General features: G+C 39.0%; 6 protein-coding genes across 7 annotated transcripts in view; 4 read left to right on the top strand and 2 right to left on the bottom strand.

Annotated features, from left to right (window-relative positions):
• Positions 1–3006: 3006 nt before the first annotated feature.
• spns3 (spinster homolog 3 (Drosophila)) lies at positions 3007–14370 on the bottom strand. Its single transcript, XM_046838452.1, has 14 exons — positions 14223–14370; positions 13033–13248; positions 12317–12571; positions 12161–12226; positions 10340–10476; positions 10043–10194; positions 9148–9214; positions 8854–8996; positions 7984–8136; positions 7567–7756; positions 6353–6418; positions 6173–6271; positions 5903–6074; positions 3007–3512 (listed from the first exon to the last, which is right to left on the bottom strand). The coding sequence occupies exons 3-14, from the start codon at positions 12546–12548 to the stop codon at positions 3469–3471; spliced, it is 1521 nt and encodes a 506-aa protein (XP_046694408.1). The 5' UTR covers positions 12549–12571; positions 13033–13248; positions 14223–14370; the 3' UTR covers positions 3007–3468.
• Positions 14371–21256: 6886 nt separating this feature from the next.
• ube2g1a (ubiquitin-conjugating enzyme E2G 1a (UBC7 homolog, yeast)) lies at positions 21257–33705 on the top strand. Its single transcript, XM_046839753.1, has 6 exons — positions 21257–21551; positions 25496–25598; positions 25989–26086; positions 28594–28772; positions 28926–29050; positions 32058–33705. The coding sequence occupies exons 1-5, from the start codon at positions 21506–21508 to the stop codon at positions 29010–29012; spliced, it is 513 nt and encodes a 170-aa protein (XP_046695709.1). The 5' UTR covers positions 21257–21505; the 3' UTR covers positions 29013–29050; positions 32058–33705.
• Positions 33706–38634: 4929 nt separating this feature from the next.
• ankfy1 (ankyrin repeat and FYVE domain containing 1) lies at positions 38635–58517 on the top strand. 2 transcript variants are annotated; one of them, XM_046839141.1, is made up of 25 exons: positions 38635–38724; positions 43554–43761; positions 44033–44151; positions 44478–44613; positions 45507–45630; positions 46418–46567; positions 47239–47404; positions 47598–47802; positions 48071–48139; positions 48225–48424; positions 48516–48613; positions 48860–49070; positions 49158–49256; positions 49374–49527; positions 50432–50600; positions 51818–51936; positions 52098–52254; positions 52394–52594; positions 53171–53347; positions 54085–54232; positions 54840–54930; positions 55010–55134; positions 55795–55941; positions 56067–56157; positions 56255–58517. In XM_046839141.1, exons 1-25 carry the CDS (start codon positions 38703–38705, stop codon positions 56385–56387), a joined length of 3519 nt encoding a protein of 1172 aa, XP_046695097.1. In that variant the 5' UTR covers positions 38635–38702; the 3' UTR covers positions 56388–58517. The 2 variants fall into 2 exon arrangements, with proteins under 2 accessions (XP_046695097.1, XP_046695098.1); XM_046839142.1 differs by lacking the exon at positions 38635–38724 and adding an exon at positions 41859–41928.
• Positions 58518–60007: 1490 nt separating this feature from the next.
• On the bottom strand, positions 60008–64316 carry LOC124379077 (neuferricin). Its single transcript, XM_046839143.1, has 4 exons — positions 63928–64316; positions 63355–63495; positions 62354–62540; positions 60008–60380 (listed from the first exon to the last, which is right to left on the bottom strand). Exons 1-4 carry the CDS (start codon positions 64172–64174, stop codon positions 60203–60205), a joined length of 753 nt encoding a protein of 250 aa, XP_046695099.1. The 5' UTR covers positions 64175–64316; the 3' UTR covers positions 60008–60202.
• Positions 64317–68428: 4112 nt separating this feature from the next.
• On the top strand, positions 68429–134512 carry zzef1 (zinc finger, ZZ-type with EF hand domain 1). Its single transcript, XM_046838942.1, is given in 54 exon segments — positions 68429–69035; positions 76373–76517; positions 78340–78534; positions 79706–79889; positions 82095–82294; positions 83125–83335; positions 83780–83896; positions 84359–84537; positions 84712–84810; positions 85574–85665; positions 85968–86113; positions 87903–88017; positions 89653–89883; positions 90076–90167; positions 90392–90606; positions 91351–91484; positions 91564–91634; positions 91800–91864; positions 91867–91913; positions 93753–93912; positions 94202–94323; positions 94882–95001; positions 95144–95313; positions 95674–95755; positions 96867–97068; positions 97232–97374; positions 97935–98178; positions 99105–99184; positions 99259–99349; positions 99651–100140; positions 100655–100819; positions 101463–101582; positions 102731–102892; positions 103076–103205; positions 103841–103979; positions 106677–106842; positions 107729–107973; positions 108265–108528; positions 108859–109025; positions 109775–110055; positions 110865–111026; positions 111685–111827; positions 112763–112944; positions 114426–114731; positions 116274–116374; positions 116501–116636; positions 117458–117817; positions 118197–118340; positions 119014–119182; positions 120130–120228; positions 121403–121568; positions 127856–128006; positions 129943–130014; positions 132512–134512. Coding segments are annotated over 54 exon segments (9018 nt in total). The 5' UTR covers positions 68429–68570; the 3' UTR covers positions 132593–134512.
• Positions 134513–176203: 41691 nt separating this feature from the next.
• The window catches only part of atp2a3 (ATPase sarcoplasmic/endoplasmic reticulum Ca2+ transporting 3), a 77731-nt gene continuing 34582 nt past the window's right edge, over positions 176204–219352 (top strand). Inside the window, exons 1-8 of the mRNA XM_046838696.1 lie at positions 176204–176712; positions 198164–198181; positions 200054–200136; positions 207932–208036; positions 209766–209904; positions 217154–217234; positions 217418–217503; positions 218362–218826. Coding sequence (XP_046694652.1) covers positions 176595–176712; positions 198164–198181; positions 200054–200136; positions 207932–208036; positions 209766–209904; positions 217154–217234; positions 217418–217503; positions 218362–218826 — 1095 coding nt within the window. The 5' untranslated portion in view covers positions 176204–176594. The remainder of the gene's footprint in view (positions 176713–198163; positions 198182–200053; positions 200137–207931; positions 208037–209765; positions 209905–217153; positions 217235–217417; positions 217504–218361; positions 218827–219352) is intronic.

Genomic DNA, 219352 nt, shown 5'->3' with positions numbered 1-219352 from the left:
GTTGGAGGAAGCCAGAGAACGAATGATATGGAGCAGCAAGAGCATTTTTGTCCCAAAGTTATATATTTATATTTATATTTTTTTATCTTAAATGTGTTCTTTTCCAATGATATGTTTGTCATTGCCTTGTATGTGCCAAATCTTAACTCAATAGTTTGCTTTCAGAACCAAGAAATATACTATATTATTTCTGTCCACGTTTGTGTTTTTACTTAGAAATACATCGCTGTAATGGTTTTGTAAAAAGTGCAAATGGTCAGACAGTTATAATGAGATTGATTATAATATAACAACGAAATATATTTGTGTGTTTCTCAAGTTCGACCAGGTTCAAGCAAAAGTGTTTTTGTACCCAGTGTTGTCTCCTACTCCATGAAGCTCATTCATCATCCATATACAGCATACTCTTATATGGGCTGTGCATGCACCATCTTCCTGCCTAGAACTTTAGTGATTGTTTACTGAAGACAGTTTGAATGTGTTTCTTGTAAGGTTGGTGTTTATTATAGACCACAGGACAGTCATGGCAGGGTTCTTTACAACATTGTTATCAACGTCACATACAGTATCTCATGAAAGTAAGTACACCCCTCACACTTCTGAAACTATTTTTATATAACTTTTCAAGGGACAAGACTATAGAAATGAAACTTGTGTGTGTGTGTGTGTGTGTGTGTGTGTGTGTGTGTGTGTGTGTGTGTGTGTGTGTTAGGGATGCCACAATTCTCAATATAATATTGAACCGTTCGGTACGACATCCACGGTTCAATACCGCTTGTGAATTGCGTTTTTTTCGGTTTTACATTTAAATAATTTATGTGCTTTTTATTTCTCTCCGAATTGACTTTGTGTGTGCCTGTAAGTCTACGAGCTGAGATGAGGAAACTCCTCCCCACGAGTAAATGTTTAATCACTATGCTCTAAAGTTAGAGGGCGCTGAACCATCATTCCACACTTTAACATTGTGAGCGGTGGTGAAGTGAGGCTACAGTACGAGGAGGCGCCGGCGTCTTTTAAATCTGTGGTGTGGAGACATTTTGGTTTTGCTGTTGAGTATAATGCCGAGGAAGAAAAAACGGTAAACAAAAAAATGACTGTCTGCAAGCATTGTTTTACACGTGTAGCCTACTCAAACGGAAACACTTCCAATATGATTGCACATCTGCGGCGCCATCACCCAGCAATATCAATGTCTGAAGGCAGGATAGCAGAGCAGGTAATAAAGTCCTCCAAAAAACAACAGTCCCTCGCTGAATCCTTCCAGCATACATACCCAACTGGTTCCGAGAGACACATAAAAATAACAAAGGCAGTGGGGGTGTTCATTGCCAAAGATTTGCTGCCGTTTTCGGTGATTGGAGATGCAGGATTTTGTGATCTTATAAAAACACTCGATCCGCGTTACAGACTACCGTCTCGCACTTTTTTCAGCACCGAGATAATTCCCGACCTCTATGAAAAGACATGCAACAGTATTGTGTACGAATTGGCTCAAGCACAGAGCCTTGCTCTGACCACAGATGGTTGGACCTCGCGGGCAACCGTGAGTTACCTCACTGTAATTGTTCACTACATGTCGGATTGGGAAATGAACAGCGCTGTACTCCAAACCCGTCCCCTGTATGAAAGTCATACAAGCGCTCATTTGGCAGAAGAGTTGACAAACGCAGTGAATACATGGAAGTTGAGGAGGCCAAATATGTTTAGGAATTTGTGTGTTCCCCAGTTTGTACATGGGCTACCAGCAGCTGTGAGATGTCAGTGTTAATTTTAAAATAAAAAATGTTTATATTATACAAAACACTAGGAACCAGTGGACTTTTCTTTGCTTTTAAGTAAAATAAAGGAGTATTGCAATAAATCGTATTTATTTGGTTAAGAAGAAACAAACAAAAACGATTTATTGCAATATATATATATATATATATATATATATATATATATATATATATATATATATATATATATACACACTAGGGATGCAACAATACAGTATGAACCACTAAATGTTCAACATGGCACCTCAAGGCAAAGACTATCTGAGGATTTGAGAATTTGTATTGTTGCTCTCCAGGCTATCAGAAGATTAGTAACACCCTCAAACTGAGTTACAGTACAGTGGCCAACAGTCATTCAGAGGTTTTCCAAGACGAGTTCCAATCGGCCTCACAAGGGTCGATCAAAAAAGTTGAGTCTTCGTGCTGTGTGTCAGATGCAGAAGCTGCTTCAAAAAACAGACGCATGAGTTTTGCAGAGTTGCTTTAGAGGTTGCAGAAGTGGAAGGTCCGCTTGTCAGTACTCAGACCATACGCCACACAATGCAACAAGTCTGGTTTGCATGGCTGCCATCCCAGAAGGAAGCCTCTTCTGAAACTGGCTCACAAGAAAGCCCACAAACAGTTTTCTAAAGACAACCTGTCTAAGAGCATGAATTACTGGAACCATGTCCTGTTATCTGATGAGACTAAGATAAACTTGTTTGGCTCAGATGGTGTCCAGCATGTGTGGTGACGCCCTGGTGAGGAGTACCATGAATATTGTGTCTTGCCAACAGTCAAGCATGGTGGTGGTATCATGGTCTGTGGCTGCATGAGTGCTGCTGGAACTGGGGAGCTGCGGTTCATTAAGGGAAACTTGGATTCCAACATGTACTTTGACATTCTGAAGCAGAACATGATGCCTTTTCCTTTAGAAACTGGGCCGAACGTCAGTTTTCCAACATGAAAATGACCCCAAACACACCTCCAAGATGACAACTGCTTTGCTGAGGGTGAAGGTAAAAGTGATGGAGTGGCCAAGTAGGTCTCCAGACCTGAATCCTATTGAGCACCTGTGTGTCCTCAAGCAGAAGGTGAAGAAGCACTATGTGTCTAACATCCAGCAGCTCTGTGATGTCATTATGGGGGAGTGGAAGAGGATCCCAGCAACAACCTGTGCAGCTCTGGTGAATTCCATGCCCAGGAGGATTAAGGCAGTGCTACACAACAATGGTGCCCACACAAAATATTGACACTTTGGACACAGTTTTGACATGTTCACTTAGGTTGTACTTGCTTTTGTTGCCAGTTATTTAGACAATAATGGCTGTATGTTGTTATTTTTAGAGGACAGTAAATCTATACTCCTATAAAAGCTGACATTGATTACTCTAAAATATATCCAAGTTTCATTTCTATAGTATTGTCGTAGTATACAATTACTATACTATAATATAATATAGTATTGTATGGAGATAGAAAGTAGAAAGCCATTTGTCATAGCTGTATTGTACAAAACTGCACAACTGTACATTAAAAAAGAAAATAATAAAATAGTATTAAAAGCATTTAAAAAGTAAATCACTGCAGTATTTACAGAGCAAGTCCTATGAACTTCAGTCGTTTACCTTTGTCTTCGGCAGTGTGTGTGTGTGTGTGTGTGTGTGTGTGTGTGTGTGTGTGTGTGTGTGTGTGTGTGTGCGCTCTTAGGTCAGGCTGAGTCTGTGAAGAGTTCAGCTTTGGCTGAAGTTTCTCCTGGAAGACACGCACATGCAGAGAATAAGCATAACTGTCTCTATACGGAGGTTAATAATAAATACGTTGTGTTCATAGTAAAATTTAAAGTTCAAGTAATACAATATTGCCTCATGGTTCTCACAGTGATATCGAAATGGGCAGATAAAAAAAACCTTTAAACAACTGAATACATCAACATCTGCTGGTATTTGGTTAATCAAATACAATGTTAAAATGGCTTTTTTTTATTTTAGACTTTATCTGTCTTTTATATGATAATCATTATGTTTCAATGTAGGTTTCTGTAAAGAATTTTAGAAGTCAATCAATGTCACCAAACTGTAAAAGCATTGGGTTTTGGCATATCACATCAGAGATTAAAAGAGGACATACTCAGAAAACTTGCCAAAAAACCTCGCTAGCTAGCTAACTTGCCTAATATTTTGGATGAAATGTAGAGTTTAGATTGTCACAGTATTATGACCTGTTTTGTGCAAAATAATTACTTAGAATGTCATGCTTGACTCAAGATTCAGATACAGAATTCTTGACAAAAGCAGGCTATCTTATTAGCAGTAACCTAGCTAGCTAAATGTTAGCAGTCCAAGGAGAATAGCATATTCATGTAAATGTATTTAAAAATTCTCTTAAGGTAGAGATATATTATTTATTAATAGTAGCAGTAGTGGAATATGTGTGTGTGTGTGTGTGTGTGTGTGTGTGTGTGTGTGTGTGTGTGTGTGTGGGTAAAAACTTTTCTATAATAATAATAATTGTATTTTAAAACAGGAAATTGCAGGAAGTTGCATGAAATTGTTAAAAATTAGCACACCTCCCATGCTGGCCTGATTATAAAAGGGCCTCCAGAAAGAGAAAGAGATGGAAAAAAACGAGAGCAGGGTAATTTCTATAGAGAGATGGTTGGAACCAATGCACTCTTTCAGTGATTCCAGACCAACATTTCTTGGCGCTCTATTTCTGTCCCTTCGTTCATCTTTCAAGCACATCTCTTAATATAATTAAACTGTTAGAGCACACCTAGCTGATTGCTTTTCGCAGCTGAAACAATGAGATGAGGGAGGCATGATGTGCTCTAAACATTATTAAAAATATAGTGCTATAAATAATTTTTGTGTCTTCTGACATGGTGTATAGAACAACATGTCCTTGGTTGTGATTGCACATTAAGTAGACAGCCAGACTGTCTGAAAGCACAATTAAGCTGCTTTCTTCAAGATGTTGATGTGCAGAATGTGAGTCTTTAATACTCAAACTGCATGTTCTCTTCTTGAATGCATGTGTGTCTGTTGTCTTGTCATGGACTGGTTTCTCTTTCAACATGTATCTTTTCGTTCTCATTCATTGTGATGCTGACAGAATAAAGTAGAATTAATTAAACTGCAATAAATAGGAAAAGAAAGGTGGATTCTATTCATAGCTGCTCTAGCATAAGTGCTCCCAAAAACTTGTTTTACCTAGGATCCACATTTGGGAATTTAACTGTTGTATAAGAAAAAGAATAGTTGCAAATTTGAATTTGCAAATATTTAAAAGTTTATCAAATCCATGATGGTGTTTATAGGACTGTGGTGAGACCTGCGATGTTGTATGGATTAGAGACAGTGGCATTGAGTAAAAGACAGGAGGTGGAGCTGGAGGTAGCAGAGCTGAAGATGTTGAGGTTTTCGTTGGGAGTGACGACGATGGACAGGATTCAAAATGAGTTTATTAGAGGGACAGCCCATGTAGGATGTTTTGGTGACAAGGTGAGGGAGGCGAGATTGAGATGGTTTGGACATGTGCAGAGGAGGGACATGAGTTATATTGGTAGAAGAATGCTGAGGATGGAGCCACCAGGAAGGAGGAAAAGAGGAAGGCCAAGGAGGAGGTTTATGGATGTGGTGAGGAAAGACATGCAGGTAGTTGGTGTGAAAGAGGCAGATGTAGAGGATGGGGGGTATGGAGACGGATGATCGGCTGTGGCGACCCCTAATGGGAGCAGCCGAAAGAAGAAGAAGAAGAAGAATCCATGATGGTAAGAGTATCTCCCTCTGACAGTATTCTTCTTCATGGTTCATTTCTTACTAACTATTTTACAGTAAGTGAACCTTTAATGCTTTTTGTGGTGTTGTTTGTTGTTGTTTTTTGCATGGAATATTTATAGTTTGTTTATTGTGTATTGGTATTGTTATGTATGTGTTTATTTATTATAAGAATGAATGAAGTCTAGTCAGTGTTTAATTCTCTGTCTAGCTCAATCTAAAATAACTAATAATTTAAGCAATCAAGAGTTTTCTGTTGGATTCTGCAAGAACATATATAGATGTCATTCATTCTGTGATGGAAATACAACTAGTACCCTAAGCAAAAAGAAAAAACATACAAGTTGTCAAACCATCTGGTGTTACCTTTTGTCAGCATCTCTGCAGCTTTCCTGTCCTCTTTGATATAACGGGCAGTTAAAAGGAAGAAAACGCCTCCCAGAACGCAGATGAAAGGGCAGACGAGGATGCTGTACTCCAGACTTTGGAACCTCCAGTCCAAAGAGTCAGGTTTAAGTTTTCTCAGAGAATCTGAGATCTGCCATGCAAAGATTTAGATATTGGTATACATTTTTATATGTGTGCATGTCTCCTGTTTGGTCCTTTACATATGCAGTATGTACAGTATGTACTTACTCTGCCAATGAGGAATGGACTTCCAGCATCGCCAAGTGCGTGGCATGTTAAAATTTGTAAAGCTTCAGCTGTTGCTCTTCGGGTTGGTATAACAACATACTAAAATATAATGACAAAGACAACCTTTAATCAAGTTTTATACATCTCCACAATTTCTATCTATCATGCAGCAACTCCTACCAGTAGGATGTCAGCTAGAATGGCCCAGTTCAGTGAAAGTAGGATTTCTCCAATACCAATAAAAGTCTGAAAGAGAAAATGTAAAAGGGCTTAGAAAAGACTGTGATTTTAAGGAAAAGTCTAAAGTGCTTCAAAGAAAAATTTGATGTGCAAAATTTGATGTGCATACAAATAATAGTATTAGCCTCAGACGCTATTTATTTGTTCGCTTTTCTGGCCACAAGGTTTGGAATTTTGATAATCACAATTTGCCTTTTTGCATTATATGCAAGATTCAAACACAAAATGAAAGTTTTGAACATTGTTATAACACAAGCATTCAAAGTTCTGGCTTTCTATCGCTTTCTCAAGTCTGTCTTGCAAGATAGGTGCTTGGGCCCCTGTAGCCATTTGTAGGCTACCTAATAAAAAATGTATGACTTTATTGATATTAAAAAAAAAAATGGTCAATTAACATATCAGCATCTGGAGCAGAATCATTTAAATAAAATGTAAAAAATAAATCTGCTTAAATATAATATTATCATTATATGAAAACAATGCCATTTGTTTAAAAGTGTGCAACCTTGTAACTGTTAGTAGTATGATGTCAAACTAGTGATTTATGATTTTTGCTTTAGTTATTTTTTTATGCAAGTCTTTTTGTTGCTTTTAGCTAACCAGCTAGCAAAAAAACTACCTAGCCTTCAGTCGTAGTGTTATCATAAAATCTCTGATTTCATTTTGAAACAGGATAATTCTACATTTTACATTTACATTCATGGCTTTTTGCATAACATAATACATAATATACACAATACGTAAATACATAATTTTGTATGACCAATTAAATTAAAAAGAAATTATAAAAATGTAAATATTGTGTGGTTCAAGTAAATTTTTTGTGATATATACACTACAGTACAATGAAATTCTGTCATCCCATATCCGGCTTTAGAGCACATGGTAAACCATGATACAGTGTACCTGGAGCAGATGGGGTTATGGGCCCTTCTTGATGGCCAAACAATGACATTAATGTGGTTTTTATTCCTGATCTTTACAACTCAACAAACCCATTGTCATCAGTGTTTGTATATGCATGAACATAATAACATATTGGTGATACGTCTTATTAATAGCCTTCCAAGCTCTAGATCCTGTCATCATCTGAATTAGGAAATCTGCAATGTTTAAGATAAGCAGAAAAGATCATCAAGTTCATAGTTACATACATATGTTGCAGGAATGCTGGTGGATGCCAGGACCATGGCAATGAACAAGCAGGGAGAAGAACTGAGCATTCCTACAGCACAGATGAGCGGGTCAGCATTGGCCACTCTGTCTTTCAGCTTTTTGGATATTAAGGAGCCTATTAAAACGCCCCCAAAACCCGTCACCACCGTGATTCCCCCGAAGATGAAACTGTGCAAGCAGAAGAACAACAGAATAGAGGAATAAATCCGACTGACCTTTGATCTAAAACACAATTTAATCTAATATTTACTAATATAAATGTTGAAGTCAATTCAAACTAATTAAATTAATAAGCCTAAAAGTCTGACTCAAAAAATGTATGCTAGCATTGCATTTTCACTGCATTCAAAGAAACTGCAATGAAGATTAAAGTATTGAAATAAACGTATGTGTACCTGTCTGAAGGGTCACATGGTTCTGTAGCACACTCATTACTGATGCCTTGAATGACTCGAGCACGAGACATGAAGGTAGGTGTCCAGAAAGCCAAAGCACCCGTGACAAAAGCCATGGCAGTCACACCCAGAGTGGACCACACAAAACTCCGGCTAGAAAAAAAAAACCACAACAGCTGCACTTTCTTAACTGGTGAAATACCGTAATTTTCGGACTATAAAGCGCCTCCGCTGAATTTTTCAAAGATTTTTATTTTGAACATAAATAAGCCGCACCTGTCTATAAGCCGTGTCTACACTAATGTACTTTACACAGGCTTTAACGAAAGACACGGTGTAACAGGTGAAATATGTTGCGCTTCCTTTAGGAGCATAGCGGTATTTTGGGAATAGCATGCCACTGCATTTTTCCAGTATTACTGCCTGTGTTCAAGACGAGGAATATGTCCTTTTTATTTTCTGATGCTCATTTCTAAGTTTCTTTGACTAACCTATAAGTACCTACAAGAAAGTCATTGTTCACTGTCTTCCTCCTTCCTTTCACAACTATTTCTCTTGGGAGTTTATATTTTGGCATCGTCGTGCTTTAAAAAAAAGTTTTTTCTCCCGATGACGTGCAGCTCAGAACACAGGTGAGGTGCGTTTTTTCGTTTCCGTTTGGAAATTTCATTGGTCTAATGTTATGTCGCTTAGTTTTTTGGCTTGAAGTTTGTGAAACCGGGAAAAACCCAGGAAAAATTCATAAATTAGACGCTTCGTTGTTTAAGCCGCGGTTTAAAGCGTAGGAAAAAAGTAGCGGCTTATAGTCCGAAAAATATGGTAACTGCTTTTTATCCTATTGATCGTTTCATTTGTTTTAGTTTTACACACTTCTTGTATAGATACTTGACGTCCTCAAGGTAAGACGTGTGCTCTATGCACATTTCTCCATTGGTTTCGGACGCTCCACGTGGAGGGTTGGGGGTCAGAAACAGAAGTAGGAGCACCCCTGGTACCCCCAGAATCGGGTTCAACTGGAATAAAACACACAGAACATCCTATGCCTTAGACTTAGAAAGTTTTTTACAAAGCTTTAGGACGATTAAAGAAATCAGAGGACTGCATAACAACCAATGTTGGTACTTCACTAAAAATTCTAGAAAGAAAATTCCAAAAGCGTCTTACCATGAGGGCCCAACGCCAGTCTCCTGTAGCAGTAGCAATCGTGGCTCCTAGAATGTACCCAAGACCACTTTGAATTTTGAATGGAAGGAGAGATTACTTTAGGATGTTTAATAAATTTGGTTTTGACTTAATTTTACTGCTTGAAACCAGTATGGCTGTACATGTTTTAGCCTTTTGGTCCAAAAATGTATGATTGTTAAATACGATTTTCATAAGTTAAGTAAGTAAGTGTAAGTAATTTTTTTGGAACAGCTCTAACAGGACTTTGAAAGGAGTCTCCAGTGTCAGCGCTTTGTAACTGTGAAAGGTAAAGGTGTCAATTGTAATTTTTTCTTTTACATTACAATTTAATGCATTTTTGCTGCTATAACATAAGCTATAAAGTGAACTGACTTGTTTCATAGACATTCCTCATCGTAAATGTAACTTTTAATTCAAAACATATTACAACATCGCTTTGTATTTAATTTATACAATGGTTACAGACAAATTGGTGTGACATAAGGGGAGTAAAACACTTCTGGATGTGACATATAATGCAATATAGATATATCAATAATCAATTGCTATCCCACCTGGTACATAACATAACTAGTGTAGTTTACACTTTCTAAAATATGTGGGGTTACATTTTTAAGGGTTCTATCATAACTTGATTTAACATTTTCTCCTCAGGAGTGTATTGTGGGAACAGATACAGAACTGTGTGTTTTTAAAATCCCAATTTCATTTCAAAGTCATTTCCCATTGTTGAATAGTTTTTTCATAAAAAATAAAAAAAGAGTTTATTTGTGTTCTCCCATGAGAGGGCTTGCATTAGGAATCTGGGCTAAAACTGTCACCTTAACATCACTTATGTAAATCAGATATTTTATTATGCATATAAAACACCTACCTTCCTACAGGGATGAAAATATAAAAGAAGGAAATCATGAGGGTTCTTTTGGGGCCAGTGAACAGGTCTCCGATAATGGTCGGAGCTATGGTGCAGTAACTGGCCTCACCAATGCCAACCAAGGCTCGCATTAGGACCAGCACCCAGAAGTACTACAGGAAATAAGGCATAGAATGCTTTGAAGAGAAGAAAGTCTATAACACCATGATAAATGAATCATTTGTGGTGTAAGAAATCGAGCAGCATGTGGCAACACTTAAGTAAAGAACGAGACCTTAACCGGGAGCACAGCTGTACCTCTGCCGTGATGAAAGAGCTGCCAAGTGTTATAGCAATCCATGTGATCATCCCACCCACCATGATCATCTTCCTGTTATAGCGGTCTCCAAGGTACCCAAAGAGAGGAGCCAGCAGCATGAAACTGCAGATAAAAACTGTAAACAGATAAGTGTTTTGCGTAAGAATACCATGAATTTCATGTAATTTGATCCACATATCTTGTGACTACCACCTTCAGTGGAATCACTTGCAAATCACTTTCACTTACAATTGAATCTGTATTTCATTTTTGTATCTGGTGGCTCATGTAGATGATGACATGGTATGTAATGGAGAACATATCAAAGCACTAAACATATATAGCATGTATACTGTGTTATAGAGTGATAACATACAAATAAAATACTGGTAAGAAAGTGTATAACATGTGTAGTGTTTGGATATTAAAATGTCTTAATAACAGACTTATTAAATGTTATTAATGAATATGAATGATATTGAAGTTATATATAAATACTGATACATTTTTTGGTGCCATGATGCACATTTGGGAACCCACAGAAATTTCATCCACCATCTGGAAAATTGGTTATTTATTCATTTCTTTACAAAGTATACTACATGGACAAGCGTTTATAGACCAACTATAAGTACATGCTTTGTGATTTGTAATCTATCATGTTCCAAAGACATGCGATACAATTGTGTCCCTGCAACTGTGTAGTAACAGTTTGGGAAAGAACCCCATATGACTGTAAAAGTTATTTATGAGCTCAAAACTGAACATTGTCATGCTGAATACAGCAGGTTTGGATCTCTTATTTCGAGTGAAGTGAAAATGTACAATCTAACATTGTGGTAAATGTTTGCAGAAGGACCACATACAGCTGGAAAAGTCAAGTCAAGTTTATTTCTATAGCGTTTTTCACAACAGACATAGTCTCAAAGCTGCTTTACAGAATTTACCAGTTAAGGTGAACGATGTGTATTTACTCCCTTAGACCCATTTGGGTGATATCAAGAGTGTGATTATAGTCTTTGAACAATACAGAACATTGAAGAGTGAGAAATAACATGAGCACTGAAATGTAAAATTAAAAGTAATTTCTAGTCTTATACAGTCATTTGAGATTATGGAACCAGGAGCTACTGAGCAACTTATAAAATAGCTCAACTTTGGTGATAATCATAGATCCAACAACAGCTTCTCCATGCCAGACTCTTTAAACACTCAAAGAGATCCAATGTCCAAACTCCACAAACCTCCAGTTCACTGTTATTCGTGTCGAATCAAAGCTACTTGCTTGCGTCCAAGGGAGGAGCACAGGTTCAGAAAGACTCTTCTTGTGTCAACAGAGGTACTCTATAATTAACCCAAACATCAAGAACACCTATTCAGGAGCTTCAGCTTTGTATATTGCTACAGGCCGAGACGCGCTATACAATGAATTTGCCAGGAGGAGTTCCTACTACTACTACAGGGTGCAATAATGACTTATCAGTGGATGGTGTAACTAGAATTCCAGGTGTCCCAATACTTTTGTGCATTGCAGTTAAATATCAGTTCATATCAGAATTGCAGATGCTATGCATTCTTGTTCTACATCAAACCTAGCTATATCATATTGATGTTAGAGTGCATTTGAAGACTGTGCATTGGGTGTGTGTGGGTGTGTACTTTACAGGAACTGGTCTAGTAGTGAAAGATCTAAAATACCAAACAGATAGCAGTCAAAAGAACAAACTTTACACCATCCTCTTAACATGGTTTTCTTTTAAAGGCCTAGAAAAACTGTTGAAAATAGAGGTTTTGTTTGATTGGAGATGTGAAGCTGATACCTGTCTGTAATAGTCCAGCTGTGCTGTCAGTGATGTCAAAGTATTTCTGGAGGCTAGACAGAACTCCTGAAGTCCAAAACAGTATGTGTGTTAGATATAAAGAACAACAGTTTAGAAGTTTTTTCTAACTCTCCGTAAGACTTAGGCTAAATTTACCTGCGATCGTGTAGCGGTCCATGTAGTTGAGCAGGTTTACATAGCACAGCACAGCCACGGCAATGTAAGATCTGCGGCTAGAGGGTGTGATGTCGTTTCTAATAGTGGTCAGTGGTTGGTTCTCTTCCGGCTCTCTGAATATGGATCCATAGCGGCGGGTGGCATTCATGGATGAACTTAAACGTGTATTTCTTCTAGGCACAAATGGGCTTTCATGGGTCTCTTCTTCCATGTTGAAGAACAGTTCTCACACGTCTGCAGGAGGAGAGACGTTCAAAAAATGTGATCGACATTATTTAAGGGGAATTCTTGTATCTGAGCACTAATAGGGCTAAAAGAGTCATGCCTTGCCCATTCTTTGCTGCTGACAAACCTACTGCAGTGTTTAACCTTTGCGGGATTGGAAAATATTCATCTATAAAAAGTGTTTTATCCCAGGAGCACTGAAAGTGAGGTGAGAATACACCCTGGATGTGATGCCGGTCTTTTTCAGAGCACCATGCACATACATGTGTCAAGTCAAGTACGGCTTTATTGTACTTTTAGCCATTAACAGGACAGTACACAGTGAAATTAAAGAACTTTGCCTCAAAACAACACAAATTAAGGCAAAAACATAACTATCTAGAACACTTCATAAAGTGCATGGAAGAAACTTCTAGTGCAAACTACACAAGACAGTGAGACTAAAAACACACTGAAATTGCCATACTCACCAGTACAGTAGAGGTGTAATATGCAAATGAATGCAATGCAAATGAATTTGTCCATACAGTTATAAATCCTCTATATGTATGCACTGTTTTTATCAGCAATTTGTGTAAATAGTATCAATGAAGCACATTTTGGATCCAAAGCAGCCACAGCAAGCTTTAGCCACACCGCCATCTTGGGCCAATAATACCTACAGGTATTTTAGAGTCCTGCCAATCCTGGAATGTAAAAAAGAGTAACCTGAGCTGGCAAACTTACATTTATTTAACCCCTCAAATTAAAAAAAAAAAAAATCAACACTCAAAATATATCACATTTATCCCCCTGAATATAGTTGTAATAATGCAAGACTTTATATGTATCTAAAAAAGGGTTCTAGAAAATGTGTTTCTTTTTCCTTGTATCTCAATCCTACAATGATGAACATTTCTTTTGTCAACGTCTGATTTGCTAGAATTCAACCAGAGCCAGAGCACATGGATTTTTTTCTAACCCACCGCACACTATGACCTATTTCTAGACATTTAACTAATTTCGACATTAAAATTGATTACTAGGAGTCACAGTCAATAAAAATTACTTTTCGAGTGTGTAAGAGTGTGTGTGCTATTTTGACACAATACACTGGCATAGGGGTTTGGTAACAAAAAAACAAATGTCTTCATCATTTACTGTATCTAAGTAAGTCTGGTTCAGTGGAACAAATTAAAGAAGAAAAATAATAAAAGTCAAGTCATAAAATTCATAATTTTGTTTTGGGGTCAATTGCTCAAGAGGTTTGGGAATACCTGGGTGCATTTTATAATCTAATAGTATGTTATGTGACCTATGTGTTATTGAAACCATTTTTTGAAACTGCTGAATATCCGAACATGCTCCTGTTTCTGAGTACTACAGAAACCACAAACAATGCATCAACTGTGTGTGTGCCTTCACACCACACCACAGCACATCGCACAACACAACACAACACAATGTCATTGTCTTACTACACCTCGACACAGACCACCGCCTGTGTTTCAGTATTTTGAGATACTGAAAGCAAGACTTGTCGGCTCAAGACTGCACAATAATTAGCATTACCAGTATATCATATGACCTGCACAAGAGATCAGTCAACCCTACATTACAGAGAATTGCATCTTATACAGTTATTTAACATTTCTTCATAAATGTATATAAACACACTGACCTGATAACAGTCCTGGCATCTTCTATATTTCAGCATGTATCTTTTTTTATTCTTTTAAACGTCTCTGCAAGCTGTTAAGATGCCTCAATGTTTTGTGTGATAAGTTCAATAAACTACCTGATTATAAAGTTCCCCCATGTCTCCTCCTTCTGGTCACATGCTTGAAAACAGTTCCTACTTGTGACTCAACATGCACTCGAAGCCAATTGCATTTTTTTTTGGTTTCTTCCACTTGGTATTCTTAGCCAATACACACTTAGACTTGCCAGACAGCTTTTATCTTGAATAAAGATTCTTATAAAGCATTGTAAAACTTAACTCACTCAGCAATGTAAGGCAATAAGAGACATGCTAAACTGGCTTTCAGTGTACTTTTCATTGTTTTGTTCACTTCCCCTGAGCTTTCCACAGTGCTGGCTAGAGAAATCGATATTTAAAGCAGACCGAGCCAGGAGTTTAAAGATTAATCAAGAGAAAACAAGGCTCACCTCAAGCTTTTAAGCTTTACACATTTCAATGTAATATTTTTTTTATGAGTTATTACCTAACAACAAACTATACAAATGCTTTATGTTCACTATAATGTTGGTGGGAAATCTGGCTTGAAGCAAAACAGAAGTTGCCTTATCGTGGAACAGGGATGTGGTCACTTTTCAAAAAAGAAATGCCAGTGTTTTGCAATATATAGATAGTGGTTCTCTAAGTGTAGATGCACAGAATCCTAAGTAACTGCAGTATTTTTTCTACGGTATCTCATGAAAGTGAGTACACCTCTCACATTTCAGCTATACTATTTTAATATATCTTTTAAAGGGACAATACTGTAGAAATGAAAATTGGATATATTTTAAAGTAGTCAACATGCAGCTAGTGTAGCAGTACACATTTACTGTCCTCTGAAAATAACTCAACATACAGCCATTATTGTATGTCACAATAGCTGGTAACAAAAATAAGTACACCTCAAATCATAACAGCTGTATGCTGTGTAAGCATTCAAAGCCACATGTCCTATTCATCATGTTCATGTTTTTGTCTGCTTAACAGGATCATACACATTTTTGTGTCTTGTATTAGAGCAGTTTAAATGTGAGGTGCTTTGAGTTCAATTCCCTCATACTGACCACTAGATGTTCAACATGGCAAGTCATGGCAAAGACTCTCTGAGGATTTGAGAATTAGAATTGTTGCTCTACACAAAAATGACTGAGTCTATCAGATGATCAGTAACACCCTGAAACTGAGTTACAGTACAGTGGCCAGGGTCATACAGAGGTTTTTCAAGACGGGTTCCACTTGGCACAGGCCTCACAAGGGTCAATCAAAGAAGTTGAGTCCTTGTGCTGTGCGTCAGATGCAGAAGCTGCTTCAAAAAACAGACGCATGAGTTCTGCAGCATTGCTTTAGAGGTTGCGGATACTAAAGGTCCGCTTGCCAGTACTCAGACCATATGCCTTACAATGCAACAAGTCCGGTTTGCATGGCTGTTGTTCTAAATGGAGGCCTCTTCTGAAGCTGACTCACAAGGAAGCAAGCAAACATTTTGCTGAAGACAACCTGTCCAAGATCATGAATTACTGGAACCATGTCCTGTGGTCTGAGTAGACTGAGATAAACTCAGATGGTGTCCAGCATGTATGGTGACGCCCTGGTGAGAAGTACCAAGAAAATTGTGTCTTGCTTACAGTCAAACATGGTGGTGGTGGTATCATCATGGTCTGGGGCTGCATGAGTGCTGCTGGTACTGGGGAGCTGCGGTTCATTGAGGGAAACATGGATTTTAACATGTACTGTGACATTCTGAAGAAGAACATAATGCCTTTTCCTTCAGAAACTGAGCCGAATGGCAGTTTTCCAAAATAATAACGACCCCAAACACACCACAAAGATGACAACTGCCTTGCTGAGGAAGCTAAAGGTGAAGGTGATGGAGTAGCCAAATATGTCTCCAGACCTGAACCCTATTGAGCACCTGTGGGGCATCCTCAAGCAGAAGGAGGAGAAGCGCCATGTGTCTAATGTCCAGTAGCTCCGTGATGTCATTAAGGAGGAGGAGGAGAGGATCCCAGCAACAACCTGTGCAGCTCTGGTGAATTCCATGCCCAGGAGGATTAAAGCAATGCTGGATAACAATGGTGCTCACACAGAATAAACACGTTGGACGCAGTTTTGACATGTTCACTTAGGGTGTACTTGCTTATGTTGCTAGTTATTTATACAATAATGGCTGTATGTTGAGTTCTTTTTAGAGGACAGTAAATCTGTACTGCTATACAAGCTGCACGTTGACTACTCTAAAATATACAGTATCCAAGTTTCATTTCTATAGTATTGTTCCTTCAGAGCATATGCTAAAATGGTTGCTGAAATGTGAGGGGTGTACTCACTTTTCGGAGATTCTGTATCTATCTATGTTGAAGAAGCTGGGTTTTGTATTGTATTTAAAAAATGTACAATTCATATAATTAAACAAACGTTCATGATATTGATGATAATAGTACAGTAAATGATTTTGAGATATATGGCAATTTGAAAAATTAATTAGGTGAAGATTGGTAAAAATTGTTTGCTGAGAGATGATACAGATGCTGACCCCTTATTGACATTTCGTCCCACCACTTACATTGCATTTGGAAAGTATTCAGACCCCCTTTCTCTTTATGTTGCAGCCTGATGTTAAAATCGGTAAAAATGTATACTTTTGATCATAAATCTACACTCGGTACCCCGTAATGACAAAGTGAAAACAGAATTTTAGAAATGTTGGTAATTATTTTAAATAAAAAATTCTGAAATATTACATAATTATTCAGACCCTTTACTCAGTACTTAGTTGAAGCACCTTTGGCAGCAATTACAGCATCGATTTTTTTTTTTAGTATGCTGCAACAAGCTTACTTTTTAATTACAAATCCTCTCAAGCTGGGTCAGGTTGGATGGGAACCGTCAGTGTACAGACACTTTCAGGTCTCTCCAGAGATGTTTAATAAGGTTCAACTCAGCCACTCTAGGACATTTACAGAGTTGTCCCAAAGCCACTCTTGTGTTGTCTTGACTGTATGCTTAGGGTTGTTGTCATGTAGAAAGGTGAACCTTCCGCCCAGTGCTGATAAATAGGTTTCTATTATCTATTATGTATTTTATTATCTCTGGACTTTGCTCCGTTCAGCTTTCCCTCAACCCTGACCAGTTTCCAAGTCCCTGGTGCAGGAAAAAACACCTATGCTGCATGATGCTGCCACCACCATGTTTTACGTTTGGAATGGTTTTATGCAAGTGGTGAGCAGTGCCTGAAATTCTCCAGACATAACGTTTAGAACTGAGGCCATCAGTTTAATCTTTAGAGCAGAGAATCCTGTTCCACACAGTCTAAAAGTCTTTCAGATGCCTGTTGGCAAACTCCGAACGGTTTTCCAATCTGTTCCAAATCTGTCAAAGTAATTGGACACCAACTTGCGAGCAGAAAATTTGCAGCTAAATGGAAATCTTGACCATCAAGAGCAATTCCTGGGATCACTGGGTGTAAAGGAGAAATGTGCACTGAACGCAATTGTGATGTTCATCTTAGGACACCATGCAGACATGTTTACACCAAATGGGAGTTTAGAATAGCCAAGCGACCTCCATGTCCAGAGAACCAGAAGGCTCAGGGAGAAGATCAGGGAGAAACTAAACAATCAATAGCTCAAGCTCAGAATTGTATCTTGGTTCTGTGTGGACACTGTTTAATTTTCAAGCTTATGGTATGTAAAATATGACAGAGGATGAGATCTGTGAACAATGCCCTTATATGTTTGCAACTCTGCAGACACAGAAGTTTGTAAAAAATAATGTTTAATGTGCATTTTTATCTTGACATCATTGTTGTCTTCACACATATTGTTCCATCATGTACTTTCTGTTCATTGTTCTATCTATCTATCTATCTATCTATCTATCTATCTATCTATCTATCTATCTATCTATCTATCTATCTATCTATCTATCTATCTAAATTCAACGAACATCAATTCAAATTAAAAGCAGAACTTTTTTTTTTTTTTTTTACTGTTGTGCCTGTTTCAGGAGCAGGAGGTTTGAATTGAAAAGTCTCCACCTAGTGGTGAAGCATATTAACATTCTAATAAATCTCTTTATATCGCTACATGTCCAAATGTCTCTTTCTCACACACACACACACACACATATATATATACATATATATGTGTGTATGTGTGTATATATATATACACACATACATAAATATACAGACACAGTGGTGCGAAAGTGTTTTCCCCCTTCCTGATTTCTTATTTTTTTTGCATGTTTGTTGCAATTTAAAATTTCAGATCATCAAACTAATTTCAATATTAGTAAAAGATAACACAAATTAACACAACATGCAGTTTTTAAATGAAGTTTATTATTGAGGGAAATCAATAACTACAAAACTACATGGCCCTGTGTGAAAATGTGTTTGCCCCTAAACCTAATAACTGGTTGGAACACCCTTAGCAGCAATAACAATTGCAACCAAGCGTTTGCGATAACTTGCAATGAGTCTGTTACAGCGCTGTGGAGGAACTTTGGTCCACTCATCTATGCAGAATTGTTGTAATTCAACTGCATTGGAGGGTTTTCGAGCATGAACCGCCTTTTTAAGGTCATGCCACAGCATCTCAATAGGATTCAGGTCAGGACTTTGACTAGGACACTCCAAAGTCCAAAATTTGTTGTTCTTCAGCCATTCAGAGGTGGACTTGCTGGTGTGTTTTGGATCATTGTCCTGCTGAAGAACCCAAGTTTGCTTCAGCTTGAGGTCACGAACAAATAGCCAGATATTCTTCTTCAGGATTTTTTGGTAAACAGCAGAATTCATGGTTCCATTTATCACAGAAAGTCTTGCAGGTCCTGAAGCAGCAAGACAGCCCCAGACCATCACACTACCACCACCATATTTTACTGTTGGTATGATTTTCTTTTTCTGAAATGTGATGTTGCTTTTACACCAGACGTAATGGGACAAACACCTTCCAAAAAGTTCAACTTTTGTCTTGTCAGTCCACTGAGTATTTTCCCAAAAGTCTTGGGGATAAACAAGATGTTTTCTGGCGAAACTGAGACAAACTTTTATGTTCTTTTTGCTCAGTAGCGTTTTTTGTCTTGGAACTCTGCCATGCAGACCGTTTTTGCGCAGTCTCTTTCTTATGGTGGAGTCATGAACCCTGACCTTAACTGAGGCAAGTGAGGCCTGCAATTCTTTGGATGTCGTTGTGGGGTCTTTTGTGAGCTCTTGGATGAGTCGTCGCTGTGCTCTTGGGGTAATTTTGGTCGGCCCGCCACTCCTGGGAAGGTTCTCCACTGTTCCATGTTTTTGCCATATGTACATAATGGCTCTCACTGTGGTTCGCTGCAGTCCCAAAGCTTTAGAAATGACTTTCTAACATTTTCCAGACTGATAGATCTCAATTACTTCTCATTTGTTTTTGAATTTCTTTGGATCTCGGCATGATGTCTAGCTTTTGAGTATCTTTTGGTCTACTTCACTTTGTCAGGCAGGTCCTATTTAAGAGATTTCTGAATTGTGAACAAGCGTGGCAGTAATTAAAATTAAACAGTAATTTGTTTTTCTTTTTAGAAAAATGTTGGGTTTTTTGCTAAAATTGCATTAAAGAATATTGGTGAAAACGTAACCCATTTAGTGCATTTAATAGCCATATTACCTCAAAATACAAATACAGTTGTGTACAAATATTCCCTCCGCTGTGGCCACGTAGAGTAAATTATAGGAAAATATTTGTTTAATGAAACTCGTATTTACTTTTATTCACGTGTTTAATTATTACATTTTGCACAATATCGTGATGTGGTTTTCTTGCCTCTGGAAAAGCTGCTTGAAATTTTCCTCCCACTATATTTGTGTATTTATCGCCAGCTTCAAAAACGTGCTCTACTACCTGCTCTACATGGCCACGGGGGAGAGACTTTTTGACCGCAGTGTATATAAATAAACATAAAAATTGAAATAAAAATCTTTCTCCCCTCGCCCCTCTCTATTTTCTTTCCGTTACGCCTTTTTTTTCATTCCAGAGAGCATAGCAAATGAATTTCGATTCATTTTTGTAATCAATTTAGATAGATAGATACAGTTTGCAAGCTCTAGCTAGTCCGCTCTCTGAACATCCAATCAAAGGACATAAACATGCAAACGTTATGTTTGCATGTAATGGAGAAATGGAGAGTGTGTTAAAGAAGTGAAGAAAAGAGTGCAGGCAGGGTGGAGTGGATGTAGAAGAGTAATAGCGAAAGTGATATGTGATAGAAGAGTATCTGTAAGAGTGAAAGGGAAAGTTTATAGGACTGTGGTGAGACCTGCGATGTTGTATGGATTAGAGACAGTGGCATTGAGTAAAAGCTGGAGCTGGAGGTAGCAGAACTGATGCTAAAGATGGTGAGGTTTTCGTTGGAAGTGACGGATGGACAGCATTAGAAGTGAGTTTATTAGAGGGACAGCGTATGTAGGACGTTTTGGAGACAAGGTGAGGGAGGCGAGATTGTGATGGTTTGGACATGTGGAGAGGAGGGACATGGGGTATATCAGTAGAAGAATGCTGAGGATGGAGCCACCATGACGGAGGAAAAGAGGAAGACCAAGGAGGCGGTTTATTGATGTGGTGAAGGAAGACATGCAGGTAGTTGGTTTTAAAAAAGCAGATGTAGCGGACAGGGTGGTATGTAGACGGATGATCCGCTGTGGCGACCCCTAATGGGAGAAGCCAAAAGCAGAAGATTGTACAGTATCGTATTGCATTGCATTGTATTGGGGCCCCAAACTCTTAATCCAATTGGCTAACAGCCTTCAAGCCACGTGTACATTACGTCACAGGAGCCCAGGCAGACACTGTGAGGTCCGGCAACACGTGATCTAAGAGCTGAAATCTGATTGGTTAGAAACTCCAACGTAAACAGACGCTGCGGGAAACAGCGCAAGCAAAAAAAAAGAAAAAGCTATGAAATGAAGAGAACAGACAATTGGAAATAATTGAATACATACTTATATGCGGAAAATGTATTAAAACGTTGGTCAGTGATTCTGATTCAGCAGAGAAGGCTTTGCTCTCCTCTCGTGGCTTGATTTGGTACTGCGCATGCGCGCACCGGGTGTAGAATGTTGAGCAGAGCGGAGCGGAGTTGAGGAAAGAGAGAGAGAGGGAGACGCACACAGTGACGGAATAAATTCTCCAGCCCCGCGCCTCTGTCTATTTAGTTGAGGTTGGACTCACGTCGTAGTCGGAGCTATAACGATGACGGAGCCGCAGTCTGCTCTGCTACTCAGGAGACAGCTGGCAGGTAAAATATTTCCCCAGCGACATGCTGGCGAGTAAAAGGAACGCGGCTAAGCTAAGCTCCTAGCCGTGAGCGTGTTAGCCGACCTAACTCATCGACTTGATTTCCGCTCGTGCTCCAGTTCTTTGTTTTGCTAGTCGTTTCGGGTTATGATTAACAGTCGATATCAAAGTACGAGGTGCTGCTTTGGGTCTCATGAGACACGTTGATTCTGTTTATTTCGACGTTTACAGCGCTCTCGGTGTTTTCGCGATATTTTCTGGCCTGTTCAACCTGCCGGTAGCGTTGCTCCATGCTAACTAGCATGCTAGCGTGACTGCTTCGGGTATTGACGTCTATGAAGCCACGTCTCGCTAGCAGCCTTTCCCCCCTTTTCTCCATTCCTTCTTAGATTTATTTTTTCTTGTCACTGAAACACGAGTTTTAGGTTTATCGCACGGTAACGGAACGTAGTGCTTGTTCTCATCGGTGAAACACATGCATACGGCTACTGCAAACCAAGTAATCATATCCCTTTGTTTTTCCCCTCAGCTAGCAAGCTAAAGCTAGAAGGCTCGCTTAGCAGACGTGTAGCCAAAGAGGGTCACATAGCACTACTGGCAACCCGATCACACCCCGGGCCTGTTAAAGCGTGATAAAGATGCGGATCCGGTGTTTTGTGGACATTTAGAGTCGTGTGAAGGTGTGATGTGTTTGTGCTCTGCTCTATTTTTGCAACGCAAACTGGGATCAGGACTTTCTCCCAGTGTGATGCATGACTGACAGCTCCCTGCTATGGTTTTTGGAGCCCCCCCCCACCATGGTGTGCACATCAGTGTGATCATAATGGCATAATTTCGATGCTACACTGATCTCTGGCTGAGTGTCACTGTGGGGGGGATAAGCAGCACTTGTCGTTTTCATGCTCGCAACCAGTTGGGGATATATTGTTTTGTATTCCTTTTAAGTGTGAATTCTCAAAAGTTGTCATAGCAGGTGCCCTTTTTGTCTTTAGTTTCTTGTAATCTACATCAAGCATGCTTGTGATGATGTTAATGACTCAGGATTTACTACAGAGATTACTATAGAGAAAAAATGGTGCTGAGACTACATAATCAAAAGAACCTAAAAAAAAAGTCAAGAATACAGTTGACTCGGATTTGTACTAAATCGTTTATGTGCCCAACAGTAGACCAAATTAAAACCGACAGTTTACACAAACCAGATTCACACAACTGTTTTTACTCTTGCAGTGATTTGGCTTGACAGTGTTGAGTGTTGAGCAATGTTTGCTATGAAACACCATACACCCCCCCCCTTTAGAATCAGCAAAGAACTCCCCTTCCAAACACACACGCCAGCAGCGAGAACATGTATTTCGTGCCAAATGTTCACAGCTGAGCGTAAGCACCTCCAAGTCTGTTCTGGCACCCTGCCAAAGATCCTCCCCCAGTCCATGGACTGTAAAGAGATCCTCAGGACCATATCTGTCTCGTCCTCTTTCCAACCGGAGCAAATTGACGGATTGAAATCAATCGTGTTATGACTGCTTTCTCTAGCACCGGCGTAGTGAACTCGCTGAACCCTGCTTATGCCTCGGGCGCACAGAAACGAAAGGCTTGTGCACACCATATTATTTTAGCTCTAATTTTGACGTTCTGTGAGTACTCGCAGCATGCCCATGTGACGATGGTGTTTGTTGCCAAGGCTTTGATGGCTTGTGTAGCATGAAACCCTCTGCAAGTGGTTTCAGGTGCAACGATGCGAAACGGCTAATGAGAGTCGACCAGAAATTGGTCTTCTGTAATGCGCAGCAGATCTCGGAATCCATCAGTTTATCGTCAGTTGATTTGTGTGGGAGGATGAGGGCAAAATGCAAGCAAAGAAATATTGCTTTTTAAAGGAACAGCAAAAAAAGAAAAGCTTGATTTCTGCCAGCATGGAGTATAAACTTTGCCCTACAGACAAAACAGAATGAAGTTGAGACTGTAGATGGTGTTTCTCATAAACTGATAGTTATAAAAACTGCATGTACTTGTATTGATTTATTTGATTTTGTTGATCTTGAGAACACCATGTTTGTCATTTCACTTGATAGACATCGCAGTTATGAGTTCATCTGTACTTTCCAGTACTTTTGTCCCAAGCCTAATGTACAAAAAAACAACCCAACCAACAACAAAAAGTGTATTCTTTAGTAGAATGCCAAATATATTGGTAAAGAATAAATTTATATTTTTGTGAATGTTTAATTGAAATTTGATTGATTTTTAATTTTAAATATTGGAAAAAAAATACTGTAAAATGTTGCATATTGTCTGTTTTGCTTGGCCTGCACACAATCGCTTGCACTGTAGCACGTAAGTGATGGGAATGCATCATACTGAGAAATGTTTTGGAAATTAAGTTTTACCAGCATGATGCTGAGTTTGGTATTGTTTTGCTTTCTGAAATTTTGTAGTTTTCAAGTCAGATTTAGCTTGTTACATGCCATGTGTAATACTCTTACTAAGACAATCACTGGCAAGTCGGCTAAAGGTCAGTGAGCTTTTATTTCCAGGTTCTTTCCTGGACATAAAGCTTGATTTATATCTATCTTTTTATTCTTGGGATAGTAAAACAAAATCCAGTTCTGACCAGACAACTTATTTGAACTTATTTAAAGGTTGCCTTTTTTTGTGTTTGTGTGTAATCGTGTTTCTTCTAGACTCTTCTGCTTTGTGTAATCAGGTCAGAATGCATGTATGATTCATTTGCTTATAAAAGCCGACACCACAGGCAGACAGTTATTTCATCAACATGCTCTGTGTTCCCTCAGTCCTCTGTGATTGTTTTGCTGCACTTCGTAAGCACATCACATGCAGAAGGCTGTGCCAGGCCGGTCCTCATAACTCACACGGACAATCAGGCACCACATGTACTCCTAGATTTACACCCCATAACTGCAGCCCTGTGCTGTTTAAACCAGAGCATGGACACAAACAGGAACCTGAGCTTCTTTCGTACAGATCTGAAATCAGGTCTGCAGTTTCTATTTGTGGCTATGTTTAGGATTTGGGGGGGGGTCCATTTTCCTTTCTATATTCCATATTATATAGAAACAGTATATATGTATTTGTATATATTAATTCTGATATCTGTTGTACTTTTGATGTGCCACATAGTGTAAAATAGCAAGTTTTAAAATAGCAAATCCAGACTATATATTGTCCTTTAAATCTATTTTAAGAAAAGGCAATTAAAGTATACAGTTTGGCAAACTGCTCTAGGGTTGAAGAAGCCCTTCCTTGTTAGCATAAATGAACGTTACATTTATAAATAACTAAAATGAATCGCAGCTGCTTTTTTTTTTTGACTATCTGTTCTAAAGAAGAAGAAAAAGAAAATCACTTTGTAATGCAGCTTTAGGCAAAAATAGACGTGGGTTTTTTTTTTTTTTTTTTTGGCTTGTTTGTTTTTCCCCTTGTCAGCAAAACAATGTCATTCTCTGCAGTTGCTAGCCCATCATGCAGGATAAAGCTATAGACATGCTAGGAATTAAGTGGAGGTAGCAGTGTATTGGTTATAATGACTGATTAAAAAGCAAGAGTTTAATTCATTCCTTGCACTAGAGTAATGAAGCTGATCTTTGAAAAAATAAGAGGCTGTAATTTTTTTTTACTTTTTATCAGCAGTATCAGTAATTTTATTTTTTTTTCATCTGTGACTCTTTATCTACTGAATTTGTAATGATGGCACTGGATATGAGAGTAGACGAAGGCTGTTTTGTCTTTCGTGAAACCAATTATAACGTTTATACTGGATTAGTCATCAAAAGTATTTATTTATTTTTGGCCAAAGTCACACTTCTTGTTTAGTTAGTAACAGCATTTGCAGTCTAAAAATAAACAGTGACATTGCTAACTCAATTTCACCTTTAAACTGCAGTACATTACTCAATCATTAATAACTATCTTTTTTTTTTTCAGAATTGAATAAGAATCCAGTGGAAGGATTCTCTGCCGGTCTGATAGATGATAATGACCTCTACAGATGGGAAGTTCTAATAATCGGTCCACCGGATACACTCTAGTAAGTACAGTCCCTCTCCTGGGTTTGCTTCTCCTGACCTAACTGGAGCATAGAGTAGTAGTGAGTTTATGGGATCAGACAGAATCTAATATTGAGTAACTTTTGACATTCGAATTTCACTTGGTATAAACATGATTCCTCTAAGTGCATACTCTGGTATAATGCAGTTATTGAGCATAAAAACTCACACACAATCTAACTTAAAGTGTGCATTGAACATTATAGAAATGATTGACCGTTTCAGGCTAGTTTCTTATCTGTTAGACCCCACCAGTGGATATTAGAAGAGATCTGTGTCTAAAAGGGCATAACGTAGATTGTGATGCGTGTGATAATCGTCTCTTGTTCTGCATTTTTTGCACTCTGTTAACACACATTTTGTTTCTACAGTGAAGGTGGAGTGTTCAAAGCACATCTCACATTTCCCAAAGACTATCCTCTCAGACCTCCTAAAATGAAGTTCATCACAGAAATTTGGCATCCAAACGGTAAGAAAAGTTTCATTAACTTAAAATGAAAAGTTGCTGATTATCTACAGTGCCTGTAAAACACCTAGAATTTTATCATTTTATAGCAGGGGTCTCCAAAAAAGGTTTCTGTGAGGACCACATAATTTTTCCTTTCTTTTATAGAGGTCTGGTTGGTCTGTGACAAAAAAAATTACATGGGCTAAATTGACTACCAGTATTTTTGTGGAGATTTTATGATTTGAAATGTTTATTATGCCTCCTAATGCTAGATTAGTTTTTGTTATTCACTGTACACATTACATTTCAACTACTTTTAAAGAGCTATATAGCCTATCAAAAAGCATTATTACTGTTATAGACATTTTCATATGCATTGCCATAGAAATCAAAACCTTTGTATTTACTTTGGGTTGAATGTACCATTAAGTTGGTTGGTGGATGAATCTGACAAATTATAAGGCTACGTTAGTAATGACGAAGGGAAATTTTAGTTTGAACTCAACACTTCTCAAATACAGATATCATATAAAATTTCAAAGAAGGCCGTTCCAAATGTGTTGGCAGGTCGTAGTTTGGGAAGTCCTGCTTTAGAGAGGAGCATTCATGTTCTTTATGTTTACATGCAACAAACTAGATTATTTAATGGTGATATTTACTTTGACCAAACAGATATATAAATGTATAGATAGTTCAACAGTATTTAGGTGCAGTGACTGGGCAAGCTATTCTATGATCAAAAAAACGCTAGCCAACTGTTTGCTCTCTAGATAATGCGTACAGAGCTTTACCTATGCTTTTTTGGGTATTTGTCTTGTTGTATGAAGAAGTTGGTGTCAATTAGCAACAGTCCAGATGGAATCGGATTGTTTTGATGTATTGAATTGTAGCCATGTTGCTTCCATACTTCTGGGTGAAAGGAAAAGTCTCAATCCTCCCTGCTCCAAAGCAACCCCAAACAATTAAGCTTCCACCTCCATGTTTGACTGCAGATGTGAGGCAGTCTACTAACATCTTGTCTCCTGTTCTCCGTTTCACATAAGTGTTGTATGTATGGCATGTATTGTTTTATGTAATGTGCAGATCACATTCTCCTGCTAAAACAATGTATAAAATCTGATCAAGTGGTCCTTGGTGATTGATTCATAATACTAAATGCTTTGGCTTTCAGATCATTTGAGATAGATATTAATACCAGGTGTGAACAGGGCCGTGGCATCCAGTGCAGGGCACTAATATTGGAACTTTTGTTAAATATATGCAAAGAAGGCTGTGGGAAAATATTCTTTATGGTTTAGAGGGACCAGGAATATCTCCAAGAATGTTTTATTACCAGCTGGTTAAATGCAGAAGTTATTTGTGTATTGCAGTCTCAAATTATCAATCTACAATCCCATGTCACCTACATCACCACTAATTGTTTGGAAGGGTTTCACTGGGAAATAAAGCCTCTCAAAAAAGCACCTTCATTTGACACTACTAGAACTTATCAGATTCTGTGGGTAGGTGAAATGAAGATTATAATACTGATTTGATTATAAACACACAAGCAGTAATTTAGCCATATAATATTTTGTTAAGATACATGACCATTTACTCAAATCCAATCTCAGCACATATTAAAATAAACACCTGAATGCCTCTCCCAGTAAGCTTATTCTGGGCTATGGCTGGATCTTTTAGTAGGACAAAGACAGGGACTTAGGATTCAAAACATACATCAAAGCAAACACAAAATGGACATCCATGTCCTTCCATGGCCGTTCCAGTCTACTGAACCACATAGAAAACCTGTGGGGTGAACTGAAGAGGAGAGTGCACCTTTTTTTTTTTTTTTTTTTTATATAAAATAGTTGTTTAAAATTGTTGTATAACCATGAGAACGGAGTATGCTGGTGAATTATTTATTTTTTTATCTAAACAATAAATACAATTTTCACACCCTTCACTCATACACTATATTGCCAAATGTTTCTTTATAAGATTTGTATGTGCTTTTTGAGCACCCCTTTCCACATTCAGTCCCAATTTGCTCATATAATTCCCTCTACTCTTCTGGGAGGATGTTCCACTAGATTTTGGAGTGTGCTTGAGGATGCAGTGTTCCAATTCACACCAAAGGTGTTCAGTAGGGTTGAGATCAGAGCTCTCTAGCAGGCTCCTCAAGATCTTTCTCTCCAAACCATGTAAACCATATCTTCATGGAGCTCACTTTGTGCACAGGGACATTGCCATGCTGGAACAGGTTTGGGTTTCCAAGTTAAAATGAACATCCTATACAGTTGTGTGCTTCCAGCTTTGTGGTAACAGTTTGGAGAAGAACCACGTATGGCAGGAAAAGTCAGGTGTCCCAATACTCCTTTTGTCCATATAGTGTATTTAGCAAGGGTGCCAATTTTAGTGGATGGCAGTATAGCTAGCAATATATTTTAATTATACAGGAAAGCAGGTTGTAAATGTGATCTTTTTTTTCCGTGCCAGGGTTCACGCTTACTAATTTCCTGTTCTTGGTCTTCTTGGTTCTCTAGTTGACAAGAACGGTGACGTTTGTATTTCTATTTTGCACGAGCCGGGGGAGGACAAGTACGGTTATGAAAAGCCAGAAGAGCGTTGGCTACCCATTCACACAGTGGAGACTATCATGATAAGCGTCATCTCCATGCTTGCCGATCCTAACGGAGACTCGCCCGCCAACGTGGATGCAGCAGTAAGTCTGGTTTAAAGAACTCCTGTTTTAATAGTGTTCCTTTTTCTAAAGTCTGATTGCAGTGAACTGGTGGTTAGAATCACTTAGATTGCATTGAAGAAAATCGATCCATTTTGCAACTTGACTAAAGAGAACTGTTTTTGACAATTTCAGAAAGAGTGGAGGGAAGATCGGCATGGAGAGTTTAAGAGGAAAGTTGCCCGTTGTGTACGGAAGAGCCAAGAGACAGCTTTTGACTGATCCTCATTCAGCAGCTTGTAGCGTCACTATTTTTCAGGGTAAGTGTTGGACTTTACCCATTTGCTTTTATTGCCAAGATTCTGTGACTTGTTTATTTTTGTGTATCCAGCTAGTCTTGCTAAGCCCTGCATTCACCACAGAGGAAGATTCCCAGAGCGTATTGCAGCAAGAAAAAGATTCTTGCCTTTAATCTGGTTCCATGTAACTTTAGTCTAAAGCCAGATGAACAAAACCTGATGAATGGGTTCGGGTTATTTAGAAGTAATTATTTACATCATTTGTTTGTATGTGGCATTGGCAGTAAGCTTTTGCGTCACTGGTAACCTGTTTGAACAGGTTCAGGGGTGCACATTTGGGATCCAGTTCACAAGAAAAGAGTGTGTTTAGTTTTTTGTTTTTTTTTAAATAGGTAACAACGTTTAATGTCACCCAATAATGCTAAATGCACCCACGGTATTCTAATACAACTGCATAGTCTTGCATTTGTTTTCATTTCATTCATTTGTTTGGATTTTAAGTTTTCATTATTGTTTGATTTCCCACATGTTTCCTTTGGCTAATATTTAAGTCTTATATAACCTGGGAATAACAAAACTCCACTCTTCCAGCAAATTTAGGTTAAACATATTTACTATATATGCTCACCAAAATGGGGATACTTAATAGAACTGTAGGACTCCAGCAGTTTCATTCTTCTTATTCTTCTTTCGGCTTCTCCCATTAGGGGTCGCCAAAGCAGATCATTAGTCTTCATACCCCTCTGTCCTCTACATCTGTCTTTTAAACCAACTACCTGCATGTCTTCCTACACCACATCCATAAACCTCCTCCTTGGTCTTCCTCTTTTCCTCCTTCCTGGTGGCTCCATCCTCAGCATTCTTCTACCAATATACCCAATGTCCCTCCTCTGCACATGTCCAAACCATCTCAATCACGTTTTCCTCACCGTGTCTCCAAAACGTCCTACATGCGCTGTCTCTCTAATAAACTCATTTATAATCCTGTACATCCTCATCACTCCCAACAAAAACCTCAAGTCCTATAAACCTTCCCTTTCACCATCGCAGATACCATTCTATTTACAATTCACTCCTGCCACTCTTCTCCACCCTGCCTGCACTCTTTTCTTCACTTCTCTAACACACTCGCCATTACTTTGCTCTGTTGACCCCAAGTACCTGAACTTCTCCACCTCTTCTCCCTGCAACCGCACAACTCGACTGCTCTCCCTCTCATTTACACACATGTATTCTGTCTTACTCCTACTGACTTTCATTCCTCTTCTCTTCAACGTGTACCTCCACCTCTTTAGGCTCTTCTCAACCTGCTCCCTACTCTCACCACAAATCACAATATCATCCGCAAACTTCATAGTCCATGGAGACTCCTGTCTGACCTTGTCTGTCAACCTGTCCATCACCACTGCAAACAGGAATGGGCTCAGATCCTTGATGCAGTCCAACCTCCACCTTGAACCAGTCTGTCGTTCCTACTGCACACTTCACTGCTGTCACACTGTCCTCATACATGTCCTGCACCACCCTCACGTACTTCTGACACATCTGACTTCCTCATACAATACCACAACAGCTCTCTTAGCACCCTTTCGTACGCTTTCTCTAAATCCACAAACACACAATGCAACTCCTTCTGACCTTCTCTATACTTCTCCATCAACATTCTCCAAGCAAATAATGCATCTGTGATGCTCTTCCTCAGCATGAAACCATACTGTTGCTCACAGATGGTCACCTCTTCTCTCAGCCTGGCTTCCACTACTCTTTCCAATAACTTCATGTTGTGACTGATCAACTTAATTCCCCTGTAGGTACTGCAGGTCTGCACATCTCCCTTATTCTTAAAAACCAGTACCAGCACACTCCTTCTCCATTCCTCAGGCATCATCTCACCTTCCCAAATCCTGTTAAAAACTCCACTGCCATCTCACCTAAACATTTTCATGCTTCTACCTTTGTCATTTGGTCCAACCGACTTTCCACTCTTCATCCTCTTAATAGCTGCTCTCACTTCCTGCTTCACCTTCTCCACACCATCCAACCTTCTCTCTCTCTCTCATTTTGCTTGTTCATCAGCTGCTCAAAAAACTCCCTCCATCTTCTCAACACACTCTCCTCACTAATCAACACATTTCCATCTCCATCCTTTATGGCTCTAACTTACTCCCTTTCCACTTGGTCTGAACACACAACATATCTACCATTCTCCTCTCCATCATATCAGCTACCTCTCTCCCTTCACTAGTCATAGTACCAACATTTAAGGTGCCAACCCGCCGTCCTTGCCGTCTACAAAGACTGCAAAGAATGGAGAAGTGTAGGGGAGTGGAGGTTCGGGTTGAAGTCATTTTTTCTTTATAATATGATTTTTAATGAATCTAAAAAAACAGAAGACTTTTTTTTTCTTTTCTTTTTTTTTTTTTTTTCTTTTTACTACACAATTTAAAGCACTAACTAGGAAATCTTGTTGGGTAAGAGGTGTGTAATAGCAAACTCACTGCAAATAAATGCAGAGATTTCGTGACTAATCCTTTCATGAAACGTTGCTGTTCTAATGCGAGTGGTCTCCTTCCAGCATGATTGTCCCCATCTACAGTCTCAGGGGCTCGCAGAATGTTTTGACGAGAATACAAATGATATAAATCTGATTCTATTGCCTTATCAATGCTCAGACCTCAACATTATTCAGTACTGTTGTGCTGTAAGGCTTTCATCAAAACAGAGGAAATGTATTTTGTGAAGTGTTCTTTTGATACCTCTGGCTCATTACAATACTTATGTCCTTTTTTTTTTTTTTTTTTTTTTTTTTTTTTTTTGACTTTTATTTGCTTACTGTGCAACAGAAACATAATCTGTTTTCCTCTCTCTAGCAATGCATTTGTTCCCCCCAAAATAGTTTTTGTCATTTAGATGTTTTTGATCGTGTTGAAATGATTGGTGTGGCAAGTTTTTTTACTATGCACTGTTTGCATTCTAATAATGTGCAGATAGCGCTGACGTAAAATTTTTATATTTCTGTCTCGACCAGGTATCCAGTCGAGAAACAACATGGCACTGTTTTCCTGCACTCTACCACCCTATTGCCGGATTCTTCTTGATTGAGTGTTGGCAGAAGCAAGCTGGCATCATAAGGCTGCAATAGAACAATAACGGCTCGTACACATACGGACGGAACGTGCCAAGCAAATGCCAACATCCACAAAATAAAAGAGAAAAGCATAACATAAGATGATTACACATTTCTACGCAAGTTTATGAACTGATACAACATTCAGGAAAGAAATTGTAAAGACCTGTAAATAGCACAGACATAAAAAAATTCCGGATAATATATAAGACTCCTCGTATCCATCCAGCAAAATATTTAGTACCAAATAATTAGCGCTTTCTGTAGGTAGAATATGAGTCATGTAAAGAAAAAAAAACCCTTAAACAGAATGGTTAATCATCCCTTTCCTGCTCCTCCTCCAGCTTTTCATGTAGTGTTCCAGTTCTTTTACAGGTCATATCGAGGGAGATGTGTAGCGATGGCAAGGGCCTTTTTTGCACCTCTTGATTTTCATTAAGCAATGAGACTCATATAAAGAAACCAACAAGCCGGAAAGGGGTGTGTTCTTTATCGGCATGTAGTATTCGAGGGAGGGATTGATGGGCGGGAAGGGTCGATGGCGCTACTGAGGTTCAGCATGTCGTATCATGGGCTGGACACTCGAGCTAAATTAATTGATGTAAAGCATGGGAAATGTTTGTTTCTAAAACAATCAATAAGCATTTGGATTGGTTTTAACTTTAGGGGTGGGATGGGGGCTGTGTCCCTGCTTTGGCTGTAGAGAAGTTCTATTAAACTGTCCTGCAGTTGTGCTTGGCTCTGCGGTGAGTTTTCAGAGGTGGGACAGCTGACGAGGAAACCCATCAGATGTGATAACCTGCATGTTTAAGCTCAAAGGTTTTAATTTTTTTTTTTTTCCTTCTTTTTTTTTTTTCTTTCTTTCAAAAGTGCCTCCAATTTACAGTTGCTTGGCTTGTTGCACCTCCTACATTGGATTTGGATCTGGAGCCAAAAACGTAAGATGTCCTGACATCTCTCTGTGCTCTTTCAGGCTCGTGTCGATGTGATTTTTTTTATTTTATTTTTTTCCCCTTTTTTTTCTTTTTTAATCCTTTGTACCAGCAGTCATGGATTACTAAAGATAATTTGGTGTAGCAATAACGGCCCCTTTTGACAACTGTGTGTGTGTGTGTGTGTGTGTATTGTTCTATTTCCCAGATGTGTGAAGTTTCAATATCCGCTAAAATTTAGAACCTGGTAAACCTTAATGCATTTGCCCAACTTTTGACAGAATTCTTTTACAGGGCTTTGTTTTTCCTTTGTGTTGTCTTTGCTAGGATTCGGTAAGCATGCTTTAACTGTAGGTTTTTCCCAAGCAGTTTCTTGGATTGTGTCCAGAAGGGGTGTGTATGTATGCGTGATTGCGTGAGTGTATTTGAATGTTACAGAGTCAGAACCGCTACTCCCCACAATCCTTTATTCTCCGTTTAATTTTATTCTGGCGCCGACAGACTACTGCAGTTCTTTTGCCTAATGTACAAAGACAAAATACTGATGTATATTTTTCATGTTATGGAAGTTGTCTCCTTCTAGTGAATTCTTCTAAAATATAATTTTTTTTCCAATACCTGTGGTCTTCCTGTGTCTTTCTATCAAATTGTGGTAAATATTACCGTAAAATGAGTGGGTGGGATAGGGATTGTGGAGAAATGGTTCAAAATTGTAGTATTCTGTGAATCAAAAATATGTTTAATATTGATATTAATTCTTGAATTAAAGTCAAATCACTTCATAAAAGAAGCGAGCAAATGATGCACATTATGACCAGATCATATTCTTTCCTAAGTTGTGCAAACATGACCACGATGTCCATATGTTGCAAACATTTCAAAGTTGGTTCCTGCTTTAATAACCTCTAATCTCCTGTAAGAAGGCAATTCGGTATGAGGGACTATGCAGATTGTGCTCATTTTACCACAAGATATTTACGTTGGATGGTGAACCTGGAGTGCATTTGGCATTACAGTTTTACTAAAGGTGTTTCACTGTGGCTGATGTATAGGACAATCTTGGTAAAGTGTGTATTTATGGAGTTTGCATTGTACACAGGGGTATTGTCAAGCTGGAACAGGATGGGGGCCTCAGTTTCCACCAAGGTGAGAGGCATACAAGAACTACTGTGTGCTAACATTATTGGAACAGTTTGGGGAAGTACCTTGTGATGGTCAGGTGTTAACATGCACTATACATCAGATAGACACCAAAAAAAATTCTTATTTTCTTTCTGAACATCCCATTCCATGTTTTTTTCTCCATTTGCTTTTATAAAAACCTCAGGTCTTCTACCAGATTTTGGAGTTTGTTGGGAGGTTTGTGCTCATTCAGCCATAAGTGTGTTGATAAAGTCAGGTACTAATGTAAGATGAGGAGGCCTGGGGTTCAGTCAGCGTTCCAATTTTTCTCAAAGGTGTTCACTGGAGTTGAGCTTTATGGCAGGCCATTAAAGATCTTAAACGCCAATCCATGTACACCATATCTCCACGAAGCTGGCTTTGTGCACAGGGGAATTGTCAAGCTGGAACAGGTTTGGGTCTTCGTTCATAGGAATGGGAACTGTAACGCTACCTCATCCAAAAGGCAATTTGATTCTGTATACAATTGTGTACCTTCAACCTTGTGGTAGGAATTTATTAATGAACCCCATATGGCTAGAAAAGTAAGTACTTTTGTTTAAAAAGTTTCATTACCAATTGGTGGGATGGGATTTTATCTAATATACCACTTTGCTATGCATTATGGGCCCTTGTGGATACCAGAATCACACTTTCAGAACCGTGTCTTCAGAGCTTGCATTCTAGTTATACATTATTCCTTAATGTAATGAAGTGACATATTTGGCCCTTGGACGTTTCCGGTTAGCTAACATGGCCATTTAAAACATTTTCAGGAGACGGCTTATACACTGTGATAGTGACTATTTTTTTGCGATATAAAACATAAATTGGTGGTAATGCTCTCTTACACCAGAAACTAACTTACTGTCAGAAAATTAAAGTGTTGAGGTTTCTGAAACAAAAGGCAACGTGGATACTGACTAGGGACTCGATGACACCCACTTTTATCTAAAACCAACAATACAATTTACGGAAGTCCCATGCATTATCTTTTTTTTTCTTGTTTGTGTGTTATCGCTACTTATTTTTCTGTGTATTCAGCATAAGAGCCCGTTCTAGAGGCAACATCATGGATAATAACCATAAACATTTGTGGTAGCGGGCGTGTATGGTTATTATCCATGATGCTGCGATGATGCCTCTAGAACAAGGGTGTCAATCTCAGGCCCGCGGGCCAAATCTGGCTTGGTTGTTGGTTGTTCCAGATTCAATGTTTGTGCGAAACTAAAATTTGTTTCCATATGAAAAGGTTCAACATTACATATATGGAGAGACGGAAAACATGCACAATTGCAGTAAATTTTTCAATAAATATTGAGTTTGGCCTGCGACTTCGTCCCAGTTTTTTTAATTTTGGCCCACCGTGAATTAGAGTTTGACACCCCCTGCTCTAGAAAGTGTTCTTAAGCCAAATACACAGAAAAATTAAGATCAGGAGAAAATTAAGTCGTGATAATGAGAAAATGACTTGTCGAGCTCATGAGAGAACGGGAGATAAAAAAAAGTAAGTCATGACCTTTTCTGACTTCTTTATGTATTAGAATTTAATATGAATTGGTTAAGAAAAAAGGATGCGTTAGCCACAGGAGTGATTCTAGGTTTTTTTTAATGGGGTGGCACAAGAACCAGTAAAAGGGGGCCCATGGGAAAAGGCATATGCCCCAACACAAGTGGGACGACATACAAATGGCACTGCACTAATGCCTGAACAATGCATCTCTCCTTTTATAAATAAAAACCATTGAACAGACGATAATTGTTCTGAACTGCACTGTACTGCATCTACCAGTCTTTGAATGTATTGCTGCTGTGCCTGACTTTGACCCCTTTCTATTTTTTCCCACAAAAATCTGTCTTAAAAATAAACAAACCTCTAACATAATCACCAATATCACACAAATAGAATATTAAATAGCCATATTTTCATCTGATTAAAGACAAAATCGTTTAAATGTGAAGTTGTTTTTAGACATTGCGATCGAAAATAAAAATATAGAAGACTACCACGCAAAAGCGTCCGTTTGTTCAATACAAGCAGGTATTTAATATTCTACATCTTAAAATTCCAAATGTCAGAACGCTAACTATTAAAAGCCATTTTAGCGTTTACCACTTTACTGCAGACTATTTGGGAAAAGTACACACATCATTTACCTAAGTAGAAATACAGATACTTAAGATGTTTTAAAAGACTGGTAAAAGATGGAGTACTGACTACACTTTTTTTACTCAAGTTAAAGTGAAGTATGTGCCTTAAATGAATACTCAGGTTTATAATACTTTACTCAACATGTGCATGGACAAATATGGATGCTTTATGCAAATGTATGTTTATTATTAGTGAACCAAACTCAACATAGAGCATGAAGACAAAATATTCTTGTAAATGTTTTAAATTAATTACGGTGTTTTAATTGCCTAAATCATCAGGACACCAAACAGAACCTTTGCTATGTTTCCACAGGGACGGGTAATGAGGTGATACCGGAAAAACATTACAATAAGAGAATTTGTTTTCGATGTAAATTAATTTAAATAAAAGAAGACATTTCGAGCTCTCTATTCTTGTGTTATGTCTGTGAGGTAAATATTTACTGAGATTTAGGTTGTTTTATTTGTGTCTGTGGAGAGATGAACAAGATGACGGAGAGCGCACCCTGTATGTTTCTTTATTTTACAAAAGCACAGCATTTTGATGTTATGAATGTATACACACAAAATAAAAGTAGAAGCTTTACAGATTCGAATGATTTATTGCTCTTATCTAATAAACTTGTTTCTAATCCTCAACATCTACAGCTCTGCTACCTTCAGCTCCACCTCCTGTCTTTTACTCAATGCCACTGTCTCTAAACCATACAACAACGCAGGTCTCACTACAGTCCTATAAACTTTTCCTATGACTCTCGCAGATACCCTTCTATCACAAATCACTCCTGTCACTCTTCTCCACCCACTCCACCCTGCCTGCACTCTCCATTTCTTCGTACTGTCATCCGCAAACATCATAGTCCATGGAGACTCCTGTCTGACCTCGTCCGTCAACCTATCCATCACCACTGCAAACAGGAAAGGGCTCAGATCCGATCCTTGATGCAGTCCAACCTCCACCTTGAACCAGTCTGTCGTTCCTACTGCACACTTCACTGCTGTCACATTGTCCTCATACATGTCCTGCACCACCCTCACATACTTCTCTGACACACCTGACTTCCTCATACAATACCACAACTCCTCTCTCGGCACCCTGTCGTATGCTTTCTCTAAATCCATAAACACACAACGCATGTTCTTCTGTCCTTCTCTATACTTCTCCATCAACATTCTCCAAGCAAATAATGCGTCTGTGGTGCTCTTCCACGGCATGAAGCCATACTGTTGCTCACAGATGGTCACCTCTTCTCTCAGCCTGGCTTCCACTACTCTTTCCCATAACTTCATGGTGTGAAGGATCAACTTAATTCCCCTGTAGGTACTGCAGGTCTGCACATCTCCCTTATTCTTAAAAACCAGTACCAGCACACTCCTCCATTCCTCAGGCATTCCTGCTGTTAAACAATCTGGTTAAAAACTCCACTGCCATCTCTCCTAAACATCTTCTACTGGTATGTCAGCTGGTCCAACCGACTTTCCACTCTTCATCCTCTTATCGCTATGAAAAGAAAAATAGATTAAAACTAAAGTAACAAGTCTGTTTTGAAAAGCTGAAAAGTAGAAAGTACAGATATTTGTGTAAAAATGTAATGAGAGAAAGTAAAAAGTTGCCCGAATTATATATAATAATAATATATAATAAATAGACGGATGATCCGCGGTGGCGACCCCAAATGGGAGAATGAAGAAGAAGAAGGAAATAGAATTATGTAGTTCATCTCACGAGTTCTATGCTCCAAATTGTTCGCCCCATTGTCACGTGACTCCCATATACGCTGTGCAGGTGATTAAAGGTACGAAATGAACTAAATGTTTTCGTTTATTATGATGAACGAGATTTAAAAACAAGTCACTAAAATAATACGATCTTCACTATACTAACGAGGATCACAACAACATGGTTACACAAAAACGAATAAAATAATTAAGTATACAATAAGTTACAATGGAACACAATTCATTTTGTAACGCGCGAGCTTCACTGTTCTTACCCCACGCGCGCGCGCTCGTGGGTTCTTGGCTTTGTTCTGCCGATAGGTTTCTCACCACTGGAAGATCAACACATTATTTATTGAACATTTGGAGGTGAAACTCATACATTATACATTAAAAAAGTGCTTCTTGGAATGGGCACTAATAACCTCCACGGTTACCATAGCAACGAACCAAACAGTGAAAGTTCTGACCAGCGGTTGACTTGCTCCAACCCTCACCAATCACAAGAGGAACTAGACTAGAAGTCTATACGGATTCTCTCGGATAGACTATTTATTCGGTCTCAACCAGATCATTTTACATGATTGGACACGGTACTTCAGGTAAACATTTAATGTTGTGAGCGAAACGTTGTCTTAATGTCACAATCTTTTATAACTATTTTTTTTATAGCTAGACTTAAAAAATACGTGTTCTTATTTTCTTGTTATCACGACTTTCTCGCGATCTAAACATAAAAATGGTTTCCTCGTGATTAGTACTTATGTGCACCTTGTGTTCGGCATAAGCTCATGTTCTTACAGGCAGCATCATGGATAACGTGAACGCGCCGGTGCGGGTGCGTGGAGAAAATAAAGTCGTAATAACAGGAAAACTATATATATATATATATATATATATATATATATATATATATATATATATATATATATATATATATATATATATAATTTTTTTTATTTTTTTTTATATCGACATCACAATTATACGGTGGCCGAGAAGTGCAAAACACTAACAAATTCGAAAGCAAAATAACGTGCAAAAACAAATGAACAAATGTAAAAAACAAATTAAGAAATTCGGAACAAATAAACAAATCCAAAGACAAAATAAATCCACAAACACATTAACAAATCCGAAAACACAAGGACAATTTAGACAAACCGGAAAAGGAGGGTATAGTTTGGGAATGGAACACTTACCGATCATTGGACGAGACACCTGTCATTCAAGATATACAGAATATACATATACATTTCGGATTATTTCATTTGTTTTCGGATTTGTTCATTTTGTTTTTTTGCATTTGTTCATTTGTTTTCGGATTTGTTCATTTTGTTTTTTTGCATTTGTTATTTTGTTTTCGGATTTGTTAATTTGTTTTTGCATTTGTTCATTTTGTTTTTGCATTTGTTATTTTGTTTTCGGATTTGTTAATTTGTTTTTGGATTTGTTATGTTTTTGGATTGTTAATTAGTTTTTGCATTTGTTATTTTCCTTTCAGATTTGTTAATTTGTTTTGGTTGTTTATTTCGTTTTTGCATTTGTTATTTTGTTTTTGGCTTTGTTCATTTTGTTTTTTGCATTTGTTATTTTGCTTTCGGATTGTTAATTTGTTTTCGGATTTGTTTATTTCGTTTTTTGCATTTGCTATTTTGTTTTTGGCTTTATTCATTTGTTTTTGGATTTGTTATTTTGTTTTCGGATTGGTTAATTTGTTTTGGATTTGTTATTTTGTTTTGGATTGTTAATTTGTTTTCGGATTTGTTCATTTTGTTTTTTTGCATTTGTTATTTTGTTTTCGGATTGGTTAATTTGTTTTCGGATTTGTTCATTTTGTTTTTTTGCATTTGTTATTTTGTTTTCGGATTTGTTATTTTGTTTTCGGATTTGTTATTGTGTTTTGCACTTCTCGGCCACCGTACAATTAGGTCCTGATGAAAAGAAAACAATTCATTGCCTTGGCCCTCTCGGTCCCCACACCCAATTAAACAAAAAGATAGTATATGACATCTCTTAGACTTGGAAGAATTACTGATGATTTAAAAGCTGCTTTAATAAAAAGAGAAAGTTAAGTTAAATGGTATGCCAGTTATGTAAAAAGGAAGAAAATGATAGTAACTGAAATAATATATTTCCTGTTAGATATTGTAATATTTGCTCCATGACCATTTGTTACATAAATATAACTATGAAATAAATAATACACGAAAGAACACTTCCTACTTGCTTCCGCGCTACCTTAATATTAAAACCACTGAAAATTAAGATAAAATCAATAAGAAACCCTAGTTGGTTGAAGTAACTTCCTGTTGAACATGTGATTTGTGGAATATTTCAAATATTTTATATTGGTGATGGGGTAAGAAGGTTGAGTAAATGTTATGGGGAAATAAAATGTACATTTTTCTTACCCTGTAACTGATGAATTATGAGAAGGTGTTCAAGCATGAGTGGCTATGTGGATACACATATTAATGCATAAATAAGATTTGAAGTATCTGTATTAAAATCATTATATATATATATATATATATATATATATATATATATATATATATATATATATATATATATATATATATAACTGTAAATATAACTATAACTGTAAATATTGTGCTTATCTATGTTATCCAAGTGCTTATTTTTTATAAATTAGTAATTATTATATTATATATTATATATTATAATATTATATATTATTATAGTATCCATTATTGAAGACATGGATTGTAAAAGTAGCAATGGAAGAATTCAAGTGTCCTGTCCAGAGGCCTGTGATCAGTCCCCAATGAACTAGAACACTGCAATTAGTATAAATGCTCTTGTGACTGAATGACCACAAATTCCACCTGCAACACTGAAGAAATAGTGAAAAACCTTGCCATAAATTGGTTTTATATAATAAAAGCAAAAAAAGGACACCATTTTGGAAAAGTATTTTCCAAAATCACATATAGGTGTGTTTGACAATCACAGGACCATCACATTATTATTATTATATTATAACAAATGGCATAACAGTATTTATATTATATTTAATCCTGGGCACTTTAAATGGATAGGTTTGAACTTCAATCAGTGTAAATTGTATAAACATAGCCTTAGATCCAACTGTAGATTTTATGAAATGGACACATCAGCACTTTTTTCTTCTCTTCATCATGGTGTCCCGAATATTCGAATTTACCATCATTTACATTAAATCTGTATTTTATACATTTTAGAGACAGCTTTGTTAGGGATTTGGATTTAGGGTACTTGATTTTTTGTATTTTTTATATATATTAAAAAAAAAACATTCATACCTCTGTCCATTTCAAATGCTAGACAAATATGTACATTTATTAAAGATGTGACACATTTTTGCACATCTCTTTATTAATAGATATAAAATTAACGTGATTATAATATCAAACATATGACATTTTATAAACAAATAATAGTCTGCTTTCAAGCCAGAGTGAAGAACAATGTTAAATAGCCCCAGTGTAATAAATATGATCTATTAAATCTATATTAGATTAAAAAAATAATAATACAAATAAAATTGATCAGTGTACCAACATTAGTCTGTATTTTTTTATTTATATATTTGGCATATTTTTGTATTGATATCTGGTAATGATCATAGCTGCAAAATTTACTTGACCTGATATAAATTTACAACAAAAAAATAATATCCCTCCTAAACCCCCAACCCCTCCCCCTCCCGAGTGTCTCAGTCCTCTCGCGATACTCAGCCTGCGGTTTCGCGTCTTCTCGCGAGATCGCACCAGCTAGTCGCGGATCCAACATGGCGGAAGGTATGAAAATGAATTCTTACCTATTTCCCCCGTCAATTTTTTCACATTTTAAACATAACATTTCATTTTGCCGCGACTTAACTCGCCAGTGAATACGTGAATATATTTACACCGTGGTTTTGTGATAAAGAAAACGTTTGCATGGACTAGCACAATATTGCGTGTGGGGTTTTTTTGGTCCGTGAGTGAGCTGGTGGTGGGTTGGGCGGTGGTTGTAGTCTAAATTAAACGAGAAAATACAAAATGAAGCATTTGACATGGACATTTTGGGGCAACCTGCTGTATACGGTTTGTGTTAAAGTCTTTTCTGTGGCAGTATGAGCCTGTCAGATGACGGGAGTGGCCTTGTAGCTGACCCCTAGCTGAAATAGTGGGATATCAACAATTGTCATTAGGTCGCGGCACCTAACGGGGAACCGTTTGGTGACTGGGGCTGAACCCCAAATGGCTCACTGTTGCTTATTTAGTGCACCACATAGGGAGTGATCACCTGCGCTTTATACTAAATCTTACGCTCCTTAGTGCGTCTTTACGCGTCTTAGTTGTGGGGGAGACACTACTGTCATTTTGCCTCGTGTGATCACGTGATGGGTGTCCTAACACTTCTGTCTTATCTGTTAGACCAGAGACTTGCGACAGTTTTCTTTGTCAGACCGAAACTTTTGGCACCCAGACTGCATTTTACAGTTTCATAGTTGTGTCCCCTGTGTTTTTAAAGCTTTTATACTGCTTTATTGTGCAGAAACAGAGCACCTGACTCTTTTGGGAAGAAAGAGAAATGTCTTGGATAAATCACCTGGATTAAGTCTCATTATAAAGATCAGAAAGATTACTGGGAGAATTCGTCGGCTGTAATTAGTCAAAGCTGTGCTGTTTAGTATGCAGCATTTCTGTAAGATCCATGTCGGTTTTACTTGAGCGTTTATTGTTCCCCCTGGGAAGACACAGTCATGTGGTTTGGAGTAACTCGTGCACCAATCACCACGAGCGCACTCAATCCACCAGCCAGTGCAAAGTGTCTCCTGTGCCTTTCTTGGAAATGACAAGCTCTTATACGGCGGGATGGTAAAGAGGAAGGAAGCTCGGCCTGCAGAATTTCTGCTAAGCTGTCAGATTCCAAAGTCGCCTCTGGAGAAGTGAGGGCATTGAGGGTGTGGGTGTTTCATCATGATTTCTAGAGGGGTAGGAATTCGGGCTGATCTCAGCTGTCTATGGTGAAGCTGTGAGATTTTTTCCTAAATCTGTATTGTCATAATGATAGTTGGGAAATAGTAAAAGTTACATTCAAAGTTTCCATTAAATTCAGTTGCAGTTAGTCCCTCTAGGAAAGGTTGTGTGCATGATCAGGAAGCCGCTTCCAGTTTGCTGCCTCAGCATGTTTGTCTCCTTTCAGTTTTATTTTAAATTATGAAACTCTGGTCATAACGATTTCCTCGTTCTGTTGTAGGCATTTCTTTCGGCTTTCTGGGTACTTTTCTACGCTTGTGTGTGTCTATGCATGCGTATGTTCCTATGAAACTCTGTCTCTTTGTCTCTGGGTGTCGCTGCATTTGTACACCTCGTTACTGCTTTTGGCTCACCCACTGCCCTGCTTTTCTTCAATCCTCTCTCCCCTCATTGTGCAGAGGAGGTGCAGAAACTGCAGAAGCACCTGTCCCTGCTGCGGCAGGAGTACGTCAAAATGCAGCAGAAGCTGGTGGAGACGGAGAGGAGGTGCTCCCTGCTGGCGGCGCAAGCCTCCGGTCACGGCCTCACTTGCTCACAGCTCAGTGACTCGTTCATCAGCCGCCTGCTGGCCATCGTCGCTGAGCTCTATCAACAAGACCATTACAGGTGCATACAGAGAGCTGTAGATGTTAACATACAATGGTTAAATGTAAAGAGACTATATTTGGATGTGGCTATAAGTCCATGTGTCTGTTAAATGCTTTGTTTGTGATAGTAAACTAGTCTCTGGTTATTTTAGAACATATGTCAGTTTATATTATATTCATATTCTGTGCTGCTTCTGCATTAATTTAGCTTTAAAACCCTCCAAACTTCATGATGTTTGACTGCTCATCTGGAGCTTTGTGTGAGTGTGAACTGTGGTGTCATGTTGCAGTGATCTGAAGGTGAAGATCGGACAGGAGCAGCTGAGCGCCCATAAGTTTGTCCTGGCAGCACGCAGTGATGCCTGGAGTCTGGCCAACATGGGCTCCACGTCTGAGCTTGACCTATCAGGTGAGAATCATTGAGGTTTTATGATTTTCCTCAGCATGCAGTACACCATGAAACTACACATTTATCAAAACTCTTAGTTTTTGTGGGTGGGGCCAGAGCAGGTTAGACTCCACCCAGTGTATGTTTTGTTCCGAGGCACTGGGTACTCGACTAATTATCCAGATTCAAACCGGTCATCATCTGTCAATGGAAAGTTTATAAACATCTTTCAAGAACCAGAAAGTTTCAAATCTGACCCGGAAAGCCGAAAGTCCGTTTGCTGCCTAGCATTGTTTCTGCTGCAGGATCTTTTTTCTCCTTTTTCAATAAATGTCTCTCGTCTTCAGATGCCAAGCCAGAGGTTGCCATGGCGATGCTGCGCTGGACTTACACAGATGAGCTGGAGCTGAGCGAAGATGACACTTTCCTCATTGACCTGATGAAGCTGGCCAACCGCTTTCAACTGTACCTTCTACGAGAGAGGTGGGCACACAGAGTGCATTTTTTCAGACGCGTTTATAAATGAGACCTCAGAGCAGTCCAGAGTTTAGCGGTCCGTGATATTGGGCTGTGGGGAAACACAGTGCCTCGATGCTTTTTCGTATCTGAATTGCTCGAGTTACTTCGTTTCAAAACAGCTGTAGCAGTGATGATAATATTAAAGGTGTAGTAATTAACAATGGTAAAATAAAATTAAAAATAAATAGGTTTTAGAAAAAAAACTGTGATTGGCTGAGGTTGCTATATACATGTCATGGCTTATTATTTTATTTTTCATCTTATTTTTCTTTCTGTGTGGAATCCATTCATTATATATAATGTATGTATTCTACACAGAAAAAGTAATTGAAAAAATTACTTAAAAAAAAAAATGCTAAGGAAAATGTATTTTCATTGTTATTGCAGTTCAGATCACAGGAAGTAGTGGAATGTATGTAAAGGAAGTGGTCACTGAGTGGGAAAGATATAGGACAATCAGATCATGAGTTCAAATCTCACCATATATAAAGAGTGAAGCTCCTTTAATGACTAATACTATAAAAGTGACCAGAAGGAGAGACCTATAAGTAATAGCTTCCCTCGTGCATAGTTACTGTTAAAATGAGGAAAATACAAAAACATTTCTAGAAACATACATATATATTTTTTGTATAACAAATAGCTTTTTTTTATATCTGACACGGTCTTTGAGTTGACATCTGTTTTAGTCTCATTGTTGAAAAAAAAGTACTTCTGCCTCCATTAACATATGTACTTCTCTACTGAAAAAAACAAAAGCAGATGCCAAAAATCAGCTTTACCACATCATGCTGGCATATAAATTCTGTGTATTGTTTAACATTATTCTAATGGTTTATTGCGCTTCAATTTTATAGATGTGAGAAAGGAGTGATGTCATCAGTAAACGTGAGGAACTGCATTCGTTTTTACCAGACGGCCGAGGAGTTGGACGCTGCAACGCTGATGAACTACTGCGGTGAAATCATCGCTAGCCATTGGGTGAGTCAGATGGCCATGAGTCATTAACACCAAGTCTCCAGCTTCAGATCATCATTAACGCAGTGTAGGGGTCAAGCAATGTGTCCAGCAGTGCTTTTCAAGCTCATATGTCTATATTCTCTCTGAGCCTGAACATATCACAGGATTCTTCCCAGAACACGTATTGAAACGATCTGTTTCTAAAAAATAAAAAAGGAATTGCAAAATAATGTACCTTAAACAAAGGAAAAACTTTTCCCCCTCTGCAGGATCATTGATTTTGCCATTCAGTAAGGCTGCCCTGCTTCTCTGTTGTCTTTGTGAGTCAGTGGCTGATGGTAATTTCTGTTCCCACAGCAGCATGAAGCAAATTTAGATGAAGAACTGTCCTTGGTATTCAGGGCATCATTTATGCTTCCTTAAATTCTCCCAAATCCCTATGGAGCATGCTTACTGATCCTCAAGGTGATTTTCATGAATAGGTCACAGAGGCAGACAGTAATTATATGCTCATGTTGGAGCTGCAGATTCAGTCTCTTTCTCTGCACTTATTTCCACCTACTTGTGTGTGTGTGTGTGTGTGTGTGTGTGTGTGTGTGTGTGTGTGTGTGTGTGTGTAATTACATACAAGGCTAAGCCAGGGTATCACTGGGCTGTTTATTTACTACACTATGCCATGTTTTAGTTCATCTTGTGTAGAAACAGATTTACGTTCCCTTATGAATATTGTACATCCAAGTGTATTATCCTTCCCACCATGTCCTTCCTGTCTCAAATAGAACAGGCATAACTCTGTGCTTTGTTGCAGGATGATCTGAGGAAAGAGGACTTCAGTACTATGAGCGCTCCACTGCTGTATAAGATGATCAAATCCAAGACCGAGTTTCCTCTTCACAAAGCCATTAAAGTAGAAAGAGAGGACGTGATGTTCCTGTATCTTATCGAGATGGATGCTCAGGTGGGTCAACCATAAACCTGCAAAAAAATGTTATTGTTGAAAAACGAATTAGATTGGTACACTCCAACTACTCAAATATGTTCCATCTCACACACACACACACACACACACACACACACACACACACACACACACCCATTCCCCCCTTCAAAACAAATTAATTTCCAAATAATGTATCAGAAATGAATTATAAGAAATTAAATTAAATTTTTTATTTTTTGTAGATTAAATACAATTACAAATACAATTTCACACACAACTACTGACAATACAAAAGAAAGATTTAATTTATATAGAAATATCAGAAAAATAAAAAGATAAGATCGGAGTTGTATATGATATAAAATACAGATGTGTGTGCAGTATGTGCAATACTTGTAATATTATAATAATAATAATAGTAATAATAATATTAATGTGTAATAAGTATAATATAATCCAATAATACTTGTAATGTAATAAATTACAATAATACTTGCAATACAATACTTAATCATTTAATAAATTAATAAATACTTAAAAAATGTTTATTTACTTAGATATAACAGTCTAGACATGTTGCAGTGTAAAATGTATAGTGTTTACATTTCAATTATTTCCGTTTTTGTGCTTTTGTGGACTGTTGTTCAATCAGAGTGAATTCTGGGATTTATTTTATTTTTCCCTCTCAGCTGCCAGGAAAGCTGAATGAGCTGGACAATAACGGAGATCTGGCTCTGGACCTGGCCTTATCCCGAAAACTGGAGAGCATTGCCACCACCTTGGTCAACAACAAAGCAGACGTGGACATGGTCGATCAGAGCGGCTGGAGTCTCCTGCACAAGGCCATCCAGAGAGGTGTGTGGCACCGTTGCCTTAAAACGTGATTCGTTTTACTTTCTGATAGTAAAGGCAAGAACAAAAACATATGTCAACCCCTCCAAGAATGCTTTTTTTTGTTGTTGTTATTTTTTGTCATTTTTCATTCCACTGTGCATTTAATTGATTATAAACTACATGTAAATATTTGTCTGCCTGTGTGTGGCTTCAGGAGATGAGTTCGCTTCTACCTTCCTGATCCGCCACTCAGCCCAGGTGAACGCTGCTACAGTGGGGGCAGTGGAGACGCCGCTGCACCTCGTCTGCTCCTTCAGCCCAAAGAAACACAGTGCTGATGTAATGAGCGGTATGGCTCGCATTGCAGAGGCACTGCTCAAAACCGGCGCCAACCCCAACATGCAAAACAGCAGAGGACGGTGGGTAACGTCGTATAGATCAGAACTAAGTCTCTTTTTTGTTTTGTTTGATGCAGCCCTGTGTTCTTCGGTTTTGGTGACAGAAGCTCCCCAGTTGCACATTTAAAATAGATTAATAAAATCATAAAAAGAGAATAAAAAAGTTATTACACATTTTTTATAAAGGAAAATAAATCAAGAGTATTATTGCACAGAAAAATAAATAAATAAAAAGTAGTGGTATTGCACATATTTAAAGTGGTCTTTATTTTTATGTACATTTTTTTAGAACACCTTTACATGAAGCAGTGCTGTCAGGAAATGATCATGTATTCAACCAGCTCCTTCAGTGCAAACAGTAAGCAAAACATTTCTTCAAGTAAAAATGAATATGTTAAACTTTTATTTTAAAATAATATTTTAATGTCTTTATTAATGTTAAGACTGGACTTGAATCTGAAAGACCATGAAGGGAATACTGCTCTGTGGCTGGCCCTGCAGTACATTACAGTAGCATCTGATCCTTCGATCAACCCCTTCGATGATGAAGCTCCTGTAGTTAACGGCACCTCATTTGATGAGAACAGTTTTGCGGCTCAACTGATACAAAGAGGAAGTGATCCCAATTCTCCGGACGCCTCTGGTAAGGACTTGTATACTTCATTCACGGCCATGCATTCTTAAAACATCAGTACTTTTGATCTTAAACTTAAATTTATTTATTTTTATTTTAGGAAATTGTCTCATTCAGAGAGCAGCCCTTGCAGGAAGTGAGGCAGCTGCCATCTTTCTGGCTACCCATGAATCAAAGGTCAATCATACCAATAAATGGGTGAGTGTTTCTGAATAAAGAATAAACAATAAACAATTTTGGCCATGACTGTATGTGGATTTCTTGGCGAAAAAAAAAAAGATGTGCCATTCCGATTTACATTGGATTGATATATTCTCAGTTTAAATGACCTGTTATTTCTTTGTTGCTTTCTTCTGTTGAGTGGTGTGCAAAGGTTTTTTTGTCTCTTGTAAATTGGAACAAATGCCCCCTTGTTAACTCTCGTGCCCTCTGTTCTCTCCGTAGGGAGAAACCCCCCTGCACACTGCATGCCGCTGCGGATTAGCAGCTCTGACGGCTGAGCTTCTGCAGCAGGGGGCCAATCCCAATCTACAAACCCACACTGCCTTCCCTGACGCAGGGGACCGGAGCCATGGCGTGTCTTTACAGAGCCCTCTGCATATGGCTATCAGTCACAACCATCCCGACGTGGTGTCTGTCATACTAGAGCAGAAAGGTACTATTGGTCCTTGGTTCTGTTGTTGATTATAGGGAATGCATTATTATAGGAATAGTTGTTTCATTTTTCTTTTCTGTATCGCAGCCAATGCTCTCCATGCCACCAACAACCTACAGATCATCCCAGACTTTAGCCTTAAGGATTCCTTGGACCAGACTGTGCTTGGACTTGCTCTCTGGACAGGTGCTACTTAATGATATTACTTTTTTTTTAATCTATGGATTAGTAACAAATGACCGTGATTATCTAGGTATAATATATTAATAATGATCGTTGTTATTAATTTTTTATATTTTCCAGGAATGCACAACGTTGCTGCTCAGCTCCTGGGCTCAGGGGCAGCTATTAATGACACTATGTCAGATGGCCAGACTCTTCTCCACATGGCCATTAAGAAACAGGATAGCAGGAGTGCTCTTTTCTTGCTAGAGCACCAGGCAGACATCAATGTAAGGTATGTTACTTCAAGGAACCGAAAGGGATATTTGTATTATCTAAAAGATTCATTCCTCTGGATTTATCCTTAAGGCTTTTTATTTTCAGATTATTATAATACCATGTAAATAAATATTAATATATTACAGAAATCTGGTCTTCAGGTGTAAACCAGTGTTCAAATTAGAATTATTTCGGAATTTTGCCAGTTAACAACTAAAAATGCGTACATTAGGTTTATTGTGTGAAATGTGTCTGCCACTTGAACTCCCAGAAGCATTTTTGTGGGCTCTTATCTGAGGTGCTTCTTGGTCTTCCCTACCTGTAACAGTCCTCGTGAGTTTCATCACAGCGTTTAATAGCATAATTTCTGCCGTAATATGGATCTGTACAACAGTTGTAGTAGTCAAGTCAAGTTTATTTCTTGAGGGCTTTTCAATGTATTTGAGACAATGGACATTGTCTCAAATACAGCTTTACAGAATTTAAGAATTAAGGTAAATTATGTGAATCTATCCCTGATGAGCAGCCTGGGGCAAGGAAAACCTCCCTTAGATGTTATGAGGAAGAAACCTTGAGAGGAACCAAACTCAAAAGAGAAACCCATTCACATTTATTTGATATCAAGAGTATGTTTATAAATCTTTCTAGTAGCACTAATAGGGCTATTGGCTTTGTAGTCACCATTTTCTCTACACAAGACAACAGCAGCAAGCACTTTTAGGAAGGCAAGAAATGTCACAAATGAACTTATGACAAGTCACAACTGTAAATTGAAAACCATTCCAGGTGACCAACTCAGGACTCTGATGAGAGAATGTCAGGAGTTTTCCAAGCTGTCATCAAAGCTAAATGTAGCTACTTTAGACATCTGTAACAGATAACTATTAATCTCCATCTTTTACTGTTCTCTCAACCCCCAGGACACAGGAGGGTCAGACAGCCCTGCAGCTGGCCATCAGTAACCAGCTCCCCCTGGTTGTGGACGCTATCTGTACTCGTGGAGCAGACATGTCGGTGGTGGATGAGAAGGGAAATCCTCCACTGTGGCTTGCCTTAGAGAATGGCCTTGAAGACATTGCATCAACATTGGTAAGGGGACCAGGAAATTGGTTGGGGTTTTCTATTGCAAAGGTTTCTCCATGTTTTGTCTTTTTGTGTCAGGTTGATTTGTGCTAAATGAAATATTTTTAAAGTCAAATATCGTACTTTTTACTCGACTACATTTTGCTAAGTCAATCACTCTGAAAGGGTAGAGCACGCGCTCCATTTTAAACTTGAGAGAGGTGGGGGTTGGGTGACGTCACATCAGTAAGGAAGAGCCGAGTCCGAATTAAAATTATGGATGCCAAAAAAAAGGTCTTATCCCGCAGGAGCCCAATTCAGAAAAAAAAGAGGAAAGGAGTAGGGGGGAAAATGTGCAAAAGATAAAGGTGTGTATGCAGCTCTTTCACTCATCTCATTATGAGGATAGTATAAGCTGAAGCATTTAATGAAATAGGCTAATAACTGTGTATCACTTACATAATGCTTTTACGCATAGAGCAGCAATATTTCTTTTAGCTGCATAACATTATAATTTATTGTATGTAGTTTATCATAATGTGTGTAGGGACCAACAAAACAATTACAGCCTGAGTAGTCTAGTTGGATTGTAGTTGAACAGCACTTATTGATTTGGTTACCTTTAATTGAGGTGATAATTTAAAAGGCTAATTTAAAATACATATAAGTATATAGATGTATCTTATGGCTACAATTAACCAAGGAGTTGTTTGGTTCTTGATTTTGATAAATTGTGCACACTGATGTGCAACATCTGCATTTGGGGTGATATTTATACATGAAAGGAAATTTTGGACTGCTCCTAGAATATGTTCTTACTCATCCAGTGATAGTACCTAAAGCAGAGAGGAGCTTTTTAGAGCTGAAACTAATCAACGGGGGAGACTTTGGGTCATGACGTATTTCACCCAAGGCGGCATTTAAACGAGAACCGCCATTGCTGCTCGGTGGTATCTGCTTATCAAGAACATGATTGTGTTCTTGATTATGCAAAGAGTCATGTGACAAAAATGATGACATTATAGCCATAATAAATTATAGTGCTTTGGATACTTAAGTACAAAGTTAAAGGCAAATATGTTTGGACTTTTACTCAAATGAAAGTTTAAAGGGAGCAGTTTTAAAGGGAGTAAATCTCAACTTTTACTCAAGCACATGCTCTGTGTACTTTGTCCACCACTGATTTTGTTAATTGAATTGACGTGAATCTGTTAAATATTTTGAGTTTTTTTGACTTCTGACAGGTTAGGCATGGCTGTGACTCGACATGCTGGAGTACGGGACACGCAGGGTGCCAACAAACATTGCTGCATAGAGCCATTGATGAGAACAACGAGGTCTCCGCATGCTTCCTTATACGCAGGTTTGCACAGATGCACTATATGGTGGTGTTCAGGATTTTCAATTGCAGTGTGCACCAGCTTTAGTATAAAATAGGCAACCCTTTCTTCAGATATAAAATAAAATAATTCCATGAATTCTATGTAAACTAAACCTACTCAACACTGACTATCCGTTTCTCAGTGGCTGTGATGTGAACAGTCCTCGGAGGCCTGGTCCTAACGGAGAGGGAGAAGAAGAGGCACGGGATGGTCAAACTCCTCTGCACCTGGCGTCCTCCTGGGGCCTTGAAGAAGTGGTGCAGTGCCTTCTGGAGTTCGGAGCTAATGTCAATGCACAGGTACTAAAACAGTGCACGTGTTTCTAACATTCTTATATAAACGTGTCAAAAACACTTTCCTGTGGTGTGTTTTCTTAGAAATGTATGTATTAAGATATTGGTGGCACATACCCTATTGTACACCCGCTCTGCTGTGTAGGATTCTGAGGGCCGGGCACCAATCCATGTGGCTATCAGTAACCAGCACAGCGTGATCATCCAGCTTCTCATTTCACACCCAGACATCCGTCTAAACCTGAGAGACCGGCAGAGCATGACTCCATTTGCCTGTGCCATGACCCACAAGAACAACAAAGCAGCAGAAGCCATCCTCAAAAGAGAGGCTGGAGCAGCCGAGCAGGTGGGATAGGCAAGAGGAAGGCAGATTGTGGATTGGATACATGTCTACTGGCGTCACACGTTTCTTATTTGTTGTTAGTGGAGAGTTAAAATTGCTATATCTGTGTAGAAAATATCTATTTACATTTCTATATGTATCTAATATCTATCCATTTTTTATGCAATGTTGATTTTTTTATTTATTTTTTTCAATGTTGAGGAATAAAATATAACAGTATATGCTGGTTTAGAAAAATAATCAATGACTGGATCATTTTTTCACTCTCAAGTTAATTATTGTCCAATACCAGCAAGCCCCTGAGATGTTTTATTTCTCTCCATACCCCAGCAGTTTATCAGCATTGACAAGAATGACTTTATAATTTGTATTTTTTATAATATTTTAATGTTGTGGAACCTCCACAAACCTTCGATTTGAAATGTACTTTAACCTTTATCAGAACTGCACTTATATAAACTTATGTAATGGTATAGTTTTCATATGAGCAATTTGGTTTATTCATTTGATTCTGATATCCAAAGTAAATTTTATTTCTCAAGTCTTTGGGTTTTGGGTTTCACACTTTTTTCTTTGCAGGTCGACAACAAGGGACGCAACTTCCTTCACATAGCTGTGCAGAACTCTGACATCGAGAGTGTTCTTTTCCTAATCAGCGTGCAGGCAAACGTTAACTCCAGAGTACAAGATGCAGCCAAACTCACACCACTGCATCTCGCTGTGCAAGCCGGATCTGAGATCATCGTGCGCAACTTGGTAAGTGCTACATGGCTACAGGTGTCAGTTTTCATATTTATTTATAACACAATGTGGTTTTAGGGGTTGCGTGTCATTAATCACTCGCTTGGTACGTAAAGGTGCATTGTGACTATGCATTGTAATTCCAAAACTTCCTGGCAATCAGCTTTCTTTAAATAATGTATCTAAAACAAATTCACTGCATGAACACCAGAGGTCGCAATTTGCACATGATTGACAGCCCCAGATCTAATTATATTTAATTTGGTTACAACAGCATGCTATAGTTAGCTTTCAGTAGTTTTATGCTGCGATCTACAGGAAAGCGTTCGCCGACCTCGGGCACTTCAGTCGACTTTGGGGTTCTATTCCAGTTCAAATGCCTCAGGCGCTTCTCAAAAGCTCATTATCTTTGTCTCTGATTTTCCTTACGTTAGAAACTGTTTATTTTATGGAATTTAGAGAGAATGTATGCATTTTTCTTTGAAGAATTTTTTGGAGACAAAAATGCACACTGTATTGCATTGCTTATCATTCAGAAATATTTTGAAATCAAATTTTCTGCATTCGAGTTTTGTTCAGAATATTCTGAGAATCAAATTGAATTGAATCGATTATATAGTTACCCCCCCGTGACATGCTTTCTATAGTCCAGATTTTGTACCCGTTTGCATGTGTTTGTGTCTTTGTGCAACTGTGATAATTGTGGTTTTATGATCGCTGTGTAATTCACGACTTTGCGTGTTTATTTTTAGCTGCTGGCGGGTGCTAAAGTGAACGAGTTGACTAAACATCGTCAAACGGCTCTACATTTGGCAGCGCAACAAGATCTGGCCACTATTTGCTCTGTGCTGCTCGAAAACGGCGTGGATTTCCCGGCTGTTGATGAGAACGGAAACAATGGTGAATATCTGTACTAATAAAACCTCATCAAATAATGTAGAATCATAGACGTGCACTATATGGACAAAAGTATTGGGACACCTGTTTACCAACCATGTGGGTTTTTTCCCCAAAACTGTTAACACAGAATTTAAGGCTTTTAATTATATAGGATGTCTTTATATGCGGTAAAAAAAAAAAATTGCCTTCGTTTCAGCTAGGAGGGGCAAACCTGTATGCATGACAATGCTTCTGTGCACAAATCTATCTTCATAAAGATATGGTTTATATGGACTGGAGTAAAAGATCTTGAGTGGATGCTTGAGAATTCTGACTTCTACCCTTTTGCATACCTTTGAATAATTAAAGGCTGCACCCCAGACCTCCTCACCCTAAATCAGTACATGACTTTAATAATGTCCTTGTGGCTGAATGAGGATTAATCTCCCCAAACATGCACCAAAATCTAGTGAAACACCTTCCCAGAAGAGTGGAGATTATCATAGAAGCAAATAGGGACTAAATGTGGGAGTGAATGTTCAAAAAGCACACAAACTTTAGTCCATATTGTGTAGATCCATTTAAGATTTGTTATTACTGTTAAAATCTTAACTTGTTTTTGTCTCAGCTCTGCACCTAGCTGTGATGCAGGGTCGCCTGAATAACGTCCGGGCTCTTCTCACCGAGTCAAACATCGACGCAGAAGCCTACAATCACAGGTACGCTTAGCATGAAAATGCACATTAACTGCCCTAAGGAATGCTTTTCATTTTGTTGATTTATGCTTCTCACCTCCAGGGGGCAGTCTCCAATGCATGTTCTTGGACACTACGGGAAAGAAAATGCAGCAGCCATCTTTGAGCTGTTCTTGGAATGCATGCCAGAGTATCCTCTGGATAAACCGGATAGTGAAGGGAATACTGGTTGGTGGTCTTGCATTTTCCTCACAAGTTTTGTGCAATATATTGATTTAATTGTTAATTATATATGTTTTTTAGTGCCTCAATCAGGGTGCATTGCAATTTCCTCAATTACCAGACATTATTTGTACATTAAAAAGATTTGAATAAGCAGCGTAGAATTAACTGTACTACTACTAGTTTTTTAATGGTTACTTCTGACATTAAAGAAATGCAGTGAGGAGAATCAGGGACAAGGACTTTACTAGAGACAGGGTTTATTTTATTCACATGCTTTTAAAACATCTTCCACAACTAGAACATTTGAAAAAGATTTTCCGATATTAAAGTGTCTAGTTTCAGAGAGCCTTTTCCCTGACAGTAAAAGATTTTTTGGGTGTAGTCGCCCATTTGCGTCATGATTCGGTGTTTTGTGCTTTTCTGCTCATCGTGGTTGTAACGAGTGATTGAGATTCCATAGCCTACAAGTCAATTTACACAGCCGGTTTATTCTCCTCCGAACGCTCTCATTGAGAAATTTCTGCCTGCATTGGGGAAACAATAGTGTTCGATCATAGCGCATGATAAACGCACAAAAATGCATAATAATGAGTTTCATATGTTTCTTCTGAAGGCATGATTTGAGATGATTATTCATTTCTTTTTTTATTTACTTCTCTTTAGTTCTGCTGTTGGCCTATATGAAAGGAAACGCTAATCTTTGTCGTGCCATTGTGAGAGCTGGAGCTCGTCTGGGTGTCAACAACAATCAGAGCATAAACATCTTCAACTACCAAGTGGCCACTAAGCAGCTGCTCTTCCGCCTTTTAGGTACAAAATCGACAAGTTTAGCATTTGGTGGATAACTATAGCTCTGTCTATTCATCTAAAATCGACCATCATGCTTCAGATCATTTTTAAAAATCTTTTTCTTTTGAATGCTATTTTTTCCCAAGATATGCTGTCCAAAGAGCCCCCATGGTGCGACGGCTCCAACTGTTACGAATGTACTGCCAAGTTTGGAGTCACTACAAGAAAACATCACTGGTATGTATTTGGAATGCACGAATCCAATTATCAAACTCGTATCTCTCGGAAGCTACATCTGTCCCTCTAAACCGATTCTTTCCTCTCGTCCCACTAGCCGTCACTGTGGCCGCTTGCTCTGCCACAAGTGCTCTATCAAGGAGATCCCCATCATCAAATTCGACCTGAACAAGCCAGTCCGCGTGTGCGATATCTGCTTCGACGTGCTCACTTTGGGTGGAGTTTCCTAACACACCGGGTGTAACACACACACACACACACACACACACACACACACTAAATTCGACCGTGCTTTAAAAAAAAAAAAAGGTAGGGAGGAGATAGAATGGACTAACTGTATAGACCACAACTTTTTACTACTATTACAGACATTTCTGAACAAAACAACTGTGTATGTATGTTCTAATACCAACATCTGTCAAGAAAAACGATGAAAGTAGTGCAGGAGTACTTGATTCTTGATGACCCTGTATTCAGTGAGGGGGGAAAAAAAGGAAAAAATCACCCTGAATGTACATAATATTTATAATCAATATTCCATCTTCAAAGGTGTAGAGGGTTTATTTTACGAGCGGCTTTTTTGGGGTAAATTTGGTGGACTCATGTCACGTGGTTGATCAGAAGGTTGAGGGTTTAAGCTGCCACTCTCAGGGGCCCTCGAGCAAGGCCCTTAACCCTCTGTGCTCCAGGGGGCGCTGTATCATGGCTGACCCTGCACTCTGACCCCATCACTGGGAAATGTGAATAATTGATTTCACTCTGCTGTATTGTACATGTGACAAGTGTTAAAACACCTTGCTTAGTTTTCTTTACCTTTAATTTGGTTTCTGTTTTTTTGTTAACCTAAAGAGAGTGATGGATCAGCGCTTTAGTCTGTCCAGCTCATTCACCTTCTCATCTATATACTTTGCTCCAACAGCTTTTTCATTCCTTTCATTTTTCTCACCACTCTAGAGAGAGACAGAGCAGATTCGACTCCTCACAGAAATTATGAAAAAACAGCACCACAATCTCTACATTTATTACATATCTACCCATGACGAGCAAATTAACTGTATTTCAGGGTGACATTTTCCTTTAACGGCATGGGCCAGGTCTGTCAAGTATGGAGAAGTTTGGACTTGTGCAGGGTATGGGGTCTGGACGAATGGAGTTAAGAAGCTCCGAAGTAATAAAACGCTATTGAAGTAGACCTAGTAGGTGTTGTAGGTGCCAGGCCCGGAGACAGAACCTGCTAATGTGGGACGGTGCAGAGGAAATTACTACAGATGTATAAAAATGAACGACAAATTTACATCTGTCATCTCAGTGTAAAACCGCACATAATACGTAGATTATTTCACTAGCGATCATGGAACAGGTAGGAATGAAGGATTATCCGTATAATCCGGATAATTAGCCATTCCTCTCAAAGCCTTAATTACGCTGGCCTGAGCGATGCTTTTTGTTTAGTCTTAAACAAAAGGCAATTTATAAACCTTTACTATTTTCTTGCACCTATCAAAACTATAGAGGGGAATTATCACCCTAAGAGCCTCAGAACACAAGGTTTAACTCGAAGTCAAGCACATTTCAGTATACGATTTTTACTTTGTCTTCTGTTATTCAACCTTAGTTGTGATCATTAATCAGTGAGCAATTTGCATATTAAATCGATTTTTTTTTTATTCTTCCATTAGCACTTTTTTTTTTCGTGAAACATTCACAGCTGAACAATGTCATTTTCTGAACCTGAACAAAAAGCAAAAAAAAAAAAAACGTTACTACTACCAAGTAAACAGAGGATTTAGGTGCAGAAGTCATGATGTTGCCGACTATGCATATATGCACGTTTATCATTTTAGCACTGTCTTAATCATTCTGATCACCGACGCATCCATTCCAGTTAATCTAGAACATATTTCTGAATTGTTGTTTTTTTGAAAAATGATTCTTCTTCTGAATCAGCTTTGTCTGATGTCACGTTAAGTTGAACGTATTATGTTTTTAAACTCTTCTGAAATTTTGAAAGGCTGCACTTTATCATACTTGATTTTGTTTTTGTTTCCTGATCGTGCAAAATCGAGAATGTTGCATTCAAGCTTGAAGAGTTCGCAGTCTATTCTAGGTTTTGTTCACTTGTACAGCTAATTGTATACTATTTTTGACCACTACAACTGTTTTGTACTTAAACGCAGGTTGTGCTTTTTTTTTTTTTTTGTTGCCTCTGTCCGATCTCTTATGCACACTATATTGTATCTGTATGCTCGGATATCTAGCCTGTCACTTCCTCTAGTATCCTTTTCAGAAAAAAATAAAGGGAGGACAAATTTACATTGAGGTCATCCAATGATTAAAAAGAAAAAAAAAATTTAATGAAAGTGAGTTGCATTGACTTTTCTCACTTGTTTACAAAGCGAAAGAGGGTCTTACTGCTTTTTATATAAACGTAGCCGATCGACTGATCACTAACTATCAGCGGAATATTAAAATAAACCAAATAAACAATGTCAACATTTGGTCATGTTTTAAAATCCTTCTCATATCCTTTGTAGCTTTCATATGGAACTAGATGATATCGGACATGTTGTTAATCCCTTGTAGTGGCTGATTATCAGAAGGGGTTATACAAAAGTATCAAAACGTTTCGAGACCAGCACAAGGCCGCACGCACAGTCACAGGAAGCACCGATCCTTTGGTGCGCCAAAAGACATCATCCTGTGTACACCAGCAGCTGTAAAAATCCTATTCTTACCACATGCATTACCACGTCTGCTATTCTGACTACGTGAGCGCACTGTCACCAAGGTCTCCACACGCTTGTTTCACTCGCCAGATTTGGCTCCTGCGGACTTCGCCCTCTTCCCGGACATGAAGCTCCAGATCAAAGGGCGCCGTTTTTTCGACACCATTGCGAGGATCCAGAGCGAATGGCAAAAGGCGCTTGACACGCTTCGAAAAGAAGACTTCCGGGACGCATTCCAGATGTGGCAGGAATGCTGGAAGAGCTTTATTACTGGGCAAGGGCGTGATATTGAAGGTGATTGTGTGTAAACGTAGATAAAGTAATTTCTTGTAATTAGAGCCAGTCTAGAAACGTTTTAATAATACCACCACATAGTAAGGCTATTGTTTCTACAGGAACGGGACATGTAGGGCAGACAGTCCACATGAGCTATTGCATTCAAAACGTGCTACAGTTTAATAAATAAATGATATTGTGAGGTTTTCTGTAAGGAGATGTTTATGTAACATTAATAGAAAGAGAGATTTCCCCTACTTTGAGTGGTTTAGAAAAAGGCTGATGTAGGATTATTTTATTTTTTTACACAAACGTCTCTAAAGTCTTCACAGCAGTTCTGCAGGTGCACAAGGGTTGTTGAGAGAGAGAGAGAGGTCAGAAACATCTGGAAGGCTTTGGTAACTCAATCACTCTTTACCTCTGTGGCGAGTGGAAAAGGCACCTGAGAACGCAGCCCAAACAGGCAGCTGAGTCAACACCCACAGGTAAAATCAGAGTGATCTCCTCCATGCTGACGTTTGATGAAAACACCAAACTAAATCGGCTGAAATATTTTAGTGGCATGACTAAGCGTTTTGCCTCTGCCTGTCATAATTCCCTGAATGAACATTTGAATGTATTTCGAATAAAATTAACAATAGGTGTAAATATTCTGATTGCGGGGGAAAAAAAAAAAAAAGCATGTTTATGAAGCAGCAGACTGCCCTGAGACAACTCTTGACAGTTTAAACAATACATAATATAAATGTGGCCAGGAGATTGGTCAAGCATCAGCTGCGAATAAACAGGAATAGGATGAACCAACACCATCCCAAACACCCCCACACACACTGAAGCCTACAACGAAGTAGTGTTTTGTTTGTTTGTTTTTAATCTTACATACAACACCTTTAAATCTTCCCTGACTGATTCTCCATCCTGAAACCAGTCAACCCGTGTTATCAGAACACTATTGATCGCATAGGGAACTTATTAAACATGATATTGTATAAAATAAAGTTAACTACGGACACTGTATACAAAGTTTGAAAATCTCACAGCGATCAGTCTGGGTTAAGGGGACACGACTCTGCCTGAGGTGGACAGCCTTTGTACTGCTGAAGATTTCGGTTGTTTGATTGTCCTGAATCATCCAGTCGTACACACACACAACGCGTGTGGCCCGAACCAGGTGAGAAGAGCATTCTGGGAACGCCAGCCCAGTCTCTGTGCACTCCACCACTGAAAAGCATACAACCCAGATTATAGTCATTACATATTAAAGCAGCAACTTTTTATGATATGGAGATTTTGGATTTTCTGGAATAAAATTATTAAGCGATTTGTGATTAACACAACGTATCGTCCTGATAGTATTCAAATGGCTCTGGTGTTTATCTGACGTGCTCCAAGCTGCAAAAAATGATCACGAAAGCAAACATGAATTAATATTGTAGGCGTTACAGTTTGACTCACAGCAGCATATTTTCTTATAAAAAAAATAAAAATCTAATCAAGAAGAAGTGCAGACTTCTTTCTGAAATAAAAATATACTTCAATCAGGCTATTACATTTTTAAAATATGTTAGACATTTGCCTTGCTGTCACCTTGGTTACATTGATCATTTCATATTAATTCTCCAAACATTCAAACACTTGTTCTTGAGCTACTAAGAATCCCAGCACACCAGAAAACCTGATGTTTACACCACCTAGTGGTAGAGGCATAAACTACAATTCTTGGTAGTACAGTGGAACCCGGTTATCTCGCCCTCGGTTATCTCGCCAACCCTATTAAGTCGACGTTTTTGAAGTGGAACCGCCAAATTCTCGGTTTGTCTAAGCATTTTTTATCGGTTATGTCGACTTTTTTTATGTCGCTGAACTCTGATATCTCGAGCACAAGGGGGGGAAAATTTGCCATTTAACGTCGGTTATCTCGGTGCAGCCGCAGAAGAACTCGCGGAAGTGGCGGAAAAATCAAGCCTTACAGCTGCTACAGGTGTTGTATTGTATACTGGTGAATCTCTGCTGTTAGTTAGTGCACATATGCCTTTTGTTGTTAAATGTTATGCGATGAACGGGAGGCGAAAGCCGCGCTTGGCGGCACGGAACGTGGGATGAGCAGCAAAATCATAGAATGAACACCGGCAGGATCGGGGGGGATCCGCGGTGCGCTTTGGGAAGAAAAGAGCAGCCGTTGAGAGAGTGCCGGTGGGAAGGCACGTACCGGGATACACATGCGCGATAACAACGACCGCCGTGAACCAACATATACCAACAATAACGGACGGTGAGAGTGTGGAAGTTTAAATAGGAGCTGGTGATGATGATAAACGAGCACCATATGTGCGCGATTGAACCCGGAAACTTCAGAGAAAGCGGCCGAGAAAGCACCTGACGCGTTGAAGGGGGCCGAAGGGGGCGTGGCAGGTGGAGTCCTGACAGATAAACATGTACTGTATGTATTTTTATAGCATGCCTTCATTAAACAAATCGCGACAACGCTGTTGTGTAAAAACCCCTTCAAAAACACGTGCATGCACATTCTCATTTATTAACTCACATCATGTACATAAAGAAATTTAAAGCACGTTAATATACTGCCGCCATTTTGATTTTCGTTTATCTCGATCATCGGTTACCTCGATGCTTTTTGGCGACCCCCTAGGACGTCGACATAACCGGGTTCCACTGTACTTTGCTTCCTTTAAACTTTCAGTTGAGTAAAAGAACAAAAGTATTTGCCTTCAAAATGTACTTAAGAATTAAAAGTACTATGATTTATTATGGCTCTAATGTTCCTTATTATTATTTCTGTCACAAGACTCTTGCTTATCAACTCGGTTTATTTTAAAAGACTAATGTTAAATCGTGCAAATAAGGTCACGGGTGTTGTGGCGAATTCGAGTCAGGAGTTTCTCCTATCATTAATTCCTCTCTAAATGTTCTATTTGCTGTCAAACTGATGCTGAACTGTATGTTGGTGAAAAGCAGATACCACCAAATAAAAAGGAACGACTGATTTTAAAAAATGTAGTGAAATAAAAAGTTATCATTTTGACTTTGAAATGTAGTGAAGTTAAAGTTAAAGTCTCCCCGAATGGAAACACTTCAGTATGTACAGATATGTGATAAAGCGACTTAATTACAGTAACGAATTACATTTACTTTGTTACTGTCCACCACTGGATGTACCTGTGTGTCAGAGTTACCTTTTAGTGGAGCACCAAACCCGTCCTCCTCGGTCCGCGCTCCACTCGGAGTTACAGGCAGGATAAAGTTTGTTTTCCTTCTCAGCCTGGCCTTTGAGTTTCAGCCCCTGAGCCAAAGAAGTCTCCGTCTGAAGCAGGACGTCGGTGGGCTTTCCGCCCTCACTGTAGAAACGACCAATGACCTTACCTGTGAAGGAAACAGAGCAAACAAACGTGAGGAAAAAGTGGATCTCGTTTATCAATACTGTATTTTATTAACAATGTAACTGATTTCATGACAAGTCAGTTTTACTGCACAACTGAACTTTCTTTCGGCTTCTCCCATTAGGGGTCGCCACAGCAGATCAGCCGCATGTTTGATTTGGCACATGTTTTTACGCTGGATGCGTAATAGTTAGGATGCGGCGCTCTCACCGCTGCGGCCCGGGATCGATCCCCGGTCAGGGAACCAACCCCAGCCACTCTTAGTGCCGGTCCCAAGCCCGGATAAATGGGGAGGGTTGCGTTAGGAAGGGCATCCAGCGTAAAAACGTGCCAAATCAAACATGCGGATGATCCGCTGTGGCGACCCCTAACGGGAGAAGCCGAAAGAAAGTTTATTCTGGGTTGCGTTATACAGTGCAAGAGCGGCCTCTAGAGGCGGATCACTGACACCACTTGCTGTTTATTTGAAGTGTCTTTTTTTTTATTCATTTTGGTAAAAATTAAAAAAAACAATTAAAAAAATTTTTTTTTCTATTTGGTACTGCTGTCAGTTATTCATCCAACCTGCTGAATAGCTTTATGATTTATAGCATTTGGCAGATGCCCTTAGGGCGACTTACAACTGAGAATTTGAGGGTTAAGCTCCCTGATGCTCAGGGACCCAGCAGTGGTATCTTGGTGGTGCTGGGATTTTAACTGATGAGATTTCAATCCAAGATCCAATGCCTTAACCACTGAGCTACCACCTCTCTGATGCTTTCTGATCAAATGTCTTTGCGAACACCACCATATCTTACCTACAGGTGTATAGTCCTTCTGATAGAAAGCCAGCCAGTCATAGAGTGCCACTATTTGAGACGGAGACAGGTCCGAGACATCGTCGGTCAACCCTGAGTCTGTGAAATCGCCTGTCACAAAGGCTCTGGATGCATCTCTGCCTGCAACACATGCAGTTGCAACAGATGCAAGAGTTAGTATTTTGTGCACAATCCTTACATTTACAGCATTTGGCAGAAGCCCTTATCCAGAGCGACTTTTATCTCATTTATACAACTGAGCAGCCATGGGGTTAAGGACCATGCTTGGGGAGCCTGGAGTGGCAGCTTGGTGTGGCTGGGATTTGAACTCACAACCTTCAGATAAGTCCAATACTTTAACCACCAAGCTACCACCTCATACAGAGGGATTCCTAGATTCTCAGTGGGTGAATCCCAAGAATCAGATTTCGGGTTATACAAGGTGTTGGATCAGGTCCAGCTCCATTTCCTGCATTTTTGTTGTTGTTGCTCTGCACCCTGATTACGCCCCCTAGCCGTGCCTCTTATGTAAAGCATTATATATAGGGTCAGAAAGTGATGCTGGAGAAATACCTGCAAAAAACCGATAACCTCCAGCTCGCCCATAGTGCTTCCTCCCCTTTTCAACATTAAACACCTGGCCTAAAATTGCCAGGTAAAGTCCTTTGCTGTCCTTCTCCCCGTTATAAAGTGACAGCTCTTCCTTGCTGAGCACCAAATCCTGATCATCTCCCGGCTCAGAAATCCAAAAGTTCATCCACTCAGACCCGCTCCACAGCGCCAAACTCACTGAAATAAGCACCACAACATATTTTATCATTGTGCTACTTTACAAACATAACCGGGACACGAAAAAAAATATAGCTCTCTCAAACACAACAACATAACCGGCATCCTCAACACCAGGATAAACACAAGCGTGAAGCGAGCATACACTTCCGGGTTTGGGCTGATCGTAGTGCGCATGTCTGTTACTGAATGAACGTCGGTGTGTAGACTGTGATGCAGAAGGCAAAATTATTTCTTAAAAATACTTGTTTTACGAATGCTTGCACACTAAAATTAAAAAAAGACACACAAGGAGCAAAAGATATGCACATTCTCAGCCTCACACTTTGCAAAACATTACATACATTGTTGTATAAAGCACTAAACACACTTCTCTACAGAAATCTAACATAATGTCACTTCTTTGCCATTTCAAGGCACTGATTTCTAAAATACCACTCCTACAAACTAATTATCTAAGTGTGCAGACACTTAGGTGCTTAACTGTAAACTCAACAATCAGGTGTACGCATTATAAAATGGCAACAGGTGATCTTTCTACACTCCTGTCTACAGTACAATATAGACAAATACTTGACCTCCCTCAGTACTATTTGGTGCCATTCAGTGTGTCCCATGTTTGAATGTCTTATCTGCTGTCCTGTGACTTTTACAGTAACATATTTCGCTTGATCAACATAGAATTAAGGTTCGAAAACTTTGAGTAGGAAGTGGCCCCCTATTCAAAGAGGAACAAGAGAAAGCTATGATAAACATGACCAATAATGTGATCCGTCTCAGAAATTCAGCCAAACATCCTGAACGACCACACAGTTTTCAGTAATGCCCATCAGGTCTTTCTCTCAACACTGTGCCGAATCCTTAAAAAAACATCATATACAACTGAAACAACTCAACTAAGTGCCATTTGAAGGAAATTATAAAAGCAAGAAAGACATATTGCATGAATATGCCCCTGCTGATTTAATCATATGTGAATTTATCTTCATAGATGATGCTTGGTCGAACCTGACTAAAATAAGAAGAAAGGGAAGAAAACTTAACTAGCCATTTAAAATGTCCTGGTCCAGTGTGGAGGCAACATTACAATGTGTGCTGCAGTTATGCAGAATGGGGTCGTCCACCGCAATGCCGAGTTAGGTCCTTACAATATGGCCCATATTCTCAAATCTTTAGACAGACTACACAACATGGTCAGAGCAGAAGAACAAATGGATGCAGAGCAGATGAGATCCCTCTGGTCCAAATCTGGTTTCATGATCATTCACAAACTTAATGCTAAATTGTATATTTAAAAAAATTGTTTATCATAATACTTTAATATTGAATCATACAATTTTATATTGTAATTTGCCAATCCAAAAATTTTGAACATCAGTATTTTATTTATTTTTTATTTCAAGAAACAGGAAGAAATAAATAAAGAAAAAGAAACGATAAATGTAGATGACTAAACAAGGCTTGTTTATAGCGTTAAAGCAGATAGGGGCATAAAATCTATTCTCAATATAATGTTAATGTTTTTATAATGACAATTTGTAGGAACCTATATTGTGGATCTTGAAAATATTTATTTGTTTGGCCAGACTGACACAAATGTAAACCAGCCATTAGAGTTGCACAAGCCAGTGCACTCTTAGTGCCGGTCCCAAGCCCGGATAAATGGGGAGGGTTGCGTTAGGAAGGGCATCCAGCGTAAAACATGTGCCAAATCAAACATGCGGATCATGAATCAGAATTTTATACCGGATCGGTCGGGGCCAGGGTTACCAACGATCGCCACAGGTATCATTAACCGACAGGGTACCGGTGGAAATTGGGCTCCTGTTGGCCGAAGGAGGAGAAGGAGAGAAGGAAGACGTTTACAGATCGGCAGGGAAAGAAGAAGTGTAGGAGAGTGGAGGTTCGGGTGGGCACTATAAATGTTGGTACTATGACTGGTAAAGGGAGAGAGGTAGCTGATATGATGGAGAGGAGAAAGGTAGATATGTTGTGTGTTCAGGAGACCAAGTGGAAAGTGAGTAAGGCCAGGAACATTGGAGGTGGGTTTAAACTGTTCTATCATGGTGTGGCTGGAAAGAGAAATGGTGTAGGGGTGATCCCGAAGAAAGAGTACAGTAAGAGTGTAGTGGAGGTGAAGAGAGTTTCTGATAGGGTAATGAATGTAAAGCTGGAAGTTAAAGGGGTGATGATTATTGTGAGATAGAGGAGAAGGAACAATTCTGGAGTGAGTTTGATTAAGTGGTAGATGGTGTACCTAGGAATGAAAGATTGGTGATTGGGAAGGACTTTATGGGAAAAGGGACTATCAAGGAAAAGCCATATGAGGAGCTGTATGAGAAGTTGGACACTAAGGAAGGAGAAAAGGATTTGTACCGATTGGCCAGGCAGAGGGACCGAGCTGGGAAGGATGTGCTACAAGTTAGAGCAATAAAGAATGGAGATGGAAATGTGTTGACTAATGAGGAGAATGTGTTGAGAAGATAGAGGGAGTATTTTGAGCAGATGAAGAATGAGGAAAATGAGAGAGAGAAGGTTGGATGGTGTGGAGATGGTGAAGCAGGAAGTAGAAAGGGTTAAGATAGCTAGGTTAAGAGTGGAAAGTCGGTCGGACAGGTGACATACCGGTAGAAGCGTGGAGATGTTTAGGTGAGATGGCAGTGGAGTTTTTAACAATATTGTTTAACAGGATTTTGGAAGGTGAGATGATGCCTGAGGAATGGAGAAGGGGTTTGCTGGTTTTTTAAGAATAAGGGAGATGTGCAGACCTGCAGTAACTACAGGGGAATAAAGTTGATCAGTCACACCATGAAGTTATGGGAAAGAGTAGTGGAAGCCAGGCTGAGAGAAGAGGTCACCATCTGTGAGCAGCAGTATGGTTTTATGCCATGGAAAAGCATCACAGATGCATTATTTGCTTTGAGAATGTTGATGGAGAAGTATAAAGAAGGTCAGAAGGAGTTGCATTGTGTGTTTGTGGATTTAGAGAAAGGGTACTGCAGGGTGCAGAGATCGGAGTTGTGGTATTGTATGAGGAAGTCAGGTGTGTCAGAGAAGTATGTGAGGGTGGTGCAGGACATGTATGAGGACAGTGTGACAGCAGTGAAGTGTGCAGTAGGAACAACAGACTGGTTTAAGGTGAAGGTTGGACTGCATCAAGGATCCGCTCTGAGCCCATTCCTGTTTGCAGTGGTGATGGACAGGTTGACAGACAAGGTCAGACATGAGTCCCTGTGGACTAAGATGTTTGCGGATGATATTGTGATTTGTGGTGAGAGTAGGGAACAGGTTGAGAAGGGGCTGGAGAGGTGGAGGTACGTTCTGGAAAGAAGAAAAATGAAAGTCAGTAAGAGTAAGACAGAGTACATGTGTGTGAATGAGAGGGAGGGCAGTGGAGTGGTGCAGTTGCAGGGAGAAAAGGTGGAGAAGTTTAGGTACCTGGGGTCAACAGTGCAAAGTAATGGAGAGTGAAGTGAAGAAAAGAGTGCAGGCAGGGTGGAGTATGTGGAGAAGAGTGTCGGGAGTTATTTGTGATAGAAGGGTATCTGTGAGAGTGAAAGGGAAAGTTTATAGGACTGTGGTGAGACCTGCGATGTTGTATGGTTTAGAGACAGTTGCATTAACTAAAGACGGGAGGTGTACCTGGAGGTAGCAGAGCTGAAGATGTTGAGGTTTTTGTTGGGAGTGACGAGGATGGACAGGATTAGAAATGAGTTTGTTAAAGGGATAGGGCATGTAGGACGTTTTGGAGACAAGGAGAGGGAGGCGAGATTGAGATGGATTGGACATGTGCAGAGGAGGGACATGGGGTATATCAGTATGAGAATGCTGAGGATGGAGCCACCAGTAAGGAGAAAAAAAGAAAGGTCAAGAAGGAGGTTTATGGATGTGGTGAGGGAAGACATGCAGGTAGTTGGGTTGAAAGAGGCAGATGTAGAGGACAGAGGGGTATGGAGACGGCTGATCCGCTGTAGCGACCCCTAATGGGAGAAGCTAAAGAAGAAGAAGAAGAAGAAGAAGAAGAAGAAGAAGAAGAAGAAGAGACTGATACACATGTGCATGATCAATATACAAATTACTCTACAGTAAATAAGTAATGAAGAGAAGAAAAGGAAAGGGAACAGGGTGAAAAAAGAAAGAAATAAGCAAAATATTATAAAAAAAGATAAAGGAAAAGAGAGGTATTGGTGCAGTACTGGAGGGAGGCTCTAGAGGGGGGTCTTTGTTACACACGGGTCATGGTGGAGCATCGCGGAAGTTCGCTGTCAGATCCGTAACCCAGGCTGTGACGCTCGCCGACATCATATGCGGTAGTGACAGCGACCGAAAGCGGTCGAGTGGAGCGCGGATCTGGCGAAAAGAGACCGAGTCACGGAGCTGAAAGCGGTCAAGTGTTCGTGTGTTAGTCCGCACTAAGGACATCAGTGATGGGCAACGCAGAGAGCGGCGGCACTGGGAGCGGTGACGAGGAGGACATAGAAGCGGAGAGCCCGAGTTTCACGGAAGGCGGCCCGGCCTCTGCGGCGGCCACGGGGAGCGGGACTGGCGGCGGCGGCGGCGGTGGAAGCGGAGGAGGTGGCGGCGGCGGCGGCTCAGCAGCAGGAGGCTCCGGTTCGGGACGCAGCGGCAGGGGCTTGACTCACGCACCTGTAGCGGGCTCCGGCCTGCCGTCCCCGGAGGCCCTGATGGATCAGGTGCGTCTGAGGGAGGCGGCGGGCCGCGCCGGCGACACCAACACTCTCACCGTGTCGGAGTCCGCGATCGCACGCAACGAGAGCGCGCTGGTGCGCTGGCTGGAGGAGAGACTCGGCCGCGGCGAGGAAGCGCTCACCCTGGAGCAGTTCTGCGACATGCTGGAGAGCAGAGACGCGCAGCGGGACGAGTGTGAGGAGGTAGAAATATCCGTGCTGGATTTTTATCCCAAGAACACACACGCACACAAACACAAGTTAATGATCAACTGTCCAATCGGTGTCTAAACTCTTTACTAAACCACGCGCAGTCGGTAATAGGAGTAGTTTGTACTGCTGAATGTCCTCATAGAGCTGCATTTCAACCACATTGTGAATGTAAACATTGACATGCAGTGGAGTTGCCTGAATATTTTGTCCTCTGTCTACTATTTACAAATCTCTCTAACCCGGAAATCCACCCCTCACCCCCCACCCCCCTGTCCCCTGTCCCCAGGCAGGACACACACCTACAGTAACTGGGCGCAGAGGTGTCCTGACATAGGGAGGGTTGATCAACAATAATATCGATTTAGTCATGATTTGATTTTACCTTCATTAAAGCCCATGAAATAGGAAAGACATTTAATCATGTAGCTAGAAAATCATTAATATCTACATGAACACAGAACCACCATGATTGTGATTTTGGAAGACATTCAAAAGATTACATTATTGCAAAGATATTAAATATGCATGAAGGCATCAGATTTGCCCCCAGGAATACACCCAAGCCAAATTTGCTATGCTCTATAAATAGAAGGGGGGCATTTTTTTTCATTCTAAATCTGGGTATATTTTATCAAAATAGTGCCAAACAGGGGCAGAAAGAGTTTTTACCTCTGAGTGTAGTGATGTTGAATAAGCAGTCTTTGACCGAATTCAGGGGAAAAAAATTGCTGGAATATGCAAAGAAGCTATTCATATAAACAATAATGCTGAGTCAGTGCAATTCCAGAAGCATCATCAAGTAAATGAGGCATTAAACCCCCACCAAGAGATTGATGGCATTTGATGGTCCGGAATGAAGTGGACGTGAGTCTCTGGCAGAGAAAAATATACAAGAATAAAGGATCGACGGAGAAATCGATCCGTTACAGCACCAGCATAGAAACGGAAAATGTGATTTTATACATTGACTTGTATAAGGACACATTTTGTTGTTAAACAAATTCTATAAATATTCTGAAAACTCTGAAAATATCACTGAACTGGGTTCTGCTGGCTCATGAAGCAAAATTAAAACATATATAAATATATATTAGCCCATATATTTATAGAAAACATGGGGAAAACATCCATCCCACCCTGGTAAAATCTCAACAATCCAAATATTTTCAATTGAATTTCCGATAGTTCAGCTCATGCTATTTTTTTTGTATATAGTTATGATTAATATTTTGGAACCTCCGTGAGACGAGTTCTGATTGTTAGAAAGTGCAGACACTGAAATCGGCTACAAATGTTTAAATAAACTGATACAAATGTCCCCATATTAGCACTTTCAATCACTCAGGCCCTGCCGATTGATCAAGCAGAACAAGTATTAAAACTGCTGTTAGAGGAAACCACCAAAATCATTGTTTTGGTTGCACTGTATATTAAAATCTTGCTCTGATCTTCATCACATGGTGTGCTCTGAAAATGCAGTATATCCTGCTCTATAGCAAAACCTTTCCAGGTCTTTTTAAGTTGTTTCTCATCTTGATTTCACTCAACATTTATTATATTTCCATCCTGGTGTTTTTCAGACCTTCTCAGTAGTCGTTTTATTAGTTGCTGCTCTAACACGTCCTTTTTATCTGCAGGAAGGACTTGTAATGAGCTGTTGTTGTCTCAGAGCAGACAATACACTTGATATTGTCGTGGTTTTGAATTCGGAGGTCAAGTCAGAGGATGTTCATTCATTTTTAGTAACTGTGTCTCTGATTGGAGTTCCAGCTCTTATTGCAGGCGTATACTAAGGTGCTCATTTGGATAGTTGTTTGCGTGAAGAGATGTTTGGTAGAAGTCTCCAGTGTTAGCATTTTAAAATGGAATGAAGTTAAATTGAAGTCTCCTGCCTCGCCGAGGAAGGTTTTATGGTTTGCAGTTTTATTAACTCGACAATCTGTGGTGCAAGAGGAATAGAGCACTTTGAAAAGTCCTGTAATTGGAGCAACGTCAAGGTGGTAACAGTAATATGAACCATCAGATTATTTTCTTATAATTCAATGCTTTCAAGCATTTCATTCCTTTCATAATGCGCTTCATATCTCTACGAGCAGGAAACAGTAAATTGTCATAGCGGACCCACATTGACAATGTCAGAATTGATTGTGGTTAACCGCAACTTGTTCATTACACCTCCTGGTAACCTGATCACACACCTTAATGTGGCACCGCCCTGCCAATACAGAAAATTAAAGGCATGTGATTTTAACAATCAGTCAGGCAGCGTCAAGGATTCCTGCATTTTACTCCAATATTAGATTGCTCTCTGAAATAACACCCTGGTAGTCATTCCAATAAAAAGAGACGTTGTAACAGTGGAACATCGGAATAGACTTTTGTGTATACAGTACTCTCGAGCTACTTTAGCTGCTACAGGTTGAAGAATGAAATATTTACACGTTACCTCACCCACCCGATTATCTTATAGTGTTATTTAGTAAACAAAAGTGCCTGAAGCTGTTTTAATTAAAAATAGTGACTTTATTTACACAGCACCGTTCACCTAGTTCAAACCTGACTCAAGGTGCTAAGTAGTGTGTGCAAAAATCTAAGTGTATATTGAAGAAATATGCAAAATGTGAGCTCAGAAAAGACAAGCAGTGTGTTTTTCCGTGTTGTCAAAATATATATTTTTCAAACTTTGCATTTTTTTAATGGATTTATTTATATATACAGATATATAGAAATATATACCGTAATTTCCAGACTATTAAACGCACCCAAATATAAGCCGCACCCACTGAATTTGACAAAGATTTTTATTTTGAACATAAATAAGCTGCACCTGTTTAACGAAAGACAGCGTCTGTTACACGACTTGTATCTAAACAGTAGCCTACCAAGAAAGTCATTGTTTACTGTCTTCCTCCTTCCTTTCACAACAATTTCTCTCATGAGTTTTTCTTTTGGCATCGTCGTGCGTTTAAAAATCACCATCGGTGAAGCTTTTCTCCCGATGCCGTGCAGCTCAGAACACAGGTGAAGTGCGGTTTTTCATGCCCGGTTGTTTTCAGCGTGACGAATGAGTCGCTTTTCCTGTTGACAGTCCGAGTGAGTGGCAGGACAAACGTCAGAGGAACATCATCCATATTTATGATGTGGTGCGGCCTGATTCAGTGGGAGCGCATCTGATTTAATATAAAGAGTTTTGTTTTGGGGCTCAATTATTTGGCTTGAAGCTTGTGAACCTGGAAAAACCCCGTAAAAATCCATAAATTAGCCGCTTCATTGTTTAAGCCACGGGGTTCAAAGCGTGGGAAAAAAGTAGCGGCTTATAGTCTGGAAAATACGGTAGATGAAAAAATCCATTGAAAAATGCTGTAAAGAACAAATGTTAGTATTTATGTATGTAGTTTTACTCTCATTTATTTCTGACTTTCCGGGCAACTCTGAAGCACCTGATGTAGAGTAAACTCTGCTCAATATGATCTGACCTCAATCATATTGAATAACTTTGGGATAAATTGGAGCACTGACTGCACCCCAGGTCTCCTCATCCTACATCACTACCTGACTTTAGTAACACTCTTGTTTTCTGAATGAACCCAAATTTCCACAAGTGCACTCATAAATTCAGTAAAACTCTTTAGTCGAAACAAACAACAGCAAATGGGGACGTGGAATGAAATGCTAAAAAGCACATGCTATAATCAGATGTCCACAAACTTTTGTCTATATAGTGTAGTTAAGAGCAGAATCAGAAAAGAGAAGGTGATGATTCAGACAGGCGTCTTTTGAGAGTCATGGTAGTGACAGCCTGGCCAGGGAGCTAATCTTTAATGAAAATGAAACACTGCTTAATTAAACACTGCTAAAAGTTCGGAATGGACCTCGCAAACGCTGTGTCGTTATATAAAGTTTTAATTATTGTACTTTCATAATGTTTGTATATTTTAATTGGTTGGAAATAGAAACCATTTAATGGCCAAATGGCATACAATAAACTCTACACTTAAGAAAATCACTTGTTAAATTAACCTAATTTTGTGAATGACATTATATCTTCTGGAATTAGAATATCTCCATTAGGCAGTTATGCACGTAAATGGAATCACAAAGGAGAACCGTGTGTAGCAGTGGTGGCTGAAGTGCACAAACCATGTAGTATGCTGAAGTGCATTTAGTTGCTGTGTACCTTTACCATCCATCCATCCATCCATCCATCCATCCATCCATCCATCCATCCACCCACCCAATCATCCAATCACTAAATGGATCAATGAATATTAAAATGTCTTTGTGCCCTAGTCAATAAAAACAACAAGGGACAACAGATGTTTATAACAAACTATCCTGTATTTAACCCTAAACTACTCCTACATACTTTACATGAGGAATCTCTATCTCTACATATTGCCAGGTTGAGTGAAAAACTTCGTTTTGGCATTATGTGGAAAAAGTAGAATGTTTATTACAGTAGTAGTAGTGGAATGTGTACTACAAAGGAGAAGATACTACATGCTAGCCAAAAGGTTTCTTAGCATTTCAGTTTGACAGTACAGTGACCTTAAGCATGAGAAGTTGTTTTAGAACCCGATAAGGACCTCTAACATACAGCACAGCTGCTTGGGGTTATTAGAATTAGGTTAGGTCGATCTTTCACCAGAATGGACACTAGCTTAACAATTAGTAGGTGAGGAAACTCTACATGCGATTGGAAACTATTGATTTCACTCAGGATTAGGTTTTTTGAATGCCTACCCACACTCCCAGTACATTTTCTATCTTTTGCTGAGGAAAAAAATGGCAAAACACCATGTGCTATGAGTAATTTTCATGCAAGAAGTCTACTGCTAGTGATAGTCATAGTGACGTCATCATGCCAATGACCTAATCGGGGCGTTATCCAAGAGCTGCTCCAAGCTTCACTTATCTAAGTGATCTGCCTCGACACTTCCAGTCTGGTCTAGTCATCAGTCCAGAATAAATCTGCTCGTCTTGCGTTTATTGACCCGCATTGCTTGGCACTTTTGCCGCCTTATCAAGTGACGCTCATAGTGCTGCGAGGACTTTGTTTCGTTGCTCAATAGCTTTGATTTAGGCATGTTTGTGATGGAACGATTCAGTCCAGCAGTGGAAACGCACCCTTAACACCTGTCTCTGACCTGTGTTTTATTAAATATTTACCAACGCTAGTTTTAGAAATCAGCTCTGTCAGATATAATCAAAGCATTTTGACAGGGATACAAGGATGCTTGTAAAATGCATTAAAAGAAAGGAAAAAAACTGAAACTGGAATAAACCATGACCTTGGGGAAGTGGTAGCTCAGTGGTTAAGGCTCTGGGTTACTGATCAGAAGGTCAGAGGTTCAAGCCCTGTTATCACTGCTGCCACTGTTGGGGCCCTTGAGCAAGGTCCTTAACTCTTTGTGCTCCAGGGGCGCTGTATCATGTGTTTTGACCCCTCCTTAGGAATGTTCCCAAGTAACATTCCTAAGTTTATGTGCTGATGGACAATCGGTAAAAAAATATAAAGGAAAATTAACTTTCTGACCAATCAGATTCAAGAATCCATCATTGCTGTGTTATAAAGAAATGCTATTAACAAGATAGCAGAGAAATAGAGAAATTGTGAATGTTGAGGTATGAGTATAAAAAAAGAAAGATCAGTTCAACAGTTTGCATCTTGCTGTCTAGTCTTTTGCACACTATTTTATGTTTAGAATGGCCTCCAGTCTCTTTTGTATGTGTGTGTAGGTGTGTGTAGGTGTGTGTGTGTGTCCACCCCGATCTGACAGTGTCGTGGAGCTACGGTTTATTACATTACAAGATTCTGGAAATAAAGTGGTAATATTTGAAAGGCAAAAGTTGCAATATGTGCTGATATGATAAAGTTACAATAGTCATGACATTTTAAGAAAACTTCACAGTAACTTTACCAGAAATACTATTTTTGCACATGAACATTTCTCAGAAATGTAACTTTTTTTTTACACTCGCAAAACTTTATTCTCAAAATATCGCGACCGTTTCTAACATTTTTAGACATTCATAATAAATGTTTATGAAGTAATTGGACTTTTTCTCATAAAAACGATCCCTCTCATGCCGAATGCGACACGGCAGCTGACAAAAAGCAGGCTGTGAGCGCACTTCTGCGTTTCTGTGTTTGTTCAGCCATGTGCGTTTGATGTGCCATGCTATGTCTCCACCCTGTATTGTCATTTGTCACATGTCTTTATTGTTTGCACCTATGGGTACTTTGTGTTTAAAAACCCCTGTGTATCCATTTGATGTTTTTGTTGTTGTTGTTGTTGTTCGGTTCGTTTTATGGTTTTTGATCACGTTTTCGTTTCTCATTTCTCCCTCCTGTTTTGTCCTCGTCGTGACGTTCTGCCTGTTTTATGCTCAGATTTTTGCGTGTTGATTTGGATTTGTTGGCTGTAGGTAATAATAAAACATTGTTTCCCCACACTTGCATATGCCTCCGCTATCATGTGCATTCGCACATATAGTATGTATGACTGTCTTGGTGCAGAATATATATATATATATATATATATATATATATATATATATATATATATATATATATATATATATATATATATATATTTATTTTTTTAATTACATTAATGGCAATATGTATGTTTTGAATATAATGATGTCTCTGAAAACAAACTCGACTAAAAGCAAAATTGTTCCCACTGTTCAGTAATAGTATAGGATTTCTATATTAAAAGGCAAATATTTAGTTTTTCAATCAAAGAACTAAAAACGAAACATTATCGGTGCCTGTATTTGATCTGTATTTGATCATTCAATATCTTAATTCAAGCTGCATGTCTGACTGCTTGCTTGCATCTACTTGAAAGTAAAACGTCCTGATTGCCTGCTCTCTTTCCGCGTCCCATGGGATTCTACAGTGCTTGTCTCAGCCTAGCACTCTGCAAACCCTTTCACCAAGCTTACAGAAGGCACAAATAGTCTCGCTCTATTTGTATCTGTATTTTATAAACATTATCCAATTATTTTGAGTAATGAATTCCCATTTATAATCCGGATGACATGAATTTCATGCTCATGCACTATTCGGCTCATCTAATAAAGGTTTATTGATTAGTTGGTGAGTGAAGTGTTCATCTAATTAAACTTTTACCTATGAACAGTTATAATATCAAATGTTTTGCCACATTTTAGTACTACAAGCATGATGAGTTTAGGCTAGTCTTAATAATTCAACACAACTTATAGTCAATTTGTTTAAATTGCATGAAACTGAAGCCGAAAAATATCGTTATGTAACATACTAACAAACGTTGTGTTCTTTTGTTGTGTTTGATCAGGCTTTTGGTCAGTTTGATGCCGAGGGCGATGGGGTTGTCGATGTCGAGAGCATGCTCATGGCCCTGAAGAACAGCAACGGTGCAAATCTGCAAGGAGAACTCAGTCACGTGATCAGACAGTTACAGGCCTGCTCTCTGACTCCAGGTATGATCCAATGCTGTAGGATTAACGTTAACTGTTCTCTGTTTAGAAGAGGTTAATGTGTGAGGTCATTTTTAGTTTTTCTTTCTTGCTTTCAACCCGTCTTCCTTCCCTCCTTAGATCCATCCATTCAGTCATTCATCCGTCTATTTGTCTGCTTTAAAACATGCAACATGCAACACACGATGATGTATTGGGTTATAAAATATTAATATAATATAATAATAAAAAAAATAATAATAATTATAGTAATATAATAATAAAAAAATATAATAATAATTATAGTAATATAATAATATATACTACTACTACTAATAATAATAATTATTATTATTATTATAGTAATATAATATTATTATAATACCGGTAATATAAATAAAAACTATTATTATTATTATTATAAGTATTTGTAAATACCCAAGCGGGTGCCTTTTGGGCGAGAGGTTACGGTAAACAGACGACCAATCAGAGTACAGGTTGCTCTAGTTGATCAAATAAGGATATGTAATCGTGTCCGAATATAAACACACACATGTCGGCTGTTTAAAAAATGTCTGCGTGTTCTGCATCACAAGACTGATGCGAGAATGAACGTCACCGACACGTGGCTTCATTTACCACACATACTGACACACACTCTTCGTGTATCCGGCATCTGTTGTCTGACAACAATCAACTCCAGAGCTGCCATGGTGCCACTTCAGCAGCATTTCGCCATTAAATTTTAAAATAATCGTCGTTATACACAGACACGCAAAGGTTTTCATTACAGGCAGAAAAGTAAGAAAAACCTAAACTTTCTGTTGTGCAGAACATGTTTGTCAAAGTAATAACTATATATATATATATATATATATATATATATATATATATATATATATATATATATATATATATATATATATATATATACACAGTACAGACCAAAAGTTTGGACACACCTTCTCATTCAAAGAGTTTTCTTTATTTTCCTGACTATGAAAATTGTAGATTCACACTGAAGGCATCAAAACTATGAATTAACACATGTGGAATTATATATGGAATTGTATACATAACAAAAAAGTGTGAAACAACTGAAAAATGTCATATTCTAGGTTCTTCAAAGTAGCCACCTTTTGCTTTGATTACTGCTTAGCACACTCTTGGCATTCTCCTGATGAGTTTCAAGAGGTAGTCACCTGAAATGGTCTTCCAACAGTCTTGAAGGAGTTCCCCGAGAGATGCTTGGCACTTGTTGGCCCTTTTGCCTTTACTCTGCGGTCCAGCTCACCCCTAAACCATCTCGATTGGGTTCAGGTCCGGTGACTGTGGAGGCCAGGTCATCTGGCGCAGCATCCCATCACTCTCCTTCTTGGTCAAATAGTCCTTGATGCCTTCAGTGTGACTCTACAATTTTCATAGTCATGAAAATAAAGAAAACTCTTTGAATGAGAAGGTGTCCAAACTTTTGGTCTGTACTGTGTGTGTGTGTATGTATATATATATATATGACCCCAAAATATGTCTCTGCTGTATAGTAAGTCCACATGTTAATCAGTTCATTTGAGTTGAGTGCTTGGACCCCACATAGCATCATTTGTGTCTTTATTTATTTGTATTGTTATAGTTGTAGTTATTTTAGGTAGCAGTTGATCGTTGTAGTGGTAGTGCTTTCTTGCAGTTCCAGGAAAAGAAACCCTGACCTCTGTTGCACTTCAGTTTCTGTAAATAATGAAATGAAACAAGATCAAATGCAAGTCAGCCAACATACATGCATGCACAACAAGGGAGTGCTTCGACTTGCATGTTAATTCCCATTGTTATCTTTGTATTTCTTTTGCAGGGTTTGTGGACATCTTCTCCAAGTCGAAAGACAGAATAGGTGCACACGCCTCAAAGATCCTGAAGTTCCTGCACAGGAATCGCATCCCGAGTAGTGCCATTCCCTTCCCCTTTCTGGATGGCTACAATAGCATCAGCTCCATGAGGGCTGCAGTGCTGCAGGACTACTTGGATTGTCTGCTGCAGAAAGAGAAAGGTAGAGGTTGGACTGACACCATGGTGGTGCTGGATTTGGATTAGTTTCGTTTGTACGATCCAACTGTTATTAGGGAATATTTACAATAGCTGCTTCACTTTGTATGTCATTGTGACTATGTTACTATGGTTACTATGTAACTGTTTATAAATAATGCATTGTAATAATAATAATAATAATAATAATAATAATAATAATAATAATAATATAATAAAAGCCTGACTGGAACAGCGGGTTATAGGCACACCCTCCAGCCAATCAGAATCAAGTATTTAGTCAAGTATTTGATCGTGGTATAAATTCACATAATAGCCATACATCTTAATCTGCATCTGTTAAGAGACAGTGTGGTCAAGTCAAGAAGCATTTATTGATGTTTTTAGCGAATATAGCTGACGCAGGACACAGTGAAATGGGACAACGTTTCTCGAGAACCCTGGTGCTACATAGAACCAGACATTAATGAAAATCGGGAAATAATTAGCAAAAAAACCTAAAAACATAACACAGGTAGTACCCGAGTTACGATGGTTGGACAAAAAAGGTATATGGAAAAATTTCAGTATTAAAATTTTCGCACAGCATTTAAATTTTCGTACGATATGTTTGGACGTTAACAGGACGTACGTGTCTCATGCCCTGTGAGATGCCGTACTCTCACTAGCAGTCGACAGAGTTCCTGTGTTTTCGGTGTTTCAAAGCCCGATTTTAGTTCTCATCTCTTTCCATTTCATCCACATCACGTGCGTTCGACTCCATCCTCCACTCGCAAATCGGCACTCATGGTCTGCACCCGTTAACACATACATATATACTTTATCGTAAATATTGTACATTCAGGTAGTGTAAATTGCTGTTTTGCTAAATTATGTATTGTAATTTATTACATTTCTGACAAATCACAGTATACTACCTTGTTCTGAACACCATTCTTTAAGACTCCTGGGAAGACTAGGCCATGTTTCAACTTACCATATTTTCAAGTTACGATGGGGTCATCAGAACGGATCTCCATCGTAACCTGCACTCAGAAGAAAGTGTAATGTGGAAGTCTGGTGTGATCACTTTTTTCCCCCCTTTTCATAGAAGTCATTAACCTTATGGAATTGTTGCTCCCCAAGTCTTAATCCAGGGTTTTCTAGTTATCCTTCTTTTCTTTTCTGTCTGAAAGACTTGGACATTCAGTACGGGACAGAGCTGTCCCAGGGCCCTGAAGTGGATCGGGTCAGGGTGGTGTCTCAGTGCTACAGCTCCATCGAAGCCTCGTCCAACGGCGGAGACATTTTCAGGATGACCAACGGTGATACCGTGTCCTACTGGCAGTCTGACGGCAGTGCACGATCCCACTGGATCAGGTATGGATCGTCTTTCTCCGCTTTTAAACCTACATAGTCTCCGAGGGTTTGTTTCTCTCACTTCACTCGGCTCCTGGGAAATACACCTTGAGATCCCGAGTGCAGGGCTTGTTTGGACAGGTTACTCCTGAAGGATTCAGAGCAGTAAACATTGTGGCGATACTGGTTGTATTTAATGGCTATTATATAATTGTCATTAGAAACTCTGTCTAACTGTCTGTTCTGTCCATTGACAGCATTGCTTGACTCGATCCTTTTTGGGTGTGTCTATTAATAGGTCAAAAGTGATATTACTCAATTTTTAAGCTCTTACTGATAACGCTTTAAATAAGAGAAGATAATTTATTGTGATTCAGTTGGAAGTCAAATTCTGACTGTCAGCACTTAAGCACATTTGGTAAAATGCTGATTCTTAGATGCACATTCTTCACTGAGGGCAAATGTTTGGATGGTTGTAACAGCTGGTTTAATGCCAGGCCTCTGCTATTAAAGTATTCATAAAGAGCCATAATTTGATTTAGTATGTTGATGAATTTCCTTTAGAAACATGAAATCAGTATGGGGCATAAATTATGTATGTATTCATTCAGTCATTAATTTTTTCAGGCAGTTGAATTATGGGAAGTGGTAGCGGATGAGATCTTGGTCTTCTGATCGGAAGGTCATTGGTTCAAATCCTTGCACCACTTATCTGCCACTGCTGGGCCCTTAAGCAAGGCCCTTAACTCTCAATTGCTCAGCGGTAGAACTGAGATAATCGTAAGGTGCTCTAGAATTATTCTGCCAAATGCCGTAAATATAAACGTTCACCACAATTTCTAAATCTAAACTCTTGATATTTGCTTCGCACACTGGCTAAATAAGGGTTCAAACCTGTGTAGGATTTCATGTTGCCAATTTTGGTGCCCATTGGGAATTTTTTCATTGTAGAACATCGACTTCCAACCAGAAGCTGTTGTTGTTATTATTATAATTTTTTTCTTCTATTATTATTTCTTTACCATGACACTGAGAGCATTAGTCTACCAATGCTAGAGAGAAAAGACTTTAAAAAAAATCTATTTTGTGAAATGTATTTATTTATTTCTTTTTTGGACAACTTACTTTCTCACACACAAACTTGCCTATGTACAAATACACCCCTGCTTTTCTTTTCAAGTCAAGAAGCTTTTATTGTCATTTAAACCAGCCAACCATTTCACACACACACACGCACGCACGCACGCACGCACACGTGAACTGTATATTAAACCGACACGCACACGAAGTCCACCCCAGTCTTTTCTATATGCAAGGCTTTTGTCTGTTGTTTGTGCAGCTTTCTGTATGTATTCTGTATTCTCTTCTAATCACGATTAAAGAAACACATTTTTAATGTTACTCCAGAGTCGTAGCTTCAGATTATTTGTGCGGGTGTTCATAAGAACAGCGAATATTGTAAGGATATGGGCAAAGCACATGCTCTTGTCATGTTCCTTTTATATACACTGATAGAAGTAGAATGCTTTTATTTTGCATTCTGTATATTGTTAATAGATTCAATTCTTGTGTTAAAGGTAGATTTTATTTTATATTTACATGAATTTTTGAGTTTCTTAGTATTTGGGGACAGCCCCCTAACTTTTGCTCTCGGGCTGACATGGATTCCACAAGTTTGTTCAACAACTGATGATCCATTTGGGAACAAATGCAGTCACATGAGTAATATTAAATACAATTTTAAAAGAAAGAGTTCAGTATCTTAAATATTACATCTGTGTAATATTTTACAATAAACTTTCTTTCGGCTTCTCCCATCAGGGGTCGCCACAGCGGATCATCCGTATTCATGATCCGCATGTGTAATATTACATCAGCTTCCACCGCCCCAAAAATATTTCAAATTATAATTTTTTTATTTTAATTTTTTGGAGGGGAAAAAAAATACCAATGGCTTCTTTGAGAAGTATATGGACCTCATTTTATATATACTCTATACACTCTATACACACTCTGTTTACACCAAGGGCTTTTGATTTCATAAAACCATTAAGTATCCATGAATACCCCATCATTATTACAACGAAGAACCGTGTTCCATGAAAGTGACTTGAAAACCTTTTGACTTGAATTTTAAGGTAAGAAACCGAATTCGAAACCAAGTTCTTGATTTTGGGCAGCACTAATTTAACTTCCTTTCTTTCTTTTTTTTTTACTCTGTTGCAGGTTAAAGCTGAAGCCGGATGTTGTGCTCAGGCGGTTGGCTATCGCTGTGGCTTCCAGCGACCACAGCTACATGCCCCAGCTGGTGTCTGTAGCCGTAGGGAAGAGCCGACGATCGCTGCAGGAGATCAGAGACATTCGCATCCCCAGCAACGTCACAGGCTACGTGCCCTTGCTGGACAACGCCAACATCTCCCAGCCATGTAAGCTTCCAGAAGCATGTCGATAATATGATCTGAAATCTTAGTAGAGCAACGTAACATTTTCATGTAGGCACAAACATGATGGTAACTGTAGCTTGTTGTTTATCTTTATAGGCCATATTTCTAGTGCTGGTATTTGCTTATTTTTTTGTCCCATTGCTAATTTTGAAGTCAGAAATGACATTTCCCATATTGAGTGTTTAGGAACCTTTAAACAGTAAGCCACGACTTCCTCTTTATCCAGGGTATCATTATGAGATGAGTATTTGCCTTTAGTCATTAAACACTGGCTGAAGACCTGTGGCTAAGCTAGGAATCCACAAGAGAGAACCCAAGATCTTAAAGGTGCTTGAGAGCTTTTGTAAGGCTTTAAAAAGTTTTGCCTTCTTCAAACCGTACAATTGTATCGCTTCAAATCATCAGTCGCTGTACAGTGAAGTCACCAGTAGGCGTTCCTTTTACTGGTTGCCATAGAAATTTTTTTTAGCTACTATTTTGACAAACAAATCAGGAGACGGATCATGTGCGCTCTGCTCTCTTCACCCCCGATGTACTGAGTCGCTCCATATTTGCCTAAAGTTCAAGTTTTTCAATGCTGAGTCATCTATTTTCATTCATGTTGCCAGAAGTCAGCAGCTCTAATTGAAAATCCATAGCTGAGATTTGTGTATGAACATACTGTAGCTTTAGAGAAGACTCCCTGATCAGTTGGCAAAATGTTAATCAGAGAAATCAGGTAGAATTAGAGACAATAGCTGTGAATATCCACTAGACTTTTTTCATCTCCGAATGAACAAAAGTGAATAACCTTGCGCACTCTGCCTGTCCAGATGTTCAGATCAACATCAAGCGCTGTCTGAGCGATGGCTGTGACACGCGCATTCACGGCCTGAAGACCATGGGCTACCAGGTGACTAAGAGCAGAGAGGTATCCGTGTCAGACGCCTCGGCCATCTGGTACCTCTCTTTGCTAACCTCGCTGGTGACGGCGTCTATGGAGACGAACCCCGCCCTTGCCAACACGGTCCTACAGAGCACACAGTGAGTTGTTAAACCTTTTAGCACACATCAGCTTTGAGTCTTTCTGTATATTACAAGTTCGGAGATGCTTTTCTGCTTATAATGGTTTGTACAGAGTGGTTATTTGACACACCTTCGGTCAAATTAAACCAGCCCGGATATTCTTCTCTAATCTATTGCATCAAACAAAGCAGCTCTTGATTTGACCCAGAGCCTGCTTCTCACCAGATGTTTTTTGTTTTTTGCGCCATCCTTTGTAGAGTCTAGTGCACATGAAACAATGCTGCAGTCAAAATCCATGATGTCACATTTTTGTTTTATGAAAAAACAGCGCCTTGTGGAATTTGAAAGCAGATAGATAGATAGATGGATGACAAATATTAACAGAAGCACAGATTTAAGTGTCCCACTGTGATTGTGTGAATTTGGTATGTTATTGTGTAAATCTGGTGTGTGTGTCTTCAGAAAAGCCTTAGAGCACATGCCGCCTCTGTCGTTATCATCGTCCTCCAATGAGTTCCCAAAGTTCTTCTCCCCCAACATTCTGGAAGAGGTGGACGCCTTCCTCCTCCGAATCGCAGAGTAAGCTTCATCTTTACACACACACTTAAATAAGCTGGAAGATGTTCTGTTTTGATGTATTGATAATGCAATAATGCTTTGCCGTGATGAGATAATTGTATACGCAGCAGTAATTACTGCATAATTACACACTGCTGCTGTTTACTCGTGTCTGATTCGGCCTCATCTCCCCTCTCTCACTCTCTCTCTCTCTCTCTCTCTCTCTCTCTCTCTCTCTCTCTCTCTCTCTCTTCCCTATTCTTTGCAATCCTTTCCCCTTTCTTTCTGTCTGATTTTCTTTCTTTCCTTCCTTCTTTGTCCTTCTTTTATGCTTCCTTTCTTTCTCTGTCCTCTTTCTCTCTTTCTTTCTGATTTTCTTTGTCCTTCTTTCCCTCTGTCTGTCTGTCTGTCCGTCCTTTATTTGTGTCCTCTCTCTCTCTCTCTCTCTCTCTCTCTCTCTCTCTCTCTCTCTCTCTGGTATAGTTGCTGTGTGACGCCGGATGCCGAGTTGACTCTCTTGGCGTTTGCTTTGGCTCGGGGAAGTGTGATGAAGCTGTTGCTGTCTCTGGCCGGGATGTGTGAGCGAGTGAACTTAAAGTATCGTGCGGCCTCACTGCTGGCCTCCATGGCCTCCGTGCGCCTCCAGCTGCTCTACCGCAACGGTAACACACTCTTGCTTTTACACTACTGTACTTCTCTGTACCATAATAACTCATGACCACAACAATCATGATCAGTATCTTAAGATGGCCAAGTTCACAATGTAAAACACTATGTGTAGTGTATGTAGTAGAGCGGCGCAATATTTCTACATAATCCTGTCGCTTTTGCCGTAGGAAAAACTTTACAGCTACGTTTGCAAGCGTGTGATGTAAAGAGCCGAGATGATAAAAGTGGCCCAGAGAACATGCTGACTGACCCCTCAACAGGAGATGGTAATTTTGAACCTCATTTTACTTCACCTTTCTGTTTACAGGGTCTTAGTTGATTTAAATCCATTATTAAAAAATTTAACCCTCGAATTGCAGCCAATTTAGTGTTTAACAGCTCTTGAATTCTCCTCTGGAATCATGCTTTGGAGACAGAAATAGAAGTACTTTGTGATTCGAGGTTGACCGAGTGGATTTTATCGATTGCTAGGTTAAATCATACTTGCCAATAACCAATTAATCAACAAATAGTTTTTCAAAATGGATACTGGATTAAAAAAAAATAACACTTCATGTAAAATGGTAGTGAACTTTATTATGAAAAAAAAAGCAGTAGTGAATCATAAGAATGTGCTAAATTAAATGCATATGAAATAATTCAATTAATACATATTATATAATTAATTGATTATATAATAATAATAATACCTATTATATAATCAATAAATGTAAAATTAAATATAGCGCTCTCCGTGCAGCACACAGTCTTGTGTGTTAAAAACAAACAGCGCTTTGTATCAGTGATTCGCATCTACAGGCATCTCTCGTAATGACATCAGACTGGAAGCCATAAAAACTATCGGTATCTATTTTTGCCAATAGGCAATAGTTCCAGCAATCAACTATCGGTGCCAATTAATCGGTCAACCTCTATTTTCGACACAATTGGCCATAAAAGAATGAAATAAAATTTTGACATTATGTGATGTTTTAAGCTTTCAAAGGTTACTGACCCGTGCTGAAACCTGTACACAATTTTTCCGTGTAGGATTTCTCACAGAAAGCGGAAAGACGAGAGCAAGTGTGATTCTCTCCACCGAGGACCAGACGTGCTTCCAGATCACACAGATCAGAATCAAGGTGAATGGACACTTCAGGGCTTCACTTGCAAATAAATGTGTTTTGTTCAAAAACGGCCAAAGATTCGGTCCAGACAGCATCTTGCTTGTATAACTTTGCTCAGGGTAATGAGCATACACTGTATGAACAAAAATTTGTGGACACCTGATTTGTGTGTGCTTTTTTGATAATCCCATTCGCTGTTATAATAACCTCCACTCTTGTGGAAATTCCCGTCTTCATATTAAACTTGTGTACTCATGCAGAAGAAATCCTGTGATATATTTTGAATTTTAATCTTTTTTCACATCTTTCTTAATTAGGTGCGTAAAGGGGCCATCGGTGCTAAATGTGGCTTGGTGTTTGCTTACAATGACGCGGAGGTTTTTGATGCAGACAAGCACTTTAAGAAGTTCAGGAAATACGACTCCTGGGATTTTAAGGACTACAAGGAGTTTGTCAAAGACAAGTACGTCAGATTGATGTGTTTGTGTGTTGTTTGTGGACGTGTGACGGGTATTAGTGTATTTCGGTTTGCTGTTTAGGTAATGTTCCTCACAAAAATTCTTTAGTGGGGGGGTTTGACCAAGTCTGTCTGAAACTGATTCCTAAGCTTAAAAATACACTGTATGGATTTGTGGACACGTGATGATAAAAAAATCCCATTTCCAATTATTCCCCAATAGTTATTATAATAACCTCCAATCTTCTGGGAAGATGTTCCACTAGATGGCTTTGTGTGCAGGGGGGAATTGTCAGGTTTGGATCTCCTAGTTCAAGTACCGCATCCGAAGCTGTGCTATACAGTTGTGTTTGTGGGAACACTTTGGGGAAGAACAACACACAGTTGGAAAAGTCAGGCACCCCAATACTTTTCAGAATTAGAATCAGAAAAAGCTTTTTTGGCAAGTATGTATGCACTTTTTTTGTCGACAGAAGCTTCGAGTGATAAACAAAATAAGGATATGTGGGGAGAAAAGCGGTATTGCACATATTTTATAAATAAAATGAATATAAAAGTGCTATTGCACAAAAAACTGCAATATTGCATTTAACTGTTTATGCGGTCGATTGCCTGGGGGAAGAAACTATTCTTGTGCCTGTCTGTCCTGGTGTTCGGTGCTCTGTGGGGAGTGGTAGCTCAGTGGTTAAGGCGCTGGGTTACCGATCGGAAGGTCAGAAGTTCAAGCCCCGGAATCGCCAAGCTGCCACTTTTGGGCCCTTGAGCAAGGCCCTTAACCTTCTGTGCTCCAGGGTCTGACTCTGCGCTCTGACCCCAGCCTCTGAGCATATTGGGATATGCGAAAAATGAATTTCACCGTGCTGTAATGTATATGTAACAAATAAAGGCTATTCTATTCTATTCTATTCTATTCTATTCTATTCTATTCTATTCTATTCTATTTTATTCTATTCTATTCTATTCTATTCTATTTAGAAGTTTAAAAGGAGATGGCTTGGATGTGAGGGATCCAGAGTTATTCTTGTCTCTGGATATATACACTTCTTGAAAGCTTGGCAAGGGAGCACCAATAATCTTTTCAGCAGTCGGATCGGTTCTCTGATTTTGTAGCCGAGGCAAAGCAGACAGTTATGGAAGTGCACAGGACAGACTCGATGATGCCGGTGTAGAACTGTGTGAGCAGCACTACAGAATGGATGAGAGCCAGACGATAACTGTCTAGTAGAAAGGTAGATGAACAAATGGAGTGATACGAGTTGATAGATGAAGAGTGTTTTTAGTAGAAAATAGGAGATGGATTGATATTTCAATTTACAGGTCATTTAAAAGAAATATGGCTTTAGAGTTCTACTGGTGAATTGATGGAGAGATGAATGCAGAGAGAGTGTGGCGTTGATGAACAGGAGGCTATGTGAGTTTTGACAGAGTTTTGAAATCTCGAACAGTTCGAGCCGCTCTGAGCATTCAATCAAGATGAGGCTGTAAGAGCTGGTGGGGCTGTGCTGAGTTTAGTGGATGCATCCTAAAAAAGTTTGAAAGCTATAAAAGTCTGTTTTTTTATTTTTAATGGAATGAGAACTTGAACTTCTTGAATGGCCCAGTTGAACTTCTGTAATAGAAAAACCATAATTCTGATCAGGTTCAATGTCTTAGTAATATGGCAGAGTGTTGGATTTATGAAGCTCAAATAAAAAAATATGTTCCGGCTAATAAACTAAGCACATCAGTACCATGTGTGAATGCGTACATTCCGGTTCTTTCTGCCCTAATCTCTCTTTCTCACACACACACTCAGACATTCGAATAAAGGAGCAGCGGATTGGAAAGAGGAGAATCCCGTGGGCTGGTTTGAGCTGGAGGACGACTGGAATGATGTGGAGATCAAGCTACAGCATTTCCGTGTCACAAATGTAGGAAATGTTTTTCCCCCCTATCTGTTTCTCTCTTTTTCTTCCATTCTTGCTTCTGTTACACTGAAATTAAATAGGAATTGGATATGATGGATCTAAAAAACCAATCATTCTTCCATGTATGATTCTGTTTCCTGAACCAATTACAGTCACTGGACTTTTCACCCCGGTGATGCAGACATTTTATTGCTAATTGAATACGGTGGAAAATAAATGACAGGAAGAACGTTTGAGTTAAGCACCAATCAGCTTTTTCTTTATTATTCTCTCGTCTCTTCCGCTCATCGCCTCGCCGCATTCACCCTCCATTAACTAAGCAACATTTAAACACCACCCCCAAAGTCACATCCTATAGAAACTGCGATGTAATTCAATTTTTCTTAACATAATTGAATTGTATAATTTAACTTCCATATACAGTTTTTATTGTTCGTTTGTTTTATAAACTCTCTCCAGTTTAGTAGAATAACCAAAGTTTACTACATAGAATGTTAGATTTTTGATCTTCATGCTTTCTATTTGTGTTTTTTTGTTTATTAATTTAAATAGAAAAAATAAATGATATAAATGTGTGCCATTGATGCAGACATATTTTAATCAACATAAGTCATTCGAATATTTGGAAATCACTAATCGAAATGAAGTTTCTCTTCCAAATGTTGCTATTCCAAATACATAAGATAGAGTATTTCATGAATCATTTTCAAAAGTGAAATTGTAAAATAATAAAAGATGTAATAGGATGTAAATACCATAGAATAAAAAAAAAAAAATGTAAAGGTGCATTTATTGTGATTTCCTCAAACCCCTCATTTGTACATTTGGTTTTATTGCATTTATTAAACCTTCTTATACAGACTTACCACTGAGCAGTTTAGGGCTGCAGCTATTTTATCGATTAATCGGATGTAGTATCCTTTTCTTTATTAAAGAGCAATATTAAATATACAGGTGAAAATAAGATTTTGATAAGTAATAAGTTTTGAAAAGTAATCTGTTTTGTTTTTTTTATTGCTGAAATTTCATACAAGAATATCTGTGAAAACTAAACCCATTTAGTGCATTTTATTGCCATATGACTTTCAAATGCAAATACAAATATATAAATAAAAAAAATACAAATTATAAATAAAAATATAAAAATCAATTTCAAATTCTCTCCAAAAAAGTAAATGCACTGTTTTTTTTATTTAATTTTTTTAGTTTAAAATGATCCCAAACTTTGGTAACTTTCTGGTGTTTTCTTTGGCCTGAATCTTCTGCTTGCCCCTGTTTTCTCCCCGATCACTCCAGAGTTTGGTGGGTGGTGCGTCAGTAATAATGGTCCGTGGGAAACACAATGTTCCGTGTGTAGTTAAATGGCCAATATGAAGATATTACTGTATTCGAAATTTACTTGAGTTTCTCAAGGAATCGTTTCAGCCCTAGTCCAATGCTTAACGTCTAAGCTACCACCGATCGAATCCGGATCAAGTTGTGAAATCCCTTCATTGCCATCTATATGTATTTTGCAAGCAGAGTTACCCAGCAATAGTGTAGCCAGTATTTTTGGGTAATAGTGTGTGTGTGTGTGTGTGTGTGTGTGTGTGTGTGTGTGTGTGTGTGTGTGTGTGTGTGTGTCTTTTTTTCCTGCAGTTCCTCATGGTGAAGTTCGTGTGTGTGAGGCAGGACTCAGCCGAGCGTCTCGGGGTTCAACAGCTAGCCTTTAGCGGCTATGTGTGTCCGGATTCTGAGAGCATGGGTGAAGAAGAGGAATTAGAAGAGCAGCTGAACACTCGTGCACAGGGAGTCGATTGTGGCCCGGTTACAGGCCTCATGCTAATCAGAAAGACTCTGTACTTCATCCAGCAGCTGACTCGAGACATGGTAACGCACATGTACAGTGCATATACACAGGCATGATTTGCTCACGTGTGTGCCAGTGAGTGTTGTAATAGTTATTTTGTGTCAAAAATTTTTGATAGATAATAAAGCAGTATACCAGGAGGCTGTATTTTCGTGCCTCAGTGGTGTTTATTTTTATGTGTAGACTAATAGAGTTTTACATGTCGTTTTTAGGACATGATGCTGCACAAGCAGAAATCTTTGTTAGACTTCAGTGGGCTGAATCTGCCACTCTTCTGGGACTTCTACAGAAAACTCAGGTCTATGTGAGTATTCAGGTCTCACTGAGACATAATGTTATAGGAAAACGCTTTCAAATGATACCAGTATGTTCAAACATTATGTAGTATATTCTTCTTATTCCTTAGTAACTGTAATTACATTGACTGCAAAAAACAAAGTCAATGATGCGACTGAAAATTTGGAAAGGTGTTTTCAAAATTAGAAAATAATTTTTATTTATTTATATATGTTTTTTCGCCTCTGTTAGTGGTGGAGAGGAGGCGATGAAGGCCCAGGTACTTTTGCTGCAGCTCCTTCAGAACTGTTTCTCAGCTCTTCCTGCCTTGCCAGAGTCCCGGAGCTCACCAGAGAGCACGGAGTCATCATCTTCATCACCTTCGTCATCCGCAGCCAGAGCGTCAGCGAGCACAGATGTGGATCCTGCTGAAGCTGTAGGGGAGCTGTACAGTCACCTATGTCAGGGTATGAACTATAAGGCTGCGACGATGTAGTAAATATAATAATGTACAATCATGCATAATTATTTATTCCATAAAAAAATAATTTCTAGATCCATCGGATTTAGTTGATGTAATTTTTGTTGTTTTAATGCATTCTTATATTAAAATATTGATATATTAAACTATAGAAAAATATAAATCTGCTATTCCAAATGACAATACATGACACTTGTACAACTTATATTAATGAAGAATGATGTGAAATATACTGCCAAGCAGTTCTTGATACAAAAGTATTTTGCTGAAAGTTTAGATTTTGGAATGTGTTTGTGGAGATTAGTGCTGTTTTAGCCACAGGGGCGTTATTAAAGTCAGGTGCTGATGTAGGGTGAGGAGGCCTGAGGTACAATCGGTGTTCCAGTTCATCCCAAATGTGTTCGATAGGATTGAATAGCAGGCCACTTAAATACTTCTACTCCAACCATGTCTTCATGGAGCTGGCTTTATGCACAGAGGCATTGTCAAGGTAGGACAGGTTTGGATCTCCTAGTTAAAGTGAAGGGGAAATGTAATGCTACCCGAAGACATTTAATACAATTGTGTGCCTCTAAAATAGTGGTAACATAGTCAGGTGTCCAGTTCTTTAGTCCATTTCAAATACTAGTCTCACTTTTGCAACCTACTAAGTGATTTTGTGTAACTAACAGTGCAGTTTGCAAAAACTTTGTGCTTTTGGTTAATGATGTTGGTGTTGGGATGTGTGCAGTGGTGGATGGGTCTGAAGGAGAGTCCTCATTGGAGAAAGCTCTGAAGAAACAGGCAGTGAAGACCATCCTGGGAGGCGCTGCCATCTTCTACCCAGACAAAAAGAGCCGACGGGACAAACTCTTTGACATGATGGTATGTGTGTGAGTGTGAGAGAGCTAGAGAGTTGTGTTCTGGTCTGTGTGTCATGTGCTTTTGTTCTCTCCATTTATAGAAGAACTTGACAGAGGAGGCTCAGCCCGAGTCGGCTAAGCTGACATTCGAATCACTTTGTAATTATTTCAGGTAACACACATGCACAGTTTCATCACTACAATGTAAACTGTAAAATTTTCTCCTGTAAAATTTTTTTTTTTTTTACTCACTTTTTCTGCCTTTTTTATTTTCTTTCCACTCCTCTGTCTCTTCTTTCTGTCTCTGCTGTACTCCTCTCTCTCTCTCCTGTTTTAGTGATCAGGACCCGAGTGGTCTGCTGCTTCTGCCCCCGAAAGAAGCACCAGCTGACTTTGACATCTCCCCATCCTCAGCGTTATGGACACACTGCTCCTCGTGGCCACTAAAGAGGTGTGTTCTTTATTTATATATATATATATATATATATATATATATATATATATATATATATATATATATATATATATATACACAGATAGTGGTATGATATATATATATATATATATATATATATATATATATATATATATATATATATATATATATACACAGTTGCATGTTTGTCACACTAATGTTTCAGATCATCAAACAAATTTAAATATTAGTAAAAGATAACACAAGTGAACACAACATGCAGTTTTTAAATGAAGGTTTTTATTATTGAGGGAAAACAAAATCCAAAACTACATGGCCCTGTGTAAAAAAGTTTACTGCCACACCTGTTCACAATCCAGAAATCTCTTAAATAGGACCTGCCTGACAAAGTGAATTAGACCAAAAGATTCTCAAAAGCTAGACATCATGCCGAGATCCAACGAAATTTAGAAACAAATGAGAAGTAATTGAGATCTATCAGTCTGGAAAATGTTATTAAGCTTTGAACTCAGCGAACCACAGTGAGAGCCATTATTCACAAATGGCAAAAACATGGAACAGTGGAGAACCTTCCCAGGAGTGGCGGGCCGACCAAAATTACTCAAGAGCACAGCGACGACTCATCCAGGAGGTTACAAAATACCCCACAACAACATACAAAGAACTGCAGGCCTCACTTGCCTCAGTTAAGGTCAGTGTTCATGACTCCACCATAAGAAAGAGACTGGGCAAAAACGGTCTGCATGGCAGAGTTCCAAGACGAAAACCGCTTCTGAGCAAAAAGAACATAAAAGTTTGTCTCAGTTTTGCCAGAAAAGATCTTGATGCTCCCCAAGACTTTTGGGAAAATACTCTGTGGACTGATGAGACAAAAGTTGAACTTTTTGGAAGGTGTGTGTCCCATTACGTCTGGTGTAAAAGTAACATCACATTTCAGAAAAAGAAAATCATACCAACAGTAAAATATGGTGGTGGTAGTGTGATGGTCTGGGGCTGTTTTGCTGCTTCAGGACCTGCAAGACTTCTGCTGTTTACCAAAAAATCCCGAAGGAGAATATCTGGCCATCTGTTTGTCACCTCAAGTTGAAGTAAACTTGGGTTCTGCAGCAGGACAATGATCCAAAATACACCAGCAAGTCCACCTCTGAATGGCTGAAGAAAAACAAAATGAAGACTTGGGAGTGGCCTAGTCAAAGTCCTGACCTGAATCCTATTGAGATGCTGTGGCATGACCTTAAAAAGGTGGTTCATGCTCAAAAACCCTCCAATGTGGTTGAATTACAACAATTCTGCATAGATGAGTGGACCAAAGTTCCTCCACAGCGCTGTAACAGACTCATTGCAAGTTATCGCAAACGCTTGATTGCAGTTGTTGCTGCTGAGGGTGGTCCAACCAGTTATTAGGTTTAGGGGGCAAACACTTTTTTACACAGGGCCATGTAGTTTGGGATTTTGTTTTCCCTCAATAATAAACTTTATTTAAAAACTGCATGTTGTGTTCACTTGTGTTATCTTTTACTAATATTTAAATTAGTTTGATGATCTGAAACATTAAAGTGTAACAAACACGCAAAAAATAGGAAATCAGGAAGGGGCAAACACTTTTTCACACCACTGTGTATATATGTGTGTGTGTGTGTGTGTGTGTGTGTGTGTGTGTGTAGATGTATATGTATGTCTGGTATGTATGATATTTTAAATCACTCAGTATTTGGGTCCTGAAGGCTTTAAACAGCTTTTGAACACAATCTGTAATGTTAGACATTGCTGTTTATTATGGTGAATTGTTTATATAGTAGACAGGTTTGTGATTGGAGTGTAATATTTGTGTGTGTGTGTGTGTGTGTGTGTCAGTGTGAGATGTTGATGGTGGACAACCCTGGAGGACCCAGTCGAAAGGTCCTGCTCTCTCTGTTCTGGGCTCTTCAAGGCAGTTTGCTCTCCTGGTGCTTCCTTCAGCTCAAAGGAGGCGTGGTGGCATCTTGTGATCTGGCCAGAGACATATTGATCAAATGTAAGATGAAAAGAATAATAATAAAAAAATCCATCTGCATGTAATTGTATCTGAGTCAGATATCTAGAGCTAGGTGTCATTTTCTTACTTTGAGACATTTCAATCCTACAAGCTACATTCTTTTTTCTTATGTGTATCAAGTACTTATTCATAATCCACTTTTATTATTCGTATTGCATTTGCTAAAGAAAAACACGAGTCAGCGTCTTGTACTTAATTTGCACTTCTGTGAACACGAGTTTTCCATGATGTAAGGCTTTAAACGCTCTTTTTGCTTGCATTTGAACAGATGTAGCACAGTTTCTCGCCAACACCCAAACCACTCTGAGCTCCCTGCTGGAGACGTACTCTGCTCCCGACATCATCGCCAAACTCGGCAACTCCATCAGCACCATGGCAACCAGGCAGCTGGTACTGACTTACCCATAATGTTTATAAAGTCTGTTCTGCATGCTATTTTGTCAGTTTCTTTTTAAAATAAGATGCAGCCATAGTTTAATATTAGAATTATAAAATGATAAACTGCAAAGGTGGCTAAAAAAAACAGGTGTTTTTAGATAGAGCCTATATTTTGGAGTGTGTCTTTGTTTGTCTTAAATCCTATTTGCCTTTCCACAAAGTCCAAAGAAAAATTTGAATAGCCAAATCTTCCACAGCAAAAAACCCCTGTATCATGCCTCCAAAATCCATACTTGTATCCATTTTTTATTTAAACCATATAGCAGGTGGAAAAATCCCACCACAGTCAGCATGCTGTGTGAATTTCCTAACCTAACCTAATTGACCCTGATCAGGCAGTTACTAAGGATGAATGAGCATATGCTGTAAATGCATAGCAAAGATCCCCATTCGAGTTGATGCACATCCATAATCTATATTTGTCCATTTTTGTTCTGTATTTTTAAAAGTATTCAAGCTTAGCATTTATTTGTATTGTTGCTCAGATTTGCTCAAAATATGTTGATGTAGGCGCTCTTCCTGCTGGAGATGTGTGCTCTGGATATTCCTCACTGCATCATTCTCAGGAGCTTTTTTTCTCTGCTGGAGCTGCTCAAAAAGCTGTCCTGTGGTGTAGAAGAGTCCTCCAAGGTGAGCGAGATGCTTATTTTTTCCTCCCAAGGTCATCTCAGAGTGTTATAATCCATTTGTTTGTAATAGAAGGTGACAGTAAAAGCATTTATATATATATATATATATATTCCTAACTAATGAAATGCTGCACGGTTTGTAGGGGGATGTGGATGGCTGGCAGCATCCTCAGCAGCCGGTGGTGTTGAGGACATGGGTCATGGAGTCCCCTCACAATTACGAAGACAGTAAACATGAGAACACTGTGTTCCTGTGTCCCGGTGCGACGTATTTCGAGGTGGAGTTCGACGAGCGCTGCGAGACAGAGAAAAGGTATCTGGTTCGAAATCTCACAATTAGGACGCACTCACTACCTATATGATAGAATGTAACAAATCTTTGTCACAAAATTAACTGATGAAACGAATTTTAGGATTATTGATGAAAAAGCATAAATCATAACAAAGTACCTTTCTAGAACAGAACAGTGTTTCATCACTGAAATAAGTGGAAAGTTATTGAAGCGGGTGTCTAATGTAAAAACACTTCACTTCTGTGAGCACTGAGACACACTTGTAGCCAGTCTGAAAAGAAGGTGGTCCTGATGCATTCATGAATGTTTCCTTATAATAGAGTTTTACCTGTTACTGTAATTAAATCATCCATTAAACTTGTATTTTACTGAACTGACAGGTACGACTATCTGGAGTTCACCGATTACAGAGGAGGGAAAGTGCGCTACGACATGAAAGTGGGCACTGAAAAGTGGCCAAAGGTGAGATATATGCGTTTTTATATTAGTTTCTCACGATGGTGGACAGTAGCGGAGTAAATGTAATTCTTTACTGTACTTAAAGTAGCTTTTTCTCGTATTTGTACTTTACTGAACTGTTTCTATTTGGGGAGACATTTACTTTAAGTTCACTACATTTCAAAGTCAAATATTTGACTTTTGTACTCGACTGCATTCTGCAAATCAGTCGTTACTTTTTATTTGAGTGGATAAAAACGTAACCGGTTGATCACGCCAGCAATCCACCAATCAGAGTTAAGAGCACGCTGACCTGGATTTGATCGCTGCTTGGTGGTATCTACTTATCACCAACATACTGATAATGATGGAAGAAACTCCTGACTCTAATTTGCCATTACACCTGTGGTCTTTTTGTTGTTGTTGTTAAAAAGAAGGTTTTGGGCTCATGTTTATTAGATATCAATCAATGTTTGACTCATTAGTATCATTTTATTAATAGATTGGTGCTAAGAGTAACAATAGAGTCTTTTCACAATCACTGAGTTGATTAAGCGAAGCGTCTTGTGACAAAAATGATCATAGGAACATAATAACCGTAATAAATCATAGAACTTTGGATACTCATATACATCTGAAGGCAAATACGTCTGTACTTTTATTCAAGTGAAAGTTCAAAGGAGCACTTTTACTTGAGTGGTGTTTTACCTTGCATATCTCTACTGTAACTCAACTACATGGTTTGTGTACCACTGGTTCCCTGTGATATTGACATAGGTCCCATTTTCTACATCTTCGTCCAGTAGGATTATTCTGGCCTGCTGAATATATATTGAATATGGTATCCATAATCTGCACTTTTGGAAAACTGCACAAAAAAACTGCAATAAACGAATTTATTGCCACAACGTGCTAATTACTTTGACCTTTTTATTTTTACTTGCCTATAATTTTCCAAACTGGTCTGTTGCTGCACTTTTCTGTTATATAATTCAAAGTCTATGTTGTAATGCTGAAGGAGGGAAAGTGAACAAAATACAGCAATGTGGAAAATAAAATGGTGGAACGAGTAAGTGAAATGAGTTTTATTTATATATTCATTTGTATTTATTTTATTCATTTTGATTTTTTTTAGAAAGTCACGTTTAAAGCAGGCCACCAGCTGCAGTTCCTCTTCCACTCGGACAGCAGTAACACCGAGTGGGGCTACAAGTTCACAGTGACCGCATTCGGCCTTCCAGACATCAGCGTCTCTTGGATCTCTGACCTGCAGCTGCTTGTGTCGAGGCTGATGGGCCGCTTGGCTTCACGCACCATGGCACTGAAATCCACACAAGGTATGATATATACATCACATAACGTTCTATTTATATGATCACATGGACCAGTGGAGATGATCCAAAAACAGGTGTATTACTCTGAATAGGTAAATGCTATTACCCCTCCCCCAGAATGAATTCTTTAGTGAAATATTGTTGTAATTAATTTTTTTTTTTAAAGAGGTTCACAGCATGAAGGAGATTCCTGCAGCCGTAATGAATCACGTGATTTCTTCTCCTCTGTGGAAGCCCGTTTTCACACACGGTTTGATCGGACCAGCCAGGAGCCGAGAACTCGAATACTGCAGCAACAATACAAAACAGGTACAAGCGCTCAGGCAGACTGATCATTATGAAGTAGGAATTCCACATTTAGTCCCCATTTGCTGTTATAATCACCTCCATTCTTCTGGGAAGATGTTCCACTTAATTTTGGAGTGCTTGTGGAGATTTGTGCTCATTCAGCCACAAGATCTTTAGTAAAGTCGTGTACTGATGTAAATAAAGATTCTAGTCAGAGTCTAAAACTTTTCACACACAGTTCAAGATAGAACACCATGTCTCATAGCTGAAATGATGGTCACATGACTGTGTTTAGAAGCACATACAATATGCATGACATTATAAAGATGCTGAAACTCATACTGCCTTAATAGAATGTAATAGGACTCTAGATCCCTAAACATTATTACATTGTTAGCTACCTATTTATTTGTCAAGTCAGTGAGGTTTCTGGGCAACCAAAACCTGAACCAGAGCAAACCCATTTGGACAGTTTAATCCATTCATGCATCTCTCTCTGAAGCAAGCATTAAGCTGAATATTAAATTTCCCCTCGAGAATCAATTTATCTTTATCTTCCTGTGTGTGTGTTTTGCTCACAGACCAAATCCGTCTACTCTGGAGATGACCTAGTGGAGTTCCTGGTGGATTTCGCTCGCTGGGATCCTTCCCGTGAGTCATGTGATGAGAGGACAGAGCTCATGAGGAACCTCATGCTGTCCTGCAAGAAGCAGCTGCTCAGGAGCGAGATCGCTGTCGGGTCGAAGGTCGATCATGCGGTGAACGCGATCTGGGCGGCTATGGTGTACCACACCCCGGCGCTCCAGACTTCTCTCAGGAACTTTGGTAAAGCCTTTAGTTATGAAAAGTTCAAGAATGATGTGTGAAAAGCAGAGGAATGAACTGATTGTGTTCTCATTTACTTTTAACTGTATGTGGAGTAGAATAAAAAAATGAATAGTTCATTTACAGTGATTATGGCAATTTCTTTTTTTTTTTTTCTTTCTAGAACCAGCATGCTTCTAGAAATTGTATTATACACAAAAAAAACTTGAATATTTTAAACACTGGTGGAAGCAGGTGCATGGTTGAGCATAGGCTTGTGAATAGAGGGCAGAGTTGGAAGAATTGAATAATAAGGATCACACACCTGTGAGTAGTTTTATTTGAGTTTAAAAAGGTGGAGGTTAAAAAAAGTTTGACATGAGACCCACGAGAAAGCGAAAAGTTGAATTCTCAGAGATGTGTGTTCGTGTGTGTGTGTGTGTGTTCGTGTGTGTGTGTTTCCGAGATTATTCTTTGCAAAATATATATATATATATATATATATATATATATATATATATATATATATATAATGCAAAATAAAGCTTGTATAATATAAAGCTCTCCACACTGAAAAAAACCTGTGAAAAAGTCAACGGTTCAGCTTCTCTTTTTTTCATGGTTCTCTTCTCTCTCCTTTATATTATACACTGAGCACGCTCAATAAAAAAACTATGCATAGGTATGTTATCCTTACCATTTGATCCTCCAGCTCCGCCCCATTCACAAACCGGCGCTTGACCATGTCCAAAACCCTATTTTCATATGAGCATCATCTTAATGTTAGTGATGTTTACTTAACTGTGACACCCATTCAGCAGCCTTGAATCTTTGTGTAGCTCTCACACATACACACACACAGTGAATTCTCCACAACTCATTCATCTGATTTGCCTTAGTGTGTTTTTTTATTTTGTTTGTTTTGTTTTGTTTTTTTGCTTCTCCAGTGGTGAAGCAGGGGCAGAGCTGTCTGACTGAGGACCTTTTCCAGGTCTACATGCTCGCCGATGGCATCAGGACATGGATGGTGAGACCTGATCATTTTTATTCATTGCATGCGATTGCATGTGAGTTGTTTTTAAGCGTGTTTTTGTGTTTTAGTTGGAGATGAAGCAGCGTTCCATGGTGATCAAAATGAATGGGGCAGGAGAGAAAGGGGAAAGTCACATAGAAGTTACACCAGAGTCTTTGGGTTGGTTTTTTAAAATGATTATTATTATTTTTAAGCGGCATTTAATGAAAACAATACAACTAATAATACTAGTTAGAAATGGTGTAGTACAACATTTTCGGTTCTGATACCGAAAGTATCAGCCAGCATCAATACCCATTTATTTATTTATTTTTAAAAAAATTACTCAAAAATACAGAAAACTTCAGCTTTCATTAACATTAAACACCAGAAAATGTTGACTTTATTGAAACTATAATTTTCAAACTCTTTTTATGTGTTTTCTCTTCCATGTTCATGTTTTCTCTTGCTCCCTCTCCAGCTGAGATCTGCATCAGTAAGACCTTGCTGTTGTTCAGGTTCAACCCTGATGCCTCCAGTGCCCCTCCTCCACATCCTGACCCCTGTAAACTCGAAGAGACCCCTGTTGTCCCAGTTCTCCCTGTATTCCCTTACTCTGTGTCTATATCAGAAGGGGATTTCCAGGCCTGTCCTGCTCCATCCACCTCCTCATCCTCACAGAGTCCTATAAAAGTAGAGGCTCAGATGTCCGCTCCCTCCGATCATGGAGCTTCCAGCAGTGGCAGTGCTCAGGATTCGAGAGGATCCACAGAAAGCCTTCATTCGCAGTGCGGAGAGCCCGTTTCCCCTTTGACCTTCTCCCGCAGAGCGCCGTTTAGCCGCGGTCGCCTCAGACTGCTTTCCTACCGCTCGGTCGAAGAAACGCGGCCCACGCCCTCGGTCAAAGACAGATACCCGATTCTCAAACACATATTCAGCTTTGTGAAGGACATGGTGATTAGTGAGACCAGGTATAATTTACACGCCATATTTAACATATTTGAACATTTCTGGTAAGGTTTGTTTTTATAGATATATCATAGATATATAATATCTAAATATAATAAAGCTCAATTGTTGTAGAAATTAGATAAACGTGAATCACTCTGGATAAAGGCATCAGCTAAATTGCCATAAATGTAATATAAAATGTAAATGTTTTCACAGTTATAGTCAGAGTTGTAAGTTTTCAGACATGGGAAACATTCGGATGGAGAGATTTGTGGTTTCTTGGTAAAAATGACGAGAGCTGGGGAAAAAAAAAAACTTGGATTTTATAACTGCAATAAAATTAACTAATGTTTTCTAGCCGTTCCAAGACATTAACATAAGTATTTTATAGTTATATCTTGTAACCATTGTGGTAAAGTGATTCTGAAGTTAGTGGTGTATTCTTTTTAACAAATGCAAGAAATTAATAAGAAGTAAATGTATCTCTATATACTCATAATTCCTTAATTCATTTTTGTGTGTGTCTGTGTGTAGCATTCTTCAGACTCTTGCCTTGAAAAAGTCCCAGACTACGAGTGTGTGTGAAGTTTTAGACATGGTGCAGCAGTTTTTACTGTCCATGGGGAAACCGCACCTCTTCCAGGCTCCCTGCATTCTGTTCCTGCAGGAGCTGCTGGCCTGCCAGAAAGACTTCACCAAGTACGACTTCTCTCGTCATACATCTAAATGGTTTGGATTATGTTTACTCTTACTTTTATACTATGATAACAGGGGTAATTCGGGTTGAGGGAGTCACTGGTACCTTATTATTTGATTTGATTTTGGTTTAGGATGCAATGATGTGATTATTATCCATATCACATTTTCTTTTCTATCTGAATTCTGTCTCCTGCAGCAGTACAATTTACTTAATAAACACAGACTGCCATTTATATGTAGGTTTTTTTTGGTTTGTTTTATTGAAATTATGAAATGATGAGCATGTTTATCAATCCAGTACAATGCTGAGTAGAAGATTAAACCTTCATGACGTTTATTTCAATTGACAACACAAACTGAAGCACTGCTGCATAGAATTGTTTAGTATAGTGTAATATTGTGTAAAGGTCCATGATGATTAACATAAGTTCATAGTGGTCTTATATTTTGGTTATATCTCAAGCATTTTACCTGGATTTTTTTTTTCTCTTTTGCTTTCTCTTTTGTTACTGTTACTGCTTATTCAGTCCCCCTTCCCTTATTCCTACTTACTAGTGTGTCTTTTTTAAAGCAGTCTTCTCTCTCTCTCTCTCCCTATCTATCTCTTTCTCTCTCTCTAACTCTCTCTTTCTCTCTCCCCCAGTTATTTCTCCCAGTTATCTGGCTGTGGGCCTGATCTGAAAGATCGAGTCAGGTCGTCCTACCATCAGCTCATTCACATGCTAGTAGAGGCCGTGCAAGGATTCAGTAAACTCAATGACAAGTAAGATACAATTTTATTGTGCGAATGAGGCTTTTTTAATTCATTAAAGTAGCTTCTGTGCACAGTATTACATCATGCATTTTATGTAAATGTGAGATTTTGTTTTTGTTAAATCATCTGGAGCATGACCACAGGCATGCTCCAGATGATTTAACAAAACAAAATCTCACATTTACAGAGAATGCATTATTTATATATATATATATATATATATATATATATATATATATATATATATATATATATATATATGTGTGTGTGTGTGTGTGTGTGTGTGTGTGTGTGTGTATGTATATATATATATATATATATATGGGTTTGCAGTGTGTGTGTGCTGTATACCAAACCTACAAATACTGTACTGTACTTGCTCTTACAGTACCTTAAAATGATAGTACACTACGACTAGTTTGTAAGTCACACGTTATTTTTATTTGTATATATATATATATATATATATATATATATATATATATATATATATATATATATATATATATATATATATATACAGCCCTAATATATAATATATATGTAATAGAGAGAGAGAGAGAGAGAGAGAGAGAGAGAGAGAGAGAGAGAAACAAATAAAGCAAAAACAAAAATTAAACTAATGATGTATATTCAATAAAACTGAAAATATTATGTACTGCAGGCATATTTATGAAAATGTGTTGAAAAGTATTGAACCTTAAACAGAGTGGTGCAAAACAAAGTTAAAACTAGAGGTCGACCAATTAATTGCGGCAATTTTTGGCCTTTTTTTTTTATTAATTGTCTTCGGCCAATTGTGCTGCAAATTAGGCCGATTATTAGGCAGGCACCTCTGACACACCAAACAGTGTGTATATGTTCTGCGTGTGCGTGAGACATAACATTCCTATACCAGCAGGTGGCAGGAATCTGTATTCCGATTTCAAACAAGGAAACCGGAAGAACCAAACAGCGTTTCCACCTGCCGCAATCATTACCGACAGATTCCTGTAGCTTTTTACAATTATGTCTATCACATTGCAAAGACAAGCACAAGAATTATGGGCAGGATTCAAACCCTTATTTTGTGTTCGTGTGTGTGTGTGTGTGTGTGTGTGTGTGTGTGTGTGTGTGTGTGTAATAAATTGAATAAAGCTTTGTATCTTGTGCCCCAGGGTGCTGCTTCCTGCCTTGTCATGTGTACAGACATGTCTGCTACACCTGCTAGATATGAGTTGGGAAGTTCAAGATCTGCCTCTATTTGAAGACATCAGACTTCCTGATCTGCTCCTCACCATGTCTCAGGAGAACATCAGCGTGCATGACATCGCCATAAGGTGTGTGATGAAGCTTAGCGCCCCCTTTCAGGTTCTGATTTCTGTGTTCAGTCTTGTTTATTTAATCAGTAAACAATTTATATACACACAAATGATTCAGAGTTATTTTTAACCATGTGTGCATGACTTCAGTGTCCCTAATGTCTGCTGATTTATGCCTCTTTTTCTCTGTCATTCCTGCAGCCAGTGGACGGAAGAGGACGAGATCGCGGACTTCGAGAGGAACACAGAGTGGATGGACGAGTGCATGGACGGCATGTTCGAGAAATGGTTCGACAAAATCTCGCAAGCCTCACCTGAGGACAAGAGAAAGGTAGAACACACCTGAATCCACAAAGAAATGCTAATGTTCAGTGATTTTGCCATGCAAAGACTTCACTTTTGCATGTTGCTCTTTGTCAACTAGTTACAAAAAACCCAGTTACAGAATTTCAAAACCACATCATAAACCTTTTAGAAAATAGAAACAAATGGAGGAAGTTGTCGAAAGCATTGTAAATAATTAGGTTTTTATAGCAAACAAGTGTCCTGTGCAGAATGACAGTAAGGAAAATGGCCATTATATTGTGTCCTAAGTGTGTCTTTCGCAACAGCGAGTCTCTTTGTCTCGACTCGGTACACATGAGGGGGGAAATGTCAACACCTGTTCTAATTCCAGAGCTCCAGCCAGGCGTAATCTCTTTATAAATATTTACAATGAATTCAACCCCAAACTTGTGTAAATTTCACTCTTACACAAATCTCCTTTCCATGGAAAATACCACATATACATTTATGCTCATTTGTCCCCCCTCTTAGTGGCTCTACTGTTTATACCTGAGCTCTTTCTGATCTGGAACTAAATGGACTATACAAAACTAAAACATTGGACATATTGACAATTTAATCAAGTGTATTAAGTGTGTTTCCTTGTAGATTTTTGAAAGTAACCTCATGTCCTCTCTGCAGATGCACATGTTCATCGCACGCTATTGCGACCTTTTGAACGTGGAGATCTCGTGCGATGGATGTGAGAGAATCGCGCCCGGACACCGCTACCGCTGTCTTCAGTGCACTGACATGGACCTGTGCAAGACCTGCTTCCTGAGTGAGCCGCCGAAATCTTTAACTCCTCGTAAAAGCAGTAGCACAGCAATGAGTGTTTTTTTCAATAACATGAGAGGTTGCTAGTCGACACAAAAATAAGGGAATAGGAATAACGGGAATAATGAAGGAATGATTATTTGTAGCAGATATAACATTTATGATGTTTCATATTATATAAAATACATACAGCTCTGTAAAAAAAAAATGAGACTGCTGCAATTTACATCTAAATCAGCATCTCTCTGAGTATGACGAGCATTCAATGCCAGTTTTCTTTTTTATTTCTACACAAGCACTCCTCGTTCTGCTTAATGAGGTACTGATTTGGTGATCACCTGAATCCAATCCTATTTAATGGGAAAAGTATAAAAAAGCGCTGCTGTAATCAACACACTCTTCTTGCAATGTGACCAATTGGATGGTACAAAGTTCTTTCAAATGTAAGTGGAAATTTAAAAATAACCATTGAACATGCCAAAAACAGTGAAAAGAGAGGTTTTGAGTGAAGAAAAAAAGGATCAATCCTAGCTTTACTGGCACAAGGATTTAGTGAGTGTCAAGTTGCTTCTATCCTTAATATTTCAAAGACAGCAGTTCACAAAAACAAGATCAAGCAACAGAGCAACAAAGCTTCAGCCTGGAACAGGCAGAAAACGGGTCAGTACCGCAAACTTATTCGATTGTCAATCAAGAACCGTAGGCTGACCTCAAGTGACCTTCAACAACAGTGGCAAACTGAGACTGGGGTTCTCAGCATGAAACAGGCTTCTACACGCAGAGCTAAAGTCATACGAAACCAGAAAAAAAGCCCTTCATCAGTGAAAAGCAAAGAAGAGCCAGTCTGAAGTTTGCAAAATACCACAGGAAGTGGACTGTAGCGAACTGAAGTAAGGTCATCTTTTCTGATGAGTCCAGTTTTCAGCTTTGCCCGACACCTGGGCGTGTTCTGGTTAGACAGAGACCTGAAGAGGCCTACAATCCACAGTGTCTTGCACCAACTGTAAAATATAGAGGGGGGTCAGTGATGAACAGTGACTTCCTTCTGCTAAGACAATGTTCCATAACTTTAGAGGATTGGATTTTCCAACTGGACCATGGGCCATGCCATACATCCGGAGCACTTAGAGTCTGGATGGAGGATCACCAGATCAAGACCCTGTCATGGCCAGCCCAATCTCTAGATTTGAACCCTATTGAAAACCTCTGGAATGTCATCAAGAGGAAGATAGATGGTCACAAACCATCAAGCAGATCTGAGCTGTTTGCTTTTTTGCAAAAAAAGAGTGGAATTTACCCAACAGCAATGTGGAAAAACTGGTGGAGAGCATGCCAAAACGCATGAAAGCTGTAATTGCAAATACTGATTTCTAAATGTTAGAAACTGATTATTTTGCAGTGGTCTCTTATTTTTTTCCGGCGCTGTATATATATTTACAGTATCTCACAAAAGTGAGTGCACCCCTCACATTTTAGCAATCATTTTATTATATGTTCTCAAGGGACAAAACTATAGAAATAATAGAAATAATAGAAATAATTATATCCATAGAAATATGGATATAATTTTAGAGTAGCTGTACGTCATGTAACCATGCAAAGCCACATGTGCTATTCATCATGTTCATGTTTTTGTCTGCTTGACGTGATCATACAAATTTGTGTATCTTGTATTAGAGAAGTACACATTTGGTGCTTTGAGTACAATTCTCTCATACTGACCACTGGATGTTGGACAACATGGCACCTCATGGCAAAGACACTCTGAGGATTTGAGAGTTAGATTTGTTGCTCTCTATAAAGATGGGTTAGGGTAAGAAGATAAGAAGATTATTAACAAAGTGAGGTACAGTACAGTGGCCAGGGTCATACAGAGGTTTTCCAAGACGGGTTCCACTCGGAAGAGGCCTTGCAAGGGTTCGATCAAATAAGTTGATGTGCTGTGCATCAGGTGCAGAAGCTGACTTAAAAAACAGACACGAGTGCTGCCACACACTGCAACAAGTCTCATGGCTCAGATGGTGTCCAGCATGTGTGGCGACACTGTGATGAGGACTGCCAAAAACTTGTCTAAGCATGGTGGTGGTATTATCATGGTCTGGGGCTGCATAAGTGCTGCTGGTACTGCGGAGTTGTGGTTTATTGAGGGCAAAAATGGATTCCAACATGTGACATTCTGAAGCAGAACATGATGCCTTTTACTTCAGGCTGAAGTGCAGGTTTCCAACATGAAAACGACCCCAAACATACCACCAAGATGAAAAATTCCTTGCTGAAGGTGATTAAGTATCCAAGTATGTTTCATCCTGAACCCTATTTAGCATCTGTGGGGCATCCTCATGCGGAAGGTGGAGATGTGTTCAATTAGTCTGTGAGGTCATTTTGGAGAAGTGGAAGAGGATCCCAGCAACAACCTGTGCAGCTCTGGTGAATTCCATGCCCATGCCCACAGTTTTGGCATGTTCACTTAGGGTGTACTAATTTTTAATTATTTTCAGAGGGCAGTAAATCTATACTGCCAAGTTTCATTTCTATAGTATTGTCCGTTAAGAAGATCTACTAAAATGCTTGACATGTAAATGTTGTACTTACTTTTGTGAGCTACTGTATATATATTCGAATGGAAGGAATTCTTTCCGTTCTCCTATTAGCGTGAATAGTGTGTTTTCTGTTGTTAATAGATTCTGCTTTATCTCTACAGGCGGCGCGAAGCCTGAAGGCCACGAGGACGAGCATGAGATGGTGAACATGGAGTATGCTTGTGATCACTGCCAGGGTCTCATCGTAGGCAGCAGAATCAACTGCAATGTCTGCGAGGACTTTGATCTCTGCTTCGGTTGCTACAACACCAAGAAATACCCAGACAGGTATAAGAGAAATAATAATAATAATAATGGCTAAAAATAATTTCTTAATATGTAATAAAAGTTTATCTATATATTTAAAGGGAAAAAAAACTATGCAAAAAGTGTATGTATATTTTAGGGATGTGCATCTCCATTACCAAGGACAGTGCATTTTGCATCTCACTTGCATAGCCAAAGAAACGATACATAAAAAATGCATATGAAGCAGCGATACGATAAGATGCGATACGATTCACCCCATTACAATGCCGTGCGAGTCGATTTCGATTTGATTCAACACAGTGTGATTCATTGCAATACGATGCAATAAAAAAAAAATTCTATTCCATACAATTTAATATGGTACAGATGATTTTGATTTCTTTGGTTCAGACAGACAGCAAATCGTAAATTTACTTACGTGACTTCTAACGCATGGCCCTTTCATAAAACAGGCCTTTTGTAGTGCAAAAAAAAAAGGATTCAATAAAACAAGTGGTTCTTTTCCTGTTCTCTCTCCAGGAAGTTGCAGCTCTACCTCTGCCAGGTTAATCTACATTTTATGTGACTCTCAGGACACGCCTTGGTTTTAGAGAGGATAAATCGATTTAAATGTAACATATTTGTCACAAACTATTCATCCCTTCTTAAATAAATAAAAAAAAAAAAAGTGTAGCCCATCTACTAATAATTATATATAAATAAATATTTTTTTTACAATTGCAAATATGTAAAAAAAAAAAAAAAGGCATCGCGGTACAAATGCAAATTTGTATCTCTAATGCACACTTTTATGCCAATGCACCAATGCGAGTCGATGGGTCTTATCATCCCTAGTATATGTGTATGTAAAAAAAATTTTGTTTTTGGCCACACCTCTGTAACATTTTCTTACATTTGTTTCTAGTCATTTACCCACCCACCGTATCACAGTCTACCCCATGGTGACCATCCGCATCAGCGATCGACACCGGCTCATCCAGCCTTACATCCATAACTACTCTTGGCTCCTGTTTGCCAGCCTGGCCTTGTTCACCTCCGAGCTGATGTGCGAGTCAACGGACCCCGTGACTCAGGGTCATGCCGCAGCGCTGCAAAGCCGCTGCTCCCAGCTCATCACTGAGTGTTTAATGAAGGGCCAGACAGGAAAAGGTAACCTGTGAAGAAGAATCAAGTGTGTTTTCAGTATAGATGGTGGATTTACTGAAAAGTTATTCTGCAGAAATGACAAGTTTCAGATCAGTCTCCTTCATTATCTGTACGAGCAAATGCTCCTGAGATGAATTGAAATGTTGCACTTTGCTCGCACAGCTGATGGATATTTGTCGGGTTTTTTTATGGAAACATTCTGTACTGATATGCTTGCGGGAAACGAGCTCAATTATTTTTGATCTTCTGACTTTTACTGTTCATCTCCTCCCTTTTCCCATTGACCTCTTTAAGGTTTGCGCGCTTCAGCTCTTTTGTCCTTGCTGTCCTCTAATGAGCCGGAGCCGTGTCCTCCCAGCCCAGTGCCCAGTCAGGAGCTCAGCATCTCGGACACATCCTCTCTACCTGGCAGCACTGCAGCTCTCTGCTCTCCACCATCCTTTTTTTTAAAAACACTGTCTGCAGAGGAGAAAGACGAGCGGGGCCAGTTGGTTTCCCAGGATACGCTTGATTCTCCATCACTGAATAGCGAGGGCACACTGTCTCCAGAGCTCAGAGGTTGGTGAGACTGCAAGGCATATTTCAATGTAGCTTACTGTGAATGTAACTATGTAGAATACATTGAATCTACAATTAACATGTTTAAGCCACAACATCTATACCATATAACACGCCAATGGATGGCAAAACAAGGCTGCACGCACAGTCACAGGGAGCACCAACCTTCATAAGTCAGTGTGCCAAAAGTTATTGAGTACGATAGTGTGAGAGCATATTAAGATGAATAAGCGAGCATGATATGAGACATGTCAACTTTTTGTCAAATGTTAGAATTCTTAATGCACAAATAACTTTGATAGAACGTGCAAATTTTATTTTCCATTTCAGATGCCGATTCCACTGGTGATACCATCACTTCTGCCACCTCTGAGAACCTGAACAAAGAACAGGAGGATGGGACACCTAAAGGGCCTCTGCAGGAGCACGTGTTTGCGGAGTGCTCCAGGGAGAGGATTCTGGGATTGCTAGCAGCCATGTTACCTCCAGCAAAACCAGTAATGCTTACTTCTATACTTTACTCCAACGTTACGCACAGTCGAAGGCAGAAATGTACACTTGCACTGTTCAAGGATGCAAACTTTTGCACTCAACTGTAAACTGCACGCATTTTTTTCTTTTAGTGCAGAAATGTTTTTAGAAGGTGTATTATTCATGTATACACTGTATGGACAAAATAATTGGGACATCTGACTTTTCCAACCATATGTGGTTCCTCCCCAAATTGACTATAATGTTTTACACAAACAGTTGTATTGGATGTCTTTGGAAGCAGCAGCATTTAAATTTCCCTTCACTTGAACTAGGAGACCCAAACCTGTTCTAGCAGGACAATGTGTCTGTGCTCAAAGTAAACGCCAACAAGATCTGGTTTACATGGGTTGTATTAGAAGAGCTTGAGTGGCCTGCTATAAACCTCTGACCTCAACCCTACTGAACAACCTTTGAGGATTAACTGGAACGCTGACTGCACCCCAGGTTTCCTCACCCTACATCAGTACCTGACTTTACTAACACTCTAAAATCTAGTGCATCTTCCCAGAAGAGTGGAGGATATTATAATTTTAAAATTGGGACTGAATGTGGAAACGTTTAAAAAGCACATTGAATCTTGTGATCATGTGTCCACAACTTTTGTCCATACAGTGTACCTGTTAAGATGTCCTGAATGTTTCCTGAGGATTAATGTTATCTAAAAAAAAAAAAAAAAAAAGATATGAATATGTTTGGCCTTTTGACTTCTCAGGGCACTACGATTTCCCTCTCCGGTCTGAGCCCTATCCTGCCTTTACTGTTCCGTGTTGTCATCTCCAATGCGGGCTGTTTGAACGAGGCCTACCACCTGACGCTCGGGCTTCTAGGACAGCTGCTTCTGCGCATCTCCCCTGCCGAGGCCGATGCAGCCGTCACAGAGGCACTTTCTGAGAAATTTGAGCTGCTTGCACAAGCCAACGGAGCGATCAATGATACACCAGGCTGGAAAACCACTCAGCTTTTGTTCAGCCTCGGGGCTGTGTGCTTGGACAGGTCAGAACTTCTCACACCTTTGGGCAATCCAATTACAGATACCAACTAGGAATAAAAGCATGCAGGAACCTGTCATCTCTGTCTGTCTGTCTGTCTGTCTGTCTAGGGGTTTCAACTTGAAAAGATTTGAAAGTTGTAATGTGTGAATTTGGCCTTGATTTTACAAATTCGTAATTTTTACACTTGATTTTATTTTATTTTCCTTTTAGGTACTAAATCCCATCTCACACAATCCAATTAAGAAATTGGAAAAATCTGAAAGCCGGTCCTCGAGAGCCAAATAAAACCGGCTACACATAAAAAAAAAAAAATGCATTCATTAGAAAATTACAAAACAAATATATTTGATATGTTTCCAGCAAATTAAAAGCCTTCATTTACATTTCCACTTGCCACCCTATGACCAGGCTTTTATGTTCACACAATTTTTGGAAAGGTTTTCATCTTTTTTTTTTTGTCAAAAAGGGAAACAAATGAGCTTCTATTGTTCTTGATTTTATTTAAATTGCAAGCCATCGCAAAACTATTCAACTTACCCCAAGTCTTATTTTGCTAGTATTTGCGCATCACAATCATTTTATTTGTTGTTAATTATCAATCGTCACCACTTTACATCCATAAGCACTTTATTAAACCAATATTTGCTATTTGGGAGGTCATGACATCATAATTACAAAAGGTTGGATCCATAAAGACTCTGTAAACACTAGAGAATGTTTCAGTTGTATGAGCTAAAGGTTTGTGCCTATAAAGAATGAAACGTGATAATTCTTTTTGTTTATATTTCCCACACCTCTGTGTAATTGCAGTCGCATCGGGTTAGACTGGGCGAGCTCAGTGGCGGACATCTTGCGAAATCTGAACTCGTGTCCTCAGTGGTGCGATGTCATCGCACTCTTCACCGACCACTGCATTCAGCATCTACCACACCAACTTAAACGCACCAACATCTTCACTCTGCATGTCCTGGTCATCTTCCTGAGGTATTAAATAAAAATGCACACAGTGAGCACAGTTTATGACGTTTTATTATTTACTTTAGTAGATCATTTCATGGATGTAGTGAACTGCTGCTGTAATCATAAAGTCAAAGTGCTCGTATCAGAACTCTTATTTATACTGAATATTCTTTTAACACACTCTGTAATGTTTGACATTATAATGTAAAAGCGTAATGATTTATAAATCCATTATGGTGCGACACCTAGAAGTGGATGGTTTCCTTTTTCTACTGTTTCATGCATATTTTCTGTCTTAATTTTTTTTCCTTTTTTCATGACACTCTTGCCTCTGGCTTTTTTCCTCATTGGAGATCGAAATGTAAATGTACACATTCTTTAGTCAGGTTGTGCCAGTTTAATGCGAACAGGTTTGTTCAGTAGAACAATAGTTTGAAATCTGTGAAATAGTTTTAAAGGGCATTAATTAAAAGTGCCTGAAAGATTCCCTGGTGTGTCTTCATGTAAAAAAGGAGCAGTCAAGTCCCAGACGCGAGCCATGTTTACGTCTGGCTCATCTCACTACAACGTCAAACAATCCTTCACATTTTAAAGGGCTTTTGTGACGAGAAGCTATAAACATAAATGACCATGATCCAAAAATATACCTTTCTGAAGTTAAACAAACGGCTGGGTTTCAGGTGCTGTGCATGGGAACTCAGTCGGTGTTCATAGACAACGCTAACGAGCAGCACAACATCATCCTGCTTAAACACTTCACCGAGAAGAACCGAGCCGCCGTGGTCGACGTCAAGACGCGGAAAAGGAGGACAGGTGAGAGTATTTCTGGAGTGTGTTCTGACTAGATTTCTATGGTTATGACTGGCCTGGATTGGACCATTTTATAAATCAATGCTTAAAGTCTTTCTGGACATGTTGTATGATGAAAATTACACATGAACATGAGAACATGAGATTCTTAGTACCTTTTGATTCTATTCCACATTTATTCCCATTTGCTATTTACTCTTCTGGGAAGATGTTCCACCAGACTTTGTAGTGGTTGTAGAAATTTGTACTAATTTGTCCTCAGCCAAAAGGGTTTTAGTAAAGTCATGTACTGATGTAGGATGAGGAGGCCTGGGGTGTTCAGTAGGATTGAATAGCAGGACACTCAAGATCTACTTCAACCATGTCTTCATGGAGCTGGCTTTGTGCACAGGAGCATTGTCATGCTGGGTCTCCTAGTTCAAGCGAAGGGAAAATGTAATGCTACAGCTTCCAGAGAAATCCTATACAATTATATGCCTTCAATATTTTTAACAGTTTGGGGAAGAGACGTTTTGAAAAGAAAGAAAAAAACGGGTGTCCCTATACTTTTTGTCCATATATTTCATATTTTGGATTTATTTATTTTTCTTTTTTTAGGCTTAGGGTGCTTTATGTGCTTTATAGCCATGGTGCTCAAATTGTATTGTCATAAATGTGAGCCTAGTTGACTTACAAAAAAAGAAATAATTAAATACAATTATTTTATTTTAACTGCCATTTTAATCAAATCAGAAATCCTGCATCTTATATTGGAACAGCACTTTCTGATCTGCTGCACGAGTTTAAGAATTCAAAGCCAAACCTTTTAAACCCTCATTTCATTCATCACCCCAAAATATCATCGACTATTTCTCTCCAGCACGCCCCATTGTGGTTTCATTCTCGACTTACTGCACTGCATTTATTATGTCTGTACTCATTATTCACTTTCCTCACAGTGAAGGATTACCAGCTGGTGCAGGCTGAAGAGAGCTTGGCTCTCTCCAGCCACTACCTAAAGAACTTGATCTCCATCGTGAACCAGCTACTGCAGACTGGGGTGGACAGAAGCTCCCCCGACGCAGTGGAGGCCACCTGGGTGCTCTCGCTCGCCCTCAAAGGCCTCTACAGTATCCTTAAGGTAACGCGAGCTTATTATCGCAATCGCAATCGCAAACGCGCACAAAAAGCTGACGCACGCGCTCCGTGGTCGTAGTCTGATCATCGATATTTGTTTAGTGATATTGTCAAAAAATCTATTTTTTTTTATTTCATGCAAGAAGTAAAAGCAACAATATTAGAACGCTTAATGAACTGTACAAGTTCCATGTCTGTGATGTGTTTGTTGGTAACAAGTTACTAGATACTAAATACTAAATATATTAATTCTGTTATTCTTTTGAGAGTTATAATGAAATCTCTTTAGATTTTTTCCCTTTTTTTAAATTGTTTTGTTTATGCAGGCTTTTGCGGATTGACATTTTGTCTTGCTTGTGCGTGAAATGCAGAAGTGTCAGTTTATTGTAGATTATAGTCCTTTTTTTGTTGAATGGTGTAAATGTGGCCAGATTCTCACATCATACATCATTAGCAGGTGATCAATTAGGCCTTCTACAATTCAGATTTAAAGATTTGTGGACACCTGACCAATATACCCAAGAATCTTTCTGAACCTCTGGGAAGGATTTCCACAAAATTTTGGAGATATGGCTACGGGGGTTGGTGATCATTCACAGCCAAGAACATCACTGAGTTCAGGCACTGAAGTAGTATGATAAGTCCTGTTTATCCGAAGGATGTTCAATGGGGTTGAGGTTGGGGATTTTCCTCGGTTCTTCCACCTCAGTAATAATGTGTTTTTGGACTTTGCTTTATGCACAGATGCATTGCCATCCTGGAACATGTTCTGGCCTTTTCGTTCCAGGGAAGGGAAATTGTAAAGCCTACAGCATGTAAATATATTCTATATAATTGTAGCTTCCAAATGTTTTAACTTTCCAAGTTTAGGGAAGAACAACAAATGTGTGTGATGGTGGTGGCTGGTGTCCACATTCCTTTCGCTGTGTCACAGCAGCCTAGCTTTGTGATTTGTCATTATTCCATACCTAAAGATTATCGGATTAATTTCTTATTTAGATAGCTCATGCAGTAAATGGTAGTGGAGTAAAGGTGAATAATACACAGACTGTTATTTGGGTTTTGTGTTATTGAAATTAAAAGAGATAACGCTGTAGTAATCATGCCTATTTATTTCTACCTTGGAATTGATTCAATTGCTGACTTTTGAGCCCTAGTGTATGTGGTTATAGTCAACTTAAAAAGATCTGAAAAACAGCAAAAAAAGATCTGTAACCCAATGGTTACAATGAATTCAACAGCTGAGTTTGTAGAAGTAGAGAACAGGGGAATTTGGTCAGACCTGCAGTTATTAGCTCGCTTTGTTCTTGGCACCATACCAACATTTGTGTGGAAATATAATATAATGTATTGGCCTAAAGACTCTGCTTTTCAACTCTGCATCATCGATTATACCCCAGCAGATGGTAAAAAGTGTGTGTGTGTGTGTGTGTGTGTGTGTGTGTGTGTGTGTGTGTGTGTGTGTGTGTGTGCATGTGTGGACAGAAGCACGGCAGCGAGCAGGCCCAGGAGGCCATGCACAGCGCCGGCCTCATGCAGCTGCTAGTACGCAAATGCAGCAAAGGCACGGGCTTCAGCAAGACGTGGTTGCTGCGTGACCTGGAGATCCTCTCCATCATGCTGTACTCATCCAAACGCGAGATCCACTCCATGGCCGAGGAGAGCGAGAGCGGCGAGCGAGAGGAGGACAGAGAAAGAGAGAAAGAGCATGACTCTGACTTTTCCAGCTGCTGCGCTGAAGATGTTGACCCTCTCGAAGGATTGGACGAAGAGACAAAGGCCTGCTTCCAGGTGAGAGTGATGAACAGGGCAACACAGACATTGTCATGACTAAGCTCCAAGCAGGCACATTAAACATAACCTTTTTTTTTTTTTTTTTTTCTTTTTTTTTTTCCTCCGTTTATGGGATGCACAGTCATTTCAGAACGCAGGAGTACGGATGCACTGATGACAATTTTACCACTTAGTGCATGTACTAATAACAGAATCGACAAGTCGTCAAATCTGTGTGAAAACAGAATGCAATGATTTGCAAATCTCATAAAAAAAAAAAAAGTTGGGACGGGGCAACACAAGTAAGTGTTGTTAAGTCAGTAATAATGGTCTGTGGGAAATGCAGTGCTTCGTGTGTAGTTAAATAGACTAAACGAAGCAAATTACTTGAGCCCTAGATTAGTGTATCTTAGAAAAGTGGCCCCCAACCTTTTTTGCGCCATGGACCGGATTAATGTCGGACAATATTTTCACGGACCGGCCTTTAAGGTGTGGCGGGTAAATATATAAAAATAAAACGATACGACCGGCATAAAAACTGCTATTATTTCAATATAATAATAAACGTGAATCCACTGTTTATTTTCATTTTGATAACTTGGGAGTTTGAATTTAGCGGTAATGTATTATGTGTTAGCAGCCGGAGGAGCCCCTTTAAAAAGGTAGCGGATGGAGGTAAGTCATGTGACCGAGGAATCATGACATGCATCAAGAGTGAGTCATAGACAGATGTAATGGAGAGAATCCGGTAATTTAAAAAAAAAAAAAAACATAGTTCAGAATCAGATAATAAATAAAACGGAAATAATGTAAGAAAATCGATACTTGGATGCTCGTGATCTTTAGGCTCTCATGGTACAGTTCTTCAGTTTAAACATTTGGTATGTTTGTTCTACTGTGAATAAAATTTGGGGTTATGGGATTTACAAATCATTGCATTCTGTTTTTATTTACATTTTACAGTGTCCCAAGTTTTCAGAATTGGGGTTGTACTTAATATCAGTCAGTCAGGGAATCATGGAACATGTTATGATCGCTGTTTCTCTAGATACCTATTGGTCATCAAAAATGCCTATGTTTTTGTACTAGGATGGTCGTACTGAAATGTGTTTGATAGCTATGTTAGTAACATTAGACCTGGCAGGGTTGTGGGGATGCTAAATGGGTTTTGTTTTACTTCTGTCCATAAGCAATTTCTCTCACCTTGCCAATGTACGTGTTAGTAATGAACTTCTCATGCTGGGTTTGATGTTGAAGATGTTCAATCCTCTCGATACGTTTTGCGCAGTTTGCAAGCTGCTTCGTTTTAATCACCGTCATTAATTAAGTAATGATTAGAGACCCAAAACTGTCCTAGCATGACAATGCCCTTATGCAAAAAGACAGCTCTATGAAGATATGGTTTACATGGGTTGGATTGGAAGATCTCCTCCTCACCTTATCTACCTTTACTGACTTGTGGCTAAATGAGCACAAGGGTGTTCGTTTGGGGTCACTGATGTGTGTGTGTGTGTGTGTGTGTGTGTGTGTGTGTGTGTGTGTGTGTGTTTGCGCTTTCAGCTTACTCATGATGCTCTAAACGCTCCATTACACATTCTGAGAGCTTTGTATGAGCTCCAAATGAAGAGGACAGACTCCTTTTTTCGTGAAGTGCAGAAACGGTGAGCAGCTTTTTCATTTCCTGTTCAAAATAATCCTCCTTTCAGGTAATGTTCGGAATAGCAGAATAATAATAATAACCACAATAAGAATTGTGAAAATGATCAGAAAACGATTCTTTCTGTCAGATTCGACGGAGACGTAATAAAGACTGATGAGACAATCAGGACACTGGCACAGAAATGGCAGCCTGTAAAACGCGCACACTCGGACGAGCGTCATGCAAAGGCGGTGGACACGGATATGATCATCATCACCTGTGCGGTATGTTTCTCTCGGCCATTCTTAAATGTTAGATGAGATGATAACTGATGGTAAGCATTACAAGGAAATCTTGAGTTTTAGTGGGTTTCTTTAGTTGAAGTACCCTGTTTAGACAAAAGTGATGGGACACCTGACTTTTCCAGCCATATGTGGTTCTTCCCCGAACTGTTGCCGCAAAGTTAAAGTCAAGACAATTGTATAGTATGTCTTTGAATGTCCCTTCACTTGAACTAGGAGACCCATCCATAAAGAAACTCCATGGTTGGAGTTGAAGACCTTAAGTGGCCTGCTATAGAGCTTTGACCTCAACCCTATTGAACAACTTTAGGATGAATTAGTATGCTGACTGCACCACAGGCCTTCTCACATCACCTACATCAGTTCCTGACTTTACTAACCCTTGTGGCTGAATGAGCACAAATCTCCACAAGCACTCAAATCTAGTGGAACATCTTCACAGAGGAGTGGAGGTCATTATAACAGAGGTTGGGAACTAAACGTGGAATGAGCTGTTCAGTGCGCTCATAGAATCTTATTGACAGATTTTTATCCATGTAATGTATATACAGTAGTATTCACACTTAAATGTACACACTGCATAATGGTTGAAAAAAATCGTATCGTTTAAATTTTTTTAAAGACATTCCTCTTTAATTAGCAATTATTAATAAATTATTCAAAGCATATCTTAGCACTTACCTGGCAAGGTTTCTTTCAGAAGTGGCTGTGGAATCGTTACCACAAAGAAAAATTATATATGGTACAGATGTACTAAATATTATTTGTGGGACTCTGAACTTCTCCAATCCCCTATCTTACAGTTAAAGCCGAGCCGTTGCGAGACGGCCACCGAAGAGACGAATGCGGTGACCCAGAAGCTGATAACCATCACAGAAAGCGAGCTGCAGCTCAGTTATGCCAAGCAGCGGCGCACAAAGAGCTCATCGCTGCTGCACAAGGAGCTGGATGCACGCAGCAACAAGGCTGTTCGCCACTACCTGTTCCGTGTGAACGAGGCCATCAGCATCCTGTACGCCCGCCATGTGCTGGCTCTGCTGCTGGCCCACTGGCCCGACTGTGCACCTATCAGGGAGGAGGACTTGGAGCTGAGTGGAGCCTCACACATGGCCCACATCCTGGACATGCTCATGCAGCTGGAGGAGAAGCCGCTGTGGGAGAAGGCACGTTTGTGTTTAAAGGCTTACACACAACAAAAAAGTTGGCAAAATACTTTGTTTTTATTGTTAGCATGTTTGCAGCATTTTTGGTTTAGAAGGAGAACATGGAGTGTGGTGCCTTTTCTGGAATGGAAATGTAGATAAATGTATAAATAAGATTCAACCTCAGTCTTGTGGGAAACCTTTTTCTCCAAACATCTACATTATCCATCTCCATCTACAACTTTTTTTTTCTCCAAAGCATGTTTCATTCAGATCCTCTTTATAAAACCTGCATTCCAAAATCAGTTGAAAACTTTTCTTAACAAAGGTCAAGCATGCTTGTGAGTGTGTGTGTGTGTGTGTGTGTGTGTGCTGACTGTCCTCTTTTGTCTTGACACAGATTCTGCAGAAAGTCATAAAGGGCTGCAGTCAGAACATGTTGGACAGTCTGTCCCTGACTGCCTGTCAGTTCATGGAGGAGCCTGTTATGGCTATGCAGGTCCGGGAATCCAAACATCCTTACGACAACAACACCAACTTTGAGGTATGAAACCAGAGCTTCTATTCTCATTTTGCTTCATGTCTGCCTCCCTATTCAACCGTCATCCTGCTTTCATACAGAATTCATTCCAGTCGTGAGCTACTGTATATACTGACCCAATATTTCGCTATTTTTTTTGCTTCCAGTCCCCCCCCTATTTCACCTCGATGCTGGCTACATACAGCTCATGTACTGACCCCAATCTTCCTGACAACATTTTGTTTTAGCAGAATGAGTCTGTCCTCATTCTGCTCATATAAACCAGTTTACTGCTCTCGTTCTGTCCTGCCCCGTAACACTTTTTGCTACCATACAGCTTCTATACCTTCCTTATTTGTTCCTATGCTTTCACAATTTTGCTAATATTATCTCCTAATTTGATCCATCCATCCTGATTCCTGATTCAACACCTCGGTTTACCCAATTCGACCACTGCCATCATATTACTCTCCTTTTTTTTCAGTTTGCCACGAGTCTGCCATTATTTTGCCTTCATTCTGCCCCATAACCTCCCACCACACCCCCTTTCAGCTTCATGTCACATTCTACCTCTAAAAACCCACATTTCACTCGATTTTGCCCTATCCTGTCCCCATTTTGCCCAATTCTGCCATGACAGTGTGAATTATTATATGAAAGATGCTTGGACATGCTCTAATTTCCCCCAATGTTTCAGGACAAGGTGCACATCCCAGGGGCTTTTTATCTGTCGGTGAAGTTTGACTCTCGCTGCCAAACTGAGGATGGTTGTGATGAGCTGCAGCTGGCCAGCAGCGCCGATTTCCAGCAGGACCTGCACACCTTTAGCGGATCCTACCATAAATGGGCCGACGTGGAGATACCAGGTAATGGGTTTACACGCTTGTGCAGAGCCTTGTCTAAGTTTTTAACCCCAGTGTAACTTTAACAGCATTCTCATAAACTGCTGTCCTGATGGAAGACGAATCTCTGAGAGAGTCTTGTGGATTGGAACAGGTTTTCTTCTTTGATAATCCTGTATTTTGCTTCACGCCCCTTCCACTTATGCCTGATTCATTTCCCATTTGCTGATGATGAAAAACATGCACTTAGCCTGATTCTACCACCACCATGCTTCATGTAGAGATGCACCTCTCAGGGGTGTGAGCATTGTTGAGTTTCCACAGAATGTAATGCTTTGTGCCAAAGCCATATTTCTCTTTTGGGCTCATCTGACCAAAGAACCATTATTTTTTTCCAAAAAGGATTTTACAAAATACCTTTCAAAAAGTGTTGCCTAGTCCTCCATAATTTCCAGCTTTGATGGATGCCTAGGCTGTCAGGTAAACATCTAAATGATCTAAAGATCTAAATAGTGGATCTTATGTTGTCACTGACATTAGCATAATCTGCTGTTGTGCCGTATCTTTTAAAATAATAGATGCAAAGGTGCATCATGGGATATTCAAAATTTGGATTGCCTCATTCCTATAACTTTGTCCCAGGCTTGTATTAATAGATCTTTGGTCTTTATGATGCTGTTTGTTTAGCTATGTATAGCTCTCCTATGAGTACTGAGACCGTGATTACCTATTATTATATAAATTACTATTTCAAACTGTACAGATTTTCTCCTTTACTTCAGTGTTATAGATTATTTTGTATAAATGCTTAATATCAAAATCACAATGAAATCATTTTGGTTCCACGAGGGTTCCTTAATGTAGTAAAGATTGAATACTCTATAAACGGCACTATATAGCGCTTGTTGTAATGTAAGAAAGTAAAATGTAGTAAGTGGTGATTTGTAATGGTTTTCTTTTTTCTCCTATAGGGGACACTCTTTACTACAGGTTCACGTCGGATATGAGTAATACAGAGTGGGGCTACAAGTTCACTGTGACTGGAGGACACCGCGGACGCTTCCAAACTGGTCAGCATCTCTCCCACCCTTTAATAGCGTAGTCCTGTTTTCTTACATGCTTTATCCTAATTTTAGTAAAATGGCTCGCAGATCTCGTCTATTTCAATCAAAGTTGCTTGACCCAGTTCTACCTCAGCCTGTTCTCTGCGTGATTGATTACTGTAGTCATTTTCGGGGCAGCAGCAGGTGCACTCCCCTCACCTGCGCCCCCGACACTCTTAATTATCAGACTAATTGAGTCGTGCACCTTTTCTGCCCCGACTCTGGAACGACGAGTCTGTCTTAGAACATCAAATAGCCTTTTTTTCCCCCTCCATTCCCTGTGCAAAAATGTTTTGTTTATATGGACCGCTAGAGTCATTTATCTCAGGCAGGAGGGGAATCAGGGTAAACTTGGCAACCCAGGTTTTTTCCGTGGCCCCTGGTAAATAGTGGAAAATGAGTCGTGATGGAGTAAAGGACAGATTTTTTTTTTTTTTTTTTTTTTTTAAACAAAGGATGATGTCTTTTTTCGTTGCTCTGATTTTGGAAAGCACCTCTGCAGTAACAAAACAAGCACTTTTGGTGAGGGGAACAATGTTCAGGGGAAAATCATCCTTAACTTTTTCTTTCCATCTGGCTAGAAAAATCCAAACATGTAGTGCTTTGTCGTTGGCTTCATTATAAATATTTCCGATTGATGCCCAGGACCCCTCAATGTCCATAATTGGCAATAATCTTAGATATGCTAAACCAAGGATTTCTTTTTCTTTTTGTTTGAATGTCTAAGAATCCTATTGTGTGGAAAATCTGTTACTAAATCAGTTCTCGAATAGCTCACTTTTCTGGTGATGTAGCTTATTGGAAAATTAACTGATCCAAGAATGTTTTCTATTTTCACTGCCAAACAAACCATACCAAAGTACCCTGGCTTAATTTGCTTACCCATCCTGCCCGGATACAATGTGGGCCAAGCAAGGCCTTATTAGTGGAGCTGAAAATAGTGCAGACCAGTACAGTAAAGCTCACTCGTCAGAGAGCTGCGTCTGGTTGGAATTGCTTTTCTAAATAGAAATCCTCATTAAGAGTCCAAATCTAGTAATACGGTTTAATCCTTATTAAATGAGATGAATTAACCGTAGAGATTTTGGTGTCTTCACTGATCCAAGTAATCAACGTTTACACTTTATTTTTCTGAACGCAGGTTTCGAGATCCTGAAGCAGATGTTGGCCGATGACCAGGCTCTCGCCCATTTGCCGCTGGCAGACATCTGGGAATGGCAGGTGGGCGTGGCTTGTCGGCAGACAGGAAGTCAGCGTCTGAAGGCGATTCACCTGCTGCTGCGGATACTGCAGTGTTCTACTCAGTGGTATGTGCTAGTTATACTGCTCTCTCTCTCTCTCTCTCTCTCTCTCTCTCTCTCTCTCTCTCTCTCTCTCTCCCCTTTCATTCACTTGGGTTCTCTCAGTCATAATATCATTAACAATTTAATGCAAAGAATCCTAAAGGACAGGACATATGTTGGGTTTCTACGCTCTAAAGAAAAATGTGTATTTGCTCTGTAGTTCGATCCCAAGCACTGTTCTGCTAATACTGAAATGCAAGTTTAGATCACATCGAGTCAGGACAGTTTTCATACTGCATTCCGAAACATTTGCATCTTCTATTTGAGGTTGCTTCTGATGGTTGGGTGAACATATCCCTCCCGTTCCGAGGGTGGTGAACTGTCAGGCCATGAACTCGCATGAAATGTATAATAATATAAAATTCATTTAATGTCCCTGCGAATTGCCTTGAAAAACACTGGATGTGTTGACTGACAGGAAGTCAATGCTGGGATATATCAAGTGGCCCCTCCCCTTTTCAATAATCAGTAATGTTAATATCACCTCAAAACTTGGGTTACGTCATACTTTATAGCTAGTACTTTGGGTGCAAGTCAACTGATCATCATTCATTTGGGAAACAGACATGTTCAGACGGCCAGAAACACATTTACAGCCTGGACATTGTCTCAAAGCAGCTTCAGAATTAAAGCGAATTATGTGTATTTATCCTTGATGAGTGAGTCTGGGGCGTCTGTGGCAAGGAAACACTCCTTGAGAGAAACCAGACTTGAAAGGGGAACCCGTCCTCATTCGGGTGATATCAAGAGTATGATTATACATTTTAAAACGATACAATACACTGGAGAATGAGAACTAACTCAAGCACCATAGTTTGTGATTATGAGTAATTTCCTTTCTACAGTCTTATACAGTCAGTTGACGTTGTGGAACCAGGGGCTACTGAGCAACTCATTAAATAACTCAACATTTGAGATCATTGTAGATCCAACAGCGACTTATTTATGCCAGAGCCTTTAAAAATTCTGAAAGGTCCAATGCTAATTATATTTGACTGCACATACACTATATAGACAAAAGAATTGGGACACCAGCCAAAAGTGTTTCTTTCCCAAATTTGGAGGCGCACGGTTTTTAATAAGACGTCTTTGGATGCAGTAGCATTACATTTTTCCTTCACATGAGCTACGAGCACCAAACCTGTTCCAGCACGACAACGCCACTTTGCACAAAGCCAGCTTCTTGAAAATACGGTTTACATCGGTTGGAATAGAAGATCTTGAGTGGCCTGATCTCTGATCTCAATCCTACTAAACACCTTTGGGATCAATTGAAACACTGACTGCACCCCAGGCCTCCTCACTCTACATCAGTGACTTTACTAACACCCTTGTGGTGTAATGAGCACAAATCTCCACAAGCACAATCCAAATAGCAGAAGAGTGGAGGTTATCATGGGGACTAAATATGGATATGGTTTCTTTTGATGAGGTGTTCCACAAACTTTTGTCCTTGTTTGTTTTGGAGCATGCTAACTTGTAGTTTATCTTGTAGATAATCAACCAACATAGTAAAACTAACATTTTGTGGGGACTTTTTTAATAAAATAATTTGCATTTATATTACATTTACTTACCGTAATTTCCGGACTATTAAGCGCACCCAAATATAAGCCGCACCCACTGAATTTTACAAAGATTTTTATTTTGAACATAAATAAGCCGCACCTGTCTATAAGCCGCATTGTCACACTGAAACTAATGAACTTTACACAGGCTTTAATGAAAGACAGTGTCTGTTACACGGCTTGTATCTAAACAGTAGCCTACCAAGAAAGTCATTGTTCACTATCTTCCTCCTTCCTTTCACAACAATTTCTCTCGAGAGTTTATCTTTTGGCATCGTCGTGCGTTTAAAAATCATCATCGGTGAAGCTTTTCTCCCGATGCCGTGCAGCTCAGAACACAGGTGAAGTGTGTTTTTTCATGCCCGGTTGTTTTCAGCGTGACGAACGATCCGCATTTCCTGTAGACAGTCCGAGTGAGTAGCAGGTCAAACGTCAGAGGAACCTCATCCATATTTATGATGTGGTGCGGCCTGATTCAGTGGGAGCGCATCTGATTTAATATAAAGAGTTTCATTGGTTCACCTGAACCCTTTCTGCAATTTCATTGGTCTAATGCTATGGGGCTCAGTTTTTTGGCGTGAATTTCATTTTAGTGGAATAGCTACAGGTGTAGTTGCGAGAGACAGGCTGATATTTATACATTTCTGCTTCTTTTCTGGAAAAAGTTGCCCTGATATTCTTCCCAAAGAATATTCGTGTTTGGAAACATCAGCAGATATTATTGCTTCTGGCTTCTTCCCGTGAATATTGTTCCGTAATGCCAATGACGTTTTTCATAATGTCCCATGATATTATATTTCTCAATTACCACATGTTTTGACATACAGTATAAGGCTCTTAGTGAAAAAGCATTTACTGCCATAGTCTGTAGCCATGACTAAAATATCATTTAGCAAATGAATTTGCAATTTTAATCTGAGGAAATAAAGTTTTTTACAATTTCACCAATTGTGGCAGCTTGGCAAAGATAATAGCTTATTGCCTAATAAAAGGAAAGCAGTGTTCCAGAAATCTTTTTAAAGCATCAGTGTTGTCGCACCAAATATCGACTTTGTTTGACTTATAACTGTTGACTACTCAATGTAATCATGAAGCATCTCAGTATGCAAGAAATATAATAGCTGCACCAAAAAAGGAGCTAAAATGGCAATTTAAAAAATATTTAATGTGGCCAAGCTGAAAAAAAAAGGGAATTTTTTGTTGTACTGTAGATTTTTCACACATCTGCTGACCCCTAATTCTAAACTATTATCACTATTTTAAAGAGATTTAGTATTACTTAAATTCCATCAGGTGACAGGATTTTCACCAAAATTGGGTTTTATTCGACTCTGAACAAACAGCTACGCATTATGAAATTTGTAATGTTTCAGATGCAGCCCTAATATTTACACTTTTAGTAGAGCAGTTTGGAATCAGCTGTAATAATGCCTTCTGATTGTCCATGTACCTTTTTTTTTTTTTTTTTTTTCCCGTTATTCTTATTTATTCTAATCCTTTTAATTATTATTATCATCCTGAAAGTATTAAGCAGTTTCTAAATACTAATGTTTTCAAATCATCAAGCCAATTTTTGTAAGAAACTTTTCAAACGTCTGGAACGATTCCATTTCATTATTCTGACCTCTGACACTTTGTTCATGAGAAGGCAGGGCTTTGAAAGAGGATCACACTTTTAAGCCCAAATAATGGAGTGGAATTCTTAACCACATCCAGTCAGTGTTTGCTGGCACTCGTCATCGTTAACAACCTGCAACTCTCTCTAATGAAACTACATGCACTTCTGAGACAATTCCTAGGTGCATGTTCAAGTCGAGCTGGATATTCCTGCTCAGTCCATGTTGAGTAGGGAGAGGTGGGTCACTAAAGGAGCGTAGCTAAGTGGTCGGAGTTCTTCGCGCCACTTTAAAAAATGTTTTAAAAGGCAATTCTGAAGAATAGGCATCCTATAATGGGCAGAAATGCACAGCTGAGCACAAATAAATAAAAAAAGTGCAGGTGCCTTTTGGGTTTTATTTTCAATACACACAAGTGAACATTTTGTCCTTAAAGTTGATGTGTTAGAAGCAGGAAAAATGGGCAAGTGTAGGGACTGAAGTGAGGTTTACAAGAGCCAAATTGTGATTGCTAGACGACTGGGGTCAAAGCATCTCCAAAACTGCAGCTCTTGTGCAGGGTTCCTGGCCTGTATCTATAAGTACAGGTCAGTGGTCAGTATCTATTAAAAGGTCCAAGGAAGGACCAGTGGTGAACCGGCGACAGGGTCATGGGCGACCAAGTCTAGGTGTTATGTCTGGTTGGTATATATTTTATTTATTTATATTTATATATATATATATATATATATATATATATATATATATATATATATATATATATTATATAGAATTATATATATATATATATATATATATATATATATTGATAGAAACTGATACTGACCATTAACATATTTCTTTTTTATAATCTAATTTTCTTTATAACTTTATGCACAAAAATGTGTGTGCGCGTGTGTGTTCCAGATTTAATGTTTAGTCAACTATAAAAGGCTGAACACAGATCCAGAGTAAATAAAGTTGTTGCCTCATTATCTCATGCATAGTCATTTAGAAGGTTGTGAAATTCTCTGTTAATAAGTTGACAGTTTTGTGTGTGTGTGTGTGTGTGTGTGTGTGTGTGTGTGTGTGTGTGTGTGTGTGTGTAAGCGTCTGCACTTTAGATTTACAAAGCTTTTGCATATAACACTGGCCGCATGTGTTCTTCCTTGATTGTTGCCATGACAATGGGTTCACATGCCAGTAAGGTGATTTGCATGTTTTCCATGGTGTCTGGACTCCTGGACACGATCATCCCCAGCAGGCTGTGTGTGTGTGTGTGTGTGTGTGTGTGTGTGTGTGTGTGTGTGTGTGTGTGTGTGTGTGTGTGTGTATCTAAAATGAGAATATTATGGTCTGTGAATAAGTGGCTGGAGGAATAGGCCATGCAAATGGCTCTCTGCCCACCTGTGGCTGAAAATGATGCAGCAGTGTGCCAGAGCACTGAATTACACTGGATCACTGCCTATTAAAAAAGAATGATCTCATTCTTTTTTTTTTTTATATTTTGTATGTGTATGCGAGTGTGTGTTTATATCTGTGTACAGATCAGACCTCGTGCACAAACACCACACAATGTGGATGTGTTTTCCTGCTCGTGTGCTGTTGAGTTTTGCTATTTGAATGCTATCTGGACTTCCATAACATTTACTTACTTAATGGCGGAGCCCATTTTCTGTTTTCACTCGTGTATTTGAAACTCATGCTTCAGTATTTTGGCTAAACGACCTGGTCGGCCTTGATCAACTTCAACAATGATGGAATGATGGATGAATAGATATGTTTTTCCTTTGAGTCTTGTTTTCAAGGTTTTCTCCTCATATCCTGTCAGCGAGTACTTCCTTGTTACCATCATTTAGGGATAAATTCATACATTTGTCAAATTTATGTTGTTTTTTATAAAAAAAAAAAAAAAAAATTCTTTATTTTTTTTCTCCAATGTAGTTTTTTACTTATTAAATATAAACATGATGGATGCAAGCAGCTACTGAGAAGCCAAGCACTTCCTTACTTGCCACTTGAGATCTCAATTTGATTGCAATACTTCGTGTTTGCTGAGATTTTGCTGTACTCTTTCCTGTAACTTTTTTCATGTTGCAAATGAACCTTAAGTATTTTTGTTCAGTTGAACATACAACGTATGGACAAAAGTTTGTGGACAACTGACCATAAGATTTGTGTTTTTGTCCCCATTTGCTATTATAAAAACCTCCGGTCTTCTGGGAGGATGTTGCACGAGATTTTGGAGTGTGCTTTTCCAGGGGTGTTAGTAAAGTCAGGTACTGATGTAGAGTGAGCAGACCTGGTGTGCAGTCAGCATTCCAATTCATCCCACAGGTGTTGAGTAGGGTTGAGGTCAGAGCTGGCTTTGTTTACTGGGACTATTTCATACTGAAACAGGTTTAGACCTACTAAATTTAATGCAACCACATTCAAATAGTCTTAATATGTAAAAGCATTTCTGAGATTTTAAATTACAAAAAGAAAAAAAAACATTACTAAGGGTACATTAATCCAAAAGAAGCTGAAACGCTGATCATCCATCTCCATACCCCTCTTTCCTCCACATCTGCCTCTTTCACACCAACCACCAGCATGTCCTACCTCACCACATCCATGAACCTCCTCCTTGGTCTTCCTCTTTTCCTCCTTCCTGCCTCCCTGCATTCTTCTACCAATATATTCCATGTCCCTGATATGCACATGTCCAAACCATCTCAATGACGTTATAGTAAATGATTAAAACACTTTTTTCGTGAAAATTCTGTTGATAATATGATCTGAACACATAATGAATGTGCGTTAGTGCTAATGGTCCTGGGGCGTCAGCCAGCATGAAATAATAGTCTCATTAATATTCACATACTAAATGTTTTAAATATTTAAAATGTTAGTTATTTGACTGTCATGTTCCCCTTCAATAAACCATGTGTGTGAAAAGGATTTCATATGTTGGAGGGGACCAAAGTGGCTCTTCAACGATAATGGGGGGGTTGAATTGTTAATAGCTGGAGCACAGCATAATTCATCGCATTAATTATTACATCAATGCAAAATGGTAAGACTAGTATGTGTGTGTGTTTTGCAGGGGCTGTGATTTGACTTTGCTGAGACCACTGTGGCAGCTCTTTACCACCATGGAGGGTGGTCTGAATCAGGATCCCACCAGCATCACGGTCCTGTTGCCTCTTCATCGAGCTCTTACTGAACTTTTCTTTATTGCTGAGACCAAAGCCATGGTATGATCTTTCCCTTCTCCTTTCAGAGGCTTTCAAACACGCGCAAACGCACACACACACACACACACACACACACACACACACACACACTGTGTTTATCACTGTTATCCACTTGCTCACCTGACCAAATACATAGCAGCGTGTGCACGTGTGTGTGCGCGGCTAAAAGAGCAAGAGAGGAATGAAGGAAAAAAAACTCCATTAGAGGGCAGTAGCACATCTTGACAGCTCAAAGCAAGTCCTCATTACACCCTTCCTTACATTTGTACACGCACACATTCTCACCAGCTATGGAATTCACATGTACTGTACATATATAGTTACTGATAATAGCTACACTATATACACAAAGGTTTGTGGACACTTAATTATAGGATTTGTGTATCCTGTTTGAACATCCCATCCCAAATGTAGTCCCCTTTTGCTGTTATAATAACCTCCACTAGATCTTGGGGGTGTGTTTTTGTAGATTTGTGCTCATTCAGCCACAAGGGTGTTAGTAAAGTCAGGTACTGATGTATGGTGAGAAGTTCTGGGGTGCAGTCAGCGTTCCAATTCATCCCAAACGTGTTCAGTACGGTTGAAGTCAAAGCTTTATAGCATGCCACTCAAGACCTTAACCATATCTTCATGGAGCTGGCTTTGTGCACAGGTGCATTGTCATGCTGGAACGTAGTTCAAGTGAAAGGAAAATTAAATGATACCACATCCAACATACAATTGTGTGCCTTGTATAGTAAATAAATTGCAATCGACAGGAAATTGTTGGTGTAAAGAAAAAATAATCATCTATAGGCTTTTTTATTAATTCCACATTACGTCATGTCGCCTCATAGGACCCGAGTGGTCATTTCATTCCCTACATTCTTATACATGTAGACACGTTTTAATCTTATAGGTAACTCGAACACTCGATTATAAGAAATTTTAGAGGTTTAACTTTACCTGAGGCATAGCTTGTGCTATTTAAGTTATGGCAGTAGACCGGATAAATATAATTTTTTTGCTAGACATGTTTTCTTGCTAGATGCTTTTCTTGTGGCATGCAAATCAACATCAGTAAAAATGCACTCTATAACCATTAAATGCGCTGCACACGTATGGGCCGCTGATTATTGTGTGAAGCTATAGGCAGCATCCTACTGTGACTTTGCTGACTTGGTCTGTCGAACCAGGAACCAATCAATTCATGTTTATTAGAGAGCTGGGTTAACTTTTTTACCATGTACTATTATGTCATTGTGATTGCCATTCAAAAATACACCACAGTCAGTGATACCATGTTCCCCTGAAAGCAGTTCAGCTCAAACAGGCTCTGTGTAACTCCATTAACATTGTAGAAAGACCAAAGCACATTAAGAAAAAAAGACCTTAATCACTCCCTAAAAGTGAGGAAAGGTTCTGGGAACATGGTGCACCTTCTTACCATAGATGGCATTAAGTCGGTTTAAAACAGAGCTCCAGAGAGAGAGACGAATGGGTGTCTGGCTTGAATCAGGACGAGGTCTCCTGCATTAGGTTTTTTTTTTTTTTTCTGCCACAATCCCACTTTTCAGTCTCTCGTTATAAACACTGCAATCTTCTTATCTATCTCCAAGCTCGCTGGTCTGTCAGCAAATCCTCCACTTCATAGCCGGTGAATAAATGCAGTTGGAAAATCAATTTGTCGGTGTACAAACAGATGGAACGGCAGCGCTGGGAGACGATAAGGGATGACTTTAAGGCTATAAATTGACCTACTGTTTATTACATTTGATGATTCCCCTGCTGATCTGCACATGAACGTATTTTTTTTTTTTTTTTAATTTTTTTTCCCCCAGGAAATTTAAACACTGAAGAATTAGATGTCTGATGTTATTTGAGAGTGGAGTATTGGTTGTGGAGCATTAGCTGACACATGGCCGCTTTTGTTTCGTTTTGTCTTTCTGTTCTTCAGGAGCAGGGCGTACTCCAGGAGTATCTGCTCGCTCTCACAACTTGCGAACAGCTCGTAACCCGCACAGCTCAGGTAAGACGTCCTAAAGTCCTCCTCTATCTATGAAGTTTGTTCTACTCCTTCAAGTGTTCGAACACTTTGTTTTAAATGATTGACGAAATACATGCTAAAAATAAGTAGCATGAAGAAGTTGTACAAATGCTGGAAATGTAAAAAAAAATAAATAAATAAAAAATAGTACTAGTGTGTGGTGAGTAAAGAATGAACCCATGAGTCACGTGCACTAGCTTTTAATCGATGTATAATCAGTTTGTAATTACACCATGATGTGTACATCTGCGGTTCAAGCTGCAGAAAAGTGAGACAGGACATTTCATTTAATCAATAATTCAGCACTCGACCTTGTTTTATTTTGATCTGTGATATTTTGTCAGGGGGCGGGGCTATAAAATAGAAGGCAAGCAAAGCAGGGCAAAATCTTATTATTCTCAAGCCTGAACACTGAAAAAGTAAATAAAGTGTTACATTACCTGGAAACAATCTATACAGGAAAGTGGTATCTGTTTCAAGCAAAAAGCGCATAACAAAGCAGAGAGAATTAGTGAAAAACTGCGAAATTGAACTGTTAAACAAAAACGTAACAAAAAGAGCTTCTTATCTGACTTTGCTATGAAAAAGGAAACACGTAGCCCCGAGCAGTCATGACTGCATTCGCTGTATCTATATGGTGAGCTACATATCATGAAAACTTAATGAGGTTGTTACAGTTTATGTTTTGTTTTCTCCTTGGCAATATTGAGTGGAATAAAGGTCCTTCAGTGCTGCTGGTTCAAGTTTTAATAACACGAATCCACAGCTGCCGCTGGCGAACGAGAGACACAAAAAGGAAAGCGGATCGACAACAAGGAGGTTGAAGCTTTTAAACACATAATGATAAACGATAAAAGTGACCAGGTTTTGAACGGATGCGGTTACGTTGGTTATAAAAGCGAAAAGGACACGTATTGGGTTGGAGATGTTGTCTGGAGAACTCTGCAGTGTTGTATGGCGTATCAGAGCGAATGAATAGAAATGGAAGAGAAAGGTAAAAAAACAAAACAATACTAGGTCTATTGATTTAATACAAGGCCTTGATGCATTAATGTATTGTGTCGCATTAACGTACACCTGTTACTCACATTATAAGGGACACTTGGACGTTGTCTAATCAGCCAGTCATGTAGCTCCAGGTCCAGACATTCAGTTATGGTTTACATCAAACATCAGAATGTGGGGAAAAGTGTGATTTCTGTGGCTTTATCAGTGTCGTGGTTTAGCAGAAAATGCAGATCTGCCGGGATTTTTATACACATTCATACCGAATGGTGTGGAAAAAAAATAAACACAGAGTAAGTGACAATTCTGTGGGTAAAAAAGCCTAAATCACTCTTTACAACCGCGGTGAGCAGAAAAGTATCCCGACTTGCTTGAAACATCAAACTTTGGCGTGAATGAGCAACAACGGCAGAAGAGCACATCAGGTTCCGTTCCTTTCAACCAATAACAGAAATATGAGGAACAGACTCGCCCAAACTAGACAGTCCTGGATCTGGTTATTTTCTAGTCTCGGAAAAGGGATGAAAATAACCTTACTCTTTTTTTTTTTCCTGCCGCAAATCGCATGCCATCACGATTGGCTATGATTGTAATTGCAGTGGTCTAAAACTTATTAGAACCATCATACTGTTAGTGTTGAACATGACATTTTGTAATAAAAGCAGTTAACCGCTAAATGTTCTTGTATAATGTTAAAGATAGGACGCCAGAGCACTGATTGGGATGGCTCATGTCATACAAAGTGTATACAGTATAATCAGGTAGTTGCTTATACATTTTTAGAAGCATGAAGTTAAATATCAGTTCAGACAGTAAATTAGCATTGATTCGCTTCTTTCAGCAACATACAGCAGCGGTTTTCTGAGGTAAAAATTACTCGTTTTTTTTCCCCCTCAGTCTTGACACTTCTATGTCTCTTCAGGATCAAAGCCAGAAAAGTCCAGAAGGGTTCTCGTGTATCTCAAGGCTAAAATGTTTTCGCTCAGCGGATTGGAAAAAAAAACAACTCGACAATCGCTGCCTCTGCAATGTGACATGAAATCAGAACATGAAATGTCGACCTGTGTGTGTGTGGGTTGTGTTTAACTCTGATGCTTTTAGTAATTATCCTGCAGGGATGCGATCGGTAGAGGTGGGAACACGTCCGTGTTGTGTTGTGTGTGAACACGGTGTAGGCTGCTCAGATGCGCTGAAGTGTACCGTAGCTGCAGCACGCTTCCATTTTGGCTCGGGAAGCATTTTTTTTGGCAGCCTGATTTATTTCAAAAACATTTTTTAAGTGCACATGAACAAACAAAACAAGTCATTTGTGTGACTGTCATTGATGGGTGCGTAGGGGTTGTCAGGACCCCAGGTGTGTAAAAACAGTCTGATGAATTACCTGTAATACTTTGCATTCTCATAACCTCTGGCTGTTTAATTTTTTTTTTTTTACCTTCATTCTGTTTCTTTTATGTCATTCTTTATCGCGCAGGCCCTGAAGAACATCGCTGCTATCAGCCTGGCCATCAATTACCCGAATAAATCCACCAGACTGCTGAATGTTTCTCCGTGAGACTGAGGGGAAAGTCGGCGCTGTCGGCGCGTGTTCTCCATCACTGCCTTATAGCAGGCCGGTGAAAGGTGTACCTGGAAAGCCCACTCTCTCTTTCTCTCTCTATATCTTTTTTTTTCCCGCTCACTTAGTCTCTCTCTCACACACACACACACATACATACACACACAGGCATATGAGCGTCTTCCAGAACCCAGAACCCTCCTTAAAAAAAAAAGGAACACGGTGAGAAGAGCTCTACTCGTCAAGAGTTCTCCGTGCCATTTTAAGGACATGGATCTGAACTCCAAAAGCATCCTTCTTCTTATTTTTTTTCTTTTCCCCCTTACTCGAAGCAGCTCCAGTGCCGAAAACAGGGCAGCGGTGCAGCTTGCCAAATTCGCCACCGTTTTCTTCTGCAAAAGTCGCTCTTTTCCTCCCTTTATTTATGCTCCTCTGTTGCAAGCGCACCTCAGGCGAGACAATCGATCATACCGAAAGCAGGTCACCTCTCGCCGCTTCGGCCCTAAAAATACAAGCGGCCCACACATGCCTCATCTGTCAGAGCTGCTCGAAACTTCAAAGAACAGACCAGAGGTAGCGTCTGAATCACACCGCAGAGAGTCGCTCGGACGTTTGGTTCTCAGCTTCACAAAACGACTGTAAACGTCCAACTGCTTGTATTTATTATTATTATTTTTTTTTAATAATCACTACTATTATGATTTGAATGTTCACATTATATACATACTGTTATATATCCATCCCTTACAAACTCGCTCATGAACTCCTGAGATGTCGGTTTCGATGTGCCATGGGCACCTGTAGCCTTAAAGCGATCGGTATACTGACAGGTTTGAAACAAGGGACTGCTCCAGACCTGAGAATGAAATCTTTTAGGTGGTTGTTTTTTTTGTTTTGTTTTGTTTGTTTTTAAATCAGCTGCTTAATTTTTCTTCAATTGAAGATAAGCAAGAGTAAATTAATTGATATTTTAAACACAGAGTGGCGTGGTGGTGGGAGGTTTACAGAATTGTTTTTTGGGGTGTTTGGTTTTTTTTTTTTTTTTTTTTTTTTTTTCATTGCATAGGACATCAGCAATTAGACTTGTGATTAAAAAGCATGATTGATTTTATTTTTAGTGTGTAAGCTAGAAAAGATTAGAACTAGTCGTCGACGCCAAAGAAACTACTCACCTGCGAGGGGAAAAAAAATGAACGAGGAACGTTCCAGAGGGTAGCGCAACTAACCGGATATTGCATGATAAAATAATAGACGTTAAGGTATTTTTGCACCGCTGACTGAATGGGATTGAAGTCGATGAATAGGATTGAGGTTAAACCCAGACCCTTTAGTCTTCAGCGATTTTGTTTACAAAAAACTAATATTTAAAAAAAAAAAAATGCAAGTACACACAGAGCGTTCGCAGCTTTCGGTGCCTGAACTCCACTTTCAAGATGGTGGCCAAGTAGCCTTCCAGTCTCTCCAAGCCTCAGATCGGAATCAATTTACGTGCCTATGTTTGAAAATGAAGCAATCTTGATTTGTCATGCCATTGTCATAGAAGTTTAAACCGTTATATTTTTTACTATGAGAATTCTATGGATTTCATTTCATGTAAACCTTTTTATTATTATTATTAATTTTTATTTTCATGAAAGTCATCATTTTTTGTATTTTGGTTATCCATTACTTGGTTGATGTTTCATGTAAATTCAAATGGACATGAATGTAAATAGTTCTGTATTATATAATGGTAATTGCACATATAGAGAAAAAAATTTTTCATATCAACTCGCTCCCCGTGATAAATCCAAATTATTTAATATATTGTTCTGGGTTAAGATTTAACTCTTGATTTTTGTATTTCATGGCACTTGGTGGAAAAGAAAAAAAAACCCAAACAAACTTTTTAATTAAAATGCAGTTGATGCTCCATGGCTTTCTGTTTCTCTCTCTTTTTTTCTTCTTTTTTTAAAAAAAATTGTTTAAATGAATTCAGGGTGGCTATTTGTAAAGGATGCATTAATACCTATTTTGTTTTGTTTCTTGGGGCTCCTCGATACGTATACAAACACTGCTGATCGATCTGGGAACGTCACAGAAGGTTTACTGTAGCACCGAGCAGTGTCTGTATCTAAAGTGTGTACCGTAATTTCCGGACTATTAAGCGAACCCAAATATAAGCCGCACCCACTGAATTTGACAATTTGAATTTTGAACATAAATACGCCACACCTGTCTATAAGCCTGTCTACACTGAAACTAATGAACTTTACACAGGCTTTAACGAAAGACAGTGTCTGTTACACGGCTTGTATCTAAACAGTAGCCTACCAAGAAAGTCATTGTTCACTGTCTTCCTCCTTCCTTTCACAACTATTTCTCTCTGGAGTTTATCTTTTGGCATCGTCGTGCGTTTAAAAATCATCATCGGTGAAGCTTTTCTCCCGATGCCGTGCAGCTCAGAACACAGGTGAAGTGTGTTTTTTCATGCCCGGTTGTTTTCAGCGTGACGAATGAGTCGCTTTTCCTGTAGACAGTCCGAGTGAGCGGCAGGTCAAACGTCAGAGGAACCTCATCCATATTTATGATGTGGTGCGGCCCGATTCGGTGGGAGCGCATCTGATTTAATATAAAGAGTTTCATTGGTTCACCTGAACCCTTTCTGCAATTTCATTGGTCTAATGTTATGGGGCTCAGTTTTTTGGCTTGAAGTTTGTGAAACCGGGAAAAACCCAGGAAAAATCCATAAATTAGCCGCTTCATTGTTTAAGCCGCGGCGTTCAAAGCGTGGGAAAAAAGTAGCAGCTTATAGTCTGGAAAATACGGTATCTTTAAACCTGAGTACAGTATGTAGAGCATTAGCAGACAGACTTGGCCCAGAAAAATGGAACACACGTGCATGTCACACTGCTCACAGAGGTGAACTACGCCCTCGATCATGTATTTCAGTTTCTCTGTATGCTCTCTTCATTGTTTCAAACACTGACTCCTCATGCATTGTGTTCTCACCTCGGCCACTTCTGTTTCTCTGTGAAAGACTCTGTGGATGTTCTTGGGTTCTTGTGTAGGACGATGCTGTAATTGCACAGTTTGCACTCTGATGAGCTGTTCATCGAGAAATGCATCAGATTGCAGTCATCTAAAGGCCAACGTTTAGTATAGAATGATGAATTTGGGCATTTTGATGATAAGCAAATGAGCGGGTATCAGTGCCATATTTTTTTTACCCGTATCTGTATTGATTCCTTTTATTTTGTATATCAGAGATCACTATTACTCTATAGTTTTAGGGGTTTTATTTTCTCTCCTGTCTCAGCTTTTGCCTCATGTCTCACTGGTGTGTGTGTGTGTGTGTGTGTGTGTGTGTGTGTGTGTGTGTGTGTGTGTGTGTGAGAGAGAGAGAGAGAGAGAGAAACCTAAGCAAACATCTTGTTCCGCCCTTTAAAACAACATCTCGTATCCACTGCAAATAATTATCAATGTCACCGTTTGTACCCTCCTAGTATGTAACCCATCTGTTGCTTTTTTACTATTGTTGTCCCTATGTTTTCTATAGTATTACATGTCTCGTGTTTTTAGTTTCTCTCTCTCTATCTCTCTCTCTCTCTCTCTCTCTCTCTCTCTCTCTCTCTCTCTCTCTCTTTTTCTCTCTTTCTCATATCCCGGAGGCTCGCATGTCTCCGCTCTTGCTAAATTAAACGCATTCCTCATCACCTGAATGAATGTGTGCATCTTTACTTCAGCTGATCTCATTCTTTCTCTCCTCCTCTACCTGTTTCTCTCTCACTACTAGTCCTCCCACTCGTTTCTGCCTCCCACTACGTTTCCAGCCGTGTGTAGAGGGTGAGCGGGGGACTTTTTACAGTCCCGCCCACTGCTGCTTATGATGATGATGATGTTTGGAGTGATAAAATCCGAGGGGGAATATATTGGATAAGATGCTGATGATTCAGTGCAGTACTGCACTCGAACGGCCCCCACATCTCTGAGTCAGCCCTGCCTCTTTCTTTCCCTCTCTCCTTCCCTGCCTCCCTCCCTCTCTCTACTTCAATCACTCCATCCCTCTCTTTCTCGGTCTGTCTCTCTGCGTTGTCCACTCTGAGAATTTCAGAAACACAGTGGGTTGAGGACGAATGTCGAACAGAAGGAAAACTATGGTGGTGGGTTGAATGAATTCGAAATACCCTGTGACTCCGTGACCACATAAAACGTTTGCTTGTGCCGTCATCACAAATCACACAGGAAACCAGAAGGAATGCAAATGTTGGAGAATGATTAAGCTTTAAACACGATTTTACCTCAGGTTTGGAGTTCATCATGTTTTGCTTGTCCTTGGGGGTTCTAAAACATTATCTGGGATCAACGATTTTGTAAAATCTACAGGATTAATAGTTGTACAGGAAAAGGATTTCATTGCAAACACCTGCTCTAAAGGTGCCTGGATTATAGTACAGTTATCCATTGCAGCCCCTAAATATTGTCCATGAACTGTAAGACCAGCACTGACCATAATTTATTGTTTGTCCGACCAGGCATAACATAACCGTTGTAATAACACTGATTATCATCCTGGCACCTGTTAGTGTGTGGGATATAAAGTACAGTTTTAGGCAGCAAGTGAACATTTTGTCCTCAAAGTTGATGTGTATGAAGCAGGAAAAATGGGCGAGCGTAAGATTTGAGTTTGACAAGAGCCAAATGGGGACGGTTAGACAACTGGGTCAGAGCATCTCCAAAACTGCAGCTCTTGTGGGATGTTCCTGATATGTAGCAGTCAGGATTGATCAAAAGTGCTCCAAGAAAGGAACAGTGGTGAACCGGCGACAGGGTTGTGGGCGGCCGAGGCTTATTCATGCACAATTGATGATTGTATTTATACTGTATGTTTATTTAGACCTCGATGGTGTACTTTAAGATTCCCTCAAAAATTACACAATGGTGATTTGGTGTACCTTTGTCTATTTCCAGTACTAAATAGGTTGAAGGGATGCTAAAAATAAAATAGCAACACATACTGTAGAGTCATGGCTAGGTGTATGAGTAGAATAGAATAGAATAGAATAGAATAGAATAGAATAGAATAGAATAGAATAGAATAGCCTTTATTTTTCACATATACATTACAGCACAGTGAAATTTGTTCTCCGCATATCCAAGCTTGCTCGGATGCTGAGGTCAGAGCACAGGGTCAGCTGTGATATGGTTCCCCTGATGCACAGAGGGTTAAAGGCCTTGCTCAAGGGCCAGAGAGTGGCAGCTTGGTGATAGCGGGGCTCCTTTTAATTTCAGGCTCCTCCATTTAGTTTCAAAATGCTACTTTCAATTCTTTTACTGTTCAATAGTTGTCATTCTCTCTGTTTCTCTCTTTTTCTGGTTGTTCTGCCTTTCTGTTTGTCTCATGAGTAAAGCGAAGGTCTTGATCTCTACGCTCCCTCGAGTGGGCTGAAAATGAAACTCGGCCGTTCTATCATTTGTCCTTCGAGAGAGTTAAAAAGAGGTTATTGGAGCATCGCTCTTCAGCAGGTGCACCTTCACAGCTTCAACCCTTTTCTTAATTTTTACAACAAAAGTACATGGTACTTTAGCCTGGCAAATTTGTCTTTTCTTTGCCCATCCCCTACTTTCTACTATACAAACAACCACAAACAAACATCGTCTAATAGTCAATAACACATGCACTTACATGTCCTATTTTTATAGTGTTTTTGTTTTTTCATTTCCTCTCCTCTTTATTGCATATTGAAAAAGTTTTCATGGGTATTTCCAGAAATCCACAGGCAGAAAGCAAAATGGCTGCCTACTTGATATGGGCACTTCTGCACTGTACATAGAATGTACTCTATGTGAAGTCAGGATTCATCATAATAATGAGACCTAGTTCCTGGCGCCCGCCTGAGACGATTAGGACGGTGGGTGTCATTTCCTTTGAGGCATGCTTGATAATTGGCTTGTTCAAATAAGCCATGAGAGATCTGTTAGACCTTTCAACTCGGATTTCAACCTGAATAAGGGATGGCTGATTGCAGTACAGGAACCACCCGAGACCCGATTTGTCTTCTAATTTTTTATCTCATTTGATGCTCCATTCATAACTGGTTTCATGTTTTAAAATGGTTATGTTAATGAGAAAGTGGCATCCACATCCTCACAGATTAAAAGTTATATTGCAAACATGCGAGCCAGTGCTATTTCTATTCTCTGCTGCTCATCAAGACTGGCACAAGAATAAAACGTTCTATGACCTGTCACACTGATTTCCCCTTTCCTTGCCTCTAATATTGACTGGTGTGTCAAGAACGCTTGCACTGGAACCAAAGAAATAAGAGACAGTTGGGCACTTGGACCGAGGCGAGGCTTCGAAACCTCAAGGACAATTCGTTTTTCCTTTAAAAAATATGGTTCCTGTTCAGTGATCCAGTATACCCAAGTGATCAAGTTACTGCCAAGATGGTAATCCAAATCAATAGCACTCCCAGACGATGGACGATTGACGATAGATCTTATGAAGAGGGCAGTTTGTGCTTTCCTTCTAGTGTTCCTTAACTCTGATCAGAAGCAATTCAAAGTGTCTGAATTTATGTGTGTCAAAGGATGCATGCATTACTCTAACCCTAACCAATTTGTTTTTCCTATTTGGTAGCTGTTGTGTGATAGAAAAGATGGATGGGAAACGGCCAAATCTAATCAATCAATCACATATGAAGTCATAATATGATAAAATAAACATTCTGTAATTCAGGGGAATAGTAAATGCACTCCTATAACTGTTATTATGCTGTCATAAGAGTGTCCTAACTTCTAAAAGGTAATAAAAAAAAGCAATAGAAGGATGATGGGGAGACTGGGAGAAAAATATGACCCTACAATATAGATTATATGTATCTACAGTGTGTATTTGTTTAAAGCAGAGTTGTTTATGCGTCTGCTCAGCAATTAAACTCCTTTTTTTTTTTTTTTTTTTTTTTTTAAACAACCATCCACAAACACTTGCCTACACCATATAATAGCTGAAACTCTAAAAATCATTGTTAACCAGGTAAAGCAGACCTGCACATGACACAATGTCCACAAACTGACAGTCGTAACTGGTGCTGTTCTGACCACGTGTGTTACAACGTCTGCGATTCCACCATGGACAGCAAGTTCGAACAAAGTGCAAACGTGAAATCCTGCGTGAAACTGGGCATTGCGGAGATCCAGAGTGAATGGCAGAAGTGGCTTCGAAAAAGAAGACTTCCAGGACACAGTCCAGAAGTGGCAGGAACGCTGCGAGCGCTGTATTGCTGTGCAAGGGCACTATTTTGAGGGTGATCGTGTGTAAACCACATTATAAAAATATGTTGTTTCTCCAAAACTGTTACCACAATGTTGGAGGCACACAATTGTTTTGGATGACTGACTTTACCAATGCCCTTGTGGCTGAATGAGCCCAAATCTTCACTTGCAAAAACTAGAGGAACATCTCAAGCATTTGTTTATATAGTAAATGACAGTGTGTCAAACATGTTTTATGTATTGTAGTATGTGCACCACTCTACATACAGCATCGTTCTCTCAAAAAATCTTTTGGATCCACTTTACGGTTGTTCGATTTGGGTTCTCATTAAGGAACATTGCTATGGACTATGTTTTCTCTGTTTAAAGGCTCTCTCAGGTGTAACAAAACAAAACAAAACAAAACAGCAGGAGCAGGATGGGACCTGTAGCAAAATAAACATTGTTTAAAAAAACAATAATTATATGATGATTGGTCACATTTTTTTCAAATAGTGTGAGAATTGCTATGACCCATGTGGCAACACTAACTATTGTTTGGTTATTAATGATATTGCAAAAAAGTTAAGGGAGAAATGCACTGAATGGATAAAGGATTGTTGAGACCTGACCATGATTCGTATCGACTTTTCAAAACATCAAATTCCCCATTTGGTCCCCATTTGCAATATCCACTCTTCTGGGAAGATGTTCAACTAGATTTTGGAGCGTGCTTGTGGAGATTTGTGCTCGTTTAGCCAAAAGGGTGTTGGTAGGGTGAAGAGGCCCAGAGTGCAGACACCATTTCAATTCAGTTAAACTCTATAGCAGGACACTGAACATCTCCAGTTCATGTAAACCAAATCTTCATGGAGCTGGCTTTGTGCACAGAGGCAATATCGGGCAGGAACAGGTTTGGATCTATTATGCAACTGTGTGCCTCCAAATTCATAACAACTGTGGGGAAAAAACCACATGAAGCTGTAAAAGTCACATGTCCTGATACTTTTGTCCATACTGTGTAAATGTAAGTCTGCTACCTGTTGAATTCACGACTGTTTATATTTGCAGGATATTTAGTAGGTGGGAGGAAGTGTTTTTTCGTTTGTATCTGCAGAGAATTTTAGTAGGCAGTTGGGAGTCAAAGTTTCATTTAGTGTTAGATTTTTATTCCTGATCTCTTTATATAACCACTCTAACTTTTCTTCCAGACCAGTGGGTATCAGCCTCCGAGCTGTGCTATTTAAGGGAAGAGTAATATTTTGTGATTATAACAAATCAAGCAAAAAAAAGAACATTTTATTAGGGCGTAATTAAACGTGTTCGAGGCTTAACCAAGTTTTAATGTATTATGCTGCATTGTAATTGCTATAATATTATTCACTAAACAATTACTCATGGGCCTCAGATTCACCAGAGACGTCTCATAAACTCTGTACATTGTGATGGCAGCTTTCACGAGAAACCAACCAGCAGAAGAAAAAAAACCATGAACAGCTGAAAGATTTTGCCAAGAGCACACTGTTCACACGCTACCAAATTGTTGCTTCTTGTGTTTAATGAAGTCGATTAGCTGCAATGGCTTATTAAAGTCATTCATCTTCTGAGCGTTATTGCTCCATTAGCTGCTCGTATGTTTGTCCTCACCTTTGTGTGCCAGAAATAATCATTATAAACAGCAGGCATCATTGTTAACCATATGGCTTTGGGTAGGAACGGGGCTTGTGGGCTGTTTTCGGGTTTTTTGACAACATTGTCCCAGATTTTAATATTACTGTACACTTTTTATTTTTATTTAATTTGAGACCTTTGATTGCCTAGGGGCATGGACAAAAAATTAATAAAAAGGCTACTTGGAAAAACATACCCACACGAAACAGAGGCACCTGACAGGCATTATATATAAACTACTGAGGCACTCTAGAGGGCACTTTCACTTTTCATTTTCTTGCATTTATGCATGTAGAGGAGCCTGGAGGGCATGGTAGTACATATACTGCATTAGGATTAACTGCACCAGAAAGGCACTCATTAAGGTACATATCCCCTTACACACTGGGGAGTGTAGAACCTTTTCCATTGGAAAACCCTATAGGGCCCTTCATAACATATTCTTACATAATATGGAAATCCTATGGGGCACTCCATCACATATTCTTTACTTGAAGGACACACATTAGTGCACTTCATTATGTCTCTGTACATCTACGGAAATCCTTTTGGTGGGACTGCATCAAGTATCGGCTCTGAGCCCAGAAAGAATACATAACTTACATTATTTCCGTTTTATTCATTATCTGATTCTGAACAATGTTTTATTTTGGAAAATGATCAAATTCTCTCCGCCACATCTGTCTATGACTCACTCTTGATGCATGTCATGATGCCTCGGTCACATGTCTTACCTCCATCCACTACCTTCTTAAAGGGGCTGCTCCGGCCCGTAACACATAATACATTACCGCTAAATTTAAACCCCCAAGCTAGAAAAATTTACAAAAAACAACACTGTGGATTTAGGTTTATTATTATATTTAGAAAATACCATACGGCGCGTATCATTTATCTTTGTTGTATTTATCTGCCACACTTTAGAGGCTGGTTAAGCAAAATATCGTCCGACATTAAACCGGTCTGAAAAAAAAAGTTTGGGGACCGCTGCTTTAGGGCATGGGTCTTAAAATGGGGGTCCGCGACCTCTAGGGGGTTCCGCTACTTAATGTTGAATTACAAAAAATTTTTTGTAAAAAAAACCAAGGGTAAACATCGAAGATTACAAATATTATAATTATTACATTAAACTTCTATTAAAATTAAAACTGAAGTTCATGTAAATGTATAATAGTCCACCTGATCGATAATAAAAGAAAAAATGTATGAAACTGCAAATCTATTTAGATAAAAGACAACTGTGAACAACTGTATTAATAAAATGTGATTTGAAATATGTTTGTTGTGATGCATAATTTATTTTAAAAGATTTGAAAATATATTAGTATATACAGACAATGATGCTTTTACAACAACATCATAGTTCTAATTGTCTTAACATAGTAGAACTAGTGTAATATGATTGGTTTCTATTAATATTGGTGTCTATGTTTGACACATTTTGTATCAGGGGTCCCTCATATCTCCATCACCTAAGGGGTCCTTGACCTCTGCTATAGAACATGCATTAAGGTGCATCTCCTTATGCATAGTGGAATCCAGTACACCAGAGATTTTATCCCAAATATTTTGTTAAAGGGCAGGTCTTTAGGTCACTGCGTCGCAATTTTCGCCTACACGAGATGCCATTTTACCACATTTTATCAACTGTACAGATGTCTTTAGGGCATTTTGCTGTGGTTTTTCAACCATGGGGGCTATAAAGGGTTGTTTCACTTTCAAGTACAAGTAATACAAGTAATTTTAAATGACTGTACAAGTTGATAATAATAAACAAAAAACTATTAATATCAAAATGAAAACTTTGATTTATCGTAAGATCCATTTTCATTTTTTGAATGAAATATTACTTTAACATTTGAAAAGTACAAACTGCAGCAAATGCTAATGCAGGCTTATTGCACCACTACCTAAGTGCATTGCAGTGCCTGTGTAAGACTGGCAGTGTGTGTGTGTGTGTGTGTGTGTGTGTGTGTGTGTGTGTGTGTGTGTGTGTGTGTGGGTGGGTGTGTGGATGGGTGTGTGTGGGTGTGTGTGTTTTGGAGCATTCATCCGTAGTAGCAGTAAACCCCCTCAAAGGTCAGTTACATTGCTACAGCACTGTGCCACATCAAAATGAAAATGGGATAAAATGTATAACAAAAGATGCTGCAAAAGGACAGGTGACAAAAGAGGAGTGTTTTAAAACTTTACAGAGAAGGAAAAAAAAAATAGGTGTCAGGTTGTGTAACGAAGATGGGCATCACTGATCGCATTGCTGGTTAAACAAAAAAAAAAGGGGAGAATAATGTGATGGTGGCGTGGATGGATTCAAAGTATATTCAATTTCAGTCAAGATTTCAGCTGTAGGAAATTGGTTCTGCGTGGTGGTCATGACCTTCACCATAATGCCAAGAGTACAGGTAGAGCCACACACACACTCTGGGCAATAACCATTTCAGAAATTCATTTTCAGGCTATTTGTTGGAAACCTTTTGAAGAAGAAATATTTGTCACTATATTTGCACTCTATTGGAGATGAAGAATGAATTTATAAATTTCATTAATGAGCTTAAGGGCCCCTGTAGTTCTTTTGAACATTGATTATTTGTATGCAACTGATACTACAACTTATACTGTATGGCAATTACAGAGTCTTAATGAGTATTTGAACAGTTGACTGCTAAGCTGTTTAATAGTCAGGGTTTGGCCTGTTTCCTCCTTATTCATGATAAATCTGGGATGTATTCCAAGAGCTAAAATTGCATTTGGTAGATGTAGAACAAGTCAGAAACAGTCCAGAGGTCAATCAAGTTTATAATAAAGAGGCGCCTTCATGAATGTAAATACATAGGGTTTAAAACAAGATTAAAACCACTAGGTAACACTGGTAAAACATTAGTAAAACAGAAAGGCCAAAATAGATAAAAAAAGACTAGTTCAAGATTTATTTGCACCAGAATGCAAATTAAGAGAGGAGTATGGAAAAGAAAAGGAAAAGCTCATGATCCAAAGCATAACACATTATTTGTTTAACATTGTGGAAGCTAGTGTTTACTAGTGATTATTGATAATGAGACTGCTGATAGATGTAGCAGGATGTATTCTGAAGTATATAAAGCAAAAAGTGCAAAACTGACAGAACAGTGTTTTGCAGTGAAGATAGATAATGACCCAAAACATGCTATGAAATTAACTTAAGAGATTCTAGATGCAAGGAAATTAAATATTCCTAATTGGCCGAGTCAGTCACCTGACCTTAAACCAGATAAGACAAACTAATATCAGAAAAGTTCATGAATAAGCAGTAACTGAAGGAGGATGCAGTAAAGGATTGGCAATGCATCTTAAGACAGGGATCTTATTCGCTGATGTCCATTAATCTGTGATTCCAACCAGTTATTGACTGCAAATGATTTTCCTCCAAGTATTAAAAATAATAATGCTAATATTTATGATTATTAGTTTATCCAATTACTTTTGGAGGGGACTGTGTAAAAATGACTGTAATTCCAAAATGTTTATTAAAATATTTTGTAATATTGTTATATTAAAGCTGAAAGTCTACACTTCAATATCCTCTTGATTACTTAAAATGTATGGTCTTGTGAATAAAAAAAAATTGTGCCACTGTCCAAATATTTAAGTGAGCAAAAACAGGAAATAACTTTCTAACTGTTGCACCACATTGATGTAACTATAAGTGGATGAAAGTATGACTTGCAGTCATACTGTCATAGAGGTGGCAGAGTTGAAGATATTGAGATTTTCATTGGAAGTGACGACAATGGACAGGATTAGAAATAAGTTTATTAGAGGGGATGTGGGACATGTAGGACATTTTTAAGACAAAGTGAGAGAAGCCCGGATGAGATGATTTGGACATGTGCAGAGGAGGGACATGGGGTATATCAGTAGAAGAATGCTGAGGATGGAGCCACCAGGAAGGAGGAAAAGAGGAAGACCAAGAAGGAGCTTTATGGATGTGGTGAAAGACATGCAGGTAGTTTGATTGAAAGAGGCAGATATAGAGGAGGGGTATGGAGACAGATGATCCGCTGTGGCGTCTCCTAACGGGAGCAACCGAAAGAAGAAAAGGAGGGTACTACTGAACTAGCCTGATTAATGGCTTAATTCACTTAATTTAATCACCTAGCTGGTGTTATATTGATTGATTCCAGTAAATGGAACACAGTGAATTGGTCTAAATGGGTATCAGTGTGCTTTTTGGCTTGGCCTGGTACACAGCAGCATTCATTCCCCCTAAAAAGAGCGGGAAACCTGACCCTCGACTCATTGGAGGCAGACGTGATATGATCGTCACTACATATTTCATGTACAGCCAATTTCTTGGCTCTTTGTTGGGGACATGGAAGAAAAGCAGCCAAGGTTGAGTTTGTAAATGTTTAATTCGGCTGGAAAAGAAGCCAACAGGTGCTGCTGTGCTGCAGTTGAGATGAGAGTTAGCAAAGTGCATCATGAAAATGAAATGCCTGTAAGCTACAATAAAATAAATAAATAAGTAGAAATCCCCAAATTATGTCTATAGCACCATCCAAAAATAAGTGCTAATACATTTGTAGATGCCTGCTGTCTGTTTGTCAGAGAAGGTGAAGGGATGAAAATCACCTTTCTGCTCTTTCTTATTTGCTCTCTGTCAGAGACAGCTGATACTGTCAAGGACCTATCAAAAACACCTGTATGAACACACACACACACACACACACACACACATCAACAGCACCAACAAACCAAAAAATAGTGAAGGTTTATGTGCATCTTAGAAAACCTTTTCTGAGAAACTCCAATTTATTGAAACAAGTTTCTAAATGCTCCACGTCTTACCTGTAGACATTATAACCTGCTGATTCATTTATATGTCCAGTGTAAATATGCACTCAGCTTTCCCCCATTGCTGACACACCACTTCAACAGTTTAAGTTACACTTATATTGATTACAATGGATTATACAATTGATTGAAAAACATTTTTTTTCTAGGCTAGTGTTAATGAGTTCAAAAATTATGAGCAACAAAACTGAGCAAGCCTGAGCTACGCATTTCCTGTATAGTGAGGAGTTAATAGCAATATTGTACACACTAGTATTCGTCTGTCAGAAATACACAAAAGTATTTGGACACCTGACTTTCCATCCAAATATATAAGATGTCTTTGGATGCAGTAGCATTGAAGTTTCCCTTCACTTGATCTAGGAGACCCAAATCTGTTCCAGCATAACAATAAAAAAATTTCTTTCAGTTTCTCCCATTAGGGGTCACCACAGAGGAACATCCGCATGTTTGATTTGGCACATGTTTTTACACTGGATGCCCTTCCTAACGCAACCCTCCCCATTTATCCACTAAGAGTGGCTGGGGTTGGTTCCCTGACCGGGGATTGAACCCAGGCCACAGCAGTGAGAGCACCGCATCCTCCAGGGGACCTCTGTTCCAGCATAACAATGTGCCATGAAATGGTTTACATGGGTTGGAGTGGAAGATCTTGAATGTCCTGCTAGAATGTCGTGCTATTTTAAATAGACTTTCAGATAATGATTTTAAAAGTCATTTTGTTTAATTCAAAACTAATTGATGGTGATTAATGTGATTATTAAAAATTTAATTGTTTAATGTTCAGTTAAATCATTTGGGTTTTTTTCTTGAAAAAATGCTTAAAATCAGATTTTATTTGCCAATAGAACAAGCAGCAGCTATTTTATACATGTATTTAGTACAAAATGTATAGAAAGTTTAATTCATATTATGTTTAATGTTATAATATCTACAATTAATTTTTTATTATTTTGATTGAAAAATATTTCCATTTCCAGATTATGTTTTTTTGCAGTGTTGTGATAAAAAGTGATGGGCTAGTTGGAAAACTCACCTAAAAAAAAAAAATCAGTGGCATGAACTACAAAAAGGTATGTTGCATAATTAGCGATTTAATGTATGTGCATTATCCTGCTGAATACAGGCAATTTCCTGTCTGTAAATACACACAAGCATAACTTTTGAACCTGGAATATAGCAATTAAAGAACTCATTAGCTAATACTACGTTTCTCTTAAAGACACTAGCAACACTCACAATACCCTTTTATCAATGAGGAAACCTTAAATATGCCAAAATAAGTTATTCATTAAATTATATAATCAAATCAGTTTCATAGTATGATATGCACGGCTAACTACATCTCCCAGCATTCACTTGTTGGATGTAGCCTACTTCCTGACCCTGCGAAAGATAGTTCTGTTGATAGCTTCTCTTTCATATCAGGTTGGTGTTTTTGCATGGGTGCCTTGACCTCAGTTTGTTTGTTTTGCAAATCAGCATGTCGTCATGCCTTATTCTGTAACCTCTTCCTCTCATCCTCCATTTAAATACTCAGGCACTGGCTTGTGGCATTCGTGGGCTTTATCTATTCGGAAAAATGATGCATATCAACTTCTGGAAACGTGGCATTGTATTTAAATGTTGATTAGCCATTCTGGATGACTAACCTCTCAATTTGTCTACTTTTTCTCTCCTTTTTTTTGGCTCCCTTTGTGCTGCACAGAATCAGGCCGGTGTTTTATTTAAAAGCTCGAGCAGGCGCTATCTTCTCCAGAGAACACAGCCAGTATAGATCTTTCTTTAATGTTTTTTTAACAAGTTATGCAACTTTGTATTTTCAGGATGAACTGTTTTGAATTTCAGACATGTGTCCGATTCTACATGCAATCTAAGTAGAATGAGTTGAATAGCAGCTTGGACACCTGAGCATAGCGCATTAGGTTTTGTAGCATCTACAGTAAGCGCACAATGCACAAAGTGTGCGTCTGTCTGTGAATGCGTGCCGAGATGAGTGTTTGTTTTACCGAGCGTGTGTGGAGGCGTCTGAGCCAGAGTTGACGTCGTGACAAGCTGTCAGCCCATCAGCAGCTTGACTAAGTGTCATTTGGACACAGTGGGTAATGAGAAATGATTACGACTGTGGACGCAAATGCGCACCCCTAATAGCCTTTTATTCCCAGCAGCAGCCCTCATTATTTCAGCAGAAGATACTTCGAACTGAAGGGTCTCTAACTGCGCTTTTTGAAGCATATACTGTATTTGAGGGCCTAATTGGGTTTGCATGAATTTGTGTGCACAAGAAAGGAGGTTCATTGTGGGTGTGTGCTTTGCATATTGCAGGCGGTGGATGTAAGGGTGTGAAAGTGTGGTTGTGGGTGCGGGGGCGGGTGTGGACACAGTTTTTATATCTTCATGGCGACCAAAGGATCACAATAATAGGAGTATCTGACTGTGTTTACCTTTGGTTGGCCCTCATGAAAGAAAATTATGAAAGGACCATGGAAGAAGAGTAAGACAAATGTGTGTGTGTGTGTGTGTGTGTGTGTGTGTGTGTTAGGAAATGACTTCCTGGTGCTGAATTGATTATGATAGTGTGATAGGAGACACTGAAAAGGGAAGCCCACCTTACTGCCTCATCATCAGAAGCAACAGTAAGAACATACAGGAGTAAAGGGGGAGAGAGAGAGCGAGAGAGAGAGAGAGAGAGAGAGAGAGAGAGATATGGAAAAAGGGAGGGAGAGAGCCAGAGATGGTGAAAGGGAGGGAGAGAGCCAGAGATAAAGGGATGATGTAATTGTTGAACCCAGGGTTGTTTCAGGACTGCACAAAGTCTGTGCTACTGTTCAAATGAAGCATAAGAATGATGCTGATGACAAACTACCATGATCCCGATCCGAATTAATCATTCTTGGCGCCAACGTGTGCACACAAGCATGTTGATGTTTGTATGCGAGTGTTTGTGTGCATCTGTGGGTGATCATTCATGAGTAACCACATTTCAGATGTACCTGAAAGAAACTCATTCAACCAACACCAGCATGATTTGTTTGTAGGAGGAATCAGCTGCTTCTCTGCATGCAGCAGAAATGCTTCATCATTGCATGGGGCCACTAACTTATGTTTTTGGGCTCATTACCTCCTCCCTCAAGCTTCTACTGGCTTTTTCAGCTGAATCATTATATATATATTTGCATTCCACTTGTTGGGTGAGGTCTGATTCCTTTAAATACAATCTATAGTATCACTGGATTGCATGATGCTTTTTGCAAAAACATGTTTATCGGCCAAAAACGTATGTAGCTACAACTATCAGAATCTTGCTTAGCATCTTTTGTTTGAAAGTCTGGTTCGTCATTAATCGCAGCCAAGAACCGCCTACTCAGTGACACTACAAACAGTCAGTCGCTAAGCTTTTCGCCGCTAAGTCTTTTGGCAATCAAGCAAGAATATCTTTTTTACTCATGACTATATGCTTCAAAACTCTACCAACTTTTAAAGATGATGTGTTGTGTTGAATGTTTTTCAATGTGGCGTGTCATTTGTGTCACATTATTAGGTGTACTGAAGTTGGTGCATGGAAATGTGGTAAGCTAGTCTGATTGCATCTTTTAAGATTCAGAATCTCGTCCCCAGATAAGTGTGCGAGGATATTTAACACAGGCTTATGTCAGGCTGAGTGTAGCGAGCAAGACATAATGAAGTGCTTTCTAGATTCAAGGTTTTAGTCAAGTCAAGTTTATTTTTATTGCGCTTTTCACAATGGACATTGTCTCAAAGCAGCTTTACAGAATTTAAGAATGAAGGTGATTGATGTGTATTTATCCCTGATGAGCAAGTCTGGGGCAACTGTGGCAAGGAAAAACTCTCTTAGATGTTATGAGGAAGAAACCTTGAGAGACTCAAAAAGGGAACTCGTCCTCATTTGGATGATATAAAGAGTGTGAGTAAAAATTCAAAGTTTTAGTTTTGCTATTGGATTTTCTGTAAGTCTAACTATAATCATATGTACTCTTGTCTATGGTGGGTATGTTGCATCACCAAAAAAAACACCAATACACATGAGCATCAATAAAATCTTAACCATTATTTTATCTTTTACATTGATGGCATTTGGCAGATGCCCTTATCCAGAGTGACTAGCAAAAGTGCTTTGCAAGCTTTATCAATAAATACATCCGGATAATACATTCTGATATATGATTCAAAGTGCAGACTAACAATACCATCAGTGTAAAACTTTGTTAGGAGGCAATATATTCTGGCAATAATTGCCATCCTTCAAGATTCTGAATCTTGTCACCACAAAATTGTACAAAGATATCTAACATAGGCTCATGTGAGGCTTACAAACATCTGTGTGTAGTGAGAAAGACATAATCAAGTGTTTTCCTTAGTTCAAGTTTTTAGTCTTGCCACTGGATTCTCTGTAAATCTATCTACTCTTTTCTATGGTGGGTATGTTGCATCATCAAATAAACAACGACTTCCAGTAAAAGTAGGTGGTTCTTGGTAATGAATGACTAAATTCCATACTCTCTAGCATTTTCTACAAGTCTGGCTTGTGAATCTCGTCCCTGTGTGATGGGGAATGAGATAAAAGTTTCAGAAGAGATCATGTTCTATGGATTTCAAACCCAGCAAAGATGGTTGCATTGTCAAGAACAGACATTAATACACATGAGCATCAATACAATTACCTTTATCTTATATTTTACATTGGCATTTGGCAGACACCCTTATCTAGAGTAACTTACAAAAGTGCTTTAAAAACTCTGTTAGGAATCAAAATATTTAGTTAATATAAATTGCCCGTACAAAAAAGTCACCACCTGGATTTAACTAAGCAAATATTGTATGTAAGAGCCTCCCATTGGATAATTCCTGCATGGATGATTATGTTTCAGCTGGCAACAAGTTATTTAACCCTAACTAATGCAGTGAGTAGCTTCTCATTTCTTAAGCAACCATGTCGGACACATCCTGTGGTGATGTTAATCTGTTTCAGAAGGGTCAAATTATTGGCATGCATCAAGCAAAGAAAACATCTAAGGAAATTGATCAAATTGGGTTAAAAACTGTCTAATGCATTATTAAAACCTGGAAGAATAGCAGGGAGCCATCATCTTGTCGTCTTCTCATCTTGTCTTGAATGATTGTGATCAGTGATCACTTAAACATTTGGTCAAATCAAATCGTAGAAAAACGACAGTAGAACTCACGGCTATGTTTAATAGTGAAAGTAAGAGCATTTCCACATGCGTAATGCAAAGGGAACTAATTGGGAATGCGAATTGGGACTAAACAGCTGTGTAGCCTAAAAAAAAAAACACTTATCCATAAGGTTTATCGGAAAAAAAAGGCTTTACTTTGCTAGGGAGCATAAACTTTGGACTCTGGAGAAAAAAAAGGATGTGGTCTGATGAGTCCAGATTTCCACTGTTCCAGAGTGATGCACCCACCATGCCTAGTGCCTACCATACAAGCCTGTTGGGGCAGTGCTATGATCTGGGGTTGCTGCAGTTGTTTAGACCTTAACATTGTTAAGAATCTTAGGGAAGTGCTGGAGAAGACTTTGTGCAGCAGTCCGACTCTCCCATCATCAATACAAGATCTTATTGAAAAATTACTGTAACTCTGGATGGGAATAAGTCTTGTGACATCGCAGAAGCTAATCGAAACGATGCCACGGGAAATGAGTGCCATTATCAAAGCTAAAGGCGGCCCAACTAAATATTAGAAAGTGTGACTTGTTTTTGGGATGGGCAGCGTATATTATAGAAAAACTTTGTTCGTTTGTTATCAAGTTAAAAATTCATGTCTCAACACAGAACATTCTGGACAGAGAAGAGGAGTAAAGAAAGCCATTTATAAAACAAACTGGAAAAAAAAAAACTCAGTGAACAGAGGAGAAGGTCTGCAACACCATACATGACCTACTTACTGTATAATACCAATTCACACCTTCCACCATGAAATCACATCATCTACTGATACCACAGGTGTGAATTACATAGTGTTTAAATAGCTAGGATTTCCAACCATTTCACCTGATGAATACATTAAACGTCTCCCTAAAGACACCTACAACTAAAAAATGCTGCACCGGCTTTCCACTGATGTGTGATGAATCATACCTCTATTTCTTGGTCGAAACATGAAGCATAACAAACATCAACATGAGCTTGATAATATTTGTGCATTCTGATTTATATTTTACTTCCCAAGCTAACAAAGAACGTGATCAGGAAGATATAATAGACAGATTTCATGTTATTAACATTATATTGTACTTGTGCCAATTTCAAAGCAACTTATGTTAATTACAGACAGAGAGAGAGAGAGAGAGAGAGAGAGAGAGAGAGAGAGAGAGAGTCTGCTTATTATCCTATCAGACGAACACTGAACCAGTCAAAACCAATTGTCTTTCTTTTCTTATATCAATTCTTTTACATGCTGCTTGAATTCAAACTAAAAGGTCACATTGAAGAGTGAATTAAAGAGTAAATGCCAATTTATTAAGAAGATATTTAAAAAATGAATTTTTTTTAAATATACATTTTGCTCCAAATTTGTTGGCAGTAAATGTCCCAAGGTCATAAAATGCCAGATTTTATTAATCTGTTCATTTATTTTCAGTAGTTAGGAATGTGGTGGATCCTGAGTTGGGAACAGATAGAATGCAAATGATTGCTGGAAATCACACACACATACATTTACTCACACGCACATATACACCCAGAGGGAAATTTAGCATAGCCATTTCACTTACCATTCAATTCAATTCAATTCAATTCATTTGTATTTGTATAGTGCTTTTAAAAATGAACATTGTCTCAAAGCAGCTTTACACAGATAATGTGGTGATAAAAAAAATGAATATGTTCTTTATAAGTAAGTTTGTCCCTGATGAGTGAGCCGGTGGCGACTGTGGTGAGGAAAAACTCCCTGAGATGGCATAAGGAAGAAACCTTGAGAGGAACCAGACTCAAGAGGGAACCCATCCTCATCTGGGTTGCACCGAATGTCCTTTTATACTGCTAACCATTCACTGCTATGGTTTTTACCAGAGAACTTAGAGGGACATCATGTGACATGTGGATAACATATAAAACTCAACAGTAAAAAGAGCCCAAGGACTGCGTTTGGGAACACGCAAAGCTTCAATTATTCCAGTAAAGTTTTGTTTAAACTTCTGTAGAAAACGATCATTACTTTTTATTGCTTTTTGTTACTTATGTAATGCTTAAACACGCTGAATGTTTTTATGGTTTTTGTCATAATCACTCACAACTTTCCGTCTATTGTACCCAGAAACCCAAAAGAAACCCAAAATGGCAATAATCGTTATATTTCACAAATGAATGTCACACCACCACACTTCAAACCAAACTCATTGTGCTGTCATGACGTTTGGGTGAAAATTATTTGGAAATGAATGCACAGAAGTTTGTTCAAGAAAGGGTGGAAAGTCTGATTCTGCATCCAAGATTCTGAATCTCATAGTCAGAAAAGTTAGTTTGAACTTTTGAAGAATACGAGCATTTCATTTTATTGCCTATTATTTATCAAACACACTGAATGTTCTAATGGCCTTAGCACTGCTCACTCACAACTTTCTCTCTCGCAGAAGAAAAGAATGATAGTCATCATTATATTACACAAGTGATTGTTTATTAGCTGGAAGTTGTGACCATGCAGGAGAAAGAAATCTGTGGTGTGAGACAGAAAGCAGCAGGGTGGAACCTATGATTGAGAAAAAAGAGGAGACGCTAGGCCAAAAGGCAAAATCTAGACATTTATAACAGCACTTCCTGGCTTTAGCGCTATGCCGCCAGATCGGAGTGTAAACAGAGCCGCAGTAATCAAGCTCATGACAGTTTCCCCCAGAGCTTCCTGTCTGGAAGCCCAGAAATATCATTCTGTCCTCACCAGCATATCAGCACGTGCTGAGTTGTCTCTTTTGGCAGAATGGTAAACAAGCTCGTAGCTGTTGAAATGTACATGCTGTAGGTGTTTACACAATGCTTAATCTTTTCCTTAAAACTGTAAATGGATTGTGAATGAGTAATGGCAATAAAAAAATGCTATTTCCTTCAGATAAATATTTAATATTTACTTGTAACTTTGTTTCACATAATGCATGTCACCAGCATATAGTCACCACCTGTACCTTGACTTTATATGCTTAACATAAATATGCTTTGTTTAATTTTCCATCAGAAATCCTGTTTGCAGAGGGACACATCCTCCTCCAGGTCCCTCAGGGAGGAGCTCAAGATGCCTGGGAATTATTGTACAGTTACAACAAGCTCACATATATAGCCTTCCTCTTTTAAATCACTTAAGTATATATACTTATATATATTAAGTACATATGTATGCATTGTAAAAATATAAGGGCTGTCAAAATTAACGCTTTAATAACACATTAACGCAAAATCAATAAAAAAATCACTCATTTTATTATTCCACGATTAATGCCGCACGCATTTCTGTTTGACCATTTTTATTAAACAGATAAATAAATAAATACAAGTGTCAAAATTAAAACCTTGAACGCAACACATATTTATTCACAATATCCTTTCTTTACCCAGATAAAAAAAACATTTAAAACTCCACCGAAAAATCTTTTTTAATCACTAGAAATTACTATTACTGACACTCCAAGTTTCATTATAAGCAACAAAATCCACCATGATCCACACATCAGGCAATTAAAACTGTTTGGTTTTGAAAAGGCTGTGTTTGTTTTCCTGATGCCTTACTAATACTAATAACACTAATAATAAACATACATTTGCATATAAATTTGTCCATGTTGATTTGAGTATTAAAACTTGAATATTATTTATTTAAGGTACATTTAGAACAATTAAAAATGTGTGATAAGTCAACATGACAGTCATGATCAATCACAGGTAAATATTTAAATTGATTGACAGTCTTTTTTTATATATATATATATATATATATATATATATATATATATATATATATATATATATATATATATATATGTATGACCCCCTCCTGTTTATATGCCGTATTACATTACAACCCAAAAAGCCAAGGGAATTCCTACGCACACAAAAATACATTTAAGCGCCTAGGAGTTACCATGAAACCCCACATACTGAATAAACACAAACTTCTACCTTAGACATCCATGAACATTTTTTATACAATGTTTTACATTAAGGTTGACAGATAACTTGTCCACATCATTTGTTTGTACTGTATGTGTTTTCATTATTTGTTCTACTGTGCTTGAACTCATCATCTGTTCAAGCTACAATACCAATAATGTAAAATGGCAATAAATATAAAATGCAATGATTTGCAAATCTCATAAACCCATGTTTTATTCACAATAGAACATAGAAAACTGAGAAAATGAGAAAATGTACTATTTCAAGGAAAATTAAGTTTTGGGAGAGAGATTTTGTTCCATTTGTGTCTGACAGGATTCTAGCTTCTCAACAGTTTTGGGCATTCTTTTAATTGTATTTCTTGTTTCATTATACACCAAATATAATCAGTTGGTGAAAGTTCTGGACTGCAGGCGGGTCAGTTCAGCATCCAGATCCTTAAAAGCCATATTGTTGAATAGAGGCAGCATGCAGTTTAGCATCTCCTGTTAAAATATGCAAGGCTTTCCGTGTAAATGGAAGTATTTGTATGGAAGCATACGCCACTCTGAAACCTGTATACTTTAAGCATTTCAGCCCACCCAGAAGATGAAGGCTTTTGACCTGGTCTATCTCCCTTTTAGTCCAGAGGTCACAGCATACATGGTTTCCAAAAATAATTGTAGAATTTGGTTTGTCTGACTAAAGGACAGTTTTCCACCTAGCCTCATTCCATTTTGAATGAGCATTAGCCCAGAGAAGACTGTGGTGTTTGAGGATCATGTTCACATATGGCTTATCCTTAGCATGATAAAGCTTCAATCTGCATTTCTACACAACAAACTGTGTTCACAGATGATGATTTCTGGTGTTTCTGAGCCTATGCAGTGATTTCAGTGACAGAATCATTACCTGTATTTACTGCAGAGCTGCCTGAGAGCCCAAAATCCATTATTATTTTTGCCCTTGTCCCTAAAGATTTTTCCAGATATTATGTACTGTAAATGATCAGATATTCCAAGTCTATGTTGAGGAATATTTTTCTGAATTTGTTTTTGAATTTGTGGACATTGTTTTTTGCAGATTGTTGAACTTCTGCCCATCTTTTCTTCTGGGAGTCTTTCGCTAAGATACTAATTTTTGTACTCAATCGTGTTACTGACCTGTTGCCAATTAACCTAATTAGTTTCCAAATGTTCCTTCAGCTGTTTCTTTTTAGCACACTTACTTTTACAACCTTTTAGTGCCCCATCACAACTTTTTTTTTAGATGTGCTGCAGCTATTAAATTTTATATTACCTATTATTTACCTTAAAATGGTTTATTTTCTATGTTTAAACATTTATTATCAGTGCTTGAATTAAGTCAGTGTCATATGGGGGTTCCCTAGTCGTTGTGTAATATATGTATTCTTTACTTAGGGTCTTGGGGACCCCCCTAAGTCTATTTTTTACTTGTCATGGGGGGTCCCTAATGCCTTATGGGGGGTCCCGGATTCCCCCTCCTCCTCATTTTGAGCACTGTTTATTATATGCTATTATATTCATTATATGTTTATATAGATATAAACATTAGATTAGATTGGATGAGATTAGATTAGATTCATCTAATTCATCTAAATTTATTGTCATTACACAAGTTACGGTACAAGGAAAAGCAGTTAGCATCTATCCAGGAGCGCTTTGGTAGCAGTGTAAAATATTAATGTAATATGAGTACAATCGCCTTGAATGAATTTATGAGATTTGCAAATCGTTTATATAGCCTCCCAACTTTTTGAAAATCAGGGTTGTAAATAAAGTATTCCTCTTTGTTTACATAGAGAACAATTATTAGAATATTTAGTATATTAGGCTGTAATGTTAATGTTCATTTATTTAAAAAAACTTTAAATAGTCCATATCAAATTGCATTCCCATAATATTTCCTATCACATGGTTGAAATGTTTGTTAGTTTAAAAAGATTAATTGAAATATTTTAGAAACAAAGCAAACAAAAGCAAAATGGTATGCAAATGGGTTCTCAGGACACCTGGAAAAAACAAACCTGACAGTTAGGAATGTTCTCTAAAGGCAGTGGCAAATTTTGAACTGGAAGCTGTGAGCTTGGAAATGTCTCACCTTCATTTATTCATTGAAAGCTGTTGGTTTAGAATAAAAATACTATGGTGATGGATTAATACACAGGCATCAGTAATGTAAATGTAAACATATTTGCACATTAGTTTGCACATGTTCATGTCCTGAGTCTGTCTCTTGTCTGTTGGTCATCTGCGTCCAAAAACATGGGTTTACTTTGCAATAAGTCTTCAGCCTAAGAGCATGTTCATGCCCTAAGAATCTGTGAGTTTCGCTCCGACAAGCATCAAGATGAAAGTGCTGCTGGCGACAAACAGAAAATGTTATGAAACAAATGTCCGCCATTATAGTGCAGTTAGCGATGTGTGCTCTGCTTCCTGTTTGACAGAGAGGAGAGGTGTGTGGAGTGCTGTTTATTTCTCATTTCCCCTTTGCAGCATACACACAGTCCCTGCCAGAACTCTGATAAATGAAGCATTGCTGGGATCTTCTTGCTGTACCATATGTGATTACAGTATTAACCGTGGTATGCTACAAGTGTATGAAAAAGCATTATGGTTATCGAGATCTGGTCAACAACAAAGAGACTGGTAAAGGTTCAGGATGGAAAGAGCACGGTGTGATAAAGAATCCTTTTCTAAAGTTATTAGAAAACAAGTTGGAATGATGGATGATAAATGAGGTCTCAGTCAGTTAAAAGTCAAACAGTCCAGACATTTACAATTCCCAGAGTTCTCTCTCTCTCTATCTCTATCTCTCTCTCTCTCTCTCTCTCTCTCTCTCTCTCTCTCTCTCTTTCGTCATTTCAGCCTGAAAGAATTCACATGTATCCCTTGAGCTTTCTAAAAACCACTGTTTCCCCATTCCCAAGTCCTAAATTTAGCAAAAGATCAAATTCTGCTAAAAGGTCACATGACTAGGGAAACCAAAGCCCCCTCTTTGCAAAAACAAATGCCTTTATTTATTATTTATGCTTTAATAAACTCTGAATAACTGTCACCATTACACAAACAAACACAGCAAACCAAAAAGGGCTCCTTTCACAAAATGCACAGATGACGTTTATTTTCCAGTCAGCTTTTGGCCATCAGCGATGGTCTATTTTCCAACCATGGATGACAGAATAATTTCTTAAAAAAGCGTAGATCTGATTAGAAAGTATTTGAAGGCTACTTGTATCCTACACTCTTTGCTCACCCGACCATAATTCAGACCCTTTCTTTTTCATGTTCTTCGTATACACAGAGTTTTATGGTGTGGGAACATGCTGCATTTTATTTAGTAAGAGGTTTGCATTGGTGTAGTGAGAATGTTCAGTCAGTTTTTGAACAAGCTGAGCTGTAGCATGCAGATAGAGTGAGGGACCATTGGGATGTTCTCTGACATAAAGCAGTAAAGGGATTATTTTCTGGAGTGAAAAGAGAGGGAAAGTCTCTCAAGTTGTGAGCCAGTTTCGCTTAAAAAAACCTCTCCTGGAGGTATTTCTTTGAGAGTCAAAACCTTGTCATTTTTATATATAATTTTAACAGATATACACTATATAGATAAAGGCCATAAGATTCATATGTGCTTTTTTAAACTTCCCATTCCATATTTAGTCCCTATTTGCATTTATAATAACTTCCACTCTTCTGGAAGATGTTTCAGTAGATTTTGGAGTATTCTTGTGGAGATTTGTGCTCATTCAGTCACAAGGGTGGTTGAAATCCAGCTACTGATGTAGGGTGAGAAGACCTTGGGTGCAGTCAGCATTCCAATTCATTCTAAAGGTATTCACTAGGGTTGAGGGCAGAGCTCTATAGCTGGTCATTTAAGACCAGCAACCCATTTAAACCATATTTCCATGGAGCTGGCTTTGAGCACAGGGACATTGTTATGCTGGAACAGGTTTGAATCTCTTAGCGAAGTGAACATTTTATGCATCATATACAGTTGTGTGCCTCTAACATTGTGGTAACAGTTTGGGGATGAACCACATATGGCTAGAAAAGTCAGGTGTCTGAAGAAATTTGTCCACATAATGTACTCGCCATATTAAAAGTTGTTGATTTTGCTATTGAACTATTTGTTTCTTGACAAAACATATATTTTTCTTGTTAAACTCTGACCATCATTTTTATTGTGGCAAATTAAAACCAATGGAGTGTGTGGAGCATCTGTATATCTGAAGTCTCCCATCAGATGAAACAAAAGTGTGTCTTAGCCAGAAAAGTTATTTTTATTGACGGACTGACTGACTGATCATGCTTTTGTTAAAATGGGTACGCATAGAAGTCCCTCGGGATGTTCTTAGTCCAGCTGATGGTACACACCCGACAATGTGAATTAGCATTCCAGCAATAAACCAGGACAGGAAAAAATTTGTGAACACATTTCTCATTATTTTGAGTTACTGAGTAATAATGTGTGACCTTTTTGTCTGGTTCTGTCTGGTTGAAAGCCATTCAGTGGTAGATAAAATACATCATTCCTGTTCCTGAGGAAAAGTACAAATCCCCTGCTTAAATATCACTCCACTGAAAGAAAAAGTATCCCTTTCACATTTCTACTTGAATAAAGGTACTAAAGTAGTTGCTTTTTTGAATGTACTTAAGAATAGAATAATAAAACTAGGGATCTATGAAGCATATTTTGTATTAATTAATGCAAATCAATGTTCCATTCTCCTGTACATCATACCTGTACAAGAAAATTGTTTTCTATTTTTACAGGCACACAGTGAAAGTACCCTGAATTTACACAAACTCTTGTGATAACTCTGAGATTAGGCTTGTGGCTTGTGGTCTTCAAAGTAACATAAAAGTCTATTTCTCATATATTCCATTATTAAATTGTAGTGAAGTTGTGAAGTAAAATAAAGAAAAATATTGCACTTTAAAATATAATTGTGAAGTATACATACTTTATATACTACAAGTGTAAAGACCCTATGAGAAGTGTAAGACCAATACTTTTAGGTTAATTTAAATTTGCATAATTGAAACTAAAAGTCAATTAAAACATTGAAGCTGAATAAAGATAAGGCATTAGGTAAGACCGAATGCCTTTTGCTTATTGGTTTATAAGGTCCTATCCTGCTGGTTCTTATAAAGCATTTTCTTTGTCTCTTTAATTAGCCAATATACATTTGAGCATGGGCAAGTAAAAGTTTGGTGGCAAATTCTAAATTTTTTATTTTTATTTTTAAGGTTGATGAATTTGATTGAATGCTTTCAGTGAACTGTAAACTAAATGTAAAAAAACACTTTATTTTACTACAGTGAGAGGAGACCTTCGGGTCGTCGGGACATTAAAGAGAAATGTCAGTGGCTTTCGAAAAGATGATTCTTGCAAATGCAATCGAGTAAATACTCAAATTCAGTAACACCCAAATGATGCCTAAATATAGAGATTATGGTTATTGATTATACTGTAAATACTTTTTAATACTTTTTTCTGAATGTATAGTCTGATATATATTTCATCTGTTTCTAAACATTGTATTCTGGTATCTCGCTGTTAAACATTAAAAATATAGAGATTACTTACAGCCACAAATCTTACTTTATAAGTCTGCTGGGTCACATTCACCACCCCTAGCTACACTTAGAAGTTTGCTAAGCATACTGCACATAGCTTCCTGATGATATAATGCAGTTTTAGCTTCCTGATTTTTAAAAAAAATAAAAAATGTAATGCATAGGAATGTAGATGTTTTTTTCTTTACTATACCATTTTTTACACTTACATTCATTACTCATATCTACAGAATACTTAGAGCTCAAAGCTGCTTTCTCTTTGCCTCTGAAACATGCGTATGTTAAATATACTTGCATATGTGTCCTTTTAAATACAAAGTATGGACAAAAGTCTGTGGACACCTGAGAATACGATTTGTATGGGCTTTTTGAACATCCTGTTTTCAGGTACCTACAGTATTTACTTCACATTTGTTGTTATAGTTGCCACCGGCTTGCTCTTCAGGGACAAACTTACACTTATAAAGAACATCTTATTCATTTTTATCACAACATAATCTGTATAAAGCTGCTTTTTGAGTGTGCTTGTGGAGATCTGTGGTCATCCAGCCACAATTGTGTAAGTAAAACCAGGTACTGATGTATGGTGAGGAGGCCTGGGGTGCAGTCAGAATTCCAATTCATCCCAAAGGTGTTGAGTTCAGAGCTCTCTAGCAGGCTACTTAAGATCGTGTCTTCATGGATCTTGCTTTGTGCACAGGTGCATTGTCATGCTGGGACAGATTTCTTTATCTCCTAGTTCAAGTCATGGAAAATGTAATGCTACTGCATACTAAAATTCCATATGGTGAGAGAAGCCAGGTGTCCCAATACTTTTATTCATATAGTGTATGTGGTTATTCATATAGTGTATAATGTTGGTTGGATAGAGCCTTACAAGATTGAATGTTTAATTGTTTGTCAAAACTTACACTTACACACACTCACTCAACTGTGTGTAACTGAACTGTACAACCTGAACTCAACACACACTCTTCTCATCTCAATTCATTCCACCACCATTTATTTATTATTTATACTTAACCATATAATACCATTTACATGCTGTTTTTTACACTTCTCGACTGCTGCTACTGCTGTTTTTTCACTGCATTGTCTTTGTTTACATATACTCTTGTTCATAGTCATTTATAGTCCTCTTTGCACAGTACTGTATATTCAGAGGTTACAGTAGGTTTACTGGTCTGTGCTATTTTGTGTTATGTGTTTTGTGTTGTCTGTCTGCACTGTTATTTTTTGTCTGCACTGTTTGCACTAGGTTGCACTCGATGCACTTTATGTAGCTTTATTTTGTGTGTTTTAGCTTTAGATTTTTTTGTGTAGCACCAGGATTCTGGAGGAACGTTGTCTCATTTTCACTCTGTACCGTGTACCAATGTGTATAGTAGAAATGACAATAAAAGCCTCTTGACTTGACTTAATTATAAGAGACAGGAAAATAAAGTATTCGCCAGGAATTTGAGACCATAGTTTTAAGGCACGTTCAAATTATTTTAAGACAAGTATTGTGAAATAGTACGTTTATTTCTGCATGTAACTGTTGACTTCCAAAGTCTGCCAACTGGATCATTTTGAAGCCAAAATCTGTCCACTGGAGAAGAATCTCTAGTGAAAGATTTGTTGGAAAATGAGTAAAGCATCTTAGATGCTTCTTAAGGAAGCCTGGCTTGTGACAAATTCTGCTTTGAAGCCTTGTTTATAGAAAAAAATGGACAGTTTACTGGCAGGGTAAATTTTAGTAGGCTTAATCTCTGTCAGAAAAGCCAGCACACAAATATCATGGCTAATATGCTTCCTCCAGTGCTATAGGCCTGCTGTACACTAGTACTGTCTTCATGAGTGTAGTCGGTTTTCCCAAGTCATTAATGAGCTGTTGCTTTCTGCAGTTACTATGCCGACAGAGAGAGATGGGAGAGGCTGAAGATTCTCAGAGTAAGAGAAGCCATCTGGCCCTTATTACGAAGCACTGAGCTGAGGAGATGCAAAGGTCTGTTGTAAATATCATTCGAGGCGAATTGATTTTGCTCGGCTTCATTAAGAAAACAAGAATTATAAACATTAGACATAACTAAATTCTGTCAGTGTTTACCGCATTTTGTAACACTATACCCTCAGTTAGAGATTTTCTTGTTTACCCAAAGACCTGAATGTTGAACAAAGGTCAATTGGTTGACAAAAATACACAAATGTGTCTTGAAATGTGATTGGAACTAGATTTGGAGTTGTGTTAAATCAACAAGATACCCTAATACCCACTGTACCCACTAATACAATGAATCACTAATGCTTCAGAAAATGAATCAGAAACTCTTTTGGAAAGTGAATACATCATTATTTTTACTACATTTTAGAATGGTTTAGAGCAAAACTGGTTTACCTCTGCCACAGGTTGAGATAACAAACAAAAATCTTAATTAACAAGGAAATAGTTGAGGACACAAGGTCAAAGTTTTGTGACGATCACTTGAGTCTGAATGGTACAAAAAAGTTAATATGTGAAAGCATACAAATCTTTCGGCTTCTCCCATTAGGGGTCGCCACAGCGGATCATCCGTATTCATGATCTGCATGTTCGATTTGGCAAGTTTTTACGCTGGATGCCCTTCCTAACGCAACCCTCCCCATTTATCCGGGCTTGGGACCGGCACTGAAAGTGCACTGGCTTGTGCAACCCTAATGGCCGGGGTTGGTTCCCTGATCGGGAATCGAACCCGGGTTGTAGCAGCGAGAGCGCCGCATCCTAACCACTAGACCACCAGGGAACCTAAAGCATACAAATATAAATAAAATTATAATTCTAATAAATGTTCTGGGGTAATCATAAGTCCAAGATCAAGTGTCTACCAGATTAATTTTGGGGTATATGTGCCAATAATTCTAGACTGTTTATGCTTGACTGTAGACAATGTGTTGATCATGTTTACAAGATTTATTTGAGGATTTGTTTAAAAAAAAAAAATCTAGAGATACATGGTCCTAACATCCATGTCATGCGAAGTGGATGGCCCTTACCATCCAACACTTGATTTTTATCTTGAAACAGCATGCCCTGAAGTGTTTCTTTCCTCATATCATGTTACAGAGAAAACTCAGTCCTAAAGATTTTTCCATGCTGAACAGTATCTAAAGGACTACTCACATAAACATAAGCATCTTCTTACAAGCAAAATGTTTTCTTTGTTTGTTATTAGGCTTATATAATGTGGAGTATTTCTCTGCCTTGGTCTTGAGAGGTCTCTGCATTAACATTCATTGCAAGGCACTTATTTGCCAAGCATGCTACCTTTTTAGTGCACTTGATTATGGGCCGGGCTAATAAAAGACAGACAATCAATAGCGTACGCTGTCCTGGTAGTGCAAGTAATCAGAAGGACAACGAGGGTAATTACTGACCCTGCTGGTCTGTGGTAGTTATAGAGCCTGGATAAAGGATGCTCTGGCTTTTCTCTTAGGGGGCAATATAACATGGCTTATTCTGCGTGGCAAGGCTGATCAGCAGCAGACCAAACATGGAAACATGGTCCTTTGCTGTCTGACCCATAATGAACATGAAATAATTGATTCTCTTTCCAAGTAATAACTCAAAACCCTGTAATGCATAAGAGAAATAGATCACAGACTGATTGTCTTTATTGGTTAGACGAGTTTAGACGTTTTACTGGTTGGTTTTAACTAGTTGAACTTAGGCTAATTCATTCAGTCTTAACAAAGAGTAAGTAACATCTTGTCATGTTCAGCACAGGTTTGATATGTCCATACCCATGTATATAGAGCAAACAGTGAGAAAGCACCAACTGCCATGAAACTGGTTTGCAGTCAAATCTCTTTCAGTGAACAGTTAAGAGCTACAACAAAAAGAATATCATGTTAAAGCTTGTAGAACCCTGTCACCGCAAAGCTATATTGAATTTCCTAGTTACACAACTGCACTTTTCTAAACAATACAAAGTAACAGAAAATAATTATCAGTAATTGCATCCACCTAGATGAGGACTCTTCAAGTTTTTTCTTCAAGTTACCTGAGGGAGTTTTTCCTCACCACCTTCAACATTGGTGTACTAATTATGAATAACTTTATAGAGATACATGTATTTCTATGAAGTCTATAACATTTCTATAAAATGTATTTTTATAAAGCTGTTTTGTGGCAATAATTGTTAAAATCTCTCTATATATATAAAAATTAGGGTGTAAAATCAGATATTTATTTCTGTAAGGTTGCTATGGTATCACTAACTGTATATCTGTTTAAAACTATGATTAATACCACTCCAAGGTGACAGAGAATAAAAATGCTTGTTTACTCAATAAGGGACAGACCTTGACTGCAAAAGGAAGATTAGAAGATAATATAAAAAACAATGTTCTCCACTGAGGTAGTTGTACTGTCATCTAACATATGCTACTAATATGTCAATCATGTTTCCTTAACAGAGTACCCTTAATTATATGTAGCATGCTTGATTATAAGGTAACGACTTAAAATACATTCCAAGAACTGCTTCGAAGAAACTTGTAAAGCATCAGGAGAACAGCAGGAGCACATGTTTTATTGATGTCCGTTTCCATAAAATGGTGACGTTCCTTCCGAGATGAGGTTGTTGCTGTTTATGCTCCAGAATTGTTATGTCTAATGGGAAACATTTATTTGAATGGACGGCTTGAAGGCTTTTGAACTTTCCTACCAGCTTGATTAAAACAGAATGCTCGTATGATTCGTCAGCAAAGTGCCCCTCTCAATTTAATCTCGAATAGAGAACCTAATTAATGCAGCTGTTAAGCGACAAGTTAATCCCCGTCCCTAAAGGCTGATTCCATATAAAAAAGCTACGCTGTTCTGAAAGAGGAAAGTGTCTCCAACCAGCCAACTCCTTAAACTATTCTGAGACTCAAGCAATTTTCCGGGTGATTTTCTGAAAATGTATAATTGTCACTGAAAATATTTTTCCCATCACATTGTATATCATTTTTCACCACAAAACTGTACTTTTTTTCAGTTGTCCTGGCTTATTTGTGCGATCTTAAAAAGCTATGTAATATCTTCAATGAGACAAAAAGGATTGAACTACTGCAGCTCACTACAAAAAGTCTCATGTGTGCCATTCAACCCTTTAGGTTGATCCAGTATTAGTGGTGAAGAGTAATGAAGTAAATTCGTTACTGTACTTAAGTAGCTTTTTCTCGTATCTGTACTTTACTGAAGTATTTCCATTTAGGGAGCCTTAAACTTTACTACCTTTCAAAATCAAATATCTTACTTTTTACTCAACTACATTTTGCAAAATGTCAATCCTTTTTATTTATGACTGTATAAAAAAAGTAACTGGTCAAACCCTCAGCAAGCCACCAATCAGGGTAAAGCGCACGCTCTGTTTTAAACTTGTTTTGATTGCCGCTTGGTGGTATATACTTAGCACAAACATGCATTTTAGTGTCAGTTCAACAGCAAGCAGAACATTTTGGGAGGAATAAATAATTGAAGAAACTCCTGACCCGAACTCGTCACAACACCCATGACCTTATTTGCGGAATATTTTTTAAATAGTTGAAAAGAAGATTTTGGGGTCATGATCATTGTAATAGATATCAATCAGTGTTTGACTCAATAATTAGATTAGATTAGATTAGATTCAACTTTATTGTCATTACACATGTACAAGTACAAGGCAACGAAATGCAGTTTGGGTCTAACCAGAGTGCAATATCAGCAAGTGCAGGATATACAGTTTTTACACGATTTACATAAGTTAAATATAATTATAATATAAATATAATTCTATTAATAGATTGGTGTGATAAGAGTAACATTCGAGTCTTTTCACATGAACTGAGTTTATTTAGTAAGAGTGACAAAAGTAATAATTAGGAACATAATAGCCATAATAAATCATAACACTTTGGAAACTACATTCAAAGGCAAATACCTTTGTACTTTTACTCAAGTGAAAGTTTAAAGGCAGCACTTTTACTTTTTACTTTTACTGAATGAAAATTTTGTTTTTCTTAAAATTACTTATCTCTACTTTAATTTAAGTACATGACATGCCATCCCATTGCTACACCACCCTCACTGGCCTCCTGTAGTATTTGCATTAGATTTAAAACCCTTCTTACACACAAAAACAAAAACAGATCCCCATCTACCTGAAGTTACTTATTATACCCTGCGCTGAATCACACTGGAAGACTGGTCAGAGTGCCCATTCTGACTCCTTTCTACTTTCCTACAATGGGCACATGTGCATCAGAACTGGACCATGGAGCAATAAAGGAATGTAGTCTGGTCTGACAGATCACAGTTTCTTTCACATCATGTGCGGGTGTGTTATTTACCTGGGAAAGAGATGGCACCAAGATGCACTATAGAAAGACTGCAAGATGGCTGGTGCAGTCTGATGATCTAGGTAATGTTTTGCTGAAAAATATTAGTTCCTGGCATTCTTGTGGATGATACTTTGACATGTAACACCTACCTAAACATTGTTACAGGCAAAGTACACCTTCAGAATTCTTGTAAAATGAAGTGAGTCAGAACAGATTTAAAAGTATCAGTGGGAACTACACAATATTTGGAAGTGGTTTTAATATTGTGGTAGGGGATGTGGTAGCTTAGTGGTTAAGGCTTTGGCCTTAGAATCTGCAAACCCCATAGCTGCTCAGTATCTGCCAAATGTCATATATGTAAATGTTATGGCTGATTGGTGTAAATGAGCACTAATTTTAGAACTCCCTATTACATGTGTTTTCTTGCTGTACTAACTTCTCTTCCAATGTGTTCCTCATGAAGATTACAGAGCAGCACATCTGAATCTAAAAATCTGAATAAGGGCTTCTGCTAAATGATGTGAAATGTGGGGAAATGTGACTTGAAAAAATTTTTGTAATAGAAAACACACAAAATGTTTACTCCAGGCTTTGAGCAGCTCTAAACCCAAAGTAAACCTTATCATTATATGCGAAAAAACATGCAGTAATGATTAGATTGAATTTTTTTAAGAAGCCACACATTTAATTTATCCTAATAGATTCAATATAACCAACACTTGTTTGATGACATGCTGTTGAAGGTCCTGATTTTTGTGTTCCATCTGTTGATGCGATTCTACTGAAAAATTATCCCAGAGGTGGTTGTGAGGTATGGACACTTTGGTTTCATAACTGATTTTGCTAAACTGTTGTGTTCCAAATACAAAGTTCCTGTCCAACGTTACAAAGTAAATATATTTCCACTATGATTTCCGTCAGTTTGGTCTAGATAAATCCCACCCACTTCTTTTGGGTGCTCCAATTAGGGGTCACCACAGCGGATCATCCATCTCCATACCACCCTATGCTCTACATCTGCCTTGAAACCCAAAATGTTTAAAATGTGAAACCAGTAATATATATTTTTGCTGCATCACAGGGCAGTGCAACACACACAGTTCTGCCTTTTATTCCATTACATTAGTGCATAGATGCTAATGATTGCCTAGTGTCACTCTGACTGACAGGAGAAAGAGTGTGTGCAATCTGTTCCACTCTGAGAGTATGACCAATTTTGTCCCTTGGCTTACAATCATAGATGGCAGTAACATCAGTGACATGAGAACCTGAGTTCCAATATCTGGATTTAAACTTGTGGAATCTTCTTATGATAACGTGAGTGCATGTTATTTAAAGCCATAGAATTCATTCTATGGTTTTAAGTTACAGCTTGTTCACTATGAGTTTTAGTCTAGTTTAAAGTCACGAACAAAAGAGTCTGAGTCAAGTATAGAATAACAAGTTATAGAGTCTAAATCAGGTTCATAGTCCTAAACCAGAGGGACTAAATCAGGATAATAGTTCTAAGTCACTTGCATTGAGTCCAGACTCCCAATCTAATGACACTAAGCTGAGTCTGGAGTCCAAAGTAAAGAAGTAGTTTTGAACCTAAATCATTTTTCCGTATTTGATTGAGTCACCTTAAAAATCCTATTTGGATTGAATTTGAAATCAAAGCAAGACTAGAGTAAAATATGTTGTGATTATGATAACTAGAGTATTAAAAAGGAAGAGTATATGTTTCAGCAAACCTGAATCTCCCAATCATCCTGCACTGATTTTATTGTGAGTTTATGAAAGATGGCTTTCCCTCTGTAGGTGATGGGGGAAAAGCTTCAGCCAGCTTTACCCATCCGATGCTTGTAAATCAAGATTGGCTAATTTTCAAAATCAATATTTACCGCAGTCGCCTTCTTTTCTACACACACATAGAGCTTTACTGACAGTATAAAGCTTAGCTATCAATGACACCTGCTATCCTTAAATCCCTCACTTGCTCTCATTCACACACTCTTTCTTTTTCTCTCTGTCTGAATCCATTTTATTGCCTGCATCATTTTTCCCCTTACACCATTGCTATGTTTATCTTCCTCTGCTCTGGCTAATGTTCTCTATCTCATTCAACCTTTGACTGTTTTTCAGAACCATTCAGTTTTTCCCCTTTATTCTGCTACACTGCCTCACACTCTCAGTAGCTGCCTTTTCTGTTAGCAGGATCTATTTTCTTTTTTTTGCTTTTTTTGCTTTTTTTGGTTAATTTGCTTTGCCTTGTTTTAGAAAAGACTCAGCTGCACTCAAAGTAGGACTTCATTTCAATTCGTTGCACAAGTTGAACTGCAAGGCTTTGCATTAAAGTTGCATTGATCCAGACTGCCTTTATTTCACAGTCATTCAGAAACTGAAATAGAAGTAATTGTGCTGTAAATGAGAAATCATATGACCAATAATCTTTATTTAATAAGAATTTAATGCAAATAAAATAACATTTCTGTAGCACACAAACCAGGGAAGGGAATTTTATACATTTATCTATTCATGAAAAATATTTTTAAATGCAAAATAATTCACAACAGACATTAAACTTACATATATGGAATAATCCAAAGTGCCATTCCCCAGCGTCTGAGGACTACTAGTTGAAGAACGGGGTGATGACAGTGAACAAATAAGGTTCAGGCACTTTAAGGTGGGACCATGCTGCACTTTAAAATTGTGTCAATTGTTCATGGGTTTTGCTACCTGCAAGGTAATTCCTTTAGACACCTGGTGAAATTGCAGTTTCTGAAGAGCAAAGCTGCAGTGCAAAGGCGATTCCTGCTGCACAGATTCACAGATGTTTACGGTTTGTCACCATCTAATTGGTCTGATTATGTGGTATTGATTTATTGCAGTCTGTTAGGAGTATAGTGTGCATTTTTTTCAGATGCCAAGCATGACACAGATCTGATGAACTACCTGATAATTTACAAGCTTCAGCCAATGATTGTACAGTAATTTATTCATTCATTAATTCATCATCAGGAAGCGATTTATTCTGGTCAGGTTCACATTGAAACCAGCGCCTAGACATACACAGATTTGGACACACTATCCAATCCATCTTCAGGCAAGTTTTAGAACAATGAGGACACATGGAGATCTGCACAGAGAGTCACCTGAGCTCATGGTGACTCACGAGCTGTGAGGTGAAAATTGGATTACAATTTGCTACATTTATAGCAAATATATTTTATTTTCAAATTCAGATTTTTGGCAGCAAATGTCTGTTTATTCTTTTTAAACAGTAGAGAAACCAAACATTCACACAGTCTGAATGTCAGTTTACACTGTGGTGTTTAGCTACTTGAGAAAGTTTGTCTGATATGGCAAGGTCTGGCCATCTAGGGAATCCTGAAACCTTTTTTCTTACTGACAACGCACGGTCACTGGAGGCATTTAAACATCCAACTCCTACCTGTAATGCTAATATTTCACCCGGTTGTGTGGGAGCATGGAGCCTTTCTCAAGGAACTATGGAACGACCCTTGATGAAGTATCAACCCATCTCAGGGCTCAATCATTAGACATGTGGAAATGCCAATTAGCATGTCTTTGGATTAGGGGAAGGAAACCCCCCAAATGCATGTTGAACTTGCAAAAGCACACACACAAGGCAGTGGAAGGATTGGATTATTGTAAGTGAAGTTTGTGTAGTGTTTAACATACAAGTCCCTGTGAATGAGTAATGCTGTGGCCAATGAGTAGTATGGAAATAATCATAAAAGAAGGTCAGAGAAATCCCTCTGGAATACAATAACATAGAGCTGCACTAGAAAGAGTAAGAATTGTGCTTTAATGTGGCAATAAAATAATATATGGATTTGTATTGTCTATTACTCAAGAGATCTAATGCAGTTCATAACTCCAGGCAACATGCCTGAAATGTAACTCAATTGGACATGTGACTGGCAGGGTTTCAGAGGCAACATGTTTTGGAGCATGATAATTGTGGACTGTTTGAGTCCATTAGCCAATTACCAGCAGACAATGGCTGGCAATGACACATGTGTGACTCATCTTTATGAATTATCATTTCAGTCAGGTTTGCAGGTGTTTTGCAGTTCATCTCTTTGAGTACCTGTGATTTTCCTGTACTGTATTAGAACTAGCATTCGGAGTTAACGATTATGACAGACAGGTAAATGAATTTGCTGAATGAGAGGCAGGGTCGCGTTGAAATGTAATCTTTTTATGGCGAATGTGATATTGTCACATTTCTTTTTTCTGGAGAAATATGACTTTCTCGTTTTTGTCGTGCTGTTTTCATTTCTGGATATTAGAATGAAGATGATGTGGTGCTCGATCAATGTGAAGGAGTCGGTTATGTGAGAGCTGATTGGGCCACACATGGAAGATGATTGGGTCACACATTATCCAGCCCCCCACCACCACCCTCCTCCGCCTTTCTCTCTTGCTCTTTCATGCTATCTTTCATTCTTATCCACCCCCCCTCTCTCTCTCCCGCTCGCTCTCTCTCCTCATCTTCTATTCTTGTCAGGTAGACTAGCAGACAGCACACTGGCATCTCTTGGTACCATCCTGTGAAATTGCTGCGTCATGGATGCAGTTTGTTGAGAATGTATGTGTGTGTGTGTGTGTGTGTGTGTGTGTGTGTGTGTGTGTGTTTGGGAGACTGTAAAAGACAAAAAGGCTGCCTTTGTTCTAACACCCTCTAAGCACATAGTCTATTTTGATTCTCCTCTAATCCCTAACTGTGGACCCCTACAGTGCCTCTCTCTCTCTCTCTCTCTCTCTCTCTCTCTCTCTCTTTTTCTCTCTCTTTCCCCCTTTCTCTCTCTCTCTTTCTCTCTCTGCTTTGTCAGGTTCATCTGCTCTGTTCTGACGGCTGTTCTCACTCCAGATCTCCTTGAGTCAAAGTCAATGGCTGAAACACAGCACGAAACCTTTAAAACAGATGACTGGCGATCCAGACAGACACAGAGGCTACGAGCCACATACAGAATAAAAGACTCTTTTTTTTAAAACACTGCAACTATCAGAAATATGATCATTTTCCAGACAGCCATCTGTAAGTAGACAACATAATTGGAAAATAAACGGTAAAAAGAGACAGGTGATCATTTGTTGCATGATATATGAAAACACATTAAAAAAAAAAAAGAGAGAAAAACCTTCATTTGACCCCAGCACCCCATTTGCTGAGAATCCAAATAGAAGAATATACAAATAGGAGAATGTGCTATTACACTTTCAGAGGAACCTGGCCTGATTTCCATAATGCAAAGTGAGAGAGAGACCTGGGGTGAAGGCAAATGTAGCCAGGATGCACTCAAGACAGAATGGAAACTCTGTGTCTGGACTCAGACAGGCACACATTGTGTGCCAGTGAGGTAAAACAACACACACACACACACACACACACACACACACACACACACACACACACACACACACAAACATACAGAATCACCATGTAGAGAAGGAGAATTTTCTCTCTTTTTGCAAGCACACGTTAGCATCCAAGGATTGCTTTTTTCAGACATAGTGGTCATGACAGGGTGCCAATACTTATATCATCCCCTATACATAGCATCTACTACATTTTATGCATGTAAGTCAAACACTTCACTCTTATACAGAGCATTTTATACCTGCTAATATCCTGGAAAATTTTATGACCAGGAAGATGAGGTTGTCCATCAGCTTGCATTATTGCACAAATAAACATCTGGTCTCTTCCAGGATGAAGGCTGATATTAACAGTAACAGACACAGCAGCATGTTAAAAATGACATTATAGAACTACTGTATTGCAATTAAGACATTTTCTGACTCAGTGACATCTTCTAATCTAACATTGCATTAACTAAGCCAGCTTTATTCTGATAGAAATCTCAGAGTCACTTGAGGCCTGGACCTTCATTTGCTTGTCACCAAAAAGTGATTTGAATGTAACCTAGGTGAAAAGCAGAAGGCTGACTTAAGGTGTATCTACACCTAGGCAATACATTTGCCTGTAAAACAAAGCTACCCAAAGTACAGTGAAATGAGTATTCACTCGTTCTTTTTGGCTGTATTTTGGCTGACATAAAGCTAGAGCAAGAAACCTCGGACTCAGAGAAGGGTGACTTACACGAAGTGAAAGTTTTTATTGACCTGAATAGAAGTAGGAGAACCTGTTCACTTTTCTGTGACTTTCTTAGATAAATATAGTACACAAAGTATGAGCAAGCACAATAGTTGGGGTAAAAGTAGAAAGTAGGATACACATGCATTAGAGACGTCAGAGAAAATCAAAAATGCAGCGCATATAAGTGGTGTCAAATCAGCAGATTTCATGCAGAAGACAAAGAAATAATAATGTACTTCTTGGAAAGCTTGTTCTATGCGCGTGAATTATTTTATTTATTTTTTTCATTTTGTAAACTCTAGAGGACTGTTCTGTGGTGAAGACGTTCTAAAAAGATGCTTTGCTGGAGTGATTTGTAAGAGTTATAATAATAACGGTGCAGTAACAGTGTTCTTTTCTCATATAGAATGAACTTACCTCTTCATTAGGCCTTGTGTATATTATCCAGAGGTTCAAGTATTTGGACTATTTATAGACTTTGCAGAGGATAAGAGGACAAACTGTGATGAAAAAGAAAACTAGAGCACCCTGTTCCTAATCCACATTTTCCTCTCTACAGTGCCCAGCTATGCGGTGCCCTGCTACCTGGCTACTTCGCTGCGGAATGTACCAGAACTTCAGTTTAACCTGCTTAATTTCTTTAAACCATAACCCTAATGAAATCACTCATTCTAGAGCAAAGAATACAGTAGATTGAATCCGAGTGTCTAGTCCAAAAGATGCAATCAGGATTTTTGGGTACGTGTATGGAACCATCCCATTTGTTCCCATTTGTTTATCTTTTTTGAGGTTACAACGTTCAGTTTCAGATATGACTGTTTTTTACACAAAAATGTGTAAACAAAAATGTCCCTCTGAAGAAACTATATATGCACTGTTACCCAGTGGAATTAATTCACCAACATCCACGTGGCAAAAAGACAATCCAGCATTAATTCAGCAGCCCACACTGTGCCATACTCGAATGATGCTCCTGTTGCCACTCACAAGACATTGCACTGACATCATGTCCCAATTTCTTCAAATTTTGTCAGGAACATTCGCTGTCATTTTGTGGCATTTAGTGGAAAGCTAATTTAGACGAACAACATTGAAAAGATGTAGCGGTGAACAATGCATACTAGCATATTAGACAAACTGGATGGTAGTGTGAATTTTGATGCTATAGCTAAAAGTCCAGTATTGTATCCTGATAATAATAATAATAAGAAGAAGAGAAAATAAATAATAAGAAATGCTTTCAATTCAAATTGATCAACCATATTGCCCTCAGACAAGGTTGTTATCCATCATGTATGTATACTTAATGATTAAAGCACAAATGTGTTCATTTTTTATAGATAAATGCTATAGGATGTCGTGTGATTGATGCCAGAATTTGAAGAGGGCTTGATACCATTGTGACAAACATAAAACACTAAGAGACAAAATGTATGGCTACGTATCAAGATATACCAATATCCAATTTTTATTCACATTCCTATTACAGTTGTTTCCATATAGTAACATACATACAGAGTAGATTGAAAACAAGTACTATACTATGTCCTTGACACTCCAGTGGTACGCTCTAAGGTATAACCTGTACCCTGTAGGTATACATCCTCAACATGGTAACTTCACCGTAATATACCATTGAAATTATTTCATTGACATGATTGCACAAGACCACTGAATGGACATTCGGGGTCACTCAGACAAGGATGAGCTCCCTTTTAAGTCTGGTTCCTCTTCATACCCTCTCAGGGAGGTTTCCTTGCTTGTTTCGCCACTGGCTCACTCGTTAAGGATAAACATCAGTGAATGATGTTAAAATGTATATTTGTAATTTGTTTATTTGTGTGAAGCTGCTCTGGGATGCTGTCAATTGTTAAAAGTGCTTTAAAAATTAAGTTTGGATTAACTCCCTTTCCGAGGTGATCTAATTATATAAAGCTAAACTTTTAGCCACCTTTGCAGTTAAAAGGTTCACAGTAAAATGATAAAGGTGTTGTTTTAAATGCACCAGTACAGTTTAAAACCCTTTGAGATTAGATGTTGTTGACCCCTAGTAATGAGTTAAAATTCAATATCCAGTATTTTACAGTGTGTCCATAGAATAAAATAGAACTACAATAGATCTTAGAATATTCAATTTTTAGACTTGGTTTTGAAACTTGTGTTCGTTTGCATTCGAAAACTGTAGAAAGAAGCGTGAGGGATTTTGGGGTTTTGGAGGGGGAACTGCAGAGCAGCGTTTACAGGAAGAAGGCTGCAAAGAGCTCCGCGCGCGCGCACACACAGCACGCGCGGCGCCCGAGAACGCGGCTCGAGAATTTGCGCGTGGCCGAAATTTTACGTCTCCGACGCGCGAATCCAAAGCGCACGCCCGGGCGTAAAATTTCGGCCACGCGCAAATTCCGGCGCGCGCTGCTCATATCGACAGCTTTCCGTGTACAAACACGCATTATAGAAAATAAAATTCTGGCAAAAAAACAAACAAACTAACAACAAAAAACAACAACAAAAAAACCCCGAACGATATATACGTAAATATACACGTATATACAAATAATAATTGAGTGATAGGTGAAATGTTGAATGAATTCGCCGCCTCAGCCAATAGGAGCGCGCAGACACTCAGGGTATATAATTCACACTATTGTTATAAGTATGTGGAAAATAGGGCGCACCGCATTACCGCGGTATACTGCTTAGTAAAGGAGTGGAGTAGTATGCGGTTTCAGATACATCCGCTCTCAAAAAGAGAGAGAGAGACAGTCGGGCGGAACCCGGTACCGAAGCGCACCTTCCTACAGTACTAAGGGAAGCGCTCAGGGTCAGTACGACGAAGGAAAGAGGAGGAGGAGTAGAGAAAGAGAGAGAGAGAGAGAGAGAGAGAGAGAGAGAGAGAGGGAGGACGGTTTGAAAGCGAACGGCTCGCAGAAGGGGCAGGTGGAAGTCAACGCCGACCCACCTCCGCTTGGCGGTCTAGAACGGACCTCGGTGGAAAACCGGTTTCATTTTCATTAGAAACTATTCAATAAACAGGAGAATACACACACACCCACACACACCAAACTACATGCATTTCGGTTGTTTTTAGGCAGTCACTATTTTTTTCGAGAAGAGAAATGGAAAACTCTCACACTAAATCCGCGTCCGAAGTTTTGCTTCACTTCGAGGTGAACGAGAACAACGGACTGACCCAGGAACAAGTCCGGACCAATTGGGAGAAATATGGACCGAACGGTGAGTTCACCTGAGTCTCAATTCAGTGGAAACTCAATAAGAGAGAGAAAAATGCTGAGGAATTTCTGTTGAATAAACTGATGGGGTTTTAATGGAGAACTTTGTAATGGTGTGTGTGCTGAGGTTGACTGCAGGTTTTACACGCGGTGTTCATGAGACCCTGCAGGAGGTTTGAGGAGCTCAGGTGTGGTGCTGGGTTGAAATTCAGACTCACATTTGTGTGAAATTTTTGAGATATTTTGGGGATTATTTCCTACACATGTCGTGCCTTACAGAATATCTCGTGTTTTTTCACCTGAGCAGCCTACCTGCTTTTATGCAAATTTTCGCACAAGCCCCGCCCCTTTTCATCTCCTAAAAAGCCATCACACGCAACTTCATCGTTTGCACAATGCAGGTCACGTGGAACAACATAAAGGTTGAACTTAAAAAAAAAAATATATAAATAATATTTCATAATTTTTTTATTTATAAGAAATAAATCCGCTTTAGTTAAATCCTCAAATGTTAGTCTTGTTTCTTTTGTTTTTGTTTTGTGTACCTCACTGTCACCTCAGGGTCTTCAGGGTCTCCGGGTTTCCTCAGGGTTTTCTGGTTTCCTCATAAAACCTTTATGCATTATGGATGGCTGGTACAGGCTTGAAACCTTTTGCTATTTTGTGGTGTGTTTTTTGTGGTCGCTATATAACTTTTTATTCACATCAATGTGCAACAGAAACGCCATGATTCGTAATCGGACCACGTCTGGGAAGCAGAAATATATATATATATATATATATATATATATATATATATATATATATATATTTATTTATTTAATAAAAATAAAATATTTTTGTGCATATAATGTTTGAAAAGTGCAACAAGTGTTGCTGCAAAACATTCAGATAGTAAATAAATGCTGTTTTTTTTATTTAGAAATAATCAAATATATCATCAGTACAAAAATGGTTGATCCGTTTTTATCATATGTATGATACGATATAGTACAGTCCAAACACGGCACGGATCATAGATGAATGAATGAGTGATCAAATAGATTTATTGTGATCGAAAGTTGTTGCTTTGTTTAAAAAAAAAAAAAAAAGCTGCAACAAAATATCAATTATCAACACCTGAAGACTTTTTAATGCTCGATTTTCCGGTTGAATGATGTGTTTATTTTGAAACCTAGCAAAAAAAAAAAGAGTCTGCATTACAAAAAATCGAATAGGAGGGAATATTTGGTACAAAGTAAATTGTTGCTTATGGTCTAAATACTCACTTATTTGTAAAGTCACATGCTGACAATTTCAACATGGCATTTATATATTGCTTTAGTCAGAAATATAATGTTACTCCACCCCATCCTGTCATTGAAGCCTGTCTCAATTCGACAAGTATCATCAACTGTAGCATGTAAATGTCTCACGATTCTCTTTCAAGATGTCTGCCGGTGCCAGTGTGTGCTGTGTATTATAAAAAACCAATGACTTCAGTCTGTGCTGTAGCCTGTGTTTCTCGAGTGTATGCTAACTACTTCATTCATCCGACTGTCACTGAGGCTCCAAGCAGGATTAAAATTAGAATTTCAAACACTATGCATTGCAGGCAAATGTCTTTCGATGCCAGTTTCATTCACAGGTTCCTTGTTTGATGAGATTCAGGGCGGCCTTGTAATTTGGATGTCGATTACAGGGTTTTTTCTTTAAACAGGTGGACTACCTACGCAGCCAGTGGGAGGAAGTAGTTATGCGCTATGGTTGGACAGTAAGGCTAGTGGTTTTCCTGTTTTATCACGACTAGTTTCAAAGCAAAAGGCCGGCATGAAGACACAGTCTGATTAAGTGGAACACTTTCAAGCGACAGGATTGCATAACGCCCTCTCGCTCTAAGAACGCAGGTAAAAGCACACGCGGCTAAACCGTAACCGCTTTCCGTAACTCCCAGAACCGCAGAAGTCTCTGATGACGCGTAGGTACGGGGACAGCGAAAGAGAATTGTCTTAACACGTGAGAAATGACTGGATAATGCACCTGCGACCAGCGCTGCAGGCGCGAAAAAAAAAAAAAAAAACTTGAGCAACTTGTTTTCCACTTCCTCAAGAGAAAGAGAGACATAAAGCACGCTCAAGAGAAACACCATGTTTCAGGTTACATACGTGGCCCTCGGTGCCGTCACTGCGAGTTTCCCATCTGCACTTCCACTATAAGTATTTGTCTGCGTTCTCGCATTACAGAGCCGGCCTTAAAAGCAGCCGTTGCAAAACATGGATCAGGGTGAAGTGTTTGCGTTGCGCTGTGGTCGCGTTGTCCGAGTGCTTGATGAAATTTGCACGTCGTAAAAACAGTTCTTTGGTGGTCAGAAGGTGCGATTAATTTCCATTGCTACCAAGTTCCTTCGTTTAAAAGCCACCAATCAGAGGACGGGATAAGAGCATGCAAAAATGTTTGACACAGTCCCAGAAAGACGCAAACGTGCTAATGGACAGACGCCAAGTCCTTATTAACTCCCGTTCACTCGCCTGCGTGAAGAATGTTTACGCTTATGCGACCATTTAGCGATAACAGGTCTGACGTTGTCTAATGACGGTGTGTAATGATAAGATTGTATTGGGATCATGTCGTAATAGTCTTTAGGGTTTAATCTGGCGCAATAGTAAATGCAGTCCTGCGTATGGAGAGTAGTGTCGGAGCTTTGAGAAGGTGCGAGTGCGAGTACAGCTGTGGGTGTGATCCTGCAGTCAGAAATAAATACATGATTAATAAAAAGTGTTATGTGGTTTACAAGTGGTGTTTTTGAGTGTTTTGAGATGGTGAGAGGGAGTGTTGAGTGTTGTTTTTCGTAGGTGTGTGTAGTAAATCAGGCATGAAGTTGTCGGCCTTGCAAGGGTTTATGCTTTCTGCCTTTCTCGCTCCCTTTGTTTATTTATTTATTTATTTATTTATTTTTGTTGAGAGGATTAGGGTTCAGCTAAGGCAGCTAGCTCACTCAGCTAACTGACTGAATGAACAGGAGCATGCACGAGGTATTAGTTTTTCTTTGATAGATCATCTCCGAGCATCTCACCGGCCATTCAGGCCGTGATGACTTCATGGAAAAAAACGCCATCTCGTAGCTGATAGTGTCGCTTTCACTCTGAGCTGTCAACTTCCTGCCTGGTGCGTTGCAGACAAACCACAAGGGAATACCCTCAGCCCTTCTTTACGTTCACTCAAGAAACCACTGCTTCTAGTTGAGTTTGCTCAAAACTAGAAGCCTGAACAACTTTATCTTCTGCAATAAATTATTTTCTCTATTTTTAAGGGGGGGGTGTTAGGTATGTACAATACTGTATCTCTCACCATGTTGGTTATGAATGGTGAAAAATAATGAACAGTTTGTACCACAAGGGCATGGCTTTTTTATGTTTTAGTACTTAGCCTATTTGCATAATGCACGCTCGTTTCATTTTTTATTTAAAAACATTTTTTTATAAGGTTTTGATGGATGTTTGCTGTTGTCAGGACTTGTTTATATGCATGCGGTTTGAATTCCTGAGTGCTCGGGGTGAGACAGTGAGGGAAAATAGAGGGAGATGCGTGTGTGTATGTATGTGTGTGTGTGTGTGTGTGTATGTGTATGTGTGTATGTGTGTATGTGTGTATGTGTGTATGTGTGTGTGTGTGTGTGTGTGTGTGTGTGTGTGTGTGTGTGTGGATGTGTGGATGTGTGGATGGAAAGCAGTTCTGTCCCAAACCCTTTAGTGATTACTCTGTAACAGCCTGACACATCATTAAAAGCAGGACTGTTTTGTTTACGATTAATCATTTTATTTATTTATTTTTTTCACATTGGCATCCATCTGTCTATTTACCACCTCTGTGTGTTTCCAGGTATTTGCCAACCTGTCAGACACAGTGTGAATTCACATCCAGGGCTGCTTCTCAAATTATATATTTACACACACGTACATTATATATATGTTTTTTTTCAAATAAAGTTAGCAAAACTCTTCACACTAATAAACATGGGCAGTAAAAGCAATCTAATCAAAGACTATATTTGCTGAACAGGAAAAGTGGCTGCTTTTGGATCCCCTAATGCATTGTCGAGCGGAAGGGGAGGGGCCTGAAACCGAACTCGAGCATTAGCGCCTTTCGCGGCGCTGCCCGATCACATCTCGTAATAGACAAAGTGCTTTTGATTAAAATAAACAATACACATAGTACAGTGTGTTTGGGCTCACAAACATTTGAAAGCTTCTGTTTCAGACCCCTGTTAGAAATCTGACGAAAGCTCAACGTGGTTTATAACCAACTGAAACTTCATGTTTCTCTGATTTGCTCTGTTATAAGAATTTAGGGATTGTGAAATGGTTCAAACATCACAGATTAGAGAAAAGATGAGGGCCCTGGAATTGTTAGAAGGTGACCTTCCTGCCGCTTTCTTAGTTGTTTAAAATCATTTCAATAGAAAGCACGATTGTAGAAAGCTGCTAAGTAATAACTTTTCTTTGCTCGTTGATTATTTTTCATAAACAGCACGTCGGTATTGTATTGCGCAGCGGTGCGATGGTGTAGCAGGAAATAAGCCCCAGATCGCTATCTGTAGCTTTCAAAGTACAGTACGCATTAGTCTCTGAAAGCAGAACATGGGCTCAAGCAGAAGCAGAACAGCCCCAGTTGAAGTGTTTTGACTGTAACCATGGTCTTATTGTTATATAAGACTTCGTCTTTTCGAACACCACACTCGCTGAAACACTCTGACGGGTATTAGATCTCTTACAGCTGTGCAAAATGTCAGATGGCTGACTTCTTTAGCCTGTTATCTTGAATTACCTGTGTCTGTGCTAAGCCTCTTCACTCCTGCGGTCTGTGATGAAGGCCTGAGCTGAAGGCCTGAGCTGATATCTTTATTTCTCTGCTCTACACTGTCCCCAAATCCCATTTTCTTTTTCCTTTGATGCTGTGGATCGTGTTGCTTTGCTGATTGGTTTTAGTCATTGCCAATTTAGACGTATCAGGCACCAATCAAACAACAGCTAGGAACCAGGAAAAGGGTGAAGACCTTCACGTGCATCCTTTGAGCACATACCGTATCAGGATGTTACACACCCGGAGGAAAGTAATATCTACTGTACTCTGTTCCACATACACAAGCTTACAAACACCCATCGCTGTGATGGATACACACTAAAAGCATAGACATTTTTGCATAGTCATTTTTTCCCCTAAAACCATAGCCATTTTTTTCCCTTGGACCAGCTGAATGAGAGTGCAGACACTTTGCTAACATTATTTTTGTTTGTACCTGGCTATGATATGTTTTTCGCCCATTTAGTTGTTTCTTCAAGATATCGACAGACTACGAGCCTTTTTATGTCTCTCAATCAAATAAAATCCTCTAATATTCATCTAATATAGTTGCAAATAGCGCACCCTAAAGGGTCGAGGAACGGCAGGAGCCGGCGAGACAGTCAGCCTTGAATGCAAAATATTAAGCTCTTGCTAAGATGTTGCCTCATGTCCTGTTTTCAGTAACTTGTTTGGTAACACCTAATGTTGCTGAATGTTGTCTGACATTCATATTATCATTATGGTGAGAGGCTTTTCCCCCCCCTTTCCTTCCTACTTGGTTACAGCCAACTTTGAGAGTTATGAATGAACCGTCCCACGTTGGACAAAGTTGGTGTCGAGTTTGAGGCATCCAGTATGCAGGACGGTTACATCATAGTATCCACTGTCGGTTTGCGCTTTTATTGCGAACGCGTATCCAGATCTACTCGTCGGTGGTGCGAGAGCTTGAGTACAGTAGCATGCGATAGAACTGCTGTGTACGTAGCTGAGACCGTCCTCTATTACTGTGCAACATTTTATAAAACAGAAAGACGGTGTTCTAAAGTTTGCCATGAAATTCATCATTTCCATACATTTCCATACAGTGCTATTAGGGTTGGTATGCGAATTTGGTGCTTGGGCCCCTAATGATCTCAAAGCATTACCAGACATTTTTATGTTTATTTCTTTCCCAACTTATTATAAGCCGAAAGCTGAACTTCAGAGGTATAGATACTGTCTTGTGGAATTTTTCTTTATTGAAAGTAACTGTTAAAAAAAGAAATGTATCTATCTCAAGTATCACCTGCATGGCTGACCAGAGCCGTGATTCTGTCTCCTTGTGTTATGGGATGTCCCTTTATCTTCTTTCTCTGCTCGTCTCGACTGAGTAAAACTTGTGCAAAAGGGCATTTACACCTCTATCCTGGTGCTGCTGAGACGCACAGTGTGAAGCGACCATGTGTTAGAGGAAGCAGAAGTTCTTTTCGAATACAGACTCATTGTAAAGGCAGAGTGTCGTGTAACCTTCTGCATGTAGGACATGATTATGGTGTTGTTTTGGTGATGATACCGTATAGCTGCTTCTTACCACGGTCACTCTTTATTAGTGGCGGCTCTCTGCAGCGAGTCGAGCGACCACATCTGCGTCGCTGCTGCTCAATGATAAGGAGTGTTAAAGGAGGGAAGACGGAAGTTGTGCAGAGGCTTGCGGTGTTTGTTATGCCGCGGTTGCAACTCATTTCGGGTTCCAACGCCTCAACAGACAAGCTGCAATCCCTCTCTTTTCTGCTTCACGGAGGAACCTGCTGTGTTTATATGATTATATTTGGGTTTTTGTTATTTATTTCCTTCTGTATTTCGGCCCTGTTTAAATTAGGCGTGCATGTGTGCGAACTTGTCACTCATTTCTGCTTCTCACCTCCCACCTCGGCAGCCATTAACACCTCCCCCTGGCAGACTGTTAACTTACTCCGTGTGTGTTTCTGCAGCCGAGCATGAGCAAGAGCAAGAGCAAGGCTGCAGCATGGGGTGTATGTGTGTTTGAGAGAGAAAGTGATGCATCGCACTTTTGTGGCAGAAGTCGTCGTGTGTAATGAAGTGCGATGTAGCAGAAATAATGTGTTGCGATACTGTGGAAGATGTTTTTCAAATCCCTGATATGTTTCACAGTGTTTATTTATCATGGCCTACATGGATCGTATTTCCATACTGAGATATTCAAATAACTTCCTTTTTTTTTTCTGACGTATTCGCGTGAGTTCGACAAATGCCAATCATCATTCGTCAAGTGCAAAGCGTCATTAAATGCCATAAACGGTAACACACAGGGCTGAACATTACAAAATGATGTAATGCACCGTACTCTAAACCTCCCAGTAATGCAGTTTAACAACTGTCAACTGCAATACAATACCAGTACAATTCCACAGACACGAGTCATAGGGTGCCATTACTTTCGCCCTAGTTGATTGCCTCGTCATATTTATCTTAGTCTTCGGATAGTCCAAGTCATTTAAATATCAAATGACAGATTGGATGGACGAAAGACACCTGAACATAAGATCCATATGTGTTTTTTGGACATCCCATTCAACATAGTCTCCATCTACTGTTGCTCTGGGCAGATGTTCCACTAGATTATGAAATGTGCTTCTGGACATTTGTGTTTATTCACCCACAAGGGTGTTGGTAAATCCAGGTATTATTGTGGGCGAGGAGGCCTGTGGTGCAGTCACTGTTCCAATTCATCCGAAAGCTGTTCAGTAGTGTGAAGCTCTATAGAAGGACACTCAAGATCTTCCTCCCCAAACCCAGGTAAACCATATCTTCATGGAGCTGGCTATGAGCACAGGGGCTTTGTTAAGCTGGAACCGGTTTTGTACTCCTAGTTTTAGTGAAGAGAGAAATGGAATGCTACCGCATCCAAAGACCAACAGTTGTGTGCTTCCTTCTTTATGCTAACAATCTGGAGAAGAACACATATGGCTGGAAAAACCAGGTGTTCTAATACTTCAGTATTTAATAAGAGTCCAGATTCAGTTTATTTAAACTGGTGTCGCATGCTAACGGTTTTCATTCGACTCCTTCCTACATAAATATACACGAGATCTGGTAGGATACGAACATCTCTCGACTAACTACAGTACATAGTCATGAAGGCTGCAAGGCGTTTATACAAATAGATTTTCATATCCGCTGTGGAATTTCGCTTCTTTGCAATTTCTCTTTGAGGATTCTGTCAGCGAGTGAGGATTTAGGGAGCAACACTCCCGAAGCTGATATTACCTACTAACAATCTTTCCTACGCAATTACTTTCTACACAATCACGAGCCGTCATTCATTTGGAACCTGTGAGAAATTGCTCTGTAGCGTTCACCTCAGTATAAAAGAGCTATGCCTCATCCGAACTCGGGCTCTCACATCATTTATAGCCGAAGTGATAAGACACCGCTGCTGTATTGATGGAGTGCGCTCCCATTGCCAAGGAGAAATAAACGTCTCTCCTTTTGATCTATACGATTGTTGTGCTGCTTTCATTTGCAAGGGGGAGAAAAGGAAAATGATAATGCGCCCGATAAACGAGACCCCGCGCTTCTCGCTAACATAATTTTGCAGATTAATTCCGGTTATGTATATCGATTATGCATATCGAGGGAACATGCACACGAACCCCGCCGTTTATTTCAGCCCATAAACAAAAGGGTTCAGTTCGGCAGTGCGACGCCGATGGTTGCCGAATGCGGAAAGCGTCCGGTCCAAGTCGTAGGAGTTCCAACAAGGTCTTTGATACTCCTTGGAACAAAAAGTCTTGCCCTGCTTCCGACAGTAGCGAACAAGAAGTCGCTCGTGCCTCTTGCAGTTCGTCTCTCTTGTTAGCGTTTACTGTCCGCCCAGCATTTTTACTTCCTCTGAGAAACTGAAATGTGTCCTCGCCAGCACATGATTTATTACATGATACAATTAATACTTTATTTAATCCTAATAAACCTGCGACAGGAGCTTGGCTTTCTTCCAGAGACTCCACACATACTGGTCTATGTGCATGCCTGTGTGCATATGTTCCGATGCGTGTGCGTGCACGTTCCTGTCCTTTTAGCTGTTTTCATCTCTGCGAGTGAGCCAGGTACGGACATGCCCGAGAGTCGAGGAACAGGTGATTCCTGGTACATGCCAGCAGCTTCTAAAGAAGACACATCCTGGCGCACGATCCGTCATGCGAAACTTGTTTTGAGCGACTTATTTTTTTTTTTTTCCAACTAAACTCGCACAAAGTCAGCAGACAACAAAACAAGGTACAGAGACATGCCTAGGCTTTTACCCTGACCAAGAAATCCAGTTCGGGAACACCTCAAACAATAAATACACCGGGAAAGCATATTTGTACTGCAGCTCAGTTTTATGATACCCTAATACTTAGAGGTTAGATGAAAGTAAAGCAAACCGCGCTCCCACTTCTTAAACGAACGCTTCTGTTGCGTCATCTGTTTTTATATCTATACCTTCACCCCACATTTTAATATTAAAGATGCCGCTGTTATCAAGGGCCGAGAGACTGCTTTATCTTTCGCACTTACTTTCTGCAATTCTTAAATTGAACCCGAAACTGTTTCCTCAGTGTTCAGTTCTGAAAGATATATACACTCTGTGGACAAAAGTTTGTGAAATCATGTGCTTTTTGAACATCTTATTCCACCTTAATTTGGGGAAAGAGCCATGTATGAAGTCAGTTGTCTCAGTAGGTTTTGCCATGTAGTGTATGTATGGTATCAGAAGTGCAAACAATTCTATATTCATTGGCTCTCATTCATGACCCTGTGCCTTCTCTTCCAGACACACATTTGGAAACACACATGAGACTAGAGTTTTAACTCCTGTATTAGACTAGACATAGGTAGGCCTATAAATACAGACCACATTAACCAAACAAATCTGCAACAGCAAATCAGGAAACACAACAGCAGTCCTCAGAAGTGCAAATCAACACTACACGAGCATGGTCAGGAAAAAGAACAGAGCAGAACACAAAAGCAAAAACACAAGTTCGAAACAACATTATGACTGGTGAAGTTAAAAAAATTGATTATCTCTTCATCATGGCACCTGTTATTGTGTGGGATATTATTAGGCAGCAAGTGAACATTTTGTCTTTAAAGTTGATGTGTTAGAAGCAGGAAAAATGGGTAAGCGTAAGGACTTAAACAAGGTTGACGAGGTCCAAGTTGTGATGGCTGGACGACTGGGTCCGAGCATCTCCAAAACTGCAGCTCTTGTGGGTCTGTAGTGGTCAGTGTCTCATAAGTGCTCCAAGGACGAAACAGCGGTGAACCTGTAGCATAAATTGCTGTAGACGTTAATGCTGTTAATGCTCAATGGGTCAGGACTGTTTTGGCAGTAAAAGGGGAACCAGCGCAATATTAGACAGGTGGTCGTATGTTATGCCTGATCCGTGTATAAGGAAACTCAAAGCAGAAGATCAGGATGAACTCGCAGGAAGAAGGAGATGGATTTTATTAAGCAGCTCATCACTGATTTCTGATTGGCTGACATTGTTGTTTTATGTAAACCGTGAATCATGCAACAATTACCTGCAATACGATTCTTTGTGCAGGCCAGGTGACGATTAATTATAAATTCTTGTTCGGTCGAGGATTAGATTACACAAAGTAAGATTGCCTTCATTTATCATTATGTATCTGTCAGGGTCACTTGTGTGTCAGGTTTTAGAAGCCACAATAACACAAACTACATTTTTCTTTCTGCTCTAAATAAAAACAAAAAGCCCTGCGGGTTGTTAGGACAGATTTCCCACAGACCTAAAACAAATAACCTAGTGCGGCCTTGTTTAAAAAATATACGATTATATAAATGGACTTGCTAGAGAAGATACACCTCCGGGCTTTTTAGGCAACTCGATCCCTAATCACATTCTGTTTATGGTCATCTGACCTACTAATGACCTAGTTATGCAACTTGCACAACTTTCGCACTAGAGCAAGCGCTTCTAATAAAGAACTGGGCAATCGGTTGGTATTTATATGAGGTTAGTGAGTTTTAATTTCACAGCCATACATTCATTAGGAAAGACACGCCCATCTCTGCGATGGAAAGTGAAACATTGCTTATCCCGGGTGAATAATATAAACATCTACAGGCAACATCACTCTCATCTTTTTCTGTCCAGACACCCTGCAAGGAACGTAGGACATTTGTGATCATTTTGAAGATACAAACAAATGTTTATATTTATATAATTCTTAGTATGATGTAATTTCATTAATGACCCTCCCATCAAGCGAATACAATTACAAACATACTCTGTTTGTCTTTGTTTTTCTCTGTGTTGGACAACCAGTGCATCACAAGGCAGGCCTTTGCTCGGCTGTGCAGGAGCATCTGAATAACGATTTAAGCATCTATCCGTCTATCTATCTGTCTATCCATTTATCAAACCTGCCAACTTTTTTTTCTTCCCAAATCAGAGTGCAACATCTGGGAAAATTTCAACACAATGCATAAGCTATTTATATTCAGCATATAAATATAGAACGGTTGACCGTTGCGTAAGTATTTTGAAGTCTTCAAAATTAACTGCTGCCCTCTTTTCACTTCTTCCTGTTTTTCTTACTTGCCCTCACCTTCTCTTAATGTAAGTGAAGAATGAAAAGTTCATTAGAGGCAAATTTACAAACCGAATTGGATTGAACTGGAATGTGTTTCTTTTGTAGACCAAAGAAGCATTCGAATGCACATTTTTATTAATGGCTTTTTCCCTGAATAGTAGGAATTAATAGAACGTAAACTTTCCTGCATCTGCATCTCAATTAAAACTGATGTCTGACTTCATCTAGCTTCTTCTAGCTCTGCTACACTTTCTAATTTGGAACAATATTTAAAATGGGGATCCATCCTTCGATTCATCCATTTATCCATTCATTTTTCACTCATTTACATTCTGCTGCTTGTAACTGCAGTTATCTGCTTGAATGATTATTTATGAATGAGTTCAGTCTTCTCGTTCTCGATCCATTCCATTGGCGCATGGTGCGTGTTAATATAAACAGCGCTGATATGGTACCAATCGTCCAAAATTTGTTCCACAGGAACACTTCAGATGTGCTGAATCAATGTTTGTCTGGAATTGGCTGGGGTTGATTTTGGCATAAATGATCGCATGCAGGAAAGAGTAATAGTGAATAAACCTCCACACAATCCTTACATTTCATTTTAGGAGACGGGACGTTCCAGAAAATCATTGTTGCCATAAGTATTCAGAGGTTCACGCTGGATTCTAAACTCCTGCTTTCCACTGCACGTCATCCAAAACACGACTCTTGTGACCGTTCCCAGGGCGGTCGGAGTTATCCTAAGGTGCCAAGAGCAATATTTTGGGTGCTGCCATTTGATCTTTTGCAGCCAAGTACACACTTAAATGCAGTGTTTTTAAGTCTGTCGTCAGCTGCAATTATTAGAGCCTGAAATGATGCAACGTTCATGATTCACACACTTCTGCTGGAGACGGACCCCGAATCGTTCAGACACGTGCGAGCGGTGTTATTTCAGGCGAGCGAAAGCAATGCTAGCCGGTAGCAGCCAGGGGATGCGTGCCCATAAGCCGGGTTGGCATGGCGACCGTTTTTGGAAACTTCATGCATTTCTGTTCGAGCTTCTGCACAAACAATAGCTTGTGCAACAACGTATTCAATTGGGGTTTACATTTTTTTCTTGTTTATTTTTTGTACACTGTGCGTCGGCTTCGGCGTGTGGGACGAAGGGTATGACTGCGATAGACATGGGAAGACGCGATGTCTGAACTCTAAAAGTGGGACGCGAGTTTAGTGTATTTTTATTATCGTTTGGCTCGCGAAACCCAGCAGATTTCCTCCTGCTTCCCTCGACACATGCGTTCCAAGCTCCGTGTTGTTAGCAACCGTTTCCAGGAAGTGTTTCCCCCTTGCCTCTGCCTGGTGGTGTGTAAACAGGCTGGCACTTGTTTTCAAGTGAGAGGGTGGGAGAGAGAAATACTGTATAGAGAGAGAGAGAGAGAAGAAAAAAAAAGAGAGCATGTGTGCGTGTGCACTCGCTGGCTGAAGTCAGGATGTTGGAATGTGCCTGGGCAGATCGAGGCCGGCGCAGCCCAGATGACACAGAGGGAATCCTTGGCACAGGAAGGCTGGGAAACCCCACTCAGCCCTCCTTTCGCCCTTTTTTTTTTTTCCTCCCCCTCCCTCCCTTTTTTTCACTAAGGCTTTCTTTGTCTCTTAGCCTGTTTCCGATGCCAGCCTGTCTCCTATTAAGGTCTTGCTTTCTCTTTTTGGTGCATGTGTGACTGTAACAGATAAAGGAAACCGGCACTGGAAAAAGAAGCACCAGTGCCAGGGGGACACAGTGACAGGACGCAGGCAGAATTTGCCCCTTTTGTGCATGTATAGACACACACGCACCTGGACAATGGGACTGTTTAAGACATTTCCAGCTGCCTGGTTTTTCCACACACCTCGCAGTTTTTTAGTTGTACGTTTTTTATTATTTATATTTATTTCTTTCACAGGCCAGGTATGTAAATCTAACCTACAGGCTGCCAATCAAAGCTCTCACATTTTCATTGTTGACAAAAAGGTTTTGCGTGCATTCATTACATCGAGGGCTTACCAAGCGAAAACAAGCTAAAGAAAACTAGCTATTTATTTGTTTGTCTCCAGAAGCCCATCCTTCAAGTTGACACACCTCCACGCAGACGTCTCACGTCTCTCTGACCGAGCGGCGATGAAAAGGAGCCTCTTGTCTGTTGTTCAGAGACGAGCTCCCGGGTTTTCGCTCTCTTTCATGCTTAGGCGACTCTTTTTCAGTTCATTCACCTTCCTCAGTCTGTCAGTGGCAGCCAATTTCACCGCCCGGACCAAATCAAAGAAGGATAAATACATTGAAAGTAAAACCTCATTATAGCCAGTTCCCCCTCATCCATCATGTTTTTTTTTTTTGTTGTTTTTTTTTCCCCCCTTTGTTTTCCCCGCCATGTTCTCAAGGCGGCGCTTTTGATATTCAGCCCACCAGGTTTTCTTCTGTGTTTTGGTTTTCATTGCACGTGTCCTTCAGCCTGGTTTTTATATCATTGTTTGTGCATGTGCTTGCTTTCGGAACATGCTTCCAGACTTTTGTGTTGGCAGAGCACTTTTCCATTTGGATAAGCGTAAGGAAATACCATCAGTTTGTACTTAATTATAAGCATGGATAAACCTGGAGTGCGCACACACACACACACACACACACACACACACACACACACACACACACACACACACATCTACATCCATGTTTACACACCCAAACACAAAGAAATATTGTGACTGTGTATTTTTGCTCGCTATCTTTAGGCTCAGCTCCAAGGCCTTTCCCCTGCTAAAGTTACTCACGGCTCATTCATGCACAGCAATCCAGAATGAATCGTTCGAGTCTTTCAGCGTAACCCGCATTATTTTCCCCGTCTGTGTTTGGTACTTAACGGCAGCATTTGTCAGATCCTGTTTTTCTGGCCGCAGTGCCGGCTGTAATTGTTGTTCGACCGGCTATAATAGAAACAGTGACTGATTGATCTGCACTTAAAAACACTTTTCTAATGGTGGCACAACTGGTAATTCTGTGACATGTCAAGATGGAACCAGCTTAAGGTTGCAAAGGGGTGGAAAATTTCGGGAAACTCGGGATTTTGGGAAATATTCCAGGAATTTATGGGAATGAATTTGAATAAGCTCCTACAAATATAAAGAAACATATTGTTCGGTCGTAAGCTGACGCATGCAAACTAAAACTTTTTTTTTTGATTTGATTGTTAGTTTAATTTTGTTGCACAATAGCTTACACACAGCACAAGGAAGTTTATGTAATATTTGTGTAATTTACATGAATACTCGCCAAGTCCAAGAGGATGGACAGGATTAGAAACGAGTTTATTAAAGGGACAGTAGGACGTTTTAGGGGACAAAGTGAGGGAGGTGCGATTGAGATGGTAGGGACATGGGGTATATCGGTAGGAGAATGCTGGATGGAGCCACCAGGAAGGAGAAAAAGAGGAAGGCCAAGGAGGAGGTTTATGGATGTGGTGAGGGAAGACATGCAGGTAGTTGGGATGAAAGAGGCAGATGTAGAGGACACAGGGGTATGGAGACGGATGATCCGCTGTGGCAACCCCTAATGGGAGAAGCCGAAAGAAGACGACGATATGCATACTTACTGAGATGGACATTTATTGATCTGTGATATACAGTAGGAATGAACAGTGCATGTAGGGGGCGTGGCCTCAGTGACCCTGTAGGAAGTGTGCTGTGTGCATGTGATTGAATGTGCAAGGTGGAAATTCAACTGAAATAGCATTAAATCTGGTTGTTTCAACCAAGATTATCCTGCAAGATTTTTCACTACAGTTAAGTTCTCTCTCATTGGGCTTCCCTGCAATTTAGTTAATTCCCATTCATTCCCCTAAAATTCCAGGAAACCATCTTGAGATGAATTGGTCAGAAGGAGGGATTGTAGCAGGGATTATAGGACAAGGTAAAGACTCCACTGTTTGGAACCGTGTAGATTTTTGAAGCTTATCAGGATGGGATTAGTTTTACCAGGCAGCACCTGCGATAGTGTCATTTTACACGTCTTTACATGTTATATGCACAAGTTTATCCAGGGTTGTTTTTCTTCGAAACCCGGATGTTGACACAGAGATGGCGCTTGGGGGTCATTTCAGGTTTGATCCCTTGCTGTAGGATTGTAATGACGGCTCAGAATGCGTGTTCGGGTTTTTAACGTAAACCTGCATTCCATACGTTATGCTCATATTCTTCACAACATGCTGCAGTGATGTTGATAAAAGAGCAACATGCTCATTACAGTTCCATTTATTAACCACTAGTTGCCAATTTACATGGTTAAAGATCATTACACGCTTTTCTTAAAATAATCTTCACTCTTCCACTAGATTTTGGAATGAAGCCATGCCTTTTTTTTCTTCATTTTTGTTAAAGATCACTGGTGAAGTCAGGCACTGATGTCTGGTAAGAAGTCAAGTCAAGTCAAGTTTATTTGTATAGCGCTTTTCACAACAGACATTGTCTCAAAGCAGCTTTACACAAATCAACAGTGATGGTGAATGGTGTGCATTTGTCCCTGATGAGCAAGCCGTGGCGACTGTGGCAAGGAAAAACTCCCTTAGATGTTATGAGGAAGAAACCTTGAGATTAAAATTGCTGTTTGAGAAGGTTTGGGATGCTGTGTGTGTTCCAGTTCCTCACATTCAATGGAGTTGAAGTCAGAAGTTTATTTATTTATTTATTTATTTGTTTATTTATTTTCTGTTCTATACAGCTTCTTTGTACCGCTTCAGAAAACAGACATACTGTACATTTGTGTGTTTTCATACGGATTATATGTATTTAAATACAGTAATGGACAAACGTTTGTGGACAACTGACCATAAGGTTAGCATGTGCTAACTGAACATCCCATTCCACAGTTAGTCCCAATTTTCTGCTATAATAACCTCCATTAGAAGGTTTACACTGGAGTGTGATCATGGAGATTTCTGTTCATTCAGTCAAAGGTGTGTTTGTAAAGTCTGTACTGATGTAGGGTGAGGAGGCCTGGGGTTCAGTCAGCATTCCACTTTTTCCCAAAGGTGTTCAATATGGTTGAGGTTTTGGCTTCATAACAAACAACTCAAGATCTTCCACTCCAACCCATGTAAACCATATTTTTCATGGAGCTTGCTTTGTGCACAGGTTCATTGTAATACTGGAACATTTGATGTTGCCACTTTTCCAGAAGAGTGGAGATTATTATAACAATAAATGGGAAGAAATGTGGAATGGTATGTTTAAAAAGGACACACACACACACACACACACACGCGCACACACACACACACACACACACACACACACACACACACACACATATATACAGTATATAAAATTTTGTTTTTCTTACTTTAAGCTTTGAAATATCCTCTGAATTAAGTGAATTACAGCCTTGTGTTGAAATATTTATGCAGCTGAAGGAATGCACATAAAAAAATGCACAGTGTCAACAAGAATTGTTTATGTTCTTAAATACTTCAAATAACTGATGAATAATTTTAATTTATTTAATACCGCTGAGCTAATAAACACTTAACATTAACTAACAGCAAAGTGCAGCCATATGCAGTTTTTTCTTTGGCTACGAATATTCAACGCTATATATTTGTAATGTACTGCAGTAACCGGTTTACATTTTACTCTCGTAAATAAGTTAGAAGTTTTCATGAGCGAGTTAGAAGTCCGAAGTTCACCATTTTTGCTAACATTGCGGAGCAATATCGCGTGTGAATGCCGAGAACACCGGGCGGGTTTCATGTTATTAGATTTGGACTATTGTTACACAGGCATTAGAATCCGGAATGGGTTTAGTCTTCAGTCAGTCTTTAAAGTGCGAGCTAGACATCTCAATGACGTTCATGATTGCGAATACAGAGGCTAATGGTTTTGTAATGTGTGTATGTGTGCATGAGAGAAACCTAGAGAGAGCCAGAGTGATGCTCCATCATAGTCCTCAGACCTCCTGCCCACTCTCAACATGCTCCACTGCTCCTACACACTCTTGAGTGAGAAGCTTCCAGAACTGACTCAACAGCAGTGTGTAGGCCCTGCAGTGATCTGAGCCTCCTGCCTCTCAGCCAGCTCCAGCATTCACACAGCGAGAACCCCATCTCACACACTCTACACTCATTTACACTCGTTCACTCATTTCAACACTCATCTCCCCACACCATGTGTGTACCCGGCAGTGACACTAGCACAGGGACAGGGGATTGGTCTTACACAAGTCTCAACAACAATGTCTAAATACTGATTCTACATCAGTGCGCTAGGCAGTGTTCTGCATTTATATTCCCCCTTTCATTTCCACGTGTTTTACTCTAAAATATCAACTGCAACACGTTACATTACTGTACTGTACAGTCTTCCTTTCCTTCCTTCTTTCCTTTTCTTTGCTTAAAAGTTCCCTGTTCTGTAAAAAAGTCTGCCATTTGTTTTGTTCCTCTTTTCCTTCTTTCTTTTTCTTGCTTTGCCATTTTTATTGTTACTTTCTTTAGTAATTCTCTTTTTGTTGTATAAGTTGAGATTTTTCCTTTTTTTTTGTTTTTATTAGTTCTTAATCAGGATCAGAAGATTTAGTTTGGTCCTATAGGGAAATTGTTGGGTTGCAGTTGCTCACAGCAAAATTAAAGTAAAGCTTAAAGTGAAATAAAAAGAAAAAAGAATAAATAAATGTATATATTAATGAACCTAAAAGTAAAGTGAACATTTTGTAATATTTCTTTCTTTTTGTTCTCTTTTGCTGTCCATTTTCTTTCTTTTTTTAATGCTTAATCTTTTGAATTCTGAATTTCTTTCTTATTTATGTCATATGTTCTTTCTTTCTTTCTTTCTTTCTTTCTTTCTTTCTTTCTTTCTTTCTTTCTTTCTTTCTTTCTTTCTTTCTTTCTTTCTTTCTTTCTTTCTTTTTCCCCTTATTTGCTTTTTGTTACATGTTTTGTATTAGTTTTTTTGCTGTACAATTTCTTTCTTTATCTTTCTTTTTTGTTTGTCTTTTTTTTTATTTGTTCTCTCTTAAATTACTATTTACACTTCTTAAATATTTTCTTAACTAGTACTCTGTTCTGTATCAGTTCTGGTTTTTTTTTTGGTTTTTTTAGATCTTGTTTTCTCTTTATTTCTGTCGTTCTCTCTGCATTTCGTTGTAAATCCTATGTACACTTTATGTACTCTGTATGTACACACTGTCTACATTCGTGAGAATTTTAGAGCTGTATTTCTGCCCTGTGAAGCAGCTGGCTGTCAGGTTAATGACTTAGCACATGATGAAATGCACACTAATTCCCTTCCATGTGTTCCTGTTGTCTTAATGAAAGATGCTGAAGATGCACGAGCTTTATTTCCATCACGCACAAGAACACATCACATCACACCCATTTATTTTGCAAACTTTTTTGTTTTTTAATCAAGCTGTTGAGTTATTTAATTGAGCTATTTAGATTTATTTATTTCCTTACAGATCTCACAACTTACAATTTACTCTACTCAGTTATTAAGTTAAATTATGTACATTTTTAAAAACTTACATTAGTTTATACACACACACACACACACAGTGGAACCCTTCGATAGTTTGCAATTTTTCATTTGCAACCGGACTAAGAGTAACTTGCAAAAAAAAAAATTTTTTTAATAATAAATTACATTTTATATATATATATATATATATATATATATATATATATATATATATATATATATATATATATATATATATATACACACACAAAATCAAGAAAAATTATTTTCATCTGAAACAAAACAATACAGTCATGATACATCATGACTAAGTCTGAAAGGTTTCCAACTTCTGTCTGGCTCTAATAAATAAAAACAACAATTGATAGCTAATAAACTTAATGACTTGAAACGTTATGCTTTAAAGTGGCATTGTGATCAATTGTGCATAATATTTATTTTATGTGTGGGCATGATGAGATTTACTCCTCAGTACCACACCTCCTGATGTACACATCCTTTTCATATATCATGTTAACAGTTTTAATGGTTCTGAAAGTTTTAAATTGTTTGGCACTCTTTGTTTTCATGACACATGGGATGTGCCACAGTGGTTTTCTTGCTGTGGTTTTATTATGCAAACACATGATGGAAAAATCAACAACTTTGTCAAGAATTTGTTTTTTTAAATTATGGTATAACTACACTAGATGGACAAAAGTTTGTGGACACGATTCGTATGTGCTTTTTTGAACATCCCATTCCATTTTTAGTTCCCATTTGCTGCTATAATAACCTCCACTCTCCTGGGAAAATGCTTTACTAGATTTTGGAGTGCGGTTGTGGGGATTTGTGCTTATTTGGCAACAAATGCATTAGTACAGTGCAGTCAGTGTTCCAATTCATCCCAAAGGTGTTCACTGAGGTTAAGATCAGAGCTCTATAGCAGGACACGTGAGATTTTTCCACTCCAATCCATGTAACCCATATGTTCAACTGGCTTTGTGTCCAGGCACATTGTCATGCTGGAACAGGTTTGGGTCATCCAAAGACATCCTATACAACTGTGTCCTTTCCGGGTTTGTGGAAGAACCACATATGGCTAGAAAGTCACGTGTCTCAGTACATTTGTCTATATATTGTAGAACATTGATATGCTCTAAAAAGTCTGTATAATAATAGTATAAAGTCAAGATCATATTATTTCACTCAGTTCCCTAAGATTTATTTCATGTCTATTCATATTGATTGTATCTACAAAAAAATCTATTCAGAAAACATATGGCAACATTTATGCTGGAAAAGTTCTCATTACTTTTGCAATCCATTCATGCATAAAAAAGTTTTCTAAAACATTTCAGCCAACTAATTAGACACGAGGCAGCAAAAAGTTTATATTTCAGTATTTTGTGCACTTTTTTTTATTTATTGATTAAAATTTTTTTTGTGTGTATTTTCAGCTCTCTGGTACAGAAATCAGTCTCCTCAAGCGGCTATATTTACAGCCTTCTATACTTTATTGTATATAATATCACGATCATATTCTCATATCATCCATCTCTTTAGGCGAACACTTTTTTTAATCACCATTTTAAATTCACAAGCGAGCACTGAGCCTGAGACACGCGTTTCCTTGTAAAACATCGTAAGTTCAGTTGTTATTGTGTGTTTTTGTTTTAATACTGACCTGCGATGTTATGAATTTGAGGCATTGAGTAAAAGACAGGAGGTGGAGCTGGAGGTAGCAGAGCTGAAGATGTTGAGGTTTTCGTTGGGAGTGACGACGATGGACAGGATTAGAAATGAGTTTATTAGAGGGACAGCGCATGTAGGATGTTTTGGAGACATGGTGAGGGAGGTGAGATTGAGATGTTTTGGACATGTGCAGAGGAGGGACATGGGGTATATCAGTGGGAGAATGCTGAGGATAGAGCCACCAGGAAGGAGGAAAAGAGGAAGACCAAGGAGGAGCTTTATGGATGTGGGTTGAAAGAGGCAGATGTAGAGGACAGGGGGGTGTGGAGACGGATGATCCGCTGTGGCGACCCCTAATGGGAGAAGCCGAAAGAAGGAGAAGAAGAAGAAGACTGTAGATCTCTTCAATAGTTTAATGGAAAATGATACCATTTGTTGTATATTATCTTTCCTGTGCAATGATGCCCTTTTTCTTAATCCCAAAACAGTCACACAGCACCATGTGCACAAAAAATACAGTGTTTGTATTTTATTTTACTCTGGTTGTATTGCCTGCTAGCAGAGCGAAGCAGGGGAAAGAGTTTACTCATTATTTTTCGAGGACGGGGCGAGTCCTTCAGCGAGAATCCCTTTAGTAATCGCAGCAGATCATCGCACTGTGTCTTTGTGTAATTAACTTTGAGTCAGAGGATAAAGCGGCTCGGCACAGAGCCGACATGACAAGAACAAAACTGTGCTGTTTGAACAAAGCGTTTGCTCGACTAACACCTCTCTCTCCCCCTCTCTCTCTCTCTCTCTCTCTCTCTCTCTCTCTCTCTCTCTCTCTCTCTCTTTTTCATACCTCCACGGATCATGCGGGGCCTCGGGATGAACAGAACTCCCAGCAGAGGAAGGTAAATATTGATCTTTCCATCCCGTTATTACTGCTGTCTTTGAGAGGTGGTGTTCTTGTGAGGCCGGATAGATAAAGATGCACAATATCAGATTGTATATACACACACACACACACACACACACACACACACACACACACACACACACACACACACACATTCCTCACCTTCCTTTTGCACCTCACCTGTCCTTTGTTTCACTTTATCTGTCAGAAATGGCTTCCAAAAAAAAGTGCATTCCTACTAGGGCCGTAACGGTACACTTTCGGTTCAGTGCCCACGCGTACCGAATGCAGTCCTTTTTCTTCTGAATTAAATGACGGACTGCAATTTTAAGTTTGAGACTTTCCCATATTATTGCTGCAAAAGTTCTCAGCAATATGATAAACCTTTCACTGTTCGAATACTGTGGGCTTCACCCAGTTTAATTAGACTTGAGGAAATAATCATTTCTGCTCTCTGCTAAAGAAATGGTACAACTCTACAGTTACAGCCAAATGAGTACAGTTACATCATTTCATCCCATTAATTAACAACAGACAATAAAATACAGAGAAGAAGCCCTGTTCAACCCCTTCCCCGAACACGTTTTGGCAGAATACGTCAATTAAAAACGTCACATTTATATCATCATACAGATTTCTTTACTTTTCCATGTACTCCTAGACACACAGGGAATGTGACTCCGGGTTTTTAAATGAGCTCAGGACAGTAATTGACAACTGTCATTCGCTTGCAAGTTTGACTAATATACAAAGAAATAATAATGATGCGATACTTGTGTGTAATATTATGTGTCATAAAGATTTTTTAGGTAACGTACAAATATTGGCGTCGAAACGAAGCATACGGACGAGCAAATATTTACAATTGTTGTTTGGAATGTGTTTTTATTCCAAAAACAGGTATATCAGGGTGAAATGCTGTTATAACAAGCTGATAGACGGTGCAGGAAGTAATATACAGTGAGTGGACAAAAGCATTGGGACACCTGTATGTGGTTCTTCCCCAAATTGTCACCACAAACTTGGAGGCATTCAAGTGTATTGGATGTGTTTGGGTGCAGTAGCGTTAAATTGCCCCTCGCTTGAACTAGGAGACCCAAATCTATTCGAGCATGACATTGTCCCTGTGCACAAAGCCGGCTCCATGAAGATATGCTTTACAGGGGTTGAAGTGGAAGAGCTTGAGTGGCCTGATGGAGAGCTCTGACCTCAACCCTATTGAAAACTTTTGTGATGAATTAGAACGCTGACTGCACCCCTCAGGCCTCCTCAGACTCCTCAGACTTTACCAACACTCTTGTTGCTGAATGATCACAAATCTGCACACAATCTAGTGGAGCATCTTCCCAGAAGAGTGGAGGTTATTTTAACAGCAAATTAGCTGTCCACAAACTTTTGTCCATCCAGTGTATCTCACGAAGGCATTGCAACTGTAGACCATTAATCTTCAACAAGAGCTGTCGACTTATTTGCACATGTGCAAAAGCGACCAGATGTGGTTTTCACGCAAACACTGCATCTGATATGATGCAGAAACGTGCTAACAAAAATGTATTTAGTTATTATTTAGTCTTGGAACATTCTGTCGTTGTTCTCTCTCTCTCTCTCTCTCTCCCTCTCTCTCTCCCTCTCTCTCTGTTTACCACGACGTCATTGCCGCAGCCCACTGATCCATCTTCCATCTTAATATCTCATCAGCCTGTAATTAGTTTGTTATGCATGCCGTCGAGCTCTAAAGTGTCACTTCAGTATCATTTCAATCCCAGTGCAGCCTGTTTCCTGACAGAGCTCCAAATAAATCTTAGCAATGTGTTTCTAAACACAGACGACATGTCATTAATGTGAAAGTACGTGACCTTTCTTGCAGGGAAGTCTCTCTGGGAGCTGGTGGTGGAGCAGTTCGAGGATCTCCTGGTCCGAATCTTGTTGCTCGCCGCCTGTGTGTCATTCGTAAGTCCTTTTCTGTGTCCCTTATTATTTATTTATTCATTCATTTATTTATTTGTATGAACGTTGTTTTTTTTTTTTATTTATTTATATGGACAAAAATATTTAGACAACTGTTTTTTCCAGCCATGTGGTTCTTTCGTTACCACAAAGTCGGAGGCACACAATTGTTTAAAAGAGGGGTCTTTAAAGTTTTTTCGATTCAAGGACCCCTTAGGCAATAGAGACATGGGACAGGGACCCCCTGATACAAAATGTGTCAAACATAGCCACTGATATTAATAGAACAAAATCATATTATGCTAGTAATATTATGCGAAGGCAATTAGAACTATGTTGTTGTTGTACAAGCATCGTTGTCTGTATATTTTCAAATTATTCAGAAAGATTATGCACCATGACACACACATTTTGCAATTAAAAATCACAATTTATTAATTAATTATTATGTATTATTTACACAGTTTAAATTGTGTGCTTTTATTAGAATAGATTTTGTACATTTCTCTTTTACTATCAGGTGCACTATTTTACACTTACATGAACTTCAGCTTTAATTTTAAACAAACTTCAATGTAGCAATTATAACTTTTTTTATTAAATATTTCATCCTTGATGTTTTTACCTATGTTTATTTATTATTTTTTACAAAAAATAATTTGTGATTCAGCATTAATTAGCGGACACCCTGCAGTACCGCCGCAGTCCCCCTCGGGGTCATGGACCCCAAACCCCCGCCGCCCCCTGTCGTTTGAAGACACATTGTATAGAACAGTGGTCCCCAATCTCTTTTACGCCACGGACCGGTTTAATGTCAGACAATATTTTCACGGACCGGCCTTTATGGTGTGGCGAATAAATACAACAAAATTAAACATTACGACCGGCTAAAAAACTGGTATGTTCTAAATATAATAATAAAAGTGAATCCACTGTGTTTTTTGTTCATTTTGCTAGCTTGGGGGTTTAAATTTAGCAGTAATGTATTATGTGTTAGTGGCCGGAGCAGCCCCTTTAAGAAGGTAGTGGATGGAGGTAAGACATGTGACCGAGGCATCATGACATGCATCAAGAGTGAGTCATAGACAGATGTGGTGGAGAGAATTTGATCATTTTCCAAAATAAAACATCGTTCAGAATCAGATAATAAGTAAAACAGAAATAATTTAAGTTCTGTATCCTTGCTGTGCGGCCCGGTACCAATTGACCCACAGACCGGTGTCGGTTTGCGGCCCGAGGGTTGGGGATCACTGATGTATAGAATGTATAGTAATTTGTAATTATGAAGGATAGAATTTCCTGCTATAGAGCTCTGACTTTGCCCCAATTCACCCCAAAGGTGTTCAATAGGGTTAATGACTAAACCCCTGGCCTCCTCATCGTACATCTTAACTAACATCCTTGTTGCTGAATGAGCACAAATCTCCACAAGCACACTCCAAATATAGTGGAGCATCAGAAATCAGACGACTGGGTCGGAGCATCTCCGAAACTGCAGACTGGGAACATCCCACAAGAGCTGCTGTTTCGGAGATGCTCTGACCCAGTCGTCTAGTCATCCCTTGTCAAATTTGCTGAAATCCCTACGCTTTGAGATAATCAGTGTTATTCACTCACCGGTTATAATGTTATCATGTCATAATGTTATACCCAATTGGTGTATATGTATGTATGTTCTTTTTAGGCAATTAGTAAGTAAAAATGTTTTGCCTTACCATGTTGTTTTCACAATGTCAGACTGTTTAAATATAAGTGCAATAAAAAACGCACCGGACAACATTTACAGTGGTTGGCAGACATCCTTATACTGAGCGACTTACATATTTATCTTATTTTTATGCCAATGCACAGTGCTTTGCTAAAGGGCAGTGCTTGGCGGAGAACCCAAAGACCCTCTAATTCGTAATATTTCTGTATAATTAAGCTACCAGTTCTCACTGTATAAAATGGTTTAAAAAATAATATAATCACCTTTAATGGATTTTTTTAGACTGCACTTTAATGAAAGTGGGTAAATGATTGGCTGTAGTAAATGTGTATAATATAAGCGTGTGCATGCGTGTGCACGCACGCATCATATTACACTCTTTAATGCACTCATTGGAGCTTCTTATAGCTTTGAGACCTCTGTGGTGGTGTCTATAGCAGTTTGTATAGCAGTGTCTTGTTTTTTCTTCATGAGCAACTCTTGCTTGCATGCCCTGTTAAACTGCTAAATGCAAGCTGAGTGGAGAAGTGATGTGAAACCAGTGGCTCTGAAACCCCTCAGCGGTGGCCACAATAGAATTACATTGATGGACAAGTTTTATGTAGAGTGACTCGAGTGTTAGCAGTAATTAATCATCCCGTTTTAACTAGCAGCATTTCACATTATATAAGAAAGAGGAGAAAGATGAACAGATAAGGAATCCATCACATTTCCTGTATTTTATGTCTGTCCGTCCCACCCGTCCCACGAGTCTGATAGTTTAACTGTCTTTGGATGAGGGATGCTGTAAAAGCATTGCTGAAGTATAAAATCAAACCCCGCGTTCGGAGCTTAGATTAATTATCCAGATGAACTCTGTAGCGTAATGACTAAAAGTTGCAGTCTGGAAGTTTGAGAAGCACTAATTGGCTGTTCTGGGTTGCTTGGTCAGTTTTACATGTTGTGCGAATAATTTCTGGTGCACTTCTGGCTTGAAGCGTGAATCTTTTTCCAAAGCCCAGGCTTGTTAAATCCTGAAGTGGGGTCTGTTTTTCTAATCCAGGTTTGTAAATTTACCTTTTTTTCTACGAAACTTTCCATCTGACTTTGGATATTCATAAAAAAAAAATTGTCAATGTTTTTGGCATTCTATCATTTTACGAGGCACACGCGCACACACACTCGCACAGTTCTGTATGAGGCCCGGTCATTTCTCAGGCGTTTCAGTGCTGTTGTCTTAAACCAGGGTGAGAACTTTGAAAGTCGGAGTTCAGCGTCGCAGACCGCAAGACTCCCATCAATCTTTTCACGCTGCAATAAACGTGTCAAACGCACACTGCGCTGGGCCTCCCATAGTGTGTGCCTGAGTGTTCCATGAAAAGTGTGCGTGTGTGTGGATATGGTGCATTTGCAAGTTTTCGTGTCTGTGCGCACACAGCGAGTTCTACAAAAGCGTGCGCATGATGGAAAAAGGCCAAGGACTCTGGCCCACTCGCCACACTCATTTGTGTGCCATTTTGAATATATTAAAATGTTTAGCATTCTACCGTCCTGACGTTTTTGCATGTTGCGAAAACAACAGCCACTGGAAAGTAGTTTAAAAAAAAATGAAAACAACACTACCACAGTGTTATTATCTTTTTGTAGATGCAATCAGGCCACAAAAGGCACGCTGCATCCTGAGAACATGAGCGATTCAAGTGTTTTGTGTACCCTAAAGAGTTTTTTGTAATCTAGCAAAAAAAAAAATATATATATATGTATATATATATGTTTAATTATATCTGAGGGTGATCACTATAACAGTACTCATCAAAAAGTTATTCATAATATTATATAATAGTATTATTATAATATATTATGTATAATATGCATTATATAATTATTCATTATTATTTCTTTAATTCGATTTGAAGAATTCAAATGATTTTTTATTAAAATTATTAAATTATTTTATAATCAATGAATAATTATATACATAAAATATTATTTATAATATATACAATGAATGTAATAGGCTGCTGTAAAATACTTCTAGTTTAAGAAACTATCAATATACTGTGCGTTTCCATGTCATGTTGCAGCAAAAAACCATACAAATATTTTTATTTATTTATTAACATTTTTTGACACAGCTACATCTGAATGGTTTTCCCAAACTGCATGCTTATTTATGGCTTTCTAAATTCTACTATTCTCAATTCTCAGTCTCATGCCATCAGTCTGGTCATATTATATGATATAGTGTCATTGTTAGTAATAATACAGAACAATGACAGGGTAGGTAATAACACCACACCATATTACATTATGCTACAACGTATTTGGCTTTTTGCGCTGAGCCGAGCACGCCGTCGAGTTTAAGGTCAGCTGAACAATGGATTCACTTCCTGCATTTGAAAGGCAAATTGGTGGCTTGGATTGTGTGGTTCTTTTTTCCACCGGATCAAAAATCTGGCTGGAGGTGTGCGAGACTGTTCTGTTGTGCGATTGATTGACTTGACGCGCAAATCCAGAATCGACCGCATATTAGAAATGCGAAATCATTTAACCTTTGAACTCCCAATGTATGAATTATGGATATAAAACAGATTTTTACCTCCCAGCTACAATGCAAATAGGTTTTCTCGTTCATTTGGTTATCGTTTTTAGGATAAATGTTTTGATAATGTCGTCTTTTTTTTTTTTTTTTTTTGCAAAATCTGGGCCGATAATTGTTCGGTGTAAAACTGGCTTTTCAAATTACAAGCTGGATTTTATGTTTGTGGCACTGAAGAGAAGCTTCCGTCTGACCACTCTGCCATAAAACAGATCACTGGAGTGCTGCAATTGTGGGTGACCTTCTGCACATTTCTCTCATCTCCACACATGATCTCTGGAGCTCAGCCAGAGTGACAATTGGGGTAGAAATGCCTGGGTAAGAAAAGTGACCAAGACCCCATTTGCTCAGTCTGACCAGCAGCTCCTTCCATTTAAGAATCGTGGAGCTCCCTGAGCTCTTGGGAGCCTTCAATACAAGAGAACTTTAGTGGAGCTATATATATACATACATACATATACGTGTGTGTGTGTGTGTGTGTGTGTGTGTGTGTGTGTGTGTGTGTGTGTGTGTGTGTGTGTGTGTGTGTGTTAGTTCAAAACCTAACTTCAAAACATTCGGCTGTTCACCTGTAACAGTAAAAGTCTCAGGTTGCAGCAGGACATGAATGAAAGTCTTAACAAAGACACTCGACTGAGATTAATCCAACTTTCCAACGCCGGAGCCGAAAACTCCAGTTATTTATGTTTTCCCAAAGGTTTTCTGGTATCCATGTGTGTTGGTAACACAAACAAACTATATTCCCCGAAAAAGTTCCGTCTGTGAAAGGACCAATTATACAGATTTATAACGGAGATTTGAAGCACTTTGAACTGAAAGAATTGCAAAGTCGTCAGTGTCAAAAACGATTTCTGTAGCCAAGCAGGCCGACTTTGATAAATGTGTTGTGTACTAATGACTGTTAGAACATGGGTTTTTAAGGGGAAACTAATGTTCACTAATTCTTGCCTGTGATGATTACACACATGAAAACAGTTAGAAAACCAGTATGTTTATACTGAGAATAAAAGTTGTACCAAAGCTAACGATCCCCAAATAGTCGAATTTTGCCTGTAACATGGAAAATAAATGCAATAAAAGATTTCCTTCCCCCCCAATTGGCTTGAGTGCAAATGTGTAGACATGTGAGCATGAGGAAAAGGAAGCATGTGTCTCGGTGCTCGCAGTAATGAATTGCTCATCTTTTCAACAGTTTCCACGTTTCCATAGTATGTAGCATTAATGTTGGGTAGCTCAACGCTTATGATTTAGATTTTCACTGATTTTCCAGATTGGAGATACTTCTTCTTTGGCCTTGTGTAAATCTTCTGTAACTGCTCGAGACTTTTAGGAGGACCATGTCAGTGTCTGTGCATCAGTATTCAGTAGAGGCGATTGTGTGTAAACCTCCAGAGCACCAAAAGGGAATTAGGAGCCGACACCGTTTGTGACGGACAGACTGCAGTCAGGCCTCAGTCCTTTCATTCTTTATTTTACCTTATTTATTTATTCATTTTTTTTGCTAGGATCAGTTGGACAATATCTCTGGATCCGTATGTCTGCTTCGATCCCAGGCCTATGTTTTTGACTACGCTCGTTGTGATGGTGGTTTGTGCCTCTTTTGCTGGTTTCTTTTTCTTTTTTTTCCCCTCATCTCTCGCTCTCCACCGCTCATCGCGTTTCACGACCACATTAAATCTCTGAAACGTTCCGAGCCGGCGCGTAATGAAATGATGGAGAGGCCGAGCCTCTGACTCCACTGTGGATAAACGACTCCGATTTGAAGGATAAGAAGACGAGACTCTAAGGGTAAATGCGTGCGTGCTATACACAGAGAGCGTCTCTACAGAAGCTCGTTCAGCAGGCGAGCTGGCAGGATGTTTATATTTAGTGACAAGTATTCACACCTTTTTAATAAGAATGAAAACCAGAGTTCGATCGTTTTTCATTTCAGAAATAGAAATCATTTCGAAATAAGATTCGTGCATAACGCAAAACGATTTGCACCAAGCGAACTCGAACGAGACTTTAGGGCTCGAATGAATTCACGGGTGGATTATACTTTCATCCTTTTTCAAAAATCTAGAAAGCTTATGTTTGTGTTGTTTTTGTTTGTTTGTTTGCCCCTTCGGAAACCGTTTCCAAGGGCCATTTGGAACCCTTACAACTACACTTTATAGATCAAAGTTTGTGGACACCTAAACATAAGATTCCTTTCTGCTTGATAAATATGCTTTCTAACCATTTTCCCTCCCAACTGAGTTTTCGACTGCTGGTATTCTAAGTCTGTGTCCTGATGAACCAGCATTACAAGGTCTTTATTGATGGAGGCTTCAAAGCACTTTGTAAGTCGACTGGATAAGGGCGTCTTCCAAATGCCATACATGTGAAGGGATCATTCCCAAACAAGACCTGTGTTGTATACGCGTGACTTGGACACTTGAGTTTTGTTTTTTTTCCCCCACTCCGCTTTCTTTTCTTCTTCCTCTCGTATATCCTTTGAAAGAGCGCGAGCAGGAATGCTTTTATATTTCTGTTCTAGTAGTACAGTATTTCCGCCCTCGCAACACCGCGTGGGCGGATTCAAAAGTTACATGACACCCAGCCCAAACTTGTGGTTTTTCACTAACGACTTCCCTGACTATCACTACAAGCTTATCAGATCAATCATTTAGAGTAAAACTGCAACTGGAAAAGGGGGACAATGATTTTAGCCGCGAGATCGTTGATCTGCATTTTGAGTAAATGCGAGAAAGCTTCAACCAAAGTGTAAATAGATGGAATGTGTCGCTAAATACATCATGGATGAATTTTGGGAAGGCATCAATACCATTTTAGTAGTACAAGGTTCGCAGCACAATTTATAATTTTCCTTAGATGAAGTGCACTAAGCTTAGGCAGCTTTCTGGGGAAAAGAATCAATAAAATACACCAATTATACAGTACTTGACCCCATAAACCCAAGGTCCATAGTGAACTAACTCTAGTGCTAGGACACTTTCCTTGCTCCGCATGTACAAAGTGGCAATTCAACCCACTACATATTTCCCCCATTAGAGCATATCCTCACAGATACTTTTCCCCTCAACCAGTCATTTGGAATGTCGCTGGCTTTTGCAAACAACTGCTTTTGGGTTTCCTGTGCTGCGAGCAGGGAAGTACGTCTGGAGGTGTGAAATAAACAGGCTTTTGTTGCGTCTTGCAGCACCTGAGCACAGCATGTGTGGATAGTATTTTGTAGGATCAAGTCAAGAGTCAAGAAGCCTTTATTGTCATTTCAACCATATTTTTTTGCATTCGTTATTTTGTTTTCGGATTTGTACGTGTTTTTTAAATTTTTTTCGGATTTGTTAATTCTCGGCCACTGTAGTTTTTAGATGATACTTTTCATAATAATGAGATTTCTCTAAGATCTCTAAAACCGATGAATTGCACTATGACGTGAAATCAATAATATCGTAACATACACTTAAGTGTGGATTGAAGAGTGCGATGTACGGATTGATGCATTTTCGCTTTGTGCCTTTCCTCAGGTGCTCGCGCTGTTTGAAGAAGGCGAGGAATCCACCACGGCGTTTGTGGAGCCAATAGTCATCCTGCTCATCCTGGTTGCCAATGCGGTCATTGGAGTTTGGCAGGTATGTGTGTGTTCACGAGTTTGAAAATGAATAATTGAGCGCTTGTTTATGATGAACTCTAGAACATGAAGAACATGCCCCAAGAAATAAGGTCTGTTCTCCTCTTCTGCAAGTCTAAGTGTCAGCATACAATAAAATCACACATCATTGTGCAGCACAGGGACACTTTTCATTTTACAAAGCACAATGATAATGGAGGGAGATGCTGACCTGCAGCCTGTTACACCAGCAGAATGCAATTTATGTCTTGAGTCAAGGTGGAAAATTTGATCCTAAATCGGACACAGAGACTTGTTAGTATCAAACTAACACGGTATTGAATGTTGTTTGTTCGTCAGAGGTTTAAAGGAATCACTAATAGTGATTGGAAAGAAAACATTCTCCTACAGTGTATTTCACCAACACCCACCAATCTAAAACATTAAGAGGTCATACACAGGAAATAATATATCCCTAATTGTTGAGGTGCAGATAGTGTTGTTTTTTTCACGCAGTGTCATTTTTATTTGTAAAACATTAAATGCAGGTTGGATTTACTGTATAGTGTTTTACACATAGATACAGAGTCTGTATGAAGTTTGGAAACACCTGCAGTATTACCATTTTTGTGATGAACATGCATGTTCCTTTTTCTTCTATGCAAAAAACTTGATTATTTAACATGATGGAGATATACTTTGACCAAACAAATATATAATTGTACAGATGTTAAACTTTCTCACTTTGCTATCCAGTTAATCTCAGAGCAGTTCAATAGGGTTTAGATGTGGTGACTGGCAGGCCGTCCTATGATGCATAACACTTCGGTCGACCGTTTTCTCTCTAAATTAGTCGGTCGGTTGCAGGTCGAGTATTCTACCAATTATTCCATCGATTCATCGGATAAGAAGTACTTTTTCTTTATTAAAGAGCAATAATAAATAAGAGAGAGGAAATAAGACAAGTTTCTAAAATGGGGACTTTTTTTCCTTTTAAAAAACTTTAACATTGTTATTGCTAAAATTGCAGACAATAATATTTGTAAAAACTGAACCCATTTAGTGCATTTAATTGCCATATTCTAGCAAAATCTAAATGCAAAAAAAAAGCTAATTTTTTGATTAATTAAAAAAAAAAAAAAAAAAAAAAAAAAAAAAAAAGGTTAAAGCACTGTACGGTGTTTTTTTCATGTTTTAGTTTGAAAAAATCCCAAACTTTGGAAACTGCCTCTTTTTTGGCCTGAATCCTATGGAAGTCCGTTTCACTGCCCGGCTGGCTAAAAAAACCTCGGAATTGCGAGGGGAAAAAAATTATTGAATGTGGCAAAAACGGGCTTCCATATGAATCATCTCCTAACGTTGGGCTGTGGGCTTGAGGCAGTCTGCTAACATCTTCACTCCTGTTCTCTTTCTTATATTAGTTCTTCTGTTAGAGCCAAAAATGTCAGATTTGGACACTTCCAGTCATTCAATGTCCAATTCTTGTGTGTTTTTGCCTGTTAGCGTCGCTTGTTGCATATAAACAAAAGGAACATCTTACTACATTGTGCTGGTGCAATAGGCTGCTGGACATTGTTTTATTACATATCGTGTATGATCCACATTCTTCCATGCTCTCCTGCACTGGCTGTGTCTTTTACAATGCAGTTGATGAGTAATGCAGTTTGAAGCGTGGAACTAAACACGAATGTTACGCCAGAACTGTAAGAATAGTGTGGATCGGTGTGAAGATTTGTTGTTTGCCATCTCAGGAGCGTAATGCGGAGAGCGCCATCGAAGCTCTGAAAGAGTACGAGCCAGAGATGGGCAAAGTGTACCGCATGAACCGCAAGGCCGTGCAGAGGATCAAGGCTCGGGATATTGTGCCAGGAGACATCGTGGAGGTGGCAAGTAAGCATGGATTTAAAGTAGGGGTTAACATTTTAAACCCCAATTCATATATTTTACAAACAAACAATAATGCAGTGTTCATGTAGAATATTATTACATTTGTATTCGAATTATTAGATTTTAATTGCCGTTATTTTATTGCCCAAATATTTAATAATCCTGGCTTTTTTTGTTTTGTAAACAACTGGAGCAAAACATGAACCCCCTGGTTATACTTCACAGATCCCTTTGCCGGTCCCCAGAGCTCACTTTGAGAACAATAGTATTATGGAAATGAGATGCGCTTTCTTTTTTTGGCTTTTAGATTCGATGGGTTTGCAAAGTCATTTTCCAGGTGAACCCTGAAAGGAGTTCAATTTGATCTGCCAGAGTTTGATCTGATAGATTCGACCTTGTGGGAACTTTTGGCTGGTTTTCATGATGAAGAAAAAAAAAGCACAACTACAGTTTAATTTTTTTTTAATAAAGAGCTAGCTGTTTTATTATTATTATTATTATTATTATTATTATTATTATAAACCTAACTGATTACCTCCGTATGATTTAGGTGTAACACAGCAATATTGAATTTCAGTGATTTATTATGTCAGTGTACGGTCTTCACAAGGACAGTAAGACAAGTTTGTGTGTGTGTGTGTGTGTGTGTGTGTGTGTCCAGCCTGCATCCTCCCGTTTTCCCATATGGTCACTTCATAATAAGGACCACAGTGGCACCACCTGGATGCCACAAGCTGTTTGCTACCCAGGCACGAGAAAAGCCCCATTCTCAAACACACCCACACACATACACACATCCTATTTCAAAACACCGAAAGGCTCTTATCTAAAAATAGACCCGTTGTCATTTTATTTTTTTTGCTGGACCCCATATGCACACGAAACACTTTTCTTACATGCACACAAATCCTGTATATTGGGTCATATTATTAAAATAATTAGTGTCTGTTCCTGTAATCCTGACTTGCTAATGATGTTCAGTTTGCGTGGGTGAGGAGAGGAGCAAGAGAACAGGCGAGGCTGAATGAAGCCAACATTGGGAGGGGGGAACAGAGAGAGGAGAGAGAGAAGGAGAGAGAGAGAGAGATCCTGCAGGGTTTCTGGCTCTCATTCATAGCAACAACGGTTGCCTGCTGAATGGAGCCAAAAATAAAAAATAAAAAATCCAGGGAGAGAAAATAATGTGCTTTTCAGTGAATGGGCACCATGTACAGGATGGTTTTATTCCACAATAGGAAACTCTGGTGTCTCATCCTGCACACAGAATGCATCAGTAAAAGTGGGAAACATTTCCTTTACATTTTGCAGAGGAGTTGCAGTAGGTTTGTGCGAGTCTGCCGCTACTCCTCACTCTCCGTTGGAACACTATCTAACTTGGAAATTCAATTTTTTTGTTCAATAACGTTTGACCTGTGGAACTTCGACATGATATTATTATTAGAATCAAGAGAGATTAAAGCCCGGGGCAACCTGGTTTGATGTAACCGTTAAAAGAGTTGTTATTTCAAGTGTTTATCGTTAATGAATTCAGGAAATGTGTTTACGAACTCTGCATGTTTTTTTGTTTTTTTTTATAGGAACTCTTCACTGTACACCTTTACTCATGCAGCTATCCATCCAATCAGCCAATCGCGTGGCAGCAGCGCGGCGTATGTCAAATTCGTGCAAGTCGAGCGCTCTGTTCACATCAAACATCCGAATAGGAAAATATTATGTGACATCAACCGCGTATCGGTTGGTGGCGCCGGATGGACTGGTTTCGAGAATTTTCAGAAACTCCCGGGATTTGCGCACACGACCCTTGTTCCGGGTTTCGCGTTTAACCTTGCCGACCCCAAGGCACATCTCGTGCATTTTCCTAACATGACGCGATCCAGGGATGCTGTAAACGAATACTTGCGTCACAGCTCAAGTGCTCCTCTTTTGATTGAGAGTAGGAGATAGGAGGCTGAGGTGGGTGGAACGAATGAGTGTATATGGAAAAAATTAAAGACACAGAGAGGGCGAGGTAGGACACTAATGCGACATCTGAGCCAGACTGATGGGGAATGGGAGAGGGAAGCTGAGGGAGAGTGGGGAGAGATTGCAGACTGGGAAGGAGAGAGAGAGACAAGAAATGTAGCTAATGGCAAAGAGAGAAGGAATGATGGGATAAGGAGAGAGAGAGAGAAAATGAAAATGGATTAGGTTACCTGTCCCGGTGGGGCACGAACAAGCTGTTCTTTGTCCTTAGGTCCCTGCTGAGACAAGTCTGCATTCCATAGGCCGTGCTCCCACACACACATAGACGTACACTCGCACGCCTCATCACCGAGGCCCCAAAGGCTCGTCATGGTGACCTCAAGGGTCTTGTGACTTCAATACTGCCACTTTTATATCACTTTTGACCAGATGTTTGTAGAACTTGCTTTATGTATAGTTATGAATCCAGACTCATAAACTGTAGTCTGGAATTGGTATGTCCAAGCAAATGGAGTTGCCATGTGTGTCTGTGTCTTCAATAAATCTGAAGATGCTTGAACCCAAGGGGTCCTAAAACTTTAGATGGGCACTGAGTGGTTAAGTCTTTGGGCAACAGATCAGAAGCCTGATTCGATTATGAATCTAAGAGTCGAATCTTCGCAGAGTTGCTATAAAACGAGGATTGTGCCCGCTCTTATTGGTCTCTCTCATGCGGTGGTTAGGGGTTAATACTTAATGGATGAAGGGTCTTGTAGTGATTGCAGTCAACATGGGTAAAAAATGCACAGTCGTGACATGGCTACTGGCAAGAGACACTACAGATAGTGCTCGGCAATATGACACCAGATCAATATTGTGATCGAATAATATCATGATGCACTTTTCTAAGAATTTATTATTATTGTTGTGTAGGAAACAATTCAGTTGTAATCTATTTGTTGTTTTGGATTGAATATTAAGAACATTAGTTCTTAGAGCTGCTGCCAGACTGTTTTTTTTTTTTTTTTTTTTTTTGTGAATAATTCATGGTAGGTTTATTTATTTTTTGATGTTGCGATTTTCTCTACACAGCCGTATTTCAGTCGTTTTGAATCTGAAAAATTTGGTTTGAAATGAGATTAAGTTTAGGGAAAGATTTAAGTTTAGCACAACATTAATTGTGAATGGAAGGTCTTCACAGGCAAAAGCAGAACGTGTGTGTGTTTGGGGGATTATATGGGAGTTGGCAGGGATGAAGGTGTTGTCAGCATTGTCAGCTTAAATGCCTCCGTCTCTTTATCAAACCCTGACATAATCTTGTTGCTAAGCAATATACAAATACGCAGCATGAAAGCAAACGTGAAGAATACCACATTTCTCATCTGAGGGAGTACAAAAACAGAGAATCGAAATGAAAAATAGCTGGGGAAAAAAAGAATTTGTGGGAATTCTAAACGGTGGCGCATAGAAAACGGTTGCTAAAACAAGAAACGCTGATGGCAAATCTGATGGCAAAACAAATGGCAATCGGTGGAAAAATTAAATCAGGCCACAAGTACACATGTAAGTTGGCCACCTCCTACATTCCTGCTCGGGATCATTTGCAGGCATGCGCCAGTTTTTAACGGAACCTTTGGCACACGTGGGTCTCGGGCAAAGCAGGGGGTACTGGAAACCGGCACGGCTATTTTTGAAAAGCGCAAGTTAGCAAACATAAATCAATTTGCACGTTAGTTTCCAGCCGGCCCTTGTGTTGGGGTAACAGTGGAAGTCCAGAGTGGAACTTTCCCCTGGCTCTTTCACACACGGAAAACTTGTCCGTTACAGGCCCCAAGGAACCGCTGAGGGATTTCTGTTGGTTCGGCAGCCATGGAAAGCTGGGAAAAGTGTTTTCTTTCATGTTCACTCCTTTGGAACAGTTGTTTAGTCGTTTTATTACTGTTTCAGTGTTTTGGTTACTCTCCATCAGGTTTGATGAATGTGTGTGTGTGTGTGTAAATAGATGAATGTAGTCTGGAGTCAAATCCTTACCAGATTCTCTGGACAACAGCGACCAGACTTGTCCGACTGACCATCAGAGGTCTGTTTTTTTTTACATAAAGTGTGAGCAAGAACAACCACATAGAGACATAGAGACTGCTATTCGCAGATAACCAGCCACTGACTGGTGCCACTGACTGTTTCAAGCTAAATTCTAAAATAACAGTGGGATAGTGTGAGGTTTTTTTTATTCCAGTTACTATCTCTTGCTCCAAAAAAACTGTTACAAAGTTAAACATTTTGGTTCTGTATAGAAAGTCAAGGTGCACACAGAAGTTTAAATTGTTAGTAAGGTTGCAACCTTTCTGATTTTTAAATATGTGGTGTATAAGGTTCATAATCTTTATAATATAGAAATATTCCAAGTATAGCTGACATGCATGCAAACTGATACAGATTTCAAAGATTAAAATTTTTTTAAATGTATTTGTATGTCGAATAATTAGAGATTGATTTCACATTACTGTTTTGTTCTACTACCAAGTTCTACTACTTTGTGTGTGTGTGTGTGTGTGTGTGTGTGTGTGTGTGTGTTTTGTTATTGTATAAAAAGTGACATAATGTCTAGATGAATTGTCTTAGAACGTAACCCCTTCAAGTTCCAGGGGACCACTGTATATATAAAACTTGTGTGTATGTGTATATGTGTGTATATGTGTGTGTATGTGTGTATATGTGTGTATATATATATATATATATATATATATATATATATATATATATATATATATATATATATATATATATAATGTCTTAGCCTTTGCATTTGACTTCATGCCTTTTGCATGCAGCAGCCTAATGTCTCTGTTTACTTTGCTCGCTCCTTATTCTTCTAACTCGATGCAAAAGTCATCTAACTGGAGCTGGTCACATTAGCATTTAAATGGGCTCTGAAGACATTCATGGTGTCTGGCAGGCTGGTGGGAGGAAGGCAAGGGACAGTTGAAAAAATGAAACTGTGGCGAGATATCATAACGCGAGTTGAAACATTTTCAGAGACTGGGCTAACCGAGAGAAAACTGGATGATTTAAAGCATGGACCAGGCCTGGTTTCTCACCCATTCTGCTCATTACACCCACCAAGACCAGTTTCCGACTGAACGTGTTTTTGCAGGACAGAGGATGTGGGTGAGGACAGAGAGAGGGGGAGAAATAGGTACCCTTTGAACAGAAGGGGTGGTTTGTGTAACAGTGGCATTACACAAGACTTTGACACTGAGCATCAGGAGTAGGAGTGAGATGTATCGAGTGGGAGAAGAGGTCGAGTCAGACACGTTGAGCTGTGTCTCGGTGTAGAACTGGCATTCAAGTCGATTCTTTTATCCAAGCGTTTCAATTTTCACTTTGCTATTACTTCAAGAGCAGGTTCATGGAATACCACCACGTTCGAACAAAACCCGAGTTTTCCTGGAATTCCAGCTTTCCATTCTGAATCAGTGAGGCATGATATCTCAGTCTGTCTCCTTTGCTTGTTTGTACAGTTTGCCCAAAATTGGCGAGCAGAAACGTCCACCCAGGCATGCGCCCTCACATGTCTCAGTTCAGGTGTTGCAACATCTATACGATTCATTGCACCCTATTTGTAACGAAGCATTTGTAACATCATTAGGCCTGACCCGATGTCAGCACAAGACCGGAAGACTGTTAATGAACGCGTTTGACACGCCTAGTCACAAGGCTACGCATCATTAATATGTTTCCATATATACCAGTGTAAATGCTCGCGGCGAACTGACTGTCAGGCGTATAAAGGAGGGTTATCACGAGGTTAATTTAGCTGCTTAGGGATTCTGAGATATTTTCAGCATGCAGGATTGAATGCAGAAAACTTGTTACCGGAAGAGTGCTGGAGCAGGATGTGAGATAAGATGGCTAATCTTGACAGAATTTAGCCCGAGTCAACTTTCATATTAGGAGACATTTTGAAGAGAACAGCAGTGGTGGACAAGATACACAAACTTGACTAAAAGTACAGAAGTATTTGCCTTGAAATGTACTTAAGTATCCAAAATACTATGATTTATTATGGCTATAATGCTCCTTATTATTTATTTCACAAGACTCTTTGCTTAATCAACTCAGTTTATGTGAAAAGGCTCTAATGTTACTCTTAGCACACCAATTTATTAATAGAATGATATTAATGTCAAACACTGATTGATATCGAATAAATGTTAATGAGCCCAAAACTTTTTTAACTACATAAAAAAGCACACACACACAAATAAGACCACAAGTGTTGTGGCAAGTTTGAAGTTTCTTCCATCATTTATTGCTCTCAAAATTTTCCGCTTGCTGTTGAACCGACGCCGAACTGCACGTGTGTGAAAAGCAGATACCACCAAGCGGCGATCAAAACAAGTCGATGATGATCGGTGGCTTGCTGATTGATCAACTAGTTAAGTTTTTATCCGCTCAGAAATAAAACGACTGATTTCACAAAATGTAGTCGAGTTAAAGCTAAAATATTTGACTTTGAATTGTAGTGAAGTTAAAGTGAAAGTCTCCCTAAATGGAAACACTTCAGGAAAAAAAAGGAAACGCAAAAAAAAATATAGATCCTATGACTTTCCATAACAGCATTTATTGTGTTTAATAATATTAATAATAACTGATCATTAATATCAGGACTGTCAGTCGATTCAAATCGCATGATTGTCACGAGGTAACTTAATCACACGTATTTATCTGTTCTATATGTATCTTAAATAAATACTTTTCAGGTTTTCAGGTTATACTCTAATCAACATGGACAAATTTGGATGCTTTATGCAAATTTATGTTTATTTTTTAGTGAACTTAATCTGAACATGGAGCATGAAGACAAAATATTCTTGTATATAATTTAAAGCACAACAAAAAGCACAATTATTCGAAAACATTTACATCAGCGGGACACCAAACGGAACTTTTGCTGTTTCCCCACAGATGGTTTTAATTGTAGGTTGTCTTTTTTTTTTTCTCTTTTTCTATTTTAGTGCTCGTTTTCAGACTTGCCGCAAAAAATGTTTAGTGATTTAAAAATGTTTTGGTGGAGTTTTTTTGATTATATATCAAAAATATAAAAATCCTAGTAAAGAAAGGACATTGTGAATAAAAGTGTGTTGCGTTGAAGGTTTTCATTTCATTTATTTATTTATATTTTGAATAAAAATGGTTGAACAGAAATGCGCGGCGCGTTAATACACTCAGTGGCGTTGAAATGAATTTGCGTTAACACATTATTAATGCCTTCATTTTGACAGCGCTAACGTATGTATTTTTTTCCCAGTCGGAGACAAGGTGCCTGCTGATATCCGAATCGTCTCTATAAAGTCTACGACTCTCCGTGTGGACCAGTCCATCCTCACAGGTACACGACTAGAAAAAGAATGATGCTGCCTCTTGTGTATGAACTGGATTTTTACCATTTTAGTTCCTTGGTTTGTTCTTAATTTACAGAGGACATGCACTATGTATACTTAAGTGTGTGTGTGTGTGTGTGTGTGTGTGTGTGTGTGTGTGTGTGTGTGTGTGTGTGTGTGTGTTTTAACAGGCGAGTCGGTATCTGTTATCAAACACACTGACCCGGTGCCTGATCCACGAGCAGTTAATCAAGATAAGAAGAACATGTTATTTTCAGTAAGCACTTCCTTCCTGTTGCATGTGTATTCGAATGTCATGTAAGTGCTCCAGATGTTTAAGCATGCAGCATTATTATTTTTCTATACTCTATTTTTCTATACTCTATTTACTAGCCTAGTTACTATTTTTCACATTCCTTGTTATGAATAAAAGTCCTGCATGCAGTTTTCACCTCAATGAAACTCTCATGTCATGCCTAGTATTCCGTAATCACTCTTTTTTTTCTTTCTTCTCTTTCTATCTTTCTCCTTTCTGTTTTGTAAAAAAAGAAAAAAGCAGCATTAGGATGTCATATAAAAGCAAGACCTAAGTATTCCTTCTTGCTCCCACGTTCTCTGGTCCTGCTTGACCCAGGAACACATTTTTCCATTCTATGTTCTCCTTCTGTTCTATGTGACTATTTATAGTCGAAGGGCACACCTTTGAAGCGCTTTAATCACTCGAAGCCGCAGAATCACTTTGAGTACGCCTCTGTTTAGTATAGCGAACAGCACTTTCAGCGTACCCGTTTTTTTTAGAGGAGTCTTTTATGCATTTTCCAACACATCATCTCTTTTAATAAATGCGGTCCACTGGGGGAAAAAAATGTCTAAAGACATCACGGCCAATGAAGTTTCCAAGCAGCGTCGAGTAAAATAAGTGCATGAAAATTTCTGCATGGCTGCCATTTTCTCTACCAACCTATAAAGACAGCTGAGGTAGAGTGTGGTTAAACACGCTATTTTGAGTGTGTGTGTGCGGGTTTGTAAAATGGGGAAAAAAAAGGTTCTGTTTTAACGTTTTTAAGTTGTACGGGTATTTCTGTAGAATTTCTATCATTTCTGTTTTTTTATTTTTTTTTGTTTGTTTTTTTAGGGCACCAACATTGCAGCAGGTCGAGCCATCGGAATAGTGGTCTGCACCGGCGTGTCTACCGAGATCGGCAAGATCCGTAACCAGATGGCGAGCACGGAGCAGGAGAGGACGCCGCTGCAGCAGAAGCTGGACGAGTTTAGCCAGCAGCTCTCCAAAGTCATCTCGCTCATCTGCATCGCGGTTTGGCTCATCAACATCGGCCACTTCAGCGACCCCGTGCACGGCGGCTCCTGGTTCCGCGGCGCCATCTACTACTTCAAGATCGCCGTGGCCCTGGCCGTCGCCGCCATCCCCGAGGGTCTTCCTGCAGTCATCACCACCTGCTTGGCTCTGGGCACCCGCCGCATGGCCAAAAAGAACGCCATTGTGCGCTCGCTGCCCTCTGTGGAGACGCTGGGATGCACCTCGGTCATCTGCTCTGACAAGACGGGAACCCTTACAACCAATCAAATGTCTGTGTGCAGGGTGAGTTAAGACTTTTGTTGAGGTTGGACGTTTATCAGTCTGCTGTTCCGTAGTAAAGAACGAAAGCTTAGGAAACAATGTGCCTTCAGCAGGTGTAGCATAAACGAGACAAAAGCTCCAGTACATGAATAGGAGCTTCTGTATACCTGGGGCTTTTTTTTCCCCCAAAATGACAGCCAATGTATTCTGGAAACACAACACTACATCTATACATTGAACTGGCAACTCTATTGTGACACTCCCGTTTCTTTTATACAATTATACTTATTTTCACTTTCATATTATGCACGCTGGCCTCGCTTCTGTATTTGTTTCAGTTTGACATTTCACCTCGAAGACCTCTTCCCTCGCTCTCAGTAGTGGTTCTATCAGTGCATTTGTTATTTTTGGAGCTTGGACAGGTTGCTGTTAGAGCCCTGGCAACTCCCAACCAGGCTGCACGGGCTTTGACACGTTGCCAGTGCCGGTGAGACGCTGCGTGTACACCTGGATGATGCAACAATAGCGGTGTTCAGGGTCGACACTG

Source organism: Silurus meridionalis, chromosome 25 (genome assembly GCF_014805685.1).
Source record: "Silurus meridionalis isolate SWU-2019-XX chromosome 25, ASM1480568v1, whole genome shotgun sequence".
NCBI classification, from domain to species: domain Eukaryota; kingdom Metazoa; phylum Chordata; class Actinopteri; order Siluriformes; family Siluridae; genus Silurus; species Silurus meridionalis.
The sequence above is the reverse complement of the archived record's forward strand: the minus strand, read 5'-3'. Positions and strand labels throughout refer to the sequence as shown.

What these genes read in the sequence shown, in the direction of transcription:
- spns3 (XM_046838452.1), bottom strand. Translation starts at nt 12,548, where the DNA reads ATGGAAGAAGAGACCCATGAAAGCCCATTTGTGCCTAGAAGAAATACA. An exon ending in GGACCGCTACACGATCGCAG is followed by an intron (nt 12,227 to 12,316) that starts GTAAATTTAGCC and finishes TTTGGACTTCAG; the next exon opens with GAGTTCTGTCTAGCCTCCAG. An exon ending in TGCAGAGATGCTGACAAAAG is followed by an intron (nt 3,513 to 5,902) that starts GTAACACCAGAT and finishes CGTGTCTTCCAG; the next exon opens with GAGAAACTTCAGCCAAAGCT.
- ube2g1a (XM_046839753.1), top strand. Translation starts at nt 21,506, where the DNA reads ATGACGGAGCCGCAGTCTGCTCTGCTACTCAGGAGACAGCTGGCAG. An exon ending in GGTCCACCGGATACACTCTA is followed by an intron (nt 25,599 to 25,988) that starts GTAAGTACAGTC and finishes TTGTTTCTACAG; the next exon opens with TGAAGGTGGAGTGTTCAAAG. An exon ending in CCGCCAACGTGGATGCAGCA is followed by an intron (nt 28,773 to 28,925) that starts GTAAGTCTGGTT and finishes TGACAATTTCAG; the next exon opens with AAAGAGTGGAGGGAAGATCG.
- ankfy1 (XM_046839141.1), top strand. Translation starts at nt 38,703, where the DNA reads ATGATTGGACACGGTACTTCAG. An exon ending in CAGCTCCTTCAGTGCAAACA is followed by an intron (nt 48,140 to 48,224) that starts GTAAGCAAAACA and finishes ATTAATGTTAAG; the next exon opens with ACTGGACTTGAATCTGAAAG. An exon ending in GCTGCTCTTCCGCCTTTTAG is followed by an intron (nt 55,942 to 56,066) that starts GTACAAAATCGA and finishes TTTTTTCCCAAG; the next exon opens with ATATGCTGTCCAAAGAGCCC.
- LOC124379077 (XM_046839143.1), bottom strand. Translation starts at nt 64,174, where the DNA reads ATGATAAAATATGTTGTGGTGCTTATTTCAGTGAGTTTGGCGCTGTGG. An exon ending in AGGTTATCGGTTTTTTGCAG is followed by an intron (nt 63,496 to 63,927) that starts GTATTTCTCCAG and finishes CATGTGTTGCAG; the next exon opens with GCAGAGATGCATCCAGAGCC. An exon ending in GTTTGGTGCTCCACTAAAAG is followed by an intron (nt 60,381 to 62,353) that starts GTAACTCTGACA and finishes TATGCTTTTCAG; the next exon opens with TGGTGGAGTGCACAGAGACT.